The sequence below is a fragment of the Cydia fagiglandana genome, chromosome 13 (genome assembly GCF_963556715.1).
Source record: "Cydia fagiglandana chromosome 13, ilCydFagi1.1, whole genome shotgun sequence".
Taxonomy (NCBI): Eukaryota; Metazoa; Arthropoda; class Insecta; order Lepidoptera; family Tortricidae; genus Cydia; species Cydia fagiglandana.
This window is the reverse complement of record NC_085944.1, coordinates 4,773,564-5,042,391: the sequence shown is the minus strand read 5'-3', so window position 1 is coordinate 5,042,391 and position 268,828 is coordinate 4,773,564. Positions and strand designations below refer to the sequence as shown.

The 268,828-nt window shown below is 38.1% G+C and overlaps 11 protein-coding genes across 14 annotated transcripts; 8 read left to right on the top strand and 3 right to left on the bottom strand.

Moving 5' to 3' along the window:
• Positions 1-40,556: 40,556 nt before the first annotated feature.
• LOC134669841 (uncharacterized) lies at positions 40,557-93,626 on the bottom strand. The gene is made up of 2 exons (XM_063527460.1): positions 93,362-93,626; positions 40,557-40,603 (listed from the first exon to the last, which is right to left on the bottom strand). The coding sequence occupies exons 1-2, from the start codon at positions 93,576-93,578 to the stop codon at positions 40,557-40,559; spliced, it is 264 nt and encodes an 87-aa protein (XP_063383530.1). The 5' UTR covers positions 93,579-93,626.
• A 6,488-nt stretch (positions 93,627-100,114) lies between these two features.
• On the top strand, positions 100,115-101,198 carry LOC134669775 (uncharacterized). Its single transcript, XM_063527402.1, has 2 exons — positions 100,115-100,129; positions 100,538-101,198. Exons 1-2 carry the CDS (start codon positions 100,115-100,117, stop codon positions 101,168-101,170), a joined length of 648 nt encoding a protein of 215 aa, XP_063383472.1. The 3' UTR covers positions 101,171-101,198.
• A 7,840-nt stretch (positions 101,199-109,038) lies between these two features.
• Positions 109,039-136,155, bottom strand: LOC134670055 (phosphoserine phosphatase). 2 transcript variants are annotated; one of them, XM_063527720.1, is made up of 7 exons: positions 136,023-136,155; positions 126,900-127,100; positions 122,291-122,425; positions 118,728-118,873; positions 111,998-112,159; positions 110,316-110,459; positions 109,039-110,197 (listed from the first exon to the last, which is right to left on the bottom strand). In XM_063527720.1, exons 2-6 carry the CDS (start codon positions 127,037-127,039, stop codon positions 110,356-110,358), a joined length of 687 nt encoding a protein of 228 aa, XP_063383790.1. In that variant the 5' UTR covers positions 127,040-127,100; positions 136,023-136,155; the 3' UTR covers positions 109,039-110,197; positions 110,316-110,355. The 2 variants fall into 2 exon arrangements, with proteins under 2 accessions (XP_063383790.1, XP_063383789.1); XM_063527719.1 differs by lacking the exon at positions 136,023-136,155 and adding an exon at positions 130,271-130,520.
• On the top strand, positions 133,649-146,532 carry LOC134669871 (mutS protein homolog 4-like). Its single transcript, XM_063527489.1, has 20 exons — positions 133,649-133,682; positions 136,915-137,071; positions 138,132-138,289; positions 139,212-139,277; positions 139,577-139,725; positions 140,147-140,337; positions 141,123-141,244; positions 141,393-141,619; positions 141,978-142,172; positions 142,423-142,561; positions 142,761-142,951; positions 143,032-143,135; positions 143,257-143,359; positions 143,459-143,575; positions 144,205-144,306; positions 144,586-144,699; positions 144,827-144,897; positions 144,975-145,112; positions 145,193-145,409; positions 145,630-146,532. The coding sequence occupies exons 1-20, from the start codon at positions 133,649-133,651 to the stop codon at positions 146,530-146,532; spliced, it is 3,498 nt and encodes a 1,165-aa protein (XP_063383559.1).
• Positions 146,533-151,841: 5,309 nt separating this feature from the next.
• On the top strand, positions 151,842-185,167 carry LOC134670053 (pre-mRNA-processing-splicing factor 8). Its single transcript, XM_063527718.1, has 36 exons — positions 151,842-151,984; positions 152,099-152,298; positions 153,174-154,062; positions 154,294-154,544; positions 154,867-155,029; positions 157,794-158,011; positions 159,799-160,025; positions 160,896-161,040; positions 161,590-161,771; positions 162,172-162,378; positions 162,656-162,946; positions 163,423-163,615; positions 164,603-164,790; positions 165,608-165,846; positions 166,339-166,485; positions 166,992-167,142; positions 167,377-167,584; positions 168,024-168,229; positions 168,732-168,922; positions 169,317-169,452; positions 169,770-169,939; positions 170,410-170,557; positions 171,105-171,233; positions 171,634-171,794; positions 172,415-172,606; positions 173,276-173,470; positions 173,941-174,112; positions 174,982-175,095; positions 175,447-175,620; positions 177,191-177,384; positions 178,176-178,391; positions 179,004-179,169; positions 179,512-179,610; positions 180,222-180,326; positions 182,753-183,032; positions 184,269-185,167. The coding sequence occupies exons 2-36, from the start codon at positions 152,112-152,114 to the stop codon at positions 184,427-184,429; spliced, it is 7,095 nt and encodes a 2,364-aa protein (XP_063383788.1). The 5' UTR covers positions 151,842-151,984; positions 152,099-152,111; the 3' UTR covers positions 184,430-185,167.
• Positions 185,168-187,086: 1,919 nt separating this feature from the next.
• On the top strand, positions 187,087-206,448 carry LOC134670052 (G-protein coupled receptor Mth2-like). 3 transcript variants are annotated; one of them, XM_063527715.1, is made up of 8 exons: positions 187,087-187,497; positions 188,191-188,386; positions 202,497-202,688; positions 203,272-203,350; positions 204,018-204,205; positions 204,430-204,589; positions 205,272-205,457; positions 206,236-206,448. In XM_063527715.1, the coding sequence occupies exons 1-8, from the start codon at positions 187,123-187,125 to the stop codon at positions 206,435-206,437; spliced, it is 1,578 nt and encodes a 525-aa protein (XP_063383785.1). In that variant the 5' UTR covers positions 187,087-187,122; the 3' UTR covers positions 206,438-206,448. The 3 variants fall into 3 exon arrangements, with proteins under 3 accessions (XP_063383785.1, XP_063383786.1, XP_063383787.1); XM_063527716.1 differs by lacking the exons at positions 202,497-202,688; positions 203,272-203,350; positions 204,018-204,205; ... (1 more) ...; positions 205,272-205,457; positions 206,236-206,448 and adding exons at positions 189,171-189,362; positions 189,830-189,908; positions 190,395-190,576; ... (1 more) ...; positions 192,149-192,334; positions 193,779-194,298; XM_063527717.1 differs by lacking the exons at positions 187,087-187,497; positions 188,191-188,386 and adding exons at positions 200,997-201,322; positions 201,741-201,948.
• Positions 206,449-208,395: 1,947 nt separating this feature from the next.
• On the top strand, positions 208,396-209,004 carry LOC134670050 (uncharacterized). The gene has a single exon (XM_063527712.1). The coding sequence runs from the start codon at positions 208,510-208,512 to the stop codon at positions 208,927-208,929; it is 420 nt and encodes a 139-aa protein (XP_063383782.1). The 5' UTR covers positions 208,396-208,509; the 3' UTR covers positions 208,930-209,004.
• A 211-nt stretch (positions 209,005-209,215) lies between these two features.
• LOC134670051 (dynein regulatory complex subunit 2) lies at positions 209,216-240,415 on the bottom strand. The gene is made up of 9 exons (XM_063527713.1): positions 240,263-240,415; positions 239,717-239,830; positions 239,108-239,246; positions 236,390-236,613; positions 229,831-230,028; positions 212,712-212,906; positions 212,480-212,629; positions 211,185-211,414; positions 209,216-209,841 (listed from the first exon to the last, which is right to left on the bottom strand). Exons 1-9 carry the CDS (start codon positions 240,395-240,397, stop codon positions 209,697-209,699), a joined length of 1,530 nt encoding a protein of 509 aa, XP_063383783.1. The 5' UTR covers positions 240,398-240,415; the 3' UTR covers positions 209,216-209,696.
• LOC134670049 (uncharacterized protein DDB_G0284459) lies at positions 231,326-236,024 on the top strand. Its single transcript, XM_063527711.1, has 5 exons — positions 231,326-231,445; positions 231,563-232,075; positions 232,146-232,358; positions 233,096-233,222; positions 235,794-236,024. Exons 1-5 carry the CDS (start codon positions 231,341-231,343, stop codon positions 235,901-235,903), a joined length of 1,068 nt encoding a protein of 355 aa, XP_063383781.1. The 5' UTR covers positions 231,326-231,340; the 3' UTR covers positions 235,904-236,024.
• A 689-nt stretch (positions 240,416-241,104) lies between the features above and the next one.
• LOC134670048 (uncharacterized) lies at positions 241,105-252,731 on the top strand. Its single transcript, XM_063527710.1, has 11 exons — positions 241,105-241,198; positions 241,639-241,768; positions 242,399-242,643; positions 244,242-244,349; positions 244,433-244,450; positions 246,585-246,747; positions 247,244-247,379; positions 248,262-248,411; positions 249,634-249,763; positions 250,477-250,647; positions 252,474-252,731. Exons 2-11 carry the CDS (start codon positions 241,639-241,641, stop codon positions 252,714-252,716), a joined length of 1,494 nt encoding a protein of 497 aa, XP_063383780.1. The 5' UTR covers positions 241,105-241,198; the 3' UTR covers positions 252,717-252,731.
• A 365-nt stretch (positions 252,732-253,096) lies between these two features.
• LOC134669870 (dynein regulatory complex protein 10-like) lies at positions 253,097-261,522 on the top strand. The gene is made up of 11 exons (XM_063527488.1): positions 253,097-253,208; positions 254,165-254,418; positions 254,822-254,929; positions 256,981-257,013; positions 257,350-257,509; positions 257,877-258,012; positions 258,814-258,963; positions 260,093-260,222; positions 260,415-260,585; positions 261,159-261,288; positions 261,449-261,522. The coding sequence occupies exons 1-11, from the start codon at positions 253,097-253,099 to the stop codon at positions 261,520-261,522; spliced, it is 1,458 nt and encodes a 485-aa protein (XP_063383558.1).
• The last annotated feature ends 7,306 nt before the right edge of the window (positions 261,523-268,828 follow it).

The window sequence follows — 268,828 nt, the reverse complement described above, 5'->3', positions numbered from 1 at the left end:
TTACACGCATTTCAATTAACAAACAACGTCCGGAACAGGCGGCGGAGTACGGTGTGCAAGATGAGGGCGAGCTACGAAGATTAAGTATTCTAGACTAACGGCTCGATTCGGAAAATGAATTAGATTTCTACTAGACTTCAACAAGTTACGATATGTATAATTAAAAAGATATTTGTAAGATAGATATGTCAAATTTGACGTTTCCGCGGTTCTGGAGGTCCTCTTGAACGATTTCGACAAGTTATGACTTAGATATCCAAGTCACATCTAGTCGATATCTAATGTTGATCTAGTTGAACTCTAAATCGTCTCTAGATCTTGTGATTATCTCGAAATCCGAATAGGGCTATTAGGTATGTGATAGATGTGCAGAAAATTATTTCATCTTTAGACCTATCTTTCTACTGTAGCAGGCGTGGCTCACTCCGCGATTTCGTCGCTTTGCTACAGGTAGCTAAAAGTACATCCGTTCGACCCCAATTTTGGGGTTTGCCATAAACCGCGCGTGGCGCTGTCGCCACCTAGCGGCCATATCTGTGCTGATCGTGACAGACGCGTTTTGTTAGGGCATGAATCTTCTGTACCTAGTACTATTATTTATTCTGTGACTGTAGCCAAGCGTGGCTCACTCCGCAATTTCGTCGCATAGACTCAAGAGAAATCCATGCCTCCTTTTCTACGTTAGTATAGGTAACGTTTTCATAAACATTTATTTATGTCAAGATTAACCTGCTGGGCGATGGCCTTTGCCCAGCAGTGGGACACAATATAGGCTAAAAAAAAATTTACCTGCTACGTACGGGCTACGGCGCAACGCTACGAGCGTAGCTTAGCTAAATATGAGTTAGTTTTTGTTATGAACTTATGAAGTAAAATGATACTTATTATTTTGTATTTATTAGGTAAAATGAATTTTCACCACACTAGCTCGGAAAGGCTTACTTTGCACTTCAAAAACTGATAGCAAAGTTGCGTTTTATTCACATGTGAGGCAAAGTAATCAAATGCAAATTTTGAGTTGTTGTCTTATGTTTGCTGGTAGAATTGACTTTTAAATGATGATTTTGGATGATAAATACTTAATAACATTCATTTGGATTTGATTTGGTTTGATTTTGTTTGATATTTTACATTTAATATTTGCTTCGGGTTGGTGTGGTGTGGTGAAAAATTTTGTGTTTTACTCGGGGGCAAATTTTGTTTAACCCTCGTGCTTTGAAACCCTCGCAACGCTCAAGATTCCATTTTTCGAACCACTCGCTACGCTCGTGGTTCAATTTTGGAATCTTTCGCTTGCTCGGGTATCAATATTAGCAATTGTTTTACATAATATATGTGTGTGTTATGCGTGTATTATGTTATGTTCGTATTCGTGGGAATTGATAAGTGTTTTCTATTTTATTAAATACAATAATTACAGGCTTGTTAAGATTAGTTATAAACATCTCGACGAGTACTTAAAATACAGTTGTCATTTACCTATAGCTTATATTAAAATCGTTGCCAAATATAACTTAATTCAAGCTATTTCTTCTCTGCCTCGCTAAACTTATCTTCATAACATAATAGTGTGTACGTGTTTAGGATTTTACTTTTATATTTATGTTATAAACAACTTGAGAAGAAAAAAATATAGTAATTAAGTATATCATATTTCCCACCGTCCCGTCCACCATTTCGTAGCTCCCTCGCACACCGTATAGGATAGCATTCTCGTTTTAATTTATTCAGGTCCGCAATTAAGGCCGTGTTCTGGCACAATGGGTGCGCGGGCGCGGGCGATGCGACAATTGCGCGCATATCGCTATCGCCCCATCGCCCTGCGACCTGTTGTGGAACAACGAATGGGGATGTAAATAATATACCTATTTATAATTATGTAGTACCTATACAGGGTCATTTTTGGACAGTAAGCCATATTGTGCGAGGTGATTAGGTAGGTCATACCAAACAACTTTTTCTATTCGACCGGCCCCCAAATCCAAAAATAATTGGCCTTCCCATAGAAAACGTCGACAACCGCTCGACCGAAATCTATTAACGGCCAAAAAAATTTTTGATTTCGGAGTAGGTACCTAATAATCACCTACGGTCCAAAAATGACCCTGTATAAAAAAATATCAGAAACGGGTTTTGTACTCAAATAACATGTTTAAAAATATGTTCTATATACTCTTAAATTGGAAGCTGCGAAATGTACTGCAAGTAATGTCCAAAAATCACAATGTCCAATGTCATTCATCATCATCATCATCATCTCAGCCATAAGACGTCCACTGCTGAACATAGGCCTCCCCCTTGGACCTCCATACATGCCGGTTGGAAGCGACCCGCATCCAGCGTCTTCCGGCGACCTTAACAAGATCGTCTGTCCATCTTGTGGGTGGACGTCCTACGCTGCGCTTGCTAGTCCGTGGTCTCCACTCGAGCACTTTTCGACCCCATCGGCCATCATTCACCATCATCATCACCAATGTCATTCATCGAAATAAATTTAACCAAATTTTAACCAAAAATGATTTACTTAGGTACGACAATTATTTTCTTAAATTATTGCAAACATTTGTTACAAAGTAAATTACAAAAGATACTTAGGTAAATAACTAGTCTTATGTACCTACCTACAAATTTTCTCAAGACTTTATCCATGTTCGAATTTGTATGGACCGTTTGTAATAGGCGAATATGAATTTGACTCCTATTTTCTGGCGAGATCTTTAATAATGTATTCAAAACAATTTAATTCAAAAACTTTAATAACATAAAAACACTGGTTAAATAAAAATACAAAATACCTACTTAGTAATTTTTTTAAATCACATTAATAATAAAATTAGCTCATCTACTCTGCTATACTTGCGCATATGACGCATATCCCGTGGGGAGACACTCCTGACTTCGGGCAAACTCGGATCCGTTCAGCTCAGGGCAGCATTTGAATCGCTGTCAAAATTCGGTCATGTAGGAAGTGTCCTTTCTGTATGGTAGTACTATTATATTCTGTGTTCGCCTATCGCCCTGCGACCCGCAGTATTAAAAACAAATTATATCAGGACCCGCGTATCTATGTTAATATGGTAACCGGCCAGCCTTCCCACGGACGGCGACTTGGTTTAGAAATTGTTTTAATGCGGATGGAATTTAACGATGCCCTATTAAAAGCTTTTGAAGATCTATCGAAAATATTAATAATTCGTGTAGAATTTTTAGGTATAGTTATGCAACATTTATTTATTTGTAGATACTCCTAGTATTTGTAGATACTCCTTTGTTTTTTGACAGTGTATGGTGTTTGAAACGAAGGAAAATATTTCCGCGTCATTTTCCTTTTTACATTTCAAATTGCAATTTCGTTGATTATACTGGCAAGTCATTTTAAATTGTTTGCTAGTTTAATTGTAGTTAGGCACTGAAATCACTAAAACACCCAAATCACTGAAACCACTGAATATTTATGAACTTCCTGGAGTTCTGCGGGAATATTGAAATAAATGTACATGTATTTGTAGGTACTTAGGGCCCAATTCGGATTATCTATTAGATATCTTTTAGACATCACCAAGATACGATAACGATATGTTTAAGATCTAACCTGTCAAATTTGACATTACGCAATTCTGGAGATACTCTTGAACGATTTCCATAGGATATGACTTAGAGATCCAATTCGCATCTAATAGATATCTTACTCTATCTAACGTAAAAGTGACATGGGTTCCCCGAATTGCGCTGCAAAAAAGAACTAGTTGATATCCAAATTATAACGTATCTAGTACGTGTCGTCTCTTGTGAATATGTTGAAGTTCGAATACGGCAGTTACTGTAGGTATTAAAGTTGCCAGTTTACCTTGCTTCTCATACCCGTTTCAGTATCCTGCAATCCGTTGCCTCTAACTTAACATTGTTTAATGTCTACAACAAGAAAGATAAGTCACCTGGCGAACAATTAGTGTCCAACCGCGACGAAGCCCAGCGCAGCCACCGACATTTAACCCCACAGTTAGCTTTAAATTAAACGACAGGGACAAACTATAATCGCGATATTTGCGTCCCTTTCGGTACAGTTTGAGATGCCACAGTTTAATATTGGTGCAGATGTCTTATCTCGGGGCTAGTAAATCTTAGAGCAGGAAGTAGCGATGAAAAATGTGCCGGTAAGCTCCCGTAGCAGGTCGTGTATTTACTTTGCTAGTAGAGCGGAGCCGCGTTCGAATCTCAGGAGCACCGGTATAAATCGTAACTCTGTTAGTTATAACTGTGCATAATCACAGATAGGGATTTAAACTGGTACGTATTATGTGTGTTGGACTCATGTTCGCATTCAGAATGACACATTAGGTCGTGATGATACGTACAGCCGCCGGCGATTTATGGGAGGCGAGAGATAGTGGGGCGGAGGTTATTATAATAGCCGAGCATAGATGATCCACTGCTTGGGTAAGGCAACGAGATTGCGCATGACCTTGAATTTAGCGTAGGATGCGCGTGATCGGGGCTGGCAAAACGGTATTAAGATAGTTTTCGTAATTCGCTCGTGAATTCAATTTACTCTATGGTCTATGATTATAGATAAAGCTTGATAACTTGTTAATTACTTATCAGAATTCAAAACAAACGTAGCAATGTGCTAATTAAGTACATGCTAAAACTATTATTGTCATTATAAAATGATTTCTGACTTTAATGACAAAGCAGTACAATAAACTAACCGACGAAGGATTTATAGATCGAGTATTTGAATTTAGAATACCTAGTCTACGAATACACGGGGCAGGTTACCAAAATTTGTGGTAAATGTCGTAAGAGCCCGGTGCGTATTCAAGCGATAAATTCCCTTTTTCGTTTGAGATAGAGTTGATAACAGCGTGTACGCATGAACCATTTCGGGTCGATTTGAGCGGTCGGAGAGCGAAGGTCGTTGAAGGTTGGCGCGCTTTTCCGCGATCAACGGCACTAGATTAAACAAGATGGCGGGAGCGGCGCGTGCGCCGCGCCGGTTACTTTGCGGAGCCGCTAATATGCCGCTTTCCGTCTTGATTTATTTACCGACCTAATGGTTTATGGTACTAGATTAAGTAGAACACGTTTTTACTTGATTATGTCCGGTTCTGTTTCCATAATGCAGATCATATTTTGTGACATAAATCCAGTTTAATATAAATGTAAATTGTTATAGCACGTAGCAAGTATTAACAAATCATAAATATAATAATTGGTTGTGGTTTTGTTCAAGTAAATTGAATTAGGTAAAAGTATTTATTAAGAAAAAAATGAGGCAAACGAGCAGACAAATCGCCTAATGTTAATCTACTACCGTCGCCCATAACCATTGGACACCCAATACTAAAGGAGTTGATAAATACCAAGGTTTTAAAATATATTGAAGGTTGCCAAATTTGAAAGTTGCTAATGTTTTATAAACTAAGTATGAGCATAATGAGTCCTGAGACACTTCAGAGAAATTATAGGACGTTACCCTATAAATGGACAATATTCTTATTAGAAGATTTCTTTTTATTCGGCTCGCCCAAAAAAAAGGAGAAGCAATTCCACTAATTGTAAGTCCATCGTAAGAAGCGTCACCTATTTGCGGCCTAGCAACTAGATGGAATCGCTGACACTCATATATTTTTTTTAATTATTCCTTGACGGAACAATGTCTTACCTATAAGTTTAAACTTTTATTTATTGGTAGTTTACCATCTCATAAATATATATTTCGATCCTACCGATATTGCGTGAAAAGTTGCTGTCAATAAATTGATTTATTCTAGTTCACCTACTAATTATTGTCGTTATAATATGAACATTAAATATATTTTATTCAACAGTAATTACATAAGCGTCATTTTAAGCCCCCTGATTTAGCTCTAAGCTCCAGTAATAAATGTGCTTTTAATACTACGATACTACGGCACGAGCGCTATTGCAATACTATTATGAATTTTGTAGACATACAACTTGCATTAAATAATATACAAGATGTTTCACGCGGTGATACTTACGATTGAACATTAAACGTTCATGAGGTAAGAGTGCTCATTCCATAGAAAGATAAATGTGGCACTAATCCAGCTGCAAAGTAGGTAAGTTTATCGAAATCTCGCTCTCGTTTATGCAAGAAGCATCAAAAACGATTCATATTTTGGTGATGATTTGATTTTTATAGATGACAACATGATGAGGTATTAAGTTAAAATTATTTTTCGGCGAAAACTTATTTGTAATAATATTTTAGCTAAATAAGTATTACGTTTTAAGCGAGTTTTAAACTTATTGATCTTAACGTTTTAACATACCACAACATCACATACAACTTTTATTATTAAGTAAGTAAACTCATGGTTTATGGTACTTACTTACTTATTTCCTTACGATTTGACGAAAAACAAAATGAATAAGTTATTATTTGTGTACTAAACTAGTTTCTTGTTGCGTAGGTATTTAATAAGTAATTTTTATATATTTTATTAATTCACACATTGTCATAATCTCGGTTGTGTAATAAGAAAGTTTTATTAGAATTAGGGTAGAAAGTTAAACAAACAAACAAATAATTGTTTTCCTTCATCATAATGGGCAAGTCCTGTGCATACAACCTGCAGTATCGAATAACGGTTTGAAACGTGATATTTTTAATTTAAACTAAATTGTTCAGGCCAGGGTTCATCACGGAGCGTGATGAATAGTTTCGTGGATGAATGAAATATTCTATTGATCTGAGGCTTGATGTTATGAATGGGGTTGATTATTAGTTTGTGGCTTTCTTTATCTTAAGTTATAATATTAATCAATGCGTTAAATGTCGTGTTAATGGAGAATGAACAGAAAATAATAGGCTTGAATTGGCGTTTGTATTAAACATCTGTTTCTATTTACAAATTTTTCACCCCTCCGTTATCTTATTTGTTAAACTGTAAATGATGAGGTTGAGGAAGGTACAGCGCGATAATATTTTCACTAGGCAACCTTGACAAATAAACATATTTTTGAATATATTTTTTATAGGGGCGTTTTAAATATGTCGAAAAAATATGTTAGATAAATCAATAGGAGTCAAGTTCGTTCAACGCAACGTCACTGTGTAGTACTATACATTAACCTAATGTCACGATTACGACATTCAATAAAAAAAAATACTCGGTCAAAAGACCTACAGGCCAATTCGAACCTACATTGACATCAGAATGATGTCATTTAGTTATCGTGCGGCTTGATAAATCCACTAGGCACCATTTGGATGTCATTCTGATGTCAGTGATTTAGATTTAGATTTATTTATTTCATAATATGAAATTACAATATAAATTATTTTACACTAATCTATACGAATTTATGTTGTGTTATTTATGTACGAGTGTATGTTCGAATTGCCCTACTACTGATAATTTTGAACTTCAAGGCCTAAGTTCAAATTTCTCCATCAAGCCATTTCCGCTCTTGCCATACTGCGAATTTCATAATAGCATTCTCTAAATAACAATATATGACAGTAATTAACTTATCGTAACATCAATATGTAAATAAAAATAAAAGCACATGGCAATTTCCGGTAGCCGAGAGCCAATGAGAAGAACATAAAAGACTACGTATCAGTAATAGAACAAAAACCGGCCAAGTGCGAGTCGGTCTCGCACACGAAGAGTTCCAGTACCATTGCCACAGAATAAATATTAGTACTACCGTACAGAAAGGAAAGTTCCTACAAACTCGAAGTTTCACAGCGGTTCAGGTTCGAATCATACTATCCCTTTCTAATATATGGCACTATCCCTTTCGGCTATTTAGGGTTGTCAAAATTCAAGTGACTATCTTATCTGTGGTCGTGCTCGGAAAAGGAAATTAAGTGGTTCCAACCCTAATAATTGCTCGGAGCAATGCTGAGCCGAGCGGAGCCGAGTTTGGCGAAGTCAGGAGTTTCGCGCCCCTGCCAATACGCACAAAACGGCAAAAGAATCACGTTTGTTGCATGTTAGCCACACTTAAATATTAAGTTTATTGTTTTCAGTATTTGTTATTATAGCGGCAACAGAATAAATAAGTACAACATCTGTGAAAATTTCAACTGTCTAGCTATCACGGAGTCTTAGTAATAGATTTCCGTTTTTACCCTTCGGCTACGGAACCCTAATAAGGCTACCTACATATCAAAAATAGAGCAAAAAGTCAGCTAGTAATGAAAGCTCGGGCGTGGTGGATAGAAGTTCGGACAGATACGGTGGCGGGGGCTTGAAATGATAGTGTTGACTTGACTGCAACGGCAGGTCGAGAATGTACAGTCGCCATCAGATATATCGGAGCGGCCAAGGTGCTCACAAAATATCTGAACACGCCTCTATTGTCAAGGCGATAGAGTGCGTGCTCAGATATTGTGAACACCTTGGCCGCTCCGATATATCTGATGGCGACTGTACCTAGATTGCCTGCCAAATATTAACATGATTTCAGAAGTAATGAATTCAGAAATAATTATGTATGTGATTGCGTAAATTATCAGCTTTTGTAACAGTGGGTAAAGTCTGTCAAGCGCCATTTCCGTTAGTAAGGACTGTATCGTTTATTATAAATACAGATAAAACCTGGTCTAACTGTTGACGTGTGTATTATTTTGTATTACTATGTTCTTAAGGTATAATCTGGGGGTATTTTTAAGACATATCTGATATAAGAATGTTTTACATTTATTTTATTTTAGGGACTTTATGATGATTTTAATACCTTCTAGCAAATGTAATTCGGACAAGCCTATCGAGCTTAATTTGAGACTATTTCACCGATTCCTTAGTACGATTTAAAGAAACAAAAGGTTAATATGCTGCCAAAATATGCCATCTAAGTGTTCTTTTCATGATTGCTCAATTGAACATCCACAGAATAAATGAGGTGTATTTTATCTTTACATGAAAACGACTTTTTATGCAACATTTTGAATTCCCGTCAATTTCTGACGCCAGGGAAATGACGGAAACAGGTAAAAGAATCTACCGAAATCCAAAGCCTAACGGACATTCATGGCGTTGAACCATGGCTAGAACAGGTCGATAGAAACGCTCCATGATGGTTATATTGTATACCAAAGTCGGGGTTGTCGTAAGTAACATGCCATATTTTCAAAAAGGCCACCAAGCACAGATCCAAAACTTTTTTTCCAACTAAAAGAAATGATTAGACTATGCCCAGATGTTTCGCTTTACGAATCATATGTAATTGCTGTTTACATAGTACGATTTTTTTTGTGTAATACTTATCTTGTTCGCAAACCGTAAATTTTCTTGTAGTATTTGTCCGAAATCGTTGTAGTTACTCGGGAGGATTGGGTAAATATTGTCCAAACCATATGCTTTACGTGATCTCCCAGGACGAAATGTTACTTATTATTAAAGCACTAATTAAACTATATGTGTAATTTTTTAATAAAAACATAATACCAGAAAAAACGGCTAAGTAAAGTTGTATTTATAATAAACGATACAGTCCTTAGAAAAAAGCGGCAAAGGACCCCGTACCATAAGTATGGAAAATGTGGTTTCAGTTAAATATTCTGAGATTTTGATATAATGTAGATTTTATCGTCCTGAACAAAAGTCTCTATGGGGGCTACCACTGTTGCCGAGTCCCTTTCAGAGTTACGACTTATTTTGTACCCTCAAGGAAATAGACTAGTACTAACTACTAATTCGCACCTTGTCACAGTGACAGTAATATCAGTAATGTAATATGACACTTCCAGCGTCTTTTTCTAGTGAAAAATAAATCGTTTGATAAATGTTTTGAGAAGTTCTTATTACAACGACATACAAATCATTGGAACATTTTTTTGTGCATTTTAATGCACCCATATTTTTACAGTAGATTGTACCAGACAAAACAAACTACCTAACGGATAAAATGAAAGAAAATAGTGTTACTCGTTCAATCTTATCTACATATATTTACATACTTTGATAGATACACATGTACACTTTAAAACTCGGTTTATCAAGGATTTCTGTTCGCACAATCAAGTATGTGGTTTAATAATGCAGTACTTGGGTATTTCACGTTTTCTTGATGACGTGCATAACCAAGGTACCATACCACACTGGCAACATGAGCACAACAACCAATAGTCCTGGCACCGGTTTTACATTTACAGTAATAGGCCAAGATAGGCTCTTCCTCCGGAATTTCGTTTTGGAACGCTATCCATAATTGATGTTTAACTGCATTTCGAAAACGCGAGCGTATTCTCATACGTTGATACGTATGAGAATACGCTCGCGTTTTGCCGCCTGATGGCCTGATGGCCGTGTTCATTTAGTTCATCAAACTCAAATACATCGTTATTATCCATATCCATTTTATCCTGTATGTAAGCAGGGCTTAAATTAATTTGGTAAATACCAATAGTCAGTCGCTTCAAATACGCCATGTCAAGCCTAGGAAACTGCGGAAAATGATTTTCATTAAGAAGGTTGCAATTAGCATTACGTCTAGTAAGATTAACGTCAGCTTCCACCCGTGCTTGCATTACATTAATATCATGAATCCTATTCAGTAACTCTCTGGCTAATCGAACAGTTGCATCCTCCATATAGATATTGACATGATATCTGTTAATTATAGCACCAGCTATTTTCAGAAAGTCGTTTAGATGATTAAGGTGTGCCATTGGGATCAAACCATCAAAAAACTTAAAAATTGACTTCAAATGGCCATTGCGGGCTTCAACTATCCATCTTGTCTTCGTAATTATTCGCGATTTGTTTGCTGCTTCTGTTGAAAGTTGTTGCTGTCCACGTGCAAGGACTTCGGGCATTTTACAGTGCATGCCTTTATTTTGGAGATATGGCACAACATCTCGATATCCTCGATCCATTAAAAACACATCGCCATCTCGAAACCATTGGCTCATATCATCGTTCGATTCAAACTCGACTTCAAGTATGCTCGCGTCATTATTTCTGGAGTCTGAAAAATAGGGTCCGTGTATATCTAAAATGTATCCATCAGGGGCTACTATTAGGCAGGGTTTTACTAAATGTCGTTTTTTATGAAAAGAAAAAGATTTTCTGAGAGATTTGAAGTTGCTAGGTTTTCCTGTATAAGTATAGGATGCATCAACAATAACTATTGCTTGTCGATTGTCAGTATTAGGATTGTATAGTTCATTAGCGAATGGTGTCACGTGGGCATTAATGAAGTCATCTCGAGTAATGGCATTATACCCAATAGACTGGGGCACAAATCTTATCAATAATGATTGCCTGACTATTTTAATGTCGCGACTCACGTTGGCTCTGGAATTGTATTTGAAAAGAACTTTTAGGAAATCATCAGAGAGTCCTTGACACATTTTCACCAAGAACATCAATAATTTTTTTTCTGTGACATTGCGGTTAGGCCCGTCGTCGTTAATCGGCACACAATACTGCAACATGTCTTGAAATTGCTGTTTTGTTACGGGAGATATTATACTGAAATCTTCTTCTGAGATGTTGTCTACGTCAAAATCATCACTTTTTTTTTGCTTACGTAACGTGTGTAGGAATGAACTCAATTCATGGCCCGCAAGTCGATAACGTCGTTTAACAAATAGTAACGTGGGCTTCAATTCTAAAAGTAGTAGCCCGGAAATGTCCAAGTGTCCAACACAACATCGAGCTGATGCGGGTACATAAATGTTTAATTCAATGAAGACGTTTGTTCTTGCATTGAGGTTCAACCGGGGATGGTTTTCTCGTGAGTTGCAAATCATGCAAGTATTGCAAGTATTGCCCTTTGCCTCAGTACGTTTAAAGCAATACAATCATCGCGACGCAGCTCCTCCAACTCTGTATTTAGCAATCGGTCACAGTTAATACATACACGGGACTCATTGATAAATTCAGCCGGGATATTGTTCATACTTTCTCTGTATGAAATCGCCATCTGAATTTTTTCTTCGTTATTTTCCGGTATCCGCCGCAAAGCACGAGGAACATAGGCATTATTGCAGACAAAGCAATGTCCTCTAACTAATAGTAACGCCATTCTACTTTACTCTTACCTATTTGTAAATCTTACATCTAAACCTTACATAAATAATCTTATTCGGTATATATTCACATTATTATCAATAAATATTATGTTATTTATTAATAATCTACGAAGTGCACATGACGCACGTTTGAAGTTGACATTGCAGTCACTTTATCTTTCGTCAAATGGCCAGTTTATCGCGAAATCGCAATATAGGTTCAATCTAATGTCAATTGTTTAAATATATAGTTGGTAATTGCATCTAATTAATGATTTACTATCTGATACAAAATCAGTCGTAACTCTGAAAGGGACTCGGCAACAGTGGTAGCCCCCATAGAGACTTTTGTTCAGGACGTTAAAATCTATATTATATCAAAATCTCAGAATATTTAACTGAAACCACATTTTCCATACTTATGGTACGGGGTCCTTTAAACAATGAAGGCGCAAAGAGTTATCGTCTCGTAGAAAATTTCGCGCCTTTTTCTACTGACAGAATTATTTGCCCGGCTATATATTCCGTAATATCTTGGAATATAAATACTGTTACAAAAGCTAATAGAGTTAAACCAAGAAAAGTCTGCAGCGATGTTGATAGCCCACACAGTGCAAGTGTTATTTATACCTCATAATTTCATAGAAGTTTGAGGTTTAAAATAACACTTGCACTGCGTGGGCTATCAAATCCGCTGCAGACTTGGTCGCTATACATGGTCTAACTCTAGTTTTATGCACCCACCCAGTGCACCCAGGGGCCCCACCCCACCCACCGTAACCCACCGTATGTCCTGAATACAGCTCTTCGTATTTTCTAGTCCGCTAATCTTACGTTTTGAGGCCGCTTTATAGCACAAAAGTGGTTATATCATTTCATTTGCAGTCTGCCTGTTTCGCACTCATGAAATATCCATATGTCGGTTATCGAAAGCGTTTTCAATAATACATACTAATATGTAATCTCGTAGGTACAAATTAAATTAAATTAACTTACATAGAAACTGTATTTATAGTATTTTGCATAACAAATCACAAAGACCCAAACGAAAGTTATTACAAAAGACAATCGTTCCAGCAACCGGAGATACTTAATAAAGATCTCACAATCTTTCTTCACTATTTTTAACCATCATTTGTATCGAATCCAGGGCCCTATTCAAAAAGCACAATTTTACCACGTCAATACATAAGAGTCGTTCGACATCAGCTTATTATCTCACGAAATTGCCGTACTATCGGTAATTGCGATCGGTAGCGGATCGGGACCCAATCACAAACATCGTATAACCAGTACATTGAATTCTGACTTCACATTCAACATCGAAGTGTACTGACCTTCTTTTTCCATGCTTGTACTTTTATAATTGTTAGCTTCTATTCTAACTAAAATAAAACCTACAATATCTGGGAGACCAAGCTTTGCTCGGAAAACATAACAACTCAAAAATGCTCGTTTTTCTAGAGATAGGGCCTAGCTAGATCGATTTATCGCCCCAAAAAACCCCCACATCGAAATCGCTAGACCTGTTTTCGAGATTCTCGAAATATATATATGTAAATAAACAAGAATTGCTCATTTAAACATGTCATTATTATTTTTTAATTAACAGTAATTAATCAGTTATAAATGATATATTATATTAAATTTAGAGGTACCCGTTAGGCCCCGTTCAATATCGTATTGAACGGGGCCTAACGGGTACCTCTACGTTGAATCAATGATCGTTTCGCATAGATAATATATAAAGTCAGTGGTCAGGATTTATAACTTTAGGGAAAACTGAAGGGACTCAATCCTGTGAGATGCTTGGTCTTTTTTCTAAGGGTTCTTTGCAAAAATCGAAGTCAGAAGATAAGATACTGGCTAACACAGTCGTACTTCAGCCCTATCGTCAGTTGTTTATGAGGAGATGAACATCGCTCTGTCCGGGTGTTAATTGGGGGGCTATTACGAGTCGTTATGAGGTTTGGATGTAATTGTCGATAATGACGCGGGAAGAAAGTCCAAGTAGCTGGGGAAAAATTGAAGTGCTCGGCCCGACGCCATTAGCTGTCGACCTCGTTGAACTGTGATAACTGCTCAATTTGACCACTATTTTTTTTATTAAGTTGGTTTCATTTGTTTTTACTGAGGACTTCATAAAAAGAAATGGTTAATGCTGGTCATATAGTTTTGATTGTTTTATATGTAAGTACTTAAGTATATACTTATACCATATCCATTAGGGACAAAAGCCTTAATAAACTTACAATGGGACTAGTACGATTAATTTGTATAATGAAATACAATAAACATCCGCTTTATTGCACAACCTCACTGAAACATTTACAGAGAGACATACATCATACATGATAACAGAGAAAATAAAAGAGATGAATATTGTTCGATAATATGTATTTATTTAGATAAAAAGTAATTAAATAGATGGTAAGTACCTACTTTAATTTTGAGCGCAGCCGGTGTGCTCTGACCTTAATACTAAACTTTTTTCAGATTTATACTCCGCACCTTACGCAATAACCATGTACCTACATTTTTACCGCGAAAACAGTAATATTTACATAATTATTTGTGTCAGTTTTCTCGACTAGTTTTAGAGTTTCATATCTTGGTCGTAGACTAGCCGATATCACCTTATTCCGCCTGGATTGCGCCGGCGACCCTTGTTTGGCTGCTAGAAACACGTTCTAATGGTCGTACAGTCTCTTAGATGGTTTTATAGCTAATACTGGGAAGGAAGGTGAAATGACCTGACTGTCATCGACTTGACATAAACTTAAGACGAAATAGGAGCTGAGTTTTAAATATTTTAGGTAAATATACGTCTCGCTAACGAAAGCGGCTCCTAAAACTAGTGCGATAAGGACAAGGCGAAAAATCCCGCGTAAAAATCTCAAACATCGAGGTTTCGTACTCGACTGTTTCCTCCTCCAAAACTTAACCAATCCTAACCAAACTTGGAAATCTAAATGATTATAAAATCATCTGTGTCGGACCGTTTTGCTTTTTTGGCTAATTGATATCAGTTTTGAATACTAAGGTAAGTACCCCTATTAACGAGGGGGTTAAGCGAGTTTTCCAAAAAGAGCCAAAAATTAAGCATAAACCGGCGGTGTATGGACCAAGACATATTTTTTTATGTTAGTTTGTTAGTTAAAGTTTATATTATTTTAGTTTCTGGCCTTGTTTTAGAAAATTATAAAGGAAAAAATAATTATCAAAACCAAAATATCGAAATCGCCTATTACCGTGGTAATGGACCACTGTTACCCAAATACCGCGGATGTGGGTTCCTTTTTACGAGGGTAGATAACTCGTTGCATTTTTAGTTCCATAATTATGATAAATATTATTTATTTGACAATAATGGATAAAATATGGTATATTCAATAACTACGCTTTTCATATTATAAGACTTATTTAATTTATAAATTTAAAATAGAAATAGTTGGTTCCTTTAACGCTAAAAACGTCGTGGGGTACCCTTTACGAGCAAGGGTGATGCTGTAGAAATTCTTGTTTAATTTATTACCTATCTACGTTAAATAAATAGGTACTTAATTATTTCAACCGGACGTGGAGGGCAAATTGTGCCAAAACGTTCAGGCTATCACAATTATATTCTACACAATACATATACAAGATCTGTGTAAGTTAATGTTAATGTTGTATGTTTGTGTTGTGTGTCTATTTTATATATTTAACATAAAATATATTTTTCTACTGCAGCACTTCTATTTGTCGATTAAATGACTGCCAGTGATATCTAAACCAGCTACACTTGAAGCGCAGTGCGTAGGGGGCCGTGTCCTTTGTTTATACCTACTCTATATGATCAGAAATATCACAATAGCCAAGAGTTGTATTTAAAAAAATCTATTTTCTAGGCAAAGATCTAAAAACCAATATTTCGTTTGACTTTATATATCATTTTATGTTTGCTGCCTTATAAAAAACATTGTGTGCAACGGTACAGACCTAAGTCTGAAAATTATCGAATTAAGAACCCTTTTATTATGTACCTGGTATACAAAAGAGTATCAAAAGTATTAGGTATTTTAAGAACCTATTAATTTAGAAGCCATGACAGTTTTGGGTGGGTCTGTATTAGGTTCTCATACAGCTTATTACCGAGTGATGTCTTTTCTAACCATCGCTAAACGGTTCAATTCAAATAATTTTAAAACTCATTTACGACTGATCAAAATAAATAGTAATCTTGTATTTTTTTAATACTATCAATATGGATGATTGCAAATATTACAAAACAATGGTTAAAATAAACTTTATAACCATACTTCTGTTTTTATATCAATACTTGAACGAGTTTCTCATATAAGGGTTTCTAAGAAAACGTGTGAGAAGGTGTCTAAAATTGTAATCAAAATTAAGAGTTCTTGCATAGATTTCATACCACGTTAATAGCTCTTTAGTTTTATAGGTGGTTAAATAATTCAATAACATCAAAAGTCAAGGAAATGTGCATTTATATATGAATATAAGATCGCTCGAATCTAAAATACCGTTTCCGTTATTACCGAGGTATACCTCGAAATTAGGTGTCACACAAAGAAAATGGAACCTAACACCGAGGTTTTTAATTTCCTATTTTTTTCCCTATTGGCCAGCAAATATCGCAAATAAAGTATTTGAGAATCATAAAGATAATAACTAAGAATCAATCTCAAGTCTTAGTCTTTCCATAATATTTACCATTATTACGCTAATCACTAAATAAAATACGCGTTTACTTACTTGAGGTGTTGCGTGTTAGTATGGAGCAACCAAATCTTGCGCTCTTGATACGCTAGTTTACATTTTTCGGCTTGTTTGTGTGATGTTTTCGTAGTAGTGTTATACTTATTCGACAGTCAAAAGATAAGGCTTTATTTTTCTGTTCTTAGATTCAAAGAAAGTTAATAAGCTTTCTTATTAAACGCTATTTTGTACATACCGCGGTAATGAATGCCAATTTTAATGGGGTCGTTAATAGGGGTACTTACCTTATGCCTCTCATTGCGGCATAGTCAATTAGGCTATTTTGGCCATTTTTGAAGGGCTCTAGCGCCTTAAAAAACAAAAATATCAAGAAAAGCAAAACGGTTCCACACAGATATTGACAATATCAATCTGTGTTGAAAAAATCATTGCTCTAGCATCAAAACCCACGGAGGAAACAGTCGAGTACGTTTGTATGGAGAAATGACCACTCCTGTTGGCTCTTAACGCTATATTATGTATCCGTCAATCAGACAACAAAAGTGATATCGTATAAATTTTATTGTAATTTTTTTATCAAGCAGATAGGTACCGACTGGGATCTGTTTTTATTAAGTAGGTACTTACTTAAAGGAATAATTGTAAAATCTACCACTTCAGGCATGACTTGAATTAGCGACCTTTTGGACCACAAAAGGTTTTTCATTTGTTTACACGCAGAAGGATTTTAAATGTAGAAATGGGGGAATTTAAATTAAAACAGTGTATTCCAGGCTATTTAAATTTGCATTAGTCCGTTTTTTTAGCATTAGAAGGAACTTCGCAGAAGTAAGCTTGTGGTTCCAAATCCGGCACTTTTAGCGGTAATAATTTGAAGTAAATTATATGTATTGACCATGCTACATTAGATAATTCAATAATTATTAACAATTAAAGAGCCTGATGAAATCTGCACGCTTGCTTCTGTGGAGTTCTTTCTAATGCTAAAAAAACGGCTATAAAAATTAAATTTGCAAATGATTGTTTCTCTACACTTATTTAACCTTTCACGATTATCAAACATTATTAAATTGCACAACGGGACTTAATCGCGTATTTAAGTTTTAAGATTTACCTCCTACGTTTCGAGGACGGCGTTGTCCACGTGGTCTCGCAGACGCACCGGAGACGTTGTGGCGTGGGAAATACGCGATTAAGTCCCGTTGTGCAATTTAATCAATGATGTATTTCTGTTGCCGCTATAACAACAAATACTAAAAACAGAATAAAATAAAGATTTAAATGGGGCTCCCATACAACAAACATGATTTTTGACCAAAGTTAAGCAACGTCGGGAGTGGTCAGTACTTGGATGGGTGACCGTTTTTTTTTTGCTTTTTTGTTTTTTTTTGCATTATGGTACGGAACCCTTCGTGCGCGAGTCCGACTCGCACTTGACCGGTTTTTATTAATTTCAATTCGCCAAACAGTAAATAAACATGTATTTCTTTATTTTTCAATGAATAGGCTTATCAATGTCACAATGTCAAACACTACCATCGATTCTCTAAGAAAATCCCACTTTTAATATTTGACTCATGTGACTCTACATATTTCAAATACGTTGTGTACATGTTGAGGAATGATCGCCCACATAAGATCATCAAGGCGAATGACTGCATATAGATGCACATCGGCGTCATACGTTTAGTTACTAGTTTGCGTCATATGACATAATACTCTTTGTTAGGGTGCCGTCATTTACAATGTAATCGAGATGACAATGTGACATAATCGATAGTGCAGAATATATATAGACGATACAAGTGCGAAAAGATAGAAATTAGAAGAAGAAGATAGAACGAGTAGCAATAAATTGAAAATTGAAATTAATTTTAAATCGACACGAGTTGCGAATTACTTTTTTGCACGTGTATTGTACAACGTTTTACAATACATATGGCCCTTAAATTTTTTTACATTGGCAATTAGGCAAGTATTGTCCTTAATCCCGCCCTAGGGCGGTAAAGTAGCATTATATGTACTGTAATAGTACATTACGATACAAAAGTGCGAAAAATACGAAATTCGAAACGAGTGGCGGTAAATTAAAACACGTCCGAAGGGAGTGTTTTAAATTGACACGAGTTGCGAATTACCTATTCGCACATGTATTGTTCGAGCGTGTTTTTTTTACTACTACAATAGTACATTTCGATGCTAGTGCGGAAGGTATGTCATTACTTCACGAGTACCGAGATATCTTGCCACGAGCCGCAGGCGAGTGGCAAGACTCGGGACGAGTGAAGAATGACATTTCCGTACGTGTATCGAACGACGTTTTTTAATACAGTTGCGAAAAAATAAGAAAAGCATTGTTAATCGTACACTTAACAAAAGTGGTAACAGTGACAGCTCGGTTAGACGACGTCTTTGTATATTATATCTATGGGCGTTTGGCAGCTATTCCGTTCCATTCAGTCAACTTATTAAGAACGGAATTTTCAATATTGAATATTAAAAAATAAACGTGTTATAATGATGAAGAGGTAAGTAATTAAATATGAAATATGTAATATTTTTCGTATTCTTACATTAACGGTAGGTTTTTATGATGATTACGACGTTTAAAGGAAACTAATATTAACACTCATCAATAAGTAGTCGTGAATTGGAACAACTATAAATTTAAAAAAATTGGAAAAGTAAAAAGCACTAGTTCGAGATAACCAACTTTCCGCACGCTAAACAGCTACGTAAAGTAGCACTTTTTGAGAAACTGTATTAAAAAGTAATTTAACTAGGTATAACTAAACAAAACCCTTAAACTTTAAACCCATTCCTAAATCTCCTAGTTTCCTATTAAATTACAGTCCAACCGGCCCTAAAGCAAACAAGGCCATTAACTGGAGCGCGATAGTCTTTGCCACCAAGAAAATGGCTGACTTTTTAAGTCCGGCTATCAGTGACCGCAACGTATCCGCAACTTAGTGTAACCTGGTTAAATCTAGGAGCTGGCAGCACCCTAGTTGGGTGGGGAGGCGGGTGTGTTCTAGATTGGGTAGGGTTGGCCGACCCGAGAGCGGTGAACTTGGTTGACCATTAGAAAATCTAATCTCGCCGCTTCTGTGTGGGTCGGGGTATGGGTGGACGAAAGTTTATGGCGGTTGAACTATATTTACCGGGTAATGCAGTGAAGGGTAGGTAGGGGCAGTAGCATGCATGTAATTCCTTTGATGCAAAATATTTCTGCACAGCAGATGTGCGACTAGTTCCGTACCTTTATACAATGCAAATATACTAATGACATTTCTTTGGACGCTCCTAAAATTTAAGATACCTATTTGTTTTATTATTTGATGTTATCGGCAACAGAAATTCGCACTGTAAAAAATTCAAAAATCTGTCACTAAAATTTACCTATGTTTCATGAAACAGCAATCTGACAGACAGATAACACAAAAAACTCCTCACAATAGCAATAAGACATCAGCGACGTATAAAATTTACGAGTCTACGAGATAGAACTTAAAATCGGTAAATTTAAACAATGTTGATAGACTGATCAACGTCACGCAGCAAAGATTTATAAACTTACCATACAATAAAATTTTGCCAGACGGTTTGGTGCAACCGACGCTAAGTATCTCACAGGATCGAGTCCCCTCAGTTTACAATGTTTCCTTGTGAAGTTTGTGTTGTGAAGCATTTCAAAGTTCAGATCCACTGTTAGTAATCATTGAACTATTGCAATGCGTTGCAAGAAGAAATGAATACATTGTTCATGGGCATACATAACGTTTCATAAAAACATTTCTTTCAGACACGTTTGTTCTTGTTTTCACAACATTTAAAGGAATTTTATTATTTTCATGCGCACGTAACTTTCTCACAGCCATACCCTTGGCGGTTGCACCTGGCCGGGCCGCCCAATCGGCAGCGCTCGCGCATGCCAGCCTAATTGAACCTCCTAACACAACGCAAGGTTAATTGAAAAATTATACGCGTCAATAAAACAACTATCCGGTCCCAATCGGTAGCTAATTATACCCCTGGCTCATAAGAAAGGGCTGTTAATATAAATAAAGGTAAGGTCACGACTGTAATCTAAATTGTAAGAACGTAATATCTTTAGAGGCATGGGTTGGGTCAATCGCGGCTTTATTGATATTGATATCACCTCTCTTTCTCATACTGATTGTGTGTAATAATTGAACAGTGAAAGCACCAAGTCTTCCTCGCATGATAAGAACTCGTACTATCAAATTCACAAGGCTCAATGGTTCTTCAAACTGGTTTTGGAAAAGATTTTTCTAAAGACATAACATTGGGTTTAGCCAAAATTTATTTTTTTCATGGTATTTTCGAGTTTTCTCACATCATCATATCCAGCTGCTTGATTGTCTTGATTTAATTACGAGAAGGATCAAGCTACATATAGGAAATGTATTAACATGTCCGATTTCTAAGATCAAGTTCGCCATACATTTACTATGGGGTACTTGATCTTAGAAAACGAACTGACTATAGATAGAACTATTACCTTTCCGATGTTAGGAATATACTCGTACTAGTTAGGAGATATAACTATACCTATTACGTTACTAACACACCCCATAATATCACACAATAAGATTTTTTTGTTTTGTCAAGATAACTTTGAAGACTACCTACTTAGATAATTGTAGGTATATGAGCATATTAAATCTTGTGTGTACATAAAATACACGAACTTAATCTATCCATTGTCATGAACAAACCGCTCACAAGCGTGAGCACTAGAAACAATTCAAAGCCAACCCACTGTAATAGAAACGGCGATACAACAAAATGCTGCCAATAAATAATTTTAAAGGTCCTTAAATCTCGGTTGGGACAAGCTACCTTATTCCCCGGGGTACCGGTGTACTACCTACCGGTACTGGTGGACTGGTACCGGTCGTAATTTCGACAAAGGTTTGTCGTTCGTCGCCCACGGCTAGCCTGGACTGTAGGGTTGCTGATACGTGAATTAAATATGCATAGCGAAAGGAAAAGTTCTCAAACATTACTGAACTAAAAGACTAAGATATATTTCAATATGAAAAAAAAAAAAACAAAAATAAAAAAAAACAAGCGGTACAGTTTCCTGATAATGCACAAAAATGCATAACAAATATATTGACAACATTATTTATTTTATATTTTTAGAGAACTGAAAAGTAGGTATGATCTTATTGCAGGGTATAATATATATATGTACAACTACATTAGATATTTATTTCATTATCTGATCATCATTTTACATATTATGTAAGTATATATAAAACTTAAGAAACTAAAACCCGTTCTAAGCCATGCCGGGTCCAAAGGTCCCCATCACTACATTAAATTGGAAGGGACTTTAACACATATCCGATTATTCGCACAAATCTTTACCGCTACATGGCAAATTTTCACCAAACAGGTTGGATTGTGTGTTTATTTGGGTCAAATCTTGTAAACTTTGAACCAATTCCCAATGTCCAATGGAGCTGAAATTTCGTAGATCCCCAAAAACAGGAACAGACAGTGTTTTTACGACAAAGACCTAGTCCCTTCAACTTCAACAAATGGAAAACTATAGGCCTGTTTGCGAGAGTAAGAAATCGATATAACAATAATTTTATTCCGTACCTATCTGTATCCTACGCATCTTGTTGATAGGTAAATCTTATGTTCAATGCCCTACAGTCCTCACGAGTGTGTGTTCTGAGAAGCTGTTGAAAGTACATATTCTATAGTTAATTTTAATTTAATTACTAAGGTTTCACATGTCAAATTGAAAAATAAATAGATTTGTAGTTGTATTTAGACTTTGTAGCAGTGGTAACCCTGTTTAGAAAGCAAGAAAACTGTTATTATGAGCTATTGGATAATTGACATGCACCAGTCACTCGCTCGTAGCTTTGTTTCTGCGGCGTAAAGAGACTATCGCCTTAATGGGAGAGAACTGTAATGCCTCATAGCGGTCAGTTTCCCGAGATTATAATGTAGTGAACTGTACCAAAGAAAGGATAGTTATAAAATATATTATATTAGCTTTTGCCCGCGACTTCGTCTGCGTAGAATGATGATGATTGATAAAAACTGCCCTATGTCCTTCCCCGGGCCTCAAACTATTTCCATACCGAATTTCACTTAAATCGGATCAGCGGTTTTAATGTGGACAGGTAACAGACAGACATAGGCCAAAGGACATTACGGGTTGTAAATAACCGACGTGGTATGAAAAAAGCGGCCAAGTGCGAGTCGGACTCGCCCATGAAGGGTTCCGTAGCAGCAAGTAACATTATAAAATTGCGGTTTACGATTTATGACGTATTAAAAAAAACTACTTACTAGGTCTCGTTCAAACCAATTTTACTAACAATTTCACTTTCTATACTATACGCAAACTATAAACATGTGTTTGTGATACAAAACCGTTTCATATGTTATTCCAAATGTATGAAACTACAGCCTGAACATGTCACTTGTAGTTCCAATAACTTTATCGGTGCAGCGTGAGACGTCACCCGGAACGACTCCGCACCGCGCCATTGTCCCAGCAAGATAAAATATGAGTATTCGTACCGCAGACTTTCTACTAGACTCCGAAATTTAAATTACAAGAAATAATTAAAATAATATCACTTCGGGAAAGACTCCAACTTACTACCTTTTGGAACACCCGGTTTTATCGCTCTTAACCAACTATAGTTAATTTTTTTAGCATTAGAAAAATAGAAGCAATCTTGGTGTGTCTTTTGATTGACACACGTTAACGCGTTTTAAAAAATAAGTCACAGCAAATATGTAACAATTATGAATCTAATACGATCATTTATATTCTTCTGCTTTCATAAATAATAGTTACTGATTTTTAAAAAGCGTTTTTCAATTAAAAGACATGTCAAGATCGCTTACCTTCTTTCGAATGCTAAAAAAACGAACTATAAGCTACCAAAGCTTACCAGAAGCTTTTACAGACGTTGCAATTGTGTCGCTTAACTTCAAACTCGGGTAAATCCATTCGACCCGCTCAGCAAATATCTACCCTATTCTTTTCTTAATACCAAAATCGCATAATCTGACAGATGTACTTACCCGAGTTCGAAGTTAACCGACTCAATTGGAGGCTAAGTAGGTGCAACGAATTCAACCGATACATCAAATGCCGTAATGTAATGCAAATTGAACCCGAGTATTGATGACATTTGTAGAGGCCAATATACATACCGGGTGTGGCCTGTAATATGAGCAAAAAATTAAACTGTAGGCTGTACTCCTCATACTGACCAACATTTGTTCAGCGACTTTTAAAAATAACTTGTGGTTTGATTTTTAATACACTTTAAAGTTTATTCTAAGACGCAATGTATTGCGAATTTTTTTATGTTTTAGGCGTGACAATAAGCAACGTCAATCACAATGAAAATGGCATGGCGATGGCGTCCATTGAAGATAATATTTATTTTGTATGAAGTCTAAATACATCATAATTTTTAAAAGTTGTTGAACAAAAGTGTCACCGTTTGAGGAGTACAATCTATGTTTTAATTATTGCTCATGTTACAGGCCACACCCGGTATATGTAACCTGTTTATATGCTAATAGTAAATTTGTACAGGAGGACGGAGGACTAATGTGTGACCACGGTGATCACGAGATATCATTGTATGGTCCATCTAATAGATAAGTGATCTATTATTCATATAGAACAGGAGCGGTTTTGTACACTATGTGTGCTCATAGAAAAGCCTATTTTCACTATTCGTTTATTTTTCTCTTACGGGCCCAACCGATTTCGAAAGTTTTAATATATTTTTCTTACTTTTTATGTATTATTATATTGTTATCATTATTTAGCTATATATTTAAGCTTAGAACTAAACCGAGCTAAACTGTGGTATGAACAGTTTCAGCGGTATTTCCGGACCGATGCGACCTCTAATGGCTTCTCTACACGATGGGCCAACACCGGCCACTCCAAGGGACGCAGCCATGCGGTAGAATGAGATAAAGGGTGAGTACTATTAAATTGTCGCAATTTGAATAAAATTTTATACAATAAAATAATATACAATAAAATTCAAAAATGTTTATTATTGGTAAGTTTATGATAAAATAGGCGAGCTAAAACCGTTTTATTGTTTGTCTAAAGCACGACGTGAGAATTCTCGGACTTTACTCTTGACCCGACTCATAGAATTTTGCACGGAATCATTTGTGATAAGTTTAGTACATTTAATCCACTTCCTTTTGAAATCGGGCAATGATGTGGCCGGTTGGCATGTTTTCCGCAATTTTGTTTTTATATTTGCCCAGTATTTTTCTATCGGCCGTAATTCTGGGCAATTTGGCGGATTTAATCCCTTTGGTACAACATCGACAGAATTCAAATTATACCAATCCATAGCTCTAGATGAATAATGGCAACTTGCCAAATCCGGCCAAAATAATGTCGAACAATTGTGCTTTTTAATAAGTGGCAACAACCTTTTCTTTAGGCATTCGGATATATAAATATCTGTGTTAATTGTGCCAGTGGTTACAAAAGGCGAACTTCTCATACCGCACTGGCATATCGCTTGCCACACGAGGTACTTTTTGGCAAATTTCTCGACTGGAATCACTTTTTCTGATTCAGGCAGACCCGAGACGTTGCGGGAAGAAAAGTATTGATTGCCTGGTATTGAATTTAAATCAGCCTTTACATACGTTTCGTCATCAATGATTAAGCAACCTGCTGTATTTTGAACAAACAAGGCGTACAATAATCTAGAACGTCGAACTGCTCGATTATACTGATCAACCGTTCTTTTCGGAGCTTTTTGTTTTTTGTATGTAACAATACCGCAGTTTTTTTTTATTTTTTGTACATTGCTTTGGCTTGTTCCAACTTTTTTGGACACATCTCGGGACGAAATAGCCGGATTTTGATCAAACAGCTTACACACCTTTGATTCCAACTTTTTGTTCCGTTTTCTTGTCGGATGACCCTCTCGCTGCTTTCTTTCAGTAGTTTTACCTCGTTTTAGCTTTTTTATGGTCCTTTGCACTGTTCTCCGAGTTGTATTGCACGATTTTGCAAGTTCCAAAGTAGATATATAGGGATTCATAGTAAATTTTTGCAAAATTAAATCGCGCACGCTTTTTTCTTTTGACGACATCTTGAAAGACAAATACAAGTGAATGTTTTTTTTTAAGAATAAAAGATGCCAATACATTCTAATTTTGATATATATAATAAGTTTTACCAAAAAGGTTGAGAGTCTAGAAAAAAAAACGGAATATGTTAGCGACAATTTAATAGTACTCACCCTTTAGCAATATCACTTGCTCCCTCTAACGCATAAATGCGTCCCTTGGAGTGGCCGGCGCTGGCCCATCGTGTAGAGGAGCCATAAAGCTTCAAGAAAAGAGCTTACTTACTGCGGATGCTGTCCTAAATTCCGGCAACGCATTTACAACTATTCAGGTGTTGCGGGTGTCCATGGACAACGGTAATCGCTTGCCATCAGGCGATTCGTCTGCTCGTTTGCCTCCTAAATATATCTTATAAGTTATTTGCATATTATATTCTCCATCTGTACCATTATTTAACAAATTCCATCTTATCGCAGTCTGATAATCTGACTTGAATTCCTGTAAACTTAAATAACGGAGCAAGACTTACTTTATCCCAAACCCATGCAAAAGAATCGGTGGCATCCTGGCAATAAATTGTTAATTTAATCGCTACAAAATTACAGACATTTTCCCACACGTTACTTCATGAAAGGAAGGAACTTGTCAATGCCCGGTCCCAGCGAAATTTAGCCACTTAAGTCACGCAAATTTGAACTTAATTACATTTTCATAAGGCTCATTATGAAGTGACAGGCGCACATGTTTAAGGGCCACTGTGGTTATGGGGAAGTATACCTACGTGCGTGATTATCAAGCCCGAATTAAGCTGTCTCCCACAATATTAACTCTCATACGTAACCTTATGAACTTATTCTGATCGGTTTCGAAAGTATCGGTTATGTACCTACGTAAATTTGGTAAATCAGCGAAGTTGGAAAATTAAAATGGAAATGTTATAATGTTTGTCTACTTGCAGAAACACACGGATAGTAACTATTTTACTATGAAATACTATGATAAATACGTAGCCAATAAGTAATAGTATAGTTTATGGAGTATTTAACACTATTTTCTAGGTATTCTATCTATTTCTTAGTACATACCTGTAGGATAATGGTTCTTATTTGTTTCAAAGTAAGAAAGCCAATGGATATAGAATTCTATGGGTACAGTCACCTGCAATAATATGTTACTCTTAGATGGCCGCAAAAATATGCGACACGCAATGACTCTACAAATAAGATCGTGTCAGATATTTTTGCGGCCTTCTTTGTATAACATATAATTGCAGGTGACTGTACTGCGCTAATGATAGATGGTAATTACAAAATGAAGTAGGTATATCACGACGTTAAAATAACTTCAATATGATCCCAAGTGTTAAATCTGACGAATGAAACCGACACTAAAATAAGGCAATTGTTTCGCGGAACCCTAAATTAAACAGTGGCTGTAAGTAAGTATTGTGCCTTTAATTAACTTAATATTTAACACTATCGCTAAAGCAAAAGTTCAAGTAATTAAGATACGCCGAAATAAAGCACGCTTACGTATTTATTAACAAAGCAGTAAATCGTTTATTTGTTCAGTTTATAGCTATAAAACACAAGACTTTTACATTAAATTTGAAAGCTTTCAACTTTAATTTAAAAGTCTTGTGTTTGTACGTATAAGGTACATAATTTAGGATACGGTAGAAATGATCGTGCTATCATTACCTAGTAACATAGGTAACTAACTATATTTACCTTTGTATTACTTTATACAGAACGGAACCTAGCCTCAGTAAATATTACTACGCGAGTTTCGTAAGATATTAAATTGATAAATCTAAAACTTGACTTCAAATTGATTTGATAGATTGATTTATCGAAATCGGAAAATATTTAAGAAAAAATATACAAATAATGCCTAAAAAATAATCCGTAGTTTAATTTTCAGTTCGGTCTACAAAAATGACCCAATCCAACCACTTTACCCAATTCCATTGCAATAAATAAGGCTAACTTAAGTAAATTCGACCCTTTAGTTCAACACGTTTTTCTAGCAATTTTTTAGCAATAACAATAAATACTACTCTCAAAGATAGATTTGAGTCAGTCATAATCACAATCATCAAGGCTTCGTGCGAAACGTCAATTTCTCCAAAAGCATATATTGATCGCAGGCGCATAAGTACAGAATGACATGCGCGGTATCGGGCGGCCCGAGATAAAAGGGGACCTGCACTTACGCGCTCTCCTTGCATCTATAGTGCGCACCACCATTTCAATATTCATGTGATTGTCATGAAATGTTTTAAAAGTAAAAAGCTACTTACAGTACTTACCATTTCGTTCAGGTAGGTAGTTAACGTAGGTTCTCCTTTTAACTTTGGCGACGGGAAATTGATTGAAGTCTCTCTACCTACATCAACCAGAATATTTTGTTCTCATATTTAGCGAAGAGATGGTAAAATTTATACACGTTTTTTAGCTATTTCTCGTTTGCCTTATCGGATGGTTTATTTACATGAAGATACGTCTCATAAAAGCATTTGGCTTGATAATAAAAGCGCAATACGATACACTACAAATACTCGCGAACGAAAAGCCAAAATTGTTTTTTTTTTCATTTCCTTGTAATTCTAAAGGGTTTACGTTTGTTTTATAAGTTACAAGCTTTGCAAATAGGTTCCAAACTCACGCTTATTATCCCGCGTCAACTTCTGTTACTACCTTTACTACTTAATACTTATTTGGCTTGCGCGTAACCCAAAATGAGTCTTGGCCTCCAACACAAGAGCACGCGACTTTGCTCTGTCCAGGCAGAACAGTCTCACTCCAGCTTTCGCCAACGCAGACCTCACGGAGATCTGCCTCCTCTCTATCTGCCCAACGATATTTACCAACTACATATAGGAACTGAAATTGTTAAAATTACGTCCAAATCGTCCAATTCAGAATATGAAATACCGTCCTTCACTACACATACGGGGTCGCCGCTGGAATGTGCTACAGTTTAAATGAGGCTGCGCGGGAGTCGAACCGGTCGCGCCGCCCGCGCAACTTCGGGGAAAGGCCATGATTTATAACTAAAATTAACAGTACAGGTCGGCAAGGGCTCGCAAACAATATTCCAGATTAACGTCATAACGTAACGGTCCGTTTTAATCGGAGCGGAGATAAAGATAAAGCACGATTATAAAAAGTATAGGCTAATTTATGCCTTGTAGAAATAATTGTTGGAAAACAAGAATAAGCAGTGGTTAAGTCGAGTTTGCTATCCAGGTTCAGGATTACTTAACCGTTTGCGGAGAGCTGCATTTTTTATATGTAAAAAACATACTTAATTCATTTTAAATTAATATCCTTTGAGCGAAAGTAGTTCTATACTTTTTGTCCTTTATATTTTGTTATACTGAAGTGAATTTGTATTCCAGTTTTTCAGCATAGGATAATAGAGGGTGAAAGTGTGTGTGTGAGTGCGAAGAACGAATCCTGCGCAAACTAATACGCTGACACCAGTAGTTATCATAAAAATTTATTGAAATGATAATTTTACCATCCAATTTATAATCACCAACGCTGAACATGAAGTACTTATAGATAACTTTAATGCTATTGTAAATATAATAACTTAAGAACCTGTCTCGACTCGACGATATTTTCTTACCCTTTATATACCATCATAGATATAAGAGCTAGGAGCTAAGAGATAGTCATCTCGCTAAGCTCATACAATTCAAACAGCGGCCAGTAATTCCCTAAATCTCATTGTTCTCATTGGTCCATCAATCGGCGCTTGCGCTGTAGCGCGCAGCCGAGGTATATATTTGTGCGTTAGATAAAATCGAGCCACTCGCGCCGCGGCAACCGTGGCACTATCTTGATCGGCGAGCTGGTAACTGCTGCCTGCCAGCCGTTCCATACAAATTGTATGGCATATCTACTACTACTTTTGGGCATAGTTAACCTTATAGTTTACTTGTACAATGTTCTTGTCGGGTAATGGGGGCGATTCATCGTGTCAATGGTGTGAGAACCGCTTAAATGGGTTCCGTGGACGATGGGCAAGGGAGATAGCATTGCGGGGCGTGTATTAGGGTAATGTGAGAATTGGAGCTAGCTTTTCAGGGTGTCTAATGAAAACAAACTATCAGAAACCATTTTCAACACTTATAATCTTTTGTTTAGGTGGCACAAATGTATCTATGTTGAAGTACGAGTATACTCGTAACTTTACAATTTCTATTCGAATTTTGAACAATTAACGCTACAAATTTAAGCCTGCAATTTCGGAACTAAAGTTTTTCAATAGATAGGAGGATGGGTCAATTATACATAGTCCTGCAGACATTTTGAACTAGTCATTGAGTTTTCACTTCTGTCGGCACTCCCGGAGAGCAACCCGTTGTTTTTTTTATGGTTCTGTGGTTTAAGCATGAAGACACAACAGACAGAGTTACTTATTCGTATGATATTAGTGTGATTAGTAGGGATTAATCAAGAAATATGTTTTAAATTTTACTGCCAATAGAAAAGCCAACAAAATTCATAAAAAATATAATTATGTAAGTTAACCTTTACCTCAAGCTTCTATCTATATCCTCCACTACAAACGTAGCATTATAGTTTCCTGCCGGGCTAGCACATGATTAGCGCGACAGTATCTCGATATGGACTACCCGTTTTTTTCTAACTATGTTAATTAAAGTGGGACGGGTAGTCTATCTCTCCGCTAGATACTGTCGCGCACATCATGTGCTAGCCCTACAGTGCAGCTTTTTTACAAAATAAAACCAGCACACATCATTCAACCCTATCAGATGGAACGAAGTGACCTGTATCCTGCATGACCAGTAGGGCTGTTTTAGCCCGAGATCCAGACGCTTAAATGTCTAGGTCATCAGACTTTTTAATGAATAAATAATATATGTATTTTATTTAGTTAAACCAAAAAAGAAACAATAACAACAGCATTCCTTCAGATCCACAGCGTAGGCTTCGTCATCAAACAGAAAGCTCATCCACCTCAGGTTTCGTCAAAATAAATAATTTGATGTTATTTTGTATAATAATATATATCCTCACGGCATCCTGTCACATTTTATAAGCAATAACTTTTGTATGTGTATTTGCAATCACGATTATGGGAACGACTTCTGTGCTAAAAACCTTTCTAACTTAATTAAAATTTCGGGAAAAATTGTTTTTTCAATTTCACGAAAAGCTCACTAGAGTATCCTATAGATGTGGTGTTCCCGCACTCGGCGATGCACGATGTTAAGGGTTTTCTTGAAACATCTCGAATACTGGTGTTAGCTGTTTTTACAAAAAAACAGTAAACACTTCAACTTCGCTTCAAGACATTGTCAGAATGTCAATTAATTTTCCTTTTTGAAAAGTAACAGTAAATAATATCTTACAGTAAACGAACGTTCATTATTTTTAGATATCGGATCTCGGATCATTATCATCGAAGAGTTTCTTCGAAGCGCCGGTAGCCGGGACAAAACGCCCCGACCACATCTTTACAAATCCAAAACGGCATAAGTCATAACAATTTTCGAGCTACATAAGTCCTTTTGGACATGAGTTGATGAACCCAGTCGACCATTACGAGTATGAAACACATACGCAATCCGGTTCCACGTCGGAACTGCAGAGTTCAAAAATCAGAGCACTTTTTTCGGCTGTCGAACTTGTTTTTGTTTTAATTTATTGCTTACATATTTAATTTCAAGAGTTCCGTGACCGGGAGTTACTGGTTTCAAAACTTATAATAAATTAAACCCATGACATTTTTTAAAACAATGATTAGTTAGGTATTACTTATTTAAGTTACTGCACAGACCGTGTGGAAGACTAACAGAATCGAATTACTTACTTAAATTAAATCTATGCTAGACGATAGACAGAAAATTTAATTAACATGCGACATCTTTTGACAAAGGAAGAAGAAAGCATTTATTTGCACAATAACCTTCTTCTTCTTCTTTAGGTGCCATATTCTCTACGGATGTCGGCTACCACAGTCCGGAACTCTTCTCTATTCGCACCTTTTCTGCCTAGCGTAGCAGCGTCGATTCCCGTCCAACTCCTAAGGTTATCCATCCAAGTTGTTTTTCTTTTCCCTCTGCCCCTTTTCCCTTCGATTTTTCTCTATTATCTCTCTAACAATATTATATTTGTCATGTCTGTATACGTGTCCAAAGTAAGCGGTTTTTCTTTTCATTATTGTAAGTACCTATACTAATTCTTGTTTCTTACGCGAGTTGCCGACTCTACAAGCTTGCAAGGAAGGTTTGTAAACCTTAATTATTAGGTACTCATCATCAGGAACATAACACTACATACATACGTATGGCAGAGTAAGTAGATACTTACATCTGATACACTTTCCGAAATCTGGAGCAGAAACGGCCGCAATCAGTCGGCAATCAGTCGCTTTTCATCTCGAGAAAGGCGCCCGCGGGGACCTTTCTTTTTGCACCAATGCACGTAAGTGGCAGATTATTTAACGCATTTATATGTTATTTATTTCGTTTTGTCAGTTTAAGACTCAAAAAGGTGTAATTGGAAGAAATATCTCAAAGGGATAAGTTAGCCCTTGTACTTACCTTGTCCTAATTGTTTACGTTTGTTACCTAATACCTACGTGTTTTTGTACAATAAAAAATGTACTACCAATTTATATATCATATTCATAAAATGCATGTTGGCGATACATTTTAAAAGTTAATCTGTATTGTGGTTAAATTGGTTTTGTTAAACCAAAGGTGTAGCATTTTTTGTGACAAATATGGTGATATAAGCTTTCCCGTGTCTAAAGCTTCGTTAATTTCGCTCTATTTAGGTAAACTTTCATTTTGACACAAAGGTTAATTAGGTACATACAGCTGCCTATGCCTGTGGGCCTTGCGAAATGATTTTACGAAGATCTTGACAAATTAAAATAATAAATACATATTTTGTACAGCTTAGGGGTCATCCATTAATTACGTCACACGTTTAGGGGGAGGGAGCAGGTCAAGAAAATGTGACATATTGTGACATGGGGGAGGGGGGAGACACACACTTTGTGACGTCACTTTAACTTCATCAGTAACCGAAAATTTATTTAAATTATTTAGTTCGCTGTACATTTAAATAACAAGTTTTTAAAACAAAAATAGTTTTTAATCGTTTAATTTTGTTTCCTAAGCAGTTTTGGGTTATAAAATTACTAATATTTATATCGTCAAAATTTTGATAAAATATGAATAATACTTAGGTACTTACTTAATTCGATTTGGCGATTTCGTAGAAAAAATGTGACGTCACGCTAGGGGGGGAGGGGTTTGCCAAATGTGACCAAGTGTGACAAGGGGGGGGAGGGGTCAAAAAATCGAGAAATTGGTGTGACGTAATTAATGGATGACCCCTTATAAGCTCTGCAATGATTACACTTTTCTAGTATTCGAAACTTAAATTAGACCGAACGAAATGCATTGTTTTTCATACTAAGACCCGTTTTGAAGAGAGCGATCGTAATCCAGAATAAGTTTAATTCCCGCTCGTATAAAGCCATAAGCGCCATGCGATCACAAGAAATATTTGCCGTTGTGTACGAAAAGGTTAGCACTACCACGGATGAGTAAAGCAAACAGACTGGTCATATTCGTAATTAAGAGTTTGTTGTTGACGGCATAGAATAGAGTAAATTAATTGGTATAGGTACTTACTGTATTGTATTGCTCTTGCAGTTAAGTCTTTACCAGTAAAAAAACCTTGCATAATAAAGCTCTTGCTGGACCCATAACATAATTAAAAAAGGTATAAAGCCATAACAAGAACATTTTGAGAACTGAGGGGCTACCGCGAAAACCGAAATTCGCAAATTGCGGGGATCTTTCTCTTTTACTCTAATGAAGGCGTAATTGGAGTGACAGAGAAAAATGCCCGCAATTTGCCAACTTCGGTTTTCGCGGTTATAGCCCTGTACACTCAGTAGTGAGGTGAGATATAACCCATTTCTACAAGTTACTGTTAAGAAAACAATAGTGCACAGTGGATCAATTTTAAAACGAGTGGACACATATTACTGTTTTTAGTTTTTACAGTATCAGTGATAATAGGTAAGTACTTATATTTATTTTATGTAGAGAGTTGAGAAGACTGGCCCCAATTTCACCAGTGTGACAGGTGCGACAATTGTAAAACATCACTGTTACTGACGCCACAGGCATCCATGGGCTACGGTTACCGCTTACCATCGGGCGGGCCGTACTCCAGTTTGCCACCATCATAGAATTATTAAAAAAAAAATTATATCGGAAAAAAAACAGATATTTCTCTTGCTGTTAAAGTTTATGACAATTTTCACAAGAAACACTACAATTGTAACGAAATTCCGACATATAACTCATTTCCTGTCAAGATTCACCGACAATTCTACAAATATGTCGACATAGAAAAAATAATTCTTGTTTCACAACATACTTAATTGCAATATACAATTGTAGCAAAATGTCTGTCATGTTTGTAAGTATTTCTATAGAAAATATTTTATAAAATTGTAATATGTCACCTGTCGCTTGACAATTGTCGCTCGACGTAATAATATGTCACTGACAATTGTAGCCGTGGTGAAATTCAAGCCTGACGGCTAAGCAGGTATAATAATATTCAGTGTACGTACCTAGTATATAAAAATACTTACCTGCTATTGCTATCTTCATTATTTATCAGTCTCTGGTATTAAAATAAATATTCATTGGTCGGCAGACGCGGGCAACTGGGTGAAAGGTCTCATTGTGGTGTCACGCTGGACGCTATTGTGCATCGTATCGAACGTATATTATGTACTGCGGGTATATAATGAATATTGACTCGGCTTATATAAAATACGATACAGGTAGCCGAGCCGGTCAGATCCATGATTTAGTGTGGATATAAATCATTTTAAATGGTTCGGCATTGTTTCACACAAAGCTTCGTTTGGGTACAGTCAGTGTTAGCTTAAGTTGCTAAAATGTCCAATTCTGAAAGCATCTGTCTTGCTAGAGTGACAGCCGTATTCGAACAATGAGATACGTCAAATACTAGATATTGAAACTATATGGATTGGATATGTCAGTGTCAAACAAGTGTCAAAAGTGACGTTATTGTTTGAAGAAATAGGTATTATAATTATACCAAGTTGCTTTAAGAAGTGTAACACTCTCACGGTAGATGTCGCTAGGTGTCACCGAGCCCTAAGCGCCACTTGCACCATTTCACTAACCCGGGGTTAACCGGTTGAAACTGGAGTTACCATGTTTACCAGTACAATTTGACACAGGGTTAACGTTTTAACATGACGTTTTGTAAAATTATTACGTATTTCATGCATATGAATGATTATATTCGGATTATTATAATATTTATTTTAGTGTTTAGTGAAACAAGCGCTGTAGAAAATCTACCCTGAAAGATCTACTAGCCAATAATTATTTTTTTTCTAGCGAGTCACAATATTTAAATTTCAGTAAATTTTGTAGCGGAGTGACGTTTATGAACGTACTCCTAAAAATATCTTATCTATGGCTGTCACTTTGACAGCTCCCCCTTACCTATCTCATCGCAAGACTGATGGACGTGCCAATAAAAATATAAATGTAACTAATATTAAGAAGAAGTATATTACAGAAATAAATACAAGAACAGGATTAACAATTGTTTTATTGAAGATACTACATGGCGCAGCCGCAACGAAGACGAACTTACGAAGATTGAGGAAGATTAATAAGGTACACGTTTTTAACTGTCCGCCATTTACCGGTACATCATGGGAAATGAGAATGACAATAAAGAAGTCAAAGAAGAACTTTTACAATTAAAAGTTGACAACATGTGTGCGGTGGAGTATAAAATGCCACCGAGTTTAAATCTCGACAATATAGAAAATTCCTGGAATCAATGGCAAAAATTTAAATTGTCGTTCAAGAACTTTGTGTTAGCGGCGGGCTTCGAAAAGTTGTCGGAGGCCAGGAAAGCAGCTATTTTAATAAATTGTATTGGGCAGCAAGCACAAGAGCTGTACTTCAACGTGTTAAAGAAAGAAGACAAAGACAAGCTGGACGACGTCATTCAAATATTTGATGAATACTTCAAACCTAAACAAAACGAAGTCATTAACACATATAATCTCAACAAACGGAATCAAGAAGAGGGCGAATCTTTTGATGCATACTACACAGCAATCAGAAAACTAGCGGAGAACTGTAACTTTGATGACAAGAAGGACTGGATGATACGAGACAAGATTGTCATCGGAGTGCGAGACCAAAGGGTACAACAGAAGCTGTTGGAAGTCAAGGACCTCTCGCTGGACAAGGCGGTTGACATCTGTCGGTCTACAGAGCTGTCCAGGGAGTTTGTCAAGACACTCAACAACCCGGAGGTGCATGCGGTCCAGCCAGGCAGGCCAGCGTTCCACGGGCAACAGCTCAGTAAAGCTAAGTATTATAATAATAACAATAGTAAAAGTTGGTCCCAATCTGCAAATGTTAAACAAAGTAGCAGCACTAATTATAACAGCTCATTTTATAAGTGTAGAAAATGTAATACTGAACATGGGCCACGACAGTGCCCAGCCTTTGGCAAAATTTGCTCTAATTGCAACAAACCAAATAACTTTAGTGTGGGTTGTACTTTTTCAAAACGAAGGGTTCATTATGTAACTCAAGATGAAGGCGACGATGCCTGCAATGATGTTCAAAATTTGTGACTAGTATATAAAGTTTACTCAATCAATCTTGATGATAATATTGAGTGGTCAGAATCATTTAGAGTAGAGACTAAGAGAGTGTCCTTTAAGTGTGACACAGGTGCACAAATTAACGTAATGAGCTTAAACACTCTTAATAAAATTGTCAATGATGATGCTAATATTAAAATATCTGAGACGAGAGCTTTACTTGAGGTATACGGTGGTGGTAAGTTGGTACCATTAGGCCAAGTCACACTGAAATTATACTCTAAAAATGAAGAGAAATTTTTTGACACTAAATTTATAATTATTAACAAGAATGTACGCCCCATTCTGGGTTTACTCTCCACGGTCCAACTTGAATTAATAAATATTGAGGAGATTAATAGTAAAAAAAATAATGATGTAAGTGTCAATGCCAAAATTAATATTAATAATAAAGAGCATGTAATTAATAAACATATCGAACTGTTCCAGGGTGTTGGAGAGTTTAAGAAAGAGCTGCAGCTACGCATTCGACCGGGAGTGGAGCCTGTAGTGAGACCCCCGCGCAGAGTGCCCAACGCGCTCCTCACACGTCTTGCGGAGAAGCTGGGGGCGCTGGTGAGGCACAAAGTTATAGCTAAGGTGGAGCACCCTAAAAATTTTGTTAGTAACTTAGTTGTTATTGAGAAAAAGAATGGTTCACTCCGAATATGCCTAGACCCAAAAGATTTAAATCAAGTATTAATAAGAGAGCACCATTTAATACCGACCTTGGACGAAATTGTTCCTAAATTAAGTAATAAAAAAATATTTTCTGTATTAGACTTATCAGACGGCTTTTACAATATTAAATTATCAGACAGCTCGAGCGATTTATGCACGTTTAACAGCCCATTTGGTTGTTACAAGTTTCTAAGGTGCCCCTTTGGCATATCAGTAGCCCCGGAGGTCTTCCAAAGGTACAGCGAGTCTGCCTTTGGTGACATTCCTGGTGTTATTGTTTATTGCGATGACCTCTTAATATGTGCGGATACAGAGCAGGAACATGATGCAATATTAGACAAGGTATTTAGTAGAGCAAAAGAGCATAATGTTCGCTTTAACAAAGAGAAATTTCAGTATAAATTGAAACAAGTCAAATATTTTGGCCATATTTTCTCAGACAAAGGCATGCAAATAGATCCGGATAGAGTCACTGCCATTATCAATATGAAAAGTCCTAATAATAAAAAAGAATTACAAATCTTTCTCGGCATGGTCAATTATTTAAGAAAATTCATACCGCACTTGGCTGATATTGCATCCCCACTGCAGTTACTATTAAAAAAAGATGTGGAATGGATATGGACGGAGGTTCATGAAAATGTATATGCTAATATTAAAAATAAAATTAGTGAGGCACCAGTGTTGCAAAATTTTAATGATAAGCTCGCAATTACCATCCAGTGCGATGCCTCAAAAGACGGCCTGGGATGCTGTTTGCTGCAGGAAGGTAAACCTGTTTGTTTCACTTCAAGAAGCCTTACATCAGCAGAGCGTAATTTTTCACAAATTGAAAAGGAGCTACTGAGCATTTTGTGGAGCACACACAAGTTTCATTACTTTATCTATGGTCGCAAAGTGACAGTCTTAAATGATCACAAGCCTCTAGAGAGTCTATTGAAAAAACATATTCATGAAGTTCCGTCACCTAGACTACAAAGATTAAAACTTAAACTCTTAAAATATGACTTAGATTTCAAATACCTGCAAGGAAAATTAATGTTTATAGCTGACCTTTTGTCACGCTCGTATCTGACTTCCGATGATAACACAGGTGAATCTTACATGTATGAGGTTATTCACAGTGTTGGTTTAGCCCATCATTTAGAATGTACTGAAGAACAAAAAATAATGTTAATTAATGAAAGCTCTGCTGATAGTGAATTAGACATATAAAGAAACTTCATAAAAAATGGTTGGCCTACTAATAATAAAAATATTCCTAGTGGTTTGCATGACTATCATAAATTAAGAGGTGAACTTTCAGTAGATAGCAATTTAATATTCTTTAATGATAGATTAATTGTTCCAAAAAATCTAAGATTATCATTTATTAAAACATTACATGAGGGCCACATTGGTATGACAAAAATGAAACAACTTGCTAGAAAATTGTATTACTGGCCACATATTGATTCACATATTGAACAGTTTGTTAAACGATGTTTTCCTTGTCAGACACATCAGAATAATAATATAAAGGAGCCTTTACTCCCACATGAAGTACCTACATTGCCTTTTGCAAAGATAGCCACAGACATTATGGATTTCAAAACCAAAAGTTACCTCGTAGTTTACGATTATTACTCTAAATGGCTAGACATTAAATACATTCGTAGTAAAAGTGCGAAGAACGTTATTGAGGCCTTAACAGATATATTTTCCAATTTTGGTTTTCCTAAAGAAATAGTTTCAGATCATGTACCCTTTGACTCCAAAGAATGTAGAGACTTTGCTCGTGACAATGGATTTGCTTTCACGTATACTAGCCCCAGGTATCCCCAGTCCAATGGAATGGCGGAAAGAGGAGTACAAATTGCAAAAAAGATTTTAACTAAGTGTCAGGAAGATAACACGGATTATAGATTAGCACTACTTAATTACCGGGCCTCACCAGTATCTGGTACAAACTTGTCCCCATCTGAGCTGATGTTAAATAGAAATTTAAAGACAAAGTTAATAGTAAATTCCCAATACTTACAGCCAAAGATGAATGCTAATGTACAGCAAGAGCTTGATAGGACTAGGATTAGAAATACTAGAAATTATAATAAAACAAGCAGATTTAAAAGCCCATTTGTAGTTGGCCAATCCATATGGTTTAAGAAAGATCCTAATAAGAATGTTTGGCTTGAAGGAAAAATTGTTAGTTATAATGGTAATAGAGCATATACTATAGCTGATAAGAATAATGTTATTTATGAAAGAACCTCGTTTCATATCAGACCTCCTTAGCTGGACTAGGTGCCTCACCGGACTCTACAGTTGGGTCTACCACCATCGGTCGAATGTGAAGTATGTACATTAAAATTCCCAATACTACTGGGCATTTTATGATTCTTTGTGATAATTCAGTATTAATTAGGAAAACATTCCTTTAAAAAGGGGATGAAGAGTTTATTAATGTAAGATATTAGATTGGTTCAAATATTGAACCAATCTACTGTACTGATCTGTTACTTTGTAATAAATATTTATTTTAAATTTTAGTTCTGTGTAACACTAATATACTTAAATATATCAGTACCTTGTAGCAAAACATACTATACTGTAGCAAATAGTAATTATATGTAACACCTTGCAATTTTCTGTAACGGTACCCCTTTTGTGTCAAACTTATATTGTAGTGCTGTATAACTTTAACTTTCTTTTAAAAAGGGGATGATGTAGCGGAGTGACGTTTATGAACGTACTCCTAAAAATATCTTATCTATGGCTGTCACTTTGACAGCTCCCCCTTACCTATCTCATCGCAAGACTGATGGACGTGCCAATAAAAATATAAATGTAACTAATATTAAGAAGAAGTATATTACAGAAATAAATACAAGAACAGGATTAACAATTGTTTTATTGAAGATACTACAAATTTCTGTGTATCTTTTGCAATGTTTGATGTGGCATTGGCATCACCGAATGGGCCGTACGGAAGACCAGCGCTGGCTTTATAGCTAGCATTATGCTGAGTTGGGTCCATTTCGTGATGCACACTTATTGTTCTCTTCTGTTCTTGCTGTTGTTGTCTGTACATGTTCGTACATGTTTTGTGATCGTCACGAATAAAAATATTTTATCTTATCTTTATCTAAATAACAGAGTACAGCGTGTTACAAGTGTTCACAATAAAATCCTGCATCGCAGGCGTAAGACATTATCGCCAATATATTTGACGTGGACTGTACCGTTGAAACACGTAACTGACCATTTAAAACCCTATTGCAACGCCTTAAGGTCCATCAAAGGTCAGTTAGGTTGTTGTTACAAGTCACTCACCGTTACTGGGGGCGACCGGGAGTTCTCGCTGACCGCTACCTGTCAACAAACAATAGATATTATAACATAGTGCGATGATATAGGTACTTTATTCTGTCACTGGCTCTGAAATATAAGAACATACCGGGTGTGGCCTGTAACATGAGCAAATAATTAAAACATAGATTGCACTCCTCAAACGGTGACACTTTTGTTCAGCAACTTTTAAACATTATGAAGTATTTAGACTCCCTATTTTTCATACAAAATAAATATTATCTTCAATGGACGCCATCGCCACGCCATATCATTGTGATTGATGTTGCTTGTCACGCCTTAAACATAACAAAATTCGTAATACATTGCGTCTTAGAAAAACTTTAAAGTGTATTAAAAATCAAACCACAAGTTATTTTTAAAAGTAGCTGAACAAATGTTGGTCAGTATAAGTGTACACTCTTGTCATTTCTATGTAGGTACCTATGTGCTATGTGAGTTGTTATGTAGTAGGCGACGCCAAATGCCAATGAACGTGGTAGAATTCAAAATTTCATGGGTCGGCACATTTCTAAACCATTTGACAGCTGTCAGATAGCTAATGTGTCCCATTCCCACTAGGGCGGCGCCACAGTCATACACGGAACGTATAGAAGTTTGGTCTCCTTAAAGATTGCATATAGCCGGTCAAACAAGTTTGTCAGTAGCAAAAACCCCGATTACCCTTCGCGCCTACATTGTTTTTTGTCGCTTTTCCTACTGACGGAAATGGCTTGACAGACTATAGTAGAAAGAATCAAAATAAATCATTATGCACACTTAAAAGGCTGCCGACATGTCCCTTCCATATTCACTCATTTGGCGTATCTCGTTGCCTACAGACGGCAAAGATGCAAAGTTAAATGCGTATGTGTCATCGTGTGATTATCTTATCAGAGAAGATCTTTAAACGCGTTGAAAACGCTGAAATAATTGTCGTGAACTTTGCAAAAGGTCGGCACGCGGTCTTCACTGACCGGATTGTAATTGAGCTGATGTGTAATGTCCTTTATATTTGGTATAGTCAACATAACATTACCAAAAATGTAATATACCGGGTGTTTGGTACATCGTTTGCCAAATTATAACGGCAGATAGATTGAATCATTTGCTATCTTCTCAGGCCTAGAAATTTTTAATTTGGCGCAGGTTTTTCTTTCACTTCTATGCCAGTTTTTCGTAAATTTCAAATTTTTACTTGCGTAGTAGTAAAAAAAACCATGGCCAATTTTGTTTTTCTAGGCATGAGAAGATAGCAAATGACTAAACCTATATGCGGTTTTAATTTGGCCAACGATGAACCAAAGACCCTGTATATGGACTAGCGTGTTCTCTGTACTTTATTGTTTATTTATTTATTAGCGTACAGTGTCCCAATGATGGGATAATGCCTCACTCTCTTTCTACCATCACGTATCTCTGTCTTTTGCTCTCGACGCTAACTTTGTACAGACTTGGCAATAATAATGCACTTGGCAATCTTGGCATGAAAACTTAGAGTGGTCCGACTCTAAAGCGTTTATTTTTTTACCTTTAGTCAATAGATCCAGAAGCTTGCTAGAAAAATGGTATTCTGCATTAAACATTGTTGTACACATAAATGTCAAATCACTAAATACACTGGCAACACCACTGAAACGTCAAATCCAAGAAACTTTTTCGCGCAACTCGCGCGCGTTCGTAATACAAATTAACCTTCTGAATTACTCAAACCACAAAAACACTAATAAAAAAACACTGGCACAATTTCCCGCGCTATTAAAACGTCACGTTCAAAAACATTCGCGCGCGTTTTTTTTTAAATATTTGTTTTGACACAGGCCGCTCATACACTCGAAATTCAAAAGGAACTTTTTAATTTTTGTCCATAGAGGAGGCGTGTGACGCGTTTTCATAGCGCTATGACCGTTCGGAAACATGGGACGAGCATTTGTCGCGAACTGTTTAATTGTGCCGCTTGTCCCGATTCATTAGTGCAGCTGGATCAGGGACGGCGTAGACGTTCATTTTTTTTTTGGTATTTTATTTTTTGTAAAATAAATTTTGTGGTTCAGTTTCATATATTTATTTACCTATTTATTTTAAATGTAAACTTTATTACACGAACCAAAAAAGATACAAATCACCGACTTAATTCCAGAAGGAATTTAGAGGCTAGAATTTGAAGACAAAGATATTTCTGTATACCTAGTTTTAATATGGATAGAATAATAAAGTCAATGTCCATTCCAGACTCGCGGCCTGACGCTAGAATAACTCAGGGCCATAAGAAATGAAACAATACACCATGTATTTAACAGAACAGGAACTAACGCTTCGACAGAGCTATCCCATTGAAAACCACGAACAATCCTCTCTATATTACACGCGTGCATTTTAAATATTTTATTTACATTTAAATCCCCAAGTACGGCCCACGGTCTTGAGGTCAGGGTTGCCGCCGCTCGTCTTTTGACCCCCATGCGTTCGTCCTTTACCGACACGTAACATATTACTACACCTATCCTGCTTGCACAGGCCACGACACTTTGCTTGACTTTTAACCCCTCACGTCATTATCAACTCCCTCCCTTTCGGTCCCGTGTCTTCGAACCTATTGTTGTTTCATTCGAACAGGTTATGACATATCGCTCGACTTATAACCTCGGGCGCTCTGTCCTTTTTTATCGCAGGTTTTTAATAGCGTTTGTCCTTGTCGCGAGTGTCGCGACCCCTACAACTAGCCACTTGAATAGATTAGGTGTTTTCGTATGCGCGGGTTCAATATTCATTGATAGTCGTTTTATGTGCACGGTTGGAACAATTGTTTCATTTAGCATTGAATATGCTTCGGGCGTTTGAAGGTATAAAATACTAACTTAGGAATCAGCTATAGAGGAATTTAACTGTACGTTGTAGGCTCCTAATGCCGATAGATTGATAATGTTGTTATATGTTTGTAGGTTATCTTTTCATGGAACCTATCTGAGCTCGATTAGTAAAATGCAACTGTACACTTTAGCTGAGTCGAATCGTTCAAGTGTGAGGGTTTCAAACCGGAAATATGTGGTTGGTTCAAATTCAGATTTTGAACGTAACAATCTTTTGTAGTGTTTCAGTAGCTCTATGGACTCTATGGTGAAGGATAACATAGAAAAGAGAGAGAACCAGGTTTAGTTTCCTATATCGTTTCCTCCCATTAATAAGATCAATCATAATTTGGCGTTGATTTCACTTGGCTTCATAAAGATGTAACAAGTTAACTTAAAGCTCTAATTTAAGAGAGAGGCATTCTAATTAGTTAGATCAAGTAAATTCGACTAAGTTCTAGAAAATCTTTTATTTGAGATGAGTACGTGAAGTTGGAACTTAGGACTGCCTTTGGTATGATTTAGGAGCATAGTATCTCAATTTATCCGACTTAATATAATCTAAGCACCACTTGAGTTTTTCTCCTATGTATACCTACGAATACAAATGAAATAATCCCGGAACAAAGTAGGTAGGTATTTATCATATATACGATAGAGTTTGACCAAACGTATAAATAACACTTGCACTGCGTGGGGCTAGAAGTAACGTCTCCGTGTACGCAACGCAAGTTAAACTATTCATTTCAATTTTGACGTAAACTCCAATCATTTTATCATTTATCACAGAACCTCGTACCTACATGCGCTAGAGGGGCACCTCATAAGCTTTTTTGCCTACTTAAGTATACTAATGCAAATGAAATGATCCCCGTACAAAGTATGTGGTGTGTACGGTAGCATTGTTTTTGCCATGAACGCGGGCATCAATCCAGACGCCGCTAATGGCGGCCGATAAATATTCATCGGCGCAAAAACACGCGCACGCGCCGACGCCCAGCGCTGCGCTTTCTTCTCAACGAGCTACGGCCCAGCTCTAGCCGTGGAGCTGGTAAAATGTTTTAAACTAGAGTGGAAACAAGCTAACTATAAGAATATGTAATGTTTTGAAAAGATGTGTCCCGCCGAGTTTCTTGCCGGTCCCATATTGGGATACCCTCCTCTAATTGAGGGGGGAGATACAGCCATATTCAAACTTTAAGATACGTCAAATAATAGATATGGAAACGATATAGATTAGATATGTCAGTGTCAAACAAATGTCAAAAGTGACGTTTTTGTTTGAAGAAACGTCGCTTTTGACACTTGTTTGACACTGACGTATCTAATCCATATCTTTTCTAGATCTATTAACTGACGTACCTTAAAGTTCGAATTGGGCCGATAATCTTCTTTTTTTTTTTTTTTAATTATTTATGGCTACAATATAATGACCACCAAAAAATACTTTGGTACCCTAAATAAAAAAATCATACTTACCAAAATATATTACTGAACACCAAAAAAATAAGGCCTAAAAATACAAAAGTACCACCGTTTTAATTACGACTGCCCTTCAAATTGTATTCAAATACCAAATATATTGAATGACCACCAAAAATCATTAATGATCACCAAATCTTGAAGACCAAATTAATGTGATATTTTCACCTAAATAAACCACTATGATTACCAAAAACTGTATACATATTACCAAATAAAGTAAACTGATGCCAAAATTACTAGCCCCTCCCGCTCAACCCCCCGTACCCCGAACCGCATACCTACCTAACCTACTTTTGTAGTACTATAAAAGTGGGTTAGGTTAGGTTAGAACTGCGACCTATACAGAAAATATATGCTACTAGAAAAGTAGGTTAGGTTAGGTTATAACTGCGACCCTTACAGAAAATAAATGCTATCAGAAAAGTGGGTTAGGTTAGGTTTGAATTACGACCCTTACAGAAACCAAATGCTACTAGAAAAATGGGTTAGGTTAGGTTTGAACTGCGACCCTAATAGAAAAGAAATGCTACTGGAAAAGTGGGTTAGGTTAGGTTTGAACTGCGACCCATACAGAAACGAAATGCTACTAGAAAAGTGGGTTAGGTTAGGTTTGAACTGCGACCCTTGCAGAAAAGAAATGCTACTGGGAATGTGGGTTAGGTTAGGTTCGAACTGCGACCCATACAAAAAATAAATGCTACTAGAAAAGTAGGTTAGGTTAGGTTTGAACTGCGCCCCTTACAGAAAAGAAATGCTATCATAAAAGTGGGTTAGGTTAGGTTTGAATTGCGACCCTTACAGAAACCAAATACTACTAGAAAAATGGGTTAGGTTAGGTTTGAACTGCGACCCTAACAGAAAAGAAATGCTACTGGAAAAGTGGGTTAGGTTAGGTTTGAACTGCGACCCATACAGAAACGAAATGCTACTAGAAAAGTGGGTTAGGTTAGGTTTGTACTGCAACCTTGCAGAAAAGAAATGCTACTAGAAAAGTGGGTTAGATTAGGTTTGAACTGCGACCCTTACAGAAACGAAATGCTACTAGAAAAGTGGGTTAGAGCGACTGTTACAGAAATAAAATGCTACTAGAAAAAGGTGACGAAGTGGATTAATTAATTTAATAGAATAAGTATAAATGTGGTTACAATTTTGGTGGTCATTTACTATTTTTGGGTTTACAATGATTATTTTGGAGTAATTTGCTTTAATAGGATAACAACATTTAAAAATTTGGTTGTAATTTTACATTAAAATGGAGTTCTAAGTTTGGTGGTCATTTACTAGTTTTGGGTTTACAATGATTATTTTTGTGTCATTTTCTTTAATAGTATAGCAAAATGTAAAAATTTGGTTATCATTTCACATTAAAATGGGGTTTGAAATTTGGTAATCATTTACTATTTTTGGGTTAATAATGATTAATAGTTTGGTGTCATTTCCTTTAAAAGGATAGTAAAATGTAATAAAATTGGTAATCATTTCACTTTAAAATGGTGTTATAATTTTGGTGATCATTCACTATTTTAAGGGTGGTAAAATATATTTTTTTGGTATTAAATTTTACTAAATCTGGTGATCAGTTAAATAGCAGCCATTATTTATCATAAAGTACACAACACTTTTATAAACATTATATTCCTCGCCAAACTGCAATTGCAGTTTGTTGGCGAGATCGCGCTCATCTTCACAAACATACATATTATGCTATGCACTAAATACTAAACTTAACTTAAATACATACTATCCGAAAAGCGAACATGCATGGCGATTATGTAGACAAACCAAGGTACTGTACTCTCTACCGAGGCTCTTATATTTGTTAGTTTGTTAGGATATTAAATGGTGGACAAAGAATCGTGCTAAGCATTTGAACCTTTTATTTTAAATGTCAAGGTCATAATCTGATTAGCCAATTTCGTGTCACGCACGCAAGTTGTTAATTAACGTATTGTTTATTTAACCCGACGACTGATGGACTGACTGACGACGAATAAGCAGGTTATTTTTTATGTAGGTACTTGTAGGTACATTATGTCTACAGGGTGGCCAAAAAATAAGCGCATTCCCGTTGCCAGGGAGGTTTTGGGATTATACTGGGCAACTTTTACTATGGGACCAACCCCAAATCTTTTTTCGCGATTTCGGGGTTGGTCCCACTTATGGTTGGTATATTTAAATCTCTTTATATTAACCATAAATTTTAGATAATTGTCGTTACATTTGTCTCATATAGGATAGGAGAAACGCAGCCTATAAAAGTGATTCGACAAGCCTATCTCTACCGCGCAAAACTGAACTCTTATAAATCTGTGCTCTAACCTAATCTACCTGTATTACTTTCTCGCTAAGAACGAGAGTGAGATGCAATACACATTGGACCAAGATATTGGACAGATGGAATACCACCTTTAGCTATGAAACTGCTTATCTCACTAGAAGTAGGTATATATAAAACTAGGTGCTTATCTCACTAGGAGTAGGTATATATTATATGTAATTATGTACAGTCAACAACAGAGCTATGAATACAGGCAAAGTGTCAAAAATATGTATACAGTACTTTATTGCCTGTACATTAAGGTCGTGTATACATATTTTTGGCACTTTGCCTGTATTCATAGCTCTGTTGTTGACTGTACGAGTAAAACTGTTGCAGTTACTTTTGATCGCGAACTGTACCCAACGTATGTCTGGTAGATACTTTTGGTAGGCATTTTCTGCTAGAAAACTGCTCATCTCCCTATCATCTTCGTAGCTCCGTGCGTCCGAGGTAGCTCGCGGAACGCTCCGCGCCTCGGGTCGCGCTGGAAAAACTTACGACTGGAGCAGGCCGACACGCGCGCGCTGACCGCGGCGGCTCCGCCCGGCAAACTGGACTAGATACTAGATATCTTGTTTTCTAAGTTAATATTGCTGGTATTACACACCCTAAAGCCATAGGATTTTAGCATTCTAATACACATTTTTATTCTTATGTTGTGAATAATCTTAAAAAGTGACCATGGCACATAATCGAACCAGCATCCTCTTTATTCGGGGCAGATCAATGTATAAGATTAGGATTTACAATTTTTATAAACTACGCGTTTAGTAGCGTATCAGACTTTACTTACGTCAAAACAACATTAACATGAAGAGTTATTATGTCTCTATATAGAAAAAATTACCTGTTGTAAAGACCTAGGTACTTTTGAATAAAATTAAAGTTTTGATTGTTATGCCCCACCCTGGACTTATACGCGGAACGCGGATAGATATGAAATAGGTATTATTAGTCTTTAATTAAATGTGTAAAAATTTTTAGCCTTCCATGAAGAAATATTTGACTAAAAAACTGGCTGTGGCTGATGGTTCTCAGAAATTAAAATTATAGGGCTTAAAAAAGGTGTAACTAAGTACCTGGTGAAATGCTCCGCTGACCCCACAATTGACAATTGTACTAGATCAATTCATGAATTAATCAATGAATGATTTATTGCGTATCCTTTCCTTTAATCCTAACTATTTGGTCGTCCAAAATCAACTTAAGCAATTGTATAAATTACAAAGCAATTAGCCAGGAGCAATGTAACTAACCAGAATATTTTAAACAAGCCAAATTGGTACTTTGCTACCGTCTCGTTTTATCCATATAAGGAAGAGATGTTTGCAATTCTAATAGTTGCCAAGCTTGCTGGGATTGCAAAAGTATTGAAATGTTCCTATAAAAAACCGTAAGGTATGCCAACTGTTGTCTAGTGTACCAGTGTACCAAACCAGTGAAACTCTTACAATGTTTAGGTATTAGTAAAATATATCAGATATTAAAATCTGTGTAATGGTATTCTAGCCTTCCCCGGTTAGTCCCGGGTTCGAATCCTGGTAAGGGCAATTGTTTATTTGTGAATATTAGTTACTGAGTTAAGGATGTTATCTATGTATCTAAGTATGTATTTCTCTATATTATTATAAGTATTTATATCGACGCCAACTACCCAAAGTTTGCTCAGTTTAAGGTAGGTCGATCTGTGTAAGATTGTGCCTAAATATTTTATTTATTTACCTATCTGTCTAGTTATATAGCATACCAAAAAAATAAACACAGATATGTACTTACAAACAGACATTATGTTTTCATAAGCATAAAACCCTCTTCGTATACAAGAAACAGCAAGCTTCCGCAAAAATCATAACTCCATAAGATTAAGATGATAGATAATTATGTAAATGATAAAATACGGTTATCTACAATGTGTGTACAAGACGGCACGCTACTAAAAGCATAACGTATCCATCCATTTACGGAGAAGTGCACTCGGTTTAAAAAGGTAATAAGTACACTTGAGTTTAGATAAACATAGGCCATTTAAATTATCAGCCGTAAACAGGGGTGGTATTCGCATCGCTTACCGTGCACGGGTAAGTCAAAGGCTCGGGAAACCAGTATTTGGTATCCGATTGTGTGCAGTAGTTTCTTTACAGTTCTTGAGGTCACATTACACTGGCTGACAAGAGAACTAAATTTTCTGACGCTCGTGCTGTTTATGAGAATATATGGCCAGATAACGCTCCGCGGTGGTTCGCTGATTTGAATTTGAAATTAGAACTGCAAGCTGCGTACGCACATTTTTCACACTCCAACGGAAACTTATTGGCTATTGAGTTTTTATGGAAGTTTATTAGTATCTTAATTTTACTGGCTGCAGGAGGCCTTTAGGTTGGTATAATATATCAGTTTAAAAATGTTTATTCCCATAAGAATATAATACATATTCACTTAAATGAGAATATACAGCCTTATTTATGATGAAAATACATTGGTAGCAACAAGCAATATGCAAGTGAATTTATTTACAAGCTTATAAATAAGTTCCTTTGTATAATATGCTTTCATTAGCCTTAACTAGCATACAAGATAATTAAACATTATTGACATTATTTAATAGTGACCTTGTATTATTATGACATTACTGTGGATAGTGTAAAGGTTATTGTTATTATTTATTTATTTATCATTAATTATATTAATGTTTATTTATTTATCGTCTTAGGTTAGGTATTTTTATAATATGAATATAAAAGTAAAATATAAAAACACTTACAAAACAATAAAAATACATATAAACACATTATAAAAAACCTAACCTAGGGTGCCGCCAGCAGCGGGGCAAGGCCCAAGCTACCGGTGGTCAGGGCTGCAGAGAGAGGAACCGACGTACTATCCGCGCCGTGTCCAAGATCACCGCCTTCTGCATCTGTCCCTTGATCCAACCACCTAGCGAGAGTCTCTCGAGATGTTGGTCGAGACTCTTCGCTATTAAACCGTTCACTGAAACGACTATCGGGACAATGATCGTCGAATCAACATCCCACATGGCGGTTATCTCGTTAATTATTATTATTATATATACTTATGTTATGTGTACATTGTTCATAACATGTGATTTAAGATTTTTCTTAAAGAGTTTAATAGAATTTAAGGTTTTAATATTTATTGGTAGCTCATTGTATAATTTTACCCCTGCATGCGTGAGATTTCTTTTTCCGTAGTACTCTGTACGAGTTTTGGGGATATGTAAATGGTGAAGGTGTCTTTTCCTTTTGCTATATTTATATGTTTTAGCTTTAAGCGTGATTTGCGTGTGAATATGTTTTTTTACAATTTGATGTATTAGAATACATGTTTTAAATGTGTATAGTTGTTTAAGATGCATTATTTTGGTCTCTTTATACAAAGTAGATGTTGTAGTATTCGATTCTTTGTTTAGTAAGTCTAAGTTAAAGTCACCAAAAATTATTGATCTTTTCCTGATGTTCAACTGGGCCTCAAACTCATCAAAGAATGTCTGCATGACTGTGTCTCCTGGTTTATAAATAACTCCGATGTCAAGTCCAAATTTATTTATATGTACCGTTAAATAGTTATTTCCATCTTTGTATTTGCTTTCTATTAAATTGCTTTGTATTCCATTATCTACATAAATTGATGCACCTCCACCTATGCGATCTGGCCTGTAACTGAAATAATGTACATAGTTTGGTATCTCTAACACTTTTGCATCGCATTCTGATTTCATCCATGTTTCGGTTACCACAATTATGTGGGTAATTCGTGATATTCCTTTCAGTATACATTTTATTTCATCCAATTTGCCTTTCTTTAGGATACTTCTAGCATTAAGGTAAAAAATATTCATCAAGGATGACTTGCTTGTACTTATATCTTTATAACAATCTATCAGTTGGTATTCAATTTGTTTTGTGTCTATGTGTTCTGGAGTGTCCGGGGGTGTTTCAGGTTTTTTTTGGGTCCTCTTCAATGATTCTAGGGCTACCCTTTATAAATTTTATTGACAAATTGCTTTCTCCGCTGTCCTGGCGTCGCTTTAATTCATTTCTCAGATCTTTAAGGTGCTCGTTCTGGGCGCGAGTTTGGTCTGAATGTATTTTGATATGCTCATCGCACTTAGATCTGTTTCGCAATATGTATTTCACTGTAGCCGTTGCTTCAAAAGACACTTTTAAAGGACGATTTTTATCAGCGGCATATTTTCCAAGTCTGGATACTTTTAGCGGCTCTGGATTACTCTTTTCTTCATAAATTTTTGTGATAATATTTGACACCTGTTCCTTGTCCATTCTGTATCGTTCTGCCCCAGTGTTTCCGGTAGCTTCCTTTATGCCAAATATGATTATATTTTTTTCCCTAATGCAGCGGTCCTTAAGTTCGGCCATGATTTCTTCAGACGACAATGACCTTGATGTTGAGGGAGTTGGGACGATTTTCACGTTCTGTACATCATTTTCTAAAGCCGTTACCTTCTTCTCAGTTTTGGCACCTAGGGTTTTTAGCTCTAGGATCTCATTTTTAATAATGTTTTGTTCTTGAGTCATGTTTTGGTTCGCTAGTTTAATGTCAGTTAACTCGTCTTTCAACGCTAAGATATCGGATCTCACACATGACAACTGATCGCTTATTGTTTTGGTAAATTCGCTGAACATCTGGGATTGGGATTTGGTGAATTCGTCCATAAACTCTGTGCGAAAATCTGCCAATTGATTTGTGATCTCATTGTCCGGCTGCTTTCTTTTTCGATGAACACGATTTAGGTCCACTTTTTTTTTACCCGAGCTATGTTGTTCCGAAGTGGACTCCGAGTTATTATTTGTTGAGGTGTCACTCATTGTTTTTTATTGTACTGAGCACTCTTATTCGCAGTAATTTTAATGATTTATAATTGCCAAAACTAAGGCGGTTGTATTAAGCGGTGGTCAAAAAAGGGCATAAGCGCCGTGATTTTGTCGGTCGCTTATGACGTTATTACACAGCACACGATTTGTTGGAGGTTATGCTTTGCTTTTAGGTGAAATATTTATGTTATATTAGCCTGGTATTTAATTGGCACCACATATTATTGTTTAGCACTATGATTCACTTGTGTATTACAGAAAAAAGTCAACTGAAACTCGTATTTAAGCCATTAAAAGATTAATTTCTACGGAGCGTATATTGAGAGCTGTTGCTTGTTTGCGTTCCGTTCCACGCATTATATACTAGCACCTATGCAAATACCGGACATCAAGATGGTTCGTTGGAGGTGCTGAATGGCCAGATGCGATAACATACGTTTGAGGAACCCTTTGTGTAGGCGAGGAGAAAAAGCAGGTTGAGATGATATCGACAGGTGAAGAGATGTCGTTATAACTTATTGAATACCGTCAAGAAGTTTCAGGTTCAATGTTCATTGAAATCTAGAAATTCCTGAATCCAGCAAAAGTGGAAGGTCAAATAGGAAGTGAGAGGGGTTTAAAGTAATTCAAATGTGAATATACATATGTAATACATAGTTAATGTCAAAATTGTTCCTGAACCCGAACTATATTAAAAATAAAGTGAATTAAAGTACATAAATAAGAAAGATGGTCCCATCATTTGATTAGACAGTTCTCCACACACCCTATATGAAGCGGTAAACAAACTTTAACGCCTTGCTAAGCTTTGTGGAAGCTTAGAAAAAGTGATCGAGCTCGGAAAATTGGGAGGCGAAAGACCTCAGGGCCGCCCACCAACTAGATGGCCTTACTGATGGCCTGATGAGGTCACCTCAGGCAAATTCCATCGAAGGTGAGGGCTACGGGAGATCGAGACCGGTGGAGAAAAATGGACAGGAACTGCAAAACCAAGTGTTCACGAGGCACACCCCACCGCTTTAAGTCCACTGCCAGGTTGCTTGGGTTCGACGACGGTGCCGTCCTTCCACACATTGATTGAAACTCCTTTTCTACCCTACCTATGTATTATCTACCCCTTTGCCTGTATAATATTATGATTGTTTTGATTTATATTATTATAATAAATGATACTTTGGTTTCTAAAAAAAAAAAGTGTCACGATCCTTACCTACTAATGCGAGACCGAGAAAGAAGAGAAAGAAGTTTTGTGGAGAAGCTGGGGTGGCTAGAATAGCGCTAGCCACGATTACGCAAAATGGCCAGGAAACCTATCGGCCCTTACAGGCCGCCTAGCCAAGGTTACAATCGCTATCGCTTCGACAACGAAAAGCATTATGTATCTCTATCACTCTTCCATATGAGTGTGACAGTGACAGTTGCGTTTCGATCGCTACGGAGCGATAGCGATTAGCATCTTGGCTACGCCGCCAGTTCTGTTCACCATGGACATGTCCGCGAGGCGCGCAAATGACGGAGGGCTGTCCACGCCTACATCCCACGCTTCCGCCGATTACACCGCACGGCGAATTAACTGCCACTTATAGCGCGTGTCCACTGGCCTACGGCAATCCTACGGCAAACACGTCTGTTGTGACAGCTTATCAGCCTAAAGAGGCCCACTGATTACCAGTCCGCCGGACGACATCAGCCAGTGTCCATGCAGTTTTATAGCTTAATGTACAACGTGATAGCAAGACATAAATTAATTCCTGCCATTAAATGCCACACTTCAATCGGGGAACGCGTACGATGCAATAGGCGGCAAGTGTAACTGTATGCCATTTAATTCAGTAGGTAACCTAAGTACACCATGACGTCCATTACACAGACTGACTGATGCAATAAAATAGTATGAAAGATCCCTTTTTTGCATAGAATCGACCTCGGACGACTTAAAATGATCAACTAGAAAAAACCTGATGCTCTTTTTCCAAGAAAAAAATGCCAAATAAATAGGCAAGTAGAGATTGATTTGGGTTGGCTAGTTTCATTTTGCCAAGTATACGTGACAGACTCAGACTTTAAGACTTACCTACCAACTACTTAGAAAATCAGTTTAAAAGAAAAGTATGTTTAATAGAAATTTAATGCGATTATATATATCTGTCGCAGTCGGATCGTATAATCCGCCGTATTACATTACGGCTAGCCGTTTTTAAAAACAGGGGCGTTTTGAAATGCGGCGGTTTAACGATTAGCCGTATTGAATGCGGCTGAATGAGAATCCGCCGGAATGTATTCGGCGCCATACGTTCTTCAACACGGCTAGCCGTAATGTAATACCGCGAGTCATTAGCCGCCGCTTTGACAGTTTTTAGTTCCCATTTTTTTCACTCGTGGCGCTGCCTGACATACACTGGGGTGTCCATCAAATCTGGAGTTCGTCGGACTGTTTCTTTTTCAAAAAACATTTCCCTCGCAACTTAGCTAGACGGAGCCCCACAAGCGGGGCTCCTATTTCTGAGCGGTTTGCCCTTCGGGCATCTGAAGCTACCTAACGAACCTAACCTACCTACCTATTGATTAAGTGAGACGTCCGTGAAAACATTACGCTTTGGGGAAAAAAGCGTAGGTAGGTAAGTAGGTTAGGTTCGTTAGGTAGCTTCAGATGCCCGAAGGGCAAACTACCCAGAAATAGGAGCCCCGCTTGTGGGGCTCCGTCTATTTAAGTTGCGCAGGAAATATTTTGGAAAAGAAACACATGTAGTGCGGTGGGACCATGGTAAAAATAAATTAAATTGCAAACATTGTCAAACTCCGGTTACGTAAGCGACCGAAAGAACTGGTCACTCTACAATCTAAAATAGTAGTACGATGCGGCTAAACGTTGGCCGCCTTATTGAAGAACGTATCGCAATGACAATCCGGCTAATCGTAGAACCGCCGCATTTCAAAACGCCCCTGTTTTTGAAAACGGCTAGCCGTAATGTAATACGGCGGATTATACAATCTGACTACGACATATCCACAATAAGAATCGTAAGCGAAAGAATATCATTTTTACTTTATAGTGTTTTACAGGTAAAACTCCATTCGTTCGTTCATCTTCACAAAGATTTTCACGTATACAAGGGCTGTATAAAGGGGCCCACTGATTAACAGTCCGCCGGACGGTAGCGGCGTGTCAGTTGTACGGAATTGTAAAAAAATTGTTCTAACTGACAGGCCGATACCGTCCGGCGGACTGTTAATCAGTGGGCCCATTTAAACTGTTATATTATTCCACGGTCAATGGAAATAGTTTAAATGGAGAAACGTCGGCGAGCTACTTACGGCGAGGCACGCGACCCGTGACGGATGCGAGTACCTTACCCGTACGCGATGGATACCCGACGCCACGCTAATGGTGAATGACACTTGTAGACGCAAGCATATTATCTTGTCTTGTTTACGGAAATCACCGGCAAACGTAAAATGCACTTACTGCCCGTTTGTTCAAAGTTCAAACAAAAACGTCACTTTTGACACTGACACATCTAATCCCTATCGTTTCTAGATCTATTAATTGACGTATGTTAAAGTTCGAATCGGGCCGTTAGATTAGTACCTACACATTAGGGAATGCAAATCGGTTATTTTTTGTATGGAAATAATCGGTTTTTAACCGAAACCGCGGTTATTTAAATACAAAATAAACCGAATTGCATTCCTTAGTACACATATCGTTTTTATTCTAATTACCAGAATGTGTATGTGTTTAGAGGGTCTTCTTGTGGTAACTGCGCCAAATGTAAAATACAAGTTCGAGATCCTTCCACCATGACAGCAATTTTCCACATAGTTGAATGTTGTGGATAGTACATATCACTTCATCTTTTCTAGATGGTACTTATTTATAGACAACTCACCACAAATAGGGTATCGTCTTGGGTCGTCCCATCCGTTTTTCGTCTAGTTCTTAAATTAGTCCTATTCTGCTTTCGTCACTCATTCTACATTGAAAGCCACCGGTGATTGTGATGAATGTAGAATGAGTGACGAAAGTAGAATAGGACTAATTTAAGAACTTGACGAAAAACGAATGGGACGACCCAAGACGATACCACAAATAGGTGCTCCTGTACTTTACTGTAAGGTCTGTAAGTAAAGTATATCCCGTAAATTAAATATGGGGGCGCGATCGCATATTTAAACTTCTTACACGTATTATGACGTGTACTCAAAAAAATATAAATATCTAAATACAAAAATAATTATAGGAATGATTATGGAGTGTTGTGATATGTATGTATGTCACTTTATTGCACTTAAATTATCACACATAAATAGGTTTACATAAAACGGACAAAAACAAAACAAAAATAAAAATGTAATGTGTGATATAGTGTAGGACTCAACTGAGTTACATCATTGATGAGTAATGAGTGCTGATCGCAGGGTAATATTTACAATTAAGAGGATAGTGGATGACGGCTTCTTTAGACAAACGTAGTCTTAATCTTCCTCTCTGGGTACGGCTTCATGGAAAATATTTTTACACAATTTAATGTATATTAACTAACTATAGCTATGCCCTTTCGTTTGACTTTTTCGATTTATTTATTATTAAATTATTATATTCGTATGAAGAAGCGGTCGTCCGGTTCCCTATTAAAATTGCTCATAGGTGTAGTGACCTTGCGCTGTAGCCGGTCAAGCTTGTGTTGAAAATCTAATAAATAAATTAAATATTAATAAATATTACAGGACAATTTTACACAGATTGACCTAGTCCCACCCACCCACAGTAAGAGCTGTTTCCCAGTGAAGTCCAGTTTTTTCGGGTACGGTTTTATGCAGGAACCTGTTTTAAAAGTATAGGTGCTAATATAGCAACTATCACACGAGGATTCTATTTGCGGGATCCTGCATGCATACTACAGAAAACTCAAACCTGCAAAAAACCATACCCGTAAAAAGCTGGACATCAGTGGTCAGTGGGAAACAGCTCTAAGTTCAATAAGACCTGTGTTGTGTTGGATTGTGTATTACCTCAGCCATTGCCAGTAGCATCTCATTACCATAGTCAAGTGGTTTCGTAATTGAAACCAAAACTACAGCTTTTAGTTACCAAAAGTACAAATAATCTTGTCCGCCGTAACGACTTCATAGCCTTATTATTCCCGCCCAAACGTCATGGGAGAGCGCGCGGCCACGGAACCATAAACCACCGGGTACTAATAAGTGCCGTGGTAAAAAAGGGTTCAAGTCTATTGCGACATATCTCAGGTATTTTTCATTTGTCTAGGGCAAAGGCAATAAGGGTTATGATTTTAACAGTCAGTAGTTGTAGGCACTGTTACAGAGAGTGGCGAAGCGCATCTTTGAAAAGCGACATATCTCAGGTATTTTTCATTTGTCTAGGGCAAAGGCAATAAGGGTTATGATTTTAACAGTCAGTAGTTGTAGGCACTGTTACAGAGAGTGGCGAAGCGCATCTTTGAAAAAACACCAGCCTATTCCCATTGCCTGTTCCGTGATACATAGATAACATCCATAATTCAGCAAAAGATTTTCATGATATAGACGCAAATAAATGCTCTTATTGGGTTTCGAATCCGGGACCTTATACTTTGTAGGCAGGGTCACTACTAGGCTAGGAGGCCATTTAATTATTATTAGGTTTTATTGGTGTTGATTTCCCAAAATCCTCCTTTTTGAATGTCGCGTTTTGTTTTGACTCTCAATATTGACTACGATTTAAAGAACAAATAGTATGGGTAGGTACCTAAGTGAAGCTAATATTTATAACTACATGTTCATTCCGAATACAATGATTGCAAGTAACATCACCAATCGCGTCAAAAACATCCCGTCAACCTCCGAGTCAAAGTTTAACAAGCCGCATGTAAAGACAACATCTCGCTAACATGACATAATGTTTGGTCAAACATTCGCAAACAAACAGTAATCAGTTGTCTTGAGAAAATCAGGCTGGGCTGTTCTCACGAGCGTTGCCCATTCCGTCCGACACACTCGTAAATACGTGTCGGGGCCCAGACAAGTCTGGATAGACCACGCAAACGCGTTCTGGTCGCATTGAGTAAGTAACTCATGGGTAGAAATACTAGAAATGCAAATAAAGCTTGTAGCTTAAAATAAGTATAAGCAGATAGCTTCTAAAAAGGTGTTACAAAAGAAAATTACTTATAATATAAAGGGAAGCCTCTTTTTAATCCTTTTTATGGTTTTGGCATCCTCATTCTTGTCTTCACAATCGTCATCATCCGTGTCCAATAAACTAACTAAATAGTTTTTAGGTATTTCGAAATTAAACCAATTACAAGGAGCTATTATGGGCTCTATTTTATGCGCCCCGTCAATTTTGGTCCGACTAAAAAAATACTTGGTAGGTATTGTTTTTATTTGAAATTAGTTTTTTTAGTGTTCCGTACAAAACTTTGTTTACGGAACACTTATGGGATCACTTCGGTCTTGCAAATCAGTTAAATACGTTTTTTTTATTCAATGTCGTAATACGTAAACGTGTATTGCCCATCTTCGTGTTGCTTCTTTAAGATCCTTAAAGTACATCTAATATCTATCCGGTTGAACTTCAAAATGGCGAAGTCGTCTTGATTTTTTTTTGGATTATGTTCATTAATTTTGATTAAGGTAACCGTTATTAATTCAACACCCGGCAACCCATCGTGGCTATTTGTAAAGTCCAACTATCATTTTACTAAAAGCAACTACCGAACAACGTCAATTTTTACAAGCACGCTTTTTTACATAAGGGGTCATCCATTAATTACGTCACACGAATTTCGAGGTTTTTTGACCCCTCCCCCCTCCTTGTCACACTTGGTGACATTTGGCAAACCCCTCCCCCCTAGTGTGACGTCACATTTTTTCTACGAAATCGCCAAATCGAATTAAGTAAGTGCCTAAGTATTATTAATATTTTATCAAAATATTTTTGACGATATAAATATTAGTAATTTTATAACCCAAAACTGCTTAAGTAAGAAAATTAAACGAATAAAAACGATTATCGTTTTAAAAACTTGTTATTTAAATGTATAGCGAATAAAATAATTTAAATAAATTTTCGGTTACTGATGAAGTTAAAGTGACGTCACAAAGTTTGTGTCTCCCCCCTCCTCCATGTCACAATATGTCACATTTTCTTGACCCCCTCCCTCCCCCTAAACGTGTGATGTAATTAATGGATGACCCCTAAGGGAAATCATCATACATTTGATGAAAGTAATTATTTAAAAGTAGAAGAATACACTAAAGTAAAAAAAAAATTAAATTTAAACTGTTTATTTTTTTAAAAGAATTAACATTCCATTATCTTACAACTAATCTTACATTTTTAAGATTATTTGAACTAAGGGACATGGGGAGCAACCCCTATCATAATTATTGAACATTATCATTAAGTGTTTTTACATGCGTCGAGATACATGAGACTTCTACTTAGGTACATATCAATGGCCCTTGTCGGACATTGTTAACGATAGTCCTCACTATCGGGCTGTGTCGGAGTGAGGATTAGAGGTTACACTCGCGGGCAATAAAATAGCGGATACTTTGAATTCAGCTTTATTGGGTCCTGTGACAATGGCCTGAACACGCGGTCTCTTTCGTATGCAGGTTAAGTTTGAGATGCATGTTCTAGTGTGTGTTGCTGTTCTACGATTGAATTTCATGAATCATTTTAACAATTCACTCTCTACTATTTTTTTTCTGTAGCCGTTATTATGGAGTAAAAGTTGAATCCAATTTTAATAGGCGTTCTGAAAAAATACCGAACGCATGGTCGCTTTCATATTCGTTAGTTCAAAATGCAAGTTCCAGTGTTATTGTCTTGCGATTTGAATTGAATTTCATCAGTCTTTTTAACTTTTACCCTTTTAATATATTTTTTATCAAAACTATAAACAATTATCTATGTCACGTCTATGTGCAGGCCAATAAAATTTCATGCTCCTAGCTGCAATACTTTTAAAAAAAGCGGATATATTGAATGAAAATATATCAGATAGATTTAATCCAAGTTTATGGAACCTAAAGTATTCTACTTCCCTTGTGACGTATTCTGTAGTGACCACGATCGGAACAGAAACGAATAATCTTTCTGCAAAATGCCCGAAAATATTAATTGGGAGATTAATTAATTGCCATAATGGCTGGAAAATGAAGTAACGACAAGGTAGACAAGTTTACTTTCATTAGATGTGTAATTTACAACTTACCTACCTAATTTAATATTCAAAAAACATAATTAAATCTTTACGACATCGCTAAAATGAATGCGAAACCAAATGGAAAACGCATATTTTTCCGTCCTCGTGATATATGCACTTACGCAAATTGCGCGCGTAATTGCTATAAAGGACTGTGTTTTGTGAAAGTGCAGTCTTCCTGTGGGACAATACTGAGGCAACTACTCACTGTATCAATGTCTTGAACTTGTTTAGTTGAAAGTACCCAACACAATACAATAACAATTTTTTTTGTCCTGAAAATCGCATTTTGTCCGTTACGTCCTTTGAACCTACGGTAGTCGATATAGAATGATTTGTAACTACTTATATCAGATTTTGGACCAAGTTAACTTAATAATACTTGAAACCGGCAACATATTTTTTGTAAAGAGTTCTCGAACATTTTAGTGAGTTTTGTATACCTAATAGTATACCTATTTATTTATAGTTAAAATAATAATACAAGATTGAGAGATGAATATTTTGGGTAGTTTTTAAATCAGTTTTAAATATTTAACACATACACCTGTTAATAATTAGGTTTTTCAGTTTCTAAACGACTATACATTGACAGTTAATATTTAATTTGTATTGTGCAAATCAAACAATAATTTTAGAAGAAATTTCAAGTGTTTCTTTCTATCTAAAATCAGAATCTATCGCAATGCAAAATTATTAAAAAGAATAGAAAGCAACTGAAACAATATCCAAAATATATTTCAATGAAACTCACTTGAGCTTTATAAGCCAAATCAAACCGCCATTCGTCATAGTCAGTTAACTGTTCGTAGCCGGAGTGTTAGGCACAAAACGTAGCGTAGGATTAATTTGTGTAATGAAGATGTTGACAGGGCAAAGAGATTGTTAGCTGCGGTACTTATGCTAATATTGCTAATAGAGACGTGTTTGGCTGTTTAGGTTTATATTGAAAGTTGCTAAGATGTATGTAATCAGGTTGTGATTTGCAATTTTCGCAACTATCTAGCTAGAGGGACAAAGGTCACAAAGATGTCAAACAAATCAAAGAATATGCTCAATAACAAAAAAATTGCAACATAGGTACTGCTCTCCAATGATTTTTTTTTTCTCTAATAGTAGGTATATTTCAATTTCCACGGTTGTCTAATATTTATGTCGGTTCAATTTAGATGCAAAAAGTTTCTAAGCATTATTCCACTATCTGATGCGACGTATGATGTTATGCTGCCTACCAGCATAAAGCATTCACTATGCTCTAAAAATGGCCTGGTAATTCGTAGCTGACGTAAACCGCCAATGCATGAGATCGTAATTTCAAGAATAACTTAATAGATGCTATGCAATTAACCATAACCGACCCTATACCGATTAAGGCACATCTTATAACAACGGAATGGCAAATACGGAAGATACACATGCCTTTTCACATTCCTAAGACATTTTCTTCAATATGAGACTTTTAGAAAAAAATAGAGTAAACTGGGGCTTTTAAGTAATGAACACTAAAAAACTACACAGAAGGAAAGGTGTACTTTCGTTTCGGCCAAATACATTTCGCCAAATTTCACTTCCCAACAAACTTATCGCAATAGTTTTATTTCCCAAAGGAACCTTTAGCAAAGTTACACTTCGCATATAATTTATTTGGTCAAATTATCATTTGGCATAATTTTACTTTGTCAAATGTTATTAGGACAAAAACTTATTTAGCAAACGTTTTTTATTGTCTAATATTATATTCCAAAAAGATGTTTGGTCAAAATTGTCACTTCGCAAATTTGACAAATAGGCATTTCTATTTAAATTTGTACTTTTTGTTATGTTAATATAGGTACGTTAAATTCTACGTAATTTGGGTGGGTTGGGTTAGGTTTGAACTGCGATCCTCACAAAACGGTACCGCTATCAGAAAAGTGGGTTAGGTTAGGTTAGAACTGTGACACTCACAGAATCTAAATGCTATTAGAAAAGTGGGTTAGGTTAGGTTAGAACTGCGATCCTTACAGAAACGAAATACTATGTACTAGAAAAAGGTCATCGAAGTGGAATAATTAATTTAATAGAATAACGAGATGTAAAAAATTTGCTTGACATTTTAAACTAAAATGTGGTTTAAATATTGGTGGTTTTTTACTAATTTTGGGTTATAATGATTACTTTCGTGTTATTTGCTTTAATAGAATAGCAAGATGTAACAAATTTGGTTGTCTTTTTACATTAAAACGGAGTTTTAATTTTAGTGATAATTTACTACATATTTTTAGCAGTAAGAATGTATTTTTTTTGACGTTACATTTTACTATGTATATGTAATGATCAGTTAAATACTAGACAAATAAAATTCTGCAGCCTCCACTTTATTGGTATGTACAGTCAGCAGCAGATATACCTGAGCGGGCAAGGTGTCCAAGAAAACATATGCACTTCAATCGGCACAAAAATAAGGACATCTAAGATGTCATTTTCACGTAGGCTTTCAGTTCGTCACAAATACCTTAACTTCTGAGTTTTTCTTTAACACATACACCCTTATTTAATCACAATGACAATAACGGTTAAAAAGTCAGTGGTAACTAAGCAATCAAATTCAAGCTGCTGTCATTAATACCTACACGCACTGCCAATCACGTACGTCAGCAGCCAGGGTGCCACCAGTTGCTAAGCAGTTGTTATTTCAATGGTAACTAAGCATCAACATTTTATCTGTTTAACTTTAAAATAAATACTGTAGCACTACGAATTGACACCTCCTTTCTTAAAGAAGTATTTTATCGTTAAGTGTCAAACTTATACAATAAATAAGTAGGTTCTACTAGAATGATCGGTTTTTTTATTTTAACTGTCATATGCAGCTGTTCTTCCAAACCGTTGATCATATTATATACCTATGTTAATATATTTATTTAGCCCACTTATTGTAGTAAAATATACTATACAGGGTGGCCCATTTAGATCGGCCTGTATGGGAAAATCTGATACTATACGATATACACCGATCTCTTCTTAGGAATCATGTCATCGATTTTAGTAACACGAAAAACTGCATTCATACATTTAAAAAAATGTGTACTCAGCTCGGGAATCGAACCCCGAACGTTTTGAAAAATAAAACTAAGACTATTTCTATTTAGATATTGATTGTGTAGGTCTTAAGCAATAAATGTTACTATGAAACATGATGTCTGAACTTAATAAAATGCATTGTTTTCATATCCTTTTTAATTTAGTCAGTTTTCGAAGAGACCAGCATTTTTAGGGTTCCGTACCCAAAGGGTAAAACGGGACCCTATTACTAAGACTCTGCTGTCCGTCCGTCTGTCCATCGACATCCGTCCGTCCGTCTGTCACCAGGCTGTATCTCAGGAACCGTGATAGCTTTACAGTTCAAATTTTCACTAATGATGTATTTCTGTTGACGCTATTATAAGTAACAAGAAATACTAAAAACAGAATAAAATAAAGATTTAAGTGGGGCTCCCATACATTAAACGTGATTTTTGAGTAGTAAATATCAAATGGCATTCCGCACAGGAGTAATCTAAGTAACGCCCACTGCGGGTTCAAACCTACAACGTCCTGATAGAAAGTCGTACATACGCTACATGTGACATTATCTTCAAAAATTATATAAACTAATGCGAAATTAACATAAAACCAGAAGACACAAATTAATAATAGAAATGAAAAAAAAAAAAAAACAAAAAGCTGTAATCTCTAGGTGCGTACGACTGAGATTTGAACCCGCGGTCTCTGCTTTGAAAAGCAAACGCCTGTTACTGAGACCACGACGTGCCTTGACAATTGGCTCTAAATTCGGCTTCAGTTAGCTTTTGCTATGTGTCATTCGTCTTGACGATTCTGTTAAAAGAAATAGTTTGCAGTAAGTTGACCGAGAGGCTCCTGTCAAATGGTTGAAGGGCAAAACGTGAGATAGATGTATGTGATGACAAGACTGTACTGCTTTCGATGATTGTCAAAACGCTTTACCTGAAATTAGCATGGCTATCTTTTATTCAATATTCGACCATACTTGTATGCTTTAAAGTCTATTTTTCCATATTGTTCAGATATATTTGACACGTTGACCGCTTAGATACCATTGGTTTTTTGACAGCTAAGGTATCAATGACTTGTTGTAAGTGTAGAAATTAATGAATAGCGACTGTTAACATATTTGTGACACGTTGAGCGCTCACAAGTAAATACTACCATGACAGTCAACAACTTTTTGACAGTTTAAACGTTTACCTCTCTTTGAGCACCTGGAGTGTATAGCGACTTCTGCTGCTGACTGTACAAATTGTATGCCATGCAATATTTTGGGACATGTAAGTTATGCTTAATGATACATTTGACTAAATAATATTTGGTAAAATGAAACTTGTCCAAGTAATTATTTGCTAAACAATAACTTGCCAAAAAAGACTTGCTAACTGAAAATTTGCGATAAGTTGTTTTGCCAAACATTTTTTTGGGAAATGATAATTTGGGAAACATAGTTTGGGATGTGATACTTTGGGAAACGATTTTGGCCCATTCGTTAGTAAACCAGAAGGAAAATATGAAGACTATTACCTTAAATGCCTCAGAAGTAGCTCAATTCACGCACCAATACCTGTCACCCACATGACCCCTGTTCCTCAAGAACTGTACCCCTATATACATGCCGATCTACCCCACACTGATTACTAGTGATTACGGAGTCAGGCCCGCCATTAGCCGGGTAAGGCACCGGATGCGACGCCCCCGGCACGGGTCACCGTCCGGTGCACTGTCATTTTTTGTCAACGGCTAATCATAGTCTAGGATAATAAGTAAGTTTCGATACAGTACGCGCTTCCGTTCTGAGATTTTAAAGGGTTCCGGTAATATGATAGCAACATTTTAATATTGCATCTAATTTATTTTATCTCTGGTATATTGATTATTTAGTCGTTAAAAACATATGTACAAAGAAATAATGGATACCTGAAAAGAACCTAATAAAATAAGATAAGCACGTAGATAAAAAAATGTTAGTGCTGCTGAAAACAAGAGTCTGTAATTAAAGGAAGCATGATGCCTAAATGCACAGATCATATAATATACTAGTACTAAATGCCTAATTGCGTTTAAGCCTTGTTATATAATACCTACAATTCGGAGTAGTTAAAGGGTAATGGGTCTTTTTGATTTATGGAAAGAGTAGGCCCCCGCCCTACCCTTTCAATCCAATACTTCTAATACACAATTACACAGTAGATACCCGAGTGTCAAAGTTTGATTCAAACTCATTTACTATTATTTTTATCGCCACGATAATTTTGCAATGTAATCAGAAAGCTCTTCAATAACAAAGCCTATTCGCACGGAACCCTAAAAAACGTCTTCAAACCCTCCCCCAGCGAGCGAAACCCCGTTGACCCGGCGATACAGTCGGCTGCGCATTCTATCGCTGTAACGAGTATGTAATAAAGGTGAACTGTAATTGACTATACGGCACGCGCCGCGCACGCGCTCCGTTTGCGATCCATCCGCTTTTTGCCGCCGTTTTTTGAGCGGAGTGTACCGGAAGAGGTGGAAATCGTTGATGGGCAATGTTGTTTTCTTCGATAGGTAATTTCTTGGAGAGGTGATTGGCGTTTCCGTAAGAAATCTGTAATTTATCGATGTGATACTTTCCGGGCTTTAATAGCCCTTTTTATAAGAAAACGGTGCCCTTTACGCATCAGTTCTATAAACTTTACACTCTCGTAGTAAAAACTAACAAGCAAACACACATTAACAGGTTTTTACTTGTATAGCGCTTCTTCCATGTGACTTTTTGTATTTCTTTTTTATTTTAAAAACACAAAGGTTACCTATCCTATGTGAGACTGACACGCGTATTCGGGAAACGAGATAATCACAAGATCTAGAAACGATATAGAGATCAACTAGATTTACAATAGATGTCGACTAGATGTGACTTGGATATCTAAGTCATAACTTGTCGAAATCGTTCAAGAGGACCTCCAGAATCGCGGAAACGTCAAATTTGACATATCTATCTTACAAATATCGTTAAATTATCCATATCTTAACTTGTTGAGGTCTAGTAGAGATCTATTTCATTTCCCGAATCGCGCCGTAAGACCATGCTCACTTGCTCTGTGTAAGTACCTACGCCTACTGTATACACCCTACGGAGTTGTTATTTCCCAACTGAAACTATTTTGAACTGAAATTATAGGTAGGTAGGTACCTATACTACGAGTAAGTTTATTGTTTACAGATTATTCCAAAAAATTCAATACTGCAGTAGCGAACAATCAGAGAGAACAACAAAATGTTGATTTTGGAGAACAAATTGTATGTCTCCGTGTCAGCCAATCGTTATGAAATTTTATTGTAAAAACTTTTATAATTATCATCAAAAACTAAGTTTTCTTTAAGCGTCTCCCATAAACAGGATAGCATAGATTAAAAAAGTAAGGTCAAACGACGTTTTACTTATAAAAGGTGCACATTAATAACCAACGTTATTGTTAAATGACTCGCTTCGATTCATTATTACATTAATAACCATCTCAACATCCTTGATAATTACCAACCATAATAAGCGCACGCGCCACTTTTTCCCGTCACTGGGGTCATATTCACACCTTCAACTCCAAAACACAACAAGTCATTTAAGGAAACCATCGTAAATTCAACCTTAAAGCAATGTGTCTTAGACTTAGAATTGAACAGGGGTTCTAAAGAGTGTATTTTCTATTGTTTTACAGGTGCTATGTTATCTGCATACATTATCTGAACTTTTTCTCCACAGGCGCGTGCGGCCGCGGTTCGCTGAGTTTTATTCTCTTCGATGTTCACAGAACATGATTTTACATTTTATTGCACTTTGCAAGTTTTGTAACGGTGATTGCATTTTGTACGTGTAGGAAATAATAAACGATTTATTGATGTTAGAGGAGATTAGATACTAAGAATTGGATACCTAATATTTAAACCTACATAAAATGTGGCCGGAAGTTAGTAGCTAAATAATAAGGGTAGGTATAGATGGTCAAGCAAATCTTGTCATTAGAAAAAGGCGCTAAATTCATATTTTCTATGAGACTATATCCCTTCGCGCCTACATTCCTCTAATTTGCCGCCTTTTTCTACTGACAAGATCTGCTTGACCAACTATATCTTAGGGTGCAGTGCCAGGCGGCGGTTCCGTTGTTTTTACCCCTCCCAAACCAAAATCCTGAATCCGACACTAAATGGTGATACATTTTCTGAATAATAACCACATAATCAGAATCCAATCGTAAAACATCTAAATAAAACACATCATGATGGAACGCGCTCCATTTTCCTAATTTCAGCTTGAGTTATTTTATTATATGCATGGACTGTTAAATTCATATCTATGTAATAAAAGACAGACTTTTGCTTTCGCTGCAATAACATTGAAATATGAAGCAGGTGAAACGAAGATTTACAACTAAGTACTGTTGTAATTTATCGGCTCGTAATTTGACCCTCTTTTTAAATTAGTTTTTTTTAAATAATACATTATTTAATAAAAATGCGTCACGTGGTTTACTTATTGAAGAACTTAAATAGACGCATTAACCCCACAGTTGCATTTACCCAGGTTGACCTTTAGAAATATGTTCCAATAGTAATAGAAAACAGCATAATATGGACCGTGGCCGAACTGCAACCCACTGCCCGTCGCGCATAAAACATGCATGCAATTAATACCGACGCCTCACACCCGGTAATTGGTGACTCAACACCACGCCGAGGTGCACCACACTATCAATGAACTGGTGGACTTCTCAGTTCCAGTCAACAAGAGCAAGAGTTTCGCAAATAAACGGCTTTAGCTTCCTAAGACCCCTCGTACAAATTTTGGTACAAATGCCACAATCAATTTTGAACTTTTATTGTTTAACTAAACTAAGTTACAAATTTAATAACAAAAAAACTGCATCCGGGTCTCAGGAGGTTAGAGTACTATCCGTTCGTCGTCGTAAATTTAAGAGTTAGACTCTTGTCGGTGTAGCTCTCTCCATTTGACTCTATCCAGGGCCGCCTCCTTGATTTCCTTATACGACATTACAGCTACCTTTTCTTTTATTTGTGTTATATAGCTTATCCTCGGCCTTCCCCTTCCTCTCTTGCCTGCAATATTTCCTTCTATTATGTTATTTATAAAAGCGTCATGTCGTATCCGTTAAGTTTTCAAAATCTTAAAAATGCTTCCGTGAAAATATCTCGGAAATTTAACAAAATTCCAATATTTATTATTCGATTACATCCTGTAATTTTTTCTACTATTTACACATTGTAATTCTAAGTCACTAGGTGAGTTGCTGAATATAATAATCAATTTGTAACGATTATTAAAGCGTTCGAAATCATTAAATTAAATCGTAATACTATAATACGTAGACGATGGAACGCCTTTTTAGAAGTTCCGACTTTCCGAGAGTTCCGAGACTAATCCATAGTTTCCATACAGCATGCAGCCCCTAAACAACACCTTACCACAATGCCCACTGGCCAACAACACTCGACGGTACCCGCAAATTGTTTACAATGAAGTAAATCAATTGCGCAGATTATTAGCCGCTCTGATTTATGGTAACCCCGGTCACAACCCATAACAAAACTTTCAACTCTATTCTGATGGACATAGAAACTAAAATATAATTAGTTGAATCGTAAGGTTACTGCTTATTGGAAGAATTTAATTTCCTACTTCGATTGTTGGAAGGAGATAAACGGGACGCGTTTTGATATATAGGGTGGACCTTGTTGCGTGGCGATGGCGCGTGTATGTGCCGACACATTGCTTTGGTGCATAGAAACAATATATACGATTTACAAACACACTCACAAATTTGTCAAGGTACAATGATTTGTTTTCACGTTAACGGATAACTAGACCGGGAGATGCAAGATCGAGCCGGGGCCGGGCCGGAGCTTCTGGCGCTTCATTTTTATGGAAAGCACCACGTGATCGCCGGTCAGCCGTCATAGAAAATGACATCTCGGATGCCTCATCAAGTCATACTTTACTCATACAAAGTTATATGAACCGTGTGGTGGAAAACAACCACAATCGGATGTCGCTCTCTATGCTTATAAGAAGAAAAAAGGTACTTGTTTTCTGCCTAGCCATTATAAGTATTATAACCATCAATAATTAATGATTTTAGTCGTTTAAAAAATATTTCAACTGAGTTCACACGACTCGACTTGCTGATAGCAGTACGTAGCAGCTAATATCGGCTATTATTCGATGTACGCCAGTGCAGAATAACGCTTTTTATGAGCAAGTGTGATGAAAAACGTCTATCCCCATTTCTAAAAAAATGTTAGCACGTACACGTCTACAGACTGACCGTCACTAGTGAAGACATAAAGACTGCCGCAAGAACCGCACCCGAACAAGAAACCGCGCTTCCTTGTACGGCCTGACGCCCATTTACTACGTTTTTCAGAAGGGAGTTATCATTCTTATAGAATGCCAAGCACTCGCCTCATATAACTTTATTCTTCTTCAGGTGCCTCTCCTCTCCAACTAAGTATTAGTGAAGGTTAGCTGTCAGCTCCGCATTTTTTTTTGTCCTTGGCGAGTCGAAAGATTTTAACCACCCTTTTAATTCCGATCCATTATCGGATAATACGCAAACAAGATTTCCTTCAACCGCCATCTTTCCTTTTTCCGGCGACCTTTCCTATCATTATCAACTGCAAGAGTTTATATTTGTTATCATTATATAACCAATACACACTTAAAACATTAGGTTCAAGGAAGGGGAATGATACCCGCTGCAGCTCACAGGCCCACACCCCTGCGTAAAATACCTACAGGGACGAAATATAAGGATTTCCCACGCAAAGTGTAAGTGGAACTTTTATATTTCTGCTCGAAGTTGTGTACTGAACTGAGCGATGGCATTTAAGTATCTACTATTCGTCAAATTTCTACCAAAATTCGCGCTTTTCTTTACCTGAGTTGGGCTCCATGATCTTTAAGCACAACAATCCGACTGTTCTCTGGATTTATCCAGAGAACTTCCGCTTTTTTAAATTGTAAAACTCTTTTAATGTAACCTATAGACTTCAAACAAAAAAACATTATTAATACCTACCCAAGGGTCCAATTAAGACCTACTTCAAATTATACTAAAATGCTATATTATATTTACGAATTTTCTGTGTCCAGTGGTCCCTTATATTAGTTAGCGTGAAGCAAATACTGTATATTCGATAGCAATAGCATCCCAAGGAGATAAATTTGAAACCAATAGCCCTTGCCGATTAAGGAGCGCCTGACCGCAGTGTACATTACAAATTATTTTTAATTAAAGCAGCTACGAATGTCTCGGGGCCAATAAATGTACTGGAAGTGTGTTACGTGCGATTTAATAGGTACTGTATACGAGACTTACATGATATGGTATATCGGGATGTGACCGGGCTTGAAAATGTTTCGATGTCAATGAGGTTGAGAGTTTTTTTTATTACAGACTTGATCAGTGATTGACCGTAGACTTAGGGCTGATTTAGACGTCGCGCGCAGCGAAATGCTATACATGGAAGTATTCTGTCCGCTCAATTATGACCCAACGCAAACTACCCCGCGATAGGCGGTACTTACGAACTGCTCGATTGGCAATCTCAGTACGACCGAGATGACAGTCAGTGACAAATGGCTAAATTGATTTATAAAAACAACGTTTTTTTGTAATTAAAAATATATTCATGTGTCGTGAAGTGGTGCAGAAGTTATTTTAGTTCATACCAAGGACAGTGGAATCACTTTTCACTTGTAGTAAACAGATAACTTCAGTAGAATTTGGAAAAAACATGACGATTTGTTTTCAATACTACCGTGCTAAGCTAAAACGTAACAACTGCATACGACTTTCATAACAACATACGACTTTTTAAATTGCGAGGATAATAGGGATGGTGTTATGCTAAATGAAGTAGACTATTTTATTAACTTGTGTTTGGTTTAGGTATTTTCTATATAATTATAAATGTAGTAATAAATTCCTTCTTACAGATTTGTATTTTCCTTTTTTATTTCATGAGATGGAGCTATAAAAAAACTACCTAGTTATTTCAAATTAATAATCAAATTTGGTATTGTCATTTTACATTACTTTCCATTCAGATTCCCACAAGATGCTATTCGCAGAGAACTATGGAAAAAAGCTGTCCAATTAGAGAGACATGAAATTGAGTGGATGCCTGGCAAGATATCTAGAATATGTTCTATTCATGAGATATAACCCGTGAGATAATCATACCCGGTCTCCTATATGTAGATACATTTTTCCTATCATGCTTTCACTGAATTAATTTAACAAATACACACATTATCTGAAAATGTTGATCATTTGAATCCACCCTCAACTGTCACATTTATGTAGGTTCTCTCTCAAGCTATTTCCGTCAGTAGAAAAGAGCGGCAAACATATTAACTCACATTATAGACGGGTCTAACGCGAATTATATTCAATTACCTTGATTTACCGACGTAAATCAGTTTCGTTTCGTATAATGTGAGTTAATATGTGTTCAAAACGCGAAAGTTTAAAATATTATAAGAGCGGCAAATTTAGAAAATGTAAGCGCGCGAACGGCTGTGGTCCTATACAAAATTTTAATTTTGCACCTTTTTCTACTGACAAACTTGCTTGACCGGCTATATACATATAAAATATTCTGAACTGAAAGTGGGGATTTATTGTGACTCCGCCTGTTCAAAATATTTTTGACCCGATTCGTGTACCCATGTAAATTTTGCAGACTGTATAGCCAGTCCTATTTCTAAGATCAAGTTCGCCATACATTTACTATGGCGTACTTGATCTTAGAAAAACGGACAGACTATACCTGAACGTGACTTCGCACTGCCATGCAGATTGATAATAAAATATACAAAATACTTATTATAGCGGAATACATTTATACAACAATGATATATTTACTTATGTTGAGTTAGTCTGTCATGTCATAACAACATTTTAACTAGTTATCTTTTAATCTGCATTAAATTATTATACGTGAATTATTTGACTGGTTCTTCACTGTATGGCATAAACCTATCCCTGTCCAAGTCATATTCTAATCAAATATGAACCGCGAACTCTCAGCGGCCAGTACGTACAGCAAGAAGGTTATTAGCGGATGAATGTCGCTGATTGGTAGTTATTGACATTATATGCATTTCATCTACACTTAGCTATGTACCATTAGTGTAATAAAGATGACTATTATTTTGTTTACCAGCTTTGATTACAGGCTCTGTAAACGCGTCGTCTTATTTGAATGTAGGCGTAATTGTGTATGTGTGCTAATTTGGCCCGAGAATTTGAACGGTAACGTTCCTAAAGGCGGTATCCTTAGTTATATATGATCGCAGGTCGCGCGTAATCTCAAGCGATTTTAGTTAGCGATTTTCGATAGAAAATTTGTATTTCAATACTCTTTTTTCATCACGGCTGAGATGTCCACCACGATACCGTAATTCAACTATCATGTTTCAAGTAATAAAAAATAGAAAAATTACACAATAAATGTAATTTTTCGTATGCAATGAAGTGAACATTAACACCTTTTGCGTTATCGTTAATTTGAAATGTCGTTACAAAACAATACGCCTAAACGCCTTTCCAATTTGATATAAGTTTCACCATTATATAGCTACAATAATTAATGTCATTAACTATAAATAAATTTAATTATTTTACCTTTTTTCCGACGTTTCAGCCAAGTTGCACATAGCTGTGGTCACGGAAGACACCAGACGTCCTGGCTGAAACGTCGGTAAAATAATGAAATTTAATCGTGTTAGACTCGTTAATTACTAATTATGTATGTGTACAAAACGCGAGAGTTTAAAATGTTATATTAGCTACTCCAATTAAAACGAAAACAGCTTAGATAAAACATCCCTGTTGACCTCAAGCTAAGAAGTAAATCGTAACGAGCCTCCGAACCGGACGTGGCAGGTGCTACCAGGGTTCACGAAGGTTCACTCCCCCCTCCCTGCACTGGGCTACCCCTCCAACCCCCCAGCATCCGTGCAAACCCGTTCCTCTAATAATATAACGTAGAAATGAAAGATTAATGAGAACAACCAGCGCACGCCTCTTTCACTTGTTTTAGTGGTGGCCGCGAGTTGTTATGAAAAATATCGATATCGACTCTTTATTCGTCAGTGATATAAACCGGTCGGTATACCAATGAACAATCAAGTCAAAGATTTAATGTAGATACATACTAAAAAGGGTGCACGGTACTACGTTTGATACAACTTTATTTCGTGTAGAAACAATTATTTGACATGACTTTCCGTGTAATAGGTAGGTACTTATTACTAATGACTTTACATTTAGCACGCATATCGATTGCTGTCGCTCACCCTTTATAATATAAATGATTCCGCTGTGTTTACAGGTTAGGGGTCAAATGTAGACTACCTAACTTCCAACAAAGGACATCCTTGGGAGCACTGGCATCTTTACTAACCACCACACAATACGTAAAGAGTAAGTAGCATTGTCGATGGCAGTAGTCTTCTGTAAGATGCAGATATTTTCCCAATTAAGCTGCTTCATAATTAAACGAGATACTTTAGCTTTGCTCAAAAGAAAATTGGCGAAATATCGATAAAACTTTTCCCGCTCGCGATCGCAATGAAGACCGCGCAGATAAAATATTAGCCGCGCCCGCGCCGGTAGCCGGGACACATCCAAGCGGTGACACTGCTTTAATTACCTGCCTGCCACATTGTGGCACATTCTTACCATCATCTGTGGTACCATCATACCACTGCCCGGCTCTCACTGCACTTTCATCAGTATCTTGGATTTCAACTTTAATTTGCCGATTTGTGTCAAATACAAGAATTACAAGGTAATATGTCAAATTAATTAAACTTCGTTTATGCATTGTTGCTATACGCTAAAGAAGTTGCAAGAAAAAACAAGAGGAATGAACAAAAACTCGTATCAGTCCTCACATGGGTGTGGTGAAAAATGTTGTGTAGTGTGTCACTCGGCAGCAAAATTTGTTTAACCCTCTTGCCTTGAAACCTTCGGAAAGCTAAGAATTTCATTTTAGAGTTCATCATTCATCATCTTAGGTTTCAGCACAATAACATTTATGCGAAATGAGTTTTATGCGTAACATGTCTAATGTAGGTATACATTAGGACAATCATTCGCTGTAGGTAATCGGTTAAGCTTTATAAAGTACGGGGTGGGCAAAGCTATACGTCCTACAGAAAGTATAATTATACCGTAAAATGGGGTGAGTAGGGTCAAAACTGAAATTCAAACCTCGATAACTGTTTATTTTTACATATGAAAACTGAATGGTGTATATAATAAGTGTTCCGGACGTTTATATTTTAGTTTTTATTTTATTTTGGGTAGTTCCATTTCATAACTTTGACGATAAAGAGGAAAACCCACCTCACCCCGTAGTGCCTCGTATTTGGGGTGAGAGGGGTGTTCATACAAAAGTGATTTTGGAAGATTGTTGGATCGAGTTATTTTATTATGCGTATTACTATAGCTCCATTTTAAATTGGAATACATTATTTTTGTAGCAGTAGCCTTAAAATCCCTTCTCACCCCCCTCTCAAATCTTCTCTCCCCATTCATAACCCACCTCTCCCCCATTCAAAACCTACTCACCCCGTTTTACGGTATTTTTCTACTAGGTACTCGTTCATACAACCATCTCATACGTCAACTGATCCTTGCATTGCATTGTCCAGTTTATCTTGATCTACTATGATCTAGATCCTTTAATTGCAACGCTCTGTAACCTATCCCCAGTTAGCTCATATAATTGGGTACAATCGCGCCGCTAGCCCTGCCCTGCATATTCTAAAACGACATATAATAAACTCTGTGCCTTAATACGCAATGAATTATCAACTGTATTTAAAAGGAATAAGGTGTTAAGTCGTTTAAGAAGTTCTGTACGAATGTGGGTGCTTGCGTCTTAAAGTAATTTGAAGGGCAAGTGGGTATCATAGGAAGGTAATTGTTTTCTGTCAAGCGGCTAGGCGGAGGCTCTATGCTCTTCCGGCTGTCCGCACAAACTGATGTGGATTTAATGTAAAGAGGAAATGTCTTGTGGAGGATGTATGATGTGTTAGGTATATGATTTTTGATAATAAATGGGAGTTGGTAGAAAAGTATGGATATTTTTATAATATTTTTTTAAATATTCGTTATTGAATTTGGCATCAGTAAAACTAGCTGAGTACCTACTTGTAATAACTAGTAATAAGTTTAGTAAAGAGACTTCATTTTTCGGATAGGTCAATCGTGTCCTTTAAGTGAGCTAAATAGGTAGTAAAACAACACAATTCTTGTTGATTTGTCTTTACTACGGACATGAAATATTTCAGGCAATAAAACACATTCGCAGTGTCATACATATTATACTGTAAGTATGTACAATTGTACATATAGCGATAGTTAAACCACGTTAATAATGCTCCTAAACTTTCGGGGACCATAGAAAAAGTATTGAGACAGGTAATGTCTTTTTCTTTAAAGGATGTAGCGTCAATTTGCCGCCAAACTCAACATTTTACTCAATCTGAACGACTCTAGAATTAAATACCAAAATTTTACTTTCTAAACCCCTCCAAAAGTCCACAACATTGTATGCCCCACCGCCCCAGCTCCCGTACCATAACTCACTCCAGATTCGCATTTTCACCGAAGCAAAATTAATTAAAACCTGACCACTATATTTCATCCACATTCCTCAACGGTCGGTTGGTTACTCTAGCGGGCGGTCGTGTGCATCGATCTTTGCTTTTTACGCCATCTAGTATGTTAATTCGCAATTAATAATTGTTACGCTACATCTCTGCAGCTAACTGGGTGTACGGTTATGGGGGTAGGTCATATGTAGGAATGAGAGCGTGTTGAGTCGTTGACCGCTGTTTTTTCGCTCTGAGATCCGCTTAGTTGTAATTGCTGCACACAGCTTCGCATCACACGTGATTATGATCAATCAATCTTTTGATAAATTGGAATGGATGTGCTGGCCTATTAGCGTTTCTCTAATGGTATCGCAGTGGCAGTTACGTGTATGTTTGGGATCTGGGCTGTTTGTTGATTTTTCACATTGTAAGTACAGTCAAGGAATTTAAATTCCGACCCATTTCGTACTTTGTCACAGTGACAACCGTATGAGGTCTCTAGCGGCTTTCATATTGATTGCCACTGTGACAAAGTACGAAATGGGTCGGAATTTAAATTCCTTGACTGTACATATTAGAATAAAATATTCCAAATGTTCTTAAAGAATGGTCTAATCATTAGAAAAGGTCATGTTATAATAAATGAACGTATTTTGTAGAGAAACGTATGAACTCTATTTTTAGCGGATAACTTACCTACACCTACGATTTCTATTAGGTTTCAAAATCAAAATCAAAACTTGCATTCATTACATATTTTCAAATTTACGATTTTAATTTTAAAAATCATTTTTTATTAGTTAAATAATTAAATTTTAAAAGTAGTTGCTTATTAAATGCCTAAAAAACTTTTTTTACGAGCGTATACTTTTAATTGCAAGTGCTCACTACCCAGTTCATCGACCCCCTGTTTAAACAATGCACAAGGGCAGATAGTTAGACTTTAGCCTATTGTCTGCACGGGCCACCCGCTTATCTAGATCGGTACATCTTTAATTGTAACGACTGTGGTCACGCTTTCCTGCGCTACGCACTTGCGAATTTGCGCGAGGTGCGAGCGGCACCGGGGGAAATCTAGATGTTACGGTGATTTGGTACTGTGGTATTTTAATCTTTTTTTTATCAAAATTAAAACTGACAAGTGACTTATGGCAGACGTTCGGCAACGTCAGATGCATTCAATAGGACAGTTGGTTAGTGGGTAGAGACCTACTGAAAAAGGGCTAAAAAAGATAGGCACCTGAAAGCCCTAACGACCAATACGGGAAGTGTATGTTTCAACATCTGTCCATTATATACGTATTTTTTTTTTCTCATTTCATTAGAATCGCCTAGAGAAGTACTTGACCACATGATGGTAAATTTTGCAAAAAATACCAATAAACACCATTTCTTGGAGTCTCTTCACAAATGTAAAAATTTGCGCATGGATTCCAAGCATTAACTTGTATCATTTAATTGTTCATAAAAAAGCATAATTCTGCAAAAAAAAAACACTATCATTTCAGTTCTATGTACTGATTGCAAAGTGGTCAAATTAATAGCTAGTCATTATGTTAAACACGGCAGCCGTCTACTTACTTTAATTACTGAAGCGAAAGTGTTTATCTTTTGTTACGTTAACGGGATGCAGTGTCAATGACACTAATAATACACAAAAGTGGTTGTTTACGATGTTTTTTCTTGTACATGTTGTGTAGGGAAGACTGGATATATGGTTGTCCTGCGGGTTGGTTTTCACAGCGGCCTTAAAAACAATTGAATGAACAAATCAGTCCTCCGACTAGCCGGCCTAGCTAAGGTGCAATCGCTTGCGCTTTGCCATCGAATCGATTTGTGTCTCTCTATAACTCTTCCATATTAGCGTTACAGGGAGAGTTGCGTTTCATTTGCTGCGTAGCATTAGTGATTGGCATGTTGTCTACGGGGCCAGGTGTGTTACAAAACGCATAATTCCGATTGGTAATAATAACTTTGAATAAGTCGCATAACTATCAAGATTCACCGAATCTAGATAAAATACAAAATATAATTGTTTACCAACATGAAAACACGGCGACCCGCGTTCGCATAACCGGAGCAAGGTCCATTCGCGGCGAATATCGATCATTATAAATTTCTAGCGGCCGCTAACGGCGCCGGCGCACGCGACCTCGCGCAAAGACTATCCCGTTTGTACCGATGTAGAATAGACCAATAGACCACTCATTCTTAGTTCCGATTTAACCAAACAGAATCAAATATATGTCTGGACTAAACTCTGTATTTTTAGGTATTTAAATAAAAGTAAACGGATTTATTTATCGTTATTTATTTATTTGTTAGATTGTTGTGTCCCACTGCTGGGCAAAGGCCCCTCTCTTTCTTCCACGCTTAGCTTTAAGAAATTAAGAAGACTTAAAAATCGTTTTTACTTGGATTTACCTATATGCAGGGATACACATTGCGATTGCGATTTTGCGATTGGGAACGATGTAACGCAAGTTATCTTGATATAGGTACCTAATCGAAACCCAGACGCTACCTCTGATAACACAGTGATTCATGTAGATTTACACTAAGTACATTCGTCAAGATAAGAACTCATTGAGACTTTGGACAGCCAAGAAATTAAATATCAGGCTCAACTGAAGCAAAACATTTGCTTAACAATTTAGGTACGAAAACCTTTACGTTATTGAGTACCATTAAATGCATTAAACATCGTAACTCAGACGGAGAGAACTATAAAACTCCGATAAGTTGTACTTACAATAATTATTCGTGTGAAAATTACTATTACTGACGGTTTGGTGCCACCGGCTTTAAGTATCAATAACATTGTACTATTTCTTTTGAAAACGCCTGAAATACTTACTACATAAATAATTATATTTATTATTTACCTTTTACATCTAAATGCTAAATCGTAGGCTAAAGGCAGGCGTAGCGGCGGTTGACCATTCGTAGCAACTTCTCCTTTATAAACACATTTATGGCATCTTAGAGCCTACCGCGAACCACGTTCGACGTGTTGCCTCTCTGTACCACTTGTAAATTAGTACGTAAGTGTGACAGGGAGGTAACACGTCGAACGTGGCTCACGGAAGGCCCTCTGGCCTAGCCAAGATGAATGATTGGTAGAGAACGCAAATCGAAACTTAATGTATAGAAATGGTTACATGACTTTTCGTAGCATCTGTCAACCCGATATATTGTTTCTATTCGTTTGTCGACTTCGAGCAACACCGGCTTCCGACCATAGACCTAGGATTCGCTTGCGCTTGACAGACAGCTTAAGTGTGCGAAAGGGAAGCCATCACGTATATGAACATCCCATAAGTGCGAAAGAGTCAGACTACCAATGAGAAAACGTAACCACTTTTGAGTTTGACGACGGCCGCGGACGGCCAAGAGCGTATCACGGTAATTTTCAAATTGAAAAATATACCTACACGGATTAGGACGAAAAGTATTAAATAAAGTAATTCAGTGAAGATGGTGTCTTGTAGTGTGCCGGATTGCAGTGTCACAGGGCCAAATAATCCAAGCAAATACTCATTTCAGAGGATTTATGATATTCCGAGCGAAATTTTCATAGCGATATTTTGTCAAATTAACAGCGTAAAAAGTGTAAGAAGCCGGTTTATACAGTTCATTATAAGTTTTTCTTCCGTTCCGTGCTAATATTTTATCATATTAGTCAATAATTTAGAATATTTTGTGTAAAAACATAAACTGTTAGTTTACGCTAGGGCTTGACAAAATGTTCATATGACAGTATCGATAACTTGTCGGTATATTAATAGCTATGTAATTATTTCTTCACAAGACATCATTAGGATATTATCTTTTATAACCGACTTCAAATAATAACGATTGTTATACTTTTTTGAAGGTGTTCATGTTTAGCGTGTCATGATAACTTCACTTTCTAACACAGTAAGAGTTACATTAAGATAAGTCTGCAACGATTTTTATGGCAAACGCAGTGCAAGTGTTATTTATACGTCATAATGTCATAGAATTTTAGTGTTTAAAATAACACATTTGAAAAAGTAGTCGATAAAGCAATCAAACATCGACAGATTATTAATATGTTGTAACATGACATCACTATTTTTGATCTCACATAGACAATTTACGCACACACTTGCATTTCATTTTTGGTCACACTTTTGAAGATTGAGAGTTGTTCTTTGTCATATAATTCTTTGCTTCCGACACGTCGGAAGGGAGGGGCCCAAGCGATATCTCACCGTACAAATCTTTCCGCCATTTTTCGCGGGGGGAAAGGTGCACACAGTCGCACTTCTCACACACTTACATACAAAATCCAATCTGTAATGATGACACAAATACATAGAAAAACACACGTCAAAGACAAATCTTGCAAACCTCGATCTCTTTTTGTGTACGGACGAGTGACTATTGTCACAACACGCACACTAACACATTTTCGTTGAAGTATGTCATTGTATTCTGAGAGATGAGAAGTCGGATTTGTCGTTCGACCGATCCGCAATTTGTACTGAGCGAGCAAAATCGATAAATCCAACAATTACTCGAGACTAAAATATAATAATTGTATTTAAATGTAATTAAAGATATGATATGTAAAAAAAAATATTACATGTGAAATGTAACACTTTCTTTTTGTAAATTTGATGTCCCCGACCTCTTTTTATAACAAAAAACCGAGCAAACAGGCATTTTTGTGCAGCAGTGTTCACGCGCGCGTCTGGACTCGGTCTAGTGAAAAATCCAAGTGCAACTAGTTTTATTACCCGCGCTAGATTAGATTGACGCGCTAATCTTGTACTTACCTCGGCAGAGGGGAAATAGTGCGAATGCCGCCTCCCTTCCGTGTTGCTCGAAGTTTGTCGATGTATATACGATTGTCATTTTAGCCAGACTATCTGTTGCTGTCCACGCTTCATTTCATTGCTGAAACTTCTGAAACAATCTTGCTCTATGCCACCATTACATCGCGCGTTCAGATTGGACCGTGCTCCGCGCGCCATCTATAGATCACTGAGCATGCTCTCTAAATCCACTTCACTTCCAAAACACTATATCCACCACACCCCTGCCGATCTAATTTAAACCTTAACCACCATAAGTTAGAGTTTACATCTGTTTGTGTAAGAGTAAAGAAATCAGTATTTTTTTCTAAGATGCGGTGTGGTCGTAGTTGACTACTATTTGCCGTATTTCAGCGACGCCGCGCCGGCGCATAAATTGGCGCTCTGATTAACGCTATCGTGTCGGAAGTTTGGCCTCTCGACGCCGATTTATTAATTCATTAGTTAAATACTCGTTATCTGGCGGAGTTGGACGTGTTAATTAGATCTGATTGACGGACTGCTGACCAATCGCAGTGTTTGGGGAACAAACCATTTTATAATAACATTTTGCCAAAAAGTTTATTCTTTACGCTTCGGGAGATAAATAAATAAATAAATATTATGGGACAATTATACACAGATCGACCTAGTCCCACAGTAAGCTCAATAAGGCTTGTGTTGTGGGTACTAGACGACGATATATATAATATACACATATATATATATTGTAACGGTGCGTGTAACGAAGCGTTACACTATCGACCTTCATACTATTTCTGGCACCATACAAATTCTAAATTCCTTTTTGAAATTCAAATCCTATTCCAAATTCCATTCAATGATTTTTATTTTCAGTTCGATCACATACTTTGATCGACAAACATCATTTTATCTAACGGACTGTACTTCCCAAGTTTCTAAACACGACCGTTTAAGTGTGATTTTTATTAGTAAACGTAATAATTCATAAGTGCGTGCAGTTCAGTATAGTGCTCGTTTTGTGGCCCTGCACACCTTCCAGATATATATCTACATCATCACCAAGGCACATATTGTGCCTTTTTATTTAAATAATAAATACCCCTCATCGCTCTGGATCCTGCCTTTTCATTCCCATCATCCCTGTGAGGCTCCTCTACCTGCCCCCTCACACTGGCGCCATCAACGTGCTCAAACCCGGACCTGACAAGACACCCACCCGCCCTACGACGCTGAGCAGCCCGTTCCAGTTCCTCCGTGCCAGCACCTGCTCCTACCCAACAACCGCAACCAGCTGTTCCAGTTCTACATTTTTCCTTATTCTACCAATTTTTTTTTTATATTGTTTGTAATTGCTAGCTTTAAGATCTTTTCAAAATTCTAAAAGGTTATAGTCGACCCAACTCAAATTTTCGCAATATCTCTCGGCCTAACATCATTTTATTTAATTTTCTATTTTACAACCAACCTTTTATCTAATCCTCAACCGTTTAACCAAAATTCCCCCCTTAAACAACCAATTACATATACATCTATCATCATTCATCATCTTATACCAATTTATCTATATCTATTTTCTAATCCCTATTATGCCAGCGTCCTACGCGTCACGTAACAAAACTCTTAACATAGTGATTACACAAAACATCTATCACATACAATTACACAATCCAAGATTTCCACTGAAATCTCACAAATTGGTTTCAATCCTAAGTGTTTTTAAAACTCCTTGGAGTCACTGAAGTGCGAACCAATCCTGACTTACGGCAGTACTGTATCCTTCACCCGATTAAATAAATATACACAACTAAGCCTAATATCACAATAAACTTCTCCTTTCGATTCAATAAAAAATAAAATTTAATAACTACATATTTTATTTATATTGATAACATCAATTATTCTCTTCGTGATAGGTATCCACTTTAATAAACAATGAATCCAGCACTATTAAATAAACCTGAACTCATCTATGAGCTCAAACTCAGGAACATTCAGTTCCCAGCCACCGCGCAGGCTGATGATTTAAGACAGCTCCTCACTCCAAATTTATTCGCGGACCCGTGTTCGAATCTCTCCAGCCCATATGATCTTGAACAGGATATCACCGAAATTAGCAGATGCCTCACAATAGTTTCTTCTCAGCTACAGCTTGCGACCACCAACCAAGCGAAGCACGATAGAATAGCGGTTTTCTTATTTCATTTATATAACAGAATAGAACGTCTCCATATTACCACTGAATTATCTCCAGAAATTATTGACAACTATTCGAAAATATGCGAATTTTTGTCAAAATGTCAAACAAAATTTAATATGTCACAACCGTCAACAACAACGTCAACTTACGCATCAGCAACCTCTTTGATAGATGATTCCACAAATTTAGACCTACTTGCCCGAAAATTAACCAACCTCTCTGAAGCAAAACCAAGCGATTTTAAAAAATTCAACTATAAAGGCGATAGTTGCCCTTATGATTTTATTCGAAACATCGAAGAGTTTGCAATTGCGCGTAACATTGACGACAAACGCTTACACAAATATATATACGATTTTTTATCAGGCACTCCTTTAGATTGGTATAGGTCAAAGAAAACAACCCTTACAGATTGGAAATCATTTAAAACCCACTTCTTAAAAGATTTCGAATTGCATGACCATGACCACAACTTACTACAAAATATACATTCCCGTAAACAAAAACAACATGAACGAATAATAATGTATTTTTCAGCCATGGAAGCCCTCTTTTCCAAATTACATGAACCCCTTTCTGAAAAACAAAAAATAGATATCCTCCGTAGAAACATGAGCCCTTATTACAGTTCCAGATTAGTTCCTACAGATGTTACGTCTATAGACACATTATTCCAATCGTGCAAATGGTACGAAAGCTGTAATACTACCTCTACTTATAGCTCTAGCAACTATACCAACATTCAACAAGATTCTAACCATACCCCCCCTTCCCAACCGTATATACCACCATTCCCATTTAATAAACCGGTCCATACTGTAACAGCACCACCTTCTACGTTACGTTACTCCTGTCCGCGTTGCAGAACAAACGATCATTCTTTAGATATTTGTACAAGTAAAAATATAGTATGCTTCCGCTGTGGCAAACAAAATGTCACTTTTGCAAAATGTACAGTTTGCCATAAATTTCCAAAAAACGCATAAAGGAGAAAAGTAACTTAAATAAAACTACTGCTACAGAATGGAACCAATGGTTAGATACCATTAAATTATTTATGTCATCATACAATACTACATCAGCACTTTTCACTCAAGATCCATACGATGAACGACCTTATGTCAACATCCAGACAAATAATTTAACTTTATGTGGCCTCTTAGACAGTGGCAGTGCTTTAACTATTTTCGGAAATAATTCCCATAAAATTCTCTTATCCCACAATTTTACCATAAATTACGACCATAAAGTCGTAGGCTCTGTAGCCGACGGCTACCCTATATACTCTATTGGTACAATTCAACTACCAATTTCGTACAAAAATATTGTGGCTATTATTACCGCTCATGTTATCCCTACTGTAAAGCAACCCTTGATTCTAGGCACAAATTTTTGGAGAAAATTCAATATAGCTCCCCACATATTACCTGACATAACGTCATATTCTGATAAACATATAGATACCCTAGTTATTTCCACCTGCGACCAACACATCACTAATTATGACAACCTTTCTGAAACTCAACAGTTAATTTCAGATACCATTATTGAAAAATTTAAAAATATTTCAACAGAAACCAAACCCTTAGGACGAACCCACCTCATTGAACATCACATAGATACCGGTGACCATCCACCAATCAAACAGCGATGCTATAGGCTTTCTCCAGAGAAACAAAAAGCTTTATGCAAAGAAGTTGATGAAATGCTAAAGCTTAATGTTATCGAACCCTGTGAAAGCCCATGGCTAAACCCTGTCATAATAACTCCTAAAAAAGATGGAACGTGGCGTTTTTGCATCGACAGCCGTAAACTAAATTCGATTACGCGCAAAGATGCCTACAAACTCCCACTCATTTCTGACATTCTAGATAATCTAAAAAATGCTAAATATCTATCATCGACAGACATAGCAAAAGCATTTTGGGAAATACCCCTACGCCCTTCTGATAGACCTAAAACTAGTTTCCATGTACCCTCAAAAGGCATGTACATGTTTCGCGTAATGCCTTTTGGATTGACTAATGCCCCTGCTACCCAACAACGCTTTATGGATGCGTTATTCCCTTCTGAAAACCTTGATAACTCAGTATTTACCTACTTAGATGATATTATCATCATAAGTAATACTTTCGATGAACACATCACTTTACTTAATAAAGTTTACCAAAGGCTAGTACAAGCCAACATTACTATAAACTTCCCCAAGTGTTCATTTTTCAAAAAAGAACTTAAATATCTTGGTTACATAGTTAATGAACACGGCTTTCAAACAGATCCTGACAAGGTTAAGGCAATACTTAACATCCCACCTCCCACAACTCCTCGAGAAGTTAAAAAGTTCCTAGGTACAGCAAGTTGGTATAGACGCTTTATCCCCGATTTCAGCACAAAGGTTGCACCACTAACTAAACTTACCTCCACTTCCAAAAAAGCACCACCATTTAAATGGACATCACTAGAAGACAATGCCTTTAAATCCATTAAAGAAGCTCTAGTCTCTACCCCTGTTCTTGCTTGCCCAGACTTCTCAAAACCCTTCGCAGTCCACTGTGATGCATCCAGCTTCGGCATCGGTGCCATGCTGACCCAAGAATTTGATGGCGTTGAGAAACCCATTGCTTATATGAGCAAATCCCTAACTGGTCCCCAAAGAAATTACTCAATTACAGAAAGAGAACTCTTAAGTGTCTTACTAGCCCTAGAACATTGGCGTTGCTATCTTGACAACGGCTTAAAGTTCACAATCTACACAGACCATTCCGCATTACAATGGTTTCTCCATCTAGATAATCCAACCGGACGTCTAGCCCGCTGGAGTATTCGTCTATCTACATTTAACTTCGAAATTAAACATAAACGTGGTAAAGATCATCTAATCCCTGACGCTTTATCACGCTTACCTTCAGTAGACGTTATTAACTACAATAGTTCTAATACCAATGACGACTGGTATAATAATATCTACGCTAAATGCAGTTCTAACCCCAACACCACTCCAGATTACATAATACATAATAATAAATTATACCGATACTCAAAAACCCCTTCGTTACTCCAATCTGAGTATAATTGGAAAGAAGTTATCCCACTAGAGTACAGAATACCCATTATCACAGAAAATCATTCCACCCCAACTTGCGCTCATTTCGGAACATTTAAAACATACAATAAAGTTAAATTGAAATATTTTTGGCCAGGAATGTACAAAGATATTTCAAATTTTATTGCCAAATGCGAGACTTGCTTAGCTTGCAAACACCAAACCCAACTAAAACTTGGCCTAATGGGTAAACCTAAGCAATGCTCTCGACCCTTTCAATGCATTTCAATAGATTTGATCGGCCCCTTGCCTACTACACTAAAACACAACAGATTCATCTTTGTCGTTACTTGCTGTTTTTCAAAATACTGCCTCCTCTTTGCGATTAAACGTGCTACGTCATCAGTAATCGTTCATATTCTAGAAAACCTAGTTTTCCTAGTGTACGGAATCCCACAGACCATAATTCTTGACCATGGTCCTCAATTCGTTAGTCAAGAGACAACGGATTTATTCCACTCCTATCAGATCCCAAAAATACACTATTGCGCAATTAAATGCGCCCAACCAAATCCCGTGGAGAGATATAATAAAGTTGTTACCACAGCAATATCCTCATTCATACAGGATGACCACAGGAATTGGGATATCAACCTACATAAGATACAATTTGCTATTAATACTTCCGTAAATGAAACAACAAATTATACTCCTTCTTTCCTTGTATTTGGTCGCGAATTAGTCACATGTGGATCAGCATACGATAAATCTGATCTCACAGATGATATTATATTCGCGCCCAGAGACGAATACGCTGATAATCTTGGTCTTCTCCAGCCTGTCTTCTCCGAAGTACAAGCCCGTCTTTGGAGAGCGCACCAAACCAATTCTTCATCGTATAATAAACATCACCAACATTTCGAATTCAACGAAAATGACATCGTCTGGAAACGAAATTACGCAATTAGTAATTCTCCTAAACACTATTCTGCTAAACTTGCACCCAAGTTTATTAAATGTTCTATCCTAAAAAAAATATCACCCTTAGTATATGTCCTACAAGACATGTCCGGCAAAATGCTCGGACGATGGCATATTAGAGACCTTAAACCTCTCCCCAAAATTCTAAAATAAATAATATACTGTTTTTCCTTAATTAGATTCTTATTTGGCTCAAACTTAGCTACTTTTCTCCTAAGCTCCTAACTTGTAAAATATTGTATATAATGTTATACATTTATAATTATATCTCATCCCCATTATACATTTCGGACTCATTACATTTCGTACATAACTACTTAGTACGAATTTTTACGTTCATTTATACTATTTAATTTATATAACGTTATATTACGTTCATATAACGTTATTCAAAGCTAACTCTACCAGAGTTAGAACAATACTTATTTATATATTTCTTCCCTTGACATAACGTTCATATTTACGTACTTAGGTACATACGTACCGTACAGTACATTTATTAATTCCATTAAGGAATTATCTTATGATATTTTGTAGTAATCCTACATTCCATACGGCATTATTTTGTTGAATAAATTTCAACAATCGTACTCTTTGTAGGTACACATTATTGTAGATATTATATTTAGATTCATTAATATTCAGCGGGTGGTTACTGATTAATAAGCCTTAATACTAATGGAGAGCGATTTAATGAGTACGTCCTCTACTTAAAGGAGTACTCTATTGAAACTTATTTTGGTTAAACAATTAACCAAAATTTTATAAGATGATGTATGAATGACCTTTGGTATGCATGTTTAAATCGCCTCTCTTGTATGATAAACATTGTATATAACATCCCCACCTTCTAAATTTATCACTCATACCCATATTCATTACATTATATTTACATTACGGAAAAATCCTTTGGCCATAAGCCCCAGGATTTTCCCTTCCAGGGCGACCCCGGTAGTGTAACGGTGCGTGTAACGAAGCGTTACACTATCGACCTTCATACTATTTCTGGCACCATACAAATTCTAAATTCCTTTTTGAAATTCAAATCCTATTCCAAATTCCATTCAATGATTTTTATTTTCAGTTCGATCACATACTTTGATCGACAAACATCATTTTATCTAACGGACTGTACTTCCCAAGTTTCTAAACACGACCGTTTAAGTGTGATTTTTATTAGTAAACGTAATAATTCATAAGTGCGTGCAGTTCAGTATAGTGCTCGTTTTGTGGCCCTGCACACCTTCCAGATATATATCTACATCATCACCAAGGCACATATTGTGCCTTTTTATTTAAATAATAAATACCCCTCATCGCTCTGGATCCTGCCTTTTCATTCCCATCATCCCTGTGAGGCTCCTCTACCTGCCCCCTCACATATATATACTTATATACATAGAAAACATCCATAACTCAGGAACAAATATTTGTGAAGAACACACAAATAAATGCCCTTACCAGGATTCGAACCCGGAACCTCCTGCTTCGTAGGCAGGGTCACTACCGACTAGGCTAGGAGGCCATTTTGATGAATGAGTTAAGTGTAGAATGCACTGCACATATAGGTAGATTGACGTCACTGTTTAAAGTACTGCACGCTTGAAATGAATGTCAAATGATATTCGTTATCTTTGATTGCGATAATGCCCGCTGTTGTGTGTGAGTGGACTTTAACTACTTGGCTATGGACATACCTACAAGATAGCCGTTTTAATTACAGGAAAAATGTACGTGCATTTATTTTACATCATTATAGCTTTCTTATTCAATGCATTTACTATTTCAAAATTTCAAATACTTAGAACGCATAAGTAGATTTTTTGAAGACAGTGATACCAATACGTTGGCTATAATAAGACACAGAAGGTAATATTTAATTGAGTTAATAAATACTAACAGGTACTCACTAATTTATCAGTACTCATAGCTATTAATTCTGGGACTAAAACTAGCTTTTGAATTATTACTTAGTCATAATACTAATCAGCTTCATACACCCAAGCCTTCAAACAAGCCGTAGTTGACGTTGAAGTAGTCTCATTTAAATGCTAGACCCATAGGTAAGTACGTAAGATATAGTTCGTTTTTTTAGCATTAGAAATTAGGTAAACAATCTTGATGTGTCTTTTAATGGAAAAACACATTTTAAAAATAAGTTACGGCAAATATGTAACAATTATGAATCTAATACGATAATTAATATTCTTCTGCGTTCATAAGTATTAGTTTTTGAATTTTAAAAAGCGTTTTTCAATTAAAAGACATGTCAATATCGCTTACCTTCTTGCAAGTTCTTTCTAATGCTAAAATAAACGAACTATAGTAGGGTAAAAAGCAGAGTGAACTATCTAACGTAACGTCTGTTACGAGTATGAAAATTTGAACCCAAGAAAGCTCTCATTTTCGCCATGTCGCTAAGTTCCACCATGCACTTCGCACGTAGTCACTAAACTGTACACTTGTACACTTAAAGCACATTATAAAGCTGTTACCGCAAATACGTTTGCATTGAACCCATTTCTGCTCCCCATTCTTCCCTATACACTTAATTCCATATCATTTTTATTGTCCACTAATCCACACTACCGGATTCTAGGCAACGGTTGCCCTTTCAAGCTAATGTAGACCTTAACTCTAAGGTGGGAAGGATGTTATTCGTGTTGTAGGTCGTACCAGCGCGTGCGCAGTGAAACTGCAACCGACACGCGCCGCCCATTAACCCCTAGCTCGTTAAAGAGACGACTCTACGCCTTAGTGTTTATGTTCGCCTGGTATATATAAAATAAAGGCTTTGTGCATGCAGGTTCAGGTTTTTAGACTTGAAAGGAAAAAAGCTTTTATTATTTATTTATTTTATTTAAACTTTATTGCACAAAATATACACAACAATGTACAAATGGCTGACTTAATGCCAAATGGCATTCTCTACCAGTCAACCATAGGGCCAAACAGAGATATCTACAATTGCTTAGTTTTCACTTATAGTCTTTAATTTTGATGATTCCTGAAACTAGGTCGGGTCAAATGTAATGGATAATCTAGTAATATTGTAATAGATGTAATATAATCCTTTGGGTGCCAAATACCAAGATGGGCTTATAGTGAAACAATTTCTAAAACAAGCATTTCCTCTTAAACAAACTAATTCAGAGCAGAAACATCGCGATCGTGCGATAGTGTATCAACGATCGCACCATTGTTACCAAAGATTTAAGACGTTGGATGTTCAGGTCGCTTGCTGAGCAAACGCTGCTGCCGAAGAGGGTATCACTACACCTTATATAGTTATAAAATAACTAGCGACCCACCCCGGCTTCGCACGGGTTAGCAAATTATACATATACACCTTCCTCAAGAACCACTCTATTAATAGGAGAGAACCGCATAAAAATCCGTTCAGTCGTTTTTGAGTTTATTGCGAACAAACATACAAGTCAATACAAAGTCCCCCGCCGCGTATGTCTGTCTGTGTGTTTGTTCGCGATAAACTTAAAAACTTCTAAACGGATTTTCATGCGGTTTTCATCTATCGATAGAGTGATTCTTGGGGAAGGTTTAGGTGTACCTATAATTTGTTAACCCGTGCGAAGCTGGGACGAGTCGCTAGTATACAATACAATACTCTTTTTTGCACACCTCACATGTGTGACCTAATTCATTCTGATCCTTCAAAGTGACAGGTCTTAAAATTTAATTAACACCTAAGCGTCGAGTCGCAACAAAGTAAACTGGTTAGCAGTGGACACATATTTCCAGCCCACTTTGTTAGCTACCCTATTTCTATGGCACTATTAGTTTATTTCGTAAGACGATTTAGGGGGGGGGGGTCGAACATATCTTATTTTTTCTTACACGGGGGAGGGAGGAGGTTTTCATAATTCTAACGTAAGATTACAAATATGCGATATTTTTAATTTATATGAAATTATGACGTTTAAAATAATACTTCCACATACGCCATCAAACACGGTGCAGAGTTAGCTTAAACGGGCTCCAGTACCTTTGTAGGTACAAATAAACACTCCAAAAATGCCTTTTTTGGCAAATAAACACTAAAACAAACCTAACGTATACTATTTTTTTCTTTTAGATAGATTCTTACAATAATGTATGGTAATATAGGGGGGATGGGGTCAGCCTATTCTTATTTTTTCTTACATAGGGGAGGGAGGAGATCAAAAATGTCAAAAATCGTCTTACGTAATAAATGAATGGCACCTAACTATTGAGAAGAGTAAACGGACAGGCCGGTAGCCCCTACTATACTGGTTTCCTTAAGCTATTGTACGGCAAGCTATAGGAACTAATAGCAAGGCGTCGGTGCGCAAGAGCACCTAATTGCGCGCGTGCCCTTTTGTCTCGCCGTAATTACTTTTATAAATCTACTGAACGATTTGCATGCGTGTGATAACATCGAGCAAAGGTAGGATACGGTTCAAGGGGCTTGGCTAGAAGTTTACGAGTGCTTTGTTGACTCTGTCTGTCTGTAACGGGATCGGGAGTATCTAATATGGGTGCGAAATAGTACAAAGATTCTTGTAAAGACCCCTCATAATATTTGAAGATATCACAAAGACGACAACGATACATTACTGTTTAGTTATCATGATAATATCCGCGATATTTGACAAGTCATAGCTTATTATGATCTGATGCCTGTCACTCCTATGTACCTACATATAGGTACGGTAAAGACTTAGCGCCACTTGTACCATCCCACTAACCCGGGGTAAACCGTTAACCCAGTGTCAAATAATACTGGTGGTTACTTTTTTTTTATTTCATTCATTCTTTTCCCGCCCGTACCCTTCATTTTTTGCTATTTCTTGAATGAAAAATATTCGTTGGATTTATAATTTTATTTCAAAGTAGGTAAGTGATTTGACGTAGAAAAAGTATTGTATGCAACGTTGTTTAACTGAGTAAAAAAAATACTCGTGGCGTCTTCATTAACAATTTTCGGCTTCGCCTCAAATTGTTAATCACGCCACTCGCCTTTTTTGACCTCTCTTAAACAACGGTTGCATAAAATAGTATATTATATGGTCACTGTGGGCGTGATGTTGGGTCTGTCGTTAATTATTATTGACACGAATAACATTTCCAATATCCTTTAATATTTATATTAAGCCCTTTATATTAAAATAACCGCCTCACAACCTTAAACGTAAAACACCAGTTACTAAGGGAGAGACCTAAGCCCTCCTACGTACACGGTCAACACGACTGGCCAACTTTATTGTCACACGTGCAATAGAGTATTTAGGAGCAAGCCATAGAGAGCAAAAGCCATTTTAGGACTCACGGTAGACAACGCCAAATGCTTATTTAGGGTCGCCGTCACACAAAAGCGATGAGGAGGACGTTATATTTCTGTTATAAATAAAACAATTAAATCAAATCAATAGACCTTTAAAGTCTATGCTTACAACTAAGTTCAAATCAGCGTTACATTCCTAACATAACGTTCGAGCAAAGGATTAGAACGACATAGAAAATGTCTGCTCGAATGGTTGCATGTGGCGTTGTAATACTTTAGTGCTATTTCCCACTGAGACGAGATTGGTGCACGCCAGGGTGCACGCAAATATGTCTCATAAAATACACATCACGGCTGGAAAGAAGTAACTCAACCACCCTCCCTATAATAACAATGAGTTACCAATCTGTCATATTAAACAAAATAATTCCTTCTAGAGGGAATAACCTAAAGAATTATTTATTTTAAACTTTATTACATAATAATATAAAAACGAACTTAATGCCTTTAGGTATTCTCTACCATTCAACCCTATGGCCGAACAAAAATGCGTTACGAGGGTGCAGTGACCAAAAAACAGTAATCAAATTCAATTCAATGTCAATAACCTATACTTTAGCCTTTTTTACAAGATAGTACAGTCATCAGCAATAGTATCTTACACAACTAGGGCCGCAAAAATATATGACGCGCTCTTATTGCGCTCCAAATAAGAACGTGTCACATATTTTTGCGGCCCTAGTTGTGTAAGATACTATTGCTGATGACTGTACAAGAAATCAGCTTAATCCTTTGTGTCACAATTTTTTATTAATTATACAATTTTTAGTAATAAAAGCGTGCAGTACTGTATGGCTTATGATGACTAAAATAAGGGAAAAAAATTTTTAGTCAATTTTGAAGGGGATGTATATAAATATAGGTGGTTGGTATAGATGACCACCAGGACGAAAAGAGTTAACTCTTTTCAGTTCCAGCGAGTGCTACGCGCTACGACCGTAGCCGATAATATTTGAAAACCCGTATGAAGCGAAAAGCGACTACGGACTTACCTTTCATCTCGCTCTGGTTCCTCAGCTGCTCGATAATGTTCGTCAGCCGGTTCTCCCTCTGACTCACAACCTTCACATCACCATCATCACTTTCCACTTTCATCACTATTTTCTCATCACCGTCACTGACATCACAGTTAGCACTAGTATTGTAATATTCTTTAGCGTCAATTTTGCTGTCTTGTTTGTTATTGGATTTTAATACACTTTCAGACATTGTTTTAATTTTTAAGTTCAGTTTCACGTAATTAATCTGTAATAAGCGATTAAAATATAAATAAATCTATCTTAAAAGCGCGGGAAAACATAAATGTAAATGTTACATATCAAAAATATGTAGTTACCTATATATATTTAAGAGAGGAACAAAGTTGTTGTATATACGCGCGATTCGGGAAATAAATTAGAGATTAACTAGATACGATATAGTAAAGATATGTGACGTCCCTCGGGTAAAAGTACCTTATGGCGGTTGGCACTTACGCTATTATTAACGCCGCTCCAAAAGTTATTAATTTCATATCTAGTGAATCTCTAATTTATTTCCCGAATCGCGGTGCCAGCCGCCATAAAGTACCTTTTTCCGTGGAACGTCACATATCTTTACTATATCGTATCTAGTTACTCTCTAATTCATTTCCCGAATCGAGCCGATAGTCTGTGCGGAAAGAGAAGTCGTGGAATGTATGGACCCCAATACATTCCACGACTCTTCTCTTTCCGAACAGACTCTACCCCTAGTGCTTATATTGAAACCAGAAAAAAACAAATATTTCATATTTGGATCCCGAGCATAGGGATTCAAAAAGTGGCATCTTGAGCATCGCGAGAGTTTTAAGGCATGAGATAACAACCTTATGTAGTATCAAGTTAAATACAAAAAAAATCACCTCCTCATCGCGAGCGGTCATTTCGGTAAAACATCGCAAATCTAATCCGAATATAATTATTTATTATTTACTCAAAATCATTACTTACATTCTAACAGCAAGTGAGAAAACAACTTTTTTTCCAAAAAATGTAATAGTTATCTATCACGCAATCAATTATAATCCAATATAGTATAGAATATATGTAGTTATATTTTTTATCAATATCTACATCTAAGGTTAAGTAAATGTCAATAAAAGTCGCTGTTTATAGAGCCATCACACATTGACAGCGCAAGTGTTGTACCGACAGATAACGCATTACTCACTAAGATATTTACTTCATACAATACGATTCGCCATGATCGATAGTCAAATAAAACAATGATTTGCTTTTACAGAAATCGCCCAACGATCTATCTTAATGTAGAGTATTAAGATGTATCTTCCATTGTGAGACTTTGAAGTTACAATTACAATCAAATGCGCGTAACAGTAACGGTGGTTTAAAAGTATTTATCATTTCGATTTTATGTTAGCATACGCCATAAAACATTGGTCACGATATCAATCAAGAGAAATATTGCTCGGATGGTGCGGATGTAAAGAATGATATTAGCAATTGAATAAAAGAATAGAAAACTTCCTACAAGTTTGATGTTTAACGACCCAATCTTTGAAGAAGGAATGTAAAATGCATCTAAACTCTAAAGTATCGTATGTGCTAACTGCTAATAATGTAGAAATTAATTATTTTTCTAACATATCGATACAGCAAATAAAACAAATATTAAATAATACGCAGACATAATTCGAAAGATTTAAAAAATCTAGTAAAGTAGATAAATCTAATAAAGATAGTTAGATATTGATATATCGATCTGAGCTTAATCAATTACGATGCAATTTAAATCCTTACCAACTGCGGCGAAGCACTTTTTATTAAATTTAAAATAAAAAAGAATAGGTAAAAGGGTTAAAAATCAACAGGTACACCGTGACAGCGCGTTGTTATCACAGCAAGCAACTGATAACTGAGGTGTCAGGTCAAACGAGCAAATGGGGCGGCACCTGGGTACGTAGCCGTCTGATAAGAGCCGATAACGGGCTCTTAACCTTCTGTGGCACTAGAGTGAAACGATGTCACCGCTGAACTGTAGGACGGGCCCAGCAGTCAATTATATTACGATACCGACACCATTGAAGAAATAATAGTACTATACTAGGTTCAGAAGACTCAGTCTCTAACAAAACGCGTGTTACGATCAGGACAGATATGGCCGCTAGGTGGCGACAGCGCCACGCGGCTTATGGCTAGCCACCAAAATTGGTGTGGAACGGATGTACTTTTAGCTACCTGTAGCAAAGCGACGAAATCGCGGAGAGAGCCACGCCTGCCAGCAGTCAATTAGGTATATTACGACACTGACACCCAGAAAGTGCTGGGTCTTTAAGGTATACAATGTTGAACTCAACTTGCTGCTATCATAGTCTTTGGTTGTCAATAAAGTGTCATTCTATGGAACTTGCTAACTATGTAAACAAACCGCCATATTGAAATTGTCTCTGAATGATGAATTTACTAGTGACATATTACGATCACTACAAACAGAAAGTGCTGGGTCTTTAAGGTATACAATGTTCACTCAACTTGCTGCCATAGGCTTTGGTTATGTCAATAGGTTACAGCAGCTTCAAAAATTTGAAGCGTCGAGGGAAACGATAGGCAACACACACATGACAGATGACATTTAATTAAGCACTCATAGAAAATGAGGTATAGCCTTATCCTGAAAAATTAACACATATCTACATGTTTTAAAAATGGGCCCTTTTGATCTTTAGTTTAAAATGCATTTTAAAAGTTTTTCTCCTACAACGAACTATCTACTTAAATCAGGCTAACTAGGTACTTATCTTGGCATTGTCTGTCTCGCTAAAATATTGTTCATTATCACATCAAATTTCAACTCCGTGTTTTCCTGTTTTTCATTGTTTAATAATAAACTCTGAAACTAAGAGGTTAATCATAAGACTATAAATACGTTTTGCAAATGAATATGTTGTGTGACAGCCGGTTCATTAGTTGTATTCATTAGTTATTTTGCACTAAACTGCAATGTTAAGTGCCTCGTCACAGCAAGTTATTTGACAGGTTGACAAACGAAAGACCTACATCATCATACAAACACGGGGAAATGTTAAAATAACAGGGTAATTAAAGTTGTTGAGTTAAGCCGTGTCACCAGTTGAACAGTTCGAAATGACTTCAGAATCGCCGCTCTGTACATATATTTTTAAAACGAAGACCGTATTGCATATGGTACATTTTTCAAATGACTGACAAAGGGGCCCTGATTCAGTCCGCCGGACGATATCGGCCTGTCAGTTAAACGCAAAATTTGACAGCTCCGAACAACTGTCAGGCTGATATCGTCCTACGAACTGGTAATTTGTGGCCCCTTAAGGATGACAATACGTAGTGTCAATCTTCAAAAATATGACTGAAAAAGTTGAACCTGTAAAATATTATTGTCCAAATAATTCAAATTGGTTGCCCATTGACCAGTATTTGCATGTATCTCGTCGTTTTCTTATTCGTACCTACGGTAATTACTAATTATGTATTTAATTGAAAGTTACTAAGAAGGTATTCAATATAGAATCGTTATATTCTTTGATATTACCTTAATTTTAATTCAATTTAATTGTAATCTTTCTACTATGAATTTTATTGCTGACAATGTATGATCAGTACCTACCAATAGGCCTATCTAATTATCTACATACCTACCTAAACCGTAATATCCGGTTGAAAATGCACGAAATGGTCTGTCTTTCCATACAACGTGACGCTGCACGTAACGTACGGTATCATACAGAGACCAAGGCTTATAACAGCTGCCTACCATCTCAAATAGAACTCCTATATATACATTAAATAAGACATTATTAATTTTCGTTATTCGCTGAACGAATGCTTATCCGCTGTCAGACACACGACCGGTCACGGCATCGTGACTTCTGATAAGGCGATAACAGCGATAGTGTAAGGGCAATAGAAGAAGGCAGTAGGTTACCTGTAACTAGAACAATGTTACTGCATTTTCCGTTTGGAATGCAGGATAGCGTCGGACAAAGGAAAACGCGCGAAAAGTGCACATAAAGATTTATTGTGTAGTTTGCGTCATCATCAGTGAAGGTGTCATTTTTCAGATCTTGATAACTTGATAAGTTAATAGCCAATGACTAGATTGACTAGTGGATCCGGTCTGGAGGGCTTGGTTCTTTTTCTGTAGTTGATATATTATATGACATATTATTTAGTTAAACGAGTGTCTGACTAACGTAGGCGAAACAGTTTTATGCAGATATTCGTTGTACATATTTAGCTATGCTAGTTTTAAGGTATTTATCTATGGGCCAATAGTTGCCTGAAAATAAATGTTTTCATTCATTCATTCATTTCGATAGGTAGGTACTGTCAATGGATAACTTGATTAGTATTAAAAAAAGTTATATTTAAACTTGATTAGATATTTATAGAACATAAGTACCTACGTGTTATATCTCGATGATTGTTTACCTATATTTCCCCCGGTGTAAAATTATAGGTATTATGTTAGTACAGTGGACAGTGATGCTTTTCAAAGTTTTCAAATCAATAGTTTCCAGTTCCACATCGTTTTATAGCAAAGTAGGTATTATTTTAGCATAAAACATAAAACCATGATGATTTTTCACCTGAAGAGTATTTCATTTTGAACATTCCTCGTATTTTAACAAAATACGAATTGGTAGTGATAAAATGACCCAAATATATAACTAGCATGACGAATGACTATAGCCACGAGCTTGGCAGTTGGCAGGCACCTGCTTTGGGCTAATTCCGTCGCGCGAGGTCGTGACCTGTCGCCCTGCGGACGCACCATACTGAACGAACTAAATACGATCATACGAAGAACCGTCTTACGGCTCGATTCGGAAAATGAATTAGATTTCTACTAGACTTCAACAAGTTACGATATGGATAATTTAAAGATATTTGTAAGATAGATATGTCAAACTTGACGTTTCCGCGATTCTTGTGATTATTTCGAAATCCGAATAGGCCTGTCAGTCTTAATAATACTTACACGCATGATTGAACAAGTGTAGGTACGGCATTTGCTTTAGAAGAGACTAAATCCCTGGGACATTGTACATAAATTATAAAATTACGTATAATACGTAGAATTTATTATAGATCTAAATTAGTATTGGAACTCTCCTATTGAAACAGAAGAAATCAGAACGGTACAAAAATATTTTTACATTTATTGGCAATTCTTCACCTAACTTCATAATTTACAGGTGAAAGGTTAAAAAATGCCCGTTTGATGTAGAACATTTTAGTGTACGTACCGTGAAACCTTTAGTTTAAAGGCGGCTTACTAATGTATTCGAACAATGAGATACGTCAAATACTATATATTGAAACGATATGGATTAGATATGTCAGTGTCAAACAAGTGTCAAAATTGACATTTCTTCAAACAAAAACGTCACTTTTGACACTTGTTTGACACTGACATATCTATTCCATATCTTTTCAATATCTATTATTTGACGTATCTCATTGTTCGAATACGGCTGTTATTTAGCCATTCAGGTTTTTAGTTGTTTACCTACACGCTTCCGGTAAAAAATATTGCATGAAAAAAATTTTTTCAATCCACAATTTTGTATTGCCCTTTTTAGTAGGTACCCGTAGGTTATTTTGGGCAGAAAAATCCCCTCATGTCCCTGCCCTAACACATCATTTTCATAATTAGTCAATTTGATGTAAAGTAATAAAACAAGTTTCCTACATATGTAATTAGTGACCGCCTACGCTACATTGTTACGAATCCCTAAAATAACTATTACTTACGACAACCAAATTGGCGCGAAAGTCTATATTGCGCCGTCAAAACAATACAGCAATATGTTATTATCTATCCTACAGACGCGTACGACATTATTCTTACCAATATCTTAAAATAACACTTATTAGAAAAAGATGAATAGACTCTAAGATAATTAAAGGCGGTTAAGCCTGTATTCTTTTCAAAGTGTTAATATTACGTGCTCTGTAGTGGATTTGGCGTTGGTCCATGTCTAGTGTATTTCAGGAGCCGACTCCTTGAGGTCATGACCCAGCCACCTTCGGCCCGGCGCCCCCGCTTGCGCGGGAGTTGAGCGAGCAAAGTTGAACTCTATAACCAGATAGTTAGAGTTCAAATTTTGAATGAAGGTAGAGAGATATAAAGACAAGAGTGGATGGTTAATCTATGAAATTTCGAGTGTTTTAAGACTGATTACAGTAACAATTGTCGTCTTGTGACGTTAGATCAGCGTTGCATTTAGAAACGCTAAGTTATACACTAAATCTATATACTGTATATATTAAATTTTTCATGAAATTAGACTTATATGGTGTGATACAATACTATACAAAAATAGATAGATTATTTTATTTGTTTGACTGCACTTAATACATACAATAATATCTAACACAACACAAAAAAAAAATTAAAAGAATTTCATTTTACGGATAAGCAGTCATGTTATTATATGAAGTTTAGGCCGTTGTCACATATCCCCAGTATTTTATACGATTTAGCCATTCAGCTTCTAGTGCTACAATAACCAACCCTATTCAGTGTTACAAAACACCGCAACAATGGTGGCCGTAACAGTGTTAGGTATTTTTATTTTCAGACCACTTAGGTAACCCGTGAAACAATGGAGCCCTAAAACACTTGGACTACGACTTCTATTTCAAAGAATCAAACGCCGTCATGCGAACTTGTTGGCTCTGAAAGTAAATATTCAAATAAAAAGGAAAATAGTTAAATTCAATATGAAAGTGACAGTGGTATGTATTTATTTCTTAATAAGCACATTTACAAATATAACATTAACTTACTTATTTCAATTTTTTTATGGTTATTCTAATACTATAAGGAAGTAGGTACATGTAGGTACATTTTGAAAACAAGCGGTAAAGATTAAATGCCTAATCGTAATTGATAATAAATATATTGAGCTCTCGTAATTCCCATTTTTTAAGAATATATCAAATTATGTAGGTACTTAAAATTCGAATAATATGTATTTAATAGGTAGGTACTTACCCAGCTTTTTAGTTTTAGAGGTTGTAGTATGTACCTACATTTTACAATTGTTTTGAGATAATAGATACTTGTACGAGTATTTAATCGTGTAGATATTTATGTGGGCACTTATTTTTTTAACAGTCACTGAATAATCTAATTGTTTGCAGATATTTATCATAGTTGCCCCTGGCCTAAGCTTGCAGCACCGACACAGTGACAGTGGCAGTAGCGAGGTAGACAACTCACGACAGTCCGAGGAATACGACTACGAACCCCCTTACTCTTATCGCGCTGACGACAAACACAAACATAAATCAAGGGACGAAGTCCAACCAAGTTCAGCCGAAATGGAGAGCTCCAACAAGAAATATATCAAGCACTCTTCAAAACATTCCCGCCGGCGTTCCAAAAAGCACACAAGAGTTGAAAATTGCGAGAGCAATGAATGCGATCAGCCAGAAACTAACCAAGCCGAGCAGGCAGGACCGAGTCCTGGAAACTTAGTGTTTGTTCCATACCCTTACCCTTTAGTGGTTCCACCACCAGTACCGGTATTACCTGAACTTCCTAGCAGTAGTACCACAACCTCCACGGCTCCACCGATAAGCTACGACGGGTCATGGAATGATATGAGAAGAACAGAAATGGAGAAAGAAAGTTACTTGGACTTGCTACGAACTATGAAAAATAGGCATGAATTGCCTTATGTCAGGAATGATGTATCTAGGCCAGTGAGGCGATATTTAATAGATCGGCTGCTTTCGCGTGTGAGAAATGTGAAAGATATCAACTCCGTATAGCATTAAGACAAAACTCAAAGAATTGAGAGATAAGAGGAAATCATGGAAACGAGAAGAAAGTGCCGGGAAGAAATACTACCCTAACTTACCTAGATATTGAGAGATAAGATAAAAATAAATTTAATGCACACAAAACAGACAGTATAATACAGAAATTGATGTGACATCGGGTGGGTGCATAGCATGGGTAAAATAATGCAGAATTTCCAGGAGTCACCGCACTAGGCTGGAGCTGTACCGCGGTAGACCACAGTATGCATTTGTATGTCATGAGTGACATCGTACATTTTCCAGCATTTTTGGTGCAGCGGAGTGGTGTTAAAGGAATTAGTATAAATAATTTCAATCCTAATGATTAATTAGCGTTAATTACGTAAATATTAACCTTAATTTACCATTTCAGTTGAAATTATCTATACCAATTCCGTTAACACCACTCTGCTGCACCAAAAATGCTGGAAAATGTACGATCATTGGTCATGAGTACACATCGGTAACTCGTGGCATTTAGGTAGCACTTAAAAGATTAGTTTAATTAATTCCTTTTTTTAGTGGTTTCTTTTTCTCGACTCGTATAGGAATTAGTGTTGTTTATTAATTTGTAACTTTGTTTAATATTATTAACTAATTAACCCAAATAACAATTACGAATATGGGTCAAACAGATCACTGTGTTACGTTCTTTCCTGTGGACATACACAAAGTTAAGGGCTATAAAGGTTAATTTTCTTATTTAACCCTAACCCACGTAAAAAGGTCCTCCTTTTATTTACAGAACTATGATAAAATCATTACTTACATGCCCACAAGCTGTTAACTATTGCCCACAGGAGAGAAAAATGTACAGTTCGCGCGAACACGGTAGTTTTCTCTCCTGTGGGCAATAGTTAACAGCTTGTGGGCATGTAAGTAATGATTTTATAATAGTTCTGTAAATGAAAGGAGGACCTTTTTACGTGGATAAGGGTTAAATAAGAAAATTAATCTTTATAGCCCTTAACTTTGTGTATGTCCACAGGAAAGAACGTAACACAGCGATCTGTTTGACCCATATATCTTTTAAGTGCTACCTAAATGCCACGAGTTACCGATGTGTAGTCATGACATGAGTGACAGTTGGAATAATAGAGTAAAATTGGAGATGAAAAGATTAAAAGAAATGATGTTGAATAATTTTGCAGGACTAGGTACTCCTAAGCGTTCAGTATTCGTAGAAACTACACACCAGTGAAAGAATGCCTATAATATTTTATACGTTTTATAACTATTCATTAAATTGTGTATAATTTGAAGTGTTATTTAATTACCCGAAATAGTAGGTAGTTTGTAAAAAAATATAAATGTAACATTTTATTATAATTATCAAAGCATGAATAGTGCTGGGTGTAATATAGGTACCACTGTATTTTCTTACTACCTACTAATTAGTATTTTTCAAACAGCATGGATACGGTGACAGATGCACATCTCCATACAATTTATAATCTTAAAACGCAAAAATCTTGCAAAATTGTACCTACTGAGATGACATCTGTCACCGTAAGCATGCTGTTTCTAAAACACTATACTCGTAAAATAGTAGTAATTAGTACCTGCGATAATATGATACACATAACGAATGCTGCAAAAATATGTGACACGCTCTTGTGGCTCTACATAATAAGATCGTGTCAGATTTTTTTTTGTGGCTATCGTTGTGTATACTGTGTAACATATTATTGCAGATGACTGTACCTACATATATCGTACTAAATTAAATAACCGTTAAAAATAACTAAACGTCCGAAAGTTATTAAGGTTTTATACTGATCCGGCGTATTATGGATAGCTTTATCCACATGATAAAACAACTGTCACTTTTTAACACCATGGGATAGAAAGTGACGGACACCGTTTTGTCACGCTGTCACGTAGACAAGAACGACCATCATATCCGCACAGCTGGGTTTTTAACGGTGTGGATGTTGTAGAATTTAATAAAATAACATATCATAACTGGCTTGTTTGACAAACTGTTAACTACGAAAATGTCTAATGAAAAATCTTAAGTTTGAAACTATGTTTACATGATTATAGAATACATAAATACGCATACATGTAAACCTAAGTGTAAACACGACTTCAATAAGATGTTATATACCAGATTACAGTTGACAATTGTAACATATATTTTAAAGACTAGGAGACAAAAACCGCTGTTTTCAGAAGTATCCGTATTCGGAATTGAAGTTAATTAACGAGCTGCGTTCCTTCATTGTGCAATTCCGAATACGAAATACCTACTTCTGAAAATATCCAGTGCCCATTTAAATTTTGTAGAAAGGTACAATAACAATACAAGCTGCTCTTGACGTATCTACAATAGTTAGTAATGATTACGTCTGATAAGACCATTTCAAATACAATTCCATGCCTACCTATTAAACAATTAACACCATTGTTTTCATCCAATGCGAACTCACTGAAAACACCAAACGATACACTAAACGCACACCACGGAAACATGCGACACTTGTAAAAGTTTGACCCGTTAATCAGATCGATAAATTAAATCGATATTTATCGTAATATATGCGACACGGCATATTCAGCGTGGTTTGACCTTTCAGAAGCCGGCACGACTGGGCGAGCGACGCACGGGGTCACAAACGATGTATTTTTAGAGTTGAAAGTTCAAAATACGACGGTTCACGCGTGTGAGCGCATGTTTCCGGTGATGTCTTGATTGGATCAGATTGTTTGATAAGGGCTGATTTTAACGATTGCTCAGTGCTCTCTGCTTGGTGTATTTTTTCTTATTTTAATGATAAATATCGGGCAGATTTGGTATTTAGATCAGATAATTTTATCATAGTAAGCATGTGGTTGTATATTTTACTAGGTATATTTATCTACGAAGTGAGCTTTATATCCGACGTGACCGTAAAATTACGAATTATTTTTATATGCGGGAAAGTAAGCATCTAATGGGTCTTTTAAATTATATAGGCAAATGAACAAAGCAATCACTGAAACTGAATAACTTCATGTCATATGAAAGACTGATTACTTTTGCTCTTTATTAACCATAGGCGTTTAGACATTTATGTTTGATTTGACATTCTGGCAAACACCCGCATGTTGTGCAAATGTAGGAACATATTTATCCTTTTGAACGCCACAGACGGCAATTGACGTCAACGCAAAATCGTGACAACGACGCCAAAGACGGCATTTGACGTCGATCGTTTTTTGATGAAAAATGAAAAACACCCCACGTTTAGGTTAGCCCCGTGGCGTCAGTGACACGGCAAATGGATGCGCCGTTTGGCGTACAAAAGGTTATGACGAGTATTTGATTACGATACTTTTCACCACACCAGCTCGGAAAGGCTTACTTTGCAATTCAAAAACTGATAGCAAAGTTGCATTTTATTCACATGTGAGACAAAGAAATCAAATGCAAATTTTGAGTTGGTTTCTTATGGTTGCTGGTAGAAATGACTTTTATATGATGATTTGGATGATAAATATTTAATAACATTCATTTGGATTTGATTTTGTTTGATATTTTACATTTAATATTTGCTCAGGGACGCAACTGGGGACCCGAGAGCTGGCAGTTACCTCGCTCAACGCTTTAGTCTGGCAGTTCAGCGGGGTAACGCAGCCAGCATCTTGGGGACCTTGCCACAGGGGCCTTTTTTAGATTTAGTTTAGATTAGTTTTATTTTATTTTAGAATAGTTTGTATTTTAGTTTAATTTTAAGTTATTTTTATTTATTGTTTTTTGACTTGTTTTTGTACCATATATATGAATAAAATGATAAATATTTGCTTCAGGTTGGTGTGGTGAAAAATTTTGTGTTTCACTCGGGGGCAAATTTTGTTTAACCCTCGTGCTTTGAAACCCTCGCAACGCTCAAGATTCCATTTTTCGAACCACTCGCTACGCTCGTGGTTCTATTTTGGAATCTTTCGTTTGTTCGGGTATCAATATTAGCACGAGCGGTTAAACAACAACTTGGCCCCCTTGTAAAACAAATAACTATTGCTTAATACATAGAGGAATCGTGAGTGGATTGTGGATGAACCGTGCGTAGGAGCACAGGAGTCCTTAGAAATGTGTCAATTTCAAGTTTAAGTTTACCATATAGGTATAGGTATGCCAGAAGGTGGAAAACACCCGGTTTTTATAGGCACCTACCATAAATACTTACCCACCAATGGTTCGGCTGATTAAAATCTTAAAATATAACTAAAGAGTAGGTGTTTGCTCTAATTTGTATATTATTTCGGTATCGTCCACAGGGCACAGCGGGTCACTCTATTTCGGGTATGTGGGGCGCCAATATTTTATTCAAAACGTTTTATTTGTTACGTCTTGTGGACTACGTTTGTTGTGAAGTGAAGGCGTTGTTTATTTCTTTGTTTGTTCAGTTACAAATGTCACTAAAGATGTACAGTTCAGGGGCCCACAGATTAGATATCAGCCTGTCAGTTGTTCGGATCTGTCACCTTTTGCGATTAACTGACAGACCGATCTGATATCGTCCGGCGAACTGGTAATCTGTGGTCATAAGAGTCAGTCAGTCAGAAGTCAGGAATATATACCGAAATCGAAGGATTTGAGATAAATATTCTGCGTTCAAGAGAAAAGTGAGGTAATTTGGATAGGTGCCTATTTCTAATTGTTCTTCCAACAGGATATGGCGTCATGGTTCCTGGCCGGTTCACGACATATAAAGACGTCATTTACCTATATACCTAATGGAAATATAGAATGGCCAGGAACATCATCGGAATATGGCACCTACTCCGACCAATAACACCAGTGGCCGACCGACAAACGACTACCTAGGTACTTACAAATTTATAATTTCTGGGATTCCTATCACAAAATGCTACAATGAAAATAATGAGAGTTAACGCTCTCTTTATTCTTCAAAAACGAATGAGAAAGTTGCATTTTATTAACAAGAGTGGCAAAGTAAACTGTTGCAATTTTGAGTTGTTTCGTCATGATAGCTGGTAGAATTGGGTTTTAAGTGATGATTTTGAATAATAAATATGTATTTAATAACTTTAATTTGATTTGTAATGTTTTGCAGTTAAAATTTTCCTCTCGTGTGGGAGGTGAAGCAAAGTTTATTTAACGTTTGTGCTTTGATACCCTCAACAAAAGCGAAGATTCCACTTTTCGAAGCACTCACTACGCTCAGTTTTGGATTGCTCGCTGGCTTGGGTATTAATGTTCACACGAGGGGTTAAAAAATAACTTTGTCCCCTTGTTAAACAAATAACTATTTATAATCGTGTCACGGTTGGGCCAATAATTATGACACGGAATGCTACTCGTAGGATATAGTTAAAAGTATGACTTCAATGCGCCTGGCGAAATAGAATAGCCAAATCGTTAGATTACGATATAGGCGACTTATTTAGAAGGAAATTAAATCTATTAAATATATTAAAAACGGGTCACTCACTTATTTACGGTACGGAGTGAAACATGTCGAGCGTTTTTCGACTTAAAATACGTGAGTGACCCGTTTTTAATATATTTAATATGTCTGTATCTCACGGAAGTGTTGTTATTAAAATTGAAATTAAATCTACTTACGCTTGATGGTAACTGGTAAATAAAAGTAGAGAACGGACTAAAAATCTCGCGTTCTGTTACTCTGTGGACATTCACTACTTTACGAAAAAAAAACATCTCATATCCATACTTGATTTATGTATGGCAGTTCTCATTTTGAGACATTTTTTTTACTTTATACTTGACGCAACATAATTTTACACAAAATAAATCATAAATTAATTTAAAACTAAAAAAAATGTTACTCCATTACCGATTTTATTTTGACAGTCTAAACCCAGTCTAAACGTCAGACCTGACATTTCACATAGCTTTCTATTTTATGGAGGTAGAGGTAGAGTTCTCATAAGTTACTCTATGAAGTGGCGTAGCTAGCATGGGTGGCACCGGTGGCACCCGGTGCGGAAATAAAATTGTGGGTGTTACCCCAAAATTCGACCAAAATTGTAAAAGTTAAAGAATAATTGTAATTTTTCTTAAATAGCTCAGGATTTACTCAATCGCTTTCATTTTACGAATTTTTATAGGTGGCAATACTGCCTAGCCCCGACCCCTAGCTACGCCACTGCCTCCATGTTTCTATTTGCTTTCTAATCCTCCGAGATTGAGTTTCTAGCTGGTTTCTTGTAAGTAAATTCTACCTATTATATTCTACCTATCCAATTTCTTTGTCCAATGTGTATTGCGTCTCACATTTTGCTAACCCTTTGACCGCCGTTGTCCGGTATAGAAGACAACGATAGAACGTTACGCTGGCGCCGTCGTCTTGTATACAAGACACAAATTCAACCACTGAGTTAATGTGAAAATAATAACAATTGCAATTTAATTTACACTCGTGTTCATATTTAAGGTCTTTGTTTTTTCATTTATTTGCTTTTTAAGCCGCTATATAAATCCCTTCTTTTATAATAAGGCATTTAAAAAAATTGCTCCAATTTTCAACATTATTCATGTTCCTCGTCGCCGTTGTCTTGTATAAAAGACAGCTAGGGATGGGAATGTTAACTCGATATGGGAATTTTTAAAGTAAATATAAAGTCAGAAATATGTTTTTATCTAAGTATTTGAACACTTGTTAATCGCCAATTTTAGGTAACTACTTACTAGAATACGTAGAACGAGAGTCAGATAGGCATAACTATATTTAAAGTTCAGGCAGCTTCTTTAGCTCTATAAAGTAGAGGCAGACAAGTAAATTTGCCCTTGTAGATTGTGGACTTTTTAATTGCAGAAGAGATAAATAAAAAAAATATTTGATGTTATTTTATAGCTTAGTGGGAAGGGATACACCGCAGCGACCGCTTCGCACAAGAGTAGTACAGGGACATACCTGTTTATCAGACTTTAGTTTTTTGTTATAATATTGAAGTTAATGTGTATTTTTTTTATAACAAGTCGTTGACCGTTTTTTTTATAAGAGTTTACCTATAGATTAATGTAAACCAAACTGAAATTATAATGATAGATTCTAATTCCGGAATAATATCTTCACTCATTAAAAATTCAACCCACGTGTAATTTTCACTAAAACAGCTCCGGTATATTGACTTTATCGACACATGATGCGCAGCTTTAACGTTACGCCAATAAAGTTTACGTACCGACAAGCGCTTACGCCGTTGACCTAGAGACTATTATTACTTGATACGCGCGGAAACAGTCCTTGTCGATCTGCACTGCGGGCAGTCCATGCGCGCCGTTGTCTTGTATAAAAGACTTCTCGTACAGCCTAGTGCGGCGATATCACGTCTTGAATCGACATTGTTTAGTGGTTGTTTTATATGTTAAATCCCTATATTTTAAACATTTTCGGGTGTAAAACATATGTTTAATTTTGGCAATTTGGAATTAAATTAAAACAGGATAAGATCAAAGCTAAATTAAAAAGATTTTTACCATAAATTGTAAATATCGATATCACTATTTGCAATCCCTAAACTTTTTATTAGTTGTTTACTTAAAATTTGCTCTGGCGTGTGAGTGAGCGTCTTTGCGGACTAGGTCCGGCGGCCAAAAGGTGAGAGAGTGAGAGGCAATGACATTGGACAAATAAATTGAACAGGTGGAATACCACCCTTAAGGGGCCCACTGATTAATAGTCCGCCGGACGGTATCGGCCTGTCAGTTGTTCGGAACTGTCAAAATTTTGTTCTAACTGACAGGCCGATACCGTCCGGCGGACTGTTAATCAGTGGGGCCCCTTAGACGTGTAAAAAATTGCAGTCATATTATTACGGTTTGATGGATCGAAAAAGCGGGTAATAAATAGAAATCATACAAAGTGTAAACTTAACATCTTTTAATTGCTTACATTTGAAGTACACAGCCATATTTTGCCATTATCCATAAGACGTCGTATACGTTATAGGTAGTCATTTTTTTATATAACTAACTGCATATCTGCAGCAGGCAACCATGTTAAAATGTGAGTAAATAAATAAGTCACTTCAATATAACCTACAATGTTAAGGTATAAACATCAAAACACTTCTCCTTGAAAGAAAAAGTACTAAATTATTAACCTATTAAAAATAGTTATGGATATACAAAATTATAAATATAATTCTAATTAATAACGTTATAATATCTGATACTTTTATGGAAGCACCATTAATTTATCCTAAATAATTATTTACAAAAGTATTAATTTAATTTAATTATAATATCTGTACAAAACAGCTAACGAGACTAAGTCCCGTAAATATTGATCTATAAGTAAAGCATTCAACTCTTTGTACTCAAAGTACCATCACATTTTTTTAATTACGTCAACAATAAATGCACAATCGAAATCAGCTCTTATTTACAGAGGCCGAGCTACCAAAATGCTGTGAGTCAATACTGAAACAGTAATGTCATACTCAACCAATAAATACCAGAGGTCCTACCGCAAAACACGTTCGACGTGTTGCCTCCCTGTCACACTTACTTACGAATTTGCAAGTGCGACAGAGAGGCAACACGTCGAACGCGGTTCGCGGTAGGCCCTCAGACTTTTAGACCATATGCCTACGTATTTTATCCAAACGTAACAAATAAGTGTCAAAATAAAAAGTAAAGAAAAATAACTATAGTAGACGCAAATCAAATTGACGACCGGGGTCATATTACTATCTCTCTCACTCTACCTACGACCACGCGAGTGTGACTGAGAAGTTTAACGACCCCGTTCAGTTTGGTTTGCGTCTACTATAGTCCTATATGTTTCTATAATTTACATACCTAAAGCCCCCTCCACACTCGTGAGCAAATCGCGGCGCGAAGCCGCAAACGCGAGTGTGGAGTCGATTTCGCTGATCCGCGATCTCGACTCCACACTCGCGTTCGCGGCTTCGCGCACGAGTGTGGAGCGGGCTTAATACTGGTTCAGTACGATATTACTTACTGAGAACTTGAATCTAAAAATGTCATTCTAAAAAGGCCTCTAGTCCGAAGAATCAAGAGTGAACAGGCACCTTCTGGGCGAGCTCGCTCCATCGTAGGCCACGTCTACGCCTCGGCTAGTCTGTGGCCATGAGTAAGCCCATTCATAATAAAAAAAAAAAAAAAAAAGAACTAAAGTACAATTTTCATTGCGCAAATTAGCCTATATTTGGAGTGTTCACTTCGTTTGCAGCGTGAGGGAGGTGATGAGTTCTTGGAAGTCTGTGACGTACCAGGACGCCCTCTTTCTGACCTCCTCTCTTAGGACATTGCCGCCAAAACCTGCAAATAAAGATATAGGAATTAGCAAATTTTAGGTAACTTAGCAATACATAGCGACTTTCTACAACATAAAACCTTAGGGCATTTATTTTAATAACTGGAGTCGCCTTTAATGGCTCCTCTACACGATGGGCCAACGCCGGCCACTCCAAGGGACGCATTTATGCGTTAGAGGGAGTAAGTGATATTGCTATCTCATTCTACCGCATGGCTACGTCCATTGGAGTGGCCGGCGTTGGCCCATCATGTAGAGGAGCCATAAGAGCTTACCCCTCTGCCGAAAAGGATATCAACGCAACGATACGTTTATATCAATTTTCAAAAATCAAAAAAAAAAATTCATATAAAATTAAATTTATTTTGCTAAGCCAGTTAAAAATGCAAGAACGCAAAAAGAAAACGAATATTACGATTATTAAAAAATATGTCAAAGTTTCATAAAGTTTAATCTAATCGAGGGCAAAATTCACATTAAAGTTTTTGAATTGAAAGTTTTTAATGTGTAACAATTTTTGATTCTGAGCCACTTTAAATTTGAGTAGAATCACAGTATAAATAATAGTACTAGGTAGCTAGGTACAGAAGACTCACTCTCTAACAAAACGCGTCTGTCACGATCAGCACAGATATGGCCGCTAGGTGGCGACAGCGCCACGCGCGGCTTATGGCAAACCCCAAAATTGGGGTCGAACGGATGGACTTTTAGCTACCTGTAGCAAAGCGATGAAATCGCGGAGTGAGCCACGCCTGGCAGAATATAAATATATGGAATCCCTCAATTAATATTAAATCATATGTAACTATGACAGTTTTAAAGTGGCCTAGAATTAGCATACAGATGCAATGCATAATTGCTTTCCATCGTATTTTCTCGGAAACGTTCGTTTGTCATGCTACTTCAGTCAACCTCAGTACTTTACAGAGACTGGCTGAAATAGCAAGACACGTTCGTACATTTCCGTGGAAATACGATGGAAAATAATTATGCACTACTTCTGTACAGTCGACGTCAAAGATATGTTTACACTTTTTGCCTGCAGGACACAAAGGTCCAAAAGTGAAATAGTTATTTGTTTTACAAGGGGGCAAAGTTGTTGTTTAACCGCTCGTGCTAATATTGATACCCGAGCAAGCAAAAGATTCCAAAATTAAACCACGAGCGTAGCGAGTGGTTCGAAAAATGGAATCTTGAGCGTTGCGAGGGTTTCAAAGCACGAGGGTTAAACAAAATTTGCCCCCGAGTGAAACACAAAATTTTTCGCCACACCAACCCGAAGCAAATATTAAATGTAAAATATCAAACAAAATCGAAACAAATCGAATGTTATCCAATATTTATTATCCAAAATCATCATTTAAAAGTGAATTCTACCAGCAAACATAAGAAAACAACTCAAAATTTGCATTTGATTACTTTGCCTCACATGTGAATAAAATGCAACTTTGCTATCAGTTTTTGAAGTGCAAAGTAAGCCTTTCTGAGCTGGTGTGGTGAAAAGATATTTTTGACGTCAACACTAGCTAATAATGTTACTCACCAATGAATCCGTCGGCGGGCGGGCTGGCCTCCGCGTCAGTGGCGCCATCTCCGATCATGACGACCCTCTGGTAGCCGAACTGTTCCTTCAGCCTTCTGATCACGAGCCCCTTGCCGCCTGATCGGGAGGTGGGCTCATTCTCGTCGAAGCCTGCGTATTCTCCTGAAGAAGAAAGATAGTGTTAATAATTGTCTATGGTCTATCAGTAAACAGTAGGTACTTGGTCAAACAAATCTTGTCAGTAGAAAAAGGCGGCAAATATAAAAAATCTAGGCGCGAAGGGTTATCGTCCCATAGAAAATTTGAATTCCGCGCCTTTTTCTACTGGCAAGATTTGCTTGACCGTCTATATATCCTGTTTGGGTGGACTGCTATTGATGGAGAACTGTCAAATCAACTGCAATATGGAAACTTTCTCATTCCTATGTTTTTTTTCTATTTTTTGTATAATTTTCTTTTCTGTGTGCTTACAAATAAATATTTTATATTTCTATTTATTTCAAAGTTGTTTTAAAACCATATTAGAGATTTAAAAAATTTAGTTGATAAACTAATATAAATATACATTTATTGTATTAAGAATAATTTTACATTAACCGAGTCGCAATAAGTGGTCCAGATTTTAGACTCCAATTAACCTTCAATAGCCCTTATACTCCTTATAGGAACCGTATGCGTTGGAGGACCTGATACCACATAAACTAAATAAAACGTAAACATGACATTAACACTTTTCGGCACTAAGCAATTGCTGCCCCCTACAGTTCACACAGACTCCGTTGCACGTTAGAGCGTCAGCCATCTAGTGGCCTAAATCGGAAACTCAAACTTGACATTGATACTTCACAGCGGTCGGCAACCTTTTAGCAGCCAAGGGCCACATAGCAGTTAACGAAGTGGACGCGGCCGCATTTTGTTAATATTTATGACTTTATCAAACATTCTCATTTGTCAATATTGCATACAAAATAGCCAGTGAGTAAGTGAGAGGTTCGCGGGCCGCACGCGGCCGCTGACCGCTGCTTCACACCATTAAACATGGCGACTTCTGCTATACGTTTCAGTGCATGCGTTATTTACCCTAGCGGCTGCTGTCTCTGAGTGCGTTATACGACACGAAAAAGATATAAACTCGCAACTCGCCCGGCCATATCATCATCAATAATATAATTAATAGGTCAGGCAACAGCGGGTCGAGTCATCGTCAGTGGCACGCGCTCATCTCGTGATAGATAGCGGTGCAGTCTTACTACCTACGGAGATAACAGTCGACATAGGTACTAAAGTTGAGGAAAAAGTTGGGCTAATGGTTTCGGGTAAGTACTTTAGGGGATTTTTTATTAATGTAATTAATTTACATTAACTAATAATACATTTGGACAAAGTCACCCAAAGGGCAATGGAGAGGGCTATGCTCATACTCATACTCATACTCATAATCTTTATTGCATATCACATTGTATCTTAACCTATTACATAGAATTGTGTACAACATGACACCCTGTACGGCACAGCAAACAGTTTATTCAAGAGGAGATCGAGTTTTTTGTACAATTAGATTAAGTATATTAGTGATTATATATGTTTATTAGGTATATTATTTATTATATAGGTGCTTTATTAATTGCAGTTATTGGTCGTGAAAAAATTCATTTAAAGTATAGTAAGCTTTTTCTATTAAGTGATCTTTTAGTTTTTTAAAGAATTCATTTTCGGACTTGGTATTATTTATTTCGTTACTAATTTTATTGAATATTTTTATTGCCATTGAGTTAGGACTTTTTGAATGTAGTTTGAGTTTTGAGGGGATAACCTGCACCAGCTTATTTTGAAACCTACTGGCGTAACGCCGAGGGATATCTGAATGTTTGGTATACAATTGAGGGTATTTTTTTACAAATTTACATGTTTCTAAAATGTATATTGATGTTAGGGTAAGTATTTTTAGATCTATGAAGTATGTCTTACTACTTTCCGGTATATTTATGTTAGCCAAGATTCGAACACATTTTTTTTGTAATATAAATAGGCTTTCCACATCTGTGCTATTCCCCCATAGAATGACACCATAGGTAAGCCAAGCATGGGCATATGAATAGTAAGCTGTTAAGGCGGTGTTGAGGTCGCATGCTTTTTTTAATTCGCGTAAGGCATACGTGAACTGGGACAATTTCGTTTTTATTTTTGCTACATGCGCTTTCCAGTTAACGTTGCAGTCAACTTCAAAACCTAGAAGAGGCGCGGTTTCTACACATTCTAATTTTATATTTCTGAAGGTAAAATTAATATCAAGGGGTGTTTTTTGATAAGGTCGAAACTGTAAGATTTTTGTTTTTGAAAAATTTACTTCCAAATTATGATCCGATAACCAGTCTACTACGTTTGTTAATAAAGTGCTTAAGTCTTGAGTTATATTATAATCATCAGTACACGAGTGCTGGGAGTATCTCTGCGAGGTCGCATCAGAAATGAGGCCATCCGCAGCAGAACCAAAGTAACCGATGTAGCCCTCCTAATCGCTAAACTTAAGTGGCAGTGGGCGGGGCACATTGCCCGTAAGTAGAACCGATAGCTATTGGGGTGGAAAGGTTCTCGAGTGGCGACCACGTACCGGAAGGCGCAGCGTGGGTAGACCCGCCACAAGGTGGACTGACGACCTGGTAAAGGGCGCGGGAGTCCGCTGGATCCGGGTGGCGCATGACCGCTGATCGTGGCACACTTTGGGGGAGGCCTTTGTCCAGCAGTGGACGTCCTCTGGCTGATATGATGATGATGATGATGGTGGCATTTGATCCAGACAGTGAACACTGATATTATTGTAATTTTTGTACATATTTATATGATATATTAAGATATTAAGATTGCGTCATTGATGCTACATATGTTAATTTTACTTATTTTTTAATGTTTTCTCAATGCGTCAGTATCACAAACTATTTAGATATGTCACATTGGCTGTCCTTGCAGCGACATGTATGTAGGTACTACTTAGGATATACGCCACATGTGTTCACACAACATGCCATTCATTCAAGATAAATATGGTTATTGTGAACGTATGCAGTTTCTAATCATCACTACCGGTTGAACCAGTCTATTGATAACCCCCATCTTAGACATGTCACGTGTTGGTCACTAATTAAAACGCGAATTAGAATATGTCGGGTTGGGAAAAGGTACTTGCAAGACCGTATTTTACAAACTTGTACTAGATTTTAGGTGTAAAATGGCGTCTGACACGCGCTTAACCAATAGCGAAAAGCGTATTGGTCAGTGACACCGTTTTAGACTTGTAAAATTGTAACAATTAGTTTTGTAAAATGAGCCCAATGCAAATTTAGAACTGACCTGCTAGCATGAGTTGCGGTCTCCCGTGCGACTCCATATATCTAGCGAGACTTCAAGTATTGACTAGAGTGTGAGAACGCAACTTATGTTAGACCGCCGTATATATCCATAAATCTTTCTCACTTTTAACGGATAGTAAATCATAAATGATAATATAACGAAATGATTAAAACTGTGATATTAAAAAGAATCGCAAAACAAACAGCTTTAAGACAAAGGTTTTAATTATAAGCTTTTACGTTGTTTTCGGATAACTACAAAAATAAGTTTATTGACCCAAAGAAAAAAATACATCGTAATAACTCTGAAGATACTTGTAAAGTAACACAAACATCTGTGTATGAGTGACGCCAAGGGTTAAACACACCCACAGGAATGAAAAACATTGCAATGATAATTTAATTTAAACCTTATTGGTAAGAGGTTACGGCATGTTATTGCCTGAGGAACGATATTGACTTTCGGAGAAAAGCAAGGGCATAATACGGCATGTACGGTCGAAAGTATTTATATATGACCCATTTCGTATCTTGTCACAATGACAATCAATATGAAAGTCGCTAGAGACCTCATACTATTGTTAGTGTGACAAGCTTTCGACTGTACCATACATGTAATATGTATTAGAATAAGAGGTATGAAGTAGGTAATCAATTTAGTTACAAATCTGTCAAGGTCATGTCGTATAACAACAATAAATAAGCGAATCAAACTGACAAGTCATTGTTTCCCATAAAAAAATTACTTTTATTTTGATAGTAATAGAATATTGAACACATCTAGTGCGAATCTACTTCTGCTGCCTGTACATATAAAAAGATAAAAGATAAAAAAAAATTGTTTAATCAAGTAGGCATATTACACTGCGCTTATGAACTTCAAATAAAGCTACACCGGCTCCAACCCTAGACCTCTGCCTCGAGAAGATTTAAATCCCCCGTCAATCGGAGGAGAGTATCCCAATATGGGATTGGCAACAAATATTATAGGCATATATTGTCAGGACCAGTGACTGATAAATGAATCTTAATAAAGCAAATATACAACACTTAAAATAGCGCTAGAGACGTCACACGGTAGAAAAACAAGTAGCTGGGGGCGCGGCTCGCGATAGCAATAGGCCTAACAACAAACTAGTTACATCAGATTTCGCTGATTATGTTATCTGCGTAGATAACAGTGGAAAATTTTAATCGCAAAACTGCTATCATCTTCAAAACTAGCATGGGACTTATTTTTTGATACAAATAAAACGTCCGTTGAAAAAAAAACCGGACAAGTGCGAGTCGAACTCGCCCACCGAGGATTCCGTACTTTTTAGTATTTGCTGCTATAGCGGCAACATAAATACATCATCTGTGAAAATTTCAACTGTCTTGCTATCACGGTTCATGAGATACAGCCTGATGTCAGACAGACAGACCGACAGAGGGACAGACAGACGGACAGTGGAGTCTTAGTAATAGGGTCCCGTTTTTACCCTTTGGGTACGTAACTCTAAAAACACTTAAATAAATAAATAGTAACTTATAAATAAATGCGTTGCATTTTTGGAAAGGTTCATTTTAATAAATAATTAACAATATGGTAATTCGATCAGGAGTCCTTTGACCCGTTTCTGTTACTTCTATTATATTTCAATTATTAACCGTTATGTTTGGAAATAACAGTAGTATTATTATGATTATATTAGGTCAAAAGAACATACACGTTTAGAAGCCTTATTAGACCCGGAACGAGTTTTTTACTTCTGTGAAGACTAGAACAGCATGTATTAACTTATAGACATACAAGAAAACTAATCAAGTAGCACCGTCTAGAAAGCGCAAGAGAAAAACCACTCCAGTTCCCGTAACGGTCAACCTACATGAGAAATTATATCCTGCCCACAACATACGTCGAAAGAAAGCGCATCGATCTCAAGCAAATCAGTGCTATTTTTACACGACTGCCCAAAAAAAAAGAGTGTACTGTTTTGTCTGTTGTCAATAAGTTTTGACGTAAATATGCAATCAATAATCGTCCTTATAGACTTTATAACATGTGATACCGTTTTTCTAAGAATGTAATAATATATATGTATCATTTAGCTCGTAATGCGAATGTGAAAACAATATCGGCGCATAAAAACAACTTGTTTGTATCCTTTAATTTAATGCGTCAAAGAGTTATTTCTTAATTGTACGATTTCATCGTTATCTGATTTATTTGCGCGTCTCTTTAATCTATTGTTGCTACTTGGAACAAGATATCAAATAGGTATTACTTTGACAGAGAAATCATCTTTTTTAATAGTCCTCTTTGTATTTAAACGCGTCATTTTGATCCTTACCTCGGCAATTTAAACCTTCATATATTTATTTGTTCTAATAACTTAACCGCCTATACTAAGGCCCAGCCATACAAATGAAGTTTGAACCTTTAGTACAGAGAATAGAGTTGATTTTGGATTTGTTTGAAAATTTTACGAAACATAAGAAATCCGACTCTGTTTCAATTGAATATGCCTTTATTATCAAAAGTGCATATTTAATAAATAAATGTGATATTTTATTTTATCAGTGGATACCTACTTGAAAAGTTACGATATTGTTGGAATCGATTATTCATCCATTGCTCTACTTTGTTTCATTGACGATATCTTTTGACCCAATTTACTGTTATTTTACATCTCGCTTATAACAACAGTTGCAACTGACCGACCGTCAATGGGCCTTATGTCCTTCTAATAAGGTTCACAAATTATCAATTAATAATAAAGATGGTACTTGTAAGCATGCGTCATGATGAAACTACTCAAGTGCGCTTTGTTTACAGTGTTTGCATGGATATGGGTTTTTATCAGTCACAATCCTTCAAAGATTGCGTTTATCTGGTAGTTATAGTATTGTTTGAAATGGTATTAAGATAGTCTTATAGTATTGTTTGAAATGGTATTAACTTCAAGCGCTGTACAGTACTTACATGCACGTGCATATTGCAACCGATTATTATACTATTGAAGAAATTACTTATTTTGTTGTAAACGTACAAAAACCATTTAAAGATGTACCCTACACCCCTTGTAGTTGCAGGCGTCGACAGGCGGGTTGTATGCTTGTTTACCACCGACGTATAAAAAAAGAAGTAGACAGAGCGAACTATTTCGCCATAAGGCTCCAGACTTAGCTCTTACTTTTATTTTTACAATGACTCTCACTATGACTTTTATTTATGATGTTTTTTTAATATGTTGATAAGGAAACAGATCGATTTTTTAACTATGATTACAACTATCGATTAAAAACTAACCGTCTCTATGAAGTGGCATTAGTTACAGATGATATTTCTTCCATCTCTATTTATACTAGCTTAATAAAGACGTATAATGAAATAGACTTACCATTAAAGTAAAATTTGAGTCTATTGGCGAAGACGTTGCCTTTAGGTATATTTAGCTGGGCAGCAACAGGCTCGATGAGACATCTGAAGCCACCGGACACGAGGTAAACCTGCACGCCACGCTCCTGCAGCGTCTTTACTAGTTGCCTGTAAAGATATACAACCAATTCAAACACATGTAATGGCTCTTCTACACGATGGGCCAGCGCCGGCCACTCCAAGGGACGCAGCCATGCGGTAGAATGAGATAGCAATATCACTTGCTCCCTCTAACGCATAAATGCGTCCCTTGGAGTGGCCGGCGCTAGCCCATCGTGTAGAGGAGCCATAATGTACATTACTTATATAATTCTATTTACATCTACCCTTTGTCACAGAATAAATAATAGGACTAGGTACAGAAGATTCACTCTCCAACAAAACGCGTCTGTTACGATTAGGACAGATATGACCGCTAGGTGGCGACAGCGCGCGCGCGGCTTATGGCTAGCCACCAAAATTGGTGTGGGACGGATGTATGTATTTGTAGCTACTTCGAGGATATAACCAACGGAGACGCCATGTCTATAAATTTCGGTACAAAATATTCTGCCGTTTTTTGCAGGGGAGGGGCACATCAAATGTATACGTAACGTCAACATAGCCATGTCAGATAAACGTCAGTCCATACATGTGTTTGACATGTGGTTAACCATTGGCCGCCTTTTTTCGACAGAGGGGAACGCCTGTTAATGACCACTCCGTTTGGATATATTCTCTAAGTGTAGCTACCTGTTGCAAATCGACGAAATCGCGGAGTGAGCCACGCCTGCCTTAAAAAAATATTTCAACCCCATTTTCACCCTCTTAAGGATTGAATTTAAGAAAATGGGGACCTTTGGACCCGGCATGGCTCAGAACGGGTTTTAGTTTGTTAAGTTTTATACATACATACATAATATGTAAAATTGAATAAAAAAAGCTCAGAAAATTCTTGCTTTGTGAAGTTTTACAAAATTTTAAGAAAATATGTTTTAAGGCCAAGAGCACCCTAAACCGGCGAGCGTATGAGGAATGTTATGAAAGTGAAGGAAACGAAAGAGTATTACAGGATCGAAGCAAGTGGAAATCCGTGGTTTCTGCCTACCCCTCCGGGAAATAGGCGTGATTATATGTATGTATGTTTTATATTTCAAGATCCTGTTTTGAACGGACTGTACGTTGTTCTTAAATTATTGCTTATTTAAAGATAAGCATCTAGAAAAAACCACTCCTTTGCTTTCGATACCGTCTATAATAAATAAACTATTGTCTTTTTTTTAAGTCCCTAAGATAAGATTAGATAAGATATAAAACATATCCGGGCATTTATTAATGGAAAGTCGCGTATAATCTAAGTAGATAATGATGAATGACCATTGATTTTGGTATTTCATAGTGCTGATTTGTGCAGATGACTTTTATTATATCTAGGTCAGAGGCAAATAAAATACTTGACGAACAATAATTACAGTGAAACCTGGTTAAGTGGGACCTGGATAAGTGAGAAACCTCTATAGCTGGGACTCATGGTGCGGTCCCGGCACTTTGGCGCTGAATTACCTCTGTTAGTGATAAAAAACAGACCTCTTTAACTGAGATTAGTTGTTTCGATTTTATAGTCAAATTTACCTCTATTACTGAGACAGAGAGTGTATTTTACCTCTTTTACTGAGACTATATTTGAAAGATTACATTTGCTTCATTGTTTTTTTAGAATGCTATAGGAATTGACCTCTGTATCTGAGATAACGTCAATTTATGACCTCTCTAACTTGGACTTTATTGAAGATCTTGGACTTCAGTCTAACCGAAAATTCCGCATTCGGTTAATTGTGTCTAAACGACTTCAAGTTTTATTTAGTTAGTTTGAGTAAGTAGTTAAAACTATCGAAACGAAAAACCAAAAATTAATTTTCATTTATTTATGTTCTAAGACGCAATGAAGTCCGTTTTAAATTTAATTTTACAAAATCAATCCTCTGTAGAAGTAGAATCATTTAAAGTTAGTTCGAATAAAAAATTGAACAGACTAAAAAAACTATTTAAGGACAAGGATTATTTTAGCTTTATTTATTGTTGATGATTACAATTCATATTTAATGTTGACAAAATACCTTATTTACCACCTGAAATAACCTCTTTTCCCACCTCTATTAACGGAACACTCTATAAATGAGACAGAAATTTATTTATACCTGGCTAACTGAGACCCTGTGTAAGTGGAAAACCTCTTTAAGTGAGACAAATTTGCTCGTCCCTTGAGATCCCACTTATCCAGGTTTCACTGTAATTGTTTTGCATAACATGCGTCTTAGACAAAGAACTATTGTAGGCCTTTAGACTGGGAAGTAAATATCTATCTCATATGGCATAGACCAAGGCTAGATAACTGGTTACTAGAACATACTGCAACAAAATGGAAGTTTAAATAAAAATAGCCACAATATACATAAAAAGGTCGGTAAACAACTTGATAATGCGGAATGAACTGGATATCTTTACAAGCGGCACCGGTTCTAGAGCTGATTACTTTGGCCTGTCGACACAGATATGATAATTTCGTGACAAATATGGAGATTGAGTCGGTTTGGTATAAATGGGTTTCAATTCTTGACCTGACCGTATTCCCGTTGCGCGTGTGAGTCGAGTTTTTGGGCGCCCATTTAAGATGAGCTCGAGAATCTTCACCAGTATGTGTAAAGAGAATACATTTATATTGGTTCTTATTAGTCTTGTGATTAGTCCATTTTGTAAGCTATAAGAATGACATACGATCGTGGCCTACATTAAAAGTTAAAGTAAAGGGAGAGAGAAAAGCTAAAAAACCACACAATACATAAATCAAATTAAATGTTTATTTTGTAATGGACCCTGCTAAACTTTGCAACCTATTGTTTGTGAATAGAAAAAATATATTTATAGATATTTTTCAAATGACGTAAACTAGCTTATGTTTATGTACAAGTAGGTGTGTTACCAAGCCACAATGAAATGAAAACAACAACTGACAAGTGTTAGTTAGCATGACAACATGTTTTTCTAAGTCATGTACCTATCAGCTGTGTATCAGCCAAAATATATTTGCCAAACAAGCAATATTATCACTCTTTAACACCCGACGGTAGAATAGGTACTTTCCAGAAGGTATGTAGCTATATAATAAGTATTTATTTAAAACTGTCCGAAATATAATACGAAATATAGGTACTTTATGAATAAACACATTCGCCGGCGGTATCAACGATTAACTATTACAATACCAAATCTTAAGTTTCAAATTCAATTAGCAGGTACTACATCTAGGCACAGAATAAATAATAGTACTAATTACAGAAGGTTCACTCTCTAACACAACGCGTCTATTACAACAAATATGACCGCAAGGCGTGCGTCCCGTAGTGGTGCGCGGCAACTACTACTGCTAGACACCAAAATTGGTGTGGGTCGCATGTACTTGTAGCGACGCGACGATCCCCTAGTGAGCTACGCCTCGTCTGAGGTTATAATTTGGTAAAATTGGTACTTAAATAAACAAAAACTTACGATACTCCAGGTGTGAGTTGGTTAGGGAATGTGTCGATGAACTCTCTGATTTGGCTGACGGTCGGTCTGATGATGTCTAATCTTTTCTTCAGGGCTTCCTGGAACGTCATGCTGCCACCCATAGCCTCGGCTGTCCTGAAAAGAAATACGATATTAAACATACAATTTTCATTTCATTTTGTACCAACGGAGACGCCATGTCTATAATTTTCGGCACAAAATAGTCTGCTGTTTTTTGCGGGGGAGGGGCACATCAAATGTATACGTAACGTAAACATAGGCATGTCAGGTAAACGTCAGTCCATACATGTGGTTGACATGTCGTTGACCATTGGCCGCCTATTTTCGACAGAGGGGAACGCTTGTTAATGACCACTCCGTTGGTTATATTCTCTAAGTTTTGTACTAAGAAAAACATTCCGAAAAATAAAATATATTCAGAAGGAATTAAGAATTAATTCGAATACAGATGTAGTGCATAATGGTTACCCATCGTATTTTCTCGGAAACGTTCGTATTTGTCATGCTACTTCAAACAACCTCAGTACTTTTTGTACCGAGACTGGCTGAAATAGCAAGATACGTTCGTACGTTCCCGTGAAAATACGATGGAAAATAATTATCTCTACAAATTACAATTTTCAAAGCATTAATAAACATCCATAATTTAATGATATGAAATGAGCCGAGTCTAAAAGACAGACAATTCTAAAATGTTTTGCTGTAAATGCATTTTCGCTGGAATACGAAACCCGCTTTAGCGAAAAGGTTCTTTCGCTGTTCCATTCTATAAATGCAATATATGGTACAATCATATAAGTAGGGATTCAACAAAAAGAAGGCCCTACAACCGAACCAGTAGGACAGGTCTGATTGCAACCAGTTATGCCCATTGCCAAAATTTTACCTACTCTTACAACATCGAAAATCCATTGGGCCAATGCTATGTCAGTAAAAGGGAAAATACATAATAATGCTTACACGTAACTTGGGAAACCAATATTTATTCACTTGACGCAAGAAAATGTTTACATTGGAAATACTATCATAATTTTATCTCTTATATGCGTAACTTTAGAAACCCATATTTATTTACCTGATGCAAGAAAATATTTAGGTAATTTGGAAATACTGTTAATTTTTTGTATCTCTTATATACGTAACTTGAGAATAACCCCGACCCGACAACCCTCTACAGAATCTCATGGCGCAAAACAATTAGGAGAGCCGACCCCACTTAAAGTGGGATGGAGCAAGGAAGAAGATATACGTAAGAACTTGAAAAACCCATACACGCGAAACATATACATATACGCGAAGTAGTCCGCGCTGGAATCCTCGTACGACTTTGTGCCGGTGGCTATCGAGACGGCAGGCCCGTGGGGGTCAGAGGCTCGCGCCTTTTTTAGGGAATTGGGGCGTCGTTTGCGCGAGAGGGGCTGCGATCCTCGCTCTGGGTCGTATCTGGTCCAGCAGGGTTCCATTGCAGTTCAGCGGGGGAACGCAGCGGGAATAATGGGGACCTTTGAGCCGGGTACGATTCAGGGTGGTTTATTTTAGATTATTTAATAATTTATGTATTGTGCTGTGTTTATTTGTACGAGCCCCGATGCATATGTTTTCGTCTAGTGAGACCATTTTTTGAGGTTCTCGCGTTTGTTCAAAAATAATGTTTTTGTTTAAAAATTACTAATATTTAAAGCTTATACTAATGTAATTTAATTTTATATGATAATACTCTGCAATAGCTAAATCCAAACACAAGAAATACCGTTTGTACTGAAAGGAAAAAAATAATGTTTTTTTATTTTTTTATTGACGGGTAGGATTACAACATATGTGAAAAGGGCTATTACTAGTGAAAGCAATAGGGCTCTGCCAATGTACTGACAATTTTGTTTCGAGCCCATGCATGCTGCAGTGCTGTAGGAGAGGACAATATGATTTGGACAACGTTTTTGAAAAGTCCTTTTTTTTCAGCAATAAAAGTCTCATGCAATTTTATTATACGATCAAAATAAACTACATTAAACATTGCTATTATGGTTCCCATTACTGGGTCATTTTATGTTCATGTGTAAAATTTATTAAAATAAACAAAATTGTTGCGTGGAATTCGACGAAATAATTTGCATCGGGGCTCGTAGTTTTAGTATATATTAAGTTAGTTTATAACGGGTTGGCTTAAAGTAATGAGAATTTTCGTTTTCGGAAATATAAAAAAAAAGACAATAGCTGTGGGTTTTCGAAATTTTACAGTGACAAACAAGAGCATATTTTAAATTACAAGAAAACATTATATATGTATACTATAACATCTCCCACATCCGATTTCTCATAACTCATTCAAACCCTCTGCGTCATGCTTTGGACAACGTTTTATTTACATTCCATAACTGTTTTATTGCCGTTAATTTTAATTATTTCGGCATATTAGCTTGTTATCTATATCATGCCATCATTCACAATTGCTAACTGATTAACATTTTCATGAAATCTGCAACTGATTGATATTTAGAGAAAATTGTTTATGTATCATATTTTGGTAAAATGTATGCAATGACGTTTTTAACTGGTTTTAGGCTCTCGCGGAAAAACGACTAAACGTTTCCAACCCTAGAATATCCCCAAGACTTAAATCAATCGAAGAATTTTGGCAAATATTATATACTCTGATATGTATATTGCGATAGTAGGCAAAAATATTATAGAATAAAATAAATTTTACCGTGTAATTACAAAACGATCAGTCAGAGAGTACTTGGTAGTTTGTCCAAAGTGAAAAGCAAACGGTCAGAAGCATGTTACGTAAACTAACACAAGGGAGGCCAATTACTTCATTCTTGAATTTGGTTCTAATGTTGGATATTGCATAGTTCTTCAATATAACATCCAGAAATCCATGGCCATTGTCTTTTTGTCTTTATGTCCGAAAACAAAAATTCTCATTACTTTAAGCCAACCCGTTAGGTATATGTTTTTCTTTGTACATGACGATCCTTATTAAATAAAAAACCCATATTTATTGACTTGATGCAATAAGATATTTAGCTTGGTAATACTGTGCTATTTTTATCTCTTATTATAAGTTATATTTGGTTGCGGTGATTCGGATCGGATCGAAGGTTAAGATAATAAATCGTATCAACATTTACTCGTACTTATAAGCTTATAACGTGATATCATGGTATAATAATATGGAGCATTCCATGAAATTGTCTACCGTTGTCCCGTACAAACGCGAAGTTTCTGAAGATTTAAAGGTAAAGAGTTTCCTTTTCTATGGCAAATGGTCAAAAATATTCACAGAAAAATAATCGCCTGCTTTAAATGCCGAGAAAAAAGTCGCAACACAGCAAATAAAATGCGTTTGTACGGGACAGCCCGTGGAATGCTCCATATACTCCGCCTGGTACTCTCTTCCCGTCTTTTCTAGGTCACCTGACTGACACAAGCCTACGTCATCATGATAATATGCGATAGCGCTATATATAGCGGCCATGTTATTGTGACGTAGGCCTGTGTCACTCTGGGAAGAGAAGACCATGTTTTATTAGACTATGACGTGATATCTGCATTTATGAGAATATCTTGTGCAATACAGAAAGGCGAGTGAATAAAAGCGTCATTCATTAATCATCTTATAAAATGTATCAGTAAATTATCAATTTAATTCACGTGATATCTGTTGCCAAGTGTCAAAGAACAACATTTGTACAGGGAAATATAAAATTATGCCGCGCATTTATTTATGCCAATGATAATCGTTTAAGTTTCAATTTCAATGTAACCTTTGAATTAAACTTTCACTTTACAAAACCGGAATAAAAATATTGGTTGTCAAAATTGATGATTACGTAACACATCTTAACACACTACTAAGAATATCGACAAAAATAAGATACACTTACCTGAGTATAATCAAAGAGAAGGCTAACTAAAACTATCGTTTAGGTATATTATAAGTCGGCACGATGAGATTTCGTCGATCTAAATTGTGATACCACGTATCTGTATATATCCGTTCATGGTCCAATACACAGACTACGTGGTATTACACCTAGAGAGACGAATTAAAGTGCACTTGATAGCTATCAACTACATTGTCAAACTACAATTTTATAAGTATTTATTCGTATCAACTAACCCTTTCAAAAATTGCGCCTACTTACTGCAAGGTAAACATTCAAGCACGGGTATACAGCCTCCCATATGACTTCGCGATCTACTAGGTTATACGAGTATACGTATCGCAAGACAGACCATATTCACTGTTTTGACGTAGAACTGCACAAAGTCTACAAACCCTGTTAAAAATGGCGTTCACGACGAAATACACAGTGTGCTCCCCATAACACTCGTAACAGCTGCCTCTTAAATATAGAATTTAAGTAGGTACCACATAGAAGGTTCAAATTCCTTTGACGCCCCCTTCCTTTTGTTATGAACCGTACACCGTACATAATAGCCTCTAGCCGCCCATGCGTCAAACCTTGCCAAGCAAAATGAAACTTTATTTTGTCACCACAAAGTTTAAATTAAAATGGAACAGGAGACCTTTTTATAGGTCTCTGGGCGGCTAGAGGATAGGGCAAAGAATGCAACTTACAGTCTCTTAACTTCTTCGCCTTTTCCGCAGAACCTCGCCAGCTCATCTATGCCTTCATCCCTGATGACAGTGGAGTCGACGTCGAAGCAGACGCAGTCAGCAGTACGGAACAGCTCCTGAACGCTCTGCTGAGGGGACATGACGCTGATGGACACCAGGGAGAGGGTCTTCAGGGTCGCCAGCTGCAGGTTGTTCTTGATACTGTGGAAGTGGACAGAATAAGATATTTTCAGAATATAGGACGAACTATTTCGTTAATATGTCCGGATTGCAAAAGCGTTGTTTGATATTTATTTCAAATCAACTATTGGGTGCCCAATAGTTGGCAACTATTGGGTTGTTAACTATAATTGGATAACAATTAATAAGTATTGTATATTATGATGCAATTTATAAGTTTACGTGGTTAATTTGTTTACACGATACTTTTAACAGTAAGTGGATATTATGGTCTCAATGTTCCAATGTTATAAATATTTTACATATTGATAAGTTAACAGTTGTTTGTAATAAGCAATAACACAGTCTTTCAGAAGGTTGACTGGTTCAAAATGATTAGCAGTGGCGGATTTCCAGTCTTTGCCGCCCTAGGCCCCAAGCCTCGTAGCCGCCCCTTTCTCAGCATCAGCACCCATCATATTGACTACATTTAGATCAGGCAACGAAAATATATATTATACAGGGAAATGCTTGGGACACATTTTTTACTTAGTAACTTTTTTGGACTCGTTAGGAGGTGAACATATCAAAAGTCCCCTTGAGCGGGGGTTTGGTTTGAAGATCACATTTTTCGGTTTTTCGCTTATTATATCTCAGAAACTATACGTCCTTGTGACATGATCATAGGAAAAAATAAGCAAATACTTATTCATTTTAAGTGACAGTTTTACCAATAACATTGACTTTTTATGTACCTAGTGTACCTATAAAAACATTCAAAAAAATCTAAAAAAGAAACAAGAAAAACATTTTTTTGCCTATTTTCTTGAATAACTGCTAAACTATTTATCCTAAAATAAAAAAATAAAAATTGAGATTCTTATAATGAGCTCTTTGATTTGATATGTAACACGATATAGTTTGAAAAACTTTATTTTTAAATTTTCTCATTTATCCACCAAAAGTGGCCATATTTAAAATTCATTTATTTACGTTACACGTCCATCTTTGGGTCACAAACTTACATATGTGTGCCAAATTTCAACGTAATTGATCCAGCAGTTTCGGTGAAAATAGGCTGTGACAGACGGACAGCCAGACGCACGAGTATAAGGGTTCCGCTTTTTCCTTTTGGGGTACGGAACCCTATAAACGGGGAACAAGGCGCGAAGGCGTCAACAATATGCGAAATCGACGTCACACTCGCGTTCGTGGCTTCGCGCCACAAGTGTGGAGGGCCCTCCAGATATCGTAAAAATTGTAGCTTGTAGCAAATTTAACCAACTTTCATTTTGAAGTAATGATCATGTCGTTAGAACGCATAGTTTCCGAGATATAAGCGAAAAACTGAAAAATGTGACCTTCAAACCTCTCTCTTCCCCCGGCTCAAGGGCTACGGCCGGGGACTTTTGATATGTTCACCTCCTAGATAGTCCAAATAAAGTTAGGTACGAAGTCAAAAATTGTGTTTCAAGCATTTCCCTCTATAGGTACCTTTTTTTGAGAATTCGTTGCCTGGCCTAATTTTGAGTTATTTTTTGTTATTATCAGCGAATTTTTTGACACAATTTGCCGCCCCTAATATCTCGCCGCCCTAGGCCCGGGCCTACTGTGCCTTATGGTAAATCCGCCACTGATGATTAGACACCTCGACGGAACACAAATATAAGGTAAACTAAGAACACTGTTAGAAAACCCATACTTTATATGTATAAAGCAGCATAGGTATGTACCTATGCCGTTTGCACAGTGCAGACGACCAGTTTGTATGGTAAATGACCGTGTGCAAAATGTGGTTCACCACTTTATATTGGTCCAATCAATCAATTGTGGTTAATAATGTCAGTTTGTTTGTTCAATAATAAATTGACCATATTTGTCTCAATACTGACCACGTCATATCAATTTAACTTTAGGTATCAATACTACCCCCACAGCTGAGCACAGTTGCATCAGTGTTATAGAACCCACGCTAGTGCATCGGAAACTTCAAACTAGTGTCCGACCGAAGGTTCGGTTTCGGTTTCAGTTTCGGCCAAAAAATCATGTTTCGGCTGTAGTTTCGGTTTCGGCCAAAAAACGGCCGAACCTTTCGGCCGGGCCGAAACTTACGAAATGGTACTTCGGAATAAGACCAAAAGTTGGAGAATAAGTACGAGTAGGACAACAATATTAATACCTATGACATATTATACTGATTCATGTATAGGTACAGAAATTAATTGCTTTATTATAAAACACAATTCCACGAATGAGGGCGCCACTGGACGCTCGACGCAGTCTTAAGAGACTGTCAATACCTATAACGCGCACACTGTCTAATTGTTTCGGAGTGAATGAGTGATTTTACCTCAATTTACTATTGGTTTGTGTTCCACATGTCCTCTACTTCAGCTTAGCCTATGGCCTCGCTGCGCCATGCTCGGCCTGCGGTCTCGCTTTTTAATACATACAATGGACATTGGTTGGAGTCTGTGCTCAACTACTAGTCCTGAAGCCTGAAGCACGGCTTTGACTTCGCATGAAAGTTCACCTCACTGGGGCACTTCGGACTTTTAGGCCCAGGTGAAGATTGGTACCCGGCCTTGCGATATTGTCAACAAAAAATTTCGCGCTTGCGTTTTTGGTTGGTTTTTTTGGTTGACCCTGTATCTACATGTTAATTATCTTGATTATCTTGGTTTAACTCTATTCATTCACCAGTCAAGTTATTAACATTTAGATACAGGGTCAACCAAAAAACCAACCAAAAACGCAAGCTCGAAATTTTTTGTTGACAATATCGCAAGGCCGGTTACCAATCTTCACCTGGGCCTAAAAGCCCGAAGTGCCCCAGTGAGGTGACAGCAGTAACATCAATTTCAAGGATATTGGGTGTTGACAGCCCCATAATATATGTTTATAAAAGGGGTTTTATGACATTTTTTCAACGATTTTAACAAGTCTACAAAAGTTTCGGTTTCGGTTTCGGTTTCGGCCGAAACTAGAGCCAAAGCCGAACATTCGGTTTCGGTTTCGGTTTCGGCAAAAAAACATGTTTCGGTCGGACACTACTTCAAACACACCTTGGAATTACTTCGCATATGTAAGAAGGATTCCTCATGATGACTTCCTTCACCAAAGAGCAACTTGTAAATATCAATATTGATTATGAAGGTATACATATAAATAATTATTCAAAACATGCATTCGTAATAAAAATAAGTACGAACCTGTAAAGTGCCATGTTGAATCTTCAAAGTTTCAGACGCAAATGAACGGAACCGTTACACAGTTAATATCTTGCCGTAAAGGTCAGACCAATTAAACAAATACAGTCAGGGATACCGTGAACACGCCTCCACCAAGAGTGATAACATACAGTGCACCCAGGCTTCCGTTATCGCCTTATATCCACATGCCCCTCAAGATAAGCTGGTGATGCGAGCTACAGAACTACTCTCTGAGAGCTACGTACTATGAATGACGTCAGTCAGACAACTTCAATTGAAAGACAGTGCGCCAGACACGACTCGCGTTCGAAGTAAGGGCGCGGAAACGACAGTTGTCTCGCTCACTCGCGATAGAAGCGTATGGAATATTTGTGGAAGCACTTGTTTTGCGAATTGCGTCGAGCGCAAAAATGATAAGCGCGTGAGTCGATGATTAAACGAGATTGTTTTTGTTAAGAAAAAATAATAATAAATCTTATTAGGCCAGTAATTGCGTGTTTAGGGTATAGCAACAACAAACAAGTCAATATACGTAATAGTATGTTTTTCTCCAAGGAGTTCCCTATGTATCAAAGCTGGCGGGGGGTACTGTAACCGTTATCAATAATTTATTACCTACTAGATCAAACGTGCATGCTCAATAACAGGGTCAAGGAATGATGAAAGCAGTACGACAATTTACTAACGGCAATTCGGAAATAGAAATTATCTAATGGATCTATAATTACTTTAATTAGACATTATTAATAACTTCATCAGCAATTTAATGTAAGCCTACTGTTATGTTTTTACAAATATGCAACTGACTTTCGAGATAGACCTCCAGTTCAAGCCCTGGTGAAAATCAACAGGCTGAACAGATCAGGTTAAAAAAACCGGCCAAGTGCGAGTCGGACTCGCACACGAAGGGTTCCGTACCATTAACTAAAAAAACGGTCACCCATCCAAGTACTGACCCCACCCGACGTTGCTTAACTTCGGTCAAAAATGACGTTTGTTGTATGGGAGCCCCACTTAAATCTTTATTTTATTATGTTTTTAGTATTTGTTGTTATAGCGGCAACAGAAATACGTCAACTGTGAAAATATGAGCTGTCTAGCTATCACGGTTCGTGAGATACAGCCTGGTGACGGACGGACGGACAGCGGAGTCTTAGTAATAGGATCCCGTTTTACCCTTTGGGTACGGAACCCTAAAAACAAAATTTCCTAAAGAAACTCCTATGAAACAAACAAAATTTAAAAAGACATCAACGCGTGCCGACTGAACCTCATTCACTTTGATTACTATACAACACCTTATCTTAAGTACCTACTATTTAAGACTAATGCCTTGAGCATAATAACGAGGACCATCAGCATTCATCAAATCGCGCCGCACCGCGGTCACAACGAGATCGCTTACATAGGACACTTCTATGGGCATCAAAGGATTGATTGAGCCGCCTCGCGCCGCGTCCCGCCGTTTCGCTTCGGGATCGCGCGATGTTCGCCTACATAAGACGCTGCGTAAGCAAGATCCATATTTATTAAAAAACTTTCAACTTTCAAGATTCTTACAGATTCTGTCAAACAACATCCCATTTGACAGTATCTGTCAACAATAATACTTAAGTAATTTTATTTTGTACTTAACCATGACAAAATATGATCTTACACTAAATTTGACAATAAAACTGTCAATTTTGACAGTTTGACAGATCATGTCAATATACACTGGGACACTATAACATGTCACTTTGTACCAAATATTCCCATACGAAACCCAAAAAGTCGCCCAAAAATATATAAGCACAGCGATCACTGGGGCTGCAAGTGCGTTGCCGGCCCTTAAGATGAGAAATGCAGTCTACAAAAAATTACCCAACATTGACATTTAGTACTAAACTATGACAAAATATAATACTTTACACTAAATTTGACAAAAACGAACAAATTTGACAGTTTGACAGATTATGTCAATATACATTATGCCATGTCACTTTGTACTAAATATTACCATACACATAAATGCATGTATATAAGTAGCGTACACGAAGAGAGGCCTATAGGTCAGCAGTGGGCGACTGAAAGCGAAAATGATGATGATGATGATTACCATATAATTACCTATTCTATTCTATTCTATTCTATTCAATAATAATATTTAATTAATTTTATTTTGTACTTAACCATGACAAAATATGATCTTACACTAAATTTGACAAAAACTGTCAAATTTGACAGTTTGACAGATCATGTCAATATACACTGGGACACTGTAACATGTCCCTTTGTACCAAATATTCCCATACGAAACCCAAAAACTCGCCCAAAAATACATACGCACAGCGATCACTGGGGCTGCAAGTGCGTTGCCGGCCCTTAAGATGAGAAATGCAGTCTACAAAAAATTACCCAACATTGACATTTAGTACTAAACTATGACAAAATATAATACTTTACACTAAATTTGACAAAAACGAACAAATTTGACAGTTTGACAGATTATGTCAATATACATTATGCCATGTCACTTTGTACTAAATATTACCATACACATAAATGTATGTATATAAGTAGCGTACACGAAGAGAGGCCTATAGGTCAGCAGTGGGCGACTGAAAGCGAAAATGATGATGATGATGATTACCATATAATTACCTATTCTATTCTATTCTATTCTATTCAATAATAATATTTAAGTAATTTTATTTTGTACTTAACCATGACAAAATATGATCTTACACTAAATTTGACAAAAACTGTCAAATTTGACAGTTTGACAGATCATGTCAATATACACTGGGACACTGTAACATGTCCCTTTGTACCAAATATTCCCATACGAAACCCAAAAACTCGCCCAAAAATACATAAGCACAGCCATCACTGGGGCTGCAAGTGCGTTGCCGGCCCTTAAGATGAGAAATGCAGTCTACAAAAAATTACCCAACATTGACATTTAGTACTAAACTATGACAAAATATAATACTTTACACTAAATTTGACAAAAAAAAACAAATTTGACAGTTTGACAGATTATGTCAATATACATTATGCCATGTCACTTACTAAATATTACCATACACATAAATGCATATAAGTGGCGTACACGAAGAGAGGCCTATACTCAGCAGTGGGCGACTGAAAGCGAAAATGATGATGATGATGATGATGATGATGATGATGATGATTACCATATAAATCATGACCCGAACTTACTAACCCGAAATTACAAAAAAAAAATTAATCTATGTAAAACGGTCAAGTGCGAGTCGGATTTCAATATATCCATACAAAAAGTCATCAGCGCCTGATGGAGTTAATAGCAAAGTTTTTTCGTAAATTCGTACCTTCAGAACGATATATCTCGAAAACGGTAAGAGATAAAGCAAAATGGACTTCAGTTTTGAGCTGTCGTTAGTACTAAGTACTGCATTTCCGTATACATAGACCTTTTTTGGGACCGATTTGGACAAAAAAAAAATCAAAAAATGAAAAATAAAAATTTGACCCGGGTCTAAAATCTTTATTTTTAGAGCTAGAGAGATGAAAAAAAAACCGTTTCTGTAAAATTTTAATATCTTTTGTTCAACCCCAAATCCAACCATATAGTCTTGTAACTTTAATTTAAAAAAAAAATAACTTTGGTCAAAAATCACGTTTGTTGTATGGGAGCCCCATTTAAATCTTTATATTATTCTGTTTTTAGTATTTGTTGTTATAGCGGCAACAGAAATACATAATCTGTGAAAATTTCAACTGTCTAGCTATCACGGTTCGTGAGATAAAGCCTGGTGACAGACGGACGGACGGACGGACGGACGGACGGACGGACGGACGGACGGACGGACAGCGAAGTCTTAGTAATAGGGTCCCGTTTTACCCTTTGGGTACGGAACCCTAAAAAGTAAAAATATTGTAGAGAAAGAAAGTTTGGCCATCATTTGATATCAGCTTCTATGATAATAAAATATATGTTTAATATTAATTTTGCAATTAAATTAAAGAAAAGGTAAATAACTAACATCTAGGACAATTCAGTAGAGAGGTTTAGAGTCAGACCAAGCTAAAATCGGCAGAGATTTTGATAGCACAGACTGTGCAAGTGTTATTTTCATTATTTATGATTTTTTTATGAAATTATGACATTTAAAATAACACTTGCACAGTCTGTGCTATCAAAATCGCTGCTGAGAGAGTTTGCTCTGACTCCAGTTCCTTCTGATAAACTTTTTTCTCCTTTACAAGTATCATTTCGGCAGGGGACAAGCAAAAGTCACTAATTATTAAAAAAAATTAAACAAAAATCGACCTCCTTTCAGTAGTAATATGGTTCACTGTGGCTATGAACTTGTGGTGGTACTTAGTGACTTTTGCTTATCACCCGACGATTTATGCATTTGGATTGCAAATATTCGCAGCTGTAAATACCCTGACCCTCTTTAACAGGAAATCCCTAGTGAAGCTATAATTTGACGCAACACTGTAGTTTTTATATTGAATATTTACCCTAAAAAGTTAAAGTTGGCTTGATAAAACAAAAAACACAAAAACAGGTCTAATAATTATTTATTTTCAGTTGTATATTGTAACCATGGCAGTATAACTTTAGTATAAAATAGCAGAACAGCAAAATTTGAAACACAAGAGTTTTCTGTTTCAAATTCCTGGGTGTATTGACATAAGCGGATTTAAAGAAAAATCTTTGAATGCAGTTATTATCTCTTTAAGAATAAAATAATGTTTATTTTAAGTAAAATGAGCTATCTTAAGCTTTTAAGGTACTTTCCCTTCAGGGCCCATAATTTTCTTCCACGCTGTATAATCATTAGTTTTTAATAAAAAACTTACATAGATGCTAACCCTAATCTGCATTATTACAATTTAACTTACTGCTTTTATTTAATTGTTGTAGTCTTGGTAAATATGCAGACGTTAACGCCAATGATACAATTATGGTTTTTGAGATAATTCTTTGCATGGGTAATGTAAATAATTTATCTGCCTTGACCTGATATAAAACCAGTTTCAATAATGATTTATGTAAACAGATGAAAGTCAACAGTGGAAATCATAATTCAGTATAAACCAGTTTTGTATATCAGCCTATTGTGGATACAGTATTTTCTTCACCCATGCAAAGAATTATCTAAAACGAATTATCTAAAACTGGTTTGAAGCAGATTTCAGAACTTTGATTAAGAATACCTTAACTCATTTATGACTTGTAAATTTGATTGCTTATCACCAAAGCTCAATATTATTAAAAAAAAATCGGCCAAGAGCATGTCGGGCCATGCTGATATGTAAGTGTATCTGCTTAAGGATTATGGAAAAGTGTGCAACAAGCAATTATGTACGTATGAAAAACATTTATTTATCTTATCTTTATCTACATCCTCTATAAAATAACATCATACTTTTTAATAAACAGGTACTCGTTCGCGTTGGTAATTGACAGGATAATAATGCGCTGGATATTCTAGAATGACCTTGCGACACAATTACTCTCTTCGTGCATGTTTAGATTTTCGCTGAATCATACTGTTTAAAACCATCACGAATATCGGCTAATTCCTTTAATTCTTATATTTTATCAACTCTATATTAAAATGAGATGCAAAACGAGTAATTTACGGCGATTTAGCGATAAGTTTCATAAGTTTACGATAATAAAGCTAAAAATAATTGCATTCAGCTCAAGGTTATGTTATCAAACCCAATAAAAATAGAATTAGAAGTGTTAAACTTATGACAGGGCACGTACCTTTTCCTTATAGTTTCACAAATCAATGTAAATATTAAATATGAAGCTGGGAAACACTTTTCTTTAATAAATTTACTTTGGAAATTGGTTTTTAAAATACGGACATGACGGCCGCTCACAAGTGAAGTGACAGTGACAGCAGAACACATATTTTGACATTATTGACGTTTCCAGGTGCGTTTTTTACCTGACCTGAAGCAGCCATATTTTTATGGGAAGCAGCGGAGCAAGTCTGAGCAAGTTCATTTACAAGCTGCAAGGAATGATTTGACAAAATATTATATGTACCTATAACTAATTTTAGTTGTACGCATTTCCTGTAAAATTTATTCAAACCACATTGTTCTAAAATTTTGCTATGTTGTGCGGCTTTTGGAAAACCAAAATACAATTAAGTTCTATGAACGTACCCCAACCTAGACCGAAAAACCGAAGTCCAATCTAAGGACGTAGATTTAAATATTTGGTAGGTATCTATCAAAATACTAACTAGAAATTTTTTGTTAAAATATGAAAAAAAGACTATTACATAAATTACTAAAATTTTTTACAAAGATGTAGTAACAGAAATATATTTTTAAATTGCAAAGTATTTCAAAAATAGGCCAATTCAAACACTTAATTTGGACATTTTGGAAACGAAGAGCGCCAAATGAAAAAGTTTTGAAATTAAAAAGTAAACTTCTGCCATGTATGTAAAATGAATGTGGTCCGGGAAACAAATATTCTAATTTCTAACAGAAAATCGTCGAAATCAAAAAATGAGCTCGTGCGAAAAGAATTTTCTCGAGGTCCGATTTTATTTCTGAATATTTTGAATTATTCGTGTAGGTACAGTTTTGTAGTTAATTTAGACATACACATTTATTTGATTTATACATTTCCATTTCAGGAATTCGGGGAACCTCGTCATTATTACCTGTTAAAACTTCAATTCAGAATAGTGCCCCTCGTTACCAGTTTAATAGTAATAATGGAGACAGCACATCAAAATCGAAGAAATTTTCCATGGGGCCTCCACTGGAACCTCCAAAAAGTTTAAAGCGCAAGTAAGACACAATACCTACCTATATACTTACTTTACTCTTTGACAATACCTAGATACCTACTGTTTTTACACGCAATACGTAAGAATTAATAGGTAGGTAGGTACAGGTACTAGGAACTTATGTATACATTATGTTTCAAAATTGATGTGTTTTAGTAAATTATGAAAAAATGTACAGGTTCAATATGGATCAAACGATGGTCTATACTGAACGGGACACCCCGTATAAGTAATGATTCCTTTGTTCGGATACCTATTTTGCTTTATTTAAGAAGTGCCCATAAATAGAAAACTGGAATAAAAATGTCAATAAACCTACAATCGGAGCCGCTCGCCGAGTGCTCGCTATCGGCGAATGTACGCGTGTTACTTACATCATCCCGATCATTCGTCTGCCTAGTGATGCAGCCGAGGTCAGAGAAAACAAACAATTCTGTTGCGTTAGGTTCAATTTCATCATTAATCTAATTAAAGGTTGTTTGTTTGTTTGGTCGTTTTATATGATATTGTCAGAGAATGACAGTGAAAAGTATTCTTGTATCATAGTTACGAAAAACGTACGTACATAAGTATACGCACAGAGTTGAGATATTTAGGTTCTATTAACTTTAACCCACGATTTCGTCTGCTTGGGATCTTGATCGATAAAAACTATCCTAACGAGATAGAACTCGGACCTCAAACTATCTCCATACCAAATATCATCTAAATTGGTTCAACGGTTTAATGGTGAAGATGTTACAGACAGACAGCCAGTAAAAGAGTTACTTTCGCATTTATAATATTAGTATAGGTCTATGGGTACACCTATAGAGTTGCATATACAATTCTATCAAAAATGTAATTTTTGACTAGCACAGAGCTGCATATATATATATATATTCCGTCGTACTCGCATCCCTCACGGATTACCGATGGTGTCTGTGAGGAGCCTAGTGAGTATTATATTCTTTGGTGAGGAGACTGTATTAGGTATGTATGAACTTTTCTTTGTACCGCCAAGTCACGTTTATTTACTATTTCTCTTTTTATCCTAAAAGCGGGTTTTTCTTATCGTACAGATTACTGCCTACTTCAAGTTCCACAAAACCTGAGTCGTCATCGAGTGACAAAGTTAGAGTCAGAATACTCGCCAGCGATTCAGCGGCTGCCGACTCTGATTTCTGCACACCCAGAAACAGACCACAGGCTTTGAGATACATCAGCAGTAGTAGCAGAGGTAAAATATCATATCATATAACTATCCCCATTATACTTCGTGTAGAGTTCTACATAATCTGGCCAGTCTTGGTCCCAACACTCCCAACAGCAATGACTTCACTCCTGCATACCAAGAAACAGACCACAGGCTTTGATATAATTGATATACAATATCAGCAGTAAGAGTAGAGGTGAAGTATCCTTTCGTAATTTTCGTCTCTATACTTTGCCTAGAATTCTTCAAAACTAGAGTCAGCGTGCAGCGTCCAGCGAGCAACAAAGCAACAGTCAGATACTCGCTAGTGATTCAACGACTGTGGCCACTTCTGCTCTCTGAGGAATAAGATCAGCACTGGCTTTGAGATATCGGCGATAGCAGCAGAAGAAAAACCTTGATCAGAACCTCTCTTTATATTTACGCCTACTATTACTCCCCGCATGTCGTGCAAAACCTGAATCAGTTCTTGAGAAAGGTCTTTGAGAGGCGTGTCGAGTAGTTAAACGTAATATCTGTGATATCTTCCATAACTTATACTTTCATAAATCAGTCTACCTATCACAGAAAGGTTGCTAAGTGATATGATAACCCCGAGCGAAATTGGCGGAATACACCTACCCGCTATAATGACAATGATTTTACAATCGATAAGTCAATGAAGCTAAAGTGAAAACTCTTCATAGCAACAACTAGGGAACAAATTTGGTGGTGTATATTTTGATTTGTGTTTTCTATTTGTGCTACCTTGAATAAGGATACTCGAGATCCTCATCCTTATTCGAGGTATCCTTGAATAGGGATATTTCGGCCATGGGAGGGGTTTTTCTCTTTTTCTTTACCATAAATAAGTATGTAATGTGTATAGTCCCAATTTAACACGTAACTTTTTGGAGCAGATGATTAGAAAAAGGTTTGTTGATGATGATGATTCTTTTAATTATAGGTGGATACAGCGGCACAAGGTCAGCTCGTTCATCCAGTACTGCAGTCGAAGCAAGCGTCATTTTAGGTAAGCTATCATAGATTCGGAGTTATTTAAGACTACACCGTAATAGGGAAGAGAGGCGATCTCTAAAATGTTCTTTGGTTGGCTCAGGGTTCGGAAAACTTATTGAGGAAAAGAGCCAGCCACAGTATAAATGACCATCCATTTAATAAGGCGGCTCAAAAAGCCACAACATATGTTTTCAGTGGGTTGCTTGAAGAGCCCGTACAATCATACCTCCGAAGAGCCAAATGCAGTTCGTCGGCCCCTGGAGTGACTGAACTCGCGTAATTAGTTTCTTTATTAGTTATTTTCAATTACAGCAATATCGGAAGGTAGAGGCATGGCGCGAGGTGAGATAGGGATGGCAGCGGTGGACTTGAGACACCCCAACTTGGTGCTGTGTCAGTTCAGCGACTCACTCTTGTACACTCACACCATGACCAAGATTAACTACTTTAATCCAGTTGAAGTAAGTGGTGAAGTCTTCGTCGAACCCTGTAAATAATTCTCATTATTTTCAAAAATTGAACTAAAACGTAAAAGACAATGGAGTTGTCGGCGGCCGATCGTAAGATCAGGGATATCATATTTCTGGGCAGTTTGCCCTTCGGACATTTGAAGCAACCTAACGAACCTATCCTACCTATATAAGTATTGGTTTAATGTGACTATCGTCAAAACATTACACAGGAACATACGAATTGCCTGATCTTACGATTGGCCGCCGACAGAATCAAACTGTTTTGGTTTATCTGCAACTGAATATGATTATGATAATCGATACCTGCATGTTACTAATTTAATACCATTTTAATACACTATATTTACCTTATATTTGTCAGTACCAGTTTCTGTTGCCTGCTTTAAAAATTGCCCTTGACACTCTACAGATAATAGTCCCCAACACATTCTGCGAGGGCGTGCAGCCCAACCAACTATACCAGCTTATACGGGACCAATACCCTGCGTTGAACTTGACTACGGTGCAGCGAAAACATTTCAATGCTGGTGCTGGTCGACAGCATATACAGACGTTGTGCGCGCCGCAGTACAGCGCTGTGTATCTTCAGGTTGTGCATAAGTGAGTGTGGTTAAAGTGCTTTCAAGATAGAAGCGTTATATGGCCTGATGGCCTCTTGCATATTCGAGCGATAGAGAAGCAGATAACGATTTTCTATTTTTTCATGTTGTCGATAAAGTTTTGGTACAACTGTGCTGTATCAACTGATATGGGACCAATAATTTATGTTGCATTATCTTCCGGTGTTCAGCGTTATGTATGATTGTACATGCGTCACATGCGTGAGTTTGGCTTTACTTGAATCTCTACTAATTTATCAAGCAATCTAGACAACTCAGATTGTAGCCTTGCATGTGGCTTAAAAGTTTTTTTGCATGATAACCCAATTTATCTTCGATAAAAATGTGCAAACTAGTTATAACCGGATGAGTCCGAAAATTGTCTACTGGTTTTTGATTCTAACAATCACTATCACGCCACTGAAGATGGAGATTACTGTCATATACAAGAGATAAATACATAACGTCTATAATTCTTCTTAAGTCTGATAAATAGCATTTCATTCTATGTATTTTTTTTTTTTGTAAAACCAATTTTATTAAGAATATACAGGGTACATAAATAATCATACAAAAGTAACTTAAATATATCTAAATATTAAAATATTTTAATCTAAAAGGCCTCCGCGGGCTGTACCGGGTGCAAAGGTGCCCATTATACTTGCCGCGTTACCACGTTGGATAGCGATGGCCAACCTTTGCACCAGGTACGAACCCGCGCGAGCGTCAGAGGTATGTATGCGTTCTATGTATTTGGACTCATTGAATATTTGTTCATCTTTTTAGGCACTACGCTTTAACAGCGGCGGCTGCAGTTCTTAAGTATGTGGAATACATTCAGTGCATAGTATTCGCGAGGGAGTCACTGAAGATCGTCTATCATTCCTCTGAAAATACTATGATCATTGGTACGGCTGTACACAAATGCTACATCAAGCTAATCTATCTGCTTTCTGATAGCGTGTATTTAAAGATTAATCAATCAGTTTTATTTTGACTTCCTTTTGAGATACAATTTGAACTCCAGGAATCCCCTTAATTATATTTCTTCAATAGATGTCGGAACAGCAACCCAACTAGAGCTAGTCCAGCCATTAGTGTCCTCTGCTGGCGCAACTTGCTGTCTCTTAGGCGTATTAGGACCGACATACACCGTCGGTGGGATCAGGGCTTTAAGAGCCGCCATACTTCAGCCCTCGTGCAATAAGGAAATGATTGAGAATAGACTAGACGCTGTCCAGGATTTGATGGATAACGAAGCGGGGTTGATGATCGGATTACAGGTAATAAAATAATATCATTAGACGTATATGATATCAATCTTTGGACAATGGCTTCCTCGAAGGATCTAAGTACATCAAATACCTAATCGTTAATGCTCAAAAATGATTTAAATGCCCCTCCGTTGTGGAAATGGAAAGTTCTGAAACTACAGCAATACAAGGATAAAGGTGAAATTCTAATTTCTACTAGGTACCTACATATTTTCCATAGCTGTGGGGAACGGGATTTTATTCAAGTGGAATTTACTTCAACAACATTTTCCAAGAAAACACTCTTCCAAAGTTTTCGTAAACAACATTTGATACACAAATAATTCCTATCTTATCATTATGACTCACTGAACATACAATGTTTTAGGACGTGGTCAAGAAATTATCGGACATTGATAGGATATTGTTACTATGCGTTGAGCAGCAAAATCAAAACATGGACAAAATGGGAGAGGCGCAGCTGAACCAAACTTTGCTACTGAAGACTACAATGGAAATGGTACCAAAGCTGGTTGAAGCTCTCCAGCCTGCGGATAGTGGAAGGCTTAAGAAAATGAAATTGGTAACTTGAAAAACAATTTCTAACTTGTGCCCGTGACTTCATCCGCGTAGAGTGATACATTCCGTGACAAAACTATTATTGTCCTTTCCCGAGACTCAAAGTATCTCCATACAAAATTTCATATAAATTGGTTTAAGCATGTAGCGGTAACAGATATTACCTGGGGGATCTACTCATATATGAGGGGAATCACATGAGGGGAGTCACGAGATCTTGTTTAAACGTTTTTCAATATTCACTTTATCACCAGGATTTTGAAAATCCACACTACAATGAAATAGCAGAAAGAATCAAGACTGTAATCCAAGACGATGCGCATTTAGAGAAAGGCGCTATGGGCAGTCTGCAACGCTGCTTTGCTGTGAAGCCAGACATCAATGGACTTTTAGGTAAATCCCCAGTAATTTTAACTACTGCTTGATCTTTACTTTGACCTCCAGACAAGTGTTCTACCTAAAGGACATTCTTATCTGCTTTGATAGATAAAAAAGTGTACCTATGACGTTCATTGACTTTTTTGTTTAGTCTCAAATGTTAACTTTAAACAAATAAAGACATTTTGCACATTGATTTAGAGTTGTATTCTAGACGTAGCCCGAAGAACGTATTCGGAACTTATAGACGACATACAGAAGATAGTAGAGCAGTTGGGAGAATCATACGACTTGCCGTTACGGCTAAATCAGAATATGATGAAGGGATTCCACATAGTGTTGACAATCGCTCCCAAAAACAGAAGGATTTTCAACGTGGAAGATTTACCTCCAATCTTTATTCAGGTATTTCAGGTATCATTCACTTTCTAAATAGGAAATTGAAATCTGAGTAAAGTTATGGATCCATACTTCGAATTTTGCAGGTCCAAAACAATGGTAGTAGGATCTCTATGACTACAGAAGAGTTGGTGGTTCTTGATCAACAAGCTAAAGAGTCTCTAAATGAAATACAGAAAATGAGCAACATGTAAAATATATATCTTTTTATATTGTATTAGTATAGGTACCTATACCTACTACCCAGATTGAGACATCGTTTGTGGGTAGATGATTGTGAATAGACTCGATGTGCCTTTCTTATGTTCTAGTGTGATTGGGAGCTTACTAAAAGACCTACGACCATTTATGGCTAGTCTTTATACTCTGTGCGAAAATGTCGCAGAGTTGGATATTCTTCTGGCCATGGCTCAAGTATGATATCTTGCTTAACTTTTATAGCTTTACTTGTAATTCTTAACGGACTCTCTGTAAGGCCAGGCTTGACTGTTTTCTTGCATCAATGTTTTCCAGGCAAATACGGTGGGGTCATACATTCGGCCGGATTTCAGTGATTACCTGGACATTCGGAATAGCATACATCCACTTCTGGACTACAATACGCAAACCATGCCCGTCCCTAATGATATCGTAAGAATACCTCGAAAATCTAGTCTCATATTACAAATATAGATGTTTCACTTCGGTATTTGCTGCTCATTGTATGTTTTCTGTTTATATATATATTGTAACCTTGACATATTCCATACTTCAATATCTTGTATCAAATACTGTGCTTTGTTATTATAGCGTGTACTGTGTAACGTATCATATATTCAGTTTCTATTTTGTGAGTTCCTATAATTGGCTCTGTAATGCTATCTAAAAAAGTCTAATGTATCATTTGTAGCTGTTGGAATTCCTTGAATAAATAAATAAATAAATAAATAAATAAATATAATCTGGTCTAGTCATTTAAGACACAAGCGAAATGTCTATAAGTTATGAGATGAGCATAAATTTGTTTATAGGTCATTTCGATTCTATGCCAATGGTGTTATAATTTTCATAATTTTTTTTTTAACCTATTAAAAATCATTTATTTACAAACAATATATAAACAGTGGTACAACTAAACGAAATTAATAACTAGCTTAAATCTAAAATAGGCCCCTGAGGCATTGTACCAAGGATGCTGGCGGCATTTCCCCGCTGTATCGCAATACATATAATATTATTATTTATAGGTACGATATTTAAGATCGCTTCTAATATTTCAGTACGCCAGTCCTGAACAGAATTTCACTATAATCACTGGTCCGAATATGGGCGGCAAAAGCATTTACATAAAACAGATTGCTGTGTTACAAATTATGGCGCAGGTTCGTTTTTTTATACGTATTTACTAAGCGGTTTTTAAACATAATTTAGGCTGATTTTAAAGTTAGCCTCTGCAACTAACAGGAGCACAGTGTACCTACCTAAAGGACTCTCCATCCCTCTGCCACTAACCAAAGGGGAGTAGGTACTGATATGATAATACTATTACTTATTCTGTGGTACTGATAAAACTAGGTGCATATACACGAAAACGATTTTTCTCATTAATTTCGTTTTTTTCTATAGTTTATGAGTTATGTCACAGATTTGCATTGTTTCAGCTGGGTTGCTTCTTGCCGGCAACTAACGCAGTACTCAGAATCTGTGACCGTGTCTTCTCACGAATGGGCTTTAACGATAGTGTTGAAATGAATGCTTCTACTTATGTCGTTGAGGTAATACCTAAATAAAATACACTTCTGGGATTTAATTTTCTTCTGAAGAAAATTTAAATGCTCAGTTTCTCTCGGTAGATACGAAAAATTATGTTATTTACTAATGTTACCAGTTATCGTATTTCAGATGAAGGAAACGCACCATATTTTGAAAGGTTTGACGACATCAAGTTTGGTGATAATTGACGAACTTTGTAGGTCAGATTCTTTGGTAAATATGAATAAATCAAATACTAAATCAATTGAGCAAGAAATTACAAATAACGTTTTTACAGAGGGACATCAACTGACGAGGGAGCAAGTATAGCTTGGGCTATATGTGAAGAATTACTTGCAAGTGATACCTTTACTTTCTTTACAACACATTTCATGTATCTGACGAGGCTACAGGATCTATACTTCAATGTTGTCAAGTAAGTGGACAAAAAAGTAGGTACCTAATGAAATATCTTACGTGGAAAAGAAATGTGTATAAGGAGTATTATTTTTTTAGCCTTCACACTGAAGTGAAAGAAGAAATAACAAGCTCGCCAACGCAGACAACTGGCTCGCAGATGACTGAGAAACGTTTGATCTACGAACATAAAATAAATCCTGGTGTCACTACCATAGAAAATTATGGTTTGTCTCTGGCGGCAAAAACAAACTTGCCTGAAGGTACTGTGAAATTGGCTTGGGAGCTTGCAGAACTTATCAATGGAAGCAGAAAGGTATGTGCAACGAGTACCTGGCAAACCCACTTCGTCAGTAGTAAAAGGCGGGGAATTCAAATTTAATATGTGAAGACAGCCCTTAAATTCACGTCTACATTTTTTATATTTTATGCTTTTTGCTATTGACGAAATTGGTTTGCCTAACTTTTAATATAATATATACCATGTACTAAAAGGAATCTCTAAGTATACCTAAGTAAATATTTTATAATTTCAGCCTCAAGACACAAATGCTGAAGCCAAAAGTGACGATAGATTGCTATACGAGTTCAATGCTGAATTAAGAAAACAATCTAGGCGTCACCCGAATAATGATAATATCATAAATGACCTAAAGAATAAGTTCAAAGCAGACAACCCTCTTTTAATGGATAGGCTAAAAGCAGACAGGCTTAGTAGAGAAAATAATAATGATTCTAGTGCTAACAGATCATCGATACCTACAAGACAAGAATCATCGAACGAAGCTATGCTCAGTAAGAATTCGTATTCATCCAGCAATGCGGTAATTCCAATACCAAATCATTTTATATCTAACCGATCTCGTCAAAATGCTTTGGCACACGCTATTGCGAATGACAAAGAAGATAACGTAGAAAATGAAAATACTATGGTCCAAGATAATAATATTGGAAATGACGCTGGTATTACATCTTCAACCGGACTCTTAAATACCATGATTAACCATGACAACATAAATCCAATACCTGACCTGTCAGCTGACGATTTTGAAGACGAAGTATTAGCTGCAGAAAATGAAATGAATGATCATTTAGATACCCGGAGACACACAAATGTAATTGTTAACTACGATGATTCAAATTTTATGGATGATACGATTCATGGTGATAATGATAACACAGACGAATTGTGTAATACGGGAAAATCTGATGATTCTGTGATTAGCGATTCAGTTCTTGCCGATGCGGCAACTCAAGTAATAGAATGTTCCAATACTTTTCATGAGCACTCGATCAGTGAAACGAGTGAAATATCAACAGATGATGAATTAATGACTGAGACTGTAAATGAAATTAATTTGGAATTAGATAATGGAATTATTAGTTTAGATAACTTGGTGCTTACTCCACCACCAGAATTCAGAGATGATTACTCGTAGTGGTGAGACATTTATGTAAATAAACGATTACCTTTGTAATTATATTTTTGATTTTGACCCTTCGTACTTCGTAATTATACTAATTATAATACCTGAAATGTTATTATCTTGATTTTGTAACTATCTATTTGGGAGGTAATAAGTAGTGTTCAGTTGATGACAAGATTTGAGATTAGTGCAATCGCAAGGCAAAATCTCACATGGTTTGTTACCAGAAAATAGTAGGTACCTATGTTTACGCAGATGTCCCTAGCGAGCAACGAGTGATGATAATGCTTGGTTAAATAAAACTTAGAATCGAACAGACTCATTTTTCTTAATGCTTGTACTGGAGAGCACCATTTAATCTACCGATGTCATTATCCCCAGAAGATTATTAAAAGTGCATTTTAGGAAGTTCACTGAGTTATTCTATAGCTTTGGTGTCTAGCTAAAGCAGCGGTCGGCAACCAGCGGCCCGCGGTCCGCATGAGGCCCGCGAACCTCTCACTCATGGCCCGCGAGCAAAGAATATAATACTCACTAGGAGAAGAACGGTAACTCCATACAAAAAAATGTCCCCAACCGTTTATACGTTTATACTACTGGCGCCCTCGATGTGTACCAATGTATTATAGGTATATAGCAATTATGTTGATAAACATATTTGTTATCTTCATATCACGAAATATATGAAAGATGCAAATATTACCCCTTGTTTGTGGTATTATCTATTGATTTAAATAAAAGGCATATTTATGTTTATAACATTGTATTATGTTTTACATATAGAAATATACGCTGAAAATTAAACCCTGACAACTTAATAAAAATAGACATTAATAAAGCGCATTCACAACGTTTTACATATTCAATTTTTCTTCCTTTTAATTCTATCTTTTTTTCCTTGTAGTTAGTCATCAGCTTTGTTTTTTCAAAGTTAATTTCCAATCCCACTGATTCGCTACTCTGATGGAGGCACTGTAGCATATTTGAAAGTTCTTCTGCGTTATTGGAAAATAATACGATATCGTCAGCAAATCTTAAGTGGCTTAAATACTTAGGGCCTATTTTGATACCTTTGTTTTTCCATCCAATGTTGTGTAATATAAGTTCGAGAACTGCAATAAATATTTTTGGAGACAGTGGATCTCCTTGGCGGACGCCTCTCCCTATTTGAAAATATGGTCCTAATTTATCCAGCTTTACTCGACTTCTACAGTTGTCATAAATATTAGTTACTAACTTTATATATTTTTCCTCTATATTGTGATATTCTAGTGCCGTTTTAATTGATTCATGGGAGATAGAGTCAAATGCTTTCTGGTAGTCGACAAATGCCAAGTACAGCGGAGAGTTGAATTCTTTATATTTCTCAATTAGCTGGCTCAGTACTTGGATGTGATCCATTGTGGAGTAGCCAGGCCTAAATCCTGCTTGCTCCACTGGTTGTATGTTATCTATTTTTGGGCCTATTCTTGTCAGTAAGCATTGAGAAAACAGTTTGTAGATGCTTGACATGAGACTTATCGGTCTATAATTAGATACATCACATGGATCGCCTTTTTTATATATTAGAGTTATTTCAGACTCCGTCCATTGTGTAGGCACCTTCTCTTCTTTTAGTATGTCGTTAAAAAGTTGTGTTATGTGTTTAATTAGTCTGTCTTTGCCTACCTGTAAAGCTTCATTAATGATAGAGTCAGGTCCTGGGCTTTTGTTTTTACTTAAGTTTTTTATTGCAGTGTCTAATTCTCTTGTTGTAAATATCTCCGGGACGTTTTCGTTGCTCTCCGTCATATATACTCCGTGTGGCTGTATGTAATGGTCTTCATTTGTGGCTCCTCTAGCGTATAGTTTCTTGTAGAAGTCAGTAGCGACTAAAACCAGTTCCTGTCTATTTTCAGTGACTGCTTGAGTAGAGTTTTTAAGTTTTGGTATCCATTTTTTGTTTCTTGCAGCGGCTCTTTTTATTCCTCCTGTTACCGCAATGCAGTTTTCGTACTTCCTGAGCTTAAAAGCTGTATATTCTTGTTTAATGCTTGCTTTGACTGTTTTGTATAGTATATTGTAAGTCTCTTTTTTCTTCTCTTGTTTTATTTATTTTTTCTTGTAACTTGTGTCTGTTAACTATTAAAGCCATGGTATCTGGCGACAGTTTAAACTTTTCTTTTTTGTTTAGTATTTTTGTTTCTATTAAACTTTCGGTAATAGCTTTTTCTAAAGCATTGTACGTGTACTGCGTGTCTAAATTATGTTTAATATATTTTTTTAATTTACTGTCTAGAAGTTTGCAATATTCTGTTTGCTCTTTTTCTGTAATTAAGTTTGATTTAGATGATGTAAATTTTTTCCTACTTTTAGGTTTTATTTTCATTTCTATGGTTCCACGTAGTAACCTATGGTCTGAAGGAAAGTGTAGTGTTCGAAGGGTTTCTATGTTTGTAAACAGATCCTTTTTTGTGGATAAGATGTAGTCTATCTCGTTTCGCGTCTTTCCATCTGGTGCTAACCACGTCCATCTCTGGTTTACTTTCTTTCTGTAAAATGTGTTTATGATAGAGAGTTCTTCCTCTAGTGCAAAGCAAACTAATATCATTCTTGGATACAGACACAGCAGAAATAGAGAGACGCATAACATCGAGTTGGAAACGCTACTGGTCACTAAAACATCTGTTCAAATCAAAAATGCCAATACCACTTAAAAAGAAACTTATGGACTCGTGCATTCTACCAACATTGACATACGCCTGTCAGACGTGGAGCTTAACGAAAAAAAAACGCCCAAAAAATTTCGGTTTGTCAAAGGGCGATGGAAAGAAGCCTACTCAATGTCAAGATTAAAGACAAGATTAAAAATAAGAACATTCGAGAAAAAACGAAAGTAATTGATGCATTACAATACGTCAAGAAAATGAAGTGGAGATGGGCAGGACACATTGCACGCTACGACAGCTCAAGGTGGGCGAAACGAGTGACAGAGTGGAAAGGACCAGGGAGTGGAAACAGGCATGCGGGACACCCGCTCAAGCGCTGGGTGGACGACATCAAGAAAATTGCCGGCATAGGGTGGCCACAAGTGGCCCAAGACCGAGACAGGTGGCAAAAGCTGGAGGAGGCCTTTACCCAAGAGGGGATCCCAAAATAAATAACATTTAGGCAACTTTATTTAAAACATGTCAATGAGAGATCATAAATAAAAGGCTTTTTTATTTTTTTATTTTTATTTTTTTTTATTTATTCACGTTTTCAGTCTTCTTCTTCTTCCTTGCCTTATCCCTTCATTTGGGGTCGGCTCTCCTCGTCCTTAGGCGCCAGGACCACCTGTCCTGGGTTGTCTCTGTGTTCAGCTGTGCCCGTTCCAGATCTTTGGCTACGGTTGTCCACCACGTAGCTAGCGGGCGCCCTCTTCCTTTTCTCTCTTCCGGGATAGCCAAGGCCTTTTTGACTGGGTACTCTTCGTCCCTTCTCATAACATGGCCATACCAACGCATTCGTCTCTCTACCAGCTTATCCCCTATGGGTGCGACTTTGAAGGAACCTCTGACGTATTCGTTGCGTATCCTATCGAGCCTTGTTACGCCGGCTGACCATCGCAACATTTTCATCTCGTTTACGTGCAGTTTATTTTCGTGGGTCTTTTTCGCTGCCCAACACTCGGACCCATATAGCATGGCTGGTCTAACCGCTGTTTTGTAGACTTTACCCTTAAGTTTGATTGGCATACTGTTGTCGCAGAGTACTCCTGACAGAGTTCTCCATCTTAGCCATGCTGTATTGACTCTATGGTTTACGTCCGAGTCTATTTTGGCGTCTTCCGACAGTATTGATCCCAGATATTTAAATTGATTTACTTTGGGCAAGGGCTGGCCATCTATGAATATGTTAGTATTGGGTGTGGTCTGATTACTGAAACTGCATCTCATGTACTCGGTCTTACTGCGACTGATCCGGAGTCCATTGTTCTCGAGTGCTTGCTTCCATTGTTGGAGCGTGGCCTGTAGTTTGTTTGCACACTTATCTGCCAGAACAACATCATCCGCGTACAGCATGCACCATGGTATTGGGGATTGGATGTCCTTTGTGAGATAGTCCATTGATAGGTTAAACAGGTACGGGCTGAGGGCCGATCCCTGATGCACTCCAACCCCAACTTGGAACGGTTTACTTAGTCCTGCTGCGCTTCTCACCTGTGTGCTGATACCTTCATACATGTCCTGCACTAGTACGATATAGTGTTCCGGTATTCTTTGTGCTCTCATCGCCTGCCAGACAAGTTTTCGCGGTACTCTATCGAACGCTTTTTCCAGATCGATAAACACAAGCTGGAGGTCTTCTCTATTGGTTCGGTGTTTTTCTAAAAGTATTGTTAATGTTTGTATTGCATCTGTTGTGGATTTTCCCGGCGAGACACAGATTTCTAACTTGTATTCATTCATACATTTCTTCACGGTTAATTAATACGCTTTCCAGATGCGTTATGACTCGGTTCCTTCTGAACCCACTAAAGCTGTATAAATTTCACTCTGGCTGCTTCAACAGCCGTTGCTCCGCATTTAGCACATTTTCTATGTGCATTGCTGTAATCTATGTAGGTACAGACTTACAGTCTTAAGTGGTTGTACCGCTACGTTGTATTTATTATTTAAAGATTTAATAAATAAAATTTTCGTTATGAACTTTAACCACAGCAGTTGGACAGAGTCATTGACAAATATATTTTTTTATTATGGTGGGTAGACGTACCTACCCTCCATATATTTTATGAATATTGATAAAGACAGTTGGAAGCAAATATTCATTATAAAACTTAATCGCGTGTAATTAAGTTTTAAGCGTTTTAAGTCCCGTTTTATGATCAATTATGTATAAAATTCGTGATAATTTAAATCAGAGTTGGGAGCAATGTTGCTGTAGAAAAATGTTTTTATTTTTATTACTCGCAACTTTTTCTCGGAGGCCAACGCACACATAGAAGCTTCAGGCGCACACATGCGCAATTATTTGGGGACATAACTTTCTTAGGAAGTGAACAGGCCTTGCCCGCGAGCCTCCCTCGCTATTTGTATGTAATATTGACAAACGACAATGTTTGATAAAGTCATAAATCAAAGTGTGGCCCGCGTCCACTTCGTTAACTGCTATGTGGCCCTTGGCTGCTAAAAGGTTGCTGACCGCTGAGCTAAAGGATCCCTAGAACGATGCAAGTAGCCAGTATTTACATGCGCCGCGTGCAAAGAAATCAGTTTAGTTTGGACCAATGTGAACCAAGGCCTGTTCACATGTGAACGCACTGCTACGGCATCGATCGGGGTGGGTTTGACATGGCAACACTATTTAAAAAAAAAACATTTTGCAAATGGCCGCAACTGCCGAGTAATTATCCGTTTGCGGCGTTGTTTTATTTCGTTTTTTTTCGTGAAATATGCTTCACGAACATTGTAGTTGGATTGTTGTATAAGTGAGATAAAGTGTAAGTTATTTCTTGTATAGTTGCACAAGTGCTTAATGGTTTTCTAGTCACGCTAGTTTATAGCGACGCGTAGCATTTTGTGCGCCATGTGAGTGGATTGTGTTTTTGTTTTAGAAGGCGGTCAGCCATGTCGCTGCCGCCTTATCTGCTGGGGCCCAACCCATGGGCCACCATGATGGCCCAGCAGCAGCTGGCCGCTGCGCAGCAAGCCGCGCTGCAGGCGCACGCTGCGGCCGCTGCTGCTGCACCACCGGTGCCACCATCGCAGCCTCCGAAGCCGCACCATATTCCAGAGGAAAAAATAAAAGAAAAAGGCAAGTACAGGTGTATCGATCAATCAATCTTTTTACTGGTTCCCTATTTGGGGTCAGCCCTCCTAAAACAGTTACGCCATTTGCGGTTTTGTGTCATTTCTGGCGGCTAATCGTCCTTTTTCATTCAGCCCTATGCCTTATATATATTTTTAAAATTTTTAGGTTATTTTACAAGTAAGTACTAATTGTATGTATTGTTTCTATGTAATCAGGTCATTATTAGGGTTCCGTACCCAAAGGGTAAAACGGGACCCTATTACTAAGACTTCGCTGTCCGTCCGTCTGTCACCAGGCTGTATCTCACGAACCGTGATAGCTAGACAGTTGAAATTTTCACAGATGATGTATTTCTGATGCCGCTATAACAACAAATACTAAAAACAGAATAAAATAAAGATTTAAATGGGGCTCCCATACAACAAACGTGATTTTTGACCAAAGTTAAGCAACGTCGGGAGTGGTCAGTACTTGGATGGGTGACCGTTTTTTCTTTGCTTTTTTTTGTTTTTTTTTTTGCATTATGGTACGGAACCCTTCGTGCGCGAGTCCGACTCGCACTTGCCTGGTTTTGATGTTTTAATTTTACACTACAGGATGTATTACGCATGTTCTGCTTTTTTTTGTAATAATTGTTCTCTTCTCCCCTTTCACAAGGTTTTGCCATCAAGTAATTTGCCAAGACTATTTCCTTAGGGGTGACATTATTTACAGGCAATGGATATAATTTTCCAGACTAGATACCATGGAAAATGCTGTTGTTGCAAACATTCCTTAATTTTGATTCAGTATTTGAAAAAAAAAATGCTTTTACTATTTAACATAATTTCTTTTATTTATTCATTATTTTACTTTATATTATTCATATCATATTGCAGCACAAAAATGGCTTCAACTACAGTCAAAGCGTTTTGCCGAAAAGCGCAAATTCGGCTTTGTGGATGCTCAGAAAGAAGACATGCCACCTGAGCACATTAGAAAAATCATCAGAGACCATGGTGACATGACTAGTCGCAAATACCGTCATGACAAGCGTGTGTATCTTGGAGCCCTTAAATACATGCCTCATGCTGTTATGAAGCTCCTAGAAAACATGCCAATGCCTTGGGAACAAATCAGAGACGTTAAAGTCTTGTACCACATCACAGGTGCAATCACATTTGTGAATGAAATCCCATGGGTTATTGAGCCTGTATACATCGCTCAATGGGGCACAATGTGGATCATGATGCGTAGAGAAAAGCGTGACCGTAGGCATTTCAAAAGAATGAGGTTCCCGCCTTTTGATGATGAGGAGCCTCCTCTAGATTATGCTGATAATATATTGGATGTGGAACCCTTAGAGGCCATTCAAATTGAGCTAGACTCTGAAGAAGACGGAGCTGTTGCATCTTGGTTTTATGACCACAAGCCGCTTCTAGGAACTAGACATGTAAATGGGTCTACATACAGACGCTGGAACCTGACACTACCACAGATGGCCACACTATACAGACTGGCAAACCAGTTGCTGACAGACTTGGTAGATGACAATTACTTCTATCTGTTTGATTCAAAGAGCTTCTTCACAGCAAAAGCCTTGAACATGGCTATACCCGGAGGGCCTAAATTTGAGCCTTTGGTGAAAGACAATTCTGCCGGAGATGAAGACTGGAATGAGTTCAATGATATCAACAAAATCATTATCAGGCAACCAATTAGGACAGAGTACAGGATTGCTTTCCCTTATCTGTACAACAATCTGCCACATTTTGTTCAGCTGTCATGGTAAGTAACAACAATTGTTGAATAATGAAAGTTGAGACTCATAATATTCTATTTATGTTCTTCTTGTGTATATCTCCATAATGCATTATTAAGAAAATTATTGCAGCATATATCAATATTTACTTAGTATTATGAGTCACAATTTCATTTGGATAACTAGATAAAATCAAGAAGTCAAATTGATGCGCTTCACATTCCACTTTCAGACATTGACATCCTCAAAATTTTTAGGTACCACACACCCAATGTGATATACATCAAAACAGAGGATCCTGACCTGCCAGCCTTTTACTTTGATCCTCTGATCAACCCGATTTCCCACCGGCACTCGGTGAAGTCTCTGGACCCAGTTCCTGATGAAGAGGAGTTTGTGTTGCCTGAGGAAGTCACTCCATTCTTGCAGGAGACGGCTCTTTACACTGATAACACTGCAAATGGCATAGCTTTGCTGTGGGCTCCTAGGCCATTTAACATGAGATCGGGTAAGGATTATTTATTTTAGGAATTTCAAACATTGCTTATTTTCATATGCTTTATTAAAAAATAAATTAAGAAACAGTTGAGAACCAAAATTTTATGAAATCAAAAAATATAAGCTAAATTTGGAGCCTCCAAGTATATTACTGTTTTAAAAACTTCCATTACCATTGTAACATGGTTCAGTCTTATCTCTACTAATGCAAGCATAAAGTAACAAGCATAAATTCAAAAATAAATCTGATTCTGCACCATCTCCAACATAAATCACATGTCTTTAAGTTTTGTATGTGCCTTATGTATTATTTTAACCAACTTTCTTCCTAGGACGCACACGTCGCGCCATCGACGTGCCACTAGTAAAGACATGGTACAAGGAACATTGCCCGCCAGGCCAGCCTGTGAAGGTCAGGGTATCCTACCAGAAACTTCTCAAGTACTATGTGCTGAATTCATTGAAGCACAGGCCACCAAAGCCACAGAAAAAGAGGTAATACCCCTTTTTGCACAAACTTTTTTTAATCCATAATCATGATTCTGAGTAGAAATTGCCCAAACTAGTATGTCAAAAAAAAGGTAACCACTGGTCCACTTTTTTAGGGTTCCGTACCCAAAGGGTAAAACGGGACCCTATTGGGTCATTCCAGGTGATTTCAACAAATCGAGTGTGCCGTATGGTTTTTGATTTGAATAAAAAAAATTGAGGATATACTTCATGGTGGCAGAAGTGCTGAACCACCACCAGTTTTTTTTTTTATCTTTTAATTTCCAAGTTTTGCCCATTCGAAGTTAACAGTGGGGTTAAATTCCTGTTTGTACAAAATCAGACCTAACTTTTTTTCTATAAAAGGTTACGAAATAATTATTACTTTTTTGATTAGGTAAGAAATGTGGATATTATACTGTATGACAAAATTTATCTGAATTAACTACAAAAAAAATGGTGACCACCCGAAGTGTATACCTAATTGGTCAATTATTGCAATTTTAAATTGGTTCTTGTGCCAACCCTGGTGCATATCAAATATTACTTTTTTCTGAAATATAAAGTACTTGCCATGTTTATCTTGTAAAATTAATATAATTGTGTTAGATCAATTACTTCTAATAGAAAAATATAAGTGAAAATTGAGAAATTCGAAAAATGCTCGTGTTTGACTCTAAAAAAATCCATGTGGAAGATAAAATAAAAATTTGATTTTAGTCAGCAAATATAGCTGATATCTTCGTTAATTAGATTTAGAAAAAAAAGTTTTGTTATTTTGCCTATTTTTTGAAATATGATTTTTTTAACTGCTCGTCTCATACATTTTCGCTCTTGTTGTATTTATGCAGATTAAAATACATATGACCTTAAACTTATAAATATGAATGAATTCGATGGAAAAATATAAATAAAATCCAGACGATTGAAATTTACTTTATATATTCATACAATAAAAAAAAAAATCATTTGCAAACCTTTGCTACTTCAAAATTTTCTGAAGTTGAATAACGTCGCACTTTTAATTCATTTTGAGAAATGGGAACGAAGCTATGATAAGAACGTGTATTTTTTATGGTCCTTATATTTTTAAATCGCTCTGATAGATATACCTCAGCTTCTTCGACATCTGATTTTGAGACGAAAAAGAACTTGATCCCATGAATTTGAACAGTCAACTATTAATAACACAAGCACTTACTACAAAGAGTTTGCACCACTTCATTATCTCCTAGATAAATACGATTTCCTATAGAACTTCGATAAGGATTATTGGTCCGTTTACTTATGTTCGTAATTTAGCCATGTAACATGCAAATAAAGCTTGTTAACAAGTCAGGAGGCGTCGGTTATTCACTACACGGCTAAATTAAGAAACATTCGCAAGTGATTCACAATCCTTGTCAGGTAACAGTGCATTGTCGAATTTCTACCCTCGTTAAATTTACAAATGAAATTATTGCCATGTCAAAAAAAAAATTTGAACATAAAAAACGTAAATAATATCCGTATGACCAATTACCGTCCCATTTTTATTAATTTATAACATAAAACATTTTGTATCGATAGTTGTAAACAGTAGCATGTTAAAAAAATCATATTTCAAAAAATAGGCAAAATAACAAAACTTTTTTTTCTAAATCTATTTAATGAAGATATCAGCTATATTTTCTGACTACAATCAAATTTTTATTTTATCTTCCACATGGTTTTTTTTAGAGTCAAACACGAGCATTTTTCGAATTTCTCAATTTTCACTTACATTTTTCTATTAGAAGTAATTGATCTAACACAATTATATTTATTTTACAAGATGAACACGGTAAGTAAATTATATTTCAGAAAAAAAGTAATATTTGATATGCACCAGGGTTGGCACAAGAACCATTTTAAAATTGCAATAATTGACCAATTAGGTGTACACTTCGGGTGGTCACAATTTTTTTTGTAGTTAATTCAGATAAATTTTGTCATACAGTATAATATCCACATTTCATAGCTAATCAAAAAAAGTAATAATTATTTCGTTACCTTTTATAGAAAAAAAGTTAGGTCTGATTTTGTACAAGCAAGAATTTGACCCCACTGCTAACTTCGAATGGGCAAAACTTGGAAATTAAAAGATAAAAAAAAAAACTGGTGGTGGTTCAGCACTTCTGCCACCATGAAATATATCCTCAATTTTTTTTATGCAAATCAAAAATCATGCGGCACACTTTTTAATTCAAATTTGTTGAAATCACATGGAATGACCCTATTACTAAGACTCCGCTGTCCGTCCGTCCGTCCGTCTCTCTGTCACCAGGCTGTATCTCACGAACCGTGATAGCTAGACAGTTGAAATTTTCACAGATGATGTATTTCTGTTGCCACTATAACAACATTTATAGTAAAAACTGAATAAAATAAAGATTGAATTGGGGCTCCCATACAACAAACGTGATTTTTGACCAAAGAAGCAACGTCAGGCGGGGCGGGGTCAGTACTTGGATGGGTGACCGTTTTTTGTTTTGCCTTTTTTTGCATTATGGTACGGAACGCTTCGTGCGCGAGTCCGACTCGCACTTGCCCGGTTTTTTCTTACCCTTCCATAGTTTTGAATGATTCATGGCTCGGTTAGTTTTACCAGACTTATATCGATCACCGAGGTTATCATGGTCTATATCCCGGTCGATATGCGCCTCTTTCTCTTCTCTCCCCCCTATAAACTTTTAAATGTTCTGTGACCTTTCCACGTATACCTGATTTAGAACCCATCATTGTCTTTTAGGTACCTGTTCCGTTCCTTCAAATCAACGAAATTCTTCCAAACAACAACCCTGGATTGGGTGGAAGCTGGGCTCCAGGTCTGCCGTCAGGGCTACAACATGCTGAACCTGCTCATCCATCGCAAGAATCTCAACTACTTGCATTTGGACTACAACTTCAATTTGAAGCCTGTGAAAACGCTGACCACCAAAGAGAGAAAGAAGTCGCGTTTCGGCAATGGTAAGTTCTTCAAACTCGGAAGTCTCATGTGTTAGAAAGAGTTTCATAGAGTGTTACAATATAATTATTCATCAAGTATTGCTGAATATATTATCTTATCTCTTATTTACACAACTGCAAAAGTTAGTCATGCTAGTTACAGTTGTATTGTTTCGTTTATTTTTCAATATTTTGTTAAGTAATTGCCATAACAAAAGTTTTTAATTCATTTACTGCCACACAGAGAACCTAATTTTGAAGACTTTTTCCGTTATGTAAGTCACCGAGCAATTGCATGATTTTCGTGAAACACTTTTAATGAACGATTTAAGTTTAAAATGATGATAGAACACCACTCTTTTTCTCACAAGATTCACCACACATTGAAATGTCGTAATGTGGTTTTAAATTATACCTATCATCATCATCATCATCATCTCAGCCATAAGACGTCCACTGCTGAACATAGGCCTCCCCCTTGGACCTCCATACGTGCCGGTTGGAAGCGACCCGCATCCAGCGTCTTCCGGCGACCTTAACAAGATCGTCTGTCCATCTTGTGGGTGGACGTCCTACGCTGCGCTTGCTAGTCCGTGGTCTCCACTCGAGCACTTTTCGACCCCATCGGCCATCTTCTCTGCGTGCAATGTGGCCTGCCCATTGCCACTTCAGCTTGCTAATCCGGTGGGTTATGTCGGTGACTTTAGTTCGTCTACGGATCTCCTCATTTCTGATTCGATCACGTAGAGAAACTCCGAGCATAGCCCTCTCCATAGCTCGTTGAGCGACTTTGAGTTTTGAGATGAGGCCGATAGTGAAAGACCACGTTTCGGAGCCGTAACTCATCACTGGTAACACACATTGTTTAAAGACTTTCGTCTTGAGGCACTGAGGTATGTCGGACGAAAAGACATTACGTAGTTTCCCGAACGCTGCCCAACCGAGTTGGATTCGGCGGTTGACCTCTTTCTCGAAGTTGGACCTACCTAATTGGACTACTTGTCCTAGGTAGAATTATACCTATGCCTGATATAAATTATGACTGAAAAATGATAAAGCGTTCAAGCGCTATGGAACACATAATGCACAAGCACAAAATAGATAAGTACAGAAGTCAATCACATGTATGTACTTTACTTTTCATACCTACGCTCGGCGGTCGCTCTAGGGTTGCGATTGTTGCGAACTATGACTTATGCACAAAAAACTATCGTGGGAGTGGCACTCGTATCTATCGTATCGTATCTCGTATTTAGTTGTTTGATTTATTGTTGAGGATGAAACGGGAAGAATGGAAATATAAATTAATAATAACATTAATAACTCAAATAGGTATTTTAATTTTAATGTCATTTTTATATTACAAATTTGCCACAGAAAATATCTTGCGATGATTCCGAGATTGGCGAAATACACGATTATTATATTTTAAGTGTAATAAATTCGCATTCTCATGTACAATGTAATAAATTCGCATACGCATTCTCTCTGAAACCATTGGTAGCTTAAAAAACGACAATTCACCGTTTAATGTTGAATTTAAACAACCGTCCACTGTACAGTTATAATAACTTTTTGTTTTGTTTCTCCATTATTGCACAAAAAAGTTCACAGACGCGTGTCTCAAGCGGATGGCACTCGCGCTCGCACTGGTCCCAACTGGTCCGAGATATCGTGTCCGTGAGCAGTGTCTATGTGTGCGTTGCTCGAGCGCGCATTGTATGTAGGTTGATTTCTGTACCTATCTGTTTTGTGGCACAAGTCAGCATCTTAGCCATACCCTTTCTTATGTAGCCATCTCTCCACAGCATTCCACTTGTGCCGCGAGATCCTACGTCTCACGAAACTCATTGTGGACTCCCACGTCCAATACCGACTGAACAACGTGGACTCGTTCCAACTGGCCGACGGTCTGCAGTACATCTTCGCACACGTCGGCCAGCTCACCGGCATGTACAGATACAAGTACAAGCTCATGAGGCAGATCAGGATGTGCAAGGATCTGAAGCATCTCATCTACTACAGATTCAATACGGTATGTGCTCCACTCCTATCATTGATAGAAACTTCTCATCTTCTTCTTCTCATAGACTCTCACGCGTTTCATCTAAATCAGATACAAGTACAAGGTAATGACGTCATGAGGCAGATCAGGATGTGCTTTGAAAGTTCAGTGCAAATCTCATACCAGCGCTTATGAATTAACCTATACATGTATAGTTAGATGTCCGAACGTTTTTATCGATATAATATTATTATTTTATTACCGATTACCGTTGCGCATGGACACGCACAACCCAGAGGGGTAGTAAGTGCGTTGCTGGCTTTTGAGAATGAGAGTATGCTCCTGAAGGTTTTAAGGTCGTATCGGTCCGGAAATTCGGCGGCGACAGTACCTGATACCAGTTCCTATTGGTTAAATTTCTTTAGAATAAACATATTATTATATAATATAGCATAGTACTAGATATAAGATTGTATTTAAGTATGTTACCTGTTAACAAATATTCCATCGGCGTCACAGTTATCTGACCAGTTTTGAACTTTGTTGCAATGAGATAAAGCCTAACGACTGCTCGGGTAAGTGTACTGCCGATAGTACCTACTTATACCTTACACAGTAGATTAAGGAAGATTGTTGAGTGTTACCGTTCGCCAACAAACTGTCATGCAGTTTGGCGAAAAAATATGTGTAATGGATTAATGTGTATTTTTTATTGAGTTAATAAATTAAAAAAAAATATTCCAAAGTTTACTATGCGACACAGGATATTTCTGGAGAAATGCACAGTTGAGGACTGCAAACCGTCTATGTGATGAAGATAGAAAGACTATCAGATCAAACATCTTATAAAAAATCTATCCTATCTATGTTTTATTAAGTATACTTTCTGTTTAATAATAGGGCCCGGTATCGAAAGGTCCCGGCTGCGGCATCTGGGCGCCCGGCTGGCGCGTGTGGCTGTTCTTCATGAGAGGAATCACGCCGCTGCTGGAGCGCTGGCTCGGAAACTTGCTCTCGAGGCAGTTCGAAGGACGACACTCCAAAGGTATGAGTAGGATAAGTTGAAATACTGTTTCAGCTGAAAAACAACTCACGAAAAATAACAATGGTCGTGCGTTACCCACCATTCAATGTATGCTATCTGTCGTTCACGCAATACTCAATCAAATCCCTTGTGATCCACACCAGTTGTCAGGCCACCTTATTCCGATTCAAACCAAATTTCCGTGAGATTCAGACATCATCATCATTCTCTTGCGCTTGTCCCATTCACTTGGGGTCGGCGCAGCATGTCTTTCTCTTCCACACCTCTCTGTCGCCCGTCATTCAGACAAAGATATTAAAACGGTCACTCACGTTTTTAACCCCCTAAATTGTTGGACATGTTTCGCTTACCTAACTTATAAGTTCATACCTAGGAGCACTATTGAGAATCATGTAAGCTGGTCAGCCAACGCGAATGCCTCTCAATAAATCCTCGTCGCGGCCACGGACATATACTATCATCTGTATAGTGTCAGTACTATTTTATCAATACAAGTTTTCTTATCCTAGTTCTCTGCTCCCAAAGTCTAAACCTAATTTAATGACGCAGGTGTTGCAAAGACCGTGACGAAGCAGCGCGTCGAGTCCCACTTCGACCTCGAGCTGCGAGCGTCCGTGATGCACGACATCGTCGACATGATGCCTGAAGGCATCAAGCAGAACAAGGCCAGGACTATCTTGCAGCATCTGTCTGAAGCCTGGAGGTGCTGGAAGGCCAATATTCCGTGGAAGGTTAGTCAATTGACATGATGTGTAATAGCATATTACATACCTAGGCAGTAAAGTAAGAAATGTCTCAGATGACAGAATTGCCATCCGAGGCTAAGCCGAGGTCGACATCTGAGGCTTTCTTATTTACTGCCCGAGGTGTGTATGCTATTTTTCTGTTCGACGGAGCCGGAAAGCAACAACTTCGTTTAGACCAGCGTGCCGAAAGTTAACGCTTTCCGCACGGAGAACAGAAAACTGATAAAACTTTCCAGTTGGTTTCTGTGGTGTACCAAGATTCAAATTACCATCTGCTAATACAAAGACCAAAATCAAAGGCAAGCATTTTTATTAGAGACCTAAATGACACACATTAGGTTGTTGCACCAAAGGGCCAACTTTACATTACGTATATTTTGCACAGGTCCCCGGACTGCCGACGCCGATCGAGAACATGATTCTCCGCTACGTGAAAATGAAGGCCGACTGGTGGACAAACACGGCCCACTATAACCGCGAGCGTATCCGCCGCGGCGCCACTGTCGACAAGACAGTGTGCAAGAAGAACCTGGGCCGACTCACCAGGCTGTACCTCAAGGCTGAGCAGGAGAGACAACACAACTATCTCAAGGTAACTTATTACTTACTCTGACGACTCTGATTGTAAGGTAATGGCTGATTGATGTACGAGCGCGGCGGATGGCTTATATTAATCCAAAGGGTGAATAGCAAAGGCAATATTAGAAGTTTTACACTTTTATTGTGAGGAAACACCTTATTAAATTTAAATAATTAAATCGGCATTATTGTGTACAAAGCAGGTAAAAACCGTATAAATACACGTCCGGGGAAAAAAATGCGATTTACGCCGAATGTCCATATAAATAAAACAATTTTTTTTCACCTAGGACGGTCCCTACATCTCTCCCGAAGAAGCCGTAGCTATCTACACAACCACAGTCCACTGGCTGGAGTCCCGTCGCTTCGCGCCCATTCCATTCCCTCCGCTGTCGTACAAGCACGACACGAAGCTGCTCATTCTCGCCCTTGAGCGACTCAAGGAGGCCTACAGTGTCAAGTCCAGACTCAATCAGAGTCAGAGGGAAGAGTTGGGGCTTATTGAGCAGGCGTACGATAATCCTCACGAGGCGCTATCAAGAATCAAGCGTCATTTGTTGACGCAGAGGACATTCAGAGAGGTATGTTTTACTTTTTAATGTCGTTTAGTAACATGGTTTTGTGTTCCTTTCGCTGGCTTTGATCTTGATATTGTAGTGCACAATTTTATTGAAATTTATCCGTAACTTTATATTTTGTTTTATAACTTATTTTCGTTATTAACAATTGGGATGTTTCATTTACTTAAAATAAATTATTTCACATTGTGCATGCACCAGATAATTATTAGAAAAAACATAGATAACAGTTATTTTAAAACACAATTTATGTTTAATAAATCGGATTGAAATATAAAAAGTAGACGAGTTGACCGTGATGTCACTATACGCGTTTTCATATAAATTCCATATTAGCAAATCGTTTTGACAGCTCTAAAATTAGCTGATTTGAGTAGTAGGAAAGTACCCAATTCTTGTTAGCTGCCGTTCTCATTTAGGATGCTATCGGGAAATGAGTCTTCATGTCTCTACAATATTTAACTAGTAACATTGTACAGGTGGGTATCGAGTTCATGGACCTATACTCCCACCTGGTGCCTGTGTACGACGTGGAGCCCCTGGAGAAGATCACGGACGCGTACCTGGACCAGTACCTGTGGTACGAGGCGGACAAGCGGCGCCTGCTGCCGCCGTGGGTCAAGCCCGCCGACACCGAGCCCTCGCCGCTGCTCGTCTACAAGTGGTGCCAAGGTCAGTTATTGAATTTACGTTTAACTCAAAGACAATAATTGTATTGGTATCACATCATGAAGAGTGCAATACGAGACGTCGTGTTTAGACACGAAGCTTGCTAATGCATCTGACCTTTTCCTTACTTCTATGCAATTTTGTTGCCTCTCTCATTGCAATTATCAATTTTTAGTATTGTTTCGATTATATTGTATTATTGTTATTAGTGAAATAAATTCATCTAAACCTCTGTTAAACCTCTGAGCGCCAACGTCTTATAGAGAAGGTTTTTCTAAAAAATATATCACTTTTCATGCATTGTATGGCGACTCTGGGCCTAGGGCACAAAATCTGTGTAGGACGCTTGGCAATCAAAGGGACACAGAAAACATAAACATGTTCTTAACAATTAGCTATTACACACTAATTCTATTAAAGCAGAAGAGACAGAAGCACGAAGAACGAAGACATAAGCGATTGCCCAAAGTGTGTGTTGTGGCAAAGGAGATCATGGTTGTACCATCCCCTTGTTACAAACCTCACTTTGGTTGGTTGCACTATCAACAGCATCAAGATAAGAAGACGCCTTATGCTTTTGAAGAAAATTTACCACAGTATGTTCGTATGATTTTTTAATTAAGAGCGTACTCCCATCTTAAAGGCCGGCAACGCGCTTGCAACTCTTCTGGTGTTGCGGGTGTCCATGGGCGGCGGTAATCGCTTACCACCAGGTGATCCGTCTGCTCGTTTGCCTCCTATTTCATAAAAAAAAATTTAAATAGTTTACTTAAACTGTTTATATCCAGTGCGCTTGTGTGAGTAGTTCGGGCAGCCAGAAGTCGGTTAAGCAGTTAAGGCAGAGATGCTAAATATCCATGTTAACATTTTTGTGATTACTGTACTTTGCGTGTCTTGTGTTCATCGTTAGCTTGCAAAAGCTGACCTGTGTATCTATTTATGCTATTTAACTAAAAAAAATCGAAATTTTGACACAAAATTGCATTCTAGGCATCAACAATCTCCAAGACGTGTGGGAAGTGGGCGAAGGGGAATGCAACGTGCTTCTAGAGTCTCGCTTCGAGAAGCTTTACGAGAAGATCGACTTGACGCTGCTCAATCGTCTGCTCCGTCTGATCGTGGACCACAACATCGCTGACTACATGACTGCTAAGAACAACGTCGTCATTAACTACAAGGTGAGATATACTCATACTCAGGGAGTCTCGCTTCGAGAAGCTGTATGAGGAGATCGACTTGACGTTGCTCAATCGTCTGCTCCGTCTCATCGTGGACCACAACATCGCTGACTACATGACTGCTAAGAACAACGTCGTCATTAACTACAAGGTGGGATATACTCATACTCAGGGAGTCTCGCTTCGAGAAGCTGTATGAGGAGATCGACTTGACGTTGCTCAATCATCTGCTCCGTCTGATCGTGGACCACAACATCGCTGACTACATGAGTGCTAAGAACAACGTCGTCATTAACTACAAGGTAAGTGATACTCATTCGGGGGAGTAAATAAATCTAGGACAAATATGTATTGGATTTGTGTTTGTTGATTATACCACCAGTATATCGAAAAAATTACCAAATTACAGTCAAGTCAATAACGTGTGGTATAACTAACAGAGTTTCACGTATACCTATTGTATGTACGTAAGTGCTAGTAAGGACAATTTTGAGACATTTATGGCAGTTTTTTTCCTATTTTATTAGCCTTATAAATCCTCATACGAAACTAGTTTTAAAAGAAGTTTGAAATCGTAGGCGTCCAACGGGAGTTTACCTTACTCGTTTTCGTCTACAAGCAGTACATTTTTACATGATGAATCGCGTAGGGGTCCTGAAACCAGAGAGTCCCTGTGCTCTGGGGGCGGCCCGAGACGGCGGACGTGCTGATCGCCCGTACCGTCGCTCTGCCCGTCCGACAATACGCTATCTGACCACACCAACAACAAAACACTTCTATCTACATTTTCGTGTATTAACCAGCTTTGTTTTCCTAGGACATGAACCATACGAATTCCTACGGTATAATCCGAGGCCTGCAGTTCGCGTCGTTCATAGTGCAGTACTACGGGCTTGTGCTGGACCTGCTAGTGCTGGGTCTGCAGCGTTCTAGTGAGATGGCCGGCCCACCGCAGCTGCCGAACGACTTCCTGTCGTTCCAGGACCGGCAGACGGAGACGGCGCACCCGATCAGGCTGTACTGCCGATATGTCGACAGGATCCACATTTACTTCAGGTCTGTGTCATATTTAATTACACAATCGGGTCTACCTCTACTGCAATATATATTCATTGTTTTTACCTTTAATTCCGATTCGTTTGTGTAATTAAATATGTGTACAATACGCGAGAGTTTAAAATGTTTGTGTCATGTTAACACGATGTTCACACAACTTTAAAATGTATTGTAATAGGTAAAACTGGGATGGAAGATCGCAGTGTTAAAAGTAACAGTGGACCGACGTCTTTGATGTTTGCGTTAATGCCGACACCGCACAAGAACATAGTGGGGTTGTCACAGTCTTTTACACAACTTCCCAAAATAATATGTGACAATAATAAGGCACGGTAGCCCTGTAAGTAGTACCGATCTATTAACAATGGCGATGTATGCAGTTCGGGTGCGCGAGACCCACCACTCGCCTCTCGCACCCCAAACGATTGCCCTATCTAGACGGCCTCGTCGAATGACTATTATTTAAAATAAACGAATGGTTGTTTTCTGTAGGTTCACAGCAGAAGAAGCTCGCGACCTGATCCAGAGATATCTGACCGAGCACCCTGATCCTAACAACGAGAACATCGTCGGCTACAACAACAAGAAGTGCTGGCCGCGCGACGCTCGCATGCGGCTCATGAAACACGACGTCAATCTGTAAGAATATCTGCTATATTACAAGTTTTTTGTGTATTCTGACTAAGGACTTGTGTACCGATAGACCCCACATGCTGCATGTGGCCTCAAAATTTATAGAAATTCAGCAACACATTCACAGCACAGCGTTCTAAACGAATGTTGCTGCGAAGCACACGGCGTCAACCAGAGACCAATTTCTGAGACTTTATTTCCTCCTACGCTAATATCCGTCGAGTGTACAAACTCTTAACTCTCCATCGGTGAACCTTATTCCAAAAGGCATAAGGTCCACCGATGGACAATTAACGATGTGGGCGATGGTACGAATGTTTTATGGGACATCTAAAGTTAAAAGCTGAAGTGAAGAGACGTCAACACCCTCACCAATGACCAATATTCATAATTTTTACACTATGTTTTAAACTTTCACTCTTGTCATGGTGGTTGAAGTATTATACTTTAACTTTATTATTATCATAGAATAAATTTATTCCTACTCTCTAATCCTCATTTATTGTCAACAGTGGCAGAGCAGTGTTCTGGGACATAAAGAATCGCCTGCCCCGCTCAGTGACCACCATCCAATGGGAGAACAGCTTTGTCTCAGTTTACTCCAAGGACAACCCCAATTTGCTGTTCAACATGGCTGGATTTGAGTGCAGGATACTGCCTAAAGTAAGTTGATATGAACCTTGTTATATACGGCATAAGGTCTATTTTTAAATGATGAACCGCGTAGGGGTCCTGAAACCAGAGAGTCCCTGTGCTCTGGGGGCGGTCCGAGACGGCGGACGCGCTGATCGCCCGTACCGTCGCTCTGCCCGCCTGACAATACGCTATCTGATCTTACCATTAAAATGACACCCCAACATAGCTTCTACTCTTTTACTAATAAAGCCTAATTTCCAGTGCCGTAGTCAAAACGAAGAGCTATCGCATCGCGACGGCGTGTGGAATCTCCAGAATGAGGTTACAAAGGAACGTACAGCGCAGTGTTACCTCCGCGTGGATGACGAGTCGCTAGCGCGGTTCCATAACAGAGTCCGACAGATCCTCATGGCTTCTGGCTCCACTACTTTCACGAAGATTGTTAATAAATGGAACACGGCGCTTATTGGTAAGGGTTTTTTGCGTGCTTTGCAGACCGAGCCCAGCGGTCACTGCTTAAATTCAAAACTACTGAAACAAATCGCCATCTTCTTGGCGTTGTCTCCGTATTTTTATTTCAGGTCACTTGGGGACCCTGGGATCTGCTCGGCAACCTAATCTTAAGATTTGCAGATACATTACAACATTTTTTTACAAATGCGACTGCCATTTGACGGAGTCCTGTTTACGACTTTATCCTTCACCGAAAAGCGATTGGTAGACCGTCAAATACTATTTCAAATAAATGAATAGATAAAACTAAAATAACAAGATACTACCACAAATTTAGATCATACCGCTTGTTGATATCGATATGGGTTTTATGAGATTATATCATTTATTAGTTTTATTACAGGCGTTAAAACCAAATTTAATAATTTTAGTGTGAATATGTAATTCGTTCTCAGGTCTCATGACGTATTTCCGCGAAGCCGTAGTCAACACCCAGGAGCTGCTAGACCTGCTAGTCAAATGCGAGAACAAGATCCAGACCCGCATCAAGATCGGGCTCAACTCCAAAATGCCCTCGCGCTTCCCGCCCGTCGTGTTCTACACACCTAAAGAGCTAGGCGGCCTCGGCATGTTATCTATGGGGCACGTTTTGATTCCACAGGTAAGACTTACACTTTAAAATGCAGGTTATACACAAAATTCATAACTCCTCTTTTTTGTCGATCTGTATTTAGTCAAAATAATTAATTATTAAAAAATAATTAAAATTCAGGCAAAATAATAAAAGGCCCCATTTCGGTCCGTGTAGTATAGGTATAGATAATTTCTAATTTTTCTCTTATGGCGTTCTGCCTTATTATACAACCGACAAAGTGATAGCTAGTGCGCATCGTAGCTGGATTATTGTCTTGGGCTTGATTTTTGTATTATCCACACACGTACACAATACAGGTCTTTCTTGTTATGTATAAAACTGGGAAATCTTTTATGAAAGTTTCAATGTGGTGTAGTTGCATTTTGACCATTTCAAAGAATGGGGTCCCAAATTAAAGTTGGGGCCTACACAAACTGGAACACAAGACTTAACTGTTCACTAGTATATTAGGTCATAATTTAAATCGAAAAAGCAGAACAATCTATTTCAATGTTAATTTCGTTCACAGTCTGACCTTCGCTGGTCAAAGCAAACCGACGTGGGCATCACCCACTTCCGCTCAGGCATGTCCCATGACGAGGATCAACTGATCCCCAACTTGTACCGCTACATCCAGCCGTGGGAGGCCGAGTTTGTGGATTCACAGCGCGTGTGGGCCGAGTACGCGCTCAAGCGGCAGGAGGCCAACGCTCAGAACCGGTTAGTTATGTCAATACTAGTGCTCTATAGCACAGTTTCTCTAGGCAGCTTTCTGTCTATGGGGATTAGCTGATCTCACAACTTGTACCGCTACATGCCGCCGTGGGAGGCCGACTTTGTGGACTCACAGCGCGTATGGGCCGAGTACGCGCTCAAGCGGCAGGAGGCCAATGCTCAGAACCGGTTAGTTATGTCAATATGTTAGTGCACTCCTATAAAGCGCATAAACGAAAAATCCTGTCATATGCAATAACATGTACTATTCTCGCATAGAAACAGTTGTGTAAGTTCCATAAGCTTAGAACTAAACAAATAGCTACTACAAAGTACATGTTATGTGCTATCAGCTAAATGTTTGCGATATTGTATATAAATTTTATATTTCTTTGTGTAGACGACTGACGCTAGAAGACTTGGAAGACTCCTGGGACAGGGGTATCCCTCGTATCAACACGCTCTTCCAGAAAGATCGCCACACGCTCGCCTATGATAAGGGCTGGAGAATCCGAACTGAATTCAAACAATACCAGGTGAGAACAGCTTCAAATGACCCATATAACAATATAACGATTCATTTTTAATGTTCATAATAGATTATATACAAGATGTTGCTTGAAAATTGTTGTCTTAGAAGTATCAGAAGAACAAGGGCTTTTTTATCATGTTCTATGACAGGGGTGTCCAAAATGTATGACCCGAGTATCACAGCCAGACCTCTTTCATTTTCGCAAGACAGATTGTATGAAATGTGTTACTTCTTGCGGGTCAAATAGGCACTCTCGCCAGAGCAAAAAAATCTTTGGATGCTTGATTATCGTTTAGCAAACAATAAGTGGTTTTTGTACAGGTCTTGAAACAGAATCCGTTCTGGTGGACGCACCAGCGGCACGACGGCAAGCTGTGGAACCTGAACAACTACCGCACCGACATGATCCAGGCGCTCGGCGGTGTGGAAGGCATCCTCGAGCACACGCTCTTCAAGGGCACATACTTCCCCACGTGGGAGGGTCTCTTCTGGTGAGTACTGCGTCACTCGGTCCTTAAACAAGCTGTGGGCCCTTAACAACTACCGCATCCACATGATTCAGGCGCTCTTTTGAGTGCAATATGTAAGAAGTTATCAAAATAGACAATTTAAAGACCGTTACACACACCAGTTTTTCCGTTGGCTGTGGACCATTGGTTCCGGCGCCATAAAACACATTTGATACGTACTCTTTTCATTTGAGCAACACAATTAGCCGTGTTGCTCAAATGAAACAGAAAAACTTTTATGATATGCAGGTTCTGGTAATCTGGTAAAAAAGATAATGGAAAGTGGTCTCCTCTCACAAAACGTGACTAGTTAATCAACTTCGACATCGAAGTGCCCTTTTGACTTACTTAATAATTAATCTGAATTTCTGAAGCTCAAATATATTTATCATAATGAGATGCAGTATTAGGATTTTTTTATACTGTTTCATAATCTAGTTGTGTGTGTACAGGGAGAAGGCATCAGGCTTCGAAGAGTCGATGAAGTACAAGAAGCTAACGAACGCCCAGCGCTCCGGTTTGAACCAGATCCCCAACCGTCGCTTCACGCTCTGGTGGTCCCCCACCATCAACCGAGCCAACGTCTACGTCGGTTTCCAGGTAAACATTATGAACATATCTGTATGCCGTCACGCAAAATAGGCGCTAGTCATCGAGTTGCGGAAACGTCCGTGCTGCAATACATTACATATCTGTATTTGTTTCCGAAAGAATATTACGATTTTCAAACACAATATGTCACACGGAAGTTTTTTTTTATACCTACAATCGAATTTTTTAAGTATTCTAAATTGCTTTTGTTGCAAAATTGTTTTTAAAATCATCTTTCAAGGCATTTCTAAGTCTATCAAAGTAGTAACTTGTCTCGGCTACTTTATATTTAGGTATTAGAAATAGCAAATGCTTCCAGTTAAACTAAACTACATTACTTTAACCTTGAAAGTTGAGATTTGATATGATGAACCGCGTAGGGGTCCTGAAACCAGAGAGTCCCTGTGCTCTGGGGGCGGTCCGAGACGGCGGACGCGCTGATCGCCGGTACCGTCGCTCTGCCCGCCTGACAATACGCTATCTGATCGGAGAACATCACCAACTTTTTTCCATATAATTAACCACATACAGTTTTAACAAAGTCTTTTGGTGACAGGTGCAACTGGATTTGACTGGCATTTTCATGCACGGCAAGATTCCGACGCTCAAGATTTCGCTGATCCAGATCTTCAGAGCTCACTTGTGGCAGAAAGTACACGAGTCGATCGTCATGGACTTGTGTCAAGTAAGTCCTAAATAATCGAATTTAAACTGTTGTGAGACATACTAACATTGAATAATTTTACGGTTTAGACTCACCTGTTTTTAGTCACTCGCGCGACATGTTTACAACAATCATCAAACAAGTGAGTCTAAACCGTAAAATTATTCAAAGTCCCAAAATACTACAGTTGTATTACCATCTAGAGCGCTTATACTGTGGTGTGGTATTCCATCTGTCTATTGGTTCAATGTGTATTGCGTCTCACATTCTCTGGACAAAGAAATTGGACAGGTAGAATACCACTCTAATAAGCGTTTTGTACAATAAGTTGTATTGATTTGTCATTTTATTGTTTCTTATATACAATTTTAGGGGTCAGAAGTTTATTTAGGCTTATAAATGAATGAATTTCTTTCATTAGGTATTCGATCAAGAGCTCGACGCGCTGGAAATTGAGACTGTCCAGAAGGAAACCATCCATCCTCGTAAATCGTACAAGATGAACTCGTCGTGCGCCGACATTCTGCTGTTCTCCGCCTACAAGTGGAACGTGTCCCGGCCCTCACTCCTCGCTGATACCAAGTAAGTTGAGGCTTAATTTAATTAGGGCCACTTGCACCATTCACTAACCCGGGGTTAACCGGTTAAACCTGGAGTTACCATGGTTACCAGTATAATTTGACACTGGATTACCAGTTTAACCGGTTAATCCCGGGTTAGTGGGATGGTGCAAGTGGTGCTTAGAGGTAGTAATCTCGGTACATACTGACTAAAGGCTAGGTCACATCGGAAGCCTATGCACTCGTCTCCGACTCTCTACGTAGTGGCGTTGCGTGCCGCATCCTTTACGAGTACTTACGCGAAGCAAGTGATGTACAGCCGACGTCAAAAATAGGCTTACACTTTTGCACCTTTGTAATAACTAGTAATATACTATCTATCTATCTATCTATCTATAATAAGGCAAAAAGTGCAAACATATCTTTGTCGTCGACTATACTGTGAAGAGAGCTGGAACGCTTTGCGTATTTATTTTCGAGATGAAATATTCGAACGATGTCTGTGAAAGTTTAATGTAGAGAGGCCAGGATGACGAGGATTTTTGTGCAGATATTGTGATAACTACGCCCTGGGCAATTTACGGCGGGTTGATCTTATTTTTTCCTCCAAAATGATCCTTACCGATTCTAATTATCCATCAGAGACACCATGGACAACACGACCACGCAGAAGTACTGGCTGGACATCCAGCTGCGCTGGGGCGACTACGACTCGCACGACATCGAGCGGTACGCGCGCGCCAAGTTCCTGGACTACACCACCGACAACATGTCCATCTACCCCTCGCCCACCGGCCTGCTCATCGCCATCGACCTGGCCTACAACTTGCACAGGTGACGCTCACATTTATGGCTCATTTAGACAATGGGAGAACTCGCATGCGAGTTTCATTACATTGCGCGTTTTGATCGGTCGTTTGAATTGGACTTAACCAACAGTCCGCAATCTAACTAAAATCGCATGCGAGTTCGCGCGCCGTCTAAATCAGCCCTTAAAGGATAGCAAGTCGCAAGTTTCGCGACGTCAGTGTGTAAACAGACGTCCGACTATCGAATGTAATGTGAATGTGATGTGTGTTGATGTAATGTGGGGCTTTTTAAAGTTAGAACAAAGGTTGTCAAAAAGAAATAAGGAAATTGTATTGCCCCGTGAAGCGAATCGGTCTATGAGGACGTGCTTCGCACGCGTGCGTGTTTCGAGCTAGGCAGGTGTCCACAGACCAAGCTGGTACGCTAACGAGAATCCATATTACAATTTTCTTACATACTAGTTTTGTGTTCCACCTCCAATATTAGATCAAATTTGCATTTGCGTTTCACATTTTGCTTGATGAGAGAGTGGAGTCAAATATTGGACAGGTGAAATATCCTTAGCATGCTCTAGTCGAAGCCTATATTATATTATGTTAGCCACATCAATCTTATTGTTTGTAATTAAAAAAATAGTCTGTCCATTAAATCTCTTGATTGATCAGCTTTACTCATCTGCACATAATTCCCCAGCGCCTACGGCAACTGGTTCCCTGGCTGCAAGCCTCTCATCCAGCAGGCCATGGCCAAGATCATGAAGGCGAACCCCGCGCTGTACGTGCTCCGCGAGCGCATCCGCAAGGCGCTGCAGCTCTACTCCTCGGAGCCCACGGAGCCCTACCTCTCCAGCCAGAACTACGGCGAGCTGTTCTCCAACCAGATCATTTGGTAAGTAACTAAAAGTCGCGCACGAAGGGTTCCGTACCATTACGCAAAAAAGGGAGCCCCACTTAAATATTTATTATATCTGTTTTTAGTATTTGTTGTTATGGCGGCAACAAAAATACATCATCTGTGAAAATTTCAACTGTAGCTATCACGGTTCATGAGATACAGGCTGCTGACAGACAGATGGACAGTGGAGTCATTTTAATAGGCTCCCGATTTACCCTTTGGGTACTGAAATCCTAAAAATGAAGCAGTACAGGCCAAGGTGATGTTCTATTTTAATAATTCTATGAGAACACGGCACTCAGTCTAATGACAGTAAAGTTCCGGTAATACTCATTGCTGTGACAATATGATAGTTTGATCAAACAGTATACATGTGTGGCTTAAATACATGCTACAGTTTCGAATTATATATTTTATAGTTGAATATCCCAGATTCGATTTCTAACATCATTTTTAATATACAGGTTCGTGGACGACACCAACGTGTACCGCGTGACGATCCACAAGACGTTCGAGGGTAACTTGACCACGAAGCCGATCAACGGCGCCATCTTCATCTTCAACCCTCGCACCGGGCAGCTGTTCCTCAAGATCATCCACACCAGCGTGTGGGCCGGGCAGAAGCGTCTCGGACAGGTAAATCTAACCGCTAGGCTGTTCCTGTTGTCCGTACTGGCCGCGTAGCCAAGATGCCAATCCCTAACGCTCCGTAGCAATCGAAACGCAACTGTCACTGTCACACTAATGTGGAAGAGTGATAGAGATACATAATGCTTTTCGTTGTCGAAGCGATAGCGATTGTAACCTTGGCTAGGCGGCCTGATTATGAAGTCTAGTCTGGACAACATATAACCACAAGACGTTCGAGGGTAACTTGACCACGAAGCCCATAAACGGCGCCATCTTCATCTTCAACCCTCGCACTGGGCAGCTGTTCCTCAAGATCATCCACACCAGCGTGTGGGCCGGGCAGAAGCGTCTCGGACAGGTAAATCTAACCGCTAGGCTGTTCCTATTGTCCATACTGATTTTGAAGTCTCGTCTGGGCAACTTATAACCACACGATGTTCGAGGGTAACTTGACCACGAAGCCGATCAATGGGGCCATCTTCATCTTCAACCCTCGCACCGGGCAGCTGTTCCTCAAGATCATCCACACCAGCGTGTGGGCCGGGCAGAAGCGTCTCGGACAGGTAAATCTAACCGCTAGACTGTTCCTGTTGTCTGTACTGATTATGAAGTCTAGTCTGGGCAAGTTATAAAGTCCATCAATGTAGATATCTTCCATTTCTCCAGTCAGATATCCGAAACCGGTCTTACCAACTTCGTATATTAGTTTTCAGTACTATTATGACTCAAAGTTCACCAATGGTCACAATTAACTTATTTGTAACGGGCACAGCAGATTTTTGGACAAGCTGTAGATAATAGCCATAATTATCTCCTTCCATGTAAACCAACGAGTCAGCTAGTCTGCTTTTATTTATAATCAAATTTTTGTCCAGCTCGCCAAATGGAAGACCGCCGAGGAAGTGGCGGCTTTGATTCGTTCGCTGCCAGTGGAGGAGCAGCCTAAACAGATCATTGTTACGAGGAAGGGAATGTTGGATCCCCTTGAGGTTTGTTTCTCGCATATGCTATAAAGGTATCCTAAGTCACCTGCAATAGTTATGTATGTAATAGGTAACTTTCACAACGTAGGCCGCAAAAATATTCGACACGATCTTGTTCGTAGCGCCATAGGAGCGCGTCACATATTTTTGGAGCCTTCAACGCGTTGAATGTTCTGTCACCACGGAAACTTCACACAATTCATCCAAGCTCCCTGTTGCGTTGTATATGTCACTTCATGATCTAAATCAAAAACTTGAACTTGTTATTATACTTCATGCCAATAAATAGGCCTTGTTGGGCCTAGTTACTATTATGTATATTAATAAATATTAGTTATATTTCGATTATTTGCACAGGTCCACTTGCTGGACTTCCCCAACATCGTGATCAAGGGTTCGGAGCTGCAGCTACCATTCCAGGCGTGCCTCAAGGTGGAGAAGTTCGGGGACCTGATCCTCAAGGCCACCGAGCCGCAGATGGTGCTCTTCAACCTGTACGACGACTGGCTCAAGACTATCTCATCCTACACGGTTAGTGACACAACCTGGCCACTTGCTGGTCTTCCCCAACATCGTGATCAAGGGCTCGGAGCTGCAGCTACCATTCCAGGCGTGCCTCAAGGTGGAGAAGTTCGGGGACCTGATCCTCAAGGCCACCGAGCCGCAGATGGTGCTCTTCAACCTGTACGACGACTGGCTCAAGACTATCTCCTCCTACACGGTTAGTGACACAACCAGGCCACTTGCTGGTCTTCCCGAACATCGTGATCAAGGGCTCGGAGCTGCAGCTGCCGTTCCAGGCGTGCCTCAAGGTGGAGAAGTTCGGGGACCTGATCCTCAAGGCCACCGAGCCGCAGATGGTGCTCTTCAACCTGTACGACGACTGGCTCAAGACTATCTCCTCCTACACGGTTAGTGACACAACCTGACCACTTGCTGGCCTTCCCCAACATCGTGATCAAGGGTTCGGAGCTGCAGCTACCATTCGAGGCGTGCCTCAAGGTGGAGAAGTTCGGGGACCTGATCCTCAAGGCCACCGAGCCGCAGATGGTGCTCTTCAACCTGTACGACGACTGGCTCAAGACTATCTCCTCCTACACGGTTAGTGACACAACCTGACCACTTGCTGGCCTTCCCCAACATCGTGATCAAGGGTACGGAGCTGCAGCTACCATTCCAGGCGTGCCTCAAGGTGGAGAAGTTCGGGGACCTGATCCTCAAGGCCACCGAGCCGCAGATGGTGCTCTTCAACCTGTACGACGACTGGCTCAAGACTTTCTCATCCTACACGGTTAGTGACACAACCAGGCCACTTGCTGGTCTTCCCGAACATCGTGATCAAGGGCTCGGAGCTGCAGCTGCCGTTCCAGGCGTGCCTCAAGGTGGAGAAGTTCGGGGACCTGATCCTCAAGGCCACCGAGCCGCAGATGGTGCTCTTCAACCTGTACGACGACTGGCTCAAGACTATCTCCTCCTACACGGTTAGTGACACAACCTGACCACTTGCTGGCCTTCCCCAACATCGTGATCAAGGGTTCGGAGCTGCAGCTACCATTCGAGGCGTGCCTCAAGGTGGAGAAGTTCGGGGACCTGATCCTCAAGGCCACCGAGCCGCAGATGGTGCTCTTCAACCTGTACGACGACTGGCTCAAGACCATCTCCTCCTACACGGTTAGTTTTATTGTATAAACTTTTTGAAATTAGATTACACTTTGAATAAGTTTGACACAAAATACCTATATTTTAATACAAATAAAGTTACCATTTTAAAATAAAATTGTATATAGAGGTAAATAAGGAAACAGTTATTATAAAACCACAATCAATTACAAAATAACAATTATCACAAAATATGAATCTGTTTATTTAGAATGCGTACATGAGTTTAGGTCTAAAACTTTTTTGAAATAAAAAGGGAAGTCGAACGCCTTTTAAATCATAATCTTTTCAATTCAATCTGATGAAATTGTACGTGATACTGTTCCGTAGGGAAAGGCTCTAAGACAACAAGCTCTTACAAGCTCGCCCTGGCAGATTTTCTGGCAGTGCAAAGACATAAAAATTACGAGTACGTGTGTATAATGTGTTGTAATTGATACAGGCGTTCAGTCGTCTGATCCTGATCCTGCGAGCGCTGCACGTGAACACGGAGCGCACCAAGGTGCTGCTGAAGCCGGACAAGAGCACGCTCACGGAGCCGCACCACATCTGGCCCACGCTCGCCGACGACGACTGGGTCAAGGTCGAGGTGCAGCTCAAGGACCTCATCCTGGCCGACTACGGCAAGAAGAACAAGTGAGCACGAAGCCATTTACATTATCATATCACAACAATAGGCAATATTCAGCCGTCAGATCCTGATTCTGAACCTAAATCCTTTCTTTTTGACGTTTTGTAAAAAATGGCTAAGCAAGATTTGATTCCGGGCACAGATGGGAATAAGTTCAGCATTCATATGAATCGTTCCCATCTGTCTCCGCCTCATGTATGGCGGCGGTCAGGTAGGGTAGAAACAAACGGCAATACACCTTGATTCCTACAACACTACTTGTATTTCTTTGTATTATGGATTAGTTTGATTCAAATTAGTATAAACCTTGATATTGTCGATCCTCTCACTTGCGGCCCACGAGCCTCCCCTGGCTATTTTGTACGTAATATTGATAAACTGCAGTATCTGGTAAAGTCATAAATATCGACAAAGTGCGGCCCGCGTCAACTTCTATGTGGCCCTTGGCTGCTGAAAGGTTGCCGACCGCTGCCTTACAATACTAAGTAGTCGTGAAACATAAAGGTGCCTCGAAGATCTAGCGAGTGCGCCACAAGAGAACGCCTGCCTCTACTGGACGCTTAAGAAACAAGATATATTTGATACTATAGATGGGGAACAAATCTTACTTCCATACCTAACCAACCTTAATAAAACACTTTAAACTCGCGCGTTTTGTAAACATATTTAATTACACAAACCGGTCTACCGCGATATAATTTCATTGTTTTTACCTTAAATTCAGACGTTACAGCTGAATTGCACCAGCTGTGGTAACGGAAAGACTCCAACCAACCTAACCAACCTTTATTTCCAGTGTAAACGTGGCCTCGCTGACGCAGTCCGAGATCCGCGACATCATCCTCGGCATGGAGATCTCGGCGCCGTCAGCGCAGCGGCAGCAGATCGCCGAGATCGAGAAGCAGAGCAAGGAGCAGAGCCAGCTCACGGCCACCACCACGCGCACCGTCAACAAACACGGCGACGAGATCATCACCTCCACCACCAGCAACTACGAGTCGCAGACCTTCAGGTGTGTGCCTTACTTAACGCTCCTTTTGATGTTGGCTGAGAGGTAGCAGAGGTTGTATCGGTGATTTTTTTTATTCCAGCAGTCCAAACCGAATAGTTCCCCTCTATTTCTATTTTCTACTATACCTACTGCTGCAGGACGCAGAATTACAGAGAAAGTCGTTTTGTCAGTAATGTTGTACGGCAGACATTCGGCGGTTATCGACGTGTTAACGACACCATGATGCAAAAAATGGACACATGATGGTCCATCATTTCAAGTATCGTTATTAAAGAGACACAGCACTACCATAAGAAAAACCTTGCTCAAGTTCTTTGTTTCCGTTATAGACCTATTAAATAAAAATCTCTCGCCTGTAGTGATCTACAACGACTCATGCGTAGTGTTACACCCGTATCCTTAGAACTGATTAAGACGGCGCGCGAACTCGTATGCGATTTTAGTTACATTGAGGACTATTGGGTACATCCAATTCAGCCGACCAATCAAATAACACAATGTAATGAAACTCGCATGCGAGTTCTCGCACCGCCGTCTAAATAAGCCTATAGTCACCTCAACTAAATATGACTTAGTCCGTTACACATATGTTAAACTTGTATTCCGTTTCAGCTCAAAGACCGAATGGCGTGTACGAGCCATCTCTGCCACGAACTTGCATCTCCGCACGAATCACATCTACGTCAGCTCCGACGACATCAAGGAGAGCGGATACACATACATCCTACCTAAGAATTTGCTCAAGAAATTCGTGACCATCTCGGATTTGAGAGCACAGGTAATTGTCTCATTTATTCAAATAGTTACATATAAGATACATATTAAACTAAATTAATAACTAGCTTAAATCTAAAATAGGCCCTTGAGGCATTGTACCAAGGATGCTGGCGACATTTCCTCGCTGTAATGGTGATGCGTTGTGCGAACTAGCCGCCAGCTCTTCAGTCACCGGTTACGTTCAACCAGACGCTTCGCGATTTGTGCGCGCTGGGACCCCATGGACCTAGAGTTTCTACTCCAAGGATGTATCTGAAAGTGTTTCAACATTTTGTAGTAATTTTAAAAAGCCAATATATTTTGGTAATGAGCTAATAAGTGCAATAACTTTTTATTTTATCAGATAGCGTGCTATCTCTACGGGACATCACCCCCCGACAATCCCATGGTCCGCGAGGTGCACTGCGCAGTACTGCCTCCACAGTGGGGTACACATCAACAGGTACAATCAGAGACAAACGATTTTTTTCTATAACTTCTATAAATTATCTTTTATATACAATACCTGTGTCGATATCGTACAAGTAATGCATACAAGTAGTTAGCGTTAGCGACCGTTTCGCGTGACAGGCGCTATTGCAGCGCGCTCGCCAGGCCAGGATGAACCAAGAAAACTTACTTATAAGATATTTTTTAAAACAGTGACTTTTTGATCATTTGCTTCAGTTGTAGCAAAGAGAATTTAGACAAGAAGAATACTGTCAAAGTAAATTATGTAGTCAGTACATTTACTGCCGTTTTTCGACACAAATGATTAACACTTTTAGAACGCCATTTCACTTTGATCCCTATGTTTTCACTGATATGTGTTAAATTTGTTACATGTCAAAAAGCATCGCCATCTACTCGATGATAGGCCAAGGGTATTGTGCTATCTTTTCGAGCGATGGCGCCATACCTTTGGCCTACTCTCGACTAGATGGCGATACTTTTTGACATTTAACAAATTTACCACATATCAGTGAAAAAATAAGGATCAGCAAAGTCAAACGGCGTTCTAAAAGTGTTAATCATTTATTTATTAATTTATATTGTATGCGTGTATCCCCGCAGGTGCACCTCCCTCGACAGCTGCCGAAGCACCCGCAGCTGGCGCACCTACAGCCGCTGGGCTGGATGCACACACAACCCAACGAGCTGCCGCAGCTCTCGCCGCAGGTAACCTTAACCTCAACACTTTACAACTATAGTTTCCTTCGACTAGGGCTTATTAACCCTTATCTTGGCATTGTAACACCCGTGATAAATGGAACTTTTAAAAATCTAGCAGGTTCACTTAAACCTAACAAATCATTCTGCCATCAATATGTCGATCTACCCTCCTTTCTTATAGAAAAAAATAATGGACACAAGTGTCATTTTAAATTAATTAGTAATAATCAACATGGCGCCACGGAAATAACAGATTTCGGTTCACACTGGAAATTTGCATTTATTTCTTAGATTAGTATATATTTTTCCATAATCTACATTTTGATGCATTTACTATCTGTTAGTGCATAAATATTTACAATGCGTTCGAATTTAAAAACATGTAATACACAAAACCTTACATGAAACTGAACTGTATTATATTTGATACATTGCCAAGAACTCAGAAATGTACATATCGAAATGATTGTATTACATTTAATACATTGCCAAGTTGTCTTCAAAATAGTTTTATATGTTTTATTTTATTTTTTATATTTCTGGGGTTACAAAACATGTTTCAAGTATTTAAAATTAGTTATCGTATTATTTAGTCATTGAACTTTGATTTTTTTATAGTACTAGATGTTATTTAACTGTATATTCGTACGCTGTAGCATTATTGCTACACCGTAGCCCGTAGCACAGAAAAATATGTGTATGGCAAAAAATGTCCCCAAAGTAAAAAAAATATTTTTTTTCTTGACTTTTATTTATTTGTTTACTTCCATATTTTACTCAAGTCTTTGAAACTTTACGGGATCAAATTTTCCGCCCATATGATCAGGTATTCGTAGATATAATTTATTTTTAGAGGTGTAATACTCATCTGATGCTTTAGATTGCGCTTAATTAGCAAAAAATTATAATTTATGTTGCATTACATGTTTTATTTTTATTAAAATCCACGTTTTTTAAAAAGTAGGTAACTATTTTGTCGAGGGATTGGCACTGTATCAAATGTGATACATATGATTTTTCGAAACTGGAAAATCTTGGATTTTTTCTCTTATTTTTTAATAGTCTAGTATGCTCAATAGGTGACAAAAAACCAAAAAAATGTTTATATTTAAGATATTTTGAGCCTTGCCAAGTTAAGGGTTAACCCTTTGAACGCCAGACCTATCATGTGCGCATCATGTCGGAATGCACGAAGGTTTGATGTTGGCTGTAGCCGCTCGCGGTCAGTTGCTATCTTTGTATGCTTGGAAACATACTCGTCATGCGTTGTGTTGCGTATGATAAGTATATTTCCAAGCATACAAATTTCAGGGTTCAGATTACATAAGGCATTGCATACGTTGCGTACGTGAGTTGTCCCTGCCTTTATAAGTGAGATACGACTCATTTCTTTACCATGTATGCATTATCAAAGCACTGTAAAATATTGTAAATAGGGCAAGGTAATATTTTAATTATTAGTAGCTTGCGGTGATTAATTTCCCGATGCATTACCCAGTTCTTTTGAATACCACATTATCCTTAATGAATTCATAATAAAGTTTCCGACTTGCAAAGTCCCGCGATTAATAACATCTTAACAAGTACTTAAATGAATAATAATTTGGAAAAAAAGTTCGCATACTTATCACTTTGATATATGATTTTTTTTCTAGGATTTGAAATAAGTCCGCAAATGTAAGCATGTGATTCTAAATCATAGATGCGGTAAACCATCAATTGTGTAATTAATAATGAGTATTGTAAAGATTTGTAACTGACCATATAGGTTTCATACAATAAAAACTGATATATACTAATCATGCACAAGATTAAATAGTTGGCAGTTGGAATGTCAACTATAAATTTGTATTTTACGGCTTGGAACTAGCCACTTGCAGCCGAAGGAGATAATATTATGCTACAACAAAAAAAACCGGGCAAGTGCGAGTCGGACTCGCGCACGAAGGGTTCCGTACCATAATGCAAAAAAAAAAACAAAAAAAAAGCAAAAAGAAAACGGTCACCCATCCAAGTACTGACCCCTCCCGACGTTGCTTAACTTTGGTCAAAAATCACGTTTGTTGTATGGGAGCCCCATTTAAATCTTTATTTTATTCTGTTTTTAGTATTTGTTGTTACAGCGGCAACAGAAATACATCATCTGTGAAAATTTCAACTGTCTAGCTATCACGGTTCGTGAGATACAGCCTGGTGACAGACGGACGGACGGACGGACGGACGGACGGACAGCGAAGTCTTAGTAATAGGGTCCCGTTTCCTTTGGGTACGGAACCCTAATTAGTAATAGGGTCCCGTTTTACCCTTTGGGTACGGAACCCTAAAAATGAGCAGCAGTACATTTACATTCTATCACGCAGTAGTCTAAAACTTCATTTGTGCCATTTAAGACTTCAATGATTTTGAAATAAAAGTGTACGTTCTTTCCATAGGACATCACGACACACGCCAAAATAATGTCAGAAAACCAGTCTTGGGACGGCGAGAAGACGATAATAATAACGTGCTCGTTCACGCCCGGCTCCTGCTCGCTGACTGCGTACAAGCTGACGCCGTCGGGCTACGAGTGGGGCGCGCGCAACACGGACCGCGGGAACAACCCCAAGGGCTACCTGCCCAGCCACTACGAGCGCGTGCAGATGCTGCTCTCCGACCGGTTCCTCGGCTACTTCATGGTGCCCTCGCAGGGCAGCTGGAATTACAACTTCATGGGTGAGTGCTTGCCTGTATAGCCTCGTGCCGCCCAATGTACATTAGGAAGAACACTCAGTTTCGGTGCAATGTCAGCCTTAATTAAAAACAAAGTAGGTAGCATTTCATTTGTCTCGTAAAATCTTCAAACAAATGAAATTCAACCCAATTGAAAATACAACAAGATTCTAACTTCCTTGCCTATAATTTTGTATAGTGGGCGGCACGAGGATAAAGACCGTGCGTCTTGAAGTGTCTGCCATCTCGGGACCAGCCGGCCTTGCCAAGGTGACAATCGCTATCGCTTCGACAACGAACGGCTTTGTGTCTCTCTATCACTCTTCCATATTAGTGCGCCAGTAACACTTGCGTTTCGATCGCTACAGAGCGTACAGCGTAAGCGATTGCCACGTTGGCTACGCGGCCTGAATCGAAAGCGAAAACAATTCACGCTTCTAAGCAGATGTTGCTTCACGCTGGCTTACTTAAATCTGAATAGGGACCTTCTGTGCTGCCGTTCACAGTTCATGCACGCTGCATATACAGTGCTTTATCCAAAAGGGACAGTGAGGAGAATCAAACACAAAGATTGTATATAACTGAGTTTGTTTTAGAAAACTAAAATCATCGTTTTGGTATCTGAAAAAAGCTGCAGTAATAGATAATCAAAATAATATAGTTTATTTCTACCTATATTTAAATTTAAATCTAGACATAACTTCAACAGGATAAATAAATAATAAATCTGCAGCTTATTATTTCTAACATCATTTGCGTAATGGTGCTAAACGGACGGAAAACCGCTCAAATTGATAAGCTATGTTCTATTTACCCCATTCATTGTATGTATATAACATTTAATATTGTAACAACCGACGTTACAGTTGGCGTGCAGTTCCTATACAAATTGTAGTCTGTATTGTCTGTAGGGGACCCATTACAATAATTAACGCACCTTTGAGGATTAGCGTGCAATTTAATGTTTTCTAAGGTGTCATAACCGAATCTTACTGAACTGAAAAGCCCTTCTGATAAATTAGACATAATAAAAGTATACATTGGGAAACCCTCGTGTAGTACAGTCGCCATCAGATATATTGGAGCAGCCAAGGTGTTCACAAATATCTGAACACGCCTCTATTGTCAAGGCATTAGAGTGCGCGTTCAGATATTGTGAACACCTTGGCCGCTCCGATATATCTGATGGCGACTGTACATAACATAATAGTTGGTAGAATAATGAATGTTTCCCGGCAGGCGTGCGACATGAGCCCAACATGAAGTACGGCGTGCAGCTGGGCAACCCTCGCGAGTTCTACCACGAGGTGCACCGGCCCGCGCACTTCATGAACTTCGCCGCCATGGAGGACCAGGCCGCGCCGCTGCTCGCCGCCGACCGAGAGGACCACTTCGCATAACTCACACCATCACCCCCACACACTAACACTACCTCAAATTGATGAAACTAGAAAGTCTATAACTCTGTATCTTTATAGTTCGTTTTTTTAGCATTAGAAATTAGGTAAACAATCTTGATGGGTCTTTTAATTGAAAAACACATTTTAAAAATAAGTTACGGCAAATATGTAACAATTATGAATCAAATACGATCATTTATATACTTCTGCTTTTATAAGTAATAGTTTTTGAATTTTAAAAAGCGTTTTTCAATTAAAAGACATGTCAAGATCGCTTACCTTCTTGCAAGTTCTTTCTAATACTAAAAAAAACGAACTATAGGTAAATAAATAATTTGTACACGCAGCAGAAGTTGCTGAGCGGGCGAGGTGTTCAAAATTTACTTGACACGCTCTTATTCTCTTAACAACAAAGTCGCCTCAAGATCATTTTGAATTCCTCGCTCGTCTAACAACTTCTGCTGCTGACTGTAGGTACAGGGATAACTTGATTTTATTGGACGTAACGAAATGAAAAATATTCGAATTCCAAACAAAAGAACATGTCGGTATTTGTGGTATTATAAACAGCTAATAGTGAATTGCCGGAAAATATACACATTATTGTAATATAACAAATGCTTGGTCCTAAACATATACAATAATAGTTTCTAATACCGGTTGAAATGTGATGTGGACGAATGATGTTGACTTGTAAGCATTTTGCTAATAAGGATAATAAATGGAATAATTTCGTAATTAATGATTTTTATTTATCTAACTACACATGACGATCCTTTTTCCTCTATGTTAAAACTTAGGGTCGTTCAAGGTCAGCAAACCGTGGTTCCCAATAATTTAACCTTTTGGACGCCAATGACCGATATATCCGCACCGCAGGTCCAACGCCAAAAACTGATGAGTGCATATGCATAAAGTTCAATTTTAGTTTTGACACTTCGGTGACGTCCGATTCGCCGTCGGCATAAGTCGCAAACCTCCTGCGGAGGACATACGAGGTTTACGACTTTAAGTATTGCTGTCCAAGGTAGCAATTAGTAATTTCCTTGAAATGGAGTTACGAGGTTAGCCGACGTGACAGCTTTTGTATTTGACACGGCGCGGCGTCGAAAAGGTTAAAGGGTTTTGAACCTCTTATGATACCAAACTAACTAGTTAAGATACCTAATAGTATCTGTTTACCTATATTATTATATTAGGTATCTACTTGAATATTCAATTCTTCACTTATGTATCTGATGATGATGAGCATGATCGTACCTACTCACTAGATGAGTAATATTATGCAGGAAAGTGTTAATTGTTTACTTGAATTTAATAAGTATTAGGTACAATAATAATTATTAATCATACTGTGACGTGGCGTTAATGCCTATTAAGGGTAAGACAGAATTTACAGTTCAAACTACAAAAATATATAAATAAAATTGCTGAATATTTCGGCTAGTCTTTACTTAATGTCTAAAAAGTCTAGAACAATGCCACTGTGTGTGGTTATTGACTACCGAAAGCTTGTCACTATTATTGTAAGAAAGGAAAAACATCCTTAGGTATATGCCATTAGGTATGGATTATTTTAGAAAGACCCGTACGGGTTAACATCATACATAAATGAGTTTAGCCCGCTTTCGTTCCCTTATCTTCTTTCTTGCTAACTTAACATCAAATCAATTAATACAAAATATACATCAAAGGACCATGGGCAACTTTGTATGGAGCCTGGACCCAACGCCAACAGTAATGAGAGTAAGGTCATTAGATAGGTATTTTTATGTACTTCATTTTGTTCTATGGCCAGCAAGCGGAATTCCATTGCAGAACTGAGATATTGGTATTTTAGCCAAAATGTCGTCACCCTTATTACCTAGGCAATAGAGTCCAAGTTCTAAGTAAGTAAATTAATTGCTGCAGGGTAGATGTTCGCGCACCGCCGCGCGCCGAGCGAGCACACTGACTAGGACACTATTGTCTAGCTCTAGGTAGTAGGTAATAAGGGTGACAACATTTTGACTAAATATCTCAGTTCTGCAATGGAATTCCGCTTGGTGCCCATAGAACAAAATGAAGTACATAGAATACTTATCTAATGACCTAACTCACAACACTGTTGGTTTTGGGGCCATTTTGACGCATAGTCCTTTCTTTGCTTCTCTTGTGGATAAAATGCAAATATCTCATCAGTTTTTGATGAATAAAAAACTTAAAAAAGCATTTATGAGCTAGTGTGGTGAAAGGTCTGCACTAAGCTTTAATTTCACTTAAATTTTTCGGCTTTCTATAGTTCGTTTTTTTAGCATTAGAAAGAACTCCGCAGAAGCAAGCGTGCAGTTTTTATCAGACTCGTTAATTGTTAATAATTATTGAATTATCTAATGTAGCATGGTCAATACATATAATTTACTTCAAATTGTTACCGCTAAAAGTGCCAGATTTAGAACCACAAGCGAACTTCTGCGAAGTTCTTTCTAATGCTAAAAAAAACGGACTATAGGACTAACTGTCAGTGAGCTAATCCGCGGACGGACATAGGAAAACTATATGGGCTAAGTTAACTCTGGCATATTTCCTTTAATGCGGCGGTTAAGGGTAAAGTCGCCTTAATACAATTACCTCCTTTGCCTTAGTTACTGATTTATGAGCGTCATTAGCAATAAGTGTGATTGTTACCCGCGCGTGTGCCAAGCCTATCCACCATGGCTGGCAAATTTTTGCTCCTCTGGCTATCCTTAGGCCTATACTGTTCACAAAGTATCGCGACTTCAAATCAGACCTGCAAATCTAGTGACTGTTTATTAAAATGTTGTCCTAACAAACAAATCATGCGCGTTACCTATGATGATGATGATAACGAAATCCGTAAATGTGTCGATATTCATAAATTAGCTAGAGATGGTGTTCAAAACCCTGATGATTATTCTGATACTAGTGTTTATAATAAAGATATTCAAAGTAAAATAATCAAAACGAATAAGCGTGTACGTGACTTTAATCTCATATATGTCGCCAATTTCACTAATGGTGATGGATGTTTCTCGTCTTATAGCATCAGTGATACCTATCTTTTAGAGGTGAGTGATAATTTTTTCCCACTAATTAAATCCCTATACGTTCGTATGTGTCGTTTTTGCTAATACGAAGGTTTTTATTTTATTTTACACTTTGCCCTTTACACTTTATTATATTCTTTACGATGACTAAGACGACAATAGATATTTTATAGGTATATCAAATAGATAATTTATTTCATAGGAAAAAGACAGTAGAAAAACAAATAAATAACTTATGAACTAAATACATCTATAAATAATACTAAATTAAAACTAACAACCCTAAATATATCTAAAATAAAATAAGGAATATAAAAACTATAGGTATATTAATTATTTTAATATTATAAATGCGAAGATAAATCTGTTTGTCTGTTACTTCTTCACGCTTAAATCACTGAATCAAATTAATGAGATTCTAGTACATATTTGATAAGATAGTTTTTATAAATCGTCACCATCATTCATCATCGGCATACGAAATCGCGGGCAGAAGCTGAATTCCTATACTCCTATATATAGTTCTTAGGTACTCTTACTCGATAACGAGTATTCAAAACAAAGATAAGATCTCTGTGTAGTTATCGCACTGTAGGTAATGCCGATACCGGGGCCGTCCCATCACTATAGTTCCGAATTTCCCGAATGAATTAACTAAAATCTGATATATAAGCATTTTGAAATTTGTCCTTGTTGATTTGAAGTTGTTTTCAGAATGGCAAATGGGCTATGCAGCGTCGGAACCACTGGCACCAATGGATCATGTTCGAGCCAGGCCAGTTTTGTATCGACAACGAGGTGTCCATGTTGGATGGCAAGCTCGAATCCACCACGCCCACTCTGTTGGTCTGTGTCGCGAGGCCTTCTGAACTGCCGCCTTCGAACCGACGAGCGATAACCAGTGCTTACGGTATGACAATTGGACTGTGTTATGGAATAACGAACGAATTATGCCATTCTATAAATTAACTAGTAATTTTCCTATTGGCTACGTGCACGTCTGGTGCTGTCCACCTTTTGTGGATTTTTTCTGTGTTAAGTTTTATGGAGTAAAATTAGTTCAAACGACTTCCGGTAGCACAAGATTACGTGTGTTTCTGTGTATAGGTACCACTAATAGGAATTAAGAGCCCTTCAACGTGCACACTAGCGCCACTGCTAAATAATCGTGATTATTTAAATTTAACCATAGGTACTTATTTAAAAAAGGGGGCCGCTACGTACTGTATTTTGTATTTAAGTACATCAAACTAGTTTTTATGATGCTGGATTCGTCAATATATGCGTCCAAAGTTAAAATGGCCGTTTTTGTTTTGAGTTCATAGATCGACAAATCCAGCAACTAGTTTGATGTTTGATGTGTACGCTCTGTAGCATAATACCACAGTGTCAAATCACTATAGACCGACCGCCTGAGCCCTCGCCTGCGCGGTGCGGGGGTGACGGGGAGGACGACAGGGCGGCGGGGAACGTGTGGGCTTACGCTTACGTTATTATTTAAAAAAATATTTATTTATTTATTATAACCTCAAACCGCCCAGAGACCTATAAAAAGGTCTCCTGTTCCATTCAAATTTGAACCTTGTGTTGACAAAATAAAATTTCATTTTGCTTGGCAAAGTTTGACGTATGGGCGGCTAGAGGATAATCAGTCGTGAAAGCATTTGTGATATCAATGAGCTGTTACGTTCCAGGACTGCTGGTGTCTTGCGTGTTCCTGCTGCTCGTGCTGGCGGTGTACGCGCTGCTGCCGGAGCTACGCAACCTGGCCGGCTTGATATTGATGGCGTGCATGGCGACATATTTCGCCTTCTTCTTCATCAGGATCGTACAAGTTTTCGGGACCGAGACTGACGTGTTGTTGCCGAATGGCTGTGTTGCACTAAGTATGTTTCTTATGGGGCCACACTAACGGGAAAAGCCATAATTCCAGTGTGGCCGTATGAAAAGTGTCAATTATCGCGGTAATCAACGGCGTTTACCGTTAGTGTGGCCCCGGCCCCCCGGCATTACGAAGAACTTCGTCGAAAAGCTTAATCATGAGAGTTAAACCAAGAAAAGTCTGCAGCAAGTTTGATAGCCCATGCAGTGCAAGTGTTATTTTAAACGTCAAACTTCTATGAAATTATTACGTATAAATAACTTACACTGCGGGGGCTATATTATAATCGCTGCAGACATTTCTTGGTCTAACTCTAGTATCTTGTGCTTATTCAAAATCCCAGGCCAGGCCTAATTAATTAGTTTTTGCATAATTATGCATCTAGTAGGTAGGTACTTGAAACTAGCTTGGGAACAACAATAGAGTGTCAAGAGGCTCAAGTTAATGTTTTTCTTTTTTTTTTTGTTACAGCAATAATATTCCATTATATGACGATATCGACTTTCTGTTGGATGAATGTTATGTCTTTTGACATCTGGTGGACGTTCAGGTACTTATGTCATATTTGTTTGTATATCTTATAAATTCAATTTGAAAATGTTTAACATTAACAGTTTTCCTATTTTATACAGTTACATATATAATTATACATCCTATATATTTTTAATTAGTATTAGTAATAGTAAGTATATAAAAAAATATGAGACTTGGAACCCAGTTATTTTTAACGAAGATTTCCGTACCTAAGTTATCTGCGCAATATATTTCCATTTTTGGGTACTGTACATTATGGCTCCTCTACACGATGGGCCAGCGCCGGCCACTCCATGGGACGCAGCCATGCGGTAAAATGAGATAGCAATATCACTTGCTCTCTCTAACGCATAAATGCGTCCCTTGGAGTGGCCGGCGTTGGCCCATCGTGTAGAGGAGCTATTACGTTATCTGCGCAATATTTTTAAATTTTTGGGTACTGTACATTAGATTTACAACAACTGCCTACGTATTGGTGATAAAACTTAGTACATGTTTTCAGGCGTGTCCGTAAATCAAAGACGCATCGTCGCGGCATTATGTACAAGTTCCGTTGGTACTGCGCGTACGCATGGGGCCTGCCCACGCTGCCCACGCTCTTCGTGATCATTGTCGACCGACTGGACCTTAGCCACATGCCTAACTTCGTGCAACCGCACCTGTTCAGCATGTGCTACTTTGATCGTAATGATTACAAGCTTTTATTTAGTTTCACCTGACCGTTTTGTCTGTCTGTCTGTCTGTCTGTCTGTCTATGTGTAATCAAATCTTGCAAGTTAAATTTGACCCACTTCCCGGTTTCCCATTGTGCTGATATTTTGCATACATACGTAAGTCGGGTGACAATGCAATATTATGGTGTCATCGAGCTGATCTGGTGATGGAGACCGGAGGTGGCCATAGGAACTCTGTGATAAAACAACAAAATCTAACTGTGTTTGGGGTTTTTAGAATTGTCTCGATGAGTATTAGTTGGCTGTGGAAAAAAAGTACAGTCGGCGATAAAAGCTAGTACAAAAAATGAAATTTTTGCCAAAAACTTTTTTTGCTTTTATTGTTCATTGTATAAGTTCCATGTTTAAGGCCAGTGGCGGCAGTGGCGTAGCGTGAACTAATCTAGCCGTGGCCGATGTCGCATCTACGAGGCGCTTTTATTTCAATGTGTCTGAAGGGGCCTCGCGAGAGCCCCCTTGGGACGCGAGGCCGTGGGCGACGGCCCACATTGCCCATGCCTAGCTACGCCACTGCCCGGGGCCAACATTTATTTAGACTTAGAGCCGTACTAGTTAGTAGTCAAAGAATTTTGTACACTGCCCACCTGTTCCTACCTCTATTGCACACGCTTACTTATATCGCTGTCCCGCTTGCATAGTGTCATTTGACCACGGACATCATGGGTGAAACAGCGATATAATCAAGCGGGTGCGATTACGAAGAAACAGAGAGCCTACAGCGAACCACGTTCATCGTGTTGCCTCCCTGTCACACTTATTTACGAATTGACAAGTGCGACAGAGAGGCAACACATCGAAAGTGGTCCTCAGGCGGCTCAACGTACGAAATTCCTCTGGCTGAGCGTCCTTTCTTTACAAGTTACTGAATGTATTTTTTTTCAGCGGATACTCACTTGCTATACGTCAGTATACCGATTTTCGTTCTGATCTGCGTCAACCTAGTCCTGTTTGTGATGTCCGCGTACAACATCTGGGAGATCAAACGAGGCATCGACAAATACAAGGATAGTGCCAACAACCAGAACAACGAATACAGGTTTATATGTAAATCACTTTATTAGATCGGGGGGGCCTATTTTTGAAATTCGACTACTTCGATTTCTTGTATTTCGTTAAATGATATCTCCACTACTAGGCGTTTCAATTCTACTAAATAGAATTGAAATCGATTGGTCAATATCACTAGATTCCAAATTTCGATCGCTCGTATTTCAAAAATTAGCATTTCGCCGTTTTCCACCGATTTTTGAGTGACGAAATCGAGCGATCGTAATTCAAAAATCGGCCCCCGGGGTGCTTCATCATCATTATTCAAAACTGCAAAAAAATCATGAACCTACGTGGACTATAATACTACTAATTGAAATCGAGTGGTCAATACCAATAAATTCCAAATTTCGATAGTCCGTATTTCAAAAATTAGCAAGTCACCGATTTTCTAGTGACAAAATCGAGCGATCGAAATTCAAAAATCGGGGCCCAGCGCCGCTAAAGAAGTTTTCACTTCAAAAATATGTTTCAGGTTTTGGGTGTACTTGAGGCTGTCACTTCTGATGGGTGTGTCTTGGATCCTGGAGGTGATCGGCAACCTGGTGCACACCGAGTCCGCGGTGTGGGTCATCTCGGACCTCTACAACGCCCTCATCGGACTATTCATTTTCTTGTTATTCGCTTGTAAAAAGAAAATCTTCCTTCGGTTATGCGACAGGTAAACATTTTCAAACCACACGCGCTCTCCCGTTTCTTTGAAATCAGTGTTAGATTTGAGTTCAAATTAATTAATTTTGAATGATAGGTACTGAATCATTTAAGCGTAACAACTAAAGCAGGGGTTTCCAAACTTTTTTACCTGAGGGCCATATTGCGCCTCAGAAAATTTCGCGCGCGGACTACCGTTGGCGCCGAGGGGCAGGGGGTTGTATCTGGTTGCTGCTGATGTTAGAGCTTGAACCCCTGGAGCCTGGCTCCCGCGGGCTGGATTGGAACGCTTCGCGGGCCGGATCTGGCCCGCGGGTCGGGGTTTGGAGAGCCCTGAACTAAAGGATGACTCACGCTAGACCGGGCCGGGCCCGAGCCGAGGCATCCGACGTTGTCATTTTCTATGACGGCTGACCGGTGATCACTGTGCCGTGTGGTGCCGGCATCAGAAAAGAATAGCACCACCCCATGTCGTCCCGTGGGTGTCGTATAAGGCGACTAAGGGAAAACTGGCGACAGATATGCATATGAGCAAGGCTCGCCCGTATCCTTAGCGGGGTCCTTGCTCACAAAAGCTGTGCGCGCGCCACAAAGAAAAAAAAACCGGTGATATATCACTGATCACATGGTGCTTTCCATAGAAAACGAAGCGCCGGTAGCTCCGACCCGGCCCCGGCACAGTCTAGCGTGAGTCATCCTAATCTAATGCATGTTCCGCCCCTCATGCTCAGGACCCCTATTCGACAAGCGACGTTTGACGTATCATGTTGATCTCCCGTTGATGTGGGAAAAATCATAAGTTCTCGAATAGGTACAATGTCAAAATTTGACATTAACAATCCACAGTTAGGGTGACAAGCAAACCAAACCGAACAACCTTTAGTTTAGAGTTGAGTTTTGGTTGTACCAAATGATATCATCCACCCTTGATGGAATCAACACTCAGTATGCAATAAAATCAACTGTTGATTTGACGTGGATGCGAAATCTGACAGTTGTACATGTCGAATTTGGCCCCTGTTATCATGTGTGTGTCGTGTCGTGTGTGTGTCGTCGTCTGACTATATCCGCCATACCACTTGTATTTCTAATTAAAATACAGGGTGTTTGGTACATCGTTTGCCAAATTAAAACGGCAGATAGGTTGAGTAATTTGCTGTCTTCTCAGGCATAGAATTTTTTAATTTAGTGCAAAAAAAAAATTTCACCTCTATGATAGTTTTTCGTAAATTTCTAATTTTTACTTGCGTAGTAGTAAAAAAATCATGGCCAATTTTGTTTTTCTAGCCATGAGAAGATAGCAAATGACTCAAGCTATCTGCTGTTTTAATTTCGCAAACGATGTACCAAACACCCTGTATATTCGTATATTCATTAACTGTAGCAACGATTGTTCCTCCCAATTTTAATCCATTTTATTTTTTTGGCTCATTCCAGTTTTTGTTTCCATAAAGGTTCTCGATCAGCAACAAGTTTGTAGAGTGCGTGCGCGCGCGCACGCAAGACTCGCGCGCCGCCGACGCGCACGCCAGCCATCACACTGACAGCAGCGACGTCGAGCACTGGACGCCGACTTACAAGGACATTAAATACAAAGCAGAGCAGATATAAAGCTGAAATCTGGCCCCTGTACATATTGGGCCAATGCAGGCCAGCCCAAGGGACGCAGCCATGCGGTAGAATGAGATATCACTTGCTCCCTCTAACGTCCCCCAGACTGGCCCACGCTGGCCCAATATGTACGGGGGCCTTGACGCGTTGATAATTCAAGAATAACGTGCGCGTGCGGATGATGATAAAAATAATTAGAATTTAATATACCTATTGGAAAATTTGTAAAGAAATACAAATAGTTGTAGTTACCTATATAAAGTAGTTTCTGGTAAAAATGGATGAATGTAAACTGTACATGGTATATCTAAATGACAAAAGGGTAGTTTTGACTGTTATACTATACTGTAGGTTTAGCATAGGAGCGCCACGACAGTATTTCGGCTGCGAGATAGACTACCCATCCTATCTTGTTAATACAGTTTGAAAAAAAAGGGGTAGCCTATGTCGCGCGCGAGATGTTGCGGCGTCCCAGTACTAAGCCCACTCGCATCTCTCAAGTGGTTGATAGGTAGGTACTATTAGGTCACATTGCTTGTGTTTAAATTTAGTTCATAATGCAATTAAAGAAGTCACAGATTGCACATGCCGTTTCTCATTATAATACCGAATTTTACCCTGCAACATTAAGTACCTACTTTAAAAACAAAACTTCCGTGAGACACAGACATATTAAATAAATATATTAAGAACAGGTCACTCACGTATTTTAAGTCGAAAAACGCTCGACATGTTTCACTCCGTACCTACCGAGGAGTGTCATCTGGAGCTTGCTTGCTTGACATGATCTGATTGATATACCATAGGATCTGGAAAAACAATTTTGACAGTAGAAAAAGACAGCAAATTTGGAAAATGAAGGCACGAAGCGTCGGTCGACGTATATAAGTGCGTGGTAAACTTTAAAATATTTAGATAAATAAATAATTGTAATTTAATAAATTCTTATTTTAAATGTACCATTACATACTTTACGCTTCAGAATTTCCTGTATAACACGGATAATCCATGATTTTTCCGTATTCAAGTTGTGCGTTTTGTTAAGTTTTAAGTATGGTATTTATAATTTCATATTTATATTGAATGGTATTCTATTTTTTACTTTTACATTCATAATTTCATATTATTGATGATTGATTTCACGTTGATGTAAAAAAAGTCAACGTGCCTGTATAGGATCAATCTGAAAGTAACTGGAGACCATTACCTTAGTTAACATATATGGCACAACGTTTTCACTCACGTTAAGCCTCCACCACACTCGTGCGCGAATCGCGGCGCGAAGCCGCGAACGCGAGTGTGGCGTCGATTTTCGCAGACATCGCTGTCGACGCCACACTTGTGTTCGCGGCTTCGCCCGCGATTCACTCGCATAGTCTGGAGGGGGCTTTAGACCGGGTCGACCGGGCCGTGTCTGAGGGGCTACCGCGAAAACAGAAATTCGCAAATTGCGGGGATCTTTCTCTTTTACTCCAATGAAGGCGTGATTAGAGTGACAGAGAAAAATGCCCGCAATTGACGATTTTCGATTTTCACGGTAGCCGTTCTGGGTCGGTGCTTCCAGTGCTTACTTTTCTATGACAGATGACAGGTGACCACTTGAACACGTGGTGCTTTCCATAGAAAACGAAGCTCCGGAAGCTCCGGCCCGGACACGGCCCGGTCTAACGTGAGTCATCTTTTATGTCAGTCGGTGACCCCAAGACGGAGCGCGCACCACGATTTTAATTTTTGCGACACGATTTTAGAATCGCGCTGTAATTTATCGCAGAAAATTGAGTGCGCGCACTGCGATGAAAAGTCGACGATTTGTTCATTCTCGACATGGATTTCGTACCAGTCGCTTGTCGTGAAACAATATGCAATCGCTGTATGACTTTGAGTATTTATACCACAAAGGCGATCGCCTTCTATTTCTATAATTAAACGGTCAACATCTAGCGTCTCATCTTGTAACTCTCGCGCGACAAAAAATCGTGGTGCGCGCTTGGCCTAAAGTCTAGTAACGTAAGAAAATTAATGTTAAACTTGGTAGGTAACCATTCTTTGGGGGGCAATAAAGAAATTTAAAAAAACAAGTTTTGCAAACGACATCATGTGACATATCAAATAAAAGTGCTTGTTGTGTGAATTTGAAATAAATATCCCACCAAAAACATAAATGTAAAAAAGGAGAGCCAAGTTCAATACAAAAATTATGCTTGGCTGTGGGGCTCGCCGCAAAAAGAATGGAGATCTAAATGAGTGCCACTGCCAAGTTCTATGCAAAATCCAAATATGTATTTATAGGAACAAAATAACATTATAAAAAAGTATTAAACTCTATTTCTTTGCTTTATTGGATACCTATAACAATTGCTGTTATTTAAAAAAATGTGAGATCTTAAAGTAGGTTAGATTTGACTTGGCCAGTTTTCATTATATCAATCATTTTATTTATATTGTAATTCTGATAAAACCTGGCCAAGCCAAATCTAACCTACTTTAAGATCTCACATTTTTTTAAATAACAGCAATTGTTATAGGTATCCAATAAAGCAAAGAAATAGAGTTTAATACTTTTTTATAATGTTATTTTGTTCCATATTTGGATTTTGCATAGAACTTGGCAGTGGCACTCATTTAGATCTCCATTCTTTTTGCGGCGAGCCCCACAGCCAAGCATAATTTTTGTATTGAACTTGGCTCTCCTTTTTTACATTTATGTTTTTGGTGGGATATCAATACTTTTTGTAAAGAAAACTAGGCAGGTATTGAGATTTAATGTTTTTTCTTGTGTTTCCGCTGTATGGTTTTTACTTCTGTTCTTTGTATAATTATGTGGTGCCGCGCGCCGCCGACGACACACCGTTGGCCGGTTGTTTAGAGCGTATTACAAGTTTTTTGTATGGGGACACCACTTATTTTTTGACTAAACTTTATTTTAATATAGCAAATATAATAATACATATATTGGGGTAGTTTCAAATATCTGCTTGTAACGGTTCCAACGCAACAATAAAAAAATATTTTTTTGTATGGGGACCCCCCTATTTTTTAACTTTTTTTTATTTTTAGATTTTTTCCTACGCTTACACACAATAACCGAGCTGGATTCCAAATTTCATCCTTCTAGGTCATCTGGAAGTAGGTTAGGTTTAGGTACTTATATGTCAGTCCCAATAAAAAATGGTTTTTTTTGTATGGGGACCCCCCCTATTTTTTAACTTTATTTTATTTTTAGATTTTTTCCTACAGTTACACACAATAACCGAGCTGGATTCCAAATTTCATCCTTCTAGGTCATCTGGAAGTAGGTTAGGTTTAGGTACTTATATGTCAGTCCCAATAAAAAGTGGTTTTTTTGTATGGGGACGCCCCCTATTTTTTTACTTTATTTTATTTTTAGATTTTTTCCTACGGTTACACACAATAACCAAGCTGGATTCCAAATTTCATCCTTCTAGGTCATCTGGAAGTAGGTTAGGTTTAGGTACTATAAGTCATAAGTCAGTCTTAAAATTTACGACTTTTTGACCTTCATACCTTTATAACCGTTTGAGCTAGCTTCATGAAATTTGGGCTTCTAGATATCCTTATGGATATAATTAAACACACGTAGTTTTATGTGTTTACGTCAAAGATGTTTTGAGTTATAGAAGGGTCAAAAGTGGCACCAAGTGGTTCGTGTAATATTACACTCGGCGCTGGCTAGCCAGTTCCTTTGCTTGAACTTGGCTTGACACGCTGCCGCGTGTCTAGATATATAAAAAAAATTATATGTATTACTAGCTGTGCCCGCGGCTCCGCCCGCGTGGAATTCGGTTTGTGTCAGTAAGCTGCTAAATATAAAAAAAATAGTAAATTACATTACGCTGTATTTTTTTATTCATAAAATTATAACATTTATAATTTCCTGCATGATAATTTCTTAAAATAATTCTATCTTATTGTTTCATACTTTTTAGAGCGCGATTTGTAGTAGTCCGACTACGCCCGACTCTTTTAGTATGAGAAAGTCGAAGTCGCCTAGCTTTGGACCGCGTGCAATGCGCCACATACGTCGGGCAATTCCCGACTCTTTTAGTATGAGGGCGCCGAAGGAGCCCGGCTTTGGAACGCATTCAGCGCGCCACATGCGTCGGGCTTAGCCCGACGCTTTGAGTATGAGGGTGCCTTCGGCTCCCAACTTTGGCAAGCGTACAGCGTGTCACGTACGTCGGGTTACGCCCGACGCTTTGAGTATGAGGGAGGCGCCCGGCTTTGGAACGCGTACAGCGTATCACGTACGTCGTTCTACGCCCGACACTTTTAGTATGAGGGCGCCGAAGGCGCCCGGCTTTGGAACGCGTACAGCGTGCCACGTGCGTCGGGAGTAGCCCGACGCTTTGAGTATGAGGGTGCCTTCGGCGCCCAACTTTAGCAAGCGTACAGCGTGTCACGTACGTCGGTCTACGCCCGACTCTTTTAGTATGAGGGCGCCGAAGACGCCCAGCTTTGAAACGCGTACGTTACGCCCGACGCTCTGTGTATGAGGGCGCCGGGGGCGCCCGGCTTTGGGATGCGTACAGCGCGACACGTACGTCGGGTTAAGTCCGAAGCAGTGCCGGATTAAGATATTTTGATGCCCTAAGCATTTCTAGACCATGATGCCTCCTCTCCCTAGGGTCATTAAGATTACATTATTTTTTTTGGTAAATTGAGTGAAGTTCATTGCAACATTACAGCTGAGAATGGAAATCAGTCACATCATTTTATCACGAAAATTGTCAGTGCTGCAGCAGTAACGTTGTAACAGAGTAATGCTGCTGCAGTCGCCACCTGAATGTCACTTTATCATATCTTAGAAAGTGATTGAAAACGCGAGCGAAGCGAGCGCGAAAATTTTTCGATATAAAAACGCAATATGATAGACAGTTGTACATTTTTACTTTTAGTATGGAAATCAGTCACATCATTTTATCACGAAAATTGACAGTGCTGTAGCAGTAACGTTGTAACAGAGTAATACTGCCGCAGTCGCCACCCGAATGTCACCTGTATGATATCTTAGAAAGTGATTGAAAACGCGAGCGAAGCGAGCGCGAAAATTTTTCGATATAAAAACGTAATATGATAGACAGTTGTACATTTTTACTTTTAGTATGGAAATCAGTCACATCATTTTATGACGAAAATTGACAGTACCGCAGTAGTAACGTTGCAACAGAGTAATGCTGCTGCAGTCGCCACCTGAATGTCACCTTTATTATATCTTAGAAAGTGATTGAAAACGCGAGCGAAGCGAGCGCGAAAATTTTTCGATATAAAAACGCAATATGATAGACAGTTGTACATTTTTAGTATGTACTACTTAAGGCATTCAGAAGTTAAGGTGTAATAAAGAAACTCAGATAAATAAATATATACCTACATACAAACACGAACGCTGAAAACACAATACACTCTTTCTCTCTTTTTTTCGGGTAGTCGTGAAAAAGATGGCACTGTGCAATGAGAGGTAATTAATTTACTGTCTTTTAATTTTGTTGTATATTATAAAATCGACATAATTATTCAGTTAAATTTGTTGATGTCCGTACCCCCTCATCTAAACTTAGAGTTAATTTGGCAAAAACCTTCCTCGGTGGCTATTCATGTCACTACGTATTAAATTCAGCGCCATCTGTTAGTTTACCAGGGTACTCAATAGTGGTAGCACATATTTGAAAAAAGTTTGCCCCTCCTTCCTACGTAGCGCCATAAGATTCAGGGGCAAACTTAAATCAAGCGAGTGTTGTGGCTACCCCCCCTTTTAAGGGTTAAATTTTTATAGCCTATAACCTGGCCGGAGATTTTCTCGACAGATTAGTAAAGTTTGCATCAAAATCCGTTCAGCCGTTTTCACGTGATGCGCGTTCAAATAAACAGACAAACAGATAAACAGACAAACAGACAAAAATTCTAAAAAACTGTTGGAACGTGTTCTGTTATCGATTCTAAGTATCCCCCGCCAACTTTTTTTCAAATATCTTCCATGTACAGACTTTCGACCCTCTACAGCTTTATTATATGTATAGATTATAAGTAAACTTAATTTTAAGTTATTTAAGAAAATAGGCGAAAATTACTGTCCTCGCTATAGGTATACACTTTATGACGATATATTAAATTATCATATTCAAACAAGCGACTATTATTGTAATTATATTTTCCTTAACCACCTTAATAATATGACTAACGAAATTAATTCTTTAAATTCGGTCTATACAAGTAAATATGATATATATAGGTACTTACCTAATGCTGAACTTCCCTATTATCCAACGGGGAAGGAAAAATTATTAGTTTCATGATAAATGTGCCAGTTCAACTCATACAAGTAATTGGAGAGTATCTATACTCAGACCGGTATAATTCTGCAATGTTAGCAGCCGTGGTGTATTTGTGCACAGTTTTATACCTTGTACGAGGAAATGATAATATTTGTGCTACGGACTATAAATATGCAAATAATATTAATAAAGAAATTAATATTACGGAGTCATGCAATGATAAATCACCGTGCATAGCCAAATGCTGTCCGGCGAATCAAATTTTAGCATATGACGAATCCAGTGCATCATATTCGTGCTTAGACAGGGCAAATGTAACAATTTTATACAACTTTACTGATCTAAATGACTATTCTGATGTTGTATTTTATGAGAATGATGTCAAAAAATACATTCGCGAGTCTATATTAAAACTGCTGAATTTTACAATAACTTATAACGATTTTTTCCTTATCAATTACGTATGTACTATAGACATAGAAGAAGTGTATCCGAAACCAATCCATAAAGTTTATATTTTAGAGGTGAGTAGGTATAAATGTATTTATTATAATAATTTATTTTGATGTGTTATAAATAATTCGAAAATATATTTTATTTAACATACCAGTTTCTAGAAAAACATGTGGTTAAGTTACATTTTATCCACAAGAGTGGGAAAGTAACTGATTGCGAATATTCACGTTGTTAGTATTTGTTGTTATGCGGCAATAAACATACATCGGCTGTGAAAATTTCAACTGTCAAATGATATTAATAAAAAAATTAATATTACGGAGTCATGCAATGATAAATCACCGTGCATAGCCAAATGCTGTCCGGCGAATCAAATTTTAGCATATGACGAATCCAGTGCATCATATTCGTGCTTAGACAGGGCAAATGTAACAATTTTATACAACTTTACTCATCTTAATGACTATTCTGATGTTGTATTTTATGAGAATGATGTCAAAAAATACATTCGCGAGTCTATATTAAAACTGGAGAATTTTACAATAACCTATAACGATATTTTCCTTATCAATTACGTATGTACTATAGACATAGAAGAAGTGTATCCGAAACCAATCCATAAAGTTTATATTTTAGAGGTGAGTAGGTATAAATGTATTTATTATAATAATTTATTTTGATGTGTTATAAATAATTCGAAAATATATTTTATTTACCATACCAGTTTCTTGAAAAACATGTGGTTAAGTTACATTTTATCCACAAGAGTGGCAAAATAACTGAATGCGTATATATATTTCACGTTGTTAGTATTTGTTATGCGGCAATAAAAATACATCGGCTGTGAAAATTTCAACTGTCTAGCTATCACGGTTCATGAGTTACTGCCTGGTGAGTGGTGACAGACAGACAGACGGACAGCGGAGTCTTAGTAATACGTTTTTATCCTTTGGGTACGGAACCCTAATAATGGTTTGCACTCGGCACCGAAGTTTGCAATGTTCACCTAAATGTGTTTTGAAATCATGTCTGAAAGGGTCATGTTTTGTTTTGTAGAGCGGCGGTGCAGTAGTAAGACGCCTAAATTATTGGACCCAATGGTACCTCGACATAACACCGGGCGATATTTGCATCGAGCACCAGATCGGCTTAAAGGCTGATGGCAAAATCTCGAAACCTGAGTTGGTAATCAGAATGCGGTTAGATGCAAATGAAGAAGACGCAAATGAAACAACATTTGACAAAAGTACAATAACTGCCAGTTGTAAGTTGGATGAATACTCTTAACGTTCTTAGGATTAACACAGCACTAAGTATATGCTACGGAGCAAGCATGGGCCCCTTTGAAGATGCCCATTAAATGGTCTAGGGACTAGTTTTAAGATTTCGTTAGTTATCTACTGGACACGATAGGGCTCGTGATCGGAAAATCTCTGTAGGTATGTTGTTTGATGAATGTGCAGTGCGTTTTTCGGGTGGTTATAACGCAGCGTACTACGTAAGCGAACAACTCGCGTAGGCGACGCGGCGGGGCGCGGCGGGCCCAAGGCGTTCGCGTTCGCATCGAGATCGCCCACGTAGGACACTTCTATAGGTATCAAAGGATTGATTCACCCCGCGCCGCATCGCTTCGCTTCGCGTTCACGTGTTGTTCGCCTACGCAGCGTCGTTATAACTACCCAAAAATTTACAAATTATTTGTTTACTTTTATTTAATGACCTAAAGATACAGTGTATAGTCTATACTACCACCATCATGCAATCCTTCCATCACTAATCTGCAGCATTTCCATAATAATGACTATGATGCAGGTATGCTGGTCTCCAGCGTGTTCCTGCTGCTGGTGCTGGCGGTCTACGTGGTGCTGCCGGACCTTCACAACCTGGCAGGCTGGATGATGATGACTTACGTGTCTTCTCTCACCGCAACATTCATGACCAGAGCCTTGCAGATTCTTCTTATCAATTACAAAGTGATATCGAAGGCCAAGTGCGTATGGATAGGTATGATTGTAAAGACAACCATTGCAACGGTAAATTGGTTGGTGATAAGACCTAGCTAATAGATCGATTTTTCAGATCGGAAACGCCTTTTATTTAGCAAATTTCATCGAATTAGAGCCGTTTCCGAGTTCCCCGAAATATATATACGTGGTACTGGAAGTTTCTGGATTCTGATATATGAGACGACTTAATTTTTCTTAGTGGCCAGTCCAGGAATTTTCATGGCCTAAGTACAAGAATTGCTCGTTTAAAGGTATAAGATGCTTTGGCGATCTTAAACCTATAAGGGCTATAAGTAATGCCAATCCAGAGCAATTATATTATTATAATAAATTCGTTATTTACACGCGGAATACCTATTGATCTGAAAAAAAAAAAACGCTTTCAAAGATTTTGCTGTATGACGCATTTTCACATACTTACATTTTGTACCAATTGTCAATTTGTCACAAAACTGACTCATAGTCCTCGTGATTCCGATTCTGAATTCTGAAAAGCAGCCAAAAGAACAGCACAATAAGTTAATTGTCAATAACTTGATTGTAGGTCTTAATCTCGTTAAAAATGTACTTATATGTTTTAGGTCTTCTAGCGCATTACACTGTGGTGGCGAGTTTTACTTGGATGAATGTCATGTCCTTCGACATCTGGTGGTCAATGAGGTAAGACGATCGCTTTTTTATGTCATAGTCGGCAAACGAACAGACGAGCAGCCTGATGGGAAGCGGTCAACGTCGCCCATGGACATAAGTGACATCACAGGAGCCACCCAAGCATTGCCGACCCTTGAGAGCCCTCAATACCCGCTTCTTGAAGTACCCCTTATCATAGCGCAAAGGAATAGGAATTATATAGGTACCTCAGGAGGCAACTCATTGCACATTCTGGGAAGAAACGAGCGGATTCCCCAAAGTAAGGATGAGTTTGGCGGGAGGTGTGGTGATAAAATCGAGACGGATGGCAGCAATTCAAACAGTTCTTTAGATCATTCCCCATTGTACAGTACATATGGCTATGATAATGATAATGAATGTTTGTGTCGTCACCCTCTAATAAAATTATTTGCTGCAATTCCATCTTCACAACTTTAAGTATAACTTCATAAGTCAATGAAAAACGTGCTTACGCTGAAATTAGATAAAACAAATCGGCCTTTATGATTTTTATAATATTTTAATATAATAATATTGTAGACCTATCCAAGATGTAAATTTCGCTTGTCGTGTTCGTGTTTCGTTTTTGCAGTTTGCGTGAATCTGTAGAACGATGCCGCTGACTAATTTAATTAATTTTTAAATGATATTTTAAGCATATATGTTTATGTCACAGGGGTTTCCGTAAGATGCGTCAGATCCACCGGCGCGGCATCCTGGTGAAGTTCGGGTGGTACAGCCTGTACGGCTGGGGCGCGCCGCTACTGCTCATCCTCTTTATGATTATTGTCGAAAACCAAGACTTAACTCATCTGCCGGATTTCGTTAAATCCAATTATATGAATCAAAAGTGTTCTATCGAAGGTAAATTTCAATGAATACTCCAATTATGGCGTTATTTATAAACGCTTGTCAAGTATAACAAGCCATTTAATCACAACTTATTCTCATTAAATGTGTTAAACCCGCTCCTGCGAGTGTCGCGGCTTCGCGCCGCGATTCACGCACGAATGTGGAGCGGGCTTTAATTATAGCGTTTTTTTGTTATGTGTATATAAATAAAAAATAAAATTCTTACGTCTCCGCAGAGGAAGAACTGCTGTTGTACTTGTACTGTCCGATCTTAATCACGACCTGCGTCAACATCATGTTATTCCTGATGACCGCGTACAACATATGGCGCATCAAACATGGCGTGACTCAACACAATGCTGGCAACAGCAGGAGGAACAAGAAGGATGAGACTAGGTACGTTTTACAAACAGCAACACTCCTAACTGTACATCTACACGATGGGCCAACGCCGGCCACTCCAAGGGACGCATTTGTGCGTTAGATGGAGCAAGTGATATTGCTATCTCATTCTACCGCATGGCTGCGTCCCTTACAGTGGCCGGCGCTGGCCCATCGTGTAGAGGAGCCATAACTGTATACATATACATCGGTGGTCCTTATTACAAAAGGCATAAGGTCCTCCGGTGGACAGTTAACAGTGTGGGCGTATGGTACAACCTACACTAGCATCTTTTGAGCGTCGGCATCTCTAGTCAGCGCTATGGAAAATGGCGTCGCTGCGCAGATGCGCCAACGTTGCGTCGAGTAGCAGCAGAGTTGGCTATACACACGTCTAGTGTGGAATGGCCCTTTATAGGATAGGTCCCGTGGGTCTCAAGCTTACCTACTATTGTTTAAAAAAAATTGGCTTCTGCCGTAACCTGTAATGAGCGATAACTTTTTGTGCCTATTTCATTTTCAGAAAGTACCTAACTGATTCTATCATTATACCCGTCCGTCCTATGACTTGCATAAATTTTCGATTTGAGCAGTCCTTTCGCATGTATGTTATTAGTAGGGATATGCATAGATTGTTTATACAGTATATCAGCAGTACAAAATGTGATGTTAAAAATGTTTTATATATATTCCATAGATTTGGCATCTACCTTAAGCTATCACTCGTTATGGGCCTCAACTGGATTCTGGAAGTAGTAAGTGCCTTCATCGAAAAGGACTCCGTGTTGTGGTACGCTACAGACGTCTTTAACTCTCTCACCGGACTGTTCATCTTTATAATATTCATTTGCAAGTGGAGTATTATCATCCAACTCAGTAAAAGGTATTTTTCTTACCATAATAATTTGTAAATTTTACTTGTAGTTGATAAACACATGATCGTGAGGAAACCGGACTAATCTCAACAAGGCTTATGCCGGCTACATACGTAACGATAAATCGTTGCGATAAAACTGTGCAGTCCGACTGTGCAGATAAATCGAACCGTGTGTATGTACGGACTGCACAGTTTTATCGCAACGATTTATCGTTACGTATGTAGCCGGCATTAGTTTCCTTCTGGGTTGGAAGGTGAGATGGCAGTCGCTTTCGAGAGGGCCTACCGCGAACCGCGAACCACGTTCGACGTGTTGCCTCTTCGTCGCACTTGTAAATTCGTACGTAAGTGTGACAGGAAGGCAAGACGTCGAACGTGGTTCGCGGTAGGCCCTCAGTGTCTACGCCAATTCTCGGGATTAGTTGCCAATCTGACCCCAGGCTCCTATGAGCCGTGGCAAAAGGCGGGACAACGCGAGGATGATGATGAGGAGTAGATAATTTTAATAAAACCCAGGCTAAGGCTAAATCAAGACTAGGCTCTTTTGATTCCCAGAAATCAAAGCTTTGCATTTTAACCTTTTCGACGCCGTGTCAAACACAAAAGTTGTCACTCGGATGTCACGTCACCGAATTGTGAAAACCGAAATTGAACTTTATGCATATGCACGTAGGTCTATGTTGCTCTGTGGTCTGTGACCGATTAATCCGTCTTTGGCGTTGGACCTTCGGTGGGGGTATCGGTCATTGGCGCCCAATATTTAGTAGAGTATTTAAAATTGCAGGTTCGGCATTGGACATGATTTAATACGGAAATGGCATCCGGTTGACTCCACCAATAGTACCAATACTGAGAGTACGCGGTTAAATAGCAGAAATAGAAGCAGCAGACGAAAAATGCTAGACTCTGTAACGGACGCAAGTGATGTTGAAGATCAAGAGAAAAAATACTATATCGACCATGGAGACTTGAAATTGAACTATTAAACTGGCTTCTTAGAGGATGTTTGTTTTTTGTGCGCCCTCAGATGGTTCTGTGTAGGTACCGTAAAATCAGGTAACTTTAGTCCACAACTTATAACTATGGTCCAAATTCAAGTTCCTGTAAAATATGTATAAGTATATTTTTCAGATTATGTTGAGTAGGTATATAATATCAATAATATCCCACCAAAAACAATTCATATAGGCTCGTTAAGAATCAACGTTAAAACTGAACCATAGTTACGCGCCTACATTTTAAATTTGCCATTTTCTACTGACATAAATATCTTGACAGACTATAATTTCATTAGAATTAAAATTAAACGTTTATTCTGGTCTACTACCGCGAAAATCGAAATTCACAAATTGGGGGCATCTTTCTCTTTTACTCTAATTAAGACGTAATAGAGTGACAGAGAAAGATGCCCGCAATTTGCGAACTTCGGTTTTCGCGGTAGTAGACCAGTATAAACGTTTAATTTTAATTCTAATAAAATTATAATCTGTAAAATTATAGTGTGTCTGTGTGTGTTGTTGTAGTGTGTAATGTGCCTGACTGAAGGCCCTTCAGGCACATTGTAAAAAAAGGGCGTCGTAGATGCGACTTCGCCCACGGCACAAAATAAATAATAGTACTACCGCCAAGGGCCCAACCTTTTCTGTTCTCTTTCACGACGCAGCAACTAGTATCATTTCTCTCTCCTCGCTCTTATAAAATGCCGTTTGTCAAAAAAGGACAACCATACTGTTGACAAGGTGGACTTCAAATCAAGTGTTGCCTTTCTTGATGCGCCCAGGCTGTGTATGTGTGCGTAAAAGCGTATATGTGTGCTCTTTTAGGGATGTGAAAAGTCGATTTTAATCATGTTATATATCGATAAACGCTACACAGCGGAACGAAATAGCGATTAATTGAAGCTTCAATATCTTCGTTAAACATAAACATAATTGAAATGCTAATGGATAATGAATATATTATAATATAATAATATAATTCAATTATTGCGGAACACCTATTTTAGGAGGTATTTATGTATTTTAATTAAATATCTGAACTTTCCCTTGGTTCCCTGCTGGGGCGTGACTATAAAATTGTGATCTGATAACCACAATAAAGAATAAAAGCGTTTTTGGTCATTTTAGGTATCGTTAAGCCTTTGAAGTAAAATTAAAATTGCAAGAAATGTCGATAGTTTATCGATATGACTTTATCGACATGGCTACAGCAACGTGGGCCTCATTGTTAATCGTACACTAAACAAAAGTGGCAACAGTGACAGCTCGCTGAGACACCGTCTATATATATATTATGTCTATGACTACCGCACAGAAAGGAAACTTCCTATAATATATAAAACCGAAGTTTGACAGTGGTTCAGGGTCGAATCATGCTATCCCTTTTTCATGGCATTATCCTTTTCGGTTATTTAGGGTTGTCAAAATTCAATTATATCTAATCTGTGGTCATGCACGCAAAAGGAAGTCAAGTGGTGCCAACCCTAATAATTGCTCGGAGCAATGCAGAGTGGCTACTGCCGGCTACATACGTAACGATAAATCGTTGCGATAAAACTGTGCAGTCCGGCTGTGCAGATAAATCGAACCGTGTGTATGACAAATCGTTACGATAATCGACAACGATTTGTCATAAGCCCCCTCCACACTCGTGCGCGAATCGCGGCGCGAAGCCGTTTAGGAACAATCACGTAGCATTGCGAACTCCAAATTAACAGGGACGTTCTCGAATTTTTTTTGGGAAGGTTATAATTTAGCATGATTATGACGATTTTAAATTTAAATAATATTTTTGAATAATATGTACTCGAAACATACATATTTTATGACCGACGTACGTATAATATAACGATTTTGTACGCCGACTAATTGAGTAGAATTATTATTTCTGAACGTTCCCCCAGAGACAGCTCTATACTATCTGTGCTTCTGTCAAAAAGCAAAAAAAAAGTAAAAAAAGTAGGTAACCAAACTTATTTTGTGTGATAGTTTTGTACTTTCTCTCAAATTCTTATCCTAAAACACTGTCTCCCGTCTTATATTAACACTAAAAAAAGAAAATGGGCGATCACGACGATTTTGAAGATAACCAGTACCCAGACAACGACGAGTTTGTTCCATACGTGACTGCCGGCAATCTCACACAAAGAAATGGCGCGAAAGTGGCGATTTGGGGCAAAATCACTAGAGTATCAGCGAGCGAGGGTTTTTACATCAAGACCGTCGATGACCAAGAAGTACTTATCAAGCTGAGGAAGCCCTTAGACGAGCCTTTGGAAGGCTGGTACGAGATATTTGGCGTGTCTCAAGGGAAGAGCATACTATGCGATGAATATGTGCCATTTAATCAAGAAATGGCCAAAAATGTCGATGTAGAAGGACACAAAGGCTTGGCGAGACTGTTAGCAGCCCTTGATGATCCCTGGAACCTTGGGGATGAAGGATCAAATGGGTTAAATGGTGTAATGCCAATGGAATGATTGCGGCTTTATTGGATATTTTAGCATGTAAGTTTGTTATACTGTACATTTCAAGAATAAAATTCATATAAAACATTTGGTATTTCTGGAACCTTGTTAAACCATTTCCTTTAATGTTAAAATTACACAATAATAAAATTGGTAATGATTGGTGATTTGGTTGCCACCTGGAATTAAATACAATGTTTTTTATTTTATTCAATGTTTGTAGTAGATAATTATACTTCAACACTACTTAAATAGAACTTTTATTAACAATCCATTCACTATTGTGGGTTTACTGGCATATTAATACAAGCGGTTTATACTAGATCCTGTTGCGTGGCAACCAAATTGCCGATGAATGATAATTAGTGTCTTTTTCCATCAAAAGAAAGATAGATCCTGTAAGATTAGGTTTGGCATTTTTCTTAGAACTAGTAGCATTAATTGTTCTTGGTTCCCACCAGATTTCCTGATAATACATGGTGTAACATGAGGAAACTGAATAATTTTACCACGCCTTTCTGAGGTCAAAAGAAGGAAAAAATTCCTGATCATATTATGCCTCTAAATATGATCAGGAATATGCTGTTAAAATTATTTGGTTTCCTTATGTTACACAGTGTATACAACAGATCACCGTATTATATAGGTATCGACATATAGTAGCAGATTTGCCCAGCCGTCAGATCTCATTTGCAGCAGTCAATATGATGGGTGGTGAGATGAGAAGGGGCGGCTACAGTGCCTGGGGCAACAAACTGCAAAATTGATAACAGGGTTTGTTAATAAGCATTGTCTATCCAGCACTGGACACGGGGATAGGACCGCATGGCACACTCCTTCTGTTTCCGGGCCTCCAACTTCATCCGTTTCTCATGTAGGACTGCATTCGAAAGGGCTCCTTCTATGCATGTCACTGGACGGTTCCTGCAATTTTGGGGCATAATTAGTATGAAATACTATCGTATTTTCGATATGTATTGTGAAAGAGTAGGCGATAGTATGGTCACATGAAACAGACTATATGAAATTGGGTTTGCTACTTTCCACCCCCGCTGGCCAATGTGTCACCGAATCGAGAAGCCAGCTCAAAACAAATTTAAAACACAATGGTAAGTGTAGTGTATTGAAATATGAGGATACTTCAGGCAATAATATCGCGATATAATAGTAAGGCCCCCCCCCACATCTGGCGTCTTTCGAGCGTCGGCGTCTACAATTCTATGGCCGACGTCGACGCAACGTCGACGCAGCGTTGACGCAACTGCGCAGCGACGTCATTTTCCATAGCGCTGGACCGACGCCGACAGACGCCGACGCTCGAAAGACGCCAGATGTGGGGGGACCCTAAGTATTCACTTAGTGCAAAAGAACAAGGATAAACCATGAGTATTAAAGGCACCGAAAAAAGAAAGAGAAATTAGGTAAGGACCAGGATGGACCTAGCAGGGGCCAGAATGTATAATCCAAGGGATCCTATCTCATCGCATAATAATTGATTGTCATAATGTCATGTTACTCATAAATCTCTTTTGGCATATTTTTTCTCCAGCTGAAACAGAAAGTATTTTCGAAAATATTTTGCATAGGTTGTGTAGAATAGGGTAGGTTAGGTTAGGTTTGTGTTATAATTTAATATGTGAAATGTTAATATTTCCAGCACAGTAACAATTATGCGAAAAGAGTTTTATGCGGAACATTACATTAGGACAATCAATCATTATGCGACCCAATATGGACCCGGAATCCATAGTTAGGACGAGAGAGAGAGAGAGAGAGAGAGAATGTGTTAATTTTGGCTAGTTGGGAACTAAGGGCTCCCCACATCTAGCGTCTTTCGAGCGTCGGCGTCTGGTCAGCGCTATGGAAAATGACGTCGCTGCGCAGTTGCGTCGACGTTGCGTCGAGCAGCGGCCATAGAGTTGTAGACGCCGACGCTCGAAAGACGCTAGATGTGGGGGGGGGGGGGCTAAAAGTGATGACTAGTATAGCCATACGTGGCCATGCCAAAAATCTCAACTCGGTATTCGGCATCAGTTCTGACGATTTCAACCCATCAGTATAATGGTCAACCAACTTACGTGACGGCTCCTCTACACGATGGGCCAGCGCCGGCCACGCCAAAGGACGCATTTATGCGTTAGAGGGAGCAAGTGATATTGCTATCTCATTCTACCGCATGGCTGCGTCCCTTGGAGTGGCCGGCGCTGGCCCATCGTGTAGAGGAGCCATGAGATAAGTCACTCGGTTAAACTACTTGTGATACTTACAAGGCTTTCCCAGCATCTGTCTTCTGCGTCCTCGGCAGCGATACACTGAGCGGCCTAGCCTTCGTTCCCTTAAGGGCCAGCTCTGTCAGGAACCTCTTTAAGTAATGCTTGAGCTGGACGTTCTCGGCCGCCAGTTTGTTTTTCTCGGCTCGAAGGCAAATGGCCTGTACTTTCACTTTGTTCATTTTTAGTATCAGCTTATCCATCTTGCTGTATTCTTTATATTCATTCTAAAATAAGATAGGTACTTATTTAAACATTTTAGAAGTGTTTTCAGGCTTGACAATTTAAGTATTGCTTATAACTCAACTCCGGTCATCTATTCGCTATGTGCACGACTGGTGCTGCCCTCATTTTGTCGGAATTTCTACGTTAAATCTTATGGAGTAAAATTAGTTCAAGCGGCTGCCGCTAGTACTAATGTCGGACATTCCATAAAATTACCTGTGTTTGTGACGATCAGCGCCACCGACTTCGCTCGTTCCCAATAAGGTTATGCTAGTTAGATCGAGGTGATGTGCTGTTTAAATCTTCGTCACATTACAATACAATAGTTATTTGTTTTACAAGGGGGTAAAGTTGTTGTTTAACCGCTCGTGCTAATATTGATACCCGAGCAAGCGAAAGATTCCAAAATTGAACCACGAGCGTAGCGAGTGGTTCGAAAAATGGAATCTTGAGCATTGTGAGGGTTTCAAAGCACGAGGGTTGAACAAAATTTGCCCCCGAGTGAAACACAAAATTTTTCACCACACCAATCCAAAGCAAATATTAAATGTAAAATATCAAACAAAATCAAATCCAAATGAATGTTATTAAATATTTATCATCCAAAATCATCATTTAAAAATCAATTCTACCAGCAAACATAAGAAAACAACTCAAAATTTGCATTGGATTACTTTGCCTCACATGTGAATAAAATGCAACTTTGCTATTCGTTTTTGAAGTGCAAAGTAAGTCTTTCCGAGCTGGTGTGGTGAAAATATCTATTACTCTTTATTGCACGCAATACAAGAAAATACCTGCAGCAAATATCAAGTAGAGGTGAACAACAGACAGCCATCGTTAAAAAGCGTACTTACTCTTCCAGACTAACTTTATGACACTGTTTTGTGTTAAGGCAGAACACTGATTTAAACTTTCACGATTATTTAACATTATGAAACTACACAACGGGACTTAATCGCGTATTTAAGTTTTAGGATTTACCTCCGACGTTTCGAGGACGGCGTTGTCCCCGTGGTCTCGGAGAAGACTGGCTTAAGTTTAAAGGCAGAAGTTTAGGAACTTACGATCATAGCGCTGTCCAGGTTCTCAAACTCCAGTATCTCCCCGTCTCCCTCACTCTGCATCACATCGTTGTCTCCCTCTACCTCGTACTTGCGGCATATCTCTGCCATTTGCATTATTTTATCCAACTTCTCCTTTACATCTTCGAGGCGCTGTAATTAATTTCAGTAAATAAGCTTCAGAAAGTAAGGGGTCATCCATTTAATACAAAGTAGGTTAAGAAAGAACACACACTTTTGTGGCGTCTTGACTGGCATCCACCATCGTTGCCAGGTATTCCTCCGTCCTGCTCCGTTCTATCTTTGCGTCTCTCTTCATCTGCCAGTACTTTCTAGCTAAGTCCTCTTTGTGCGCCAACATTTTTTTTAGCTTCGCGGCCATGGTGTTTGTAGATTTCATCCATTCCTTTTGCAAAGTTAAGATCAATTCCTGAAAACATGTTAAGGTACCTAAATAGTTTGTATGTTACTCTTCGAAGGCCGCAAAATAAGTGACACACTCTTATATGGCTCTACATATATACATGTCTACGTATATACATGTCCAAAGCATATGACAGAGTGTCACACCCCATACTGTTACAAAAATTAAACGCAATAGGCATACGTGGTAAAGCATTAGATTGGATGAAGTCATATCTCACGTCACGACAACAATATGTAGAAATAGAACACCTTGATAACCAAACCAGAACATTACACACTATCCAATCCAATATACGATATATCGAGAACTCAATCCCACAAGGAAGTGTCATAGGGTGCATCCTATTCCTCATTTACATAAATGACCTTCCAAAATCCACTGAACACAAAGTCGTTATGTTTGCCGACGACATATCCATCTTATTCCAATGCCCAGTTAACAATAGCTGCAGTTCCTACATAGAACAAACTTTTAATTCAATAACTCATTGGCTCAACGATCACAACCTCATAATAAATAATGATAAATCAAAATTAATCCAATTCAGACCAAGACAAAAGCAACCCCTAAATCTCAAAACTGTAATAAACAACCTAAATATTGAAGAAGTACCCGACTGCACATTATTGGGCCTTACACTAGACAGCCATTTGACATGGAAAAAACATGTAGAAAAAATTAAAAATAAACTTGCCCGATTTGTGTATGCACTTAGCGTATTGAAGTGTAGCACTACCTTAGAGTGTGCTGGAGTGGTATTATGGCCCTGTAAAATAAGGCTTGGACAAACATTAACCTTGGCCACACACCTCAGAGCCACTTCCTCACGGACAGAGCCTGAACCACTATAACTCGTGTTCGTCTGGGACGAAAGTAATTAATTCTCGACCGGTATCGCGTCCGACGCCGGTGGAGGCGCGGAACAGCTCTTCCTGAGCGTAAGTGAAAAATACTGAGCACGGCAGTCTCTGAGATACCAAAGCTTCTAGGACTGATTCCGTTTGCGCTACCCACGTAGAGGCCTGTGTCTACTGTGTGTGTAAGCTAGCTAGCATTTCGTATGGAGGGTTAGCAGGTGCACAGGTGCACTATGTGATGTCGGATTTATTTGGTGTTAAGCGGTATACCTTTAGTATTACTTGTGAGTGGCCACTAAGCTAACCCTCGGCGCCTCGTATAAGGTAGACACAGGTTGTTCTACGCAAGTCGTATAACCTTGATGTGTATTGATAATTAATCTAGTCCCTAGGCCTTCTTGACGTATAACCGTCCTACCCACCCGTGTGCTAATAGTAGTTATATTTGTTAAATCTGTTGACTGTAATAAGTAGCAGTACAAAATAAAACCCCACAAATAGCGTCCTCAGAGGTTATCCCCATCCGGTTAGATCCCCTCCAATTCCGCGTCAAAACTACCAGTACACATCAAAGCTTTTCTACCTGAAATCGGTTCTAGTCGCTTATTAAAGCCAGGTATGTAAGGTATGATGGATATTACCTCGGTTTCTAACCAAATACCTTCTTGTCTGTCCAACCTAACTACAAGGTAACTATGAAAGCTGAGGGCCAAACTAGAATATGAGAGGAAACACTGAATCAAAAGCAAGTCAAATTTATAGATGTTTATTTGTACCAGCGATTCGGAAAGGTGGACACCGTAAAGAGGAAGAACCGCCTAAGAAACCCCTCCAGTTTATTCTTTTGGTCTCTTTTCAAACAAAGGTTAACAAAGTTACTTATAAAGAACCTTAATCAGATCTATATTACCAATATAGCTAACCTAGCCAACTAACATACGCTGTCTTTATAAAGGTTGAACGAGAGTATAGCTAAATTTCCACAAGACAAATACACAATCAGAATATATTAGCCTAGTATTGGTTGATATGTTTCGGCAATAACAAGGGGTGAAGCGAAGTGATAGCGAAATAACCCGCGGTCTATAGAGAAGAACGTAATTACTACTTTATTTCTTCTCAACCAATACGTCAGCCCAACACAGTATAGTAGTACACACAATGAGGTCAATCTTCAGTGACTAATCGGATACGTGTCTACAAAGACTATTCTACAAAGCCCTACGGCCTTGCTCTACAACGCTATGAAAATATGGTGAGATAAATTGGTTGGTATTTATATCCGATTTGTCACCTCACATTAACAGAGTACTTAGCTTTGTATTAGCTGCTCGTCTGCCACTCGACACTGACTCTACAACTCTCTATTTGGTATAGTATTGAGATACTTGTTGATCGTCAAAATGGTGAATTAAGTCAGACAACCTCTCTCTTCTGCGTCTTTCAAATAAGTGCCTTCAACTTCCTTCTACAACCTTAACCAAGCTTAATTACTACAACTTTATTATTTACATATTATCTTAACCTAAATACAATGTAGCAGGGAATATTTTCGCTCGTCTCTGGTCCAGTGTCTTTGCAGCCCTTCCTCGCAAATGCTCCGTCTCGCTCCTCCACACTGCGCTGTCTCGCTCGCTCCCCTAGCGGCGCCGGAGTTCGTGGAAGATGCGTTGTCGCCTTTAAGTGACAACCCGCTGACTTGCACGTGTTGACTTATTCTGCAATAATTTGAAAAACCCAGAGTAGTTGCCTGCATTGTATAATCGCTCGTATATGTCAGCGGTAGGCTTCATATTAGGTCGTATTCAACCTTAAGAGTTAATAAATTTCTTTATTCCTTTCCTTGAACCGTCCCATCGCACACTTGTCCATATTGTATTTTTTTAACTTCCTTAGACCCTAACTAGAAACCAATAGTATTGTTTTTATATTTCTTTGTTTTATTAATTTATTACTTCGAGCGTTTGGTTTCCTCGTTCTCAGAATACGTTCGTTTAAATTTATTACTCTCTCCTGTCGTTCATAGTTCCGTCTCGAATTACTTAACAAGGTCTTTTAAATCGAATAATATTTATGATGCAATACTATGTTACCATCTCACCCCCCTCTCTTGTGGTCGATCAAAACGTATAACCATTCTTTTGGTCGTCTACAACAAAATAAGATTAGTTAATAGCTACTTATCCTACTCCCTTAACCCTATCATAAACCTATTGTAACTTATACAATGCCTAACAAAAAAACCTCTCAACTATTACTTCCTAAACAATAGCTTCAAACACCCCATTTACTGCGGTTCTACTATGCCAAGTGTGTCATAAACCCGAACAATAACTACTGAACGCCGGCGCTATATCTATTGTCTTCTATCTATCTCTACCTGCCCTGACTCACTGACCGTCAACCTGTTAATCTCTACTGTTGTTACGATCTGTATAATAACGGAAAAGGTATACCGCATTGTAATTCCCTTTAAATTCACCTGTATCTGGACAAACTAACGTATATACATTATCATACGGTATAGCTCCTATCCTGAACGGTCCTATATATAATTGTGAAAACTTTTTAGTTAGCTTTTTGTCAGCTTCCGATTTGGGAAAAGCTTTAAGCTTTACATAATCCCCAATATTAAATTGTATCAACCGATGTGTTTTATCATATGACTGTTTCCTATCTTCCGCCGCCTTTGCTAAATTGTCCCTAGCCCTTTCGCGAATTTCACTAATTGCCATACCGATGTGTCCCGTTACCTGATAACCTATTGTCAAATCACTAGAGAGCTTCGTGCCCTCCCCGCGTAGTATCTCTAATGGAGTAAACCCGGTTGAGACCTGGATAACATGGTTATAGCAATCTTCGATCTGTGAGACTACGTCAACCCATGATTTGTGTGATTTACTGCAATACGTCCTAAACATCCTTCCTAACTCTTTGTTAACCCGCTCACACGAATTTGCCCTTGGATTACGTACCGAGGTATGCCCTAGTTGGATACCTAACTGTGCTATCCCTTTCTCCCAAGTATTTGAAATGAACCCCAAGTAGCACAGATTTGCTGTATAGCAGCCGCATAATGAAGTAAGAATACGCTTGAAGCTGAAATAAAAAAGCTGCATAAGAGCTGTATAAGCGTCTTTTCAGCTTTTATTACTCTTAAATGGGCACAAATTAGGCAGCCTTAAGTTCACATAGCTACTTAAGAGCGCTGTAGCAGCAATTTAACGGAATTATAAGTGGCAACAGGAGTTATAAGAGGTGTATATTGACTGGGTAAGAGACCACCAGTTACCCTTTATTCAGCTAATATGTCACATGTGCACCCTAATACCGGGAAAGATTGACGTTGGGCTGAATAAAAGATAATTAATAACATACTTTTACACCTCTGCCTTAAAAAGCAGCTATTATTTAGTATAGTGACACTGACGATGAACGCAGAGGTGAACATATTTATATTGAAGTAAAAACGTTAAGCGCAACGACGCCATAAGTCATTTTGTTAAAGTGTTTAGTTGAATGTTAATACATGATCTTTTATATATTTACGCGAGAAAGATGTTTGGGAATGCAAGTTTATTGACATTATATATATACATTATCTAAGAAAATTTCAGTGCGCCACGAATATAATCAGTATTTATTTAATTTAATGATATAAATAAGCTATGTGTAAAAACTATTTCAGTGGTTTGGGCAGAATTATGAGATAAAAAGTTAATAATACGTTATAGGAAGTACTAAACTAATGATTTAGGTTAAGAACTCATGCACAAAACCTTTTTGTTACCCTTAAAAGTTGGAAAAGTAATTTCAATTTTGTAGGTTATCTACAATAAAATGGCGATCAATGTTAAAAAGCAACGTGAACCATTAAAATTCTAATATGCAGCATAAGACTGTTATATATCTGATAAAGATACTTAAGTGAACCACTATAAAGTCCAAGTCGTTATTTCGATACACTAGTGAACCTCTAAACAGTTATAAGGCATCTTGTGAACGTTTAAACAGCCGCTATGCAGACAGTCTCAATGGTAGTATAATAGGCTGCTTAGCGGTAAACATGTTCAGCGCTAAGCCGTATTATGCGCCACATGTGTTCGATTATACTTCTATTGGTTTCATAATAGTTCACTCGTTCTCCCTTATAATAAGTCAGTGAAATAAAAGCTGCTTAGCGGTAAACATGTTCAGCTATAAGCTGTATTATGCGCCACATGTGTTCCATTTATACGTCTATTGGCTTCATATTAGTTCACTCGTGCTCCCTTAAAGGTCAGCGTAATAAAAGCTGCTTAGCGGTAAACATGTTCAGCGATAAGCTGTATTATGCGCCCCATGTGTTCCATTATACGTCTATTGGCTTCATAATAGTTCATTCGTGCTTCCTTAAAAAGTCAGAATAATAAAAGCTGCTTAGCAGTAAACATGTTCAGCTATAAGCTGTATTATGCGCCACGTATGTTCCATTATACGTCTATTGGCTTCATAATAGTTCACTCGTACTCCCTTAAAAGTCAGCGTAATAAAAGTTGCTTAGCGGTAAACATGTTATGCGACAAGCTGTATTATGTGCCACATGTGTTCCATTATACGTCTATTAGCTTCATAATAGTTCACTTGTGCTCCCTTAATAAGTCAACGTAATAAAAGTCCACAATTACCTCCTTATACAGCACATGGCGTAATTTTATCCACTAAACAGACCTTATAACGGTTAAAGCATTTGATAACCCTTAAAGCTGTATAAAGTCGTAGCAAATATACCTTTATATCACTCTTTGCGTATTAATGGTAGTTTTCAGAGCCGTAATGCAGCGTTTAATCAGCCCTAAGCTATATAAATATCACTGAGATCTATTATACAGCTGTAGGACCACGAGTGTGCTCTTATAAGAGTCTTAATACGCACAGAGCGTTAAATAGAACTAAAAGTGAGTAGTTATAGAGCTATCTGTGCTACTTGGGATGTGATCCATTATCCGTTATAATTCGTCCTATTTTGATCAATTTGTGAAACTTCTTCACGCAGCCCAATGCACCACTACCTGTTGCCTTGCTTAATGGATATAGCTGTATATACTTGCTAAACGCATCCTGCATCACAAAAATATATGTTTTACCAAACCGTCCTGAAGGTAGTGGTCCATAAAAGTCACCAAATACTATTTCTCCTACTTCTTTAACAATCACTGGCTTACATGGCCCAGAATGGTTATCTAACGCATGTTTAGATTTTTGACAGACGTCGCATTGGCGCAAGACATTTCCTATTATGTGCGACATACCGGGGAAGTAATATCTTTTCTTCATCAATGCTAAAACTTTAAACCTGCCATAATGACCTATTTCTTCGTGGATATTAGTTATCAAGTCCCTCTGTAATTTTCCCGGAATAACTAACATACGTCCTCCTGACTTCGGATTCACATAATAGAGAACTCCATCTACGACTTCATAAAATCGAGACCTTTTATCCCCGTTAACCTTCTCTTTATTGGATAACTGAAGTAATACCTTCTTTAAATATTCGTCCTCTACCTGATGCTTTCCTATCTCTGCCAACCGATCTCTAACGAGCCCAGAATTTGCAACTTCAAATAAATTTATTTCGGGTTGTTGTAACTTCGTAGTCTTTATGTCTGTCACCCCTTCTATGTGCCGCGATAGGACGTCTGCTACCACATTATCGATACCCTTTACATACTCTATTTGATAATCAAATCGTCCTATGTAGTGTACCCAACGGATCATGCGTGCACTCAGTAACTTGCATGAATTCAGAAACGTAAGGCTTTTATGATCGGTTCGTATTACTAATTTTGCTCCCCGTAGGTAAGTCTCGAATTTAGCTAAACTGTATATAATAGCCCATAATTCTTGTTCCGTGACTGTCCATCTCATTTCCGCTTCGGTAAGCCCTTTACTACAGAACCCTATCACTTGTCTCTCACCCGTATCCGATAATTGATACACGCACCCCGCAATGCCTATGGCGCTACTATCCGTTTGTAGATAGTAAGTCTTATTTATGTCCGGATGTACTAACATTACTGATTTCAAAAATAGCGCTTTAACCCGTTCAAAACATTCATTCTCTACATGTGTCCACTTAAACATGACATCCCGTTTCAACAGATCGCATAGCGGTCTGGTTTCCTCCCCATACCTTTCTATAAATCGTCTGAAATAATTGATAAGCCCCAAGAACGCCCTGACTTGTTTCGCGTTTTTGGGAATAGGGAAATCCTGGATAGCTTTTGTCTTGTCTGGGTCCATTTGAATCCCTTTAGTGCTAACTATATGCCCTAACAGCTTTACTTCCACTTGCAGAAATTTACATTTCTCTATATTACAAGTCATATTTGCGTCATGTAACTTCTCAAGAACCTGATCAATATGTGATAGATGTAAATCAAGGTTCCCAATCGTATATACAATTAAATCGTCTAAATAATTCACACAAAACGCCCTAACTCCGCCCAATATTATGTCCATTGCTCGAGAAAAGCTAGCTACTGATGTCTTCAACCCTTGAGGCAATACGGCGTATGTATAACTTTTGCCCATGAACGTGAAACCAGTATACTTGGTTGAGTCTTTATGAATCGGTATTTGGAAGTATGCATTATTGAGATCAATCAAACTAATGTAATTTACCCCGTGGAATGATTGTAAAATCTCTGATGTAATTGGTGGTGCCTCCGCGTCCCCTAACATTCTTTTGTTAAGTTCTCGCGCATCTAGTAATAATCTTACGGAGCCGTCCTTCTTCTTCGTATAGGTAAGTGGACTACAATACGCAGTGGCCTCACGTTTGATAACGCCTAAACTCTCTAATTCGTCTATTTTTGCCTTTACTAATTCCCTATGTGCAAACGGTATCGGGTAACTACGCTTTATAAATGGGGTCTCATCTTGCATTTTAATCTCGTGCGTATATTTATTTGTCAGCCCTAACTTCTGTGAAAACACATTTTGGTGTTTCTTCAATGTCCGCAACAGCAAGGTCCTATGCTGTTCATCGACGTCCATAATCGCTATATACCTATCAATAAGTTCGGAACCTGCACCTTCGCCAAACGTCCTAACATCGTTCGTTTGTGTCCCCAGCTCGGCCAAGGCCTCCAAGGAATACATGACTTTAGCTAGACGATCTTCTTCAGTCTGACCGCTGAACGTCGCATTCGCCCTCACTCCTAAATGTTTTATTGTTAAACTTTGATCCTCACAATCAATAGTCCCTTTCACTCTCCTCAACCAATCCCAGCCTAAAATAACTGACCGTCGTATCTTTTGTAGTACTAGCGCGGGAGTCTCGACTTGTGTTTTTGCAATTTCTATAGTAATTAGATAAAGACTCCTAACATTTTCGCTTCTAGACCCAAAAGCTCCCGTAAGATGTATCGCGGGTATAGGTATTTCGGGTAATGGTCCTAGCTCCGATCTCAAATTAACATATAATTCACCGGAAATAGCCGTTATCTGACTCCCTGTGTCTATCAGTGCCTTTATCACACGACTACCTACTTTAATTTCTACCTCAGGTAATCTTGGCAACGTCGGGTCTACGTTCCCCTCTTGTTCGTCTATACTTTCATCTAAGTCGTCAAGAATGGTATATAATTCCCCTTTCCTGTTATAACACGTAACGCACGGTCTACCCCATTCTTCACATAACATAGCCCGCTCGTTCTTATCGCTAAAAAGTCTACCTATGCATTCTAACGTTCTAGATTTATCTAACCCTAAACGCGCACCACAACCTATCGGTTTCCTGTCCCCATCTCCTAGCTTGCCTAAACCTTGCCCCGCACGCCAACCCCAGCGATTCATTAACTTATAAGCTACACCTATGCTACTAACCACCGCGTCCCGTTTTACCTCTTTATCTACAGTCTTACAAACGGGACTTATTTGTTCGACTGAGCCCCGTTTCCCTGACCCGAACCTACCCCAGTGCCCGCGGATTGATTATTTCCCGCGATTCCTGGACTTGAAGACTCCTGTGAAAAACTAGGCCTACTTGTTGACGACGAAGAAGCCGGTTCCCATTTGATTGCCGGGAAATTGCGCCTGTTATAATTATTTCTACCTCGTCCGCGCCACCTGCCTCTATACGACCTTTGATTTTCGCCATCTTGTCTTCCCTCTAGTATTGCGACTAAGGGTGTATTACCACGCGTATGTCCTATTCCTCTCCTATTAAACGATTGTCTATGCGAAAAATTGTCCCTGCTAGTTCCCTGGCCTGCCACACTACCATTAACACTATCGGAACTAATATTCTGGTCGTAATCGAACAAGAAGTCCGTCGCTGCCCGTACGCTAACTTTCCCTACCCGTGTATATGTGTACCACATTTGTTGTACATCCTTCGGATAGTGACGCATAATATATCCTACTAAGTCACTCTCCTCTAACGGTATAGTTAACGCACTAACCGTATCGACTTGTTCTGCGAAGTGCTCCCCCATACTCAGTTTCCCTTTAGCATCGAACTTTCCTTTAATAAGTCTAATTTTCGCGGCCTCCTGATGTTGTTTGGTCCAGTATCTATTCTTAAAATCCATCTCAAAATCTTCGAAATTTCGCCAATTTTTACTATCTAATCCCAAGACAGTACGCGCGGATCCCGTCAGGCACTCGGTCACTACATCTAAGACCCTATCTTGCGCGTTAATCGAATTAACGTATCTACGTAATTTTTCAATGAATTTCATTGGATTTGGGTCGTTATTTCCATTAAAGCTGGGCTTAGTGAACGGCGGCATCACATAAACGCTAGTCCTCTTATTACTGCACGCGTTCCCGTCCGCCTCTATGTTCTGCGCCGCCTCGGATTCGGTCCGCGAGACTGCACTCTCACTACTCCCACTTGCGGTTGACGACATAGAGTCCACACGCTTTACTAGCTCGTCAAACCTAGTTAAAAGAGACTCAAAACTACGCTGCTGTAAAGCAAACAAATCTACACTAGCTTGCTGCTCCTCGTCATTGTCAATTTCAATTCGTCGTTGTTTACTTGATTCGCTACTATTCGTTACGGCGCTACGTTTTGCACCACGAACTTTACTACCACGTCCTGACATCCTGCTACGATTAGACGGTTCAAGGAACGAAAAAAAATTGAACGCTATATTAAAATAGCACACAAAATAGTACACTCGTTCAACCTTTTAAATCTGAATTAGAAAATCCTATATTGTAAAACACCCCTCTCCAATCTTTAGACTAAAGTCGCTGGTACTAATGACTCGGCTGGATCGAAATCTCTCTTCTTAGTGTATTTACTTTTAATTGTTTTTTCTTATTTCTATAAAGTGATCGTCGATTTTAATTTAAATGCCTACGTTGTGTTTATTTATTTTGTAGTAATTTTGAGTAACAGATCAAGTCCTTCTAGTTGTGTCTTTTTTTTGTTTTATAATATCTTGACACAAAGTCTAGAATCCTGCGTCATGCGGCACCACGTGGAGTGGTATTATGGCCCTGTAAAATAAGGCTTGGACAAACATTAACCTTGGCCACACACCTCAGAGCCACTTCCTCACGGACAGAGCCTGAACCACTATAACTCGTGTTCGTCTGGGACGAAAGTAATTAATTCTCGACCGGTATCGCGTCCGACGCCGGTGGAGGCGCGGAACAGCTCTTCCTGAGCGTAAGTGAAAAATACTGAGCACGGCAGTCTCTGAGATACCAAAGCTTCTAGGACTGATTCCGTTTGCGCTACCCACGTAGAGGCCTGTGTCTACTGTGTGTGTAAGCTAGCTAGCATTTCGTATGGAGGGTTAGCAGGTGCACAGGTGCACTATGTGATGTCGGATTTATTTGGTGTTAAGCGGTATACCTTTAGTATTACTTGTGAGTGGCCACTAAGCTAACCCTCGGCGCCTCGTATAAGGTAGACACAGGTTGTTCTACGCAAGTCGTATAACCTTGATGTGTATTGATAATTAATCTAGTCCCTAGGCCTTCTTGACGTATAACCGTCCTACCCACCCGTGTGCTAATAGTAGTTATATTTGTTAAATCTGTTGACTGTAATAAGTAGCAGTACAAAATAAAACCCCACAAATAGCGTCCTCAGAGGTTATCCCCATCCGGTTAGATCCCCTCCAATTCCGCGTCAAAACTACCAGTACACATCAAAGCTTTTCTACCTGAAATCGGTTCTAGTCGCTTATTAAAGCCAGGTATGTAAGGTATGATGGATATTACCTCGGTTTCTAACCAAATACCTTCTTGTCTGTCCAACCTAACTACAAGGTAACTATGAAAGCTGAGGGCCAAACTAGAATATGAGAGGAAACACTGAATCAAAAGCAAGTCAAATTTATAGATGTTTATTTGTACCAGCGATTCGGAAAGGTGGACACCGTAAAGAGGAAGAACCGCCTAAGAAACCCCTCCAGTTTATTCTTTTGGTCTCTTTTCAAACAAAGGTTAACAAAGTTACTTATAAAGAACCTTAATCAGATCTATATTACCAATATAGCTAACCTAGCCAACTAACATACGCTGTCTTTATAAAGGTTGAACGAGAGTATAGCTAAATTTCCACAAGACAAATACACAATCAGAATATATTAGCCTAGTATTGGTTGATATGTTTCGGCAATAACAAGGGGTGAAGCGAAGTGATAGCGAAATAACCCGCGGTCTATAGAGAAGAACGTAATTACTACTTTATTTCTTCTCAACCAATACGTCAGCCCAACACAGTATAGTAGTACACACAATGAGGTCAATCTTCAGTGACTAATCGGATACGTGTCTACAAAGACTATTCTACAAAGCCCTACGGCCTTGCTCTACAACGCTATGAAAATATGGTGAGATAAATTGGTTGGTATTTATATCCGATTTGTCACCTCACATTAACAGAGTACTTAGCTTTGTATTAGCTGCTCGTCTGCCACTCGACACTGACTCTACAACTCTCTATTTGGTATAGTATTGAGATACTTGTTGATCGTCAAAATGGTGAATTAAGTCAGACAACCTCTCTCTTCTGCGTCTTTCAAATAAGTGCCTTCAACTTCCTTCTACAACCTTAACCAAGCTTAATTACTACAACTTTATTATTTACATATTATCTTAACCTAAATACAATGTAGCAGGGAATATTTTCGCTCGTCTCTGGTCCAGTGTCTTTGCAGCCCTTCCTCGCAAATGCTCCGTCTCGCTCCTCCACACTGCGCTGTCTCGCTCGCTCCCCTAGCGGCGCCGGAGTTCGTGGAAGATGCGTTGTCGCCTTTAAGTGACAACCCGCTGACTTGCACGTGTTGACTTATTCTGCAATAATTTGAAAAACCCAGAGTAGTTGCCTGCATTGTATAATCGCTCGTATATGTCAGCGGTAGGCTTCATATTAGGTCGTATTCAACCTTAAGAGTTAATAAATTTCTTTATTCCTTTCCTTGAACCGTCCCATCGCACACTTGTCCATATTGTATTTTTTTAACTTCCTTAGACCCTAACTAGAAACCAATAGTATTGTTTTTATATTTCTTTGTTTTATTAATTTATTACTTCGAGCGTTTGGTTTCCTCGTTCTCAGAATACGTTCGTTTAAATTTATTACTCTCTCCTGTCGTTCATAGTTCCGTCTCGAATTACTTAACAAGGTCTTTTAAATCGAATAATATTTATGATGCAATACTATGTTACCATCTCAGTGCGCTGGCGGCGTATCACTCACAAGCAGTCGCATGGCTACGTTACGGGCTTCTCTTGTGGGGCCACAGCACCGACATTCAAAACGTTTTCATCATGCAGAAAAAATGTATCAGGATCCTAGTAAATATACATCCACCCCACAGCTGTAGACCACACTTCAAAGATCTTAACTTACTGACCCTCCCCTCTCTGTACATTTTGGAAGTAGCTACATTTGTCCGAAAAAACCTACATTTATTCCAATTTTGTCAAAACCCTCGACGTCAACACTACATAGAACTTCCGGAGCCTAAATTAGAAATATATAAGAACGGACCATACTACAGGGCCATAAATGTTTATAACAAAATCCCCACTTATTTAAAAACAGACTCCAATTTCATAAACCGCCTTAAAACTATGCTGATGGATAAATGTTACTACTCAATAGCCGAATTTATGGAGGATGATACTAAATATGTAATAAATAAATAGTAACTTGTGCAGATAATATAAATATAATTGTATTATATTATAACATATATATTTTATATTAATACAAAAAGTAATAAGTACTTAAAACGTAATGTAGTTAGTAAACCTTGTTTATAGGTAATAAGATTCAAGTATTCATTAGAAGAGGCTGTTAAACTTAAAAGTGCAATTTAGAAAATGTATAAGTATTACTTTGTAGAGAAGTGCAATTTAGATAATGTTAATGTATAAGTATTATAATATCGAACCTAAGTATAAGTCAGTAGTAATAATAACCAAAACTATTGTTAACTAATTAACTAAATTGTTAACCACCAAAATTTTGCTACACCCTTTCCAGGGTCCATGTATTTAACATCTGTACTATGGTATGCAAATAAAGATCTCTTATCTCTTATCTCTTACAAATAAGATCGTGTCAGATATTTTTGCGGCCTTCGAAGAGTAGACATATTATTGCAGGCGACTGTAGCTTTGGTTTTGTGTTTTGGTTTGGTTTAGGTATTACAGTAGGTTTAGATAAAATAAGTTATTATAGCCTGGCAAACCCAGTTAGTCTGAAGAAAAAGGCATGATATTCAATTTATTTACCTATGGATATGGGAGACCGATCCTTCGCGCCGACTTTTTTCAAAGCCATTTTTTCCTACAGACAAATTAAGGATGACTCACGCTAGACCAGGCCGGAGCTTCTGGCGCCTCGTTTTCTATGGAAAGCACCACGTGATCACCGGCCAGCCGTCATAGAAGATGCCATGTCGAACGCCTCAGCCCGGGCCCGGTCCGGTCCAGCGTGAGTCATCTTTTAGTCGGTATGCAATTAATTTTCAGTGTAATGTTTCTAATCCGACCTTAAAAAGTTCATCACTTACCGAAGCCTGTTTGTATTTGTATCTCATTCCTAGCGATATCCTGCTGGTAGATGTCGTCCTTCTCTCTCAGGCTATTGTAGTGGCTCATGATGGGGTGAACCTCTCCAAGAAAGAGTTGTACACGTCTCAGAGCTGCTCCCAGTAGGTACATGTCAATATTTCTATTTAAACCGACCAAAAAAATCAATCTCTTACCGACACTTGTTGTATTTGTATCTCATTCCTAGCGATATCCTGTTGGTAGAAGTCGTCCTTCTCCCTCAGACTATTGTAGTGGCTCATGATGGGGTTGAATCTCTCCAAGAAAGAGTTGTACACGTCTCGGAGCTGGTTCCAGTACATCTCTATTTAAACCGACCATAAAAATCAATCTCTTACCGACGCCTGTTGTATTTGTATCTCATTCCTAGCGATATCCTGCTGGTAGAAGTCGTCCTTCTCCCTCAGGCTATTGTAGTGGCTCATGATGGGGTTGAACCTCTCCAAGAAAGAGTTGTACACGTCTCGGAGCTGGTTCCAGTACATCTCTATTTAAACCGACCATAAAAATCAATCTCTTACCGACGCCTGTTGTATTTGTATCTCATTCCTAGCGATATCCTGCTGGTAGATGTCGTCCTTCTCTCTCAGGCTATTGTAGTGGCTCATGATGGGGTTGAACCTCTCCAAGAAAGAGTTGTACACGTCTCGGAGCTGGTTCCAGTACATCTCTATTTAAACCGACCATAAAAATCAATCTCTTACCGACGCTTGTTGTATTTGTATCTCATTCCTAGCGATATCCTGCTGGTAGATGTCGTCCTTCTCTCTCAGACTATTGTAGTGGCTCATGATGGGGTTGAACCTCTCCAAGAAAGAATTGTACACGTCTCAGAGCTGCTCCCAGTAGGTATATCTCTATTTAAAACGACCCTAAAAAGTCCATCTCTTACCGAAGCCTGTTGTATTTGTATCTCATTCCTAGCGATATCCCGCTGGTAGAAGTCGTCCTTCTCCCTCAGACTATTGTAGTGGCTCATGATGGGGTTGAACCTCTCCAGGAAAGAGTTGTACACGTCTCAGAGCTGCTCCCAGTAGGTACATCTCTATATTTCTATTTAAACCGACCAAAAAATAGTGTCCGACCGAAGGTTCGGTTTCGGTTTCGGTTTCGGCCAGTTTCGGCCAAAAAATCATGTTTCGGCTGTAGTTTCGGTTTCGGCCAAAAAACGGCCGAACCTTTCGGCCGGGCCGAAACTTACGAAATGGTACTTCGGACAAAGACCAAAAGTTGGGGAATAAGTAGGACAACAATATTAATATCTACATATACTGATTCATGTATAGGTACAGAAATTAATTGGTTTATTATAAAACACAATTCCACTAATGAGGGCGCCACTGGACAGCCGACGCAGTTTTAAGAGGCTGTCAATACTTATAACGCGCACACTGTCTAATTGTATCGGAGTGAATGAGATAGCACTGTCGCATGTTACTGGGCCCTGGGCAAGAGAATATGAAAGAAAACTCATCATCTTCCTCGCGTAATCCCGGAATTTTTGCCGTGCCCTGGCAATGGGAATGGGAGCCTGGGGTCCAATAGACAACTAATCCCAAAAATTGATGTAGGCACTAGTTTTTACGAAAGCGACTGCCATCAGACTGACCTTCAAACCCAGAGTGTTAACTAGGCCTTATCGGGACTAGTCCGGCTTCCTCACGATGTTTTTCCTTCACCGAAAAGCAAATAGTAAATATCAAATGATATTTGTAGGTAAATAAGTTCCGAAAAACTTTTGCTTCGTCGAACGTCGAACGTCGACGAAACTGCGGTCTCGCTTTTTAATACAATGGACATTAGTTGGAGTCTGTGCTCAACTACTTATCCTGAAGCCTGAAGCACGGCTTTGACTTCGCATGAAAGTTCGCCTCACTGGGGCACTTCGGACTTTTAGGCCCAGGTGAAGATCGGTACCTGGCCTTGCGATATTGTTAACAAAATATTTCGCGCTCGCTGCGCTCGCGTTTTTGGTTGGTGTTTTGGTTGACCCTGTATCTACATGTTAGCTTGACTAGTGACTGAATAGAGTTAGACCAAGAAAATTCTGCAATGATTTTGATACGCAGTGCAACCAGTGCAAATGTTATTGGTACGTCATAATTTCATAGAAGTTTTGACGTTTAAAATAACACTTGCACTGCGTGTGTTATCAAAATCGTTGCAGAATTATCTTGGTCTTAGTAATTTTCTTAAAAAAACTGCTTAAGTAACATCAATTTCAAGGACATTCGGTGTTGACAGCCCCATAATATGTGTATAAAAGCGGTTTTATGACATTTTTCAACGATTTTATCAAGTCTACAAAAGTTTCGGTTTCGGTTTCGGTTTCGGCCGAAACTAGAGCCAAAGCCGAACATTCGGTTTCGGTTTCGGTTTCGGCAAAAAAACATGTTTCGGTCGGACACTACCAAAAAATCAATCTCTTACCGAAGCCTGTTGTATTTGTATCTCATTCCTAGCGATATCCCGCTGGTAGAAGTCGTCCTTCTCCCTCAGGCTATTGTAGTGGCTCATGATGGGGTTGAACCTCTCCAGGAAAGAGTTGTACACGTCTCAGAGCTGCTCCCAGTAGGTACATCTCTATATTTCTATTTTAATCGACCAAAAAAATCAATCTCTTACCGACACTTGTTGTATTTGTATCTCATTCCTAGCGATATCCTGCTGGTAGAAGTCGTCCTTCTCCCTCAGACTATTGTAGTGGCTCATGATGGGGTTGAACCTCTCCAAGAAAGAGTTGTACACTTCCCAGAGCTGCTCCCAGTAGGTACATCTCTATTTAAACCGACCATAAAAAGTCCATCTCTTACCGAAGCCTGTTGTATTTGTATCTCATTCCTAGCGATATCCTGCTGGTAGAAGTCGTCCTTCTCCCTCAGACTATTGTAGTGGCTCATGATGGGGTTGAACCTCTCCAAGAAAGAGTTGTACACGTCTCGGAGCTGGTTCCAGTACATCTCTATTTAAACCGACCATAAAAATCAATCTCTTACCGACGCTTGTTGTATTTGTATCTCATTCCTAGCGATATCCTGCTGGTAGAAGTCGTCCTTCTCCCTCAGGCTATTGTAGTGGCTCATGATGGGGTTGAACCTCTCCAGGAAAGAATTGTACACGTCTCGGAGCTGGTTCCAGTACATCTCTATTTGCAGCTTCTTTGGTCGGCACAGGCTTCTCATCTCTTCTTCGTGCTTGAAACATAATTATGACATTACACTAAATATTAGCGTGTTTTTTTAGGGTTCCGTACCCAAATAGCCGTAATAGGGTCCCCCTATTACGGCTATTACTAAGACTCCACTGTCCGTCTGTCACCAGGATGTATCGCATGAACCGTTATAGCTAGACAGTTGAAATTTTCACTGACGATGTATTTCTGTTGCCGCTATAACAACAAATACTAAAAAGTACGGAACCCTCGGTGAGCGAGTCTGGCTCGCACTTGTCCGGTTTTTTTTAAGCGGGGATGCGGGGAAATAAAATTGTTTGATAAAAAAAACTTCTAGGAATAAGTAGGTACTATACATATAATTGGTAGGTATATCTACATATGTATAGATACTTTTGGCGAATTGTTACATTCGCTACTATTGATGCTTACTGTACCATTGGTAGGTATATCTACATATGTATAGATACTTTTGGCGAATTGTTACATTCGCTACTATTGATGGTTACTGTACCTACAATATTTTACAAAATGTTTGAAGGCGCCACAGCACGTCAAGCATATGATGGCGATTCGTCGCAATTTTCGATTGGTCATGACCAGCATCCGGTGATTAGCGCGCACGCTTCCGCTCTGACGATGACATCTGACAGCGTGACAGCCGTGACAGATGTTCGGTGACACGGCCATTGTGCGTGACATGCCAGCGATATCAAATGTGCACAGATTGTTCGTGAACAAAAGTCCGATTTAAGTGGGATTCTCGTCCTTTGAGACTCGTCGTCTGTATCTTTAGGTATTTGAAAAAGAGTAAGCAAAATCTACCCTCAACTGGCTTAAGAAGCTTAGGTACCTAAATGAAAACATTACATGATCAAATAATGTAGGTTAAAGTCAGATTTTTGTTTTTCGTTGGTTAACTACCCAAAAATGTACAAATTATTATTTTATATAGATTTAAGAAATAATTTAACCGAATCATAATGAGTCCTTAACGTTAGAATTAGGTAAGTAAAGTTAGTATCAAAAGTAAAGGTATATGGTAAGCAAAATAACAGGCCAAAAGTTTCTACCACCTTTTTATTATAATATCTGAACAGTCAATGTTCAAAAATATAGAAGGTACTCCTGCGTAAGTACGTACCTATACCAAGCCTATACCTATTAAAGAAACTTACATGGTTAAGTATTTATAAAAGTAATCCTGTATGAAAGTTATTCCGTGTTAATTTTTACTCATATCCCGCATAGTCCATTAGACAATTAAGTTATTTGGGTGCTGTTTGTAACCCTTTGTGCAGAGAGTAGTGAGGCGTGGAGCTCGTTATAATAGGATGGTGCGTGACCACCGCCACCATTGTGGCTGGTGCAGCCGCGTGAAGATGCGGCTTTTAAAATGTTGCCTTGTCATATTTTGTGTGTTGATCGTGCATTGTTTTGTGAGTAGTTCTGACTATTTTAATAACATTTCGTAACGCTGTCTGTCATCTAAAACAAGATACCTAATTTTTTGCCAGAAACGTAATGCTTATTGATACTTCTTGTTGCACAAACAGGCCCTAAACTGCCGATCGGATGGAGGTCCTAAAGACGATGAACTGAAAAGGATATATATGAACTGCTTAAGAAGAAATGAGGGAAGAAACTCCAGTGACAACAGGCATTCTGACCAGGAATGGAGAGAATCGAGGAAGAAAAACCAAAACCGCTGGGACATGAGAGACGACCGTTCGAGTAGAGAAGACAGAACGGGCAGTCGAGTTGACAGACATGATCATGATAGAGATAATGATAGAGACGATGATGGAAGTTACGACAGGGGTAGAAACGATAGAATGGGGAGCAGAGATCGCATGGGAGGTAGGGACAGAATGGATAGCGATGAAAGAAGTAGCGGTAGGCACTATCAAAATGACGGAAGGAATGATAGGATGGGTGGACGAGGTGATAGGATGGATGGTCAAAACGATAGAAATGGTAGGGATGAATGGATGGGGCGTGACGATAGGTATAGGCGAGATGATATGATCAACGGCAGGGAAGATTTCCACAGTCAAGAATATGGAAACGTAAGTGAGGAAAATTGAAATGAATAATTGGAATTTGTGTCTGTATAAAACTTATTCTTCGTATTTTCAGGATCGTTTTACTCCGTACCGTGGCACGCAGAATCCACAGAGATACCGGCGCGAACGTCCTAGCAAGAACTCTGGGAACCGGAGCCAGTACAATCCCAACTCCTCGCGGTCCGGAGACGGCAACGACGAGAGAAACTCCAGCGAGAACAACTCCAGCAGGGATAGTGACACGAAAGGATGCGTGCTGCACTGCTTCCTCGAGGAACTAGAGATGGTTAAATATTGTTATTTTTGTTTATCATTTTAATTTTGTTGTAAATAGACCCAAATTTCGTGTTGGATACTGGTTTCGTCATTAGATATATAAGGAGTAGGTATGCAGGTATGTTTATGCTGCTATCGCGATGAACCGGGTTTCATCGGAATAGCTGAGAAATTCACGAGCCATAATAACGCCTGGTTTCGAGATTTGACCCTAATAAAAGCTCGCAAAAAAACAAAATGCCGACACAAAATGTTGATCGGACATTAGCTTAACATTATACATTTAAATTCCTTTTCGCATAGGTATATTTGAATGTATAAGGAAATTCAACATGTTACACATTCGACATACCAGAGGACAAACTTCCCGGTATGGAGTTTCCTGAATATGAGATTTTATAATATTAAAACTTTTTCACATTATGCATATCCAAATATAAATTAATTTTAGGTTTGCGCAGTATCAATATTTATTAAAAGTGCTAATGGTCATTTATTTTATTTCTAGTTTTTCTGGATTCAGGAATACAATTATTTCGATAAGATTTAGTAAGTTTGAAAAACTGCTCATGGGGACAAAAAATATGTAATTTTCCGTTGAGCTACACAAATACCAAACGTTTTTGTAACTTAGAGGAAGATTGTGTATGACGTACGGTGTAATCTATCCACCAAATCTTATCAAAAATTGACAACAAAAGGAAATCTACAACAAATGGTACTAAAAATAACGACTATTAATTTCAGACAGGTGACAACGGCATGCCAGATAGATACCTCGTAACACACGCGATAACAAAAGACGTGAAGAATGAAGATTTAAAAGATTTCCTACAAGAATCTATAGATGAGTGCTTCCAAATTCTTTATAATGGTACGTACTATAGATTCAAATTAATAAATTTTATTCATACGTGACTCAAATAGTTCCAAATGAAATTAGAAATAAAATCTTTTTTCCAGATAAATATTTGCGATGTTTTTAATTAAGTACATTTTGAGTTAATTTTCAGAATTATCTTTACATGTTTCTAAACGTAGGTACCTATAAGGTAAAAGTACGCTCCACCGAACGCTCAATATCCGTCCGTATTACCGAATTTCTTCTATTTTAGCCTGTAAGTCGATTATTTACAGCTGATATTTACTTGCGTATTTTTTTTCCACGAGTTAAATACCTATCTCTTCCACTATGCCTCTGAGTCGGCCAATTTGTCCCGCAGTTGGGACGTGGCAACTGATCGAAACGGATCGTTGCTGCCGATTGCCACTTTGTATGGGCAACCTTAAAGAAATCGGTAAGAAGTTGCGTATATTTCTTAAGGTCATAAAACCTTTTAAATTTATTTCTGTGTTTCAAAGTATGGTTTTTCAGTGTGACTACTTAATTAGTTTGTGTATTTTAGTCAATTTAATTAATTTAGTGCAGTCATATTATCAGAAATTAAGCTTAATGTGAGTTTGGTGATGAGTACACCGACAATTTGATTGGAAGGTATTATCGAACAGCGTCCGGAATCAGGGAAAGCGTATGTTTATGAAATTATTTTTTTAATGGTTGATTACGAACTATTTAGATTAACTACCTAATTTCACAAATAACTTAATGTATTTGTAATTTTATGAGCAATTGCCGAACAACAATAACCTATATATATTATTATAAAACTGCGTTTGAAATGTTCATGTTTTACGACTTTTTGGCATCAAAATAAGGTTTTTGGCAAGACTATTATCAAACAATAATTTTAGATATTTTACGTCAGTATTAGCAAGAACTTTACACATGTACGGTTTTGTAATGGATTCAAGTATTAAATTTAATGATAGATTTGTAGTTATACCACATTGATTACGATTTAAATACTATTTTCAAAATCCGTTCGCGAAATAGGTTCCACATATTTTCCATGTTTCGTTCACCAAACGGCCGTTCGGTAAATGGTACCCATGGTCTCTGCTACCGAACTCATGTTTGCGTTGGCCATGTTTCTATTCGACGTTCATGAGAATATAATCCTTATTACGATAACGGCTAGGTCGATATTTATATGTTTATTTTTTGTGACCATTATTTCAATGCCAGCGCTTTTCAAACTTTAGACATACTTATTGGACGCCTGATAATAGTCTTGGAATGTGGACAAAAAAACTGAATAGGATAATAAAAATAATGAAGAAATAATATTTTATACAGGGTGGTCCGAACCTAGATGTCCAAAAATTTTTTTTAGATTCCTCTCGTCGTGGGCGATTGTGATTTTTAGGGTTCCGTACCCAAAGGGTAAAACGGGACCCTATTACTAAGACTTCGCTGTCCGTCCGTCCGTCCGTCCGTCCGTCCGTCCGTCCGTCCGTCCGTCCGTCCGTCCGTCTGTCACCAGGCTGTATCTCACGAACCGTGATAGCTAGAGAGTTGAAATTTTCACAGATGATGTATTTCTGTTGCCGCTATAACAACAAATACTAAAAACAGAATAAAATAAAGATTTAAATGGGGCTCCCATACAACAAACGTGATTTTTGACCAAAGTTAAGCAACGTCGGGAGGGGTCAGTACTTGGATGGGTGACCGTTTTTTTTTTGCTTTTTTTTGTTTTTTTTTTTTGCATTATGGTACGGAACCCTTCGTGCGCGAGTCCGACTCGCACTTGCCCGGTTTTTAAACTTTTATCTTTTGTTATGAAATTCCGGGGTTCCCATACAGGGTGGCTAAAAATTAACTACATTCCCATTCCCAGGGAGGTTTTGGGATTATACTGAGCAACTTTTACTATGGGACCAACTCGGAAATCGTGAAAAAAAATTTACCCTTCCATAGAAAATGGACGAGCCAAAATTTATGAAACAGCCAAATTTTTTTAAACACATGCGTACATGTTTTATAATTGTTGCGTACCTTACTTACTGACTTATTTTTCAAAAGTATTTTTCAATAAAAAAGACACGTCAAGATCGCTTACCATCTTTATAATGCTAAAAAACGAAGCATAGTAGGGATTTAATAGTGAACTACTGAAGTTTGAGCACCACTCAACACCATATTTTCATACAATTATTTCCTAGTTCGGTAATGCGGGCTCCCTATTCGGTATAATGTGCAAATCACGTTTCTTAGTTCGGTAAACGGTACAAACAAGGAAATTGGAAGAAATGACTTTAAAAATGTTTTTAATACACGTCCAATCATTTCAGTAATTTATAGGTATGTTTAAATGAGGACAAATTTATCTATGTTTCTATTTTAGTATTGAACATATTCGTAAGAAAATATCAGAACTAATAAAAAAATTAAACGTAAGTTTAGGGCTTAAGCATTCGGTGAAGCGTACATTTACCTTAATAATGCTCTGAGCTATATTAGTCCGAGTAAAAAGTACCTTGTTACATTGTAACTGCAATTATTTCCTACCTGATTTTGAAAGCATTATTTCTTTCTTTTCAGAAAACACAGACGACAAGTGTGATTTTTCAAAGAACTTAATGATGTGCTTATCGGAGAAGGGCCGAGCTAACTGCGACGATTGGAAAGATGACTTTAAAATAAAGTACTGAACACATGCTGTATAAATATGTTAACTGTTTTTGTGTGTCATACCTACTAATTTTTTTTTAATGTGATTTTGTTCCTTGTCAATTTTATTATGGGATTAATATACAATGTAATCATTGCAAAGCTTCTTTGTTTTATGTTGCCCAATTTTCGTACAAACTAACCCTATAACTATTTATTTACCTGTGGCCTATTTTATAAAGCTACAAGTTACAATTTACAAGCGGAAGTCTCTTTCTAACCCTATGTGTTAGAACGAGACTTCCGCTTGTAAATTGTAACTTGTAGCTTTATAAAATAGGCCACTGGTGGTTACTTTTATGTAAGGGTGTTAAGTACCACACTAATCGATCGATGGCATCCATCGACGTCGACATGGAATAGTCGGCGTCGATCCATAGTTTCTACCTAGACAAATCGATCGATCGACGTACCTATGCACATTTTAAGGTATGTTCAACACCGATATTCAGGTTTCCCTCACTTACCTCTAATCGTGCATCATTTTTAGCAGTCGCTCGTTTCAGTTCCTTTTCCTTCTTATCGGCCTGGAAGTCCCTGTCCTGGATGTACGTAATAAGTATCAGTTTGGTCTCCGCCTGCTCTTGGCTGTCAATTTTGTCGCCTTCCTCTTTGTCCCAACTGTCCAGAAGACTATTCTTCTGGTGCTCATATTCTGTGTGCAGCTTGTCGAGGCGTTGCGAGCCTATGTCTGAAGTTAAAAGTTATTTACGATACAAGTGTGAAAAAAGTTATTATCAACGAAATAGAGGAAATTCTCAATTTTTATCAAAGTTTTACCTTGGAGATACTTTAGCTCAAAGTTATACCTTGGAGATATTTTTTGGATTCTTTGTAAATAAATACTGAGAGGAATCATCGCTCCTATCATATGTCATTAATTAAGACAAGTACCTATAGTAGGTACATAAAAGGCAAATGTAATAATATTAATCGCTATTAAAGCGGTTGACGTGACTGAAAACAAGGAAAGCTTCAAGGATGTCATAATAATGTTGATGTAACCAATGAAAATAAAAAACAACCTCTGATAATTTTACTTCAAATATTAATTTGCAATACTTAATCATAATTCGGAAAAGTAATATTTTAATTTTATTGTAAAATGTTGATGCAAATAAACTCTCCTATATGCACTACTAGTTATGATTTCCTAACATTGATCGTAAACATTTTTTAGGGTTCCGTACCTCAAAAGGAAAAAACGGAACCCTTATAGGATCACTCGTGCGTCTGTCTGTCCGTCTGTCCGTCTGTCACAGCCAATTTGCTCCGAAACTAAGGGACCAATTAAGTGGAAATTTGGTACACATATGTAAGTCTGTGACCCAAAGACGGATATGTAACGTCAACAAATGAATTTTAAACATAGGGGCTACTTTTGGGGGGTAAACGATAAAATTAAAAAACAAAGTTTTGAAAACTATATCGTGTTACATATATCAAACGAAAGAGCTCATTTTGAAAATCTCAAATATATTTTTCTTATAAATTTACGATAAAAACTTTAGAAGTTATTCAAGAAAATAAACAAAAAATGACCATTCCCCCCCCTCTGTCTCCGAAACTACTGGGTCTAAAATTCTGAAAAAAATACACAAAATAGTCCTTTACCTAAAGATAACAGGAAAACCTATTAGAAATCTAGAGTCAAGCGTGAGTCGGATTTAAGAACAAAAATGCGGTTAACGTTTTTTTAGGGCCACAGCCGCAATGGTTTAAGTGAAACGTGATGTAGACAGCTATTGCGAAGGCCCTAGGCCGATATCCGCATAAAGCCGAAGGCCCGAAGCGTCCCAAAGAGACGTGCCTTTAGCTTCAAGCGTGAGTCGGACTGAAGACAAAAAATGCGACTAGGCTGTATCTGGCACATAGCCGCAATGGTACTTGTAGTACAGTCAACAGCAGAAGTTGGTAAGCGGGCGAGATGTTCAAAATTACCTTGACATGCTCTTATTGTCTTAATTATAAAGTCGCGTCCAGATCATTTTAAACCACTCGCCCGCTTAGCAACTTCTGCTGCTGACTGTACTGATTGATTAGGTTACGTGTTTTAAAACGCACTAGGTATACAGGGTGGCTAAAAAATAAACTAAGTGTATTCCCGTTGCCAACGTGCAACCCTGAAATCGCGAAGTAAAATTTGGCTGTTTCATACATTTTGGCTGGTCCGTTTTCTATGGGAGGATACATCGTTTTTCGCGATTTCGGGGTTGATCGCATACTAAAAGTTGCTCAGTATAATCCCAAAACCTCCTTGGGAATACACTTTATTTTTTGGTCAACCTGTAGGTATTATCTCTCTTCGGCCTTCGCTTTTTAAAACACTTTCGGAAGTTGTAGGAAGCGCGACCCGTCGGACGCTCGAGTTTTCAGCTCTACGCATTTGGACACTTGTACTATTGTTCGGCATTTAATCTTCAGAGATATACTTGGTCAAGCAGATCTTGTCAGTAGAAAAAGGCGCGAAATTCAAATTTTCTATGAGAAGCTATCCCTTCGCGCCTACATTTTTCAAATTTGCCGCCTTTTTCTACTGACAAGATCTACTTGACCAAGTATATTTAAGCCACCACGCCAGAAAACTTCATGTTAAGTACATCTGGTTTTTGATTGACCCCTTCGGGTTTTTCAAGACGTTTCACTCACGTCACGTTTCACGTACAAAAAATATGTTGAAAATTGTGTGATGTACGGAACCCTTGAAACGCGAGTCCGACTCGCACTTGACCAGTTTATTTTTATTTAATGTATATTACGAGTACCTAATATTATTGGCCAATATATAATGTCCAGATATTATGTTAAAGGCTAAGAGCAACTTGTCATAAAGATCGTTTGTTTTTTTAAACATTTTCAAAACATGTTATGATTAACACCTACATTAATTAGGATTCCTGATAGTTATTGCAAAAACATTTAGGAATAATGAGTTTAAGGACAATCACTACGTTATGGGAAATGAGTGTTATCACTCATTAGTCATACCAACCATTACCCATTAGGACTTAACGGTTAGAGCAAGTGATGTTAGGACAAAAGTAATAAGGATGTCGACGGAGACCCGTTTTTCGCCTGAGTATTTTTCGATGGGTGCTCGCTTTCTCGTCGCATTTTGGAAAAACCTATCTCGTTTTATATTACTGCCAACATTTTATCAAGAGGATGGTTCGGGGCTTAAGTACTTAGGAAGTGGCTGAGGGTCTCGGTGTGGGCCTGGAAAGCTCGGCGATGCTGCTCGTCGGAGTCTTCAATTGCCCTCGATAGCGATGCCAACTGCCGATCCTTGCGCTCCACCATGAAGTTGAAACTGCTCATGACGCCCTAAAATCCGTTTAAAAATGATTATTTATACAGGTACTTCTCTAACTGGATTGTGATATGCGTGCGATTCCTGATGCGTCCAATTCTTCTAAAGGATAAACAAGAAAAAAAGAAAAGAAGAGGTGAAAGAGAGTTTACCTAAGTATAACGGATTAGCACTGATTGACTAAGACGTTATCTTTTCGCGGATTAGAAAAGTACCTAATATTTTGGTTTTAATTACTTCTAAAGGATTCTTTACAAAAGAGGAAAATAGATAATAACATAATAAATCTAAGTTATTAACATTCAATTAAAATCATGATAAAGCTACAAGATATATTCTGGTTAAAAACCATTCAGGATTTTCGCGAATTTTATTTAATTTTGGTACTATATTTCATCTTCTCCTAGCTGGTGGTATAGTATATAGGCACAGAATAACTAATAGTACTACCGTAGGCAAGAATTAAAATGCAATACTGTCTTACCTGTATCTCTAGAGCCATTTGTTTGCATTTTACGCGACGTAGAATGTACCGCCATGCCTGATTCAATTTCGCGGTGTTAGTACGACTGTACGCTTGCTCCTTGTCGAGTTTGTTCTGAAATTTTAAAATAAAATCTATTAATTATTCTGTAATTATACTTATACTACTTACTTATCATAGTAATCGCGGAATGAAAATGTTAAGGACACTGGATAATAAAGTTTCTTTATTAATACTATTTAGACACTGTGTTTGGGAAATATTAGCTGCCCTTAGAGTTTTAAGTAATTCGTCCTTTTTCCCTTATGTATATGGTTTACAGCTTTTTTTAATGCAAATAATAACTTTATAGTATAAAACGCGCGCGTTATTCGTTGCGTCGTTGAAAATTACATGCCTTCCTTCCCTTGATGAAAAGCGCGATTAGTTCGCGGTTGCGCCTACGCGCCTCCTTTTCTATATCCGCACGATGCTGCAGATAGCGCGCGTGTTCTTCATCTGATGTGCCTTTTTTGTTACCTTTTTCAAGCCTTTGTGCCTTCTTACCTTGATGAAGAGTGCGATAAGATCACGCTTGCGCCGGCGCGCCTCCTCTTCTATATCGGCGCGATGTTGTAGATATCGAGCCCGCTCTTCGTCGGACATGCGCGCGAGCTTGTTCACTTTCCCTTTTTTTGGCATTTTGATTTATTTTTTACTCGTGCCCTTGTAACTGCAAATTAGAATCAAGGTGTACAATCAGATAGTTTGACAAAGTATTTATGCATATTATTAAATCATAATATATTGTTTATTATGCTGGAAACTGCACCCGCGCTTATCAACGCGTACCTACTGTAGTTGTTATTATCTTTGTCAGATAGTAGGCAGGTAAGTATAGGTACTTAATATAACAACCGTCCGATCGCTGTAACTAAGTAAGCTACCGAAGCTGTATGTGAAGTGGCTTAAGAAGTAAAATTTATTTCTTTTAATGCATATAATATAATCTAGGAAAACCAATGGTTTACAATATCGTATTACTTAAATTAAATAAGTTCTATATGTCTTACCTATTTAAATAGTTGAAATTATTATACAGATAACTGAGTTATAATTAGTACAGAGTTAAGAATTATCAGCACTATCTAACTTACTCACTATGCACTTTCTTTGCGAGTAGTAAAACTAATAATAATAGATTACTGGCAACCAACAATAAAATACCTACGCAAGATTGTTATTTCTATAACAACGCACTACGCGTTGTTATGGACACAAATTAGCGACGGTTATCTGTTATCGGTTGTTAAGGACGCGACACTTATTGATTAACGCTGAATCCAAAGATCTTTCTTAGATAATCTTATCAGTGACATATGTTTTTTTAATGAATTGGCTACCTATAGTTTTCCTATGAGGTAACTTAAGTGAGGGGTTAAGTTTTTTAGAATTCTAGAATATTTTGAACGAGCGAAGCGTAACAGATAATAAATTAAGAAGGTAAGGTTGATAGGTTAATCAATCGTTATTAAATAGATAATTACGCTCCGTAATATCACTAAGTAATTACCTTAAATTAGGGCTTTCTGTGGTCTATACTTAGAAGATTTTCCAAAACACATTGTAAAATTGTTTAATTAAATTTATTTTGTTTGCGTTTTTCTTCCATTTATAAAAATAGCGTTACCTAAACGGATATATTATTCAAGTTAATTTTGGACCCTAAGTAGTTGGTTTTGGGAGCTTTTGGACTATAGGTGGGTGGTTTTATGATAGTTACAAAAGTTTCTCCAGCCCATAGTTTCCCATAGTTTTTTGGGTCGAAGGTTTTGAATGCCAGGTTGATGTCACTTTTGACCACTTTCATCATTTCGAAATCGTTCTTTATTTGTTAAACTTTATTCAAGTCATGATTCGATCGCTGGTTATACTTGCTGTAGATGGAGGTTCAGTCAGGACAGTCCACTTCCACCGCCACCCCCACGTCACTGACTTCTCTCTCCAGCGGATCAGCGTTTAGCGAGGGCTACCCCAGCGCCAGGGATGACTTCGATCCGACTATGGAAGAGTGTAAGTTAGATCTATGTATACACTTAAGTACATCTATTCGTTCTACGCATGACTGCCCTGGGGCCTAACTGGCCTAAGGCCTAGTCAATCCTACAATAACCAACGCCAAACGAAAAGAAAACATGCATCGGGATAGCTACAAAAAGTCACGCGGCGATTTCCTTACGATTGGCGTTTTCGTTTTCTATCAATCATCTTGGCTAAGGCCCCTGGCAGGTATGGGGCTCATTAATTATTGTCGAATAATTGGGCAACTGTCAATTAGTATGAAATATTATATTGTAATATTAGTTAGAAATAGGGGGTACCTATGTATTATCCCCGTTACCCACTTCGCTCATAGCTGATGGATAATAATAACTATAAACCAATAATAAACAAATACGATTATTGGTTACCCATTAGAGGATTAGCGCGAGCCTTCGATTTAGGTATGTATGACATTCATGATCAGTGATATCACACCAAAAATCATACATTAATCAATCTGGCCTTACCCGTCTCGTTCGCATACTTGTACTTATTTACCTCCTACCCTCATTTACCCTTTAGAAACGATTAATTTCTTCATACGTCACGTGATAGACTGGTTCAGTAATAAATGTATTTAAATATGTAACGATATTCCAGCTCTTTCCCCCGTGGACTTAGAAGCCCTCATCCAAACCGAGCGCATCACCAAGATCCTCGACGAGTGCGTGTACAAGACCAAGCTGGCCATCTGCCTCCCGAACCTCGTGAAGGAGTTCCACACCCTCAGCTCTGTCCTCTCCAGTCAGAACATGGACGACCTGGTCTTCATATTTGAGCAGTATGATAAACCGCTGTTTTCTAATAGTTTCTTGAATGTGGAGGCTTTGGAGGAGATAAAAAGTGTAAGTTTAGGTGGATCATACCATTGTCCAGACTGTTAAATGTCCATCGGTGGACTTTATGCCTTTTGTAATAAGGTCCACCGACGGACAGTAAGTGTTGCTTTTTGTACACACAGTGGCGGATTTGCGATCTTTGCCGCCCTAGGCCCCAGTCCCTTTAGCCGCCCCCCTTTCTCAGCATCGGCACCCATAATATTGACTACATTTAGGTCAGGCAACAAAAAGGTATAGAGGGAAATGCTTGGGACACATTTTTAACTTAGTAACTTTGTTTAGACTCGTAGGCCCTTGAGCGGGTGGGGGTAGGGGGTTTGAAGGTCCCTTTTTTCGGTTTTTCGCTTATAATATCTCAGAAACTATGCGTCCTTGTGACATGATAATTATACAAAATGAAAGCTGATTAAATTTGCTACAAGTTTGATACAGTCGAGTTTTTCGACCGGTACTTACGTAGCTTGTTTAGTTTTTGAGATATCCGCTCTTGATCGTCTGTAATTTTGCATTACATTTCCTACAATAATATTCACGGTGCTCACGAGGAAATGAACCCGAAAGATTATAACAGTTTAACAGGCGATTTCGCAGATTGTTCACGCCTTCGTGCATTCGCGCGAACTAGCAAGACTCAACATTACACACTATTCTGGCTTGCTCCGTTGACGCGGGCCGAAAACCCGACTAAAAACGGGGAACAAGGCGCGAAGGCGTGAACAATCTTCGCGCCGCGATTCGCCCACATGCACAAGGCACAAGTGTGGAGAGCCCTGTGGATAAATGACAGTTAAACTCGATCAGCTGATGCTTATCAGCTATCTTGGCGCGAACTAAACTGCGAAATCACCAAGATATGTAAAACTTGGAGCAAATTTAATCAGCTTTGATTTTGTATAATGATCATGCCGTTAGAGTTAGAACACATAGTTTCCGAGATATAAGTGAAACATCGAAAAACGGGACCTTCAAACTCCCCTCTTCCCCCGGCCTTAGGGCTACTGCCGGCGACTTTTGATATGTTCACCTCCTAACTAGTTCCAACAAAGTTACGAAGTCAATAATTGTGTTCCAAGCATTTCCCTCTATGCCTTTTTTTGAGAATTCGTTGCCTGGCCTAATTTTGAGTTAGGTATTTCTTGTTATCATCAGCGAATTATTTGTCAGAATTTGCCGCCCCTAATATCTCGCCGCCCTAGGCCCGGGCCTACTGTGCCTTATGGGAAATCCGCCACTGTGTACACACAGAAAAACTATTCCTGTTACAATTATACTGGGCTTTAAATAATGTATTATTGGGATTTATATCGACTCAAATCCGGTCGACTTAGTGCCAGTTGCACCACCCGCATTTGACAGACTGATCAACGTCATTCGGCGAGCCGTGGCAATTTACTATAAAACTTTCCATACAATAAAATTTAGACACTCTTTAACGATAACAAGCAGTTTGGTTAACAATGAATAATTTGTACTTATTTGTATTTGGTGCAACCGACTCTTAGTTTTGGCCTCTTTGAATTCATCATTTATCATGGGTCATTTTGCCGTCAAATTGATCCATAACATGTTGTTGACTTGTTATTAATAATCATACCTATTTTCAGGGAGCAAAAACGCTGAAAAACCGGTTAAATCCTGAATTAGGCCACCTTATGTACATTATGTTCAGCTACCCTGCACTGAAACCTAAAGTTGAAGAAATGGTAGAGCAGGTACTTGGCGACATATTTATATTTAAGTAATTATTTCAGGTGAACTTTTAACTCTTATAAATCAAGCCATTGTTTATTTTCAGATGAAACTTGACTGTCAGGTAAGATTGGAGTACCTATTTGTGTAGCTTGACTTCAAACTCGGGTAAATTCATTCGACGCTATCTGCAAATATCTACCCTATTATCTTCTTAATATCAAACCATAATCGCATAATCTGACAGATAGATTCACTTACCCGAGTCTGAAGTTAAGCGACTCATTTATTTCTTCTTTAGTTATAATCAAAGAATATAGTTATAATGCTGTAAATTACTGCTAACGCCATCTCTGCGCGATCAATTCAACTATCAAAGTCGTGTCTATTTAAACACGCACGCAAAAAAATGTTGTATTATTGCTTTTGAATTTTTCTTCGTCATTAACCACAGTGAAATAAATTACTTATATGTGCATATCTATCCTAAATAAGTAAGTAGCTTCTTGGAAGGTAATGGAATTTTATCGCAGGCGCAGCACGGGTTTAGGCGAGGGCGGAGCACCGCCACGGCCTTGACCCAATTCTCCAACTATGTGAACATCAGCCTCGGCGGCGGACAGCAGGTTCTGGCAGTCTTCATAGACTTCCGGAAAGCATTCGACACACTGGATCATGAACAGCTGTTGCAGGCTATGGACGAGTGCGGCATACGCGGACCCACAAACCAGTGGTTTAGGGAATATCTAAACAATAGGACCTTACGTACTGTCATCAAGGGGACGGCAGGAGCCGAAGCCTGCGTCAGTCTTGGCGTGCCGACCGGCTCGGTATACGGACCAGTAGGCTATGTCATGCATGTAAATAGTGTGTCGAATGTTGTCTGGCATTGCAAGGTCTATATGTACGCGGACGACATGTGCCTGCTGCTCGCCGGCAAGGATATAGTGGATATGGTAGCCAAAGTGCAGGACGATTTTGAGAACATTACCAAGTGGGCGCATGATAATGGAATAATATTGAATACCACCAAAACTAAATGTATGAGAATCTTTTCACCGTATAATAAAAAAGCAAAAAAATTAGTTCCAACAGATATTAGTATTACAGGACATACCTATGAATGCCTTCACGGGAATAAAAATAATTGCACATGTAGTAAAATAGAATTAGTTGACAGCTTCAGATACTTAGGATTATTAATAGATAAACACTTTAACTGGAAATTGCACATTAATCAGGTATGCAATAGATTACGATCTGTATTGGGTCAATTTTATCATTTAAGTAGAATAGTTAACAAACGCACCCTGCACATTGTTTATCATGCTCTCGCTGACTCATTGTTAAGTTATGGACTCAGTTGCTATGGACGTACCTTCAAAACATATTTGTATCAAATAAAACAACTTCAAATTAGATTAGTTAAATATTTAGTTGGACGAAACACTAGGAATAGGTATAAACATCAGTATGACTCATTGTTCTCAATTTGTAAAATTCTTCCAGTGCATTGTAAAGTTACGTACCTAAATGTTATTAATACGTATTACACAGATGATTTTAAAGTACAAAAGAAATATAAACATGTAACTCGATCTTCTAAAATAGTAAAATTGTATCAACCTCCAGCAAAAAACTATTATGGACGGAGAACCCAAGAATACTTAATCCCCAAAATGTACAATGAGAATCCAATATTACTAGGTAACCCTAAATTGAAAATAGGTACCTTAAAAGAAAAATTTAAAGAAATATTGTTAGAAAAATTCGATAACTCCATAAAACAATAGTAGTAAGAACCTAAGTACTTATAATGTATGCTAGTATCAGAGTGTACTAAAGATAAACCAACATAGTCACAGTGGCTCTAGCCACCTGTATTTTTAAAAGTTGTTAAAAACATATTTATTAGCGTTAAGGTAGTTTTTAAGCACCGCTGTACTCCTGTCCCGCGCCCGCGCCACCAGCAAAGTCATCCTATGTTCACTTGTAATATACCTATAGGTACATAGTAAGAAAGGGCTACGCTAGGACGGTAGGACAGTGCAAAATTATGTACCTGCTTTTGATGTACTTATAAAAAGAGCGAGCTCATCGCCAACAAACTGCTCCGCAGTTTGGCGAATTTTTGTATTGTGGTACGCATATTTTATATTTCCATGTTATTTTCAATAATAAAAAAAAAGTTATTTAATACAGATAGGAAAGCCCAAGTGCTTCTATTTTTCTTATATTTAACTGTAACATAATGACAGAATGGTGTAATGCCACCGTCCCTGGACTACTTGACGACGTTGGAGCAGTTCCGAGACCTGGTGGTGAGGCAGCTGTCCACAACAGCAGCCGAAGAGATCTCAGCCAAGTTGAAGACTAAGAAACTTGAAGCACAGAATGCGAAACTAATCGCTAATATTAAAGGTACCTAATAATGGTCATCCTGCTGAACTAATTATAAAAATTTATATTTGGTTGTGGCTTAGTATCTTATAATAAAACCGATCTCGACGTAGGTTTAGGCTGAATCAGAATGTGGTCATTTACTTCACTTCACAATTTTATTGATCTTCACTAATGGATACTAAAAGGCAAATTAGGAACTTAACTTTTCTATGACAATTATCAACTAATATTATATGATTTCTTAGTTTTTAGATCATTATAGCGTTTTCTCATTGTCCGATATATCGGAAAACTTAGCTGTCTTGAGGACTGTACATATAAGTAGATTTTTAACCAAGGGATGTAAAGTAAAAAAATGTACTTGAAATGTAAAATGCTCTAGTGAAAAAACGTATCACTTTCTGCACACCTTGTAGAATAACAACGATCCAATTGCAGAGCATGATAAATTAATGAAAAGTAAAATGCATTTTTTTGCATTACTTGAAAATACCTCAATTTTGACCGTTTGCAGAAAAATCTGAAGCATTGGAGGCTGAAAAACAAGCCTTTGAGGCGGCGATGGAAGAGAAAAGACAAAAGATTAAGTCGCTACAAGACGAGCTCGAGGAGATACAGGCTGAAGCTGCAAAGGATATCAAACAGAAAATGTATGACCAATAGCCAAGCAGTAGAGGATATATAGATACTTATACTTAAATGTGCCCATTCTGTAAAATATTTTTGATTTTGTCCCTTTCATCAAATATAGAATATCCGTCCACACATCCACATTGAAATCAATTTGATGTCACTCTTGGCTTAGTGCATATCATGCTAAAGGTGATAGTCCATTTCCAACGACAGCTGCACTACTGCTCATTTTACTATGTAAATTGACAATGACAGCGACGCGTTCAGTACCGGTAGTGCAGCTGCGGTTAGAAATGGAATGTTACCATAAGGGATACAGTGTTCGTAATTTTTTAAACAGATTTACTGCGAATAACGTTAAATACGATTAAATGTAAAGCTCAAAAGCATCTCGTTATACTTAGTCAAATACTAAGAAAGGACTTTTGATTTTATCATATTTTCACATCCGAAAACTTTATATACGTATATCCGATTATTAAAACCCCGAAAATTTCATTTGACCGAACGCGTTTTTTTCTAAAAACCGTTGAATTTTTAGAAGGTTCACCAATCTAACCTAGCCAGCAAGCCTATTATGGACCGCTTTATCCACATTTATCCACGTGATAAAACAACTGTCACTTTTTAACTCTGCGGGATAGAAAGAGACGGACACCGTTTTATCACGCTGTCACGTAGACAAATACGACCATCATATCCGTACTGAATGCCTTTTTCAAAAGTTTGGAAATTGTAACGGTTTTTGAAGAAAACAACGCGTTCGGTTATATGCAAATGGCAAACGGAACATATGTATTTCAACGACATGATACCATTCATATAACTTTTTAATCGACTTCAATTTCATAGAAGGAGGAGGTTCTGATTCGGTTGTGGCTATTTTTCTATTTTTTCAGTTTGGATTCCGAACGTGAAATGGTGCTTGCCAGTCGCGTGCACGCCGTTAAGAACGACATGTTGCAAGACGAGCAGGCAGAGACGACGCGCGTCTACAAAGCCTTGCTGGCAACACATGTGCAGGAGGAGAAGAAACTGAGAGCTCGCAGGTTCAAGCAGCAGACTTTTGATCTTGTGCCCACTAGATGCCACCAGGTATAGACCGACCGCTTACGTACGGCGCCCGCACCTTCCCCGCCGCCTTTAGTCGTCCCTCCCCGTCGCCCCCGTACCGCGCAGGCGAGGACTCATTTAAGCGGTCGGTCTTTAGCCAAAATGTTTTCTTTGGAAGTTTGAATCTAATTAAATTTTAGGTTTTATCATTTACTTATTCGAAAATTTAATGAGCCACTAAAACTTTGTAGTCGGCAGCAGAAGTTGCTAAGCGGGCGAGGTGTTCAAAATTACCCTGACACGAGTCGCGTCAAGCCAAGTATAATAGGATATTACTTGATATTACTAAAGTAAAACAAACAAAAACATTGCTTTTACCCTCTCATCAGGCGGTTATTCATTACTTGCTTGCTGTGGACGTGCTGTAACACTTTAAGTGTTCGTAAGCGTGTAGAGTCAGACCAATAAAAGTCTGCAGCGGATTTGATAGCCCACGCAGTGCAAGTATTATTTTAAACGTCATGCTTCTATGAAATTATGATATATAAATAACACTGGCACTGCGAAGGCTATCAAAATCGCTGCAGACTTTTCGTAGCTTAACCGTAATAAAGGAACTCTGATTTTAACCAAAAATGAAAATCAATCGAATCAAAAAGCCAGAGTTCCAATGTCGATAAAACAAACAATCAATAGCATTCTATTCTAACAGAATCCTTAACCTGTGGAGCGCCCCAGAATTACCGTAGTATGGAATCCTATACTAGTTACCAGCACACGTGTGACAGTAGGGCGGTCCACGGGTTTCAACACATACCCAAATCATAAATCAACTTTAAAAAAGTTTATGCTCGAACACCAATTAAACGAAGAGTGCCTCAAACTTGAGACTAGCTACATTTAAGCACCCTTGACGCATTCCTAGTATTACTGCTTTTCGTCTCTTCTACAACCGCCACTCATTTTAACTGTCATATTAACTGTAATTTTAGTTTTATTATGTAATATTGTAGTCATAATGTGTTCTTTTATAATTTAGACGTAATAGTCCATGGCCCCGACGGAAGACCAGCGCTAGCCTTTAGGCTAGCACCTGCTGAGTCGGGACCATTTCGTGACCGTGGTAGTATTACCTGTTGTTTTATCCATTAAGTTTTGTCACGAATAAAAACATTCTATTCTATTCTATTCTATAAATGAATGTTTGTAAATGTCAAGGTTGAAAGTGGAGACACAGTTGCTCTCCTGGATCAAGAAGTACGACGTGGAGATGACGGACAAGCAGGCCGAGCTCGACGACTTCCAGCAGAAGTACGATGATGAAGTGCGCGCGTGTCGGGAGCTGGAGGTAACCAACAATTAGTCCTTCATTTTGACCGCCAAACACGTCAAATATCAGCCTTCAGCATTCCGACGATGATGTGTCCCAGACGAAAAGCACGGAGTTCAGTGGGTTAGGGATAAAGGTTAAGGGTTAGGGAATGCAAATCGGTTATTTTTTGTATGGAAATAACCGCGGTTTCGGTTAATAACCGATTATTTCCATACAAAAAATAACCGAAAATAACCGATTTGCATTCCCTATTAAGGGTTAAGGGGGGTAGGGGTTAGGCTAACTGTAAGTACAGTTAACAACAGAGCTATGAATACAGGCAAAGTGCCAAAAATATGTATACACAACCTTAATGTACAGGCAATAAAGTACTGTATACATATTTTTGACACTTTGCCTGTATTCATAGCTCTGTTGTTGACTGTACAAAGATTTTTGACGTAATAGAGTCGGAAGTGTCGTATTTTTATACAATTTTGATGCGCCACTGCTAAATAATCGTGATTATTTAAATTTAACGACAGGTACCTATTTAAAAAAGAAGGCCGCTACGTACTGTATTGTGTATTTAAGTACCTTTTGAATACTTACATCTAATAACTAGTTTTTATGTTGCTGGATTCGTCAATCTAGGAACTCAAAACAAAACGGCCGTTTTAACTTTGGACGCATAGTTTGTAAATAAACGATTTTCACATTGAAAGAGAGTATTTTCTTCTATTGTTCAGGAGAAACTAAAAATCCAGAACGAAGAGTACATTCCTCTGATGGCGGAGAGAGAAGAAGAGTACCAAAGAGAGATGAAGGAGAAGATGGAGAAGTTCCTTCGAGAACATGCTGCGCGGGTCATTCAGTCCGCCTGGCGCAAAGTCCTTCTTAACAGAGCTGAAAGAAAGAAGGTAATGTAGTGTGTAATAAATAACTGTGAGAACTTCCTTCTTTTACAAGCTTTTATTTAGTTTCACCTGACCGTTGTCTGCCTGTGTGTAATTAAATCTTGTAAGTTAAATTTGTACCACTTCCCGGTTTCCGATTGAGCTGCAATTTTGCATGCATAATATAAATCGGATGATAATGCAATATTATGGTACTATCGAGCTGATCTGATGATGGAGACAGGAGGTGGCCATAGGAACTCTGTGATGAAACAACGCAACCTAATTGTGTTTGGAGTTTTTAGAATTGTCTCGAATGAGTATTAGTTGACTGTCTGTGTGTAAAGTACAGTCAGCGATAAAAGCTTGTACCAAAAATGAAATTTTTGCCAAAAACTTATTAAGTAGGTAAATATTTATTTTAACGCATTCACTACCAACGTTTTCGTAGCGCTACACGCGTAGCCGATTCTAGCGTTTCCCCGATTTGTAGAGGAACGCGAATATTGGCCTGATTCGGGAAATGAATTAGAGATTAACTAGATACGATATAGTAAAGATATGTGACGTTCCACGGCAAAAGGTACCTTATGGCGGCTGGCGTTTACGTCGCATAGCGCCGCAATAATATTGGAGCGGCGTTAATAATAGCGTAAGCGCATATCTATATAGTTAATCTCTAATTCATTTCCCGAATCGTGCCGTATGAACAGGGCTATAACCGCAAAAAAAGAAGTTCGCAAATTGCGGGCATCTTTCTCTGTCACTCTAATTACGCCTTCATTGGAGTAAAAGAGAAAGATCCCCGCAATTTGCGAATTTAGGTTTTCGCGGTAGCCCCTCAGAGCCCCCACCGAGCAGGTTACTGGCACTCAATGTGATAATTTATCATTAGCGTAAGAGAAATCTGAATTCAATATTATTGGTTAAAAATTTATGTCGTGTTGAGTGGGCTAAGTGTCCAAAATGATCTGAAAAAAATATTTATTATGAATTGAACAAAAGCTAGTGAAGATTACTTTGAATACCTCACCCGCTTAGCCACTTATGTTGCGGAATGTATCTATCGCTATCTTTATAATAAATATGTTAATTTGTTGCATGCCGCAGAAAGGAAAAGGTAAAAAGGGAAAGAAGAAAGCGTAATCTAAAATAATGTAATAAAAGACAAATTTTCATAACTTGTTTTTTTTTTCCTTTGTCGGTACTCGGTTTATAATGTTTATATTTATTTTATTGGTGGTTAATAAAAATTCAAAGCAAACTATGATTACGATAGAGCAGCTACAAAAATACAAGAAGACAGATACTTTAGTTATAAAAGTAAATAAGTGAAGTATTCAATATATTGTTCAGGCTTTATTATGTTTTTGTTCACATTTTAATAACAAGCATTTCATTTTGTTTTCGTAGTTAGGTACATAGTCGCACCAAACAAAGTCTGCAGCGGATTTGATAGCCCAAGCAGTGTAAGTGTTATGTATAGGTACGTCATAATTTCGTAGAAGTTTGACGTTTAAAATGACACTTGCACTGCGTGGGCTATCAAAATCGCTGCAGACTTTTTACGGTCTGACTATACAGCTGTGCGTTCATCCACATCTGTCAAGCAAGTTAAAAAAAATGTACCTACTCAAATCGGGTAGAGTTAGACCAAGGAAGGTAAGTCTACAACGCTGTTGGTAGCACACGCAGTGTCAATGTTATTTATACGTCATATTTTTATACAAGTCAACTTTGGTTGCCATGAATTAATATCGTGGCACGAAAACGGTATAATAAGGAAGATGAATGAATGATGCATGAAAGAGAAGAAGAAAATGTTTACTTAATGGAAGTTATATTTACAGCTTTGGAAATTACAAAAACAACAAAAGAAAATGGAAAAAGAAGAAGCTGAAAAGTTACGAAAAAAGAAAACGTCCAAAAAATTTAACAAAATCGTCAAAACTGTTAACAGTCCTGAATTAAACGAATCGCAAAATAATGATGAGAACCCTAAAATAAACAAGCCTCTACATAATAAGCTAAAAACAAAGAAGCCGCTAAAAACGGGTCATCCAAAAACTAAACAAACGACTGTAAAAAAATGATTATGTATTTATTCTTTTCAGTTTCATAATTGTTTATATTTCTGTGTTATACGAGAAGGGAGGCATCTTAGTGCTTTTGTACTATTCGGTTGTATTCAAGACAAGCATAAAATGAATTTGCCGACCTTGTTGAATTCATAATTCTTTGTTCTTTGGTCAAAAGTAACACTGCCTCGCCTCTACGGTGAGTGGTGGATGTATTTTTTTAATTATCATAAATTGACAAATCTTGTCATTATTTAAATTTGTATCTTCTTTTGATTATCTTTTGATGTTTTGTAGAATTTATTTTTATGTTCATTTGTAATTATTTATTTATTACGGTTTATTTTATAATTTTTATAAAACACTTTTGATAATCTTCTTGAACGTGCGTCACAATGAGTGAATCAATGCAATCCTCCTCTTCTGGAAGCCCATCTCAGGACACTGGAACAAGCAGCCTCGGCAGCAATGTTTCGAGATCAGAGGCGCAAGATCAGAATGTTGGAGGTACGCCTTAATTAATGGTCATATGTCTAGCTAATTAGCTAATAGGTAACTTAACCAATAATTGGTAATGGCTCAAAAGAGAAGGGAGCTTGCATCGGGAGGCTATTTGGTTTACATAATACCGTTTAGTAATATGCATCAAAATTTCCGCTTAGACCCTGTCTTGTCAGCACCTTGATCCATACTTTAGGTAAGTACGCAGTATAGTGACCATGCGCGTTGGAGGGCCTGCCATCTTGTGGCCTGAATCGGAAACATATGTGCACATGTACATAGCCAAAGCAAGTATTATCATCTACCGTTCTCGTCGGTATGTTTCCTTGTGCATAGTAGGTTTTGCTATCTTGTGGGCTACATCTGAAGCATAAACGACACATTTACGCCTCGCGCCAAAAATCTGACGACTCCTATGCTTCATGCACGGGGTCCATTTGGAACATTGGCGCACATCGAATCCCTCGTTCCGTGCTAATCGGGTAGAAGGATCTGCAGCGGCTAATTTATGTCTTCTTTTTCAACCTAGCGTTTTCCCGGCCTAGCGCCATCGCCAGGGTCCGCTTTTCTGCTCAATCTTCTCCACTTTGCCCGGTCTTCGGCATGCTCAGGTGTGAGATTGTTTTCTTCCATGTTCGATATCACGAAGTCCAGCCAGCGCTTCTTAGACCCACTTCGGTTAATTATAAGTAAGTAAATCTTGAAATTTTCTTATTCTGTTGAGAGGGATAAAGAAATGCTTAATTGCTTATGGTGTTCTTTTTCCCTGATGGGTAAGGAAAGGGCCTTAGGTTCATGTATAGTATTATCCTAAGTCCCTGCGTACAATTATGTGTACAATTGTGTGTAATTATTATATTATATCCAAAATCTATTTTGAACTTTTATTGTGTCGCTAAGGGTTCCAAAGAGGGTATAATATTTTTCGTAATCACTATAAAATGCTTGTCCTTTCTTTTTAGATTCGTCCGGTTCGTCCCCGATCGACATGGAATGCAACATCCAAACAGAACGCATCACAAAGAGTTTGGACAAGCTTGTGTACCGGACTAAACTATCGCTCTGCATTCCTGCCTTGATGCGCGATAAAATCTTGACCAATATTTTGTCTTCCAGATATTTCCAGGACGCTGCGTTCATTATTTTTCAGTACGTAGGCGATAATGCTTTTTCTAAGAGTTGTATAAATATGAATGCTGTTAAAGATGTACAAGCGGTAAGCACGAGTTAGACTTTTATATTCCACTTTCACACACTTTATTATTAGAGAACTATGATAAAATCATTACTTACATGCCCACAAGCTGTTAACTATTGCCCACAGGAGAGAAAAATTTACAGTTCGCGCGAACACACTAGTTTTCTCTCCTGTGGGCAATAGTTAACAGCTTGTGGGCATGTAAGTAATGATTTTATCATAGTTCTCTAAATAAAAGGAGGACCTTTTCACGTGGATAAGGGTTAAATAAGAAAATTTACCTTTATAGCCCTTAACTCTTGTGTATGTCTACGGGAAAGACGTAACACAGTTTTCTGTTTGACCCATTTACCTAAAATATTTAAAACTTAGCTCCTGTTTAATATTACTCGTAGTTTTTACCAATGACATGTTATTTCAGGGAAATATGTCATTGAAGCACCGTGTAAACTCTGACTTAAGTCACTTGCTGTGTACTCTGTGTAGCTATCCAGCACTGGAGCCTCACGTGGAAAGACTTGTAGAAAAAGTTAGTCTTCATTTATTTAACGTAAAGGTGACAGTCCATTTCTAACGACAGCTGCACTATTTACTATGGAAATTGACAATGACAGCGACGCGTTCACTACCGGTAGTGCAGCTGCGGTTAGAAATGGAATGTTACCATAAATAAGTACGTTTGGCTGTACCGTGCGTTTTAGAAACGTGTTTGTGAATTTTAGCAACCCTTACACATAATTATATGGATTATTTATAAAGATAGAATTTTATCAAATGTTAAAAACATCAATAAAATTTTTTTTTGGTACGACCTTGAGTTAGACTCACGCTGATTGGTGCATGCAAAATGAAGTGAAAGACGTGCGTCATGGCTCCTCTACACGATGGGGCAGCGCCGGCCACTCCAAGGGACGCAGCCATGCGGTAGAATGAAATAGCAATATCACTTGCTCCCTCTAACGCATAAATGCGTCCCTTGGAGTGGCCGGCGTTGGCACATCGTGTAGAGGAGCCATTAGATGCGCGCCAATCGTCAGTCAATCGTCCAGTCCAGTGCTACCACCAGTTTTGACATTGAAATGAAATGAAATGAAATATTTTTATAGGATTAGGTATTACAATAACTTATATCTATAGTTAGTATTATAATTAAGACGAAACAAACAAACAAAACATTTATTTATAGCTTACGCGGCGGAACAGCAACAGGTGAGTGTAGCTGTACACACCGCTTGACCAGGGGCGAGTCCCAACGCTGCGCCAGCATACTTAGGATGCTGTTCGTGCTGCTTCGGCTGCGATTGAGAAGTGACGCGCATCGCTTCCTCATGATGGCGAAAAAACAGTCTTTACAGTCTGTTCTAGCCTCAGCAAACATTGCTGAGGCGCTACAATACCGCGGCAACCTAAACAGCATCCTAAATGCATCATTGTACTGGACTCTCAGAGCGCTATACGCCCGCTGCGTAAAATTAGCCCACAGACCGCACGTGTAGAAACATACATGTTACATTGACATATTAGCTTGCGTCTACGTAAATTACTTTCTATACATCTCACTTGCACTAATATGCGAGTACGAGCGAGATGCATAGAAAGTAAGTTACTTAGACGTAAGTACTCTATGTCAAATCTGGTGGTAATGGCACAGAATAAGTAATAGTATTATCATACAGAACGGACACGCACCGCCCCGCCCCGACTCGGATTACCTCGCCCCGCGACTGAGTTCTGACGGACTCCTGACATACGCTCAGTTCGGCTAGCGACGCCGCGACGCGATGACGCAACGTTCAAAATGCGATGCGGTGTATTGTGCGATGTACGGGTACCTACTTATTGTAGAAATGAATAATAATATAGTTTTCCAAAGAGACGAAATGTGAATCAGTAAATAAGGCTATACTTTGGCGTAAAAATAATAATATCATATGAATTAAAACCCGTTCGTTGAATTTGTGAATGCTAAGCCAACATTTAATATTTAAAGTACCTAAGGTAACTAGACCTTCTACACAGATATTCCTCGTAAATGTTTTATTTTTAGTTTAACACTCTTTTCACAAAAAAGAACTTGTTGGTCGCGGGACATTCGCGTTTGATTTTTAATTTAATTTTAAGAATTAATTATGTATGTTATATAAAATAATCAATAGGCATCAAAACAATAAGGTACATTTAATAATGGCGTGTTGAAAGTCCAAGTACGTGCAGGACTATAAACTGACAAAGCCAATTCAACAATTGGAGCGAAATAAAACATAAACCTATATTTTGTTTTTTTACGTATTTCGGTCAAATTATGCAACGCAGCGGGCCGCTCGTCGTGTCCTTCGGCCGGCGTCGGCAAGCCTCGGCTTCGCCTTCCCCGCGCGCCGCACGAGTCAGCCCTAAGCCACTTACTCACACAATGACGCGTGTACAGACGTGCCGTGCACACATATAAACGCAAATGATTTTCGATGTATGGCGTGTCCGCCCTGTGGTAATGGTAAGGGTCGTGTCAAAACCAATTAAAACCGTAACTAGTTGCTGAATCTGAATTGGACTCCATTGATGAAATTTAATCGTAATTTTCAGATGAAAAGAGATACTTTATGCAGCGGAGACCAGGTACCTACATGCTACTTTTTGTATTAGGTACATTAGGTGCAACAGCAAATTAAATAAAGAAACGTACTTACACTAAATACCGCTCAGCATAAGCAGTGTCTGTAAGACACTGCGCTGGTTTTCAGGGCGCCCAAAATTAAAAATTAAAAAGGTAACCGACTTTAATAGTAAGGTTGAAACTTATCGCGTGCAAACGTAACTATACATTTAAAATAAGTGTAACATTTGCATACTTACCAAGATCATGATATCTGGAAACATAATGAATATACCGCATTGAAATCAGTTGAAGTATAAATACTTTTTTCAAATCCATTAAGGGCCCATATTTTCTAGAGTATAAAATCGCCCGGTTTGAATCATCTGCTCAAGTTGGAGGAATTCCGCGATCTGATGGTGCAGAGAATGAAAACTACGGCGGCCGAAGAGATGTCAGCTGTAATACGCACCAGGAAACTTGAAAAAAGCAACATCGAGTGTCTAAATAAAATTGCAGGTAAATAATGGCTCCTCTACACGATGGACCAACGCCGGCCACTCCAAGGGACGCAGCCATACGGTAAAATGAGACAGCAATATCACTTGCTCCCTCTAACGCATAAATGCGTCCCTTGGAGTGGCCGGCGCTGGCCCATCGTGTAGAGGAGCCATTAGATGCGCGCCAATCGTCAGTCAATCGTCCAGCGTCCAGTCCAGTGCTACCACCAGTTTTGACATTGACATATTAGCTCGCGTCTACGTAAATTACTTTCTATACATCGACTTTTACGAGTATACTAGCATTCGTACTTATAATTTTGTTTGATTTTCTATGTCTACGTACTTCTTATCTTAACTTTATATTATAATCATTGTCGATATAGAGGATAAAAAGTGCATTCAGGAAGAAAAACTTCAGCACGAAGAGCAATATCGACACAAAGTGGAAGTGATAGCTCAGCTCAAACGAGATATACAGGAACTCCAGCAAAAATTTTCCATTGGGAAGAAAAAACAGATGTAAGAGTCGTTATAATAAATTTTCTGTACGATTTAATGTAGGATTTAATATAGAACAAATAAATTATAATACCTAGTACTTAGAGACTGTGCGGAAAGCGAAGAGTCGTGAAACGTATGGGATCCAATACATTCTACGACTCTTCGCGTCTAGTCAGCGCTATGGAAAATGGCGTCGCTGCGCAGTTGCGCCAATGTTGCGACCAGCAGCAGCCATAGTGTTAACTAGACGCAGACGCTGTGAAGATGCTATTGTAAGGCCATTACCATCTGAGCGTCAGGGCAATAAGTAGAGATGCACCGGATATCCGGTTACTATCCGGTATCCGGCCTATCCGGCCATTATTTTACTATCGGGCCGTGTACCGGATTTTGACCTACATCCGGCCGGATACCGGATAGTAACATTGCTTGATTTCGGAGTAAACAAATTGGATTTAAGAAACAGACACGGTCATAATCGTACTTGTTTATTATTTTAAAACAATTTAATCATTTCACTGCCTTGCACGCGCACTCATTTGGAACCTAGAAATGAGTCCGCGCGAACGTTTACTAGGAAACAGGTCAAACCTGCAGAATACGCACCTGAAAAACCGAAATGAAGGTATAGTTCCGCTGGCCGAATATTCGGCGGCCGGATACCGGATATTCGGCCGAATATCCGGTATGCGGTATCCGGCCAAACAACTATCCGTTGCATCTCTAGCAATAAGTCATTTTCATCGGACTCTCTCGCTCGCACTCGTGAAGCGCTTATAATAGTGTGGGGTGGCCCTTTTACTTCCTCAACTTTTTTAGCCTGGATTCTGAACGTCAAATGGTACTGGCAACGCGAAGCCACAAGGTCAAGTACGAAATACTCAAAGAGGAAGTGGCCGATAGCAAAGAGGTTTACAACAACTCACTCATTATAAATATGACGGCTGAAAAGCAACTACGAGATCGCAGGTATGAAATCATCACCATTGACTAGATATCTAAGGACTGGCCTTATGGGCAATAAGAATGAGGAATGAATGGGGCCAGTCAGGGGCGTATTTACAAATTTAGCGCCCCGGGCCAATACGTTTCACCGCCCCAGAAGTCAAGGAAGAAAAACAAAATGCAATTCGCGAGGGGCGCCATACGGCCCATATGCCGCCCCTGGCGGATTGGCGCCCCGGGCCATGGCCCGGATGGCCCTAGGGTAAATACGCCCCTGGGGCCAGTACAGCGGTGCTTGGTGAGTAGTGATTAGTTGATGAGTTCGCATCACGCGCGCGATTGGTAACTAAATGACATAATTTACAATTATCAAAATGTACCATCGCCAACACTGTTAACTGACAGTTCGTAAATCTTAAGAGCTCTTCAACGTGCACACTAGCAACATAAAAACTAGTTTGATGTATTCAAAAGGTACTTAAATACACAATACAGTCCGTAGCGGCCTCCTTTTTTAAATATATTTCGTGAAATTTAAATAATCACGATAATTTAGTAGTGGCGCGCGTAGGTGCACGTTGAAGGGCTCTTAACATTAAAGGCATAAGGTCCACCGATGGACAGTGAAGAGTGTTGCTGTTTATACGTCCACTGCCGGAAAAGCAGCTCGTGACTTGTCCTCATCTGCTGCAAAAAATGGCCTCAAATAGGGTGCAAAATACATGGACATAAACTGTACCTACTCGTATCTGTATTTTCTTATTAATAATAATCATCGCAGCAATATCAACTCATGCAATTAAATTAAAGGGGAATGCCTGGGTAATCTTAGGTGTTTAATGAAAATAAAAATAGGGCCTAGCGGTAAGAGCGCGCGATTTTCAATCCGGAGGTCACGGGTTCAAACCCCATGGCTCGTACCTACTCGTACCAATGAGTTTTTCGAAACTCAAGAACGAAATATTATCATTTTCTGACCAGCCGTTTTCGGTGAAAGAAAAGAGGAAATCGGACTGATCCCAATAAGATCTAGTTTACCCAGTGGGTTGGAAGGTCAGATGGCACTCGCTTTCGTTAAAACTAGTGCCTATGCCAATTCTCGGGATTTCTTGCCAAGGAAGATGATGAATATTAGGTGTTTAATGAATTTCAGAAGGAAAGTTGAAACGCAGTTGCTGTCGTGGGTGCAGAAATATGACTTGGAAATGACGGCCAAGCAGCAAGAGCTGGACGAGGTCACTAAGCAGTACGAAGATGAGGTTAAGAAATGCAACGAATTGGAGGTGGTTTTATTCATTTCACTATAAAATATTTATATTAAATTGAGATTCTACTTATACCTCCTTATGTGGTTAATAAACCTTTGTAATTTTCCAAAAAGTGATTTGCTAAATTACAATTTGACACGGTACTCATCGTGTATACGTTTTTTAGTTTGCGCAGATAAAATAATTAAAAAAATATTTTCTTCACAGCTCAAGTTACAGAAACAGAACGAGGAGTTCTTCCCGCTAATGGAGGAGAGAGACGCTGAATACCATCAAGAGATGACCGCCAAGTTGGACAAATTCATCGTCGAGCACGCGGCGAGGGTCATACAGACCGCGTGGCGGGATACTCTGAAGAACCGAGCAGAGAAGAAAAGGGTAATATTCTTTTTTCCAGAATTTAAGAATTTCTGTCTGTCAGAAATTCTAGATATATCAGGAATCGTCAAGAAAAGAAAACGGTAATGCTCTCAACTCTACCTTCGTGACCCTGAATCGCTTTTGGAGAGATTATGTCCGAAACTATCAGAGGTCTAGAATGTACAAGACTGCCAGTCAAAAAACAAAAGTGCGACGAAAATAGGAATGTCACATGTCATTGGAAGTATAAAATTATTTGTTTTGTAACAGTATATTTGAATTATTTATAAGCGTAGGCAAGCGTTATTCTAGACCTGTGGAAAATAAAGAGAATTAGTCCAAGAAAAGTCTACAGCGATTTTTGACATCCCACGCAGTGTTATTTTAAACGTCAAACTTCTATGAAGTTATATGACGTATTAATAACAGTTGCACAGCGTGGGCTATCAAAATAACTGCAGACTTTTCTTGGTCTAACTCTATTAATTTAATCAGAAAACGGAATTTAAGATTATGACTTTGATTTGAAAGACCTATCTAACAACAGCACACAAAACTACCTGTAACGCTATCTTTTCAATTAAATTTCAGTTAATAAAGTTAAAGAATAAAATGCAAGCGGAGAAGCAAGCAGCGGCTAAAAAAGCAGAAATTGAAGCCAAGCAGAAAGAGTTGCTAGAGAAAAAGCAAAGAGCAGAAGAGAAAGCAGCAGCTAAAGCTGGCAAAAGCGAACCTAAACCTAATAAAGATAAAGAAGAAGAAGAAGAAGCTAAACCTAATAAAGATAAAGAAGAAGAAGCTAAATCTAATAAAAATAAAGAAGAAGAAGAAGATTAAGAAGGACACAAACACAGCACAGAAACAAGCTGAAGCGAATACAGCAGCTAAAGCTGCCAAACTAGAAGCTAAATCTGCCATACTAGAAGCTAAAGCTAACAAAGATAAACAAGGATAGGTAGATTGAGAACAGAAACAAAATCAAGCAGAACAATAGAGTGGCCATTGCGTATTTCCCAGGTTGGTTGTGACTTGTGAGCATACATAAGGAAGATTATCAATTGGGTTCTATTGACATTTTATTTTATTTTATTTCCTTTTATAAACAAATATTTGAGTATTTTTGAGGATTATGTACACTAGCTTTGTTTTAGATTAACTATATTTTATTGATTTTATGTTTATTGTTGTTTGTTAATATATGTCGAGTTTACTACTTTTTTTATCTCTTGTATAACTTAGGTACCTATGTTGTATAATTTGAATTAAAATATTAAAAGCAAATAATTTACGATTTTTATTCTGTTAAGAGTGTTAAGAAGTTTTTGAGTTTTTGTTTATTTTTGGCAAAAGGGGGACTTAAAAGCATTGTGTACTCCGTCAGCCGTAGGGCAAAGCATACCAACAAAGTTGTTTCTATTTGTTATCGATATTTTTTTTCGGATTTTTTATAAAAGTTGATAAGTTTGAAAAGCTCTTTTTGGGCGGAATAAATAGGAAATCCCAAAATGTCACAAATCAAATACATATTTATTTACTTATCTCACATCACAAGTTATATAACAACTAAAGCGAGGTGGACACTGGCAAGAACTTGCATGTAATTTACGTTCCACTTACCGATTACTAAGGTAAACTGTATTTACTATTTAATTAAATTCAAATGTTCGATCATGATCAGATACCGCAGTCTAAAAGAAGAAGGTAGAGTAAGACCAAGAAAAGTCTGCAGCGATTTTGATAGCCCACGCACTGCAAGTGCATTGTGCAAGTGTTATTTATACGTCATAAATTTTATAAAAGTACGACGTTCAAAATAACACTTCCACTGCGCTATCAAACTCGCTGCATACTTTTCTTGGTCTAACTCTAAGAAGGTGCTCTAAATTGGCTCGTTATTCGTCCAATTACAGATGTGAGGTTTGATACGATTATAATATGATTGTAATGTCATATTGACAGGGTTTTCATCTTTCACAACCTATTCCTCTAATTTTTTCCTTGACATTTATACATTTATGTTCTGCTTTCGAGAATTTAATTCCTATTAATTATTAAATCCACTTTATACCATACCAAGTCAAAATGACCGAAGTATCTGCTTCATCCCTGTCGGAACATACATCCGACAGTTCCAAAACTGGCAGCAGTAAGGCTTCTGAACACTCGGGGGCCAAAGCTGAACCTGAGAGAGACGATGGTAGGTAACCTTAATTATTATTTTATTTCTTTTTTTACTACAAATAATAACATAATTACACGAAGTACCTATTTAGTCAAACCCGTTCCTATCGCTTCCGGTGCAAAAGTGGTCACGGCATGTCCCCGCTGGATGGCTATGGACAGCCGTAAAACATCGGTAAGCCCCCATTCGCACGACAGCTTTTTCAATGCGCGTTAAAAAAGCGCTTGAATCTGTCCGCACTCTAAATTCGATTTAACGACCAAGGCTTAAAGTCGAAAATCCAACAACGCTTGATAAAAAGCGCCACCCCTGTCGTGTCATACATGGTTATCCATTTGTGTCATTCAAACGCTTATTTAACGCGCGTTGAAAAAGTTGCGAAAGTGTGCGAACGGGGCCTAAAGGAGAACATCGTGAGGAAACCTGCATACATCTGCGAAGTAATTCAAAGGTGTATGTGAAGTCTTCAATCCGCATTGGGCTAGCGTGGGGACTATAGCCCTAGCCATCAAGCTCTCTCGCGCATGAGAGGGAGGCCTGTGCCCACCAGTGGGACGTATATAGGCTAAATTATGGCCTCACATTACTGGACCTATGAGCTGGACCGAGCAATCTGACATTCTGTTCTATATCTTACGTTTTTGAGGTATTTTCGTTTCCAGGGTCTTCTCCAATTGATATGGAAGGCGTCATCCAAATGGACCGCATTACAAACTCCTTGGATAAGTTGGTGTACCAGACAAAGTTGGCCATTTGTATGAACACCCTGATTAATGACAATATCCTTGCCAACATTTTGACGAAGAAACATTTGGACGTTGTTACTTCTACGATTTATCAGTACCACAGACCTGTGTACGAGAATGCTGAGAATTTAATAGATATGGCAGCCGCGGAAGATATCTTGGCGGTTAGAATCAGTTAAAATATTATATCATATCATTATCTTTAGGACATCAAAATTGGTGTATGATACTTTTAACTAATAAAAAAGGTAACAAATAATTCCAACGTACAGTGCCAATTCCAGTTTAATTTGGTACCTAATATTGAATATAATGGAAAATTTCAAGGAATTATATTTAGTGTCCGACCGAAACATGTTTTTTTGCCGAAACCGAAACCGAAACCGAATGTTCGGCTTTGGCTCTAGTTTCGGCCGAAACCGAAACCGAAACCGAAACTTTTGTAGACTTGATAAAATCGTTGAAAAATGTCATAAAACCGCTTTTATACACATATTATGGGGCTGTCAACACCGAATGTCCTTGAAATTGATGTTACTTAAGCAGTTTTTTAAGAAAATTACTAAGACCAAGATAATTCTGCAACGATTTTGATAACACACGCAGTGCAAGTGTTATTTTAAACGTCAAAACTTCTATGAAATTATGACGTACCAATAACATTTGCACTGGTTGCACTGCGTATCAAAATCATTGCAGAATTTTCTTGGTCTAACTCTATTCAGTCACTAGTCAAGCTAACATGTAGATACAGGGTCAACCAAAACACCAACCAAAAACGCGAGCGCAGCGAGCGCGAAATATTTTGTTAACAATATCGCAAGGCCAGGTACCGATCTTCACCTGGGCCTAAAAGTCCGAAGTGCCCCAGTGAGGCGAACTTTCATGCGAAGTCAAAGCCGTGCTTCAGGCTTCAGGATAAGTAGTTGAGCACAGACTCCAACTAATGTCCATTGTATTAAAAAGCGAGACCGCAGTTTCGTCGACGTTCGACGTTCGACGAAGCAAAAGTTTTTCGGAACTTATTTACCTACAAATATCATTTGATATTTACTATTTGCTTTTCGGTGAAGGAAAAACATCGTGAGGAAGCCGGACTAGTCCCGATAAGGCCTAGTTAACACTCTGGGTTTGAAGGTCAGTCTGATGGCAGTCGCTTTCGTAAAAACTAGTGCCTACATCAATTTTTGGGATTAGTTGTCTATTGGACCCCAGGCTCCCATTCCCATTGCCAGGGCACGGCAAAAATTCCGGGATTACGCGAGGAAGATGATGAGTTTTCTTTCATATTCTCTTGCCCAGGGCCCAGTAACATGCGACAGTGCTATCTCATTCACTCCGATACAATTAGACAGTGTGCGCGTTATAAGTATTGACAGCCTCTTAAAACTGCGTCGGCTGTCCAGTGGCGCCCTCATTAGTGGAATTGTGTTTTATAATAAACCAATTAATTTCTGTACCTATACATGAATCAGTATATGTAGATATTAATATTGTTGTCCTACTTATTCCCCAACTTTTGGTCTTTGTCCGAAGTACCATTTCGTAAGTTTCGGCCCGGCCGAAAGGTTCGGCCGTTTTTTGGCCGAAACCGAAACTACAGCCGAAACATGATTTTTTGGCCGAAACTGGCCGAAACCGAAACCGAACCTTCGGTCGGACACTAATTATATTTGATATAGCTCTTTATCCGGGTAATTCTAAACTAGTAGGATCCGATTGCAATCATATTATCAGAGATCGGAATTCTTGTAGCATTTTTGAGCTGTCATAGGGACTTCTCGTTTATCGACTTCCGATTAATACATATGTATATCTATAAATACAGAATTATGTAAAATATAATTACGAGTAAAAGTAAACAACATGTAGTCTTATAGCGAATGAGCGATCTCTTCAAGATAACCTTTGGATACCAACTTCGATGCAATTCTCGTTGCAATTTTTTTTGAAAAATGTTTAAAAGGCATAGGCAGTAAACAAATTATTTATAAGTAACAATTAAATATTATTATTTTAATTTCTATTTATAGTTTCCTAAAAGTCGGTATCCAAAGGTTATCTCGAAGAGATCGCTCATTCGCGATAAGACTGCATGTTGTTTACTTCTACTCGTAATCATATTTTACATAATATTATTGTATTCTGTAGGTATTTATCGATATACATATTTATAATCGGAAGTACTCTTTTATCGAAACGAGAAGTCTCTAACGCTACGTCTTACGTAGGCGAACAACGCGCGAACGCGGCGCGGCGCGGCGCGGCGAAATCAATCCTTTGATGCCCATAGAAGTGTCCTACGTAAGCGATCTCGTTGCGAACGCGGTGCGGCGCGATTTGCACGCGAATGTCAGGCGGCGCGGCGGCGGCCGCTTTCGCCGCGCCGCGCCGCGCCGCGTTCGCGTGTTGTTCGCCTACGTAAGACGTAGCGTAATGCTACGAGAATTCCGACCTATGCTTACTAATAAAAGTTAAAAAACACTCACATTCTTAAATACTTTGATATTTATGACCGTTTATGTCCCTATACGAAAATCTGAGGCAGTACCTAGGTTTTATATTTGTCGATCGATTATTATCGACCATTGGTGGACCATTGCTGTATCAAAACGTATGAAAAATTGAGGAAACAAGCACCTTTTTTTTATTTTTTTATTATGAATGGGCTTACTCATGGCCACAGACTAGCCGAGGCATAGACGTGGCCTACGATGGAGCGAGCTCGCCCAGAAGGTGCCTGTTCACTCTTGATTTGAAGGTTGCCGGGTTATAAGAACACGGAAATATAGACGCCGGCAAGGAATTCCATTCCTTGGCAGTGCACATAAGGAAAGCCTATACCTACCTATACCTATACTAGATGCTAGTTTGCTGCACGAAACTGTGTAGTGAAGAACACAAGCCCCCGGCCCGGACTAACGTAAAAAAAAAACTTTATAAAAATATTTTAAAAATTACTTAAGAGCCCATGGATTTTTAGGATTCCGTTGTCCACTATAAACCCTTATAGCGGAAGGTGCTGGGCCTAAAATACGGCGTTGCGTGAACAAGAGATTTCCTTTGGCAGGATTGATTTAAGAAGTGGAGCCACCGAGATTTTTGATGAAAATTTTTTGGGGGTTAAGCTCTCAAATTGATCCTGATAACTATACACCGTGTTTTTATTGAATTCCGTTAACTTCGGGGTATGGTTAAGTACGTTTAAGAAAACTAAATGGCATAGTTAATTTAAAAAAAAAATTTTTTTACCTTTTTTTGGAAAAAAAATAGTTTAAAAAGTAATTAAATGTAGCATATAGCGTAGCGTGTTACACGGGCATTACATTTAACTCAACCAAACAATTGAAATCTGTGACATATCAATGTCATTTCGAACATCGATCGACCGAGATTGTACTTAAGTTTAGTAGCAAATGCATGAACTCATTCTAAACACTAATCGATATGTAAACCGGCCCTAAGGCAAGTGTACATGCTTGTAGAGGCCTTATAGGAAAAAAATAAATTATTGATTATCTCCGAAATGGAGTTAATTAGAATATCGGTGTCTTTGAGAAAGTTACTTGATTTAAGCTCAGGAATGAGCCCACCCCTGAAATTAACGGAAAAAAAAAACACGGTGTATATTATCATTTAAGCTACTAGGCCAAGTTTGGTATCGTTTTCGTATAAACCAGGGATGTCGAATTCATTTATGATATCATAAAACACCATTCCGAAGTAAAAACATAAAATATGAAAAAATACTTGTTTTTTTTATTTTTCTTCACGCTTAAACCGCTAAACTAATTTAGTTAAAATTTGGTACGGAGATAGTCCCAGGGAATAACATAGTATAATTTTAATCTCAAAAATCATCTCTTCAGGGTGTGAAAAGGGAGGTGGATATTTGTACGGGGATTCAATAACCGCTGAACCGATTTAGATAAAATTTGTTATACTTAGAGATATTTTGAGTCCCAGGGAAGATCATAGGATAGCCTTTATTATAAAAAAAAAACTCTTTAAAGTGAAAAGGAAGGTGTAAGATTGTATGGGGAATCAATAACGGCTGAACCGATTTAGATGAACTCTTTGTCTACAACTTTGATTTAGTTTAAAATGATACTAAACTTGACATAAAACCTAAACTTAAAAATATATTAACCTCAGACGTCGCCGACACTTAAAACCCCCCATCCCCCACCTGTATCAAAAATCTGGGTGGCTCGACTTCTTAAATACATTTTAGGAACACAAAAATTAATTCTGCCAAAGGAAATCTCTTATTCAGTGAACGCCGTAGTTGACCTTTTTATGGCCTGAGCACACTCGACTATTATTTGTTAAGAATAAAATAGTTACTTGTTTTATTTCAGGGAGATTTATCATTGAAAAACCGTGTCAATCCTGAGTTATGTTACATGATGTACACTCTGTGCAGTTACCCAGAGTTGAAACCGCATGTAGAAAGGATCACAGAACAGGTAGTCACCTGCAATAATATGTTACTCTTCGAAGGCCGCAAAAATATCTGATAGGGGCTTATTTGTAGAGCCATAAGAGCGTGTCACATATTTTTGCGGCCTTCAAACAGTAACATATTATTGCAGGTGACTGTACAAAGTAATCGTCGTAAAGACGCTAAGCGAGAAGAATTTCGTACATTGACATGCCTATTCCATGATGTGCCTATATTTTTTAATTAATATTTGTATCAAGTAAATCAGTTAAATTTTTTACTCGAATTTGGATCATCTTACATTTTTTTGCTGAGAGATTCGCTATACCTTTTTTTTTAATAGGCTATATTGTGTCCCACTGCTGGGCAAAGGCCTCCCCTGTCTTTCGCCACTCGTCACGGAAACTCTTTGTGCATGCTATACCTATTTTACCTATTTTGCAATAAATCCTAATAATAATTTATTTAATCAAAAGCATAACAGTGAACAGTAATACCTAAGTACAATAAATACATGGTGTGTCTGACCATGGGGCTTTAAATCCAGGGCTTGATTTTACTCGCTAAACTGAACTACTTTTACTATGGGACCAACCCTAAAATAGGGAATTTTTTTTGGCTTTTCCATAGAAAACGTCGACATCTGATCAGCCAAAATGTATGAAAAAGTAAAAAAAAAATTCGGGGTTTCGGGGTTGGTGCCATAATAAAAGTAGCTCAGTTTAGCGAGTAGAATCGAGCCCTGGATTTAAAGCCCCATGGTCAGACACACCCTGTATTTTGACTGACCATTTCGTAAAATAGTATTTTTATTTTATTGGTAATTTTATTAATCCGTATTCCAATTTCGCAGCTGAAGAAAGACGAAATAAAGAGAAATAGTAAAGAG

Coding starts and splice junctions, on each gene's coding strand:
- LOC134669841 (XM_063527460.1), bottom strand. CDS start 93,578: ATGTCTGAAAGTGTATTAAAATCCAATAACAAACAAGACAGCAAAATT. Junction 40,604..93,361: donor GAACCAGAGCGAGATGAAAG/GTAAGTCCGTAG, acceptor GTTTGTTGACAG/GTAGCGGTCAGCGAGAACTC.
- LOC134670055 (XM_063527719.1), bottom strand. Junction 122,426..126,899: donor GGCGAAGAAGTTAAGAGACT/GTAAGTTGCATT, acceptor ATTTCTTTTCAG/GACAGCCGAGGCTATGGGTG. Junction 110,460..111,997: donor GCCCGCCGACGGATTCATTG/GTGAGTAACATT, acceptor CTTTATTTGCAG/GTTTTGGCGGCAATGTCCTA.
- LOC134669871 (XM_063527489.1), top strand. CDS start 133,649: ATGGACTTCAGTTTTGAGCTGTCGTTAGTACTAA. Junction 142,562..142,760: donor AGACATCAATGGACTTTTAG/GTAAATCCCCAG, acceptor GTTGTATTCTAG/ACGTAGCCCGAAGAACGTAT. Junction 144,307..144,585: donor TGTTACAAATTATGGCGCAG/GTTCGTTTTTTT, acceptor GCATTGTTTCAG/CTGGGTTGCTTCTTGCCGGC.
- LOC134670053 (XM_063527718.1), top strand. CDS start 152,112: ATGTCGCTGCCGCCTTATCTGCTGGGGCCCAACCCATGGGCCACCATG. Junction 162,947..163,422: donor CGCAGAGGACATTCAGAGAG/GTATGTTTTACT, acceptor AACATTGTACAG/GTGGGTATCGAGTTCATGGA. Junction 171,234..171,633: donor TCGTCATGGACTTGTGTCAA/GTAAGTCCTAAA, acceptor TTCTTTCATTAG/GTATTCGATCAAGAGCTCGA.
- LOC134670052 (XM_063527715.1), top strand. CDS start 187,123: ATGGCTGGCAAATTTTTGCTCCTCTGGCTATCCTTAGGCCTATACTGT. Junction 188,387..202,496: donor AGCGATAACCAGTGCTTACG/GTATGACAATTG, acceptor ACTATGATGCAG/GTATGCTGGTCTCCAGCGTG. Junction 204,206..204,429: donor TCAAAAGTGTTCTATCGAAG/GTAAATTTCAAT, acceptor ACGTCTCCGCAG/AGGAAGAACTGCTGTTGTAC.
- LOC134670050 (XM_063527712.1), top strand. CDS start 208,510: ATGGGCGATCACGACGATTTTGAAGATAACCAGTACCCAGACAACGAC.
- LOC134670049 (XM_063527711.1), top strand. CDS start 231,341: ATGGTGCGTGACCACCGCCACCATTGTGGCTGGTGCAGCCGCGTGAAG. Junction 232,359..233,095: donor TCCTCGAGGAACTAGAGATG/GTTAAATATTGT, acceptor TATTAATTTCAG/ACAGGTGACAACGGCATGCC. Junction 233,223..235,793: donor CTTCCAAATTCTTTATAATG/GTACGTACTATA, acceptor CTTTCTTTTCAG/AAAACACAGACGACAAGTGT.
- LOC134670051 (XM_063527713.1), bottom strand. CDS start 240,397: ATGCCAAAAAAAGGGAAAGTGAACAAGCTCGCGCGCATGTCCGACGAA. Junction 236,614..239,107: donor GACCCTCAGCCACTTCCTAA/GTACTTAAGCCC, acceptor TTTTAACTTCAG/ACATAGGCTCGCAACGCCTC. Junction 212,630..212,711: donor CCAGTCAAGACGCCACAAAA/GTGTGTGTTCTT, acceptor AATTAATTACAG/CGCCTCGAAGATGTAAAGGA.
- LOC134670048 (XM_063527710.1), top strand. CDS start 241,639: ATGGAGGTTCAGTCAGGACAGTCCACTTCCACCGCCACCCCCACGTCA. Junction 246,748..247,243: donor ACTAATCGCTAATATTAAAG/GTACCTAATAAT, acceptor GACCGTTTGCAG/AAAAATCTGAAGCATTGGAG. Junction 248,412..249,633: donor AAGAAACTGAGAGCTCGCAG/GTTCAAGCAGCA, acceptor GTAAATGTCAAG/GTTGAAAGTGGAGACACAGT.
- LOC134669870 (XM_063527488.1), top strand. CDS start 253,097: ATGAGTGAATCAATGCAATCCTCCTCTTCTGGAAGCCCATCTCAGGAC. Junction 258,013..258,813: donor ATTGGGAAGAAAAAACAGAT/GTAAGAGTCGTT, acceptor CAACTTTTTTAG/CCTGGATTCTGAACGTCAAA. Junction 260,586..261,158: donor ACCGAGCAGAGAAGAAAAGG/GTAATATTCTTT, acceptor ATTAAATTTCAG/TTAATAAAGTTAAAGAATAA.